The sequence below is a fragment of the Achroia grisella genome, unplaced genomic scaffold, assembly GCF_030625045.1.
Source record: "Achroia grisella isolate CSIRO2021 unplaced genomic scaffold, CSIRO_AGI_Agris_v1 utg640, whole genome shotgun sequence".
NCBI classification, from domain to species: Eukaryota; Metazoa; Arthropoda; class Insecta; order Lepidoptera; family Pyralidae; genus Achroia; species Achroia grisella.
In genome coordinates this window covers 137,494-425,851 of record NW_026712977.1, presented here as the reverse complement: position 1 = coordinate 425,851, position 288,358 = coordinate 137,494, and the positions used below count along the sequence as shown (strand labels likewise).

At 33.1% G+C, this 288,358-nt stretch overlaps 15 protein-coding genes across 20 annotated transcripts; 10 read left to right on the top strand and 5 right to left on the bottom strand.

Moving 5' to 3' along the window:
• Positions 1 to 40,898: 40,898 nt before the first annotated feature.
• Positions 40,899 to 52,991, bottom strand: LOC131849213 (transmembrane protein 208). 2 transcript variants are annotated; one of them, XM_059199229.1, is made up of 5 exons: positions 52,631 to 52,991; positions 47,690 to 47,848; positions 46,173 to 46,309; positions 43,277 to 43,478; positions 40,899 to 42,895 (listed from the first exon to the last, which is right to left on the bottom strand). In XM_059199229.1, exons 1-5 carry the CDS (start codon positions 52,637 to 52,639, stop codon positions 42,890 to 42,892), a joined length of 513 nt encoding a protein of 170 aa, XP_059055212.1. In that variant the 5' UTR covers positions 52,640 to 52,991; the 3' UTR covers positions 40,899 to 42,889. The 2 variants fall into 2 exon arrangements, with proteins under 2 accessions (XP_059055212.1, XP_059055213.1); XM_059199230.1 differs by lacking the exon at positions 52,631 to 52,991 and adding an exon at positions 48,568 to 48,729.
• Positions 52,992 to 55,697: 2,706 nt separating this feature from the next.
• On the top strand, positions 55,698 to 77,158 carry LOC131849304 (palmitoyltransferase ZDHHC3). Its single transcript, XM_059199343.1, has 6 exons — positions 55,698 to 55,776; positions 62,265 to 62,420; positions 72,259 to 72,450; positions 73,548 to 73,769; positions 76,003 to 76,215; positions 77,000 to 77,158. Exons 2-6 carry the CDS (start codon positions 62,280 to 62,282, stop codon positions 77,156 to 77,158), a joined length of 927 nt encoding a protein of 308 aa, XP_059055326.1. The 5' UTR covers positions 55,698 to 55,776; positions 62,265 to 62,279.
• A 9,561-nt stretch (positions 77,159 to 86,719) lies between these two features.
• On the top strand, positions 86,720 to 87,395 carry LOC131849282 (uncharacterized). 2 transcript variants are annotated; one of them, XM_059199318.1, is made up of 2 exons: positions 86,720 to 86,986; positions 87,061 to 87,395. In XM_059199318.1, exon 2 carries the CDS (start codon positions 87,077 to 87,079, stop codon positions 87,365 to 87,367), a length of 291 nt encoding a protein of 96 aa, XP_059055301.1. In that variant the 5' UTR covers positions 86,720 to 86,986; positions 87,061 to 87,076; the 3' UTR covers positions 87,368 to 87,395. The 2 variants fall into 2 exon arrangements, with proteins under 2 accessions (XP_059055301.1, XP_059055302.1); XM_059199319.1 differs by having other exon boundaries at positions 86,721 to 86,986; positions 87,077 to 87,395.
• A 2,141-nt stretch (positions 87,396 to 89,536) lies between these two features.
• LOC131849281 (uncharacterized) lies at positions 89,537 to 96,883 on the top strand. Of its 2 annotated transcripts, none has more exons than XM_059199317.1 (3): positions 89,537 to 89,716; positions 95,580 to 95,653; positions 96,356 to 96,883. In XM_059199317.1, exons 1-3 carry the CDS (start codon positions 89,693 to 89,695, stop codon positions 96,735 to 96,737), a joined length of 480 nt encoding a protein of 159 aa, XP_059055300.1. In that variant the 5' UTR covers positions 89,537 to 89,692; the 3' UTR covers positions 96,738 to 96,883. The 2 variants fall into 2 exon arrangements, with proteins under 2 accessions (XP_059055300.1, XP_059055299.1); XM_059199316.1 differs by having other exon boundaries at positions 96,353 to 96,883.
• Positions 96,884 to 100,081: 3,198 nt separating this feature from the next.
• LOC131849284 (uncharacterized) lies at positions 100,082 to 110,639 on the top strand. Of its 2 annotated transcripts, XM_059199322.1 has the most exons (4): positions 100,082 to 101,164; positions 101,526 to 102,029; positions 102,944 to 103,043; positions 110,587 to 110,639. In XM_059199322.1, the coding sequence occupies exons 1-3, from the start codon at positions 100,133 to 100,135 to the stop codon at positions 103,013 to 103,015; spliced, it is 1,608 nt and encodes a 535-aa protein (XP_059055305.1). In that variant the 5' UTR covers positions 100,082 to 100,132; the 3' UTR covers positions 103,016 to 103,043; positions 110,587 to 110,639. The 2 variants fall into 2 exon arrangements, with proteins under 2 accessions (XP_059055305.1, XP_059055304.1); XM_059199321.1 differs by lacking the exon at positions 110,587 to 110,639 and having other exon boundaries at positions 102,944 to 103,139.
• LOC131849117 (forkhead box protein B2-like) lies at positions 107,668 to 110,926 on the top strand. The gene is made up of 3 exons (XM_059199109.1): positions 107,668 to 107,685; positions 108,097 to 108,149; positions 110,587 to 110,926. Exons 1-3 carry the CDS (start codon positions 107,668 to 107,670, stop codon positions 110,924 to 110,926), a joined length of 411 nt encoding a protein of 136 aa, XP_059055092.1.
• Positions 110,927 to 115,039: 4,113 nt separating this feature from the next.
• Positions 115,040 to 116,558, top strand: LOC131849332 (protein dissatisfaction-like). Its single transcript, XM_059199372.1, has 2 exons — positions 115,040 to 115,194; positions 115,478 to 116,558. Exons 1-2 carry the CDS (start codon positions 115,112 to 115,114, stop codon positions 116,556 to 116,558), a joined length of 1,164 nt encoding a protein of 387 aa, XP_059055355.1. The 5' UTR covers positions 115,040 to 115,111.
• Positions 116,559 to 123,514: 6,956 nt separating this feature from the next.
• LOC131849311 (uncharacterized) lies at positions 123,515 to 128,822 on the bottom strand. Its single transcript, XM_059199350.1, has 3 exons — positions 128,758 to 128,822; positions 126,976 to 127,207; positions 123,515 to 124,682 (listed from the first exon to the last, which is right to left on the bottom strand). The coding sequence occupies exons 1-3, from the start codon at positions 128,773 to 128,775 to the stop codon at positions 124,543 to 124,545; spliced, it is 390 nt and encodes a 129-aa protein (XP_059055333.1). The 5' UTR covers positions 128,776 to 128,822; the 3' UTR covers positions 123,515 to 124,542.
• Positions 128,823 to 155,234: 26,412 nt separating this feature from the next.
• LOC131849116 (uncharacterized) lies at positions 155,235 to 161,652 on the top strand. Its single transcript, XM_059199107.1, has 3 exons — positions 155,235 to 155,252; positions 157,848 to 157,894; positions 159,303 to 161,652. The coding sequence occupies exons 1-3, from the start codon at positions 155,235 to 155,237 to the stop codon at positions 161,431 to 161,433; spliced, it is 2,196 nt and encodes a 731-aa protein (XP_059055090.1). The 3' UTR covers positions 161,434 to 161,652.
• A 4,838-nt stretch (positions 161,653 to 166,490) lies between these two features.
• Positions 166,491 to 177,732, bottom strand: LOC131849115 (uncharacterized). Its single transcript, XM_059199106.1, has 4 exons — positions 177,697 to 177,732; positions 168,311 to 168,414; positions 167,558 to 167,910; positions 166,491 to 167,461 (listed from the first exon to the last, which is right to left on the bottom strand). Exons 1-4 carry the CDS (start codon positions 177,730 to 177,732, stop codon positions 166,491 to 166,493), a joined length of 1,464 nt encoding a protein of 487 aa, XP_059055089.1.
• A 20,306-nt stretch (positions 177,733 to 198,038) lies between these two features.
• Positions 198,039 to 222,065, bottom strand: LOC131849219 (protein disulfide-isomerase A5). Its single transcript, XM_059199240.1, has 12 exons — positions 221,708 to 222,065; positions 219,460 to 219,704; positions 218,029 to 218,236; positions 215,959 to 216,087; positions 214,742 to 214,842; positions 208,122 to 208,273; positions 206,192 to 206,322; positions 204,338 to 204,499; positions 203,030 to 203,171; positions 199,983 to 200,185; positions 199,358 to 199,535; positions 198,039 to 198,310 (listed from the first exon to the last, which is right to left on the bottom strand). Exons 1-12 carry the CDS (start codon positions 221,732 to 221,734, stop codon positions 198,051 to 198,053), a joined length of 1,938 nt encoding a protein of 645 aa, XP_059055223.1. The 5' UTR covers positions 221,735 to 222,065; the 3' UTR covers positions 198,039 to 198,050.
• Positions 222,066 to 222,998: 933 nt separating this feature from the next.
• LOC131849369 (triosephosphate isomerase-like) lies at positions 222,999 to 232,637 on the top strand. Its single transcript, XM_059199439.1, has 6 exons — positions 222,999 to 223,326; positions 227,616 to 227,744; positions 228,437 to 228,548; positions 229,651 to 229,760; positions 230,299 to 230,505; positions 230,948 to 232,637. The coding sequence occupies exons 2-6, from the start codon at positions 227,634 to 227,636 to the stop codon at positions 231,152 to 231,154; spliced, it is 747 nt and encodes a 248-aa protein (XP_059055422.1). The 5' UTR covers positions 222,999 to 223,326; positions 227,616 to 227,633; the 3' UTR covers positions 231,155 to 232,637.
• A 1,368-nt stretch (positions 232,638 to 234,005) lies between these two features.
• Positions 234,006 to 242,462, top strand: LOC131849164 (triosephosphate isomerase-like). 2 transcript variants are annotated; one of them, XM_059199165.1, is made up of 6 exons: positions 234,006 to 234,143; positions 239,545 to 239,673; positions 240,376 to 240,487; positions 241,039 to 241,148; positions 241,461 to 241,667; positions 242,114 to 242,462. In XM_059199165.1, exons 2-6 carry the CDS (start codon positions 239,563 to 239,565, stop codon positions 242,324 to 242,326), a joined length of 753 nt encoding a protein of 250 aa, XP_059055148.1. In that variant the 5' UTR covers positions 234,006 to 234,143; positions 239,545 to 239,562; the 3' UTR covers positions 242,327 to 242,462. The 2 variants fall into 2 exon arrangements, with proteins under 2 accessions (XP_059055148.1, XP_059055149.1); XM_059199166.1 differs by lacking the exon at positions 234,006 to 234,143 and adding an exon at positions 237,585 to 237,652.
• A 2,514-nt stretch (positions 242,463 to 244,976) lies between these two features.
• On the top strand, positions 244,977 to 256,330 carry LOC131849220 (triosephosphate isomerase-like). Its single transcript, XM_059199241.1, has 6 exons — positions 244,977 to 245,128; positions 248,603 to 248,731; positions 249,025 to 249,136; positions 250,465 to 250,574; positions 255,147 to 255,353; positions 255,813 to 256,330. The coding sequence occupies exons 2-6, from the start codon at positions 248,621 to 248,623 to the stop codon at positions 256,017 to 256,019; spliced, it is 747 nt and encodes a 248-aa protein (XP_059055224.1). The 5' UTR covers positions 244,977 to 245,128; positions 248,603 to 248,620; the 3' UTR covers positions 256,020 to 256,330.
• A 3,277-nt stretch (positions 256,331 to 259,607) lies between these two features.
• On the bottom strand, positions 259,608 to 264,495 carry LOC131849255 (putative fatty acyl-CoA reductase CG5065). The gene is made up of 7 exons (XM_059199288.1): positions 264,298 to 264,495; positions 263,531 to 263,839; positions 262,891 to 263,086; positions 262,190 to 262,388; positions 261,207 to 261,446; positions 260,224 to 260,481; positions 259,608 to 259,773 (listed from the first exon to the last, which is right to left on the bottom strand). The coding sequence occupies exons 1-7, from the start codon at positions 264,493 to 264,495 to the stop codon at positions 259,608 to 259,610; spliced, it is 1,566 nt and encodes a 521-aa protein (XP_059055271.1).
• Positions 264,496 to 288,358: the final 23,863 nt, after the last annotated feature.

Here is a 288,358-nt window from a genome sequence, read left to right as displayed (position 1 = left end):
TGCCGAAGGCCTTTTGAGAAGGAATAACCTCTTTTCTTGGTTTCAAAATCGTATCAGTTAGGAAATACCATTGCGGGAAGATGATTCCACAATGTGGTTGTGCGCGGCAAAAAGTTTTTAGAAAACCGCACTGTGGAGGACCGCCATTCATTCAGATGATCAGGATGGTATTTTAAAATATTTATAATTTTATACATATTATAGAAATACATATCAAATTTTATAAAAATCGGTTCAGTAGTTTAGTCAGTAGTCCATCGCAGACAAACAATGTGACACCAAATGTGTATGTATTAAGATTATTCCACTGTTCAGCTAGAAAACTATTATCTGTCAATGGCCGTTACTGGTGTATATCTTACCTACTTACCTGCTCCATATCGCATACATTTTCTATCATTATCTTATACAAACCCTTTAAACATACTGAATTCTATACATACCTAACGTGACCTGACGTCCCGTTTAAAATGGGATTGTCCTTTTTTATAATTACGAGTCCTGGTGTTTCCAAAATGAATTCTGGGACGCAAAATTGTCCCGGTTTTCGAAACTTCTCGAAATTTTGTGTTGTCGAGCGGGTTGGTTGTGATGTTAATTATTGTTGATAAATAAAGTGAAATAAAATAACGTACCAAGAGTTACTGTCTTACTTAAAATCATCACTAGCTACATGAAAGCAAATTTGCTCATCGATAATACTTAACTTTTTCTGAATATTATAATTGACATAAATAAACCAATGTTTCGGGGGGAAACGGGATTTTTAGTATTGTGTACTCTTCCTAGCAATGTACCATGTCAGGTTGACATTCACGCGGTTCCCCCTGGAAACTATGGTGATGTATGAATTTTTCACAATAGGCTAACTGACCTGACCTCATGCTCATCTTATCATCCTCCACTGGTGCACCGCCAGCGTAAACCGTTAGCGCAGGCGGGTCCATTTCATTATCATATACAAATCCAACCAATGTCCCGTTTTGATTCAAAGTCACATACATATCTTGTTCATTGAAAGGTTTATACTTACACTTTTAACTTCAGCCAACTCTTATATTGGAGTAATACTTAATCACCTTTATTGAGCACACCAGTTTGTATACGCCCTGATACACAATATCCAGAACCAATGCCTTTATAAACATCCTTTCTTGAGAATCACAATGGTATAGAGACAGGTCTCTCAAGAAGGCCGTCCATTAATCACCCCCCCCCCCTCCTCCCTTGGTGATCCTCTAACATCACGTGTATTGTAATCTTAATTTTTTTAGAATATTATCTTTAAAACAGGTAACTATGTAGGACCCTGATAAAAATGTCTTAACTCGGTTGCAGGTTGTTTATAATTGCCATAAAAATAAATGCACGTGATATCCTACTACACTCACCCTTGTGATTTTTTCAGACCCTTTCCCCCCATTTCAAGTCTCACGTGATTAAGAGATTAAGGAACAATAACATCTAAAAGGCGAGGGCCACTGTACCATCACTTCTCTCATAACAGCTCTGGCTCAGTTGGTGTTTTTACAAGATTCTCACAATTTTATTATTCGTTCAGTAGTTTTTGTGTGAAAGAGTAACAAACATCCATACTTACAAACTTTCGCGATTATTATTACGATTATTCATTTCAATATCTACCGACTCTATAGGCAAGTGAGAAAACTCGAAATGTAACCCTGTACTAAACTTTCTACTGCAATGTAGTCCACATAGCAGTAGTCTCATCTCCTCATCTTGGAGAAAAAATCTGAACCCTGCCTTACTTTAGCTGAAATGAACGACTGATATAGTTTTTAGAACTCTTACTCTTCTGGAATCCTGAAATAATATCGAGCGCAATTATGCCTGGCTTATTTGCCATACTCGTGAATGGGTGCTGCTTGTACGAACTGTTCCTCTTTGATCACTATGACTGATTTAATTTATGACACAACCAACCATATATTTAATATTTATACTCATATGAATTCACATCATTTGGTACTTAGTAACAAATAAATAGGTATACATAAAAATCTACAGTTGTACATTCGTTTAAAACAGCTACAAGTACAAGCTCATCGCTCATTCTTCTTTGCTGATACTGAATTTTGACTGAGTGGGAGATACAAAGCGAATATTCATACAAAGTCAATTAAATTTAAGTTTACTTAATTAAAATTATTATTATGGTTTCTATTTTTGATTTAAGTATCCTTCAAATACACACAAACATATTAAATAAGTATCAGTTAGGTTCATTAATTTGGAAGTTGAATAAAACTAAAGTATAGAATTTTATTACGACATCTATTTATTATATCAAAAGTTCATAGGGAAGTACATAAAAAAATATCTCACTTATTTAATTAAATCCGACAAGTCTAAACCTGGTCTCACATTATTAGGTTCAATCGGACGATTGTATTATGCGATTTATTGTATATATTTATTGTTCGATTAGCACATTTGATCCAAGGTACACCATAGGACAGTAGTCCGACTGAACCTAATAATGAGAAGCCAGGTCAATAATACGAAAGAAAACAAAGCTAAATGATATGATAGTCTTACATATAATAGGTATTTTTGTTTAACAAAACAATCCTTTTTGAGGTAAGAGTAAAAAATTATATTAGAAATCTTCATAGGAAACTAGAGTTGCCAAGCTTACTTTATTTCCAATGTTTTGTTTTTTATTGTCATACCCAGATCAAGACATTAATGTAATACAATTTGTATAACATTAATAGCCCCTTACAAAATATATCATTATTACAAGCAAACCATGATGTTTTCTTTCTTTTTCAAAAAAGTGGCAACCCTTGAAAGAAGTACATTAATTATTAGATAAGTTACATTAATTACCCACGATAATTATATCATTAAATGACATTCAGTACATATTCTTAATACTAATACACTTATACATATAGGTGTTAAGAGAGTACATTAATTTTTAGAACACTAATTAAGCCATGAATGACCCTGTTAAGATATAAGAAAGTTCAGCCAGTTGCCGATATACAGACAGATAAACCCTACAAGGCTTTCGTGGTAGGCCACACAAATGTATATACGACTGATAAAATTGTAAACATGCTTATACTATACATGTTCTCAAAATACTTATGAAATACCGATTAACACTAGTGTTTAATATAAGTAGACACACATATTAGAAATTGTAAGTGATCTCATTAGAATTACACTGAAAAATTGTTTGATCAAACATGAATCGAAAAATGTACTAAACGCAACACTTGAAGACTGAAAACTTAGCACTTTTATTTAATATTTCCTGCATTTCGTTTCTTATGAAGAGAAAAAATTCGAGTCTTCCAATTTTTCTCTTTATAAGAAGCTCCATCTTGTTTACATACAAACTTTTCTAAGCTTTCAGTTTATATATTTAATTAAAGAAAATAAATAAAATGGAACGGAGAGAATGAACAGAAATGTAAAAATAATGTAGAATGGACTAGAAGACATGGACGAAAATTCAATTTCAACGATTATTTCTATTTCACTGTGAAATTAATACGCTCCGTTTTAATGTGCATTAAAATACCAAGGTGAAGACGAGCTGAATTAAGTAGAAGCCAAATTTTATAATAAACCTTATTGTAGGTGATACGATGTTTACTAAAACAATATACAAAATAGAATATAATAACTAAAGGACGATGGTAGGGAAAGTTTAAAAGTACCGTGGAAAAATTATCAAATTTGGCAGAATGTGAAATTAACTACAGTAACACCCCGCACTTACGCCACGCCGAAAGCATAAATGTACAATCATCAGATGCATTCGCACCGATCATCACTGTCAATCGATCTTTGGCGGCTTTAAAATCTGAAAAGATTTTCTCTTCACGCGTAATAAAAGTTATTTTAGACATTTTCTTTGAAAAAACCGACGAAGCTTTTACTTCAACACTTGCCGCCTCTCCAACTTCTGTAATTCTTTACCCATTACAATTATTTTTAAAGCGTCTGAACCAGCCGTTACTAAAAATTAAATTGGCTTAACTTAAAAACACACTGAGTTCTAGTCAACAAGACAATTTTTAAACATTATTTGATTATTATACCGTAATTTTAACATTGTTTCCATCTTACAACGTATACGAATAATGCTTTAAATCAAAGACTGATAATTTTTCACAGGTTCCGTCATTTTTTCTTTATTTTTTATGATCATTCGTACTGATGATTCAACCTACTGTGGTGAAAAAAAATTCGACACATCTTTTTCCAGACGATATCCAAAGTTGTTTGAGAAATCTCATTCCAAGATTGTCCACTAATTCTTACAACATCTAAAACATTGAATTGTTTCCAAAAATCTTTGATAGAAAGCTTCATTTAGATATGCAAATGATCGCCTTATCTCATTCCAAGATTGATCAATAATTCTTACCGCATCTAAACCATTGAACTGTTCCATTAATTGAGATTCCCACCAATCGAAATTATTTTAAACAAAGGTTTTCTCTTCACGCGTAATAAAAGATGTTTTAGACATTTTCTTTGGATAAACCGACGAAGCTTTTACATCAACACTTGTCTCTCCACTCCACGTTATACTATGCCAAAAATAATGATCATAAAACCGTTTGAACCAGCAGTTACTAACTTTAAACCTGTCTTAACAAACATTTGAATTATAGCGTAAAACGGCGTAGCGTAAGTCGGGGTGTTACTATTATAGTGTTCAGTAAAATACAGAAATCAGCTGATGTAGGTCAACTAAATATTATAATAAAGTATATTGTAGATGATACGACGTTCATAGCATTATATAAGGATTTATAAAGTAAAAGAGTATCCATACATAGTAGATTAAAATAAAAGATACCAACGCTGGGGTTTAAAATTAACAAGGTAAAATAAGCAGACTTGGAAGACTGTGACTGTGAAATGTCACACTGCATTTTAATATGCACTAAAATGCCGAGGAGAGGACTTGCTGCATACGTAGGTAGTCTTTGTCAACCAAATTTTATAATATACCTTTTATTGTAGGAAATTTACAAAATAAAAAAGTGAAAACCACACAGTAAAATGAAATGGAATAAATGTACGAAAGAGGAAAAAGATGGGAGGGAAGAGTTTACAATTCATGTGGTGGTAACATTAGCATATTTGGGAGACTGTGAAAGTTATTACACGTCATTTTAGTGTTCATTAAAATACAGAGGAAAAGAGCAGGTGATTAGGTCGTCGAAGTCAACTAATTTTTATAATAAACTATATTGTAGGTTATACGAAAAAAAAACATACAGTAGAATCATATGAAATAAAATGTACAGTAATAGAAAGAGGAGAAGAAGGAAAGCTTAACATTTTGTCAAGATAAAATTAGTAGACTTGCGCGACTGTGAAAGTAAGTACACTCCGATTTAATGTTCAATAAAATGACGAGAAGACGAGCTGACATATGTAGGTTGTCGAAGTCAACCAAATTTTATAATAAACCTTATTGCAGGTGATACCACATCCACAGAATTATATAGATTTATAAAATAAAAAACATCCAAATAGTACAATGAAATAGAGGAATTTAGATAAAAAAAACGAGAAGAGGATGGTAGGGAAGGGTTTTAAAATTCCTGTGGTAACATTGGCATATTTGGGAGACTATGAAAGTAATTACACGCCGTTTTAGTGTTCATTAAAATACAGAGGAGAAGAGCAGATGATTAGGTCATCGAAGTCAACTAATTTTTATAATAAACTATATTGTAGGTTATACGAAAAAAAAACATACAGGAGAATCATATGAAATAAAATGTACAGTAATAGAAAGAGGAGAAGAAGGAAAGCGAAGGGTTTAACATTTTGTCAAGATAAAATTAGCAGACTTGCGCGACTGTGAAAGTAAGTACACTCCGATTTAATGTTCAATAAAATGACGAGAAGACGAGCTGACATATGTAGGTTGTCGAAGTCAACCAAATTTTATAATAAACCTTATTGCAGGTGATACCACATCCACAGAATTATATAGATTTATAAAATAAAAAACATCCAAACAGTAGAATGAAATAGACGAAATTGGCTGAAAAGAAACGAGATGAGAATGGTAGGGAAGGGTGTAAAAAAACGAGAAGAGGATGGTAGGGAAGGGTTTTAAAATTCCTGTGGTAACATTGGCATATTTGGGAGACTATGAAAGTAAATACACGCCGTTTTAGTGTTCATTAAAATACAGAGGAGAAGAGCAGATGATTAGGTCATCGAAGTCAACTAATTTTTATAATAAAGGCGAAGGGTTTAAAATTTTGTCAAGATAAAATTAGCAGACTTGCGCGACTGTGAAAGTAAGTACACTCCGATTTAATGTTCAATAAAATGACGAGAAGACGAGCTGACATATGTAGGTTGTCGAAGTCAACCAAATTTGAAAAAACCTTAAACAGGTGATAGCACATCCACAGAATTATATAGATTTATAAAATAAAAAATATCCAAACAGTAGAATGAAATAGACGAAATTGGATGAAAAGAAACGAGATGAGAATGGTAGGGAAGGGTGTAAAAAAACGAGAAGAGGATGGTAGGAAAGGGTTTTAAAATTCCTGTGGTATCATTAGCATATTTGGGATACTATGAAAGTAATTGAACGCCGTTTTAGTGTTCATTAAAATTCAGAGGAGAAGAACCGGTGATCAGGTCGTCGAAGTCAACTTATTTTTATAATAAACTATATTGTAGGTTATACGATGCACACAACACCATAAATTAAATATAATATTTATAAAATAATAAAATCGCACAGTAGAATGATATGAAATAAAATGTACAGTAATAGGAAAGAGAAGAGGAGGGGTGGCGAAGGGTTTAAAATTTTGTCAAGATAAACTTAGCAGAATTGAGAGACTGTGAAAGTAATTACACTCCGATTTAATATTCGTTAAAATGCCGAGAAAACGAGCTGGCATAAGTAGGACGTTGAAGTCAACAAAATTTTATAATAAACTATATTCTAAGTATGACACAAAAATTTGAAAATTAACAACGATGCAGTACGAATGAAAAGTAATAAAATTGACGAGGTGAAAGAATAGGATGGAAAAATGTGAAAAAAATTAACAGACTTCGGAAACCGAAAGTATTACAATCCGTTATAAAGTACATTCAAAAGCCGAGAAGACGAGCCGACATATATAAGTAGTCGCAATCAAACAAATTTTATAATAAACCTCATTGTAGGCAAATGCGATGCGTATAACATTACAAAGATTTATATAAAGTAAAACAAACATCTATATGGTACAATGAAAGACTAGAAGAGACAAGAGGACGACAGAAGACTTTAAAATTCTCGTGTTAACATTAGCAGATTTGCGAGATTGTGAAAGTAATTACATGCAGTTTTATTGTTCATTAAAAGGTAGAGATGAGCTCACGTAGGTCAACGTAATAACCATAAAGTAGAATAAAATAGTTAATATAGTATGGATAGGTAATATTCATTAAACCCGAGGAGAAGACGAGCTGACGTGGTAGTCGAATGAACTCAAATTTTTAAATAAACAATATTGCAGATACGATTTTCACAATATCATATAGCAACTTCTAAAATTAAATAAAAATATCCTCATTACTACAATCAACCCGATAAGACAGTTCGAGGCATGTTTATATGTCACAACTCTTTATATGCCTGCACTTTGCTGGAAACTGCTAATCCTGTCCATATAATAGTTCTTCTAATTCTTTGGAGCCTCTTTAAAGAAAAAAAAAAACCATTTTACAGACTTCACTACTTTATAGATTTAATTCAGGACACACCCTTAACTTCTCTGAGCTTAAATTTTAGTATGCTCCGATTAAAGAGACACTGTTATGAGTCAACAAAATACTTTCCGAGTCTCAAAAGACTGTCGTCATGATCTACCCAGCAGACACCTTACACACTTATCTTGCAGAAACAAGCTGTCTCGCAACCTTAATATGGAGGAGCGCTTTGTCAAGATGAGACAGCACTCCGCGCGCTAACTAGCCACGTCTCTTCCGTATGACAGCCTCAACTGCCTTGCCCCACTAGATTAAGGTAAGTTTTAATTTTTTGTAGTAGCCAAATATCAATGAATAAAATACCATCGCTATGTTTGAAAATGGTAGCGAATGGTTTTCGATGGCAACTTTCTTTTTCGCTATAAATTTCTTTCTAAACTTTTCTTTCTTTGAATACATTGCATTAGCCCATGCTTAGACTCTGCATCATACTGATAAAACGTCTTTCGTCAAAGGTAACAATTTCGTCCAAATAAGTCTGAGACGATTAATAAATAAATATTTATATATCCAACCGTGGCTGCTTGTCGAGTGGTGTGAACTTTTACAGTACCAAACGGGCACTATTTTTTTCTTGTCCTAATGTAAAATCTCTGCAATTAATTCCTTGCTTATCGTAATTCCGCTATGTGCCATAGTTGAATTGTTATATCGGGCAATTCGAATTTCAAAAATTCGAACAATATTATTGTTCCAATCTTTGAGTCTCGTCTTCGATCACTACCACCACTGGACAACCTAGTTGGGAAATATCTTCACGCGTCTGTCTTCTTTGTTGAAATAGAAGTGCTCATTTTTATCCATTATAAATACATGTGCAAATTCCGAATGATCGATAGCCTCTTTTAAATATATCATTTTGGATTTTAACAAGGAATTTAATTACAGTGCGGTGTTCCAAATTACGAGATTTTACAGTTTCTTCTGACAAGGTCCACGGATATTAATGAAAGAACCAAATTAAAAAATTGGGAATTTATCCTAATTTGAAAAAGTCATACAATTTGTGTTATCAGTATCGATGAGATAATGAAGCATCACACACTATAGGTAGTAAACTCATTAGTCGCTCCTTATCAAACGAATTTAGTACTCTATACCCACTAGGAGGGCGCAGGTTGAGGCTTCGAGACGAGTGCCTTTGCTCCGACTTCATCATCGGGGAATAACCCCCCCTGGGGTTGATGCCCCATAGATAAAGCTTCCTTGTCTACAATACTGTAAAATTTTTATCATTTTGAAGACCAACCGTCTTCAGAATGATAAAAAATTAATCGCAATTGATACAAACTGTAAATAAAAACAATCTACCTTAAATCCTGTGCCATATTTGGACGATTATTTAGTTTTTAGTTTTTTTTTTTCAATTTTCTTTTTTATATTTTTTTTGTGTTTTCGTTTTTTGTTTTTTTTTTATTTATTTACTTTATGTATTTTTTTTTTATTTTATTTTTATATTTTTTTTGTGTTTTTATAGTTTTTTTAAAGTTGACGATTGTGTTCGGTCCGTTTAAATTAAAAAAGCAGCAAGCCTTAAGATTAATTATAATATTATGATGACTTATAATTAACTTACTTTAACATTTAGAGATAGACAGAGAAATGACAGTTAAATTCCTATTACTAGACTATTTACAGCTAACTGAATGTTTTATAGGACCAATCCGACCAGTACCATTTACAGATTGCTTCTACAAAATGTTAGTTTTTTTTCCATCCAAATATAGCACTTACAGATTGTCCTAAGCTACAGTTCCTTGCGAACATAGACCCCGCACATTCATGACCTGAAAACGACCCGCGACCATATGTCCCTCTATTATCATGAAATGTCCATACCTATAAACAGCCTCGATACCGAATTATCTTATCACTTAGACATCTTATTCTTCATTGCACTTCTAAATCATCATAATTTCCTATTTCTTATCACAAATTATTAGAATGTCAAATTAATTGCACAAAAATAACGGTTTGTAATATATAATGTCAGCCATACTCTGTTATCAAGAAATAAAGAATAATGAATGTAAACATTTTCGATGGTAAACCTCAAATCATACCGATATCTTACACTTTTGACACCTTATACTTCACTTCCTATTCCATATCCCAAATCATTAGAATGTCAAATTAATTGTACAAAAATAATGGTATTGGCTATATTTTATACTCCAGCGACTACCTGACGTCAACTCTCCGCGAATTTTTGGTGTAGAAATGGAAGACAAGAATCAAGACCGATTTTGGGAATAAAAAGATGTGAGGAAATTAATGGGGAAAAGAGAATAGGGCGAAGAAGGGATATTACAGTTGTGAAATTGAAACATGTAACTGCAACAGCTGGGGAGGTCAGGGTCGCATACCCGAATGTTCTCACTCAAGCGAAATCCGCTAGAGCTCAAGTTACTCCTGACTACAATCCTTCATGTACTCTGAATAAAATACTTTGACAAATAGTCTTAAATAAAATTATTTTTGATATAGTTATAAAGTATATTCTGTGAGCTTTCTCGGCGTCCAACTTAGTTATGACAGAAATTTAAATACGAAAACTTTCGAGTCAGAAATGTGAATTCTCAAAATATATAATGTCCGCCATACTCTGTTATCACGAAATAAAGAATAACAAACGTTCATACACATAAACATACTCGATGGTAAACCGCAAAAGATATCTTATCACTTTTGACACTTTATGCTTCACTGAACTACTGACGCATCTTAATTTCTTATTCCTTATCCCAAATCATTCCAATGGTAAATTAATAGTACAAAAATTTTGCCTTTCCTTATACTTTGCCGACTACCTGACGTCAACTGTCTTTGAATTTTGGGTGTAGAAATGGAAGACAAAAATCAAGAAAGAATTTGGAAAGGAAAAAGGTGGGGAAGTGAATGGGAAGAAGGGCGGGAAGTTAAAGGAGAAAAGGGCAAGAAGTCTGTGAGACGGGTGGAATAGTCACGGGAGAAGAGCGGGAAGTTTATGAGGTGAAAGGCGACGGAAGAGACGAAAGAGGGATACTGCAGTTACATGTTTCAATTCAATGGAATTGAAACATATCACTGCAGTATCCCTCGTTATGAGGAAAAGGACGAAGGAAGGGAAAAAGGAAGGGGCGAAGGAGGGACACTGCAGTTATATGTTTCAATTCCATAGAATTTAAACATATAACTGCAGCAGCTGGGGAGGTCGGGGCCGCGTACCCGATGTTCTTACTCTAGCGAAAACCGCTAGAGCAGAAGTTACCCCTGACCTAAATACTTCATGTACTTAGAATATTATAATTTAAAGAATCGAGTCTAAAGTAAAATTATTTTTCATATGGTCATAACGTATTATCCGTGAGCATTCTCAGCGGTCATGGTAGTTATGGAAGAAATTTTAATACGAAAACTTCCGAATCAGAAATGTAATTCCATGTAACATATAATGTCAGCCATACTCTGTTATAACGAAATAAAGAATAATAAATATCCATACACGTAAACATTCTCGATGGTAAACCGCAAATCATACCGATATCTTAACACTTTTGCCACCTTATGCTTCACTTCCTATTCCATATCCCAAATCATTAGAATGTCAAATTAATTGTACAAAAATAATGGTTTTTGCTATATTTTATACTCCAGCGACTACCTGACGTCAACTATCCCTGAATTTTGGGTGCAGAAATGGAAGACAAGAATCAAGACCGATTTTGGGAATAAAAAGAAGTGAGGAAATTTATGGGTAAAAGAGAATAGGGCGAAGAAGGGATATTACAGTTGTGAAATTGAAACATGTAACTGCAACAGCTGGGGAGGTCAGGGTCGCATACACAAATGTTCTGACTCAAGCGAAATCCGCTAGAGCTCAAGTTACTCCTGACCACTATACTTCATATACATACTCGATGGTAAACCGCAAAAGATACCGAAATATCTTATCACTTTTGACACATTATGCTTCACTGAACTACTGACGCATCTTAATTTCCTATTCCTTATCCCAAATCATTTCAATGGTAAATTAATAGTACAAAAATTTTGCCTTTCCTTATACTTTGCCGACTACCTGACGTCAACTGTCTTTGAATTTTGGGTGTAGAAATGGAAGACAAAAATCAAGAAAGAATTTGAAAAGGAAAAAGGTGGGGAAGTGAATGCGAAGAAGGGCGGGAAGTTAAAGGAGAGAAGGGCGGGAAGTTTGTGAGACGGGTGGGATGGTCACGGGAGAAGAGCCGGAAGTTTATGGGATGAAAGGCAAAGGAAGGGACGAAGGAGGGATACTACAGTTACATGTTTCAATTCAATGGAATTGAAACATATCACTGCAGTATCCCTCGTTATGGGGAAAAGGACGAAGGAAGAGGAAAAGGAAGGGGCGAAGGAGGGACACTGCAGTTATATGTTTCAATTCCAAAGAATTTAAACATATAACTGCAGCAGCTGGGGAGGTCGGGGCCGCGTACCCGATGTTCTTACTCTAGCGAAAACCGCTAGAGCAGAAGTTACCCCTGACCTAAATACTTCATGTGCTTAGAATATTATAATTTAACGAATCGAGTCTAAAGTAAAATTATTTTTCATATGGTCATAACGTATTATCCGTGAGCATTCTCAGCGGTCATGTTAGTTATGGAATAAAGTTTAATACGAAAACTTCCGAGTCAGAAATGTAATTCCATGTAACATATAATGTCAGCCATACTCTGTTATAACGAAATAAAGAATTTTGGGTGTAGAAATGGAAGACAAAAATCAAGAAAGAATTTGAAAAGGAAAAAGGTGGGGAAGTGAATGCGAAGAAGGGCGGGAAGTTAAAGGAGAGAAGGGCGGGAAGTTTGTGAGACGGGTGGGATGGTCACGGGAGAAGAGCCGGAAGTTTATGGGATGAAAGGCAAAGGAAGGGACGAAGGAGGGATACTACAGTTACATGTTTCAATTCAATGGAATTGAAACATATCACTGCAGTATCCCTCGTTATGGGGAAAAGGACGAAGGAAGAGGAAAAGGAAGGGGCGAAGGAGGGACACTGCAGTTATATGTTTCAATTCCAAAGAATTTAAACATATAACTGCAGCAGCTGGGGAGGTCGGGGCCGCGTACCCGATGTTCTTACTCTAGCGAAAACCGCTAGAGCAGAAGTTACCCCTGACCTAAATACTTCATGTGCTTAGAATATTATAATTTAACGAATCGAGTCTAAAGTAAAATTATTTTTCATATGGTCATAACGTATTATCCGTGAGCATTCTCAGCGGTCATGTTAGTTATGGAATAAAGTTTAATACGAAAACTTCCGAGTCAGAAATGTAATTTCATGTAATACATAATGTCAGCCAAACTCTGTTTGTTATCACGAAATAAAGAATAATAAATGTCCATTCACGTAAACATTCTCGGTGGTAAACCGCAAATCATACCGATATCTTATCACTTTTGCCACCTTATGCTTTACTTCCTAATCCATATCCCAAATCATTAAAATGACAAATTAATTGTACAAAAATAATGATTTTGGCTTTATTTTATACTCCAGCGACTACCTGACGTCAACTATCCTTGAATTTTGGGTGTAGAAATGGAAGACAAGAATCAAGACCGATTTTGGGAATAAAAAGATGTGAGGAAATTTATGGGGAAAAAAGAATAGGGCGAAGACGGGATATTACAGTTGTGAAATTGAAACATGTAACTGCAACAGCTGGGGAGGTCAGGGTCGCATACCCGAATGTTCTCACTCAAGCGAAATCCGCTAGAGCTCAAGTTACTCCTGACCACTATACTTCATAAACATACTCGATGGTAAACCGCAAAAGATACCGAAATATCTTATCACTTTTGACACATTATGCTTCACTGAACTACTGACGCATCTTAATTCCCTATTCCTTATCCCAAATCATTTCAATGGTAAATTAATAGTACAAAAATTTTGCCTTTCCTTATACTTTGCCGACTACCTGACGTCAACTGTCTTTGAATTTTGGGTGTAGAAATGGAAGACAAAAATCAAGAAAGAATTTGAAAAGGAAAAAGGTGGGGAAGTGAATGGGAAGAAGGGCGGGAAGTTAAAGGAGAGAAGGGCGGGAAGTTTGTGAGATGGGTGGGATGGTCACGGGAGAAGAGCGGGAAGTTTATGGGATGAAAGGCAAAGGAAGAGACGAAGGAGGGACACTACAGTTACATGTTTCAATTCAATGGAATTGAAACATATCACTGCAGTATCCCTCATTATGGGGAAAAGGACGAAGGAAGAGGAAAAGGAAGGGGCGAAGGAGGGACACTGCAGTTATATGTTTCAATTCCAAAGAATTTAAACATATAACTGCAGCAGCTGGGGAGGTCGGGGCCGCGTACCCGATGTTCTTACTCTAGCGAAAACCGCTAGAGCAGAAGTTACCCCTGACCTAAATACTTCATGTGCTTAGAATATTATAATTTAACGAATCGAGTCTAAAGTTAAATTATTTTTCATATGGCCATAACGTATTATCCGTGAGCATTCTCAGCGGTCATGTTAGTTATGGAATAAAGTTTAATACGAAAACTTCCGGGTCAGAAATGTAATTTCATGTAATACATAATGTCAGCCAAACTCTGTTATCACGAAATAAAGAATAATAAATGTCCATACACGTAAACATTCTCGGTGGTACACCGCAAATCATACCGATATCCTATCACTTTTGCCACCTTATGCTTTACTTCCTATTCCATATCCCAAATCATTAAAATGACAAATTAATTGTACAAAAATAATGGTTTTGGCTTTATTTTATACTCCAGCGACTACCTGACGTACACTATCCTTAAATTTTGGGTGTAGAAATGGAAGACAAGAATCAACACCGCTTTTGGGAATAAAAAGATGTGAGGAAATTTATGGGGAAAAGAGAATAGGGCGAAGAAGGGATATTACAGTTGTGAAATTGAAACATGTAACTGCAACAGCTGGGGAGGTCAGGGTCACATACCCGAATGTTCTCACTCAAGCGAAATCCGCTAGAGCTCAAGTTACTCCTGACCACTATACTTCATAAATATACTCGATGGTAAACCGCAAAAGATACCGAAATATCTTATCACATTTGACACATTATGCTTCACTGAACTACTGACGCATCTTAATTTCCCATTCCTTATCCCAAATCATTCCAATGTCAAATGAATAGTACAAAAATAACTGTTTTGGCTTTTCCTTATACTTTGGCGACTACCTGACGTCAACTGTCTTTGAATTTTGGGTGTAAAAATGGAAGACAAAAATCAAGAAAGAATTTGGAAAGGAAAAATGTGGGGAAGTGAATGGGAAGAAGGGCGGGAAGTTAAAGGAGAGAAGGGCGGGAAGTCTGTGAGACGGGTGGAATGGTCACGGGAGAAGAGATGGAAGTTTATGGGGTGAAAGGCGAAGGAAGAGACAAAGGAGGGATACTGCAGTTACATGTTTCAATACAATGGAATTGAAACATATCACTGCAGAATCCCTCGTTATGGGGAAAAAAACGAAGGAAGGGGAAAGGGGAGGGGCGAAGGAGGGACACTGCAGTTACATGTTTTAATTCCATAGAATTTAAACATATAACTGCAGCAGCTGGGGAGGTCGGGGCCGCGTACCCGATGTTCTTACTCTAGCGAAAACCGCTAGAGCAGAAGTTACCCCTGACCTAAATGCTTCACGTACTTAGAATATTATAATTTAACGAATCGAGTCTAAAGTAAAATTATTTTTCATATGGTCATAACGTATTATCCGTGAGCATTCTCAGCGGTCATGGTAGTTATGGAAGAAATTTTAATACGAAAACTTCCGAATCAGAAATGTAATTCCATGTAACATATAATGTCAGCCATACTCTGTTATAACGAAATAAAGAATAATAGATATCCATACACGTAAACATTCTCGATGGTAAACCGCAAATCATACCGATATCTTAACACTTTTGCCACCTTATGCTTCACTTCCTATTCCATATCCCAAATCATTAGAATATCAAATTAATTGTACAAAAATAATGGTTTTTGCTATATTTTATACTCCAGCGACTACCTGACGTCAACTATCCCTGAATTTTGGGTGCAGAAATGGAAGACAAGAATCAAGACCGATTTTGGGAATAAAAAGATGTGAGGAAATTTATGGGGAAAAGAGAATAGGGCGAAGAAGGGATATTACAGTTGTGAAATTGAAACATGTAACTGCAACAGCTGGGGAGGTCAGGGTCGCATACCCGAATGTTCTCACTCAAGCAAAATCCGCTAGAGCTCAAGTTACTCCTGACCACTATACTTCATACACATACTCGATGGTAAACCGCAAAAGATACCGAAATATCTTATCACATTTGACACATTATGCTTCACTGAACTACTGACGCATCTTAATTTCCCATTCCTTATTCCACATCATTCCAATGTCAAATGAATAGTACAAAAATAACTGTTTTGGCTTTTCCTTATACTTTGGCGACTACCTGACGTCAACTGTCTTTGAATTTTGGGTGTACAAATGGAAGACAAAAATCAAGAAAGAATTTGGAAAGGAAAAATGTGGGGAAGTGAATGGGAACAAGGGCGGAAAGTTAAAGGAGAGAAGGGCGGGAAGTCTGTGAGACGGGTGGAATGGTCACGGGAGAAGAGATGGAAGTTTATGGGGTGAAAGGCGAAGGAAGAGACAAAGGAGGGATACTGCAGTTACATGTTTCAATACAATGGAATTGAAACATATCACTGCAGTATCCCTCGTTATGGGGAAAAGGACGAAGGAAGGGGAAAAGGAAGGGGCGAAGGAGGGACACTGCAGTTACATGTTTCAATTCCATAGAATTTAAACATATAACTGCAGCAGCTGGGGAGGTCGGGGCCGCGTACCCGATGTTCTTACTCTAGCGAAAACCGCTAGAGCAGAAGTTACCCCTGACCTAAATGCTTCATGTACTTAGAATATTATAATTTAACGAATCGAGTCTAAAGTAAAATTATTTTTCATATGGCCATAACGTATTATCCGTGAGCATTCTCAGTGGTCATGTTAGTTATGGAATAAAGTTTAATACGAAAACTTCCGAGTCAGAAATGTAATTTCATGTAATACATAATGTCAGCCAAACTCTGTTATCACGGAATAAAGAATAATAAATGTCCATACACGTAAACATTCTCGGTGGTAAACCGCAAATCATACCGATATCTTATCACTTTTGCCACCTTATGCTTTACTTCCTATTCCATATCCCAAATCATTAAAATGACAAATTAATTGTACAAAAATAATAATTTTGGCTTTATTTTATACTCCAGCGACTTCCTGACGTCAACTATCCTTGAATTTTGGGTGTAGAAATGGAAGACAAGAATCAAGACCGATTTTGGGAATAAAAAGATGTGAGGAAATTTATGGGTAAAAGAGAATAGGGCAAAGAAGGAATATTACAGTTGTGAAATTGAAACATGTAACTGCAACAGCTGGGGAGGTCAGGGTCGCATACCCGAATGTTCTCACTCAAGCGAAATCTGCTAGAGCTCAAGTTACTCCTGACCACTATACTTCATAAACATACTCGATGGTAAACCGCAAAAGATACCGAAATATCTTATCACTTTTGACACATTATGCTTCACTGAACTACTGACGCATCTTAATTTCCCATTCCTTATCCCAAATCATTCCAATGTCAAATGAATAGTACAAAAATAACTGTTTTGGCTTTTCCTTATACTTTGGCGACTACCTGACGTCAACTGTCTTTGAATATTGGGTGTAAAAATGGAAGATAAAATTCAAGAAAGAATTTGGAAAGGAAAAATGTGGGGAAGTGAATGGGAAGAAGGGCGGGAAGTTAAAGGAGAGAAGGGCGGGAAGTCTGTGAGACGGGTGGAATGGTCACGGGAGAAGAGCAGGAAGTTTATGGGGTGAAAGGCGAAGGAAGAGACGAAGGAGGGATACTGCAGTTACATGTTTCAATACAATGGAATTGAAACATATCACTGCAGTATCCCTCGTTATGGGGAAAAGGACGAAGGAAGGGGAAAAGGAAGGGGCGAAGGAGGGACACTGCAGTTAAATGTTTCAATTCCATAGAATTTAAACATATAACTGCAGCAGCTGGGGAGGTCGGGGCCGCGTACCCGATGTTCTTACTCTAGCGAAAACCGCTAGAGCAGAAGTTACCCCTGACCTAAATACTTCATGTGCTTAGAATATTAGAATTTAACGAATCGAGTCTAAAGTAAAATTATTTTTCATATGGTCATAACGTATTATCCGTGAGCATTCTCAGCGGTCATGGTAGTTATGGAAGAAATTTTAATACGAAAACTTCCGAATCAGAAATGTAATTCCATGTAACATATAATGTCAGCCATACTCTGTTATAACGAAGTAAAGAATAATAAATATCCATACACGTAAACATTCTCGAAGGTAAACCGCAAATCATACCGATATCTTAACACTTTTGCCACCTTATGCTTCACTTCCTATTCCATATCCCAAATCATTAGAATGTCAAATTAATTGTACAAAAATAATGGTTTTTGCTATATTTTATACTCCAGCGACTACCTGACGTCAACTATCCTTGAAGTTTGGGTGCAGAAATGGAAGACAAGAATCAAGACCGCTTTTGGGAATAAAAAGATGTGAGGAAATTTATGGGGAAAAGAGAATAGGGCAAAGAAGGGATATTACAGTTGTGAAATTGAAACATATAACTGCAACAGCTGGGGAGGTCAGGGTCGCATACCCGAATGTTCTCACTCAAGCGAAATCCGCTAGAGCTCAAGTTACTTCTGACCACTATACTTCATAAACATTAAGCTTCACTAATCTACTGACGCATCTTAATTTCCTATTCCTCGTCCCAAATCATTCCAATGTCAAATGAATAGTACAAAAATAACTGTTTTGGCTTTTCCTTATACTTTGGCGACTACCTGACGTCAACTGTCTTTGAATATTGGGTGTAAAAATGGAAGACAAAAATCAAGAAAGAATTTGGAAAGGAAAAATGTGGGGAAGTGAATGGGAAGAAGGGCGGGAAGTTAAAGGAGAGAAGGGCGGGAAGTCTGTGAGACGGGTGGAATAGTCACGGGAGAAGAGCGGGAAGTTTTTGAGGTGAAAGGCGACGGAAAAGACGAAAGAGGGATACTGCAGTTACATGTTTCAATTCAATGGAATTGAAACATATCACTGCAGTATCCCTCGTTATGAGGAAAAGGACGAAGGAAGGGGAAAAGGAAGGGGCGAAGGAGGGACACTGCAGTTATATGTTTCAATTCCATAGAATTTAAACATATAACTGCAGCAGCTGGGGAGGTCGGGGCCGCGTACCCGATGTTCTTACTCTAGCGAAAACCGCTAGAGCAGAAGTTACCCCTGACCTAAATACTTCATGTACTTAGAATATTATAATTTAAAGAATCGAGTCTAAAGTAAAATTATTTTTCATATGGTCATAACGTATTATCCGTGAGCATTCTCAGCGGTCATGGTAGTTATGGAAGAAATTTTAATACGAAAACTTCCGAATCAGAAATGTAATTCCACGTAACATATGTCAGCCATACTCTGTTATAACGAAATAAAGAATAATAAATATCCATACACGTAAACATTCTCGATGGTAAACCGCAAATCATACCGATATCTTAACACTTTTGCCACCTTATGCTTCACTTCCTATTCCATATCCCAAATCATTAGAATGTCAAATTAATTGTACAAAAATAATGGTTTTTGCTATATTTTATACTCCAGCGACTACCTGACGTCAACTATCCCTGAATTTTGGGTGCAAAAATGGAAGACAAGAATCAAGACCGATTTTGGGAATAAAAAGATGTGAGGAAATTTATGGGGTAAAAAGAATAGGGCGAAGAAGGGATATTACAGTTGTGAAATTGAAACATGTAACTGCAACAGCTGGGGAGGTCAGGGTCGCATACCCGAATGTTCTCACTCAAGCGAAATCCGCTAGAGCTCAAGTTACTCCTGACCACTATACTTCATAAACATACTCGATGGTAAACCGCAAAAGATACCGAAATATCTTATCACATTTGACACATTATGCTTCACTGAACTACTGACGCATCTTAATTTCCCATTCCTTATTCCACATCATTCCAATGTCAAATGAATAGTACAAAAATAACTGTTTTGGCTTTTCCTTATACTTTGGCGACTACCTGACGTCAACTGTCTTTGAATTTTGGGTGTACAAATGGAAGACAAAAATCAAGAAAGAATTTGGAAAGGAAAAATGTGGGGAAGTGAATGGGAAGAAGGGCGGAAAGTTAAAGGAGAGAAGGGCGGGAAGTCTGTGAGACGGGTGGAATGGTCACGGGAGAAGAGATGGAAGTTTATGGGGTGAAAGGCGAAGGAAGAGACAAAGGAGGGATACTGCAGTTACATGTTTCAATACAATGGAATTGAAACATATCACTGCAGTATCCCTCGTTATGGGGAAAAGGACGAAGGAAGGGGAAAAGGAAGGGGCGAAGGAGGGACACTGCAGTTACATGTTTCAATTCCATAGAATTTAAACATATAACTGCAGCAGCTGGGGAGGTCGGGGCCGCGTACCCGATGTTCTTACTCTAGCGAAAACCGCTAGAGCAGAAGTTACCCCTGACCTAAATGCTTCATGTACTTAGAATATTATAATTTAACGAATCGAGTCTAAAGTAAAATTATTTTTCATATGGCCATAACGTATTATCCGTGAGTATTCTCAGTGGTCATGTTAGTTATGGAATAAAGTTTAATACGAAAACTTCCGAGTCAGAAATGTAATTTCATGTAATACATAATGTCAGCCAAACTCTGTTATCACGGAATAAAGAATAATAAATGTCCATACACGTAAACATTCTCGGTGGTAAACCGCAAATCATACCGATATCTTATCACTTTTGCCACCTTATGCTTTACTTCCTATTCCATATCCCAAATCATTAAAATGACAAATTAATTGTACAAAAATAATAATTTTGGCTTTATTTTATACTCCAGCGACTTCCTGACGTCAACTATCCTTGAATTTTGGGTGTAGAAATGGAAGACAAGAATCAAGACCGATTTTGGGAATAAAAAGATGTGAGGAAATTTATGGGTAAAAGAGAATAGGGCAAAGAAGGAATATTACAGTTGTGAAATTGAAACATGTAACTGCAACAGCTGGGGAGGTCAGGGTCGCATACCCGAATGTTCTCACTCAAGCGAAATCTGCTAGAGCTCAAGTTACTCCTGACCACTATACTTCATAAACATACTCGATGGTAAACCGCAAAAGATACCGAAATATCTTATCACTTTTGACACATTATGCTTCACTGAACTACTGACGCATCTTAATTTCCCATTCCTTATCCCAAATCATTCCAATGTCAAATGAATAGTACAAAAATAACTGTTTTGGCTTTTCCTTATACTTTGGCGACTACCTGACGTCAACTGTCTTTGAATATTGGGTGTAAAAATGGAAGATAAAATTCAAGAAAGAATTTGGAAAGGAAAAATGTGGGGAAGTGAATGGGAAGAAGGGCGGGAAGTTAAAGGAGAGAAGGGCGGGAAGTCTGTGAGACGGGTGGAATGGTCACGGGAGAAGAGCAGGAAGTTTATGGGGTGAAAGGCGAAGGAAGAGACGAAGGAGGGATACTGCAGTTACATGATTCAATACAATGGAATTGAAACATATCACTGCAGTATCCCTCGTTATGGGGAAAAGGACGAAGGAAGGGGAAAAGGAAGGGGCGAAGGAGGGACACTGCAGTTAAATGTTTCAATTCCATAGAATTTAAACATATAACTGCAGCAGCTGGGGAGGTCGGGGCCGCGTACCCGATGTTCTTACTCTAGCGAAAACCGCTAGAGCAGAAGTTACCCCTGACCTAAATACTTCATGTGCTTAGAATATTAGAATTTAACGAATCGAGTCTAAAGTAAAATTATTTTTCATATGGTCATAACGTATTATCCGTGAGCATTCTCAGCGGTCATGGTAGTTATGGAAGAAATTTTAATACGAAAACTTCCGAATCAGAAATGTAATTCCATGTAACATATAATGTCAGCCATACTCTGTTATAACGAAGTAAAGAATAATAAATATCCATACACGTAAACATTCTCGAAGGTAAACCGCAAATCATACCGATATCTTAACACTTTTGCCACCTTATGCTTCACTTCCTATTCCATATCCCAAATCATTAGAATGTCAAATTAATTGTACAAAAATAATGGTTTTTGCTATATTTTATACTCCAGCGACTACCTGACGTCAACTATCCTTGAAGTTTGGGTGCAGAAATGGAAGACAAGAATCAAGACCGCTTTTGGGAATAAAAAGATGTGAGGAAATTTATGGGGAAAAGAGAATAGGGCAAAGAAGGGATATTACAGTTGTGAAATTGAAACATATAACTGCAACAGCTGGGGAGGTCAGGGTCGCATACCCGAATGTTCTCACTCAAGCGAAATCCGCTAGAGCTCAAGTTACTTCTGACCACTATACTTCATAAACATTAAGCTTCACTAATCTACTGACGCATCTTAATTTCCTATTCCTCGTCCCAAATCATTCCAATGTCAAATGAATAGTACAAAAATAACTGTTTTGGCTTTTCCTTATACTTTGGCGACTACCTGACGTCAACTGTCTTTGAATATTGGGTGTAAAAATGGAAGACAAAAATCAAGAAAGAATTTGGAAAGGAAAAATGTGGGGAAGTGAATGGGAAGAAGGGCGGGAAGTTAAAGGAGAGAAGGGCGGGAAGTCTGTGAGACGGGTGGAATAGTCACGGGAGAAGAGCGGGAAGTTTTTGAGGTGAAAGGCGACGGAAAAGACGAAAGAGGGATACTGCAGTTACATGTTTCAATTCAATGGAATTGAAACATATCACTGCAGTATCCCTCGTTATGAGGAAAAGGACGAAGGAAGGGGAAAAGGAAGGGGCGAAGGAGGGACACTGCAGTTATATGTTTCAATTCCATAGAATTTAAACATATAACTGCAGCAGCTGGGGAGGTCGGGGCCGCGTACCCGATGTTCTTACTCTAGCGAAAACCGCTAGAGCAGAAGTTACCCCTGACCTAAATACTTCATGTACTTAGAATATTATAATTTAAAGAATCGAGTCTAAAGTAAAATTATTTTTCATATGGTCATAACGTATTATCCGTGAGCATTCTCAGCGGTCATGGTAGTTATGGAAGAAATTTTAATACGAAAACTTCCGAATCAGAAATGTAATTCCATGTAACATATGTCAGCCATACTCTGTTATAACGAAATAAAGAATAATAAATATCCATACACGTAAACATTCTCGATGGTAAACCGCAAATCATACCGATATCTTAACACTTTTGCCACCTTATGCTTCACTTCCTATTCCATATCCCAAATCATTAGAATGTCAAATTAATTGTACAAAAATAATGGTTTTTGCTATATTTTATACTCCAGCGACTACCTGACGTCAACTATCCCTGAATTTTGGGTGCAAAAATGGAAGACAAGAATCAAGACCGATTTTGGGAATAAAAAGATGTGAGGAAATTTATGGGGTAAAAAGAATAGGGCGAAGAAGGGATATTACAGTTGTGAAATTGAAACATGTAACTGCAACAGCTGGGGAGGTCAGGGTCGCATACCCGAATGTTCTCACTCAAGCAAAATCCGCTAGAGCTCAAGTTACTCCTGACCACTATACTTCATACACATACTCGATGGTAAACCGCAAAAGATACCGAAATATCTTATCACATTTGACACACTATGCTTCACTGAACTACTGACGCATCTTAATTTCCCATTCCTTATTCCACATCATTCCAATGTCAAATGAATAGTACAAAAATAACTGTTTTGGCTTTTCCTTATACTTTGGCGACTACCTGACGTCAACTGTCTTTGAATTTTGGGTGTACAAATGGAAGACAAAAATCAAGAAAGAATTTGGAAAGGAAAAATGTGGGGAAGTGAATGGGAAGAAGGGCGGAAAGTTAAAGGAGAGAAGGGCGGGAAGTCTGTGAGACGGGTGGAATGGTCACGGGAGAAGAGATGGAAGTTTATGGGGTGAAAGGCGAAGGAAGAGACAAAGGAGGGATACTGCAGTTACATGTTTCAATACAATGGAATTGAAACATATCACTGCAGTATCCCTCGTTATGGGGAAAAGGACGAAGGAAGGGGAAAAGGAAGGGGCGAAGGAGGGACACTGCAGTTACATGTTTCAATTCCATAGAATTTAAACATATAACTGCAGCAGCTGGGGAGGTCGGGGCCGCGTACCCGATGTTCTTACTCTAGCGAAAACCGCTAGAGCAGAAGTTACCCCTGACCTAAATGCTTCATGTACTTAGAATATTATAATTTAACGAATCGAGTCTAAAGTAAAATTATTTTTCATATGGCCATAACGTATTATCCGTGAGCATTCTCAGTGGTCATGTTAGTTATGGAATAAAGTTTAATACGAAAACTTCCGAGTCAGAAATGTAATTTCATGATTACATGAAACTATTAATATATATAAAATATATAACAATTACATAATGTCAGCCAAACTCTGTTATCACGGAATAAAGAATAATAAATGTCCATACACGTAAACATTCTCGGTGGTAAACCGCAAATCATACCGATATCTTATCACTTTTGCCACCTTATGCTTTACTTCCTATTCCATATCCCAAATCATTAAAATGACAAATTAATTGTACAAAAATAATAATTTTGGCTTTATTTTATACTCCAGCGACTTCCTGACGTCAACTATCCTTGAATTTTGGGTGTAGAAATGGAAGACAAGAATCAAGACCGATTTTGGGAATAAAAAGATGTGAGGAAATTTATGGGTAAAAGAGAATAGGGCAAAGAAGGAATATTACAGTTGTGAAATTGAAACATGTAACTGCAACAGCTGGGGAGGTCAGGGTCGCATACCCGAATGTTCTCACTCAAGCGAAATCTGCTAGAGCTCAAGTTACTCCTGACCACTATACTTCATAAACATACTCGATGGTAAACCGCAAAAGATACCGAAATATCTTATCACTTTTGACACATTATGCTTCACTGAACTACTGACGCATCTTAATTTCCCATTCCTTATCCCAAATCATTCCAATGTCAAATGAATAGTACAAAAATAACTGTTTTGGCTTTTCCTTATACTTTGGCGACTACCTGACGTCAACTGTCTTTGAATATTGGGTGTAAAAATGGAAGATAAAATTCAAGAAAGAATTTAGAAAGGAAAAATGTGGGGAAGTGAATGGGAAGAAGGGCGGGAAGTTAAAGGAGAGAAGGGCGGGAAGTCTGTGAGACGGGTGGAATGGTCACGGGAGAAGAGCAGGAAGTTTATGGGGTGAAAGGCGAAGGAAGAGACGAAGGAGGGATACTGCAGTTACATGTTTCAATACAATGGAATTGAAACATATCACTGCAGTATCCCTCGTTATGGGGAAAAGGACGAAGGAAGGGGAAAAGGAAGGGGCGAAGGAGGGACACTGCAGTTAAATGTTTCAATTCCATAGAATTTAAACATATAACTGCAGCAGCTGGGGAGGTCGGGGCCGCGTACCCGATGTTCTTACTCTAGCGAAAACCGCTAGAGCAGAAGTTACCCCTGACCTAAATACTTCATGTGCTTAGAATATTAGAATTTAACGAATCGAGTCTAAAGTAAAATTATTTTTCATATGGTCATAACGTATTATCCGTGAGCATTCTCAGCGGTCATGGTAGTTATGGAAGAAATTTTAATACGAAAACTTCCGAATCAGAAATGTAATTCCATGTAACATATAATGTCAGCCATACTCTGTTATAACGAAGTAAAGAATAATAAATATCCATACACGTAAACATTCTCGAAGGTAAACCGCAAATCATACCGATATCTTAACACTTTTGCCACCTTATGCTTCACTTCCTATTCCATATCCCAAATCATTAGAATGTCAAATTAATTGTACAAAAATAATGGTTTTTGCTATATTTTATACTCCAGCGACTACCTGACGTCAACTATCCTTGAAGTTTGGGTGCAGAAATGGAAGACAAGAATCAAGACCGCTTTTGGGAATAAAAAGATGTGAGGAAATTTATGGGGAAAAGAGAATAGGGCAAAGAAGGGATATTACAGTTGTGAAATTGAAACATATAACTGCAACAGCTGGGGAGGTCAGGGTCGCATACCCGAATGTTCTCACTCAAGCGAAATCCGCTAGAGCTCAAGTTACTTCTGACCACTATACTTCATAAACATTAAGCTTCACTAATCTACTGACGCATCTTAATTTCCTATTCCTCGTCCCAAATCATTCCAATGTCAAATGAATAGTACAAAAATAACTGTTTTGGCTTTTCCTTATACTTTGGCGACTACCTGACGTCAACTGTCTTTGAATATTGGGTGTAAAAATGGAAGACAAAAATCAAGAAAGAATTTGGAAAGGAAAAATGTGGGGAAGTGAATGGGAAGAAGGGCGGGAAGTTAAAGGAGAGAAGGGCGGGAAGTCTGTGAGACGGGTGGAATAGTCACGGGAGAAGAGCGGGAAGTTTATGAGGTGAAAGGCGAAGAAAGAGACGAAGGAGGGATACTGCAGTTACATGTTTCAATACAATGGAATTGAAACATATCACTGCAGTATCCCTCGTTATGGGGAAAAGGACGAAGGAAGGGGAAAAGGAAGGGGCGAAGGAGGGACACTGCAGTTACATGTTTCAATTCCATAGAATTTAAACATATAACTGCAGCAGCTGGGGAGGTCGGGGCCGCGTACCCGATGTTCTTACTCTAGCGAAAACCGCTAGAGCAGAAGTTACCCCTGACCTAAATACTTCATGTGCTTAGAATATTATAATTTAACGAACCGAGTCTAAAGTAAAATTATTTTTCATATGGTCATAACGTATTATCCGTGAGCATTCTCAGCGGTCATGGTAGTTATGGAAGAAATTTTAATACGAAAACTTCCGAATCAGAAATGTAATTCCATGTAACATATAATGTCAGCCATACTCTGTTATAATGAAATAAAGAATAATAAATATCCATACACGTAAACATTCTCGATGGTAAACCGCAAATCATACCGATATCTTAACACTTTTGCCACCTTATGCTTCACTTCCTATTCCATATCCCAAATCATTAGAATGTCAAATTAATTGTACAAAAATAATGGTTTTTGCTATATTTTATACTCCAGCGACTACCTGACGTCAACTATCCTTGAATTTTGGGTGCAGAAATGGAAGACAAGAATCAAGACCGCTTTTGGGAATAAAAAGATGTGAGGAAATTTATGGGGAAAAGAGAATAGGGCAAAGAAGGGATATTACAGTTGTGAAATTGAAACATGTAACTGCAACAGCTGGGGAGGTCAGGGTCGCATATCCGAATGTTCTCACTCAAGCGAAATCCGCTAGAGCTCAAGTTACTTCTAACCACTATACTTCATAAACATACTAGATGGTAAACCGCAAAAGATACCGAAATATCTTAACACTTTTGACACATTAAGCTTCACTAATCTACTGACGCATCTTAATTTCCTATTCCTCATCCCAAATCATTCCAATGTCAAATGAATAGTAGAAAAATAACTGTTTTGGCTTTTCCTTATACTTTGGCGACTACCTGACGTCAACTGTCTTTGAATTTTGGGTGTAAAAATGGAAGACAAAAATCAAGAAAGAATTTGGAAATGAAAAATGTGGGGAAGTGAATGGGAAGAAGGGCGGGAAGTTAAAGGAGAGAAGGGCGGGAAGTCTGTGAGACGGGTGGAATAGTCACGGGAGAAGAGCGGGAAATTTTTGAGGTGAAAGGCGACGGAAGAGACGAAAGAGGGATACTGCAGTTACATGTTTCAATTCAATGGAATTGAAACATATCACTGCAGTATCCCTCGTTATGAGGAAAAGGACGAAGGAAGGGGAAAAGGAAGGGGCGAAGGAGGGACACTGCAGTTATATGTTTCAATTCCATAGAATTTAAACATATAACTGCAGCAGCTGGGGAGGTCGGGGCCGCGTACCCGATGTTCTTACTCTAGCGAAAACCGCTAGTGCAGAAGTTACCCCTGACCTAAATACTTCATGTACTTAGAATATTATAATTTAAAGAATCGAGTCTAAAGTAAAATTATTTTTCATATGGTCATAACGTATTATCCGTTAGCATTCTCAGCGGTCATGGTAGTTATGGAAGAAATTTTAATACGAAAACTTCCGAATCAGAAATGTAATTCCATGTAACATATAATGTCAGCCATACTCTGTTATAACGAAATAAAGAATAATAAATATCCATACACGTAAACATTCTCGGTGGTAAACCGCAAATCATACCGATATCTTAACACTTTTGCCACCTTATGCTTCACTTCCTATTCCATATCCCAAATCATTAGAATGTCAAATTAATTGTACAAAAATAATGGTTTTTGCTATATTTTATACTCCAGCGACTACCTGACGTCAACTATCCTTGAATTTTGGGTGCAGAAATGGAAGACAAGAATCAACACCGCTTTTGGGAATAAAAAGATGTGAGGAAATTTATGGGGAAAAGAGAATAGGGCAAAGAAGGGATATTACAGTTGTGAAATTGAAACATGTAACTGCAACAGCTGGGGAGGTCAGGGTCGCATACCCGAATGTTCTGACTCAAGCGAAATCCGCTAGAGCTCAAGTTACTCCTGACCACTATACTTCATAAACATACTCGATGGTAAACCGCAAAAGATACCGAAATATCTTATCAGTTTTGACACATTATGCTTCACTGAACTACTGACGGATCTTAATTTCCCATTCCTTATCCCAAATCATTCCAATGTCAAATGAATAGTACAAAAATAACTGTTTTGGCTTTTCCTTATACTTTGGCGACTACCTGACGTCAACTGTCTTTGAATATTGGGTGTAAAAATGGAAGACAAAAATCAAGAAAGAATTTGGAAAGGAAAAATGTGGGGAAGTGAATGGGAAGAAGGGCGGGAAGTTAAAGGATAGAAGGGCGGGAAGTCTGTGAGACGGGTGGAATAGTCACGGGAGAAGAGCGGGAAGTTTATGAGGTGAAAGGCGACGGAAGAGACGAAAGAGGGATACTGCAGTTAGATGTTTCAATTCAATGGAATTGAAACATATCACTGCAGTATCCCTCGTTATGAGGAAAAGGACGAAGGAAGGGGAAAAGGAAGGGGCGAAGGAGGGACACTGCAGTTACATGTTTCAATTCCATAGAATTTAAACATATAACTGCAGCAGCTGGGGAGGTCGGGGCCGCGTACCCGATGTTCTTACTCTAGCGAAAACCGCTAGAGCAGAAGTTACCCCTGACCTAAATACTTCATGTACTTAGAATATTATAATTCAAAGAATCGAGTCTAAAGTAAAATTATTTTTCATATGGTCATAAGGTATTATCCGTGAGCATTCTCAGCGGTCATGTTAGTTATGGAAGAAATTTTAATATGAAAACTTCCGAATCAGAAATGTAATTCCATGTAACATATAATGTCAGCCGTACTCTGTTATAATGAAATAAAGAATAATAAATATCCATACACGTAAACATTCTCGATGGTAAACCGCAAATCATACCGATATCTTATCACTTTTGCCACCATATGCTTCACTTCCTATTCCATATCCCAAATCATTAGAATGTCAAATTAATTGTACAAAAATAATGGTTTTTGATATATTTTATACTCCAGCGACTACCTGACGTCAACTATCGTTGAATTTTGGGTGTAGAAATGGAATACAAGAACCAAGACCGATTTTTTGGGAATAACAAGATGTGAGGAAATTTATGGGGAAAAGAGAATAGGGCGAAGAAGGGATATTACAGTTGTGAAATTGAAACATGTAACTGCAACAGCTGGAGAGGTCAGGGTCGCATACCCGAATGTTCTCACTCGAGCGAAATCCGCTAGAGCTCAAGTTACTCCTGACCACTATACTTCATAAACATACTCGATGGTAAACCGCAAAAGATACCGAAATATCTTATCACTTTTGACACATTATGCTTCACTGAACTACTGACGCATCTTAATTTCCAATATCTTATCCCAAATCATTCCAATGTCAAATGAATAGTAGAAAAATAACTGTTTTGGCTTTTCCTTATACTTTGGCGACTACCTGATGTCAAACTGTCTTTGAATTTTTTTTTGACGACCTCGGTGGTCTAGCGGTCTGGCACACCGCTTTACGTCCGATTGTCGCGGGTTCGATTCCTCGCACGGCATAAACATTTGTATTCATGAGTATGATTGTTTGTATGGGTCTGGTATTTTCTATGTATAATATGTATGTATTTACGAAAAAAGAAATTATCTATGTATTTGTATCAGTTGTCTAGTACCCATAACACAAGCTTTAGCTAGCTTAACTTGGGTCTAGATGGCGCTGTGTGAATTGTCCTGAGATTATTATTATTATTATTTTGGGTATAGAAATGGAAGACAAAAATCAAGAAAGAATTTGGAAAGGAAAAATGCGGAGAAGTGAATAGGAAGAAGGGCGGGAAGTCTGTGAGACGGGTGGAATGGTCACGGGAGAAGAGCGGGAAGTTTATGGGGTCAAAGGCGAAGGAAGTGACGAAGGAGGGACACTTCAGTTATATGTTTCAATTCCATAGAATTTAAACATATAACTGCAGTAGCTGGGGAGGTCGGGGCCGCGTACCCGATGTTCTTACTCTAGCGAAAACCGCTAGAGCAGAAGTTACCCCTGACCTAAATACTTCATGTACTTAGAATATTATAATTTAAAGAATCGAGTTTAAAGTAAAATTATTTTTCATATGGTCATAAGGTATTATCCGTGAGCATTCTCAGCGGTCATGTTAGTTATGGAAGAAATTTTAAAACGAAAACTTCCGAATCAGAACTGTAATTCCATGTAACATATAATGTCAGCCATACTCTATTATAACAAAATAAAGAATAATAAATATCCATACACGTAAACATTCTCGATGGTAAACCGCAAATCATACCGATATCTTATCACTTTTTCCACCTTATGCTTCACTTCCTATTCCATATCCCAAATCATTAGAATGTCAAATTAATTGTACAAAAATAATGGTTTTTGCTATATTTTATACTCCAGCGACAACCTGACGGCAACTATCCTTGAATTTTGGGTGTAGAAATGGAAGATAAGAATCAAGACCGATTTTGGGAACAAAAAGATGTAAGGAAATTTATGGAGAAACGAGAATAGGGCGAAGAAGGGATATTACAGTTGTGAAATTGAAACATGTAACTGCAACAGCTGGGGAGATCAGGGTCGCATACCCGAATATTCTCACTCAAGCGAAATCCGCTAGAGCTCAAGTTACTCCTGACCACTATACTTCATGTACTCTGAATAAAATACTTTGACAAATAGAGTCTAAAATAGAATTAGTTTTGGTATGGTTATAAAGTATATTCCGTGAGCTTTCTCTGCCTCTAACTTAGATTAAATTAAATTTAAATACGAGAACTTCCGATTTAGAAATGTAATTTCATGTAATATATAATGTCAGCCATACTCCGTTATTCTCGATGGTACACCGCAAATCAAACCGATATCTTATCACTTTTGACATCTTTTGCTTCACTTCCAATAGGAAAACCTTATCCCAAATCATTACAATGTCAAATTAATACTACAAAAACACAACGGTTTTAGCTTTGTTTACTATATATATGTATTTGGCGTACTTTTGCCAATTTGGGGAGAAAGGCGAAGGAACGGGCGAAGGAAGACACTAAGGAAGGATACTGCAGTTATATGTATCAATTCTATGGAATTGAAATATATAACTACAGTATCCCTCCTTCGCAACTTCCTATGCCTCCTCCTTCGTCCTTTACCCCATAACGAGGGATACTGCAGTTATATGTTTCAATTCCATAAAATTAAAACATATAACTGCAGCAGCTGGGGAGGTCGGGGTCGCGTACCCGATGTTCTTACTCTAGCGAAAAGCGCTAGAGCAGAAGTTACCCCTGACCGAAATACTTCACTTACTTAGAAAACTATAATTAAAGAATATTATTATAAACATTCTCGATGGTAAACCGCAAATCATACCGATATCTCATCACTTTTGACACTTTATGCTCCATTGAACTACTGACTCATCTTAATTTCCTATTCCTTATCCCAAATCAATCCAATGTCAAATTAATAGTACAAAAATAACTTTTTGGCTTTTCCTTATACTTTGGCGAATACCTGACGTCAACTGCTTTTGAATTTTGAGTATAGAAATGGAAGAAAAATCAAGAAAGAATTTGGAAAGGAAAAATGTGGGAAAGTGAATGGGAAGAAGGGCGGGAAGTTAAAGGAGAGAAGGGCGGGAAGTTTGTGAGACAGGTGGAATGGTCAAGGGAGAAGAGCGGAAAGTTTATGAGGTGAAAGGCGAAGGAAGAGACGAAGGAGGGATACTGCAGTTACAGGTTTCAATTCAATGGAATTGAAACATGTCACTGCAGTATCCCTCGTTATGGGGAAAAGGACGAAGGAAGGGGAAAAGAAAAGGGCGAAGGAGGGACACTACAGTTATATGTTTCAATTCCATAGAATTTAAACATATAACTGCAGCAGCTGGGGAGGTCGGGGCCGCGTACCCGATGTTCTTACTCTAGCGAAAACCGCTAGAGCAGAAGTTACCCCTGACCTAAATACTTCATGTACTTAGAATATTATAATTTAACGAATCGAGTATACAGTAAAATTATTTTTGATATAGTCATAACGTATTATCCTTGAGTCATTATAGTTATGCAAGAAATTTTAATACGAAAACTTCCTAATCAGAAATGTAATTCCATGTAACATATAATGTCAGCCATACTTTGTTATAACGAAATAAAGAATAATAAATATCCATACACGTAAACATTCTCGATGGTAAACCGCAAATCACACCGATATCTTATCACTTTTGCCACCTTATGCTTCACTTCCTATTCCATATCCCAAATCATTAGAATGTCAAATTAATTGTACAAAAATAATGGTTTTTGCTATATTTTATACTCCAGCGACTACCTGACGTCAACTATTCTTGAATTTTGGGTGTAGAAATGGAAGACAAGAATCAAGACCGATTTTGGGAACAAAAATATATAAGGAAATTTATGGGGAAAAGAGAATATGCCGTAGACATGCAACAGCTGGGGAGGTCAGGGTTGCATACCCGAATGTTCTCACTCAAGCGAAATCCGCTAGAGCTCAAGTTACTCCTGACCACTATACTTCATGTACTCTGAATAAAATACTTTGATAAATAGAGTCTTAAATAAAATTATTTTTTATATGGTTATACAGTATATTAAGTATATTCCGTGAGCTTTCTCGGCGTCCAACTTAGTTATAGCAGAAATTTAAATACGAAAACTTTCGAGTTAGAAATGTAATTTCATGTAATATATAATATCAGCCGTACTCCGTTATTCTCGATGGTACATCGCAAATTAAACCGGTATCTTATCACTTTTGACATCTTTTGCTTCACTTCCAATAGGAAAACCTTATCCCAAATCATTAGGATGTCAAATTAATAGGTCAAAAAACAACGGTTTTAGCTTTGTTTACTATATATATGTCTTTGGCTTACTTTGGCCAATTTGAGGTGAAAGGCGAAGGAACGGGCGAAGGAAGACAAGAAGGAAGGATACTGCAGTTATATGTATCAATTCTATGGAATTGAAATATATAACTACAGTATCCCTCCTTCGCAACTTCCTATGGCCCTTCTTTCGTCCTTCACCCCATAACAAGGGATATTGCAGTTATATGTTTCAATTCCATAAAATTAAAACATATAACTGCAGCAGCTGGGGAGGTCGGGGTCGCGTACCCGATGTTCTTACTCTAGCGAAAAGCGCTAGAGCAGAAGTTACCCCTGACCGAAATACTTCATGCACTTAGAAAATTATAATTAAAGAATATTATTATAAACATTCTCAATGGTAAACCGCAAATCATACCGATATCTCATCACTTTTGACACTCTGTGCTTCACTGAACTACTGACGCATCTTAATTTCCTATTCCTTATCCGAAATCAATCCAATGTCAAATTAATAGTACAAAAATAACTGTTTGGCTTTTCCTTATACTTTGGCGACTACCTGACGTCAACTGTCTTTGAATTTTGGGTGTACAAATGGAAGACAAAAATCAAGAAAGAATTTGGAAAAAAAACATGGGGGGAAGTGAATGGGAAGAAGGGCGAGAAGTTAGAGGAGAGAAGGGCGGGAAGTCTGTGAGGCGGGTGGAATGGTCACGGGAGAAGAGCGGGAAGTTTATGGGGTGAAAGCCGAAGGAAGAGACGAAGGGGGGATACTGCAGTTACATGTTTCAATTCAATGGAATTGAAACATATCACTGCAGTATCCCTCGTTATGGGGAAAAGGACGAAGAAAGGGGAAAAGAAAAGGGCGAAGGAGGGACACTACAGTTATATGTTTCAATTCCATAGAATTTAAACATATAACTGCAGCAGCTGGGGAGGTCGGGGCCGCGTACCCGATGTTCTTACTCTAGCGAAAACCGCTAGAGCAGAAGTTACCCCTGACCTAAATACTTCATGAACTTAGAATATTATAATTTAACGAATCGAGTATACAGTAAAATTATTTTTGATATAGTCATAACGTTTTATCCGAGAGCATTCTCAGCAGTCATGTTAGTTATGGAAGAAATTTTAATACGAAAACTTCCGAATCAGAAATGTAATTCCATATAACATATAATATCAGCCATACTCTGTTATAACGAAATAAAGAATAATAAATATCCATCCACGTAAACATACTCGATGGTAAACCGCAAATCATACCGATATCTTATCACTTTTGCCACCTTATGCTTCACTTCCTATTCCATATCCCAAATCATTAGAATGTCAAATTAATTGTACAAAAATAATGGTTTTTGCTATATTTTATACTCTAGCGACTACCTGACGTCAACTATCCTTGTATTTTGGGTGTAGAAATGGAAGACAAGAATCAAGACCGATTTTGGGAATAAAAAGATGTGATGAAATTTATGGGGAAAAAAGAATAGGGCGAAGAAGGGATATTACAGTTGTGAAATTGAAACATGTAACTGCAACAGCTGGGGAGGTCAGGGTCGCATACCCGTATATTCTCACTCAAGCGAAATCCGCTAGAGCTAAAGTTACTCCTGACCACTATACTTCATGTACTCTGAATAAAGTACTTTGACAAATACAGTCTAAAATAGAATTAGTTTTCGTATGGTTATAAAGTATATTCCGTGAGCTTTCTCTGCGTCCAACTTAGTTATGGAAGAAATTTTAATACGAAAACTTCAGAGTCAGAAATATAATTTCATGTAATATATAATGTCAGCCAAACTTTGTTATCGCGAAATAAAGAATAATTAATGTCCATACACGTAAACATACTCGATGGTAAACCGCAAATCATACCGATATCTTATCACTTTTGCCACCTTATGCTTCACTTCCTATTTCATATCCCAAATCATTAGAATGTCAAATTAATTGTAAAAAAATAATGGTTTTGGCCTTATTTTATAATCCAGCTACTACCTGACGGCAACTATCCTTGAATTTTGGGTGTAGAAATGTAAGACAAGAATCAAAACCGATTTTGGGAATAATAAGATGTGAGGAAATTTATGGGGAAAAGAGAATAGGACAAAGAAAGGATATTACAGTTGTGAAATTGAAACTTTAACTTAACAAATGGTTATACAGTATATTAAGTATATTCCGTGAGCTTTCTCGGCGTCCAACTTAGTTATAGCAGAAATTTAAATATGAAAACTTCCGAGTTAGAAATGTAATTTCATGTAATATATAATGTCAGCCATACTGCGTTATTCTCGATGGTACACCGCAAATCAAACCGATATCTTATCACTTTTGACATCTTTTGCTTCACTTCCAATAGGAAAACCTTATCCCAAATCATTACAATGTCAAATTAATAGTACAAAAAACAACAGTTTTAGCTTTGTTTACTATATATATGTCTTTGGCGTACTTTGGCCAATTTGGGGTGAAAGGCGAAGGAACGGACTAAGGAAGACACTAAGGAAGGATACTGCAGTTATATGTATCAATTCTATGGAATTGAAATATATAACTACAGTATCCCTACTTCGCAACTTCCTATGGTCCTTCCTTCGTCCTTCACCCCATAACAAGGGATATTGCAGTTATATGTTTCAATTCCATAAAATTAAAACATATAACTGCAGCAGCTGGGGAGGTCGGGGTCGCGTACCCGATGTTCTTACTCTAGCGAAAAGCGCTAGAGCAGAAGTTACCCCTGACCGAAATACTTCATGCACTTAGAAAATTATAATTAAAGAATATTATTATAAACATTCTCGATGGTAAACCGCAAATCATACCGATATCTTATCACTTTTGCCACCTTATGCTTCACTTCCTATTTCATATCCCAAATCATTAGAATGTCAAATTAATTGTACAAAAATAATGGTTTTGGCCTTATTTTATAATCCAGCGACTACCTGACGGCAACTATCCTTGAATTTTGGGTGTAGAAATGTAAGACAAGAATCAAAACCGATTTTGGGAATAATAAGATGTGGGGAAAAGAGAATAGGTCAAAGAAAGGATATTACAGTTGTGAAATTGAAACTTTAACTTAAAAACTGGTTATACAGTATATTAAGTATATTCCGTGAGCTTTCTCGGCGTCCAACTTAGTTATAGCAGAAATTTAAATATGAAAACTTCCGAGTTAGAAATGTAATTTCATGTAATATATAATGTCAGCCATACTGCGTTATTCTCGATGATACACCGCAAATCAAACCGATATCTTATCACTTTTGACATCTTCTGCTTCACTTCCAATAGGAAAACCTTATCCCAAATCATTACAATGTCAAATTAATAGTACAAAAAACAACAGTTTTAGCTTTGTTTACTATATATATGTCTTTGGCGTACTTTGGCCAATTTGGGGTGAAAGGCGAAGGAACGGGCGAAGGAAGACACGAAGGAAGGATACTGCAGTTATATGTATCAATTCTATGGAATTGAAATATATAACTACAGTATCCCTCCTTCGCAACTTCCTATGGCCCTTCCTTCGTCCTTCACCCCATAACAAGAGATATTGCAGTTATATGTTTCAATTCCATAAAATTAAAACATATAACTGCAGCAGCTGGGGAGGTCGGGGTCGCGTACCCGATGTTCTTACTCTAGCGAAAAGCGCTAGAGCAGAAGTTACCCCTGACCGAAATACTTCATGCACTTAGAAAATTATAATTAAAGAATATTATTATAAACATTCTCAATGGTAAACCGCAAATCATACCGATATCTCATCACTTTTGACACTCTGTGCTTCACTGAACTACTGACGCATCTTAATTTCCTATTCCTTATCCGAAATCAATCCAATGTCAAATTAATAGAACAAAAATAACTGTTTGGCTTTTCCTTATACTTTGGCGACTACCTGACGTCAACTGTCTTTGAATTTTGGGTGTACAAATGGAAGACAAAAATCAAGAAAGAATTTGGAAAAAAAACATGGGGGGAAGTGAATGAGAAGAAGGGCGAGAAGTTAGAGGAGAGAAGGGCGGGAAGTCTGTGAGGCGGGTGGAATGGTCACGGGAGAAAAGCGGGAAGTTTATGGGGTGAAAGCCGAAGGAAGAGACGAAGGGGGATACTGCAGTTACATGTTTCAATTCAATGGGATTGAAACATATCACTGCAGTATCCCTTGTTATGGGGAAAAGGACGAAGGAAGGGGAAAAGAAAAGGGCGAAGGAGGGACACTACAGTTATATGTTTCAATTCCATAGAATTTAAACATATAACTGCAGCAGCTGGGGAGGTCGGGGCCGCGTACCCGATGTTCTTACTCTAGCGAAAACCGCTAGAGCAGAAGTTACCCCTGACCTAAATACTTCATGTACTTAGAATATTATAATTTAACGAATCGAGTCTAAATTAAAATTATTTTTGATATAGTCATAACGTTTTATCCGAGAGCATTCTCAGCGGTCATGTTAGTTATGGAAGAAATTTTAATACGAAAACTTCCGAATCAGAAATGTAATTCCATGTAACATATAAATATCAGCCATACTCTGTTATAACGAAATAAAGAATAATAAATATCCACCCACGTAAACATACTCGATGGTAAATCGCAAATCATACCGATATCTTATCACTTTTGCCACCTTATGCTTCACTTCCTATTCCATATCCCAAATCATTAGAATGTCAAATTAATTGTACAAAAATAATGGTTTTTGCTATATTTTATACTCTAGCGACTACCTGACGTCAACTATCCTTGAATTTTGGGTGTAGAAATGAAAGACAAGAATCAAGATCGATTTTGGGAATAATAAGATGTGAGGAAATTTATGGGGAATAGAGATTAGGGCAAAGAAAGGATATTACAGTTGTGAAATTGAAACTTGTAACTGCAACATCTGGGGAGGTCAGGGTCACATACCCGAATGTTCTCACTCAAGCGAAATCCGCTAGAGCTCAAGTTACTCCTGACCACTATACTTCATGTACTCTGAATAAAATACTTTGACAAATAGAGTCTAATGTAAAATTATTTTTGATACAGTCATAACGTATTATCCGTGAGCATTCTCAGCGGTCATGTTATGGAAGAAATTTTAATATGAAAACTTTCAAGTCAGAAATGTAATTCCATGTAACATATAATGTCAGCCATACTCTGTTATAACGAAATAAAGAATAATAAATGTCCATACACATAAACTTTCTCGATGGTAAACCGCAAAATATGCCGAATTATTTTATCACTTTTGAAACCTTATGCTTCACTTCCTATTCCTTAACCCAAATCATTAGATTGTCAAATTAATAGTACAAAAACAATGGTTTTGGCTTTTCCTTATACTTTGGCGACTACCTGACGTCAACTATCCTTGAATTTTGGGTGTAGAAAAGGAAGACAAGAATCAAGAACGAATTTGGGAAGGAAAAGATGTGGAGAGTTTAGTTAATTTTTTGAGAAGAAAGGTGGACAGTTTATACAGGGTATATGAGCGGGATGGTTAAGGGGAGAAGGCCGGCAAGTTTATGGGGGAATAATATTATAATTTAGCGAATAGTCTCAAGTAAAAATATTTTTCGTGAGCAATCTCGACGCCCGTCTTAGTTATGGCAGAAATTTAAATACGAGAACTTCCGAGCCAAAATTATAAATTCCCGAAATATATAATGTGCGCCCTGTTATCACAAAATAGAGAATTATAAATGTCCATACATATAAACACCCTCGATAGTATACCGCAAAAGATACCGAATTATCTTATAACTTTTGAAACATAATGCTTCACTTCCTATTCCTTATCCCAAATCATCAGAATGTTAAATAAATAGTACAAAAACAATAGTTTGGACTTAAATTTTATACTCTGGCGACTACCTGACGTCAACGATGACGTCTTGAATATTTGGTATAAAATTGGAAGACAATAAGAATCAAGAACTAATTTGGGACGGAATAAATATGGGGAAGTTTTTGGGAAGGACGGAAAGTTTATGAGGAACAGGGCTATGGAAGGAATGAAGAAAGGAGCGAAGGAAGGGACGAAGAATGGAGCGAAGGAAGGGGCGAATTAAGAGGCGAAAGAAGGGTTAAAGAAGGGGCGAAGGAGGGATACTGCAGTTATATGTTTCAATTCCATAGAATTTAAACATAAAACTGCAGCAGCTGGGGAGGTCGGGGTCGCGTACCCGATATTCTTACTCAAGCAAAAGCCGCTAGAGCAGAAGTTACCCCTGACCGCAATACTTCATGTGCTTTGAATATAATAATTTGGCGAAATAGTCTTAAGTAAAATTATTTTGGATATGGCTATAACGTATTTTCTGTGAGCATTCTCAGCGCCCATTTTAGTTATGGAAATTTAATATGGCTATAACGTATTCTCTGTGAGCATTCTCAGCGCCCATTTTAGTTATGGAAATTTAATATTTTTGGTGTAGAAATGGAAAATAAGAATCAAAAGCGAATTTGGGAAGGTAAAGATGCGGGAAGTTAATCAGAACAAGGGTGGAAAGTTTATCAGAAGAAGACCGGAAAGTTTATGGGGAGAAGGGTGCAAAGTTTAAAGTTATTCTCGGCGCCCATCTTAGTTATGGCAGAAAATTAAATACTAAATCTTTGGAGTAGAAATTTAAATTTACACAATATATAATGGCAGCTATACTCGCCTTCACGAATTAAATTTGCTTTGTTATGAGAATTTGCAATAATGGGTAGTGTTTATAAATGTGAACCAGACTGGAACTCAGGATCATTGGGATTTATAAGACGGACTAGGACACACTTCTAAATAATTTTTAAATGTAATATAAAACAATATAAGTAGTTGCAAATATATCCAGAGAGACGAAAAATATTAGGACCATAGAACTCTTTCTAGTAATATTACTATACAAATGAGATCACTTAGCATTCTATACAGGGCTAGTCGTAAAGAGTACGCCCGAGCTGAAAGGGATTGCCAGTAATTTGGACTAAACACCTTGCTAGCAATATTAGGTAGACCTCCACGCGGTTCCCCCCGGACCATAGTGATAAATTCCAGATGTTATGATGAGCTAACTCACTTGACCTTACGCTCATTTTATCATCCTCCACTGGTGCCCCGTTAGCGTAAACCGTTATCACAGACTGGAGCAACATTCCATTAAATATATCTATTTTATTAAAAAATTGTGACATTCACCAAGATTTTAATAAAAATTTTAACTTTACCTACTACGTACAAAGTAAGTAGGTTTCGAAACTACTTTAAATTTTGCACTTTGTGGTATGTTGACAGTGAAACACTTTCATTTGAATTCCATCTGGCCTTATAATTATGCGCATTCGACTAACCCTGTATCATCATTCGTCATGATTAACCGGTACAATAATACCTAATCAAGCCAATGAAGTCATAATATTCATGCACATATAAGTCAACATTTAAAATAAAGCAAAAGTTATGATTAATGAATAAAATATAATAAATAAAATAATACCAATGTAAAAAAAAAGTATAATATATTTTTAAAACCAATTACCAAATTTTCAAAAACAAATAAACAATTTTAAACAGTATTTTCGAATAATTGAAAAGTTAAAAATGTTATACATATACTTATAACTAAAGGTCGCAGTCAGAGACGTTAAATGGTTACTTAAGCAACTCCTTAGTGTAGTTGTCAAAACTATCCTACTCAGAGACAGCTAATGGTTAATTAGTGACAGATAATGACAAATTTAATGATAAACCAACGGTTATTTACGCACATTTTCAGGTTATTTTGCATTGAACCTCGTCATTTACTTTTTTATAAGTTAATTGTAAAATTCTAAAACTATATTTTAATATATAGCTACAGACTTGCGACTCTGATAAGTGAAAAATATATTGAATCTATCATTCGTTTTAAAGAAACCTATAAGGTGTAATTCATGTGGTTGACAAATTTGACAACAAAAATTCATGCACAGTATTCACGACTAGAAATATAAATGCTCATTATATTTTATTATAATAAAGATGGCTATTTTTCTTTCTTTTTATATTCAAAAACATATTTAGTAGTGCATTTGATAATTTTTCAAAATAATTATTAAACTTCCAGAACATTTAAACTTGAATGTCGTATCTGTTTTCGAATAATTTATACTACTTTATCGAACTGCAGCTCATAGGGAAGTCCTGTTCTGCATTAAAGTTGTCATTTGCCAATTAATGATTAAATTTGTCTGTGTCAGATTTAATGATACTACATATTCAATAGCGATAATTTAAGTAACGTCTCTGAGTGCGACCGTGAGACACTTAGATCTAATTAGCAATTTTTTTTTTAATTACTTAGGGATAAACAGGCTGACGACCGCAGCTGAGGGCCTCAAACAAACTGACCACCGGCCGGTGAGTCAGGGACGTCGCCTGTTACATTAACAGTACCACGGGCAGATCGTACGTAGCGCATGGTACGGCTCATGTGTTCTCATCCCCAATGACTTAATCAGTGTCTCCGTATCCCACCAATGCCATTAATCACCCTTCATCCGAAACACAGCTCACAAAGTAAACCATTTGGCGGATGAAAACGATAAAAATGGCATTGGAAATTGATCATAGTCGTCTATTACGATTCATTGATCTTATATCGAAACAATATATTAAAATGACAATTTCATGATTAACATTGCTCTCCTATCTGAATTAATATTCATTGGATAGAAATAAATCTATTACATACCTGAACATCATCGCTTACTGTGAAATAATGGTTTAACGACAAAAATGGTTATGCTTTAAATGTACGAAAATTTCTATGTTATGGTTTCGAATAAAATATACTAAAGATTTATAGAGAACCACAGTCGATTTGTTGCCAGTGTCTTACATCTGAGCAGTCAGTCCGATAGTAGTTTTACAATTAATATAAAAAATATTTCAGTTTTACATACACATATACTATATATTACATTAACAAAAGTTTCAGAAATTAAGTTATATTGTTACTGAAGTCTTGTAAAACTTTGGTAATGAACATTGTTAATAGAAATAAACAGTTTTTGTAGAACATTATTACACAATTTTTGTTATCGAAACAGAACCATTTGTAAAAATACTACATAATAAATATTTTAAAATGTTTTCATATAGTGACGGTTAAAAAAATACCAGTTGTTTTAAAATCCAATGCTAAAACTTACGAGTCAATTATATAAGTTTAAAAATGTTATTACCAATATTTTAAATAAGTTTAATATAAATTATTTAATCACAATAACTGTATACGGAAATTTCATTTGCCTTGAATAATAATTTCGATGTAAATCTAAAATGTATACTAAATTTAATTTATCTGACTAAAATGTAAATAGTATCATAAATTATAATAACTAGGTAATTTATATAAAAAAAAGTCACTAAAATAAAAAAAAATTTCTGTTCCGTATTCTATGCGCTTACCCTCAGCATACACGTAACTTTGTACGTATATGGGCCCTTCCCTACATCTGTGAAAGAAAGAAAAAAAATATAAGAATAACAATTTATTTATAACCATATACAATATTTATTTACAAACTTTTATTTCTAATCTTCCAAGTTCATTTAATCCATTGAAAATCTCAATAATATAATAATAGCAATATCATCACATGTGATATCCCAGTTGGGATATTGCAGTAGTCTAGTACCCATAATACAAGTTCTGCTAAGCGTAGGATTAAAAGACGCTGTGTGAATTGTCCTGACATATTATTATTAACAGTTGATGTTTTGGTCACATGTTGACTCATCCTATATACATCAGCGTAATTCAGAGTAAACAAAATATTATTAATTATTAGTAAATATAATATTATTATAAATAATGATTTCTAAATAATAATTACCCGCTTCATTTTCTTTTTCTTCTTTTTTTCGTCTTGTTCGGTCTCCTCTGGGGCTGGCTGGAAGAACCAGGGCCCCAGGATGTTAGTCCACAACAGCCAACCCGCCCGCAGCGGGAGAGCCAGGAGTAGGCACCAGAAATAATTTGTTACTATTGCCAAAATGTGTGTCAGAGACAACAAGATGACAATATCCTTGATATGTCTGAAAAAAAAATACATTTATAAATATTTGATTGGTATTTTTTTTATTTGCAAACTGATTGGAATAAGGGAAACAAGGAATTTTTGCTATTTCTGATTAGCTGATGACAAACGCACAGACAAATTTTAACAAGCATTATTTTAGTTTTCATATATATACAGTGAATAATTTCCTTTTTATTATACATACATATGTATGAAAGAAGATGACGGTCTAACGGTGTAGCAGACCGCCTTACTTCCGATAGTCTCGGGTTCGATTCCTCGCTTGGCACCGACCAAGTAAATTAAAACCGAGGCTGTCAATATATATTTGTATTCATGAGAAGGATTGTTTGTATGTTTTCATGTGTAATATGTATGTATTTACGAAAACAAATATTTCTATGTATTTGTATCAGTTATCTAGTACCCATACCACAAGCTTTAGCTAGCTTAACTTGGGACTAGATGGCGCTGTATGAATTGTCCTAAGATTATAATTATTATATTATTTATTATTATTACAAACAAGAACAATTTGTAGAAGATTTTTGCCAAAGTTTCTACAACTGCAACTGTTTTCAAAATTCGGACGAAAAAGAAGAGTGTTATAAGTTTAACGTGACTGTGCATCATAGCTTCTAACAGAATGGACCAATTATGATGCGTATTTTTATTTGATTGAAGCGGTTGTTAGCTACAGCTTATTGGACTTTTTGATTCATGTATATTTTTTCAAAATTTCATTATAATTTACAACTATTAACTTAGGAAGCCTATAATTACATTATTATACATTACAAAATTAACTATTATATAGTAATAATTAAACTAATAATTAGTATAATATAAAGTAGCAGTTTTCGTCTGTCTCTTTCTCCCTTTCTAAACCACACATTACATTTTGACATGGTTTTGATTTTTTTTTAAATATAACTATATGTATAATAATGAATTTAGTGCACTGCTTTAATCAGATAGTCGCGTGTTCGATACCTATGTAGCTCAAAGTTCGTAATGATGATAATTGTTTGTATAAGTTTTTTATGTATATTATAAATGTATTTACTAAAGAATGTAAAAGTAAAGTGTTTCTATCTATGGTCTAGTACCAATAACCGATATTGGCAGTAATGGTTAAGTAAAGGTTAAGTTAAGTATTTAAAAAAAACGATTGATCTTCATCATGATTAAAAAAAAGTCGTAATAATCACTAATCATAAACATTAATTGATTAACTTATTAAGGCTTGATTAACATTTAATTCAAGATATTTTACGATTGACTATAACCATCACCTACAATTTTTTTTTAAATACCTATCACAACCACAGATCGGAGCTAACCAACCGCATCTAGTAATAATTTGAATTTGCTAAAGGTACGTGTGAGTGTATGTGATGGTGATGGTGATGATGATATCGATGATAATTCAGATGATGATGATGATAATAATTTTGATGAAGCTATGATAATTATGTATTCACAGTAAAGAGTATTATTATTATTTTTCTTGCATTATCCTGATCCTTATTAATATTATAAATGCGAAAGTAACTCTGTCCGTCTGTCCGTCAGTCTCGCTTTTACGTTAAAACTAGTGAACCGATTTAAATAAAATTTGATACATAGAGAGTCTAGACCCTAAGGAAGGACATAGACTTAAACATATTTAAAAAATTCGTCATTTTTTTCAGTTCAAACGATTTTTTTTATTTGTTTTCATTATTTACGCGGACGAAGTCGTGGGTACAACTAGTAAATATATATTTTATATATATCCCATTGATGGGGTGAAAGACTTGTTGCAAGTAAAAAAATCACCAAACAATGATAACAATAGAAGAAATGATGATGACGAAAAGTTTAAAACGGTAGATAAAAAATAATCTAAATAAATTATTCTAAATTACAGTCAATGATGATGATGATGTCAGTGATGAATCTGTGGATGATGATGATGTCGATGATTTAGATTGTAATGGAATAACATCACCATTACAAGCATTCATCACGTCATCGACAATAATATCATAATTTTCGTCGACTTCAACATCATTATCGATTGCATCATCGTTATTAACATCATCATCACCATCGTCGTTATCACCATCATTATCCTCATCCACATCTACACTGCTAATATTAATTATAATGGTAAAAAAACTGACGGTCTGATGATAAATAGACACCAATGTTTATATATGTTGTTATCGTATCATTACGAACTTAAGATCAACACATGAAGCTCTCCATACCCGCTGAGTTGTCATTCTGGAGAGCTCAAATATCATGTTTCAATACCCTATAATTTCGCTGCCATATCTCACTCATCAATCAAATTACAACTTGATTGAAGAGCTTGAAGACAAAAATACACACAACCCTGGTATCAAAACAGACGACTTTCGTATAAATCTCGATGAACTTCACCTAAATTTGGACATAATTAAATATAATACTTAATCAAATTAACGATTAATGATTATGATTTTTATTTTATATATATAAATTTCAATATTAATTATGAATAAGCAATCCTTAATCAAATTTATGATTTGTTTTTAAATCATTACTATTAATCGTTAATCAAATTAATTTTCAGCCAATACTGCCACGCTCCGCGTCACATGTCGCTGTGTAAATCACTCCTACAAGTGGGTAAATCGTAAAAAATAAGAGAAGAATTAATAAATAGAGAAATAATACTCACTCTCCAATTCCTCCTTCCATGTTCAAATCCAGACCTGGATCGATTAGTTGATTGTCAGCAGTATAGTGTGGGCGACTAATATACTTCATCATTCGATAACATGCAATGTAGCCGCACATCACTAGTACGTTTATGAACTGAAAAAAAAGTGACTGTCAGACGGATAGCACAATTTAAGCGGGAATAAAGACAAAAAAAATTACAGTAGGGGAAACGCCATAATCTATTCATATAAATAAAATTGGAGTGTCTGTTTGTAATATTGAAATAACCATTTTTTACTTCTTACATATGAATAAAATTACGGAACATACACCAAAATAAAATTTTGTACAATTTTTGTCTATCTGTTTGTTCCGGCTAATCTCTGAAATGGGTGGACCGATTTTGACGGAACTTTTATTGGTAGGTAGGTGTTGTAATAAGGAGTAACTAAGGCTACTGTTACTTTAGAAAAATTTTCTAATTAACTTTTTTGTTAAATTACACGCGGACGAAGTCGCGAGTACAGCTAGCTAAGAATATATACCCTCATAGACCCATAACTAATAATGCCAACGTTTCTATATTAAATAGTACTGTTATAACTAGCCGTTACGAGCAGAAGTGTTAACTTAGTTTTTTATAAAAAAAATAAGTATCTATACATATAAATAAAATTGGAGTGTCTGTTTGTAATGTTGAAATAACCGTTTTTTACCACGTGCATATGAATATAAATACGGTACATACACCATGAACATTTTTTATCATTTTGTCTCTGTCTGTATATTCCGGCTAATCTCAGAGATGGCAGAACCAAATTTGACGGAATGTTTTTAGCAGGTAGTAATAGGAGTAAATTAGGCAACTTTTATTTTAGAAAAATTCTTTTATTTTAGAAACATAAAGTTAAATTGCACGCGGACGAAGACGCCTAAAATAAAAATAGCCTCACAGGTACAGCTAGCCTAAAATAAAAGTAGCCTAAGTCACTTCACTAAGCCACCAAAATAACATTTTTTACCAATTTTGTCTGTCTATCTGCTTGTTCCGGCTAATCTCTGAAAAGTCTGGACCGATTTTGACGGCACTTTTTTTAACAAATAGCTGATGTAATAAGGAGTAACTTAGGCTACTTTTATTTTAGAAAATAAAGTTAAATTCCACGCGGACGAAGTCGCGGGTACAGCTAATAGCAAATAAGCTGACGGTCAACCTGCTGTTAAGCGGCAACCGTCGCCTATATACATGAACAGTGTATAGGGGACGCTGTCATAAGGTCCCTCATGCGTTGGCATTCCCACTGAAATGTCATGACTCTTATCCTGTAATTTTATTCCTAATCCGCACCCTACAAACTAAAACAGCTTTAAATCATGCTTGTCTTCTGAAATAAATGAGACTGATGTACCCACGCAGACGAGTTTTAGTCGTACTACTAAAATAATCACCCTTTGACTCAAAATGATTCCAAATCTTGATTCACTGAAAAAAATATTCAAATCTGATAATAAACTAGAAGATTTTATACTTACAATTATTGATGAACTTAAGTTGTCCGAATAGAAGGTTGGCGTGAGAATGCAGTACACCCCTGTAGCAGCCATTGCCATATTGCGGTAGAAATTAATCGTCGATACATTTTCCACGAGTATTCGTTTTGCGCCTTTTGTCGGTGGCTTCCCTTTGACGGGCTAAAAATAAATAATAAAAATTATACAAGAGGAATATTGAAATTACTACAGGGTAGTTGCTTTGTTACACGACTTGTTCTTTCGCGATCAGGACCGCAAATGATTTAAAGTAACAAAGAGCGCACGCGCAAACCACACTTATCTAAGTTTTGTGGTCTCTCCTTCGCTCGCGATTGTTTGATTTTCTTATAAAATTTTATTTTGACATATTTAAGATTCATAAATACCAATAAATCTGTAATAATCTGTAGTAAATCTTTACTCAGTAATTGGATGTCCAATTTTTGACAGTTACCATTATTATTATAAAAACGCGTTTATTACAAAATCGTACTTGATTGCAGAAACTAAAAGGGCCAGTAGGCCAAAAGCATTAGATGAGTTCGAAAAAACACTTTCCCCGCTTGATAACAGATTGATGCGAAAAAACGAGAGTACGTGTAAAGGCAGCATATGTGTTCAAAGATATGCAGAATGGAAATTGATGTGACAAATGAAATATTGGGTATATTACTAGATGATGACGATCGTTTTTTCTGACTTATATGGAAAACTTGAATATTAATATTAACCTTAATTTCAATCGTAATATATATTTCAGTTTCTATCTTAATTTCAATTTTAATAATAAAATTATGTTCACATTAAGTTTGAAATTAGGATTGAAATAAAGTATTAATTCATTTCATAGCATAGGGATAAACGAGCTTGCGGCTCACCTGACGGTAAGTGATTACCGCCGCCCATGAACACCACCAGCAACACCAGTCGAATTGCAAGTGCGATGCCGGACTTTTAAGAAAGAATATGCTCTTTTCTTGTAGGTATCAACAACGTATCGGTTCCGATACCCCATTTTTGGAAGGTAATTCCGCAATGTTGTATGTTGTAGCAAAAGTTTCTAAAAATTAAGATTGACATTAAAATTTTATTTACGGCTGACATTAAGTTGGAAATTAAAATTTGAATTACGATTCAAATTAAAGTCTAAATATAGTATAAAATTTTACTAAAATTATAACTTAAATTTTTTAAATTAAGATTACAAGTATGAATTTAATTAAGAATGAAAAAACGAATAAAATAAAAATTGAAATTAAAATATAAATTACGATTAAAATAAGGATTGCAATGATGAAATTAAAATTAATAAAATATATTATAATAAATGTAATATTAATGCTCCACTACTGAAGAAAAAGCGTAATGACATTAAGATGTAGCTCTGGACACTAAGTAGGTAATACTTATTAAATAATATATGAGACAAAACTCAAAGAAAATCCAAGCGAATAAATTAAAAGAACGGCGAAATATTAATATATGATATATTATACAGAATGTCCAAAAAGTGACGTCATGGTAGAATCTCGTATAGACCAAAAATATCGAGAAAATCTAAAAATATATTTACTTTTATAATATATTGTAATACACAATCACTGATTAAACTGTAGTTCAGGGCAAAACAAGTAACAAGAAATCAAGTCCACTAAATGAAGTAAACTGTGTTTTGTACAAAAGCAACGCGAACGAATAAGTACAGAGAGACGCGTGCGACGAAGTCGAGTTCACTTTGTAAAATGATGTCTCCTCTCCACAGTCTCCATCACGTTAGCGTCACTAACTATCTCGCTCGCACATCCTGAAACGAGTCCCCCCCTCTCTATCCCGTTAGCGTCACTATCTGTCTCGCTCGCACTTCCAAAACGACTCTCCCCGTCTCTATCACGTTAGCGTCACTATCTATCTTGCTCTCACTTCCTAAAGCAACTCTCTTCGTCTCTATCACGTCAGCGTCCCTATCTGTTTCGCTCACAGTTCCCAATATGCCATATTAGGGCATGTAATTTAAAATTAAGTACTGAGAGAAACAACGGGATTAAAATAATTTTTAAGTATTAAAAATATGTTCAATACGTATTAAAAATTAAGTTTATATTGAAAAAAAAAAATGTCCACAATTTAAGAAATATTATTAATAACAAATTTTAGCCTATTATGGAACCCTAGTTGGAAAAAAAGCGACATTTTTTTTTCCAAGTTGGAACAATTGACTTTAAATTATAGGCCAGTCTTAAAGAAGGAAATATTCGGAATTAATTAATCAAAAATATTATAGAAATACCTAACAGTAATAAATAAGACAAAACACAGGCTATAGATTTTCTCATGATGTTTATCATTTCAAAATATTTAACATTGATTTTCAGTTACCATGTTCCAGCTTGCCGACAGCTTTTGGGACACTCTGTATATAGTAGAGAGACATAATAATAGTATATGTACATGTATGTTATCTCAAGTATGGTGGCGAGTGGCAGTAACAACTAACTATAACATTCTGTCAAATACAACACTTGATTTGTTCACATTTCCTCCAAATCCAATGTCATACACAGATTTTAGATTTTATTTAAGGTATGTCTTTTGAATCAAGTCGGAATAGTTAACTAGGGGACCATAATACTCTGAAGTATTCAGTATTAGAATTTATATAGAAATGTCTATATTTACAGAAATTGAAATACATGCCTAATAAATTTCAATTTTTATGATATATACTGTATCTAATTGGTAAAAATTGCATTGAGGTATGGTCACACCCAGATTATGATGCATAGAGAGCGCGGGGATTGAGGGGTGGGGAGAGGAGGACGTTTGCAAGTAGCTTCCCCCAACCCCGCTCTAATAAATTGGAAGGAGGGAGTGCAGCTACTGCAACCTGCATCAATTTCAGGGCGAGGGCCACGCCCAGGCGTTGACCTGCGCGTGCCTGGGCGTGTTGTCACAAAGGATTTTCAGTAAAGTGACACACCCAGTTTAAGCCCCGAGGGTCTGGCCTTATGTAAGGGCAAGTAAGGAATAAATGCCTTAATGCAGTTTTTTTAAAAGTTAATGCTTAATATATTGAAACACAAATTTTTGGGGTGGAGTGAAAGAGTGTAGCTGCAGCCATTTTAAGTGTAGGGAGGAGGGGGGACTATTTGCCCTGCTCTGACCCCTCTAGCCACACCCATATTCCGAGCTGTGCTATATGGGGATTGTAACAAAGGATATATTACTATGCTGAAAACCAATGTTAATACTAAATGTCAGATTCTTAGTATGCATACTCAATTTAGGCCCCGCAGGAAGCCCAAAAATTAGGGGGCAAAATTGCTTCTGATCATGTGGGACAAGTCATATTAAGCTAATCTTCTGCTAAGCCAGAAAAGAAAGGCAATTAAGAATTGTATGTCAAGATGCAATCTTTTTAAAAGTTAATGTTTAATATATTAAAACAAATTTTTAGGATGGGGTGAGAGTTGCAGTAGCAGCCACTATTTTCAGTAGCAGGGGGGAGGGGGGGAATAAATGCGCATCTCTGTCCCCTATGACCGCGCCCATGTTGCACTATATAGGGATTGTAACAAAGGATATATCGCTATATTGAAAATCAGTATATCTAAATGACTGGTTTTCAGTACAATAACACCCAATTTAAGAGGAGGATTGTGAGGAGCCCAGGTATTAGCGGGACAAGTTTGCTTCTGGTCTGGTGGTGAAGTTACATTATCTTTTGACTTAGATAAGGCGAGTAAGGATTTAAGCCAAAATACAGTAATGATAATGAGTAATGATTTTTAGGGCAGGGTAAGGTAGTGTTGCTGTTCGCTGCCAGTATGTTCAGGAGGAGGGAAGGGGGAGTATCTGGCCTGCTTTTACCATTCATGCCATGCCCATGCTTTGAGCTGCGCTATATAAGAATTGAGGACAAAGGATATATCACTATGCTGAAAACCAATGCTTATACTAGATCACAGTGTTTTAATATAGTGACATACAATTTAAGACCCACAGAGAGCCCAATTTATTTCTGGACCAGTGGGGTGCATGAAATTATATTCTAGCTTGTTCCTAAGATAGAAGATAATTCGATATACCCCACTGGTGGCAACTAAGAATTTTATGCTAAAATGGAGTCTTTCAAAAAGTTAATGCTTAATATATTGAAACATACATATTCAGGTGCAGGGGGAATACTGCCCTCTCCGACCACTCTCTGCCACACCTATGCTTTGAGCTACACTATATTGGGATTGTAACAAAGGATATATCATGCCAATACTCGATCATAAGTTTTCACAATAAACCCGCCCCATGAACATCGAACACAACTTTCACAAAGAATCAAAATGTAATATTTATTTAAACAACTTTTGCAGTCAATGTTAAATTAACTATGAAATATTAAAAAGAAAATTCAGATTTCACATTTCTAAGTAAATGTCTTTCAGATTTACAAATATTCCAACTGAAATTTGACTTGATATACCTTTTACAATTAATCTTATATAACACAAAGAAAGTATAAAGTGAAGACGAAGGATCCCTTTCTAAAAGGCCGCAGTTACACCAGTGTACCACTGTGCTCCTTTTGTAACAAGCTACTTTTATTATTTAATAAGTTTTAAAAAACTTAAGTTTTTTTTTAAATATAGTGTTAAAAATATTCCAAACGAAGTTCAATCATCAGAAAGAATTAGTATGTTTTAGTTTTTATAACATAATTTCAAAACACTAAACATATGTATAAATTCTCATTCAATGTTGAACATTCTGTAAGCAACAATGGACTTCGTTATATGGAAGAACAAATAATCAAAGTAACTTGGATACAAAAACCTGAAAATTGTTAGTTAGTATATTACATATTATAATATATGAGATTAAAAGAATTATTTGAATAACTGTTGAAAGGTTGTTCCAATAGTTCCTTTAACCAAATAAAGGACTTACCGGTGGCATTGCTGGCAAGGAACTGCGCCGATGTTAGCTCTGGCCGGGCGTCCAGACAGGATTAATCGATAGAGCTAAAGTCTGGGCTAGATGATACCTAGAATACCTTTAGTTATGATATAAACGACATGCTCAGATAGGTACACGAGTGACAGCGCAGCATTACACAGGACCTAACACGCGTGCGTCACTTGCAAATATTTTTTGTATGAATCTGTGACACAATTTTTTTTTTTTACGTTTGCAATTTATTATACGTATTAATTCATTTTCAAGCATATATCCATATTTAAAAGCGAATTCAATACGAATAAAACAATTATTCCCTAAAACTGTGCAAAATCTTTACTTTTATAACCATCACAGGTTGTTACATAGAATCAAATTTAGTTGAATTTAAATAGGGACTGGCAACCCCAAAGTGTACACACAACAGAGAGGGACAACGGGCTGACAGAGCGAGATACACTATAAGGTTAATACTGTATGAGAAAAAGAGATAGTATAATGTATGTAATAGACAATATTTATATTTTTTTCTTAGTATTAACTAAACGCGTACGAAATCACTCAGTAACTAAAGCCAAAAGTAACGATAAATACAGTACCCGAACGTACAGTTTCTAAACAAAATATTACACGTTGCTATAGTATTATCACGTTACTATTTACTAAATAATAAAATCAATTCTAGTGTGCATGACTTCAATTTGCCAAAAAAGCCCATGTCTCTGGTTTTTAAAAATGTAGGTGTGCATTTTTATTAGCATAGGTCAATTAGGTCAATAAGTTTTCTAGTGTAAAATTTCAAAATGAAAAAAGGATTGGAGATAGTTTAAATAGTAAAGAAATTTGCGTAATGTCATTTATGAAAGATCCCTAATTAACTTTAGACAGTAGTAACTGTTACTGACTACACAGTATTTGTAAGTAATAACGCGGTACTTCGTTATTACTAGTTATTTTGTATTCGGTTCGTACCGTTTATTAAGCTCTACCACTGATTCTTTCACGGTATGTATTTTAAAAAAGGTACTGGTTGCAATATATCAATATTTCTGTATCTAGATTACAAGAAACAATTTTTTATACAAATAAATAAACCAAGAATCTCTTTTTCGGTTTTTGCATCGGTTTTTGAAAACCTTTTGCAACTGGACGTGAAATAATCTTCTATTACGTTTTATTTCAGAGAGTAATGATAAATGATGCCTCTAAATAAATTTCCCCTTAAATAGGTAACTTTCTTAAAACAATACTTTTTATTTATAAATTAATGTTGTCTAAATTATTAATATAGTGTAAAATAGTGTTAGTCAGTTATTGTAAATGACTTTGTTCAACTAAACTTATGTAACAATTTTTAATAGAAATGGAGGAATACATGAGTATAAGATTAGTCTATAAGATTTAATTCAAAACCCATAAATATGCTTCATACCATTATGATTATGTCTTTCTCTCACACAGTATTGCGGTTATCGTGCATCGCCTTATGCTCTACTTCTATACATTTACTCTATGGTTTATTTATTTCGAGTTTTTACGTTTGGTGCTGCTCTAGCTGGGGTGAAAGCATAGAGTAGAGTGCATAAGTGCATCGGAGAAATCGTGAAAGAGAAAGAATCTGTGTGTTGGACTGAGACTGACGAATGTGAAGGACATTCAGTTGAGTGAGACAAAATCTGAAAATTTCGTTTATTGATTTGCAAGAACTGCAAGTGTTCTATCTAATATCTCTAAATAAAATGAAGTGAATTCGCATAGAGCTATGCGTTAAGTATTTCGACAATCACCATCAGAATTGTGACTTACCACTTTGGGTCTATTTCGGGTCTACTTCAAAATATGAGATTTACAAACAACGTATTTTTTGATAAACCTTGACCCTCACATATAGTACTGTATTTATAAAAGAAATATTTTATTTGATTATTCAGCAAGGTGAGTACCATTGGAAATGTTGTTGGATATTGTGCGGTTATTAATTCATTATAGAATATTCAATAAAAGTTGTAATATGTTGAAAAATGCCTTCTATATAATAATATCATTGTTTTGGTGATATGGTGTTTATGTTTATTAGAATACAATATCTGTCCTATTGGATGATAATGGAATGGAGTATCCATGGTGGCAGCGCACTAGTGGAGGAGCTATCATCCTCCTCTAGTATTCTGCCAGCATATTCACATGAAGTAAGATCACTTTTTACTAGTTTCCAAGTGGACTACTGACCTATTTGGACCATATCAGTTTAACCTCTATCCAGCCTGGAAACCTGGTGAATTCATGGTAGATTTAGAAAATTGGTCTAATTTATGTAACTTTATCTTGCATGGGTGCATTATAAACTTCAGTGTATATTGCATATATCGTTAATACACCAATCTATTTTTATTCAAGGACAATTTATTTATTTACCTAAATACTAAACTTGTTATTATTATAATAAACATGTTCAGACTTGTCTTTTATATAATAGACTACATGTTACTTATGTATTCATAATTCTCATCCCATCCAAAAGTATATTATTGTGAAAAAAGAACCATGGTCCATCCTTGTAATACAATAAATCTACATCAAATTTCAATAAGATCTGTACAGCTACTTGGTTGTGAAAAAGTAACCAAGTCAGACATGTACACTTGTATATATGAAATTATTAGTACTTATCGATGAAAAAGTTGCTCCTTGTAGAAGATTTATAGAAAAATAAAATAGTGCATTCTCAGGAACTAATGATTAATGTTCATGAGAATGCATTTGTTTAATGTAGACCACACAATTGTGGAACAAATTAAAATAAGTTCTAGTAATATGTTACTGTTTTTTTTAATAGAATAATTGTATTTTGTTAAATGAACTTTATACTACAACTCAAATAATAATAATTTTATTTATATAGGTCTATTACTGAGACAATAAATAATGTTTACTTTCAGTTTGGAATGTTACGAGTCAAGAAGAACTGTCAATAAATGAACTCAATTATACTACATTGAGATATATTTTAATAGAACTTTTTATTCAGTGACTGTCTGATTAATTTTGTGAAATCAATAAATATCTTAAAAAGTTGATCTAAGAATTTTATGTATTGACAGAAACTCTACCAGGAAGCTTACTGAAAGTAATCTAAGGTAGCACTTCACATTTAAAATTACCGATATTTACTTTTGCATTTTCCAGAGGAACATGTAGAGTATTATGATTTTTTGCCTAATTACTCCTGTCCACTTCACTCCTGAAAACAAAACAAAAAAAAATCAAATTGGTTAAACTGCTTTTAGCACTAAATTAATTTTATAAATATTAACCATGTACTATTGCTATTAATTGCGTGATTTGTGAAAATATAAATGATCTGATCCATAAATTCTCATCACACATTTAGGAGACAATGTCTCTAATTTTTTTAACCTACATTTTAATAACAATTAAAATATGAAACTAGAACAATTAAGTAAAAATGTAAATATAAACTTCGGCTGTATAAGGGGCCATCCACATTGTCATTTTCTAATTACTCTTCCCAACCTTGTCACACTTATTACCCTCTCTCCCTAGTGACATTACATATTCTGAAATTTCAACTATTTTATCATAGTTCAAATTTCCGCCTTCCCCCCACTCCCACCACCCCTTCATACCACGTAACGTCTTCTCTTCTTTAGAAAGATGTAAGTAATTGTTGGCCCTTAAACATAACAATTGCATTGTGTTGCTTACGCTAGATTTATCTGTGTAAAATTGTGACGTCACCCTTGAAAGAAGAGTGTGACAAACAATTCGTATAACTAACTAGGTAGTTTCAGTAATAATGATGATCACAAATTTAATAAGTAAATATTGTATTATTTGATTTGCTTTTATCAATTTCCATGAAATGACTTTGTCATACGACGAATGTTGTTTATGAGTTAAAATTTCCGGCATACTTCTAGTAGCCTAGACTAAAACCACAAACATGTTAATAATAGCCAGTGATTGTAAAGATATATTTGTAAATTGATTTTACTGTTATTGTATAGTAGGTTCAAAAAATTATTGCCTTTTTCTTTAATCTGCAACCTCCCGAGGTCTCCGAATGGAGACTTTTAGGGGGTCGTAATGCACAGTCTCAAAAATACTGGGGAGGGGAGGGAAGAACACAACTTGTATTGCTATAAACTTATGGTATAATTTTATTAAGTTAGATACTTTTAAATTTGTTATACTATTTATACATATATGTGATACAGGTCTATCTACAAAGTGTGTTCAACAAATTTTATGATTATTGGCCCGTCCTTGTCACAGCTAGACACATATTTGAGAATCCTTGGTGTGAGGTCGTCATATTATTAATTATTTTTACGTTTTAGATTATAATTACAACTTTCAATATACATTACATTTTGCAACATTGTCACACAATGTCACACTTTGTTTACTCTCATAAATTACCTTCCCTTATCATGACGAAATTTGTGGATGGCCCCTAATATGATTGATAAATATAAAAGTGGTCATTAATAATATGGGTAGGTGAAGCCTGCAATTTCATAAGTGTAAGTACATTTGTAGCTGCTATCTGTTCCATTATAATTGAAGTACAATATAAATTATGCATTTTTATGACGTCATTTTATTAGTAAACTAGCCATCAGACCCAGCTTTACACGGGTGAATAAGTAATCTTTAAATTTCCCAGCTTGTTCTTATAACAAGCATTTATTATACATATGGTTTATATGTATAATAAATGTCTTATAAGTAAGCTATAAGTTCTAAGTTTAGTAAGTTATAACTTCCCGGTTTGTTCTGTACTTGTAACACGCATTTATTATACATATAAAGGTTCGTCTTCAATAGCTGAAAACTGCATTAAAATCCGTTGCGTGATTTAAAAGATATAAGTAATCAGACAACGGCGGCGACTTTGTTTTATACACGTACATATACTATGTAAAGATGAATTAATAAAATAGCAGGTGGGGTATGGAAAATTTTTACAAAGTAATATTATATCGCCTTTTTAGGTTGATTGGATATTATATTATATGTTTTTTTAATTGAGTCATCAAACAATGTGTTACAATGTTAATTAATAATGTTTATATATAAGAAAAAATTTTTTGTCTATTAATATTAATTAATAATCAAAAATTAAAATTTTTATTCAAAATAATTTTAATCATCAAAAATTTAAAAAAATATATTTTTTTACTTAATTGATTAATTAATTCACGTTGTACAACACAGTTATCCATAATTTTTATTTATCAACATCACTAATGCTCTAATATTAAATTGTAAAAATGGCAGGTAAGAGTCTTAAGAAATTTAATAAGAATCAATCTAACAATTGCAATATTTTTTTTTATATTACCAATAGTATTTACAAATGTGTTGACCCATATTTATCAATATATCCTATGAAAATTTCATGTTAATTTCTTCAACCATATTTACGTTAATCCTTAACATACGTATGACATAATCTTTAAGACCCGATTTATTTCGAATACAACGTTTAGTTGTAATAATTAGTGGTAACCGCGACTTCAAGTAAACGCGTCTATTGGTACGATTATACCACAAAAATAAATAAAGCATTTACATTAAATAACGAAATAAAATTGTACGTGGAAATAGGTAATAAAATTATTCATAAATTATTTATTTCATCCCTTCACAGAGTGTTTAAAAATTCAGATTTTTCATTCCAATCAGTTTACAAATCGTGAATGAACTAATTCGTTTATCTTTTTTTAAATAAATAGCATAGAATATTTTTATACCGCCATCTAGTACCAAATCTAGTCCCGTACCAAGCAGAGCTTGTACTATGTGTACTAACTTAAAAGTACTGTTATATATTATATCTTTTCTAAATCGATACATAAAAAGTACCAACAACAGTACAACAAATCGATCATTAATGTGTTTGTATCATGCAAGAATTGAACCTGTAACTTTTGGAATATTTGCGGCATATTAGAACGTTATTTGACGCAAACATGTCATGATTTATCTTGTGTGAACTTATTTAGTCCGTACCTTTTCTCTATATGCAAATACTCTGCCACGTTGTCTTCAAGAGATTGCTAGTAGCGATAACATCGCCTTTTGTAATACGCTTTTTTAACATACTGTTTTGTGTTTTGTTTCTTTATTTGTTGTCTGTGCGCAATACTTATTATATTGCTGTGCGTCACTTTAAGCGCTTGATTTTACTCCTGTCTTATTTGTATAGTATTCTATGTTTTGTTATATATTCAAATGTTCAAGTCTATTTTTTTAATAATTTAATAATTTCATTTTACATCAATATCTATAATATTGACTGTCTCGGTGGTTTAGCCGTTTAGCACACCGCTTTACTGCCGATGTTCGAGGGTTCGATTCCTCGCACGGTGCAAACATTTGTATTTGGGTATGATTGTTTCTATTGGTCTGGCTGTTTTCTATTTATATTATGTATGAATTTACAAAAAAAATATCTAAGTATTTATATCAGTTGTCTAGTACCCATAACACAAGCTTACCGTGGGACTAGATAGCGCTGTGTTAACTGTCCAGGAATATTTATTTGTCTATTTATTACTTATTTATTTATATTAATGTAAAATTAAACACTGAACATTAAACGCTGTGCGTTATGAAACATGGCATGTTTGTATGTATTATTTGACTTTTAATTAACTACATAGTTAGTTACATGTATTTGGTTTTTATAATAACAATTATTGTGCATTTAGATCACATGTATAGATAATTAAATGCCTGCTGAACCTTGACTGGGGTACTGGCCTTGCTATTTAACCTATTTGTTGCTAGTATCCCGAAGTTAATCATTATCAACAACATTGTATATATCTTTTTATGGTAATGCTATATCCAAAGCCGTAAAATAAAGTAAAAATGCGCTAAAATGGACATAGAAGCGAAATTTAGATGCGGCAAATTTTACATATTTATAGTCAAAGACAAATATAAAACTGCAAAAGTTTATGCACAAAAAGGCATTCTCTTGCGATGTTATTCACATGAAAGTCTATGCGTAGTATACATATTTTATTAAAGCAAATCTTAATTACATCAAAAATCTTTTTTTCATATTAATGTAATATAAATATTACTATGCGTTTTCTAAATCTCTAATCTAAATAAGAATAATAATATATGTCTTTAGTAATTGCAAATTCATTGTTATCATCGTAACTATTGATAATAAAACATGATAAAGTAAAAAATATGCAAAGACGACCTATGGCGATTTCTATGGAATTTTGGGCGCGATTACTAACGATGTTAGGTATTATTGTGTTAAGAAATATGATACCTTGCGTACTCGTATTATTCTTATCGCAACGGAATGGAAATATCTTATTTCATGACCTAAGCAGTCTGCAAGAGTAATTTAAAGCAAAGCTAGAACTTCTGATCTGAACCCTTTCAAATGCACAATAAATATTTAAATACGATTTTCATATTTCAGATGTTTAGAAGAAAATTGGCTTAACTAAAGCGATCTATTACACTTTTGCAAAATATTATGTTTATAATTTGTTGTTTTATATATTTTTTTGTTTCCTATTTTTATTGGAAACCATAATAATTATTGTATATATATAATATCATATATTTTTTTATTATAATTAAGATCAGAGCTATAGTTATGTTACGAAATCATATAGCGATATATTTAACTATGTATCTGTGATTTAAGTAAAAACTTTTAGAAGTACTCTATTTAAAAAATGATTACTATGATTATTATTTAAATGAGCAACACGCAAGTTTCTTGCTCGTTCTTCTTGTAATGAGACTGCTTTCCGAATGAGCGGTAGATTAAAAGAATGATATACTATTCAAATTTTATATGAATTAATGATTTTCTATTCTATTCTTTTTGCGATATGTATTAATTTTAATCTTACAAAATTAAAACGCGCTTGGCGTAACCCTAACAAATTATTGCAGCTACACACTCTGAAAATTATAATTTCAATAAAAGGCTATTAATACAACGCTGTCGACGATTTTATTATACCACTAGATATATTTACTCGTTCTAATTGCAATATGGTGAATGTTCAACTCCTAATTATTACTACAAAATATATGTAGTTTCTAGGTATTGAGAATGTAATTATTGAGCTGAGGTAATTACATTGTAATTGCTTTGCGTCTATAACTGAAATATAGTGCCATTTTGCATCGCTACCGGGAGGAAGCTACACGAGTAAATAAAAATTTTATTGTTGCGGAATAATAATTTAATTCATAATTTTTTGCTTTCTTTAGTTTAATTGTAAAAATATAGTTTTAAAATTAGAATATTCACAGATTGGTGTTTTTAAACACAAATCATAATTTTAATCAGTTTTCTTCCGTCGCTTACCACATTCTGTGCGAGATGTGAACCTCGCAGTTCTCGAAATTTATCTGCTGCCTTATCAATATATGTGCATAACAACAAATCAGCCGTAACGAAAATAAAATTGCAAAAGAAGACTTTAAAGTAAACGCTTTAAAGTTGAAAGCCCAATTGTATTTTAATTCACTTTAATATTCGTGGTTTCGAGCGAGGGTGGTGGATGTAATTATAGATTAAATGTATTCGTAAATACTAGAGCATTTAAATATAAACCCATATAAATTTTATCATTTTATTTAATTTATTAAATATTTGTTACGTTTTATTTTATAGACTTATTTTAAGTTAAAACGAGTACTACTAAAATATGTAAATATATCATATGTATATTTATGATTAAAGTATTAGCTTATATCTCTTATATTAGTAACATTTTTAAACCGACTTAAGAACAGGCCTCTACGTTCGCAATTCGACTGAATTTTTAATGTATTAAATCAACTTTTCTTCGTGAGCTAATTACGATTTTTTTTGTTTGAAAGCTTATTCTTCCCGTTTGGTTGCATACAATTTCACAAGATCCGACCGGTTTCTTTATTTGTTACGTATTATTTTTTAAATTATTGTAACGCTATAATATTATAAAATATATTAAATCCAATTTCATAAATTTTACAGTTTTATTTTAATTCTATAAATTTTAGTTACATTTCAATTTTAGTATTAAATCACGGAATGTTACTATTAAACGGCGACCGATTTTGTTACAGTTTTTTCGTAGCCTATACACGTATATTTTTCGAACTATTGTAATGCTATTAGTTGGTTTTAAAGCATTACCGCTCATTGATAACAAGGGGTTGAAGGAGTCACAAAGTTCGTGTAAAATTCATGACATATTCATAGGATTTCATTCAATTTCAATTTTAGAAGTAAAACACGAATTTATAAGACCATTCCTATTCTATCCTTGGAGTGGTCTTAAATTTTCAGTTACATTTTAACTTTAGTTTTAAATCACGATATTTTAGTTATTAAAATGTAACCAGTTGTGAGACTATCTTCTTACAACTGGGCACATTTTGATAATTAAAATATCGTGATCGTATCGAATCGTAAAATATCCGTGTCGAATCGTAATTGTTGCAAGAAATAAGTGCCGATGACACTTAGATCATAAAGATCTATATATAGAAAATTTGTGATGCAGGCATTGTTTTTTGTAAATTATAATTTCTAATATAGTTTTACTGCTTATTTCAGTTGTAAAAAGAATCAATGCTACGGGATTTCAATGAAAGTTCTGAAGATGACGATATGGAAAGCCAGTATGAAATAGATTCAGAGTGCTATACTCTCACACACACTGATCGCGATATGCATAACAGATGCTGTGGGGGTAAAGCATGGTGTATAAAGGTGAGTTTTTTTTTTATACATATATACAATATCCTTAATAAACTTTTGTAACAAATTTACTTTAACAGTGTTGTCTCTGGAATTGTAGCATTTTCCAAATTCTTTTTATTTTTACTAGTGGTCCGCCCCGTGAACGTCCGTGTGTTTAAATTTGTGACTTTTAATCTTATTAACAGTTGTAGGCTACGTCAAATTATATTAACGTACCATTAAACAGTGAAATAAATCTGTAATACGTTTTGAAGTTTACTGTTATCTTAATCAAATCCGTAATAATAATAATAATAAATAATGTAACTATAATAGCATTAATAATAGCACTAGCTGTTCCCAGCTTCGCATCGGATGCATATTACCACAGCGTATACAATGAAAGACATACTTTTATACACCTTGAGTTACATTATTTAAGTTTTTGTAGGGATCCCTAATTGTTTCTGGTAATATATATATACATAGCTTATATCACTCATGGATAACGTAGGATTCTAATGGTGAAAGAATTTTTGTAATCGGTCCAGCAGTTTTTATGTTTGTTCGTTACAAATATACATAAATAGAAATGTTTTGTAATATCTGTGTAGATAGCTCAATTGAGAAAAAACGAATAGGCAGTATGATTGCTAATGGCGCGTGTGAGTGTTATAGGGCGCGGTGGGTCGGATAAACACGCCAGCAGACATTCATTTAAATTAGACTACATGCGAAACCGTAAACTAGACTAGTTAGTAGGACTAAAATAAAAGCCAAGAATTTGTTTAAACGCAAAAATGTCTGGATTAATGAAATCCTTTTTCATTTGATATCCTAACTCTCGATGGAAGTAATATTATTTCGTATTAGTCCGTTCACAATAGACATTTCAAATAGAAACTCGGACACAAGATTAAATTTTGATCCAGATCTTGGTTATCATTACTGTTCCCATCCCCATCCCCATGTTCCAAAAGTCCCCATCGAACCATTTTGACCAAAAAAATTGAGACATTGGGGTTATAACGAAAGCGGGAGGTTTTAATAAAAAAGAGCACAGACAAAAACTATAGAAGATATATAGTTTTTGTCTGTTAAGTTATCTAAAAACATGGTATTTATGTATATTTAAGAGTAACTATGTAAATAATAAATTAAAAATAATCAATGTTTGTTATGTATAAATTATTTGTTGCCAATGAATACGCAATGGTGTGGTGTCAACCATTGCGCTAATATAAGTATTTTCTTTATTCAATTTTGTAACCATAAGGAATCGAGAATTCCTTAACAAAAAGGACAAAGAAGTCAGATGGAACTTTAAAATGAATAGTAAGACCGGGCGGATGATGTCCTGTTAAGTAACGAGTAGGGAGCTGAAGCAATCACTTAACAAGAAACTCTTCTCTTGTTGTGGCGACCTATCTATCCACAAAGTAGGCACAGATTTCGTTAAAAATGTCTGTACATTACAGTTCGCCTGTGGAATACTGGTTTTCCAGCTAGTCTAAGTCTAATAATAGTAGCTTTATTGTCCTCATTTAACAGTGGAAGTTATTTCAAGCCCACTAGATTTTTAAAAAACCTTATTAACCAGATTATATAAGATGATAATACATTATTTAATAGCTACTTCTATTGTTCAAAAACCAACACTCGTTTTTTTGGCCTAGCTATCAGATAGGACCTTCCGCATGCCGACACAATACTTCCGATTTCGATCTTCCTTCCTTCCTTTTGTTGTAATACAATTTCCAAGATCGGAATCGCTATAACATTCTAGAATACTATTATATAGTGTTTCTTATTAAAATTCCAGTTTCAGGAGTATACTTTAGATTATGTATGCTGTGTTCTACTTACATACAGTCGTGGTAGTTGGTTTTTCTAGCCTTGGAGACATAACACTTACTGCATAGGTAATATCTTCTCGTATAATCTGCCTATAATTATCCAGGTTTGGATTCAATGCAATTCAATGGATCTTGCGATTTTGATCCACTTAATGGTTAACTCTGAGCGTCATGGCAGGTCGACATACTTCCATACCAAAAAGTTTTCTTTGTAACCAGCTTCAAATTGGTATATATTATATTATAGTGCACAACTGTTAACTAGGATGTTATAATGACAAGACACTTTACGAGACTGATTCTTTATTATATTGACGGTGAACATAAAATATTAATAACTATGTACCCACATATATGCCATTCTTCCCCCCCTAGCTACAAAGTAATATATACATAATAATTATTTACTTGTAGATATATAACACTGTAACGAAAAGAAATAACCTAAAACAATTATATTTACTACACCTGTACATACCATAATACTTAATCTTATATATAAAATTTTACGTTCAATTAGTATATTAAAAAAAAACTAAATCTAAAACTAAAAACACTGAAACAAAAAAAACGTTTAACTTTAAAGTTCAATTAGTATAAAAAATAACTAAAATTAAAAAAAAAAATACAATTACATATTAAACCAGTTGTCTTATGTAAGTATAACAGTAATATACTACGCTTACTGGTGTACGCATACACAAATGGAAAAATGTACAGCTTGTGTGAAACCTAAAATATTTGTAAAAATTATTCATCCATTCCATATCTTGACACCGGTTTGCGTATTCGAATTGAACGCGATCTAGGGGCATCGCCATCGGGTGACTCATGAGTCCCTGGCGAAAGCACCTGTGGGTATAGTGACCGCGGGCCTACCGGCTGTGTCTCCGTCACGGGTTCAATATCGGGTTCAGGTAGATTTTGGTCGTTGTTGGACACGATTTGACCGCTACTGATTGATGCAGCATCCCCACTCGATCGACGTTCATAATCATATAATAAATTTGAATCAATACTATTAAATATGCGTAACTGATCGACATGTTTTTTTAAATATTTATTATTATACTTGACATAGTACGTCAATGGACCCACACGGTCAGTGACAACACCCCTTTCCCATGTAAATGTATTACGCCGAAACAACTTAAAATACACGTGATCCCCGACGCTGAATTGTCTATAGGTATTATTATTTTTATATTCAATCTGTTTTCTTTGTTTATTTTTCACTAACTCGCTCGTGCTGGGTTGTAACAAACTAAAAGGTGTACGCACCTCTCTGCCTAGCAACAGGCTTGTTGGAGTTTTCCCAGTTATACTATGTGGTGTAGAGCGGTATATTAATAAAAAATTGTCCAACGCCAATTCCGAATCTATTTTGTCATGAACCGCTTTTTTTAATGCTTTTTTAATTATTTTTACCGCATTTTCTCCCGCCCCGTTACTACTAGGTTTATAAGGAGTCGTTGTTATTGGATGTACACCTAGACTGTTCAAAAAAATTGTAAACTCATGACTAGAAAATGGTGGTCCATTATCGGACACCAATTCATGTGGAAGACCAAATCGTGCAAATACTTTGCGCAATTTGTCTATGGTCGAAGTAGCTGAAGTGTTGTGAACTCTAAATGACTCAATCCATTTAGAGTGTGCATCTATGATAACAAAATAATACTTAGAATCGCCGGGTAACGAGAAAAAATCAACGTGTATTCGGTACCAGGGTTCCTGTGGCCACATCCACGGGTGCAGCGGCGCGGCCGGCGGCGCGGGCCGCTCGCGGGCGCACGTCCCGCACGCGCCACACACACGTTCTATGTCGCCATTGATACCTGGCCAGTATACATAGTTTCGAGCCAAATTTTTACATTTCACCACACCCTGATGCGTCTGGTGTATTAAATTTAAAATAGCCTCTCTCAATGCGCCGGGAATAACAACCCGATGACCATATAAAATACAGCCTTGCTCGATACTGAGATATTCCTTTATTTCAAAATATGGCTTTAAATCTTTACATTTACAGTATATCCAATTAGATTTAATACTTTTATGTAACTCTTGCAATACTTTATCGGATGCTGTATATTTTGCAATATCCTTGTAACTAATGGGAGACGTATTTTGTATAAAATTAATGTATGAATCGATCCGCGTACTCTCTTCTGTCACAACGGTCGGAATCCTCGATAGGCAATCGGCTACACAATTATGTTTTGAACTGATACACTTAACTTTATAGTTGTACGCGCCTAGTATTACGGCCCAGCGCTGAAGACGGCTCGCGGCCATCAATGGGACTCCCTTATTTTCATTGAAAATAGACGCGAGCGGTTTACAGTCTGTGACTAAAGTGAATTCTCGACCATATATGTACTCATGAAACTTAGTAACTGCAAAAATAACAGCCAACCCCTCCCTACATATCTGTGCATAGTTCTTTTCTGGCGCGGTGAGCGTGCGTGAAGCGTGCGCGACGGGCCGCTCGCACGCCGCGCCACCGCCGCGCCGCACCGGCGACTGCGCCGGCTGCGACAGCACCGCCGCCACCGCGAACGGAGATGCGTCACACGTGACCGAAATCGGCCGCGAAGGGTTAAAGTGCGCCAGCAATGACGAGTTTTTTAATGCATTCTTCACGCGCTCGAATGCAACATTACAAGAATTACTCCATTCGAATCTTTTACCTTTTTTTAATAATTGATATAAAGGGGAAAGTATATCACTCAGATTTCTCACGAATTTCCCATAATAATTTATCAATCCGAGAAACGCTTTTAACTCTTTTATATTGGTGGGGGTTGCTGTGTTGTTGATCGCATCAACTTTTGACGTTTCCGTGTGTAACCCGTCCGCATCGATTACGTGTCCTAAATACGATATGGACTTCTGAAAAAAACTACATTTCTCTGGAGCTACTCTTAATCCACACTCTGATAATATTTTAAAAACTTTCAATAACCGCATCCATAAATCCTGTCTATTTATACCACAGACAGTTAGGTCATCAATATAACAAGTTACGTAGGGCATCCTAAACAATTTTTCTATCAATCTTTGAAATTTATTTGGAGCGCACTTAATACCGAACGGTAGTCTATTAAAACAAAATATTCCCTGTTGTGTCACTATCGTGCACAACCTTTTTGAGGATTCATCTAACAAGATTTGTAGATACGCATTAGAAAGGTCAATTTTTGCGAATATTTCTCCCCCCTGTAATGTAGAAAATATATCCTCGATCCTTGGGATAGGATATTTCTCGTCCATGAGAACCGGGTTCAAGGTAGTTTTAAAATCTCCGCATAATCGCACTTGTCCATTTTTTTTAGTACGGGAACGACGGGCGTACCCCATTCGCTCCATTCTACTGGTGATATAATGCCTTCATGCTGAAGCCGCTGTAGCTCAGCATCAACAGCCGGGCGTAGCGCGTGCGGCACGGGCCGCGCTCGGCGCCACACCGCCTGCGCCCCTTCTACTAGTTCTAGCCTTATCTTGCACTTATTAAACGTACCTACACCCGATTTAAACACGTCCGGATACATTTTTTTTAAATTATATACAGCACTCTTTGTGTCTATGGGTACAGTAAATTGTGTATTATGCATAGTACTTACTGACAATATTTTAGGAAAAATAATACCAAAAGATCGCATCCAATCTCGACCGAATAAAGATGGACTGAATTCATTATCTATAACGACTAAGTTTAAATTTGATATTATATTATTTTTTATACGAACTGTACATTGAATCTTACCTTTCGGTTTCACGTTTTGCCCACTGTACATTCTTAAATTTGTCGTATATGTTTGTAACTTACAATCACTGAATAACGTCTTATACGTGCCATAAGAAATTATACTGACTGCAGAACCAGTATCGCCCTCCATTTTTAATGGCACATCATTTATGTGAACAGAAACGTTCCACTTCTCGTCTGAGTCGTCATCACTTAACTGATACACTGTCACGGGGGCCCCGTCCTCGGAGTCAGAACAATCTGACGAGGTGGCTGTCACTACCGCTCCACTAACCCCGTGAATAGATTTTTGTTTACGTTGGTTACACATTTTTGCTATATGCCCTTTTTTTCCGCACACATAACACTCACTATATAAAAACGAACACTTGTCTGACGCATGATTTCCATCGCAACGATAACACCTGTGCTGGGTGCGCTGCGGTACTCGATTACTACCGCGCGCTTGTCGCCGTGCTCCCCTTTGCCAGTCACGGCCGCTACCGGCGCCGGTACTGCGGCCGCTGACTGCATACACAGGTTCCTGGTCGGTGACACCGCTGCCGCCGCGACCACGCCCAGCTTCCGTAGCCGGTCCCGAGTCTCGTTCCATCGTCTCCAACGATAGTGCCAATTCAGAGGCACGAGTAAATGTGAGGTCCTCGTCCTTCTCTGTTAACAGGCGTTGCCGTGTACGATCGCTGAGAAGTCCATAAACGAATTGATCACGCAGATTCTCTTTTAATTTGTCGGTAGAAGAAAATTTACACGCCTTACTTAATTTCTTCAATTTTACAAGATAATCGCTTATTGACTGTCCCTCTGTTTGTTTGCATGATCTAAATATAATTCGTTCAGCGATAATTGATCTCTTTGGAGATAAATGTTCGTCAACGAGCGATTCGATTTTTTTCAATTGACACGTTTTCAGGTTTTTCCGGATAACATAAGTCGATTATAAGGTCCAAGGCTTCGGTGCCAACCACGGCCATCAAGTATTTAGATTGGTCTGCAATTTTCACATCATTAATTACGAACCACGCCCTAAGTCGACTCATGTAGGTGGGCCACCGATCCACATGTATTTGGAATTCTTTCAAGTAGCCAATATCCTTCGATTTTTTTTCACTCATTATGTCACAACTAATAATATCAATGAACAATTTATATAATAATTTGGGTTCCCTCGTCGCCAAATGGTATATATTATATTATAGTGCACAACTGTTAACTAGGATGTTATAATGACAAGACACTTTACGAGACTGATTCTTTATTATATTGACGGTGAACATAAAATATTAATAACTATGTACCCACATATATGCCACAAATGTATCAATATCACCCATTTTTTATCTACATTCCTAATTGCTTACGAATAGAGTATGCAGGTTTTTTAATTATTTTCAAATGTTGAAAAATCGATCCACCTGCATCTGTGAAGACTCGGCCAATAACCGTCGTCTATATACAAAGCTACAATTATACACCTAAAGCAATAGCATTGTACATTCTACCTTGAATAACTAGGCGTTCTTCAAGTATTTGTTGTTGGTGTATAAGATGATTCTAGTAGATATCTTTTGATAGTATACAGTTTACACGAAAATGGCCATATAGGTACACGTAACTATTATACAATAAACCTCACAGTTTAAGTAACACATTATTTATAACGTCTAGGATTTTTCCTTAACAACCATTGCTAGGCAAGACTCAAGCTAGAATTCAGACCGCATCACAATCTTGTTAACTTACTACCAAGCATGTATCTAAGTCTAATCCACGTTACGCAGTTTTCTATTACTTTGTATTATACATTAATTCCCTATTTCTTGTCCAATGAAGGACATACATTATTTTGCACATATATTATGTTTTTTTTTGTATATGATAATGTAATGATGCACCCGCCTGCGCTAACGGATTACGCTGGCGGGGCACCAGTGGAAGATGATAAGATGAGAATGAGGTCAGGTCAGTTAGCCCATCGTGATAAACATATATTATGTTAAACAGGGTTATTCTAGATTACGTTTCAAAATTACAAAACAACATTGAATTGGAATGTACATGCCTAAATTAGATGCAGGATAAAACTGCGTACCACTTTTAGTCATGCATTGACCCAATTACATTCCTCATGAACTGAACTCCTTGTACTACATAAGTGTGATTGTGAAAGAAGGGACTGCATAATTCTGGCTTATTTTGGAAAGTCGGTTTGTAGGATGAAATAGGAATTCTATTAGTAAAGGAAATTAGCCGAACATAAGGCGAACCCTTGATTTTCTACATACAAGACACATATAGTATATATATAGTATTTTTATAAATCAAAAGGAAGGACTAAAAAATAAACTATGTATCAAGAATTGTTGCTTTTGCATCGTAATAAATTCTGCCTGTTCCATTGTGTTTAGAGATTTTTTCCTTAAGGTTTATATTATACATGCAGTTATATAAATGTTTGTTACGTAGTTATAATATACATCCGGGCGAAGCAAGGGCAGGTCGCTAGCACTCACTAGTTTTTTTTTTATAAACACCTCTGGAGTCTGAAGCTATGTACATTAGGTCACATCAAGTGCGTACTACATTTCATTGTAGATTCTTCTTTCTCCTTTCATGAAGATTTTTAGACCTTCTGTTCCTTTAGCACCTTTTTTAAATAATTAATGTCATTGCAAAATGGGGGACATCTGTCTATACATCTTAAACATGTCACTGGAAAATAAAAATAAATTAAAATTAAAGTGAAATGACGCGCGATGGTTTTCCCGCGGTAAATCGCTCGCGCTCCTGATCGCGCGTGAAGGAATGTGTCGTGTAATGGCAGGTAATTTACAAGCAGATTAAAACATAATTATAGATTTATTGATAGTTTATATATGTATCTTAAAGATGACAATGTGTGAAAAAAATTAAAGTGAAATGTCACTCTTTCCACGCGTGAAAGAGTGACATTTCACTTTAATTTTTTTTATCCCGAATGTTTCATCTTTCACGACAATACGCGCGAAAGAGTGAACAAAAATAGTTAACAGCAAGGCCTCCCCTTCCGCGTGCCTTCCTTCCCTTTTCGTTCGTGAAGTGTGGCGTGTAAAGACATATAATATCTACATTTACATGCACATTCTTACTTTGATAGCCTATTCGCGCGTAAACGAGCGTACGTGTAAAGATCCCTTATCTGTCGTAGGTAACTTTAGTACTTACTAGCCTTTACCCGCGGCTTCCCTCGCATAACTTCATTTCTGGCTGCGCGTACGTGTAAAGATCCCTTATCTGTCGTAGGCAACTTTAGTACTTACTCGCCTTTACCCGCGGCTTCCCTCGCATAACTTCATTTCTGGCTGCGCGTACGTGTAAAGATCCCTTATCTGTCGTAGGCAACTTTAGTACTTACTCGCCTTTACCCGCGGCTTCCCTCGCATAACTTCATTTCTGGCTGCGCGTACGTGTAAAGATCCCTTATCTGTCGTAGACAACTTTAGTACTTACTAGCCTTTACCCGCGGCTTCCCTCGCATAACTTCATTTCTGGCTGCGCGTACGTGTAAAGATCCCTTATCTGTCGTAGGCAACTTTAGTACTTACTCGCCTTTACCCGCGGCTTCCCTCGCATAACTTCATTTCTGGCTGCGCGTACGTGTAAAGATCCCTTATCTGTCGTAGGCAACTTTAGTACTTACTAGCCTTTACCCGCGGCTTCCCTCGCATAACTTCATTTCTGGCTGCGCGTACGTGTAAAGATCCCTTATCTGTCGTAGGCAACTTTAGTACTTACTCGCCTTTACCCGTGGCTTCCCTCGCATAACTTCATTTCTGGCTGCGCGTACGTGTAAAGATCCCTTATCTGTCGTAGGCAACTTTAGTACTTACTAGCCTTTATCCGCGGCTTCCCTCGCATAACTTCATTTCTGGCTGCGCGTACGTGTAAAGATCCCTTATCTGTCGTAGGCAACTTTAGTACTTACTCGCCTTTACCCGCGGCTTCCCTCGCATAACTTCATTTCTGGCTGCTAGATGGCTCTAGCAACCAGTAATGAAGTTATAAATTAAAGTGATAGCGCTGAAATAGCTTTTTCTTTTTTAAATAATAAGTATTCTATGTTCATTCTAGTACCTTTAAGAACATGTGTACAAAATTTCATGATGATCGGTTCAGTAGTTACGATCGGTTACGTGAAAGCGTAAAGAACATCCCTACTTTCACATTTATAATATTAGTAAGGATGTATTGTTTTTGTTTGCAGGATATATGCGGCATAATATGCGCTGTACTAACATGGCTGTTGATACTGTACGCGGAGTTTGTGGTGATGATGGTGATGCTCGTGCCCGGCCTATCGACATATCCGATTTACGGATATGTCAATATGTTCATATTCCAGACTTTGGCTTTCCTTGCTTTTGCGTCACATCTTAGGACCATGTTCACAGATCCTGTAAGTACTAGTATTCTTGTTATTTGTAATAGCAGCTGAATTATATTTTGTTATGTCAATATTTTTGATAGAACAGAATGAAAAATGTTTAATCTGTGATTATAATATATATACACATATATAAAACAGCATTATGGTATTTCTTTTACGGATACTGATTTTCAGTAGTAGTAGGTACTACTTAAACAATATATATATGCAAGTCCCAAGCTCAGCAGAGCCTGTGTTGTAGATACTGAAAACTAAATAGTTGAATATTTTTTTTTTGTAAATACACATAATATACATCAAAACATTCAGAACATTACCAACAATTATATAAATGTATGCACCGTGTGAGGAACCCGCGATCATTGAAAGTAAAGCTGTGTACTAAACCGCTAGACCACCAAGGACGTCAATATATCGACAATATGGTTGATTAATGGTTATTTTTAGTTCATGGGTGATCATTTTTTATACATATAGCAATCTAGGAGGCCTAGTTTCCTCCCCCTCACTCCTCGCCCCTGTTTCATTCAAAGGGTGATTACAATTATTGGGGCTTGAGGCGATCTGCGAACTCCTAGGAGTTCACAACTCGCCTCCCAGTAGTGTATTGATTTTTTTTTATTTGAATGTTTTTAATGTGCTAGAATCCAGCAGTATACTATTAGGGTCTTATAGAGTATATAGTTAATTGACCTCTTATGAATAAGGTGATAAGATAAACTTTTGGACTACTGAGAACGTACAAGAATAAATATTGTCAAAACAGAAGAAATACTATTTACAACTTTGTACAGTACAGTAAACCTATTATAACGTACCTCAAAATAACGACTTCCTCGATTTAACAAATTCTTCGTAATCCCCTTGAATTGTCCATAACAAAGCTCAGTTCAAGGAATTAACTTGTTTATAGATTACTTTATATATCGACTGTTTACTTGTTCCCTTCCGATTTGGTATATCGTGGTTGCACTGTATTATGAGCGTTTCTAGTAAAGAAATATAATAATTAATAGCGATAAAGTCGCTTTCTGTAAAACATTTTTTTCATTGATTTATACTTACTGTCCTTTATGTATGTGCAATTATTATTGTTAATTTTACAGGGTGCAGTCCCAAAAGGTAATGCCACTAAAGAAATGATCAGGCAAATGAGCTTCCGCGAGGGTCAAGTCATATTCAAGTGCACCAAGTGCTGCAGCATCAAGCCGGAACGAGCCCATCACTGCTCGGTGTGCCAACGGTGCATCAGAAAAATGGACCATCACTGCCCTTGGGTGAACAATTGCGTCGGTGAAAACAATCAAAAATATTTTGTCTTGTTCACGGTAAGTAACAGCTACTTTTTATCATGTAGGTCTCTATTATTTCCTTGTTCTCTATCTATTCACCTGGACCGCCGTATGGCCTGGAGAAAGCACATTCAAGTAAAAAGAGTCCAAATAAACATAAAATACAAAGGGTTGTATTGGTTGCTAGGCAGAAATTCAAAATTATCCCTTGACAACAAGCTTCTCTACAACTCTGTATTGAAACCCATTTGGACCTATGGCATCCAATTGTGGGGTTCTGCTGCAAATTCAAACATAAGCATAATACAAAGGGCACAAAATAACATCCTGAAACAGCTTATAAATGCGCCATGGTTTGCAAAAATATCTGAGGTTCATGAGTATGTCCACACAAACACAGTAGCCGAAGAGAGAAAACACCACTACTCCAAGTACAAGACACGGCTAGTAAACCATCCTAATGCGCTGGCCAACCAACTGATAGTCCCTGACAACATGCGTCGGCTTAAAAGGCGTAGGCTACTGGAACCCGATGATTAACCAGGACCACCAAAAGAGACGATGATTCTGCTGGGAATCACTCTCTACCCGCGACGTAGCACCTACACCACATCTGTTCATAGTCTCCGACTGATTGCAGGATAGGCACAGAAAAAAGCAAAAAAAGAAAAAAAAATGTAGGTCTCCATCGACAGGGAATTGAACCCCATACCCTGGAACCTAAGTGGTTTCAGACAGTGCGGAGTTTCTTCCCGCATACACTAGATAGATTTTGTAGACTCAACAACCTGCTTAGGTTTTCTCTACGTACATGCATTAAGCAGGGTATATTAAGGTTTCGGATGCGTCCATACACTACGATAACCCTTTACCATCAGACAGGCCGTTTGTTTATTTGTCACAATTGTATGAAATGAAAAGAAAAAATGTAATCACAATAAGATCTACATTGGAACGAGTCAACAGTCTAATTACAAATCTACCGTAGATTTTCTTATCAAAAATGTCTGTAATAGACCTACATGATAATGATATTTGGCGCAGATTATGATATACATTGAACTGCCCGTTGGATTGCTCCTCATATATATCTGTCACTGATCTGCAATATCGCCTGGCAAGTCTGAGCACAGATACCATGTCTCAGTACTTTGTAATTGGTTTGTTATCGGTGCCTAATTGGGCAATAGCGTAACTAGGTACTGATAATTATTTACTATCTGATATTCAAAATCGGCGATCTAATTATCAATATACCTAGATAGATAATTTTATTGTTAATTTAGTATATTAAGTAGAATACATATGTAACGGTCTAATCGGTCTTCAGACAATACTAGTTGATTCGCCCAATTATGTTTACGTAGCACACAGATAGAGAGAGAGTATCCAGTGTGGGGTACAGAAACTCTGTTTCTGCAACATTTGCAACCTTAATTGATACTCTGCTCCTATTGATTGTAGCGTTATGTTGTACGACTGCAGACTAGGTAGCATAGCGACACTAGCAGATTTGTCTAGGCAAGGGAGAGAAACACCAGCGTCTTATATCTACATCCGTATCACAAAGAACTGCTCGGAGTTTTACTCACTGCCACACGATAGACACTGTTAAAGCACGGTGATACCATGAAATCCAAAGGAGTTCGTGTCGTGATGTAATATCATAAAATAATATGAATGACGGAAGGCTAAGGCAGTGAAATTACAGGAGTAGAGGCATTATATCTTTCTCCTCGGGAATAGGAACGCAAGAGCGGTACCACGGGCATCATATGATAAAATGAAGTCATGCTTGGGCTACCACGGTGTCACGTATGTATCACAGCGACATCTGACATCCTTTATTGATATACATATACATACACACACACACATATATATGTAATTACAACAAACATCTATAATATTTATTTACATGGTTGGCAACATGGCCGATACTCAGCATTTGCCGTGACAGCTAAATGTCGCGGCGGTGCTATTCTGTGCCTGCCACGTCACACCTAGGTCCCAAACTAAACAGAGCTTGTATCATGGGTACTGTAGAATTGATATAAAAACATAGATACATATTTTTTTGTAAATTCATACATAATATACATAGAAAACACCCAGACCGATTACAAATATACTTATGAATGCAAATGTTAGTACCTTGCCAAATATCAAACCAACGACCATTTGACAGTAAAGCAGTATGTTAAACTGCTAGACCGTCATTGTAGATCTAACATATTTTTTTTACGTATGAGTTTGGTTTTTTTTTCAGTTCTACATAGCGGCTATATCGATCCACTCGCTCACACTCTCCGTGTACCAGTTTGTGACGTGCATCCGTCATGAGTGGCGAGACTGCAGCACCTATTCTCCACCAGCTACGGTCGTTCTGATACTCTTCCTGGTCGCAGAGGGTTTACTCTTCGCTGTTTTCACCGCCGTCATGCTCGGCACACAGCTGCAAGCTATATGGAATGATGAAACGGTTTGTATATGTATAGTAGTGTAAATACAGGAGCCAACAGTATATCAGCGCTGCAGATTTATCTGTAGCTTCATGCTGAGTTGATAGACTATTCACCTTTGCGGCACATACGGCCACCTCAATTCCATTTATTTTTTCTGTACCTTATGTATATCTCTCTGAAATTGGTGAATTAAAAATTTATCTATGTATCCCATATTATCTATATTTTCGTCTATGTAAATGGTAAATGAACACGTATACGGTAGTCATCGACAGTTGACAATACTTCTGATTATTTCTTATATTTTTTGGCATTCGACAGTACGTCTTATAAAAACTTCCGCTATATCAAGTCACAGCAGATTCTTTGTAGAGAAGAATTTGTAAATTCCAATATACGCATTAATTAATTGAAAATAAAACTGTGAAACAAATAAAATTAAATAGAATATAGATTACTATCACTTTTTTATTTATATATTTAATAATAAAAATAGGTATATTTACTGTTTTTATTCAATTACTCGCCCAACTGCAGATTGTTGGCAAGATATGGCTCATATTTCTTAATACTAATACTGACCTACCTACATACATATACATACACATTTACAAAGACATTTAACAATTTCATATAGACATTCAATAATTTACTTAATATTTATTTTTTAACATTACTTACTACTTAAGTACTAGCTCAAATTTGATATTTGTTGTATCGCATTTAAGTTGTTATATATATTTGGATCCAAATACTCCATTGGTCTTTCCCCGTAATAATTAACTATTGCTCTCATTGCAGGGCATTGAGCAATTGAAGAAGGAACAGGCGCGTTGGGTCCGCAAGTCTCGATGGAAGAGCATACAATCAGTGTTCGGACGTTTCTCCATTCTTTGGCTGTCTCCTTTCACTCAGCCATCGCCGAAGACGAAGGTTGAAAGCTACTTATACAGTGTTTAACGCCAGGCCATATTATGTGAAATCGTTGCTAGACATTATAGAAGAGCAGGAGGATTTGTGATAATTGAACAATAAACCATTTCAATGTTACAGTTACTGAGTATAGTGGAGATTCGTTTAGCAAATTATTTGCGTAATTCTTATAATATTTTAGAAATGAACACAGTCTTTGTTATTCTGCTTCTAAACCATAGTGTAGACCTTAGTACAGTTTTCAGTATTCATATCTATATAATACGATCACTCGCACACACTGTACGCCCGTGCTGAACAACGCCGGTAGTTGTTAGTTGGTTAAATAAAGAAAAGCTATTTTTGTACACATTTTTAACTATAAAATTATAACTTACTTCGTCCGTGTAAAAGAAAATTATGCTATCGATTAAAAGAAATGTTATTTACGTACTTACGAAGTTCTATATACATTTAATTGCGGTTTACGGTTCATATAACCGTGAATTTGCGGAACTTAAGCTATTTCTATATCTTCGAAGCGAATCTCCACAATATAGAGCACATATAGCGGCTCAACTGCAAAATGGTTTCTTCACAATTGCGAAACTGTACGTTTAAATCTTTTAAATGAAAATTACTAGCAACGATTTTACATAACTAAGACCAAGGGTCTTGGTGGATAAACATTGCGTGTTATGTGTGATTGGGCCTGGTTTCACGGATTAAGCAATATTATTTATTAATTTCGGTTATGCGTTCTATTTAGTTTCTACCTGTTAAGATATAATTTGATATTTGATGACTCAAAGTCGGCTATGTTTGACTGATGACGGTAAAGCGATGATATACGAAACGAAACATTTGCATTTAGTACTTTAATTGTTACAAATTATGATCACAAATATTGTTATTTTTATTCAATGTTTCAAAGCAAGAAAGATGTTAAGAGGGGACGCCGCGTACTGTTATAATTCTACTCAGTCACGCATTAAGTGCTGCTGTTTTGATAGTCAATATAAAATTACGTTTTTTATTAACAACTCTTTTGACATATTGTTGTTTTATACGTAGATTTGCTTACATTTATTTTTCAGACTTAATAAGTACAGATATTAATAAAAATAATGATTATAATTATAATCCTAACCTGTACGTCGTGTTATCTCTTCACGTCTTACCTTGCTTTGCATTGAATATGTTATTCTCAAATATTATCTCTAAGTTAAGTAATATGAAACATTTGTAATATTTTCAGTAACGGAAGAGATAATATTACCTGACATGTCTACATCATTCATCCGTATTATATTCATATATAATCAATCATGAAATAAAAAAACGCTCAGTTTTATCCTTGTCTACGGCGATATACATAATGTATATATATTTATTGCTCAATAATATATTTTTTAGAATAATGGCAACATCAAATGCAAAACGTAACTTTACATATCAACAACATTTGACGCAACATTAAAAAATAACAATACATTGCTTGTATTACAATATTTCTGTTGAAATAAATCAAAACTATCGTAAATTCTATGGAAAGCTGCTTATGTAAAAAACTGAATTTATATTTAATTCAAAATTTTTTTGTTGTTTTGTTGTTACAAAATAAATCAAAACTATCGTAAATTCTATGGTAAGCTTTTTAAGTAAGCAACTGAACTTAGGTACGGTTAAACACTAAAACGACTGACATGCATATATGGCTAAAATATCCTATACAAATAAATGCCTTTTACTTTTTATGTAAATGATAAATATATATGAAATTATATTTACTAAATATTTTGTTATACAACTATCAAATTTTAAGAAAATAATTTTGTTTATGAATCCATTACTTGGGCTTGATGTCGTATTTTGAACAAAACTAATAATAGATTGTCAGTTTCGATTTGTTACTCGCGATGTGATACATTCTAAGCTATGTAGCCTTCTCTTCTGTTAATGTAAAGGTTCTTAGGAAAATCAGAAATTGTTATGAGTAGCGCCTGGATATAGTATTCGTTATTTTTTCTTCTTTCCTTCTTCCGACCTCTCTTCAATATGAAATAATTTTAGGAAAGGATATTTAATTTTTTTCGATCATAACTTTACTGAACTGAAATTATTATATAAACCACAGAATAGAAATAAAAAGTTGACTAGACGATTACATTACAACTCAAAGGTGCAAAGCTCCTAGACTATTGGTAACAATTAAGCATAAATGACTATTTTTATACCGTCCTAATGTTTTTCCAAGTAATGGACATTTTTATATAATTTGCACATTATTCATTTAAATATGACATAACATTTAGTGCAAATTTTACTCTTAATACCATCTACAAAAAGTTTAAAATTGTTCACTTTTTATTAGTTGCACATTTTATATATTATTCTCTGAAATGATGGAGTTATACGTATATTGTTCCTAGCAGCATTTATAAAAATAATTTCAAAAGTGTCCGTATTTTGGGACACTCCTGATTTGTTATAGTTATATACATAAATGGTTAAAATTATGTTTTCTAATTATATACATAGTCAAAATATATTATCTCTTTATTTGTAACTCACGCGGGAACGGCAACAATGACACCGTTACCTTTTACTATCACGTGGCCGTCAGCTTGTTTGCTTGTCATTACAATCTAATAAAAAAACGCTCCAATGGCAACAGAACATGGGAAGGAAAAGATGATGTGATTCGAATGGCATTACTACTTAATTTATTCTATTATGTTACCCAAATTAGAGTGAGTGATATCTGATATAAAATAATGCAGAAAATATATGGTGTACATCATACATACAGATATGTGTCGTATATGCTTCACATGTAGTTTTCCTTCGTATATGTCGTGACTATGAATAATACGTGTCTATAATTGATCTTGTATTGAAATCAATAGGGTTATTCAACAGCTTGTTATAATCTATTTCATGTTGATACAAGTGATAAACGTAGTGAAAATTCAATATATAAATCAATATTTACCTTAGTAACTAGAGTTTTGAATAGATGTTACTTATTATGTATATCTTACATTCTTAGTCGCGGTAACGTGAAATGTATTTAACAAATCAAGAAATGTTAAACTGTGTGGTTCATTCAATTCTAGTATTTGTCACGACATGCTAAGGTCGATTACTGTATTACTGTTTTCAGCGTTACATAATATATATTTAAATGTTATGTTATCTATATTAGGATAATACCGTAGATCTACTTAAAGATAATTCTGGAACATTTCGTGCAACTATATGTACTAGACACTTGTATACCATGTGTATTATTTATAGTAAATTACAAAGAAATTGTAAAATCAAACATGTCACCCCATTCACAAACTATTGAAATGTTTTGTCACTTTCTTTTAAATGAATTGGATGCCTTGAGAGAATGGGACAGAACAGGTCAATGGTTAAAATAGGTTTATTAATCGTTTGATGTTTTTAGAAATAAGGGGTTTATTCATTGTTGATATCGCAATGTATTTTCTTAGTATATTCTACAAGGAATGGGTTCAAACTGAAATGTTGTTGCAACTTGTTTTTGGAATTGTAATGTGTATGGTATAGATATATCGGGAATATTACTGGTAACGTTTAATGAACAATTACGAGTAGGTATATTATTGATTGATATAACGATTTAAGGATTTCTTGTACGATGGCGGTTGAAATCATTACTATAGTAATTTTTTAGTATTAAGACTTTGAAGCTAACACCTGTTTGTACTAAACTTAATCAAGGCGACTAAATAAAGAGATACCTAAGCTTAAGCAACGGTAACTAAAGAAAGGTTGAATTTTCATGTTTAGGAATGATATGGAATTTTTCGTATGCGTATTGACTTTTTTAAAAGACTTAAATATTGTAAAAAAACCTACTAACGAACATTTCTTTTTAATTTGTCATTTTTTTGTTTCTTTCTTACAGATATAAGAAATGGATTAACAGAAAGGGATAAAACACTGCAAATGTTTAAAATATGTTTATTAGACATTGTTTATGAATAAGATAGAATAATGCTAGTTTAGAAGGCATATAAGTTTAGTACAAACGGGTATTAATATTCTATGAATTAGCTTATTAAATTATGTATATTACTGTGAAATTATGACTAGGTGCGTTATCTAAGGTCAAAATTTAGGACCAATGACATGGTGTAAGGATCTCACGTTATGTGATTTAAAAAGATCGTCTTAGTAAGTCTATCCACCATTTTGACAAAGAAATGCTACGCATTATTGTGTTGTGATTATTTTATTGTCATATTTGATCTTCCAAATATTTTTTTTATAAAACAAATAACATTGGGGTCGATTTTGAAATGTTTATATACTTAATTTGAAATGGATGCGGCCGTTTATTAAACCTTGGCGTTTGTAACTTTTCGTTAGGATATAATAGCAACCATATGAAGATAGTGATGGTACAAATTCTTAAAATGCGTGTAAATTTTCGACCCTGAATTTGGTATGGCACTGTAGCACCTAATTAACTCTCACTAAATTTCGATTCGCAGTTCCTAGATAAATTTATGTCGAAATATGGTTAGAGGGTTGACAAAAACAGCACTACAGATGGTATAAATGAATTTCTTTTTGTAACATCCAGTAAATTGGGATAGTGACACGCATAGTTTACATTCAAATTGATATACTTCTATATACATATATGTATTAAAAATCATGTGATTATAGATTGCTATCTGACTTAGATTTTTGAACGCCGAATTTCTTTCAATTTTGGAAACACCAAACATGTATGTCTTCATATTTCTCTCCTGTTAAGTAGCAACATACCAAATTAATCAATCTCTACCGCGCATCGCTGCCATTGACTATCCTGTTTGTGATACAAGTCGTGGAATACGTACGTAATGCGCATTTAGTCACAAGATGGCGTTACTAACTTATAAAGTTATACTACAACTAGGTCTCCAACCATATCAATATGGAGATACCAGTTCTGATACTTCCTATTTCTACTTCTAGTACAGTCATCACAACACTAATTATATAGCATACGGATGGTCTATGGATAGCGCAGAATCGACCCCAGTGACAATATAAAAACCGGAAAGATCATTTGGTGGTTACTGTTATTAAACGAGTTATATAATTTTGCGTTATTACTTTTTAATTTATTTAGTTTTAATTGCTTTTGACATAGGTATAAGTGAATGTACTATTTGAAATGTACAAGTAATGCATATGTAAAGTGTGTCGGCTCTACGAATACGCCCGAAATGTGAGGCCGAGTGACAAAGAGTCCATTTTACATGTACATTTATATAATAGGTGTAAAGAAGAAATTGATGCGTTGGTGGCTTCATTATATCCACTACTATAGTTAGCAGTTTGGTTTTTTGTTAACACACCAAAGTTTTCTGCCTAGCTTAATTACGAATATGTATTGCGAATGGTATTATGACAGGGGTTTTGTTATGTAAGCCTGTTGCAATTGATTTCATTAGACAACTGTATTCATATTGGTAACTGTCAAATAATTGTCCATTTATTCTTACATAATATCAAAATTTTAAATTTAAATTTCTATTAAATAATAAATACACGGCTTTATTACATCATTAAGGAATTGTAACTGGTTATTGATATGATCTAATGTCGATTTATCAATGGTTTCTTATTCGAATGAAAGTCAAAGTTTTACAAAATCGTTATTAGTCTAATGTTTAGTGAATAAAAATATTATTCTTAATAGTAAATAAATATATAATGTATACAAAAATATGTAGCCAATACGTAACAAACAATCTATATATAGTGATATTTGCAACTGATATTGTCAAATCCACGGAATTCAATTTAAGGAACGATTGCAACAGTGTTACTAAATCGGTCCTCTGTCTCGATAAATAGTGTGAACATCTTTCATGTGTTTGAATTTAAAGCTTGGGGTTTGTGATATTGTAGCGGCATCTGTTGATTTTATATAATAATTCACATGCTTAATACAAACCGTATTATCTGAAAGTATATTTAGTAAAATCGATTTTTAATCTTAAATTTTAAATTCGATATTCCAATGTATATTTCTTTGGTTATGCTGTTTGTAGTTAAGCATGCGATATATGCATTCCAATGTTCGTTCTGACACAGTGTGACTGTGAATATTGATGAAGCACTCACGGTTTCTCTACACAATTTTCAATATATCTAAAGAATGGACAACTATCATAATGAACGTGGATGTACATATGTAGTGCACTTTATTAATCTTATGTACAATAATGACAATGTTTCATAGTCAGCCTGTTAAATAGAGGAAATATATATATTTTTAATCACATTGAAAATTATATATATACAAAATTAGTGTAATCTACGTGTTTTCATGACAATTTACCCTATACCACGTTTATTTAGATCTTTGTCTTTGTGAGTAGTTGAAAAACTGTAACCCGTAGTCATTAATATATTAATATGTTAATATATGTTGAATAAGTATTGAAATTGTTATAGCATCTATTTATTTAAATATAAGTTGCTCGCCATACCACGTTTAATCAAAATGTATAAAATATAAACAGTACAATTGCTAGTATAAAAAGAGTAATAATATTAAACAAATTTATGGAAGTTGTTATGGAAAATAGTAACATCAAATTTATACGTCGTATAGTGCCTCTCATACTAGAAACATTTTACGCTTCGCTGTATTTTTAGACATGGGTAATAGTAAATAAACACTCATGGATACATCTTACAGTGCCATCTAGTTCGAAATTAAGCAGAACTTGTGCTATGAGTAATATAAAATTTCATACTTACATTCATTTAGGTAACACCCAGAGTAATGCATTAAACTGATTGTAACATTGGGATTAAACTCGCGACTGTCGATCTGTTTAACAAACTTTCTGTATATTTTTACTATTAAGTTGCTGACTATAACTTTTTGTATCAGTCTGTTAACTCTTAAATCTAAATTATTTATTTATAAAATTAATTTAAGTATGACTCTCAGGTGTCTAGTATTTATAATATAAGCCATGCTTATTTGGGACTAGAAAGTGCTTGGTGTGTATCCAGTTTTATTTAATTATGTTATCCTTGTCACTTAATATATTTATGTAGCCGACTGTACTTGTAAGTTAAGTGCCTATTTATTTCTACTTACATCTCTATTATCGATCATTAGTAAATTGATATTGTAATATTATATCTATTAAAACAATTAGACATACTTAATAGTGTTCAAACTATATAGTTCAAATAATAGCTATCTTCACGCCGAGTGTTTCGAGGTAGGAAGTGTATAAATGTACAATATTAGTATACAATATATAGTAATTACGCTACATGTTGGTTAATATTTAATAGACTATTTTCTAATGTTATTAATATATTTTAATATTATAAGTCTTGCTATTTTTAACCAGCAAAGGTTGAAAGTGTGAGATTTATTATGCTCTTAGTAATGCTTATAAAGTTTAAATTCTGTTAAATGCAGCTTGCTTAATCTATTGATTAAAACAAGCTCATGTTTAGTGAAAATATTAATCAAATTATTATCGTTTGTTCATGGACGCTTTTTTCATAGATGATCGTGATAGTGTTCAGGTCTTTGCTAATGGTATGTGTTGGCTCCACCTGTGAGGGATGAAAAGATTTGGACAAAATTTACTTATGTTACTCATCCTTCTTCATAATTTAATAGCAGCTACCTTGTCGGTGCAGCTCTTGTCATTTCCCATTAAATGTTGATACGATACGACTCGTAACTTTTTCTTTAACTGCTTGATAGGTCTTCTCCTTCCCCTCTTTTTTTCTATTAGCCTAATTTCACCAATATATGAGAATCACAATATCTGGGGGGCGGGACCAAGTACCATATCAAGCTGTCCACTACGCAGTTCCTCGTGATATTTTGGTGAATTTGGAATAATAAGCTTATTAATCCGACTGACTTCATCGTAATATTATTTTTTACTGGTGATCCACTATATACCATTAGCAGACCCTCCCATTCTATCATCATCCATTAAAAAACAACGACGGTTCCCATTTAGGGGTACCAGCTTGGGCTAATAAGGCCAATATTGCCCATTAGAAATTGCCTTCACTCGTTAGAATACTTGTAGATATATTAAAATGACTACGGGTTTGTGTATATAACAAAATGATATTATATATTAGGTTTTGTTTTTTGATTGTCTCTTTTTGTGTAACGATGTATTGTATGTCGATATATAATATTTTTGGATTCATATTAGGCCTAATAGATATATGTATATTCAATATATTTTCGCTCATGCCGCTTGTAATAATCTGGGTATTTGTAAAACCAGTGATTGTAAATTAAAATGCAAAAAACAGTATCTTACCACGCAAGCGACAATTATTTATTTTCTTGGATATATAATATGATCTATTGTCAAATATTTTTGTATAACTGCACTTTAATTATAATAAATAAAGTGAAAGAGATATCGCAATTCTTATTTACAACTTGCTGTTTCCGCGACTTCGTCCGCGAACTTTATTTTTATAAAATAAAAGTAGCCTAAGTTACTCCTTATTACATCAACTACCTGGCAAAAAAAGTCCCGTCAAAATCGCTCCAGCCATTTTAGAGATTAGCCGGAACAAACACACCGATCGACAGGCAGACAAAAATGATAAAAAATGTCATTTTGGTGTATGTACCGTATTTATATTGATATGCATGTAGTACAAAATGGTTATTTCAGTATTACAAATAGACACTCTAATTTTATTTATATGTATAGATGTATAGATTCGAACCAGTGCATCCTAAAGTTCGCACAAACTTGTTTTCCTAAACTGCACGTAGCCCGCCTATACTTCAAAAATTATAACTCTGAAGTTCTTTTAAAAACACCGACGAATAACTCTATGTATTAGTGATGAGTATAGTTGTTGAGTAGTTGTTGTTCAATATTCAGTTTATTCTCTTTGGGAATTACTGATTTAGTCTTTATATATATGTAAATATTGCTGTAATATTGAATACTTGGTTAGGGTCTGTGGTATTGTAGTAAATAGTCAGGGACGTTTATAAGTGTCTAATACGATTAAAGCTGCTTCTTGAACTTATTAAGAGTAGTGAAGCTGAGGTATCAAATGTGTCTGATGAGTGAGAGGTGCTGAGGGTTTTAATGAGGAAAATACGGAGATTAAAATAAAATGCGACTAGTATGACAGCGATATATAATAGAAAGTAACAATAAAGAATATTATTATAAAATTTAAAAATAGTATAACAACCCTCCTTCATAGGTTTCGCTACAAGTAGGTATTTGTGGGAATTGCCCTGAGAATTCATAATATGCAAAATGTATAATTAAATTTGTACATAACTGTAATAAATTTAAAAATAGCATTATACATAAACGTTAATAAATTGCTAGAAACCTAAATAGCAACGAAATTTTTTTGTCCTAGTTTTTAATCTATTTTGCAGTTTTCTAGAATCGTCGCCCTACTCAAATTGTGTTCCTCATTCCTGAGGATCGTCACTTAATTATTATTGCCATATAAATTTGAAATCACTACCTATTAATTTTGTTTCATTTTCTTTTGTAAGGATTGGTACTTGTAGTTTAGTGAAGGAACGAGTAATATAAGGCAGGGGTATAACAATAATGTTTGCGTAAGTAACTAATGCAACGAAGTATTTGCTAACGCGTGCAGGGAAAGTTTTGTGGCGTGGCACACGCGCGACACAGTGCCCGTGAGATTTGTCGGCTTCTAGCACCGTCAAGGTGATTGTCGGAGGCCACCAGTATTACCACCATCCATACCAGTTTCATATTTATTGTGGCCCAACCTCCATCGTTGCGTAACCACTGTGATATTTCGACTTCTCGAAAAGTGCATAAGGTGAATTTTATTTCTAATCTAGATTATATATTTGCGTTTATTGTTTCAAATATGTGTTAATAGTGCGTTGAAAGTGTGTTGTATTTACAGATGGGGATGTTGTTCCGCGTGTTATGCTTGTGTGCGGTAGTGGCGCCATCTGTGACGTTTCCCTATGACCCGCAAGACGAATTACTAAAGATGGTGCTGCCATCTAGTGGGAAGTTTGAAGCTTTTTATCCCAATGTAGCGCACGGCGTACCGAACGGTTCGTCCCGGCCTGCGCATGGGCATGGTAGTTTCTATAAACACCGCAATCCGGCGCTAGTTGACGTAAAGAATTCTGCGGCGTATGGCTTCCGGTTTGATGGTAAGAGGAGATTCAATTTCGACGATGAATAAGTTAATCTCATATCAGATTTGTCAGAGAAACAGTAAAAATTGTGTTAGTATAAACTTGTTTTTTTTTACATTTATCTACTTCTGTTATAATGATGGTCTGTTACATAGAACAGAGTTGGTGTATGATTTAAGATGCAATAAATAAATACTATATTTTTTTATGCGGCAGTAACGAGCACATTATTAGCACCCATAACAAACAATCACTCTCATAAATATAAATGTTTGTGCCAAAAGGTCATGTGCAAGGAATCAAACCCGCCCACCGGAAGTAAGGTGATTTGCTAAACAACTAGACTACAGAGACCGTCAAAGTCGTTACATGTACCAGACTTAGATTGAACTCGTAATCATTGGAAGGTGAGACAGTATGTTAAATTGCTACACCACAGACTATTACAGCAAGGTAGTTATGATTGTCCCCCCTACTTTCCCACTTCCAATTGTCTGCCGAAGCGTAGCGCACAATGTCATTGTTTTGTTGTCAGTATTTTCCATTTTGCGACACTTAATTAAATTTTTCGCTTAAGTTATTACTTAGTTCTAATAGAATAGAAGTAATTTATTCAAATTATTAAATAGACAACATAAGAATTTTTTTTAATCTACCACTTATTCGGATCGCATACTCATCACAAGAAGAGCGAGCAAGAATCATCCGTTTTGCTCTTTTAAAGAAATGTCGTTCACAATTTCATTTTTGAATATTATTTTGAATAGTTATAATCTTTATTTTGTCATCGAAATGCCCATTAAGCTGACGGTCCACCGGATGGAAAGTTGCAAATTGCCATTTAATAACGCTACGGGTTCGTGCGCCTTTATCCTATAATTGAATTAAAATTAAACTTTCTTTGTGTACTTTTGAATAGTTTTAAAGCTACTTCCCATAGGCTGATTTAAAGAAAACGCCCCTTTTTGTATAGAACTCATAAAAAAGAGTTATAAGGAGTTTCTTTATTAACTTATGTTGGAATAATAATAAATTATTATTATTTACTTAATTGTGAATGTCGTAAAAGTCCATAAACTTTATGTTTTAGTTCTCTAGTCAGGAAGATAACGGAAACATTGTTAAAAAACTTAGATCAGTCGGTCTATATTGGCCAATTAACTAATGCGATTCAATAACATTGGATTACGCTGTTTCGCGTCTTTTTATACTTATGAATTATACACAATCAACGTAATAAAGTTACTTTTTGTGGTCAATGAAAGAACTTACATTATTATGATATATTCAGTTTAATCTGGATTACGTTTCATAATAACAGATACAAAATTCTAGGAGTTCATTCTCAATTTGAATCGATATTCAGAACAGACTCCCAGAGCAGTACTGTGGAATGCTTGTTTGAATCCAATAATCTTGGTGAAATGTCAACTATTATGTTCACTCGCAATAGGAACACAAATATCTTCACAATAGTCCCATAGAGGCTTTACATAAAAACTTTTTTATAAACTATACCAAAACATTTACATTATAAACTATACAAAACGATGTGGCCAGCTTGATACTATATCCTAGATACCCTCTGGTGAGTGAAAGTGCAGTGAACCGTAATTATTTGCATCTCTGTGGCAATTGATAACAATGTCTGACTACTATTTTAAAGATGTTAATCGTAAGGATACTTCCTTACATAATCATTATTGGTTGTTCAATCTTTAAAAAATAAGTTCATTGGCTTTAATATTAGACACTGATCATCCGCCTCTTTAAATTTTCACGCATCGTGAAACATGACAAGTCATGGACGATGGTAGAGCGTCCGCGCCTGGCAGGTAATGGACACGTCCTGGTAATCCGATACGAGTGTCAGCCGCATCCTTGCCCTCCTATTACCGGTGCATCAGACCGTGAGCGCCAGCCAATCGTTCAAACCGATACACCTTCAAAAAAAGCCCATGTCAAAACACTTAAGCCGCCCCAAGAAAAAGTGTGAAATTAACTTAAGTGGTCTGTCTCTACGTAACTCCCTTTTAAAATTGGGCTAATATAACGGTATGTTCTAAGTAAAGATAGAAGTGTAGATAAGTTAATAAGATTATTATTATACCCTGTGTTAGTGTTGGGGTCGGAGACCGGCTTTTAAGGACGGAATGTTACTGAAATCGTGTATAAAAAACAAGTGTTCTCCAGGGATCGGTCATTCCGCGGCCGGAGTGGGTGCACGCATCTTCGTTCCCAAATACCGAGTCTTTTTTGTGTAAAGGTCCAATCCTTAATTCTCCAACGGTCAGTAGGTAGTACTGAGCCAGTTCTCGGCAGGGGTGAACGTTGACTGTTTATACTTAGTTCAGTTTACTCCACTTAGTGCGATGTTTCCGGATAACACTGGCGCGGTAAGTGTTGCGAAATCATATGTATCTAATTTACAGCGTAATAAAACAACAATGTTTTCTTAATTTAATTGTCAAATAATATAATTTTCTGAATATAATATAATCATTTACACTTATTAAAATTTAAATATACGCATACCTACATTTGAAAAAATAAGAATATAAATAATTATTTGTAAGTTTTCTTGCATAACGAATCCAATAACGAAAATCGGCCAATAAACGTTGTAAGCAATAACCTAATCAATTAAAACGATTATATTGCTCGTGCCTAATGATTTATCTTTTGTTGGATAATTTTTCAATACAAATAGCGGCATCACGGAGCATCAATGGAGAGCTGATGAGAAATACGGTGCAAGTCACGCTGTCTCTCACTTTATTATCATATTTGATAGTGTTATTATGTTAACACCTCGTGTCAAAACATTGATTGAAAGAGACTCTAATTAGATATTTGTACAATACTATTTATTGGGAAAGACGTGATTTAATTTATTGAATTTAAAACAGGTCCATGCACGTTATGTAGAGTATAATTAGAAATTAATAGTGGACGAGTTATTACTTATTCAAGAAGTAAAATAGATTTGGTAATCAAAATTATTGCAATAATATAAAATAAGTACCGACCTGTTCCTGATTTAACTTCTATTGTGTTATTGTTCAGTTCATAGTAGTGCTATCCCGTCCAACTATGGATCCTAGGTCTCTGATGCATAGTATAAATGCGCAGAGGCAATATCGCAACCACTCAGTTATTGATGTGTAATATATTTAAAGATATTGACATCTACACTTATGGCTGTGTAATTAGATTATAAACAATAATAGTTGTGTTACTTTAAATAATTAATAAATATTTAATAAATAATTAAATATTCGTTTATATTCTCAAACTTATTGCATATTTTTTTAATTATGTTAATTTATTGAAAAATCATTAAGTATTAATTTTTTTTGACGATGACAAATATAAATATGGAATTTGTTTGTATTATGAATTCTTTGCATATTATTGTGACACTTAAGTAAAAAATATTAGTTTATTTTAGTGTTTCTTCATTTACTAGTAGAATAAACTAGAATATATTTGTCTAAATAAATTTAAAGAAATGCATCAGGGGTCACTGCCCTGGGACTCGGAATGAGTACATGATGGAATAAATGGGACATTTTATGGGTTCGAGACCAGCATGCTCCATTAACGATTATCTACGCACTGACACAAATCACTTTATAATGTGTTCTGGCGAATTAAAATAGGATTTCATGGATCCCAAAGTGCATTCCCTAAAAATGCATATCCAAAGACTATAGACATGCGGGCTGTCATCAAAGCCATTTTTTTAAACTTGTCAGTGATATTTTTCGAACCCTAAATAATTTTAAAAGACAGATGTAGGTAGTAAAATAATTAGGATTTTTATGGTTATGTGTGATCACAATATATTGCAACAATAATATAACACTAAATATCTAATTTGTAGATATTGTGAACTATTTTTATGCTCCCATATCACTTAAGAAAAAATTCTTACCTACTTTATTTTAGCTATTACTGCTATATTTCTATTCTACTATATTTTCATTGCGTATTATGATGAAGTTTAAAGACAATGGATACTAAAATTATGTTAATAGATCCCTTACAAAACAGGCAAATTAGAAAAACTCATAATTATAAATAAAAATATTTTTCATATAAATATAACAATAATAATATATCAGAACAATTAAAACTCCTCTCGTCCCAAGATAAGCAGGGCTTATGTTAATAAACAAGACAACTGATATAAATACATAGTTACATTTTTATGTACATACATATATAATATACATAGAAAATTTAGACCGATACAAACAATTATACTCATGAATACGATAGCTTGTATCGTTCAAGAAATTGAACCTGCAGCCTTCAGAAGTATGGCAGTGTCCTAAGCGTTACCATCGAGGCCACTTTTATATTTATATTGTATTTTTTACTTCATAATCAAATCAATCAAATACATTTTTTAAATCTAATTACATGATACTACTGCACTACTAAACAACTACTAGGTACCTATTTTAGGCAAAATACTGCTTATTGTGTATATATATATATATTATTTATATATTTTAGCAAGATTAAGCGTGTAATTTAATTGTTACTGATTATATTTAATTATCCTATGCCAATTTATTAATTGGCATCTTCACAAATACTAAATAATTTTTTTTAGAGTTTGTTTATATAGGATTTAGAGTTTATATATATCACATTTACAACATATATCTATCTATCTAATAGACGAGATTAGGTACCTATTCATAACATTCCTTCATACTTCAAATAACATACTTAAATTTAACGTAGCTATTAACCACTTGTTATTATGGAGAAATTTTAACGAGGGCATGATTGACATCTGTGTTTATCCAGGATTCTACTGTAATTACGAGGCACAATTAAGAGTTTAACATGTAACTTAATAACATGAACATTCATCAATCTTGTTGGAACGGATTGTGTACTTCATTACTTGTACAGTTATTATTAACTGATTAGTAAGTTTGACGTTTGTTTTTAAGTAGAACTAAAATATACATGTTGTAATATAAGAAGTGAAAAATATTTTATTTAACTGCGATGGTATACTTCCCTTTCCGATCGATCCCATATCGATCGAATTTACGGCCTGAGCAGAGGTTCGAACTTCTAACTGCGCCCTCAGAGTAAAGTCGTATACGTCAGGAGTTGCTGAAGGCCAACTTAATAAGTCCTTTGCGGGTTTGGTGTGCCATCTGCACTCGTATCGTATTGTTCGGTGAAACTGTAGTGGTCAGCTGCGGCCAACAGCATTAGAATAACACAAACAAAAGCCGACGACCTACCTGAATGTAACTTGTATTACATACTATTAGTTCTTACTAGTCCTGAGTTCTCTAGAATGACAATACATGAGGTTAGCATCGACGACCTATGATGCCGTGATGTCGTGATACGTATCACGTATATAGCCGTATGCTTAGCAGCCAAAATAGATAAGGTAAGATGTGTCCATGTAGACTTCGCACAATATCTACCTGGGTAAATATAACAAAATATAATAACATCCCTGGACAATTCACATAACGCCATCTAGTCCTAAGCTAAGCAGAGCTTGTGTTATGGGTACTAGATAACGGATATAAATACTTAGATATATATATTTTTATATACATAGAAAATCTTTGTATCTCTTGTGTATAAATGTTTGTACAGTGCGAGGAATCGTACCCGCAACCATCGTGCTAAACTGCTGAACCACTGATGTTTTCAAAATTAGTATAACTATAAAAAATATTTTATTTGTTTACAATAAGAAGAAGAGTTAATATTTAATATACTTTTGTAAATTATAATTTTATATACGCATTTTTTTCTGTATTATACATACATTTAAATTCTATAAGTAGAACGGCATCGAAGTACAAATTATCTGTTTTCAGAATATACTAATAATATGCAGAATGTATACAATATCTTGAGCACAAACTATTCGTCTTATATTATTTGATAATTTATTGTTATTATTTATTTTCCTATAATTACAAAGATAAGTCTATTAATGGGATAAGTATATATAATCAATATTTATCCCATTAAGAATATTCCCTTGGTAATAACTACAAATGTATTAGTAATTTTTATAACTTTCGTTGCGAAATATTGTGTTTTTTCTGTTTTGCTGTTGCGAATGTTTGTTTTCATAATTTACTTAGCGTATATATGTATGACTCTGTAAATTAAATTGGCAAGTTAACAATTTAATTTTTTTAAATTAGCAATATCTGGAAACAAATTTGTTGCGATATTGTTATAATTATGACCGTTACAATCCCACCACTAGGCAATAATGTTTTCTCATTGGAGATGAAGTTACTGGAAATTATGTTTGCAACAATATTAAGTCTATACATAAGTATATAACATAAGCATATATATATACTATTACGGATATGCAAAGACATTCAGAATAGTATACATATATAAATGCTAAAATGGAGCTCATGGCTCTAAAGGAGAGACACTTTTGTATCTTAATCGAGATCAGAGGCTATTTTATATCACAAAAAGCAGAAGAAGTCGCCCGCAATAGCTAGTTAGCCATAATTGAATAATTTAGTTTCAAATCATTATTTGTAATTATGTAGCGCATATTACGACACTTCCTTCTTCGTATCCGCTTTATATTTCTTTTTTTTACCTCTCTACCACGTCCATTACCTCTTTTTGTTTTATTTATACCAGCGTTACGTGGACCTGCACTATGTAACTGTTACTGTAAACCAAATAATGGTTATGTACGTAATTCGCTACAACGTATACACGTACGGAATACTTTTATTTGATGTGTTTGTATTTTAGTAACGATACATCCATCGACTTGATAGACTAGTATACCTACTATAATAAATAAGAAACTTATAGTGTTAGTAATGTGACGTGTAGTAAAAATCTGTCAATTATCAAAATAAGTATTTTTAAATGTCTATAACACGCATAAGTCAATTATCTATATTTCAAATATGTAATATATATATATATATATATATATACTTATTTGACGTAGACAGCCTTGGTGGTATAGTAGTATTGCATACCACTTCACTATCTGATGGTCGCGGGTTGGATTCCTCGCCCGGTACAAACATTTGTATGATTGTATCGATGTGGGTGTAATGTATATATAATATGTATATATTTAGAAAAAAAATTCCATATTATTATTATTAACTACTTATACACAGGTCGTGTATAAGTAGTTAATACTTATACACGACCTGTGTATAACTGGAAATTTATACTGATTCTTTTGTATGTATTAAAAGTGATTTAAAAAATGACATAAAAATGTACCAATTAGTAAGAACTAATTCTAGACAACGCTAGTGATAAAAACTATGACTTACTAAATGATACGATAAAAGGAGTATACAATTTATCATAAATTTTCTTCACTTTCTGTTCCTTTCTTCATATGTCTATTATTCCATAATTGTATTGCAGAACTATTTATATTAGACTGACCAATTAGGTATTCGCTATGCTTATAGTTATTATTATTTACAAAAAATTAAGTAGACGTCAGGATTATATAAACTGCTGTATAAAACTAGAAAGTTTTAATATTAGTTTATTAAAATAATATATTTATTGAATAATCACAGAAAACCAAAAGTTTTAGTAGAATTAAAGTACTTGGTAAATTAAAAACGCTTCCAACCGTAACTTCATCCCAGGTGAAGTTAGGATAATCTTAATGGACAATCTCCATCTCATATGTTACGTATATGTATATCCAGTCTAATGACAATATATTCGTTGAAATAAAAATTAATAATAATTAACCATAACTTCTAAGTCTTTAATTCCTATTAAATTCGCTACCGGTATTCTCACTGACATGATTGCCTCCCCCTCCGATCGATCCCCCGTCCAATTCAAACAGGGATCGAAATTACGCCGGCCTGAGCCGAGGTTCGAACCCCTAGTGGTGCCCTCAGACTAAAGTCGTATCCGTCAGGCAGGAGTTGGCCTTCAGCCGCTCCATAAGTCCTTCCGCGGGTTTGGAGTGCCATCTGCACTCGCCCCCTAATGTCCGGTGAAGCTGTAAAGGCCAGCTGCGGCAAAAAGCATTACAGTAGTCCGAAAAAAAAAATTACTGCCTGTTCATCCTATTATCCTTCGCTTGCAATCTTCCCGCGCATACGGTTTACAGCCGGTTACACCATTCCGTCATTAGCCATAATAAATATTCTCTAACCATTCTAATTACATAAATAAATAATTCAATAAAATTGTGTTATGATGGACAATTTTGTTTTGTTATAGATGTGCGTTATCATGAGCTTGCTGCTAGTAGCATCATCTGAAGCTTTCTTCTTAAAATGGGGATCAGATTCAACGTAAGTATTCAATTAATTTAGTTTATTATTATTTCTTTATATATTAAACATCATGCGAATTAATAGCTACAGCGAACTGATTAATTTTGCTTTGTAATAATACTCTGCTGTCGAATTATTTTGTTACCTAACGTTATTGTACTGCCGATACTATTATATGTGTGATGAATTGATGAAGTTGCTTAAATTATATCAAGAAAATGCTAAATAATATCTTATTAGTAAGTACCTACAGCATGGATAGATATAGGCATCATCACTAGGAGATTGGTGATATAAGGCAGTTGAAACTGTCACTTATTTTAACAAATTGGACGTATAAAAATTTCACTATAATATGTTTATTCGTGTAGGTCTATTACAAACTCTTATAATGAGTCAAATCTACTATTCTGTTGATACTTTTATTATGTATTGATGGTTTAGATACAATTTGGACTGTATCTGGTATATTATTTACCTAACCTTACGAACCCTAATAAATGTATAAGAAGAATATCAGGTAGAACCAAAATGCATGAAACTTAAGCACTTTCACCAAGAATCAAAGTATAATCTAAAAACAAATTTAGTTATAGGAATAACTACTATATTCAGTTTTTCTATTCCCGTATACTACTGAGTTAATCAACCAGCGTATAGCAAAACTTGACATTATTTATAATTGTAGGTAATACAATAGGTATATATTTGTTACAGCAGACAACAGCAAGCTCAGAAGTCATGGCTGCAGCCCATATCACCTAACATACCACCATACCGGTACCAATACATGTACTCACCTTATGAGTCAAGGAAATCGTACCAACTGCAGCCCCCGCAGTATACTCAACCAGAAATGCCTATCCATCAGAACATGGCACCTATTCCTATAAGCGTGCCCGCCGGAGCTAGCCTCACACCCGTCTCGTTGCAACACGTCCAGCTTGTCCCTTGCATGTGTCCTGTAGCACCCGAAGAGGCAGAGAAGTTGCAAGAACAAGTTGGACCTGGGCCATATCTGGCCCAAACTTACACACAGTCTTCGTATGCAGTTCCACAGCAGGTAACGGTTGCTGCTGACAAAGCAACCACAAAACAATAGAATTCTAGTTTATCTATTATTTAATTTAATATCATTTTATGTATTCCCGAAGAGAACCCACCAATGACTGTTTTTTTATGTATAATTTATTACATTTCATTATTTATGGTACCTTAAGGTTGACTGATAGAATAGGGTGAAATGGATGTGTTCAATTTGAATAAAGTAATTAAGATTATGCAGACTTTCATTGATTTTTTATAGGATGTTAAATAAGATGACCACTCATAGGATGACCTATACTTCTCATATCTAAGCGGCACTTTGATATATCTAAATCCGCTTAGACATACATAGTGCTTTCTATAAGAGGCATATATTGTGACGTCATGTCTTTTTGTGAGTTACCATTTTCTGGAACTAAACAAATCTGTGCGTGCTTCCTCAGTGAAGCCTGTAAGGACACTAGGAGACATCTGCGTTTTAGGAGGAGCTTGGCTTACTTCAGTAGTCAGGCTCTACACGAATAACGGCCCAGAGTCCAATTTACATTACATTCCTGGGACTAAGATGTCATGCCTCTATACACTGTAATTTCACTCTTAACCTGTAACCTCAACACAACTTACAAAGCAAAGGTGTTTGCAAAGGGTAAACAAATACATGACTTACAAAGTCTACCTGGAAAAAAATAAAACAATATATGAAAATTTACAATCAACCCAATATCAAGATCATTTAGAACTGAAATTATCACACATTATATTTGCATTAAGGTATAAAGTCCAGTAACTATAATCATCGTTTTTTCACATAATTACTATGACGCTATGACAAACAATCGGACAAGTGGTACCCGCTGTGTATATTACATGAACACCGGCTGTCATTACGTTATCATGTAATACTTGTGATATCACTCATGCGTTGCAATTCCGGAGGATATGCATAAGGTGTCTTACTGTAATTTCAATGCACTTCTTCGTCCTCTAACCGAAAGATTACAAAGCAGATACATTTTACTTTTCGAGCCTTTTTCCATTCATGCGCTACCTCTATTTTTCTTGTAAATACTCTCTTTCCAATGGTTGTCTGGAAGAGATATCACTAGCGATGAGGCTGCTTTTTGAACTTAGTTTTATTTTTAACTAGCTGCACCCGCGACAGTAAAATAAAAGTAATCTAAAATTAAAAGTAGCCTAAGTTACTCCTTATTACAGCGTGTGACAGCCTCGGTGGTATAGTAGTATTGCATACCACTTCACTATCTGATGGTCGCGGGTTCGAATCCTCGCACGGTTCAAACATTTGTATGATTGTTTGTATCGACGTGGGTGTAATGTATGTATAACATGTATACATTTAGAAAAAAATATCCATGTATTAATATCAGTTGTCTAGTACCCACACACAAGCTCTGCCTAGCTTGGGACTAGATGGCGTTGTGTAAATTGGCCTGAGAAAAAAAAATAGATCAGCTACCTAATAAAAGTCCCGTCAAAATCGGTTCAGTCGTCCGCATCTAGGCCCTGTCATCCTAAAGATGTCGATGATATATTAAAATTAGATCAATATAAATAGTTAAGTAGTAAGTAAGTTAAGTTAAGTAGTTAATATAAATAGTTTGCATACTATAGTATATAGTACAATCAATTCATCAACCGTTTTATTTCATTACATAGTTCCTATTCACAGTGTAGTTGAAATTACCTAAAGGAAATCGCATACTACGCGAATTATTCATTAATGAGCTCTTATGAAATGGTAACAATGTGTAACTGGAGTTGTATAGTATATTGGTGCTGTAATTGTAAAGTTGATCATGATTTTTTGCTGTAATTTTAGGGTTGCCAGAAAACATGTATTTTATGGGTTACCCTCTCAAACTACTACTCTCAACTACGTCACGTCGTCCATGGATATGGTCATGTCGTTCGCAGTTTATACTATTGAGTGACCTTATAATTTCACTGCCTATAATGCCTAATCTCTAACTCTAAAAGAAATGTAAAGAAAGTAATAGAGGGAACTTGTAGAAAGTCTACGTCGATACATATTTATATTTATAAATCCTGAAACCCATATTAACTGGTAACCCTTATTTAAAATAGCAGTTGATAACCCTAATGAGTCGGCGTGCGGTGCGCGGTCGACGGCCCGCCCAACTCGGAAACTATTGGGAAGTAACATTACGTAAACACTTTCATTGTGTTTTCGATATCACTCGAGCACTAACGATCAAAACATAGTAAGTAAATGTGTACTCTATTTTCACGCTCTGATAACAGTGGAGCTATAAAAGTAACGACAAATACAGTAACTATATGTACTAGTTACTAAAGTAATTAGTACTCGTTACTACGGCATGTTACGTTACTAGTTATATTTGATACAATTGAAAGAACGTAATTTGATATATTATATTAGATTCCTAGTATTCTTAGTATCGCAATTGTCTATAGTCTCTATTTATAGTACTTACTACTTACTTACTAAATGTTATCTCTTAACTATATGAGTACTAAAGTAACGGGAAGATATTTCGTCACAGGTTTCATACTAGTTACTTTGTACATGGTAATTATAGTTTTAGCAACTCTAGGTAACGGACACCGATTTGTCAAACACTGTTACAGACGTGTTATTGTTATCATGCAAGATTTTCTCACTCCTAGAATCAACGAAATATCATTAATGAAAATGAAAACGTATGATTAAAACATAACAATATTATTAACTGGTGATTTGTGACTTTGTTTCCACATTGTAGATTCCTATGAGAATAAGAAACTAATAATGATTTTCTATTCTATTCTATTCTTATTCTATTTTATCATGTATGAAGTTACTACACACACAGTCACTTTGAATACAATTGCTAGCAATGTACCCTGGCGAATTAATCCTGTCATACTTTACTTCTGTCCCGTGACAAAAAAATCTATACACGATATATGATTTTGTGTAATAACAACCTTGAGATACAGGGAGGAATGGAATTGTTAGTTATGTGGACTCTCGACCCATTGTCAGGTTGACCTCCACGGGGTTCCCCCTGGAAACCATCGTGATAAATTCGAGGTGAATTTATCACGATGAGCTAACTGACCTGACCGAACTGAAAAAAAACCTTGAGGTACAAACTAAGGACTGATATTGTATTAGGATACAAACTACTAAATAGCACAGATTATAAAAATGTGTAACAGAAGAAAGTAGAAGTAATGACATATTTGATCATTACACCGTACTCAAATTGTTAAGAGATTTCTTATACATTATTTGTTACGTCAAGTTTTAAAAAATAACACACCGATTAGGCAGCATGATATCGGAACTTAGCCTCTTTCTAAAGGAAAAAAATAAAAAGTAAATACTGCCAAACAACATACGAATAAATATATCTGAGATTTCAATAAAGGCAATAAATTATTTATAAATTCGTTCTTCTAAATATGTTCACGACTAATAGAAGTAAAACATTGCAAGGTACGGATTTGCAAGAAAAAATAAATCAACTACACCATGTATACATGCCAATGGATTTAAATACTGCATTCCATCAGAGTAAAGTACTCGCTATAGATAAGTTAATGTACATTCTGAGACATTGCACTCGACAGGACTTACAGGAGGCAGAATTTAAGGAGTTACTTCTATGCGCCCTGACTTTGGTTTATTATTTTGGTATGCGTTTGAAACTAAGCAGACTGACGTCTAGATATCGGTATTGGTGTGGTAAAAGGATGTTTCACAAAGTCGAAGAAGCCTTCCAAAAAACTATGGACTTCCTACAACCGGAACGTAGTGATCCAACTATAAAAATCACTTTAAACTTTTTTACTGAAGTCGCTCTGTGGCCATTTGAGAATTTTGTTGGACAAGTTTTAGAGGTGGTTCTTTATTTCAATAGAGGGAAGACTACTTTATTCAATCTAATGCTGACGGACATACATTATGCGATGTTCTGTGATATTAAATCAGCGAGACATCGTATAAGAGTATTATATGAGTTACTTAAAAGTAGTAACTGGATTATTGAAAAACAGAAATTGTTACCATTTATAACGCGACTTTTAGACTTTTTCGCTTACAGTATAGCAAAAGGCGACAACAGGATAATAGTGTATACATACCTGCGGAAAGGTTTTGAGGTTTGTCTTCGGAGGATTTTTGAAAGGGCTGAAAATAATCAGCGCTTGATTATTATAACTACTATGCTTAACTGGTTCTCAATGGTGAACATGAACGATGATGATGTCCTAGAGTTCTCCTGTTTGTTGGACCATGCCGCAGAATTATACACAGTGGGTGCTTATAGCGAGAGCTTCCGTGAAGGACTCGTTGATCATGTTTTGAGTAATTTAGTCAGCTCTCCAAATTCTATTTACAGCTTAGTTGGCTGTCGTCTTTTAGAAAGATTTTTAGATCGCCAAAATAATAGTTGTTATTTAATTGTACCGACGATATACTATGAATTCTCACAGGTAAGTTGAACTTTATTAAAAGATTGTCGTAAACATTATTGTAACTATAGTAATATCCTATTCATCGCTAATAATATATGCATTTTCTCGATGATTATGTATGATTATGCTACTGAAGTCTCATATTGTAAAAATCAAATTCGCTTTCGCATTTATAATATTATGTTGATATCCTGAAAAATGCGATACTATCCTTGAGAAATAAAATGTCACTGCCACGTATCGCCCTATTAATTATAATTATAAATTAATTTGAAATCAAGATAATACATTAAATTACTTTGAAACATATTTATTATATATTTAGTAAGAAATAGATATTACATACTTTTAGTTATAATAAGTTCTTCTACTTGCTAAGGTTCGGTTAAAAATTGGAGAATACGACAACGGTGATAAAGCATTCATTCGCCAGTACAGGGAAAAGTTCCACGAGCACTTTCTTAAAGCTATTAAACTGCATTGCATCAGTATTGTCAATTTGAAGGCGATTTTTGCTGTTATCTGCTGTTTGGTATTAGAAGTGCCTTGTGGGTTAACAGCTGCTACAGCATCATGTATGGTTATGGCTATTCAAGATTATGCTTTAAATGGCGAGAATTTATCAGCCACATGTCGTTATTGGATGCATGCCATCGTCGTTTCTATAATGTCTATGGTGTGTTGGGTTCACAAAGCTCCTGTATTGTACCGTTATGTAAATCAAATAATATCGAGGCGAGCGAAAGAGGCGCCTCAATTGAATCCACCATTGATGCTGTTCTATAAAATTGATCATCATCACATAACTTGGAATAAACCGACGCTGTTCTTTGAGGATTGGGAGTTGCGCTATGCGTTATGGAAACATTTTAAAAATTTCCGGGTAAGATTTTTAGAAATTGTAACTAGAATGGTAAACAAATGTAATGTGATGGTAAACAGATGGTAAGTATACCGTCGTCTATATATATGAACAGCACCACGGACCTCATGTAGCATGTGATTAAATTGGTTTAAAGATTGAAATCGACTAAAAAAATAGTGTAATGAAAATGGCCCAGTTGAGTATTTTACCAGTTCTTCACAACTGAAGTAGCCAGCCAGCAACTATGTAGACGTTAAGGTTAGTGATAAAAAATATGACGTCCTTAAAAGCCGAAAGTTAATAATTTCGAGATTTTGTAAAAACATTGATTTTTTTGTAAAAACATTATCTACCTATAAAAACGTTATTAAAAACCATACTTCTCAATAGAAATTAGTTCCATGCTAGGAATCGAACTAGTGACCATTGGAAGTAAGGCCGTGTGTTAAATCTTTAGACCAGATTGTCAATTATACAAGCTGATGGTCCATCAAGATTATTATACAAGCTACCATTTTCTGGTAACCGTCACATATTTACAACTTCTCGAACTCATCGCACCATATTCTCATGAGTTCCACTTCTCAAACACATCTCACCATATTCTCATGAATTCCCACTTGTCGAACTCATCGCACTATATTCTCATGAATTCCCACTTGTCGAACTCATCGCACTATATTCTCATGAATTCCCACTTGTCGAACTCATCGCACTATATTCTTATGAATTCCCACTTGTCGAACTCATCGCACTATATTCTCATGAATTCCCACTTGTCGAACTCATCGCACCATATTCTCATGAATTCCCATTCCTGAGGCTAAGGTGTCATGTACATTATATTTTCACTGCCATATCTCATTAGAACGAAGCAAGCTGCTTGGCAACACCTCAGTAGAAAGAATGAACATAATATTAATCTTTTTCAGTCATCTTCGTCTGCAGTATTGGATCAGTCAACGTTGAATAGAAAAGTGCCCACGATGGATTTACAAAAATAAATATATTGGAATAACTATAATTGTAATTGTTAGTACTTATATACTCCAGTATATAAATAAATAAATAACCCTGGACAATTACTACAACGCCATCTAGTGCCATGATAAACAGAGCTTGCGTATCGGTACTAGACAAGTACTATGTATATTATGTATATATTTACAAAAAAATATATTTAAGCAATAAATACAGTAGAAAGTAAACATCGCCAGTTTTTATATACGTATATCTATAGGTATATTTAAATAAATATTTATTTACATTTATAATAATTTATGAATAATTAATAAAAAGATAATGTATAAATAAAGGATAAAGATTGTTTTTATTAATTTTTCTTTTTATATAGATCGTCCCAGTGACTTCTTATGACTAAATTACAATTTGGCTTTGTTCTTCTCCATACCAAACGCTACCTATATGACAAATCTCATCATTATTGGTTTCTCCATTGAGTAATGTAAACAAACACTCACTTTCGTGATTATAATATTAGAATGTGCATATATACAAATATAATGCAATAACAATTTTATTGATTATTGGTTCCGCTAATGATTTGATTATGAGATGATTTGCAGGAAGTACTTCATAATCATGAAAGCGCATATTATTGGAGTGCCAGACAATAAGGTTTACGTGCAAACGTATACATAATTATTATATGAGTTTATGATATTTAATTGCAGACAGTAATATTTTAGCTGTAAAAACGGGAAGTTGATTATGTAATGGTAACATTTGTATACCTTACCCTATATCCAGGGCCGCAAAATATACGTTAATTAATAAAAAAAAATACGAGTGTCGAGTATCTCGCACGAAATACATGGCATTGACAATTACTGAATTTTTTAAATTGTAATAAAATAATGTAGTGTGTAACAATTTATTGCTTTTTTAAGATTGGGCTCAAAAGTAGTCAGTCATTATTTATTATGTTTTCGGCTGGTACCTAGAGCCGTAAAACATACAACATACATAAAAAATCTATGTATCTATATAACCTATACTACTTTATAATTTTGAATTGAATCTATATTCTGAATTGGACGGGTAAAATTAATTTAATACAAAAAACTTAACGTTCGTAAGCAGCCAAAATGTCTTATATGAATGCCTATTGATTTTGACTTTTTATTTTAGTAGAATAAATAACCCGAAATGATAAAATCATTTAAACCTGCATGCGATTATGCTAAGGCAAATTTTGAGCAGTTGGTGATTGAAGTTTATAACAAACACTCAATTCTCTCTGCTTAGCCAGTAAGCAGTTTAGTGTTTATAGATATATTAGTAGATTGTATTGGTTATATTAGAATGTACCTTCTAATACTTGAGAACAATATAATTGTCGGAAAAACAATGAGAACTCAAAGTTTCATACGAATCATTTGCTATCTTCGATCCCTGTACTAATGTGTGTTCAACATAAATAAAAAACATAATTAGTGTGACAATAAGTCTTTCACTCCCATCAGTTTCGCTCTCATCGCCTTTGGTAACAACTGAAGATATAATTAATGGCTATGAAATATTACAATAATAATAGCATATGCTGCTGGTCATTTTATTCACTTTAGAATTTTTATGTTCGACATTGTACGAGTACAATGTTATTTGCGAGTACCTCTGTCCCACATATTTATAATAATTAGTGTTCGAAATTCGACTATAATACCTATAATAAAAACTATCTTTGAACCAGCAATAACAATTAAACAAAATAATATTTTGTTGGTAACAAAATAGTATACTAGCTGTCCCAGCAAACGTTGTTTTGCCTTAAAATAAAAAAAAAATAGCGGTGGACTACCCGTAACATTTAGGGGGATGAAAAATAGATGTTGGCCGATTCTCAGACCTACTCAATACGCTCACAAAATTTCTTGAGAATCGGTTAAGCTGTTTCGGAGGAGTATGGGAACGAAAACTGTGACACGAGAATTTTGTATATAAGATATGCATGTGATATATATATATATATATATATATATATATATATATATATATATATATATATATATATATTGCTTATATTAAGTTTATTTGAATAAAGATTATTTCTATTTCTATATCTGTGGGTGTGAGTGTGAGTCAAATACATGGTAGTGTCTGTAATGTCTTTTTTTAATAATTAAATTATTAATCATAATTTAAAAAAATATTAGCATTCTGTATATTTGGTAACTAATGTCTTAAATAAATCTTAAAAAAAAACATGTACGGTAATGTACATTATTGTACATGGAAGAGCGGGATGTACCTAACACAGATATTGTTAAGCTTACTAGGTCTGTTTTATTGTAATCTAAATGTTTTTTAAAGAAATAAGCATGTTTAATTTTCATTCTACATTCCTTTTCTATATAAACTATAAGTGTGTTAAATTTTATACTCCTCCATATTTGTAAAAAAATATTGTAAAATGTTTGATTTTACAGGGTGTGAACTTATGTAAAACTGTAAGCCTTGTCTAAACTTATGAATAATATTACGGGCATTAGATAACAATGTGGATGGTGTTCATTTAATCGTATATAGGTATTACTGCCTACAATCAGGTCAGGTGTTAGATTGCTATTCACCATTTTGACGGCCTCGGTGATCTAGCGGTTTAGTACACCAGTTTACTTCCGATGATATCATAGATTTGAGTCCACGCACGGCACAAACATTTGTATTTATGATTATTGTTGTTTGTGTTGCTCTGAGTCTATTCTTTGTATATATTATGAATGTATTTACAGAAAAAAATATTTACATTAGTCTAAGTATTGTCTTAGTCAGTTGTCTACAACACAAACTCTGATTAGGTTAGACTAATTGGCACTGTGTGAATTGTTCAGAGACAAGAGGTTATAATTATTATTATTATTCTAGTCTAGTGACTAAAAATAAAATAATAAAACTCCCATACATGAATTCCTGTAAATAGACCGGATTTTTTTAATACTATTATTTCTTGTTGAATAAAAGAAATCACATTAGCGGTAAGACGGCCTTTTATTTTAAAACTTTTGAATTTATTTACATCCCAATATAGTGTTATGAATAGAAGAAAATAAATAAATAAATATACTTATACGACTCTATCCATATATTACGTATATGGTAAGTCCAATGATGATTTCTTTAGTCAATAATGAGTAAAAGCATAATAAACTAACATATAAAATTTGCTTTCACGTAACATTAGTAATGAATTCTTGAATGTAACTTAGTAACTCGTATTATATTTTGTAGTGGTTTCATTACTTAGACTTAAACAGAGAATTTGCAGGATTGTATTGTAATATTTGATTTAGCAAAGTTTATAGGTACTTGTATACTAATTTTACAATGACAGATTGGCTTAATGGTTTTCGACACCTTAATTTGATAATATATTTAGACACGCTACTCAGCCACGCCGCGTGAAACTGTACATAATTGCTTGCGTATTTTTGCAATAAATTGCTAAAGATAAAATCGATTTAGTCCCCGACTCTGTCAACAATCTGAATGTAACGTAAACAAACTTAATGCGATATTATTAAAGAGACCAGCTACGTTATTGATTGTAAAATTCGATCGCGTACAAAATCGTTCCAAAACGTTTCGTCATTAATTGGGAACGTCATTTTGTAATATTTTTTTATGAATTCTAGTAGACATTCATTGATGAATGCATCATTTTTATAAATGAAGAATGCACAAGTATTTTGATACTTATCAATATATGTATATTTTTGGTAGATTGTACCAAATTCAGAAACATATAAAGTTATATAAATTCAACTTAAAAGAAGCACCGGCCATTTCTTGCCCACTCTTTTCTGTTGTCACCAGCATGTTATCATATAGAATATAACTTTTAATTTCATGACATTATTTATTATACATCAATTATATTATATTGTATTACATAAATATAATTGTTAGCATGTGCCATTCAAGTACCTTAACTCCCTGTGTTAAGGTTACTACGTCTAGTAATTTGTGTAGAATTTGTCAATCATTGCTGTTTGATAGTTCGTCCATACTTTGGATCTACGAACGATCTTATTTCAGTTTAACATCGGATAATTCTTTGTCATTGCACAATGAGCTTTTGATATGGTCGCCAGTAAAATATATAATAAATCGTGTTTTAAGATTGAACAATTGTTTCACATTTTTCTCATGAAACATCAAGGTATTCTAAATGCGATTCATTAATAAAATATTTTCTAAATGTATTAGTTTATACAACAATTATTTGGTAAAATCTAGATCAATTCATCAATTCATCAATTCTGCCATTTACACTATTTATTATATGCGCTGAAAGGTGAAAGAGTAATGTTAATTTTGGAGTCCAGGAGTGAGAAACATACAACGCGTGTATATCTCGATATGTTGTTGGGATGTTCGCACATACGTTCCAGTATAGCATATATAAGTATTGACTGGTATTCAGCCTTTCATTGTCAGTTTATCGTTAGGCACGAACGCATCTTTTTCGAGTCATCGCTTGCATAAAAGTGCATCCATTTTCCGTTGCGGGAAAAACGTCGCGCGAATTTGATCAGTTTATATTCACACGCTCTCCTACTTTTTGTCTGCAACGTGTTTATGTTACTTTGTGATTTTCACCACATTGTTGGTATATAACAAAAGATACATGATAATGGATTGTCGGGCTGCGGTAAGCTAGTTTTTGTTACCGTGTAAATAACGCTCGATCGGTCTTTTAACAAATTAATCACTCATGTCAATGAGATGCTGTTATTTCTTATTTATTACTTTACTTACATTGTGAACACCAACATAACTACAATGAACAGCATTGCTTTTGTACTTGTAATGTTTTATATTTGTTTTAATTTATTTCCGAATTACGTAAATATATAAAATTATTATTTATATAAACAATATAAAATTATTATAATTATTATATAAAACTAAATTAGCTATTTAGAAATTATTTAGTATTCATATTGTCCTTTCGACGTCTTTATGCTATTATTATTATTTATATTAGTTTTGATGTCAATAAATATATAAATAAATTATATATAAGTATAATTATTCTATATAGTACAATTTTCATTTACAGCTGCTATTCCTGCTAGCCGTGTTCTTTATGTCGATATTTGCGTATGCAGATGGGTAAGTTTCAAGCAAAATAAACATTATTCATGTAGGTATCTAAAAAAATACTACAAATTACTACAGCCAGTGCTTAATTTATTCTGCAGTGTTCTTATTTCTTTCTCTCTTATTGTTGTACAGTGTCTTATATACATAGTATATAACAAAACCTGAAATGTTTAAGCATCAATATACGTACAAAACCATTATAAATATAATTGAAACAATATATCTAAACAAAAAGTGTCAGTTCGTACACAGAAAATAATAAAGGAGATAAATATGATCAATAAAATTAATATTAAAAGTAAAGTAAAACTGAATACAATGTCATAATACATTTATCACCAATAGTGCATAATGCAATAGTGTCTCTGCATATACAATACTACCGCACAGGAAACCCTGAGTTGTCACTCACGCGCATCCAACTAGGAAGTCTCTGAAATGAGTAGTGTACAACGGAAACAATTCGTACACACATATCGTCACGATCGTTATAACAGATAGGGTAGTCCTGCGTTTGATCGCCCGTCCAATTTAAACGAGTATCGAAATTACGAAGGCCTGAGCAGAGGTTCGAACCCCTAGCGATGCCCTCAGGCTAAAGTCGTATCCATCAGGCGGGAGTTGGCCTGCAGCCGCTCCGTAAGTCCTTCCGCGGATTTGGAGTGCCATCTGCACTCGCCCCCTATCGTCCGGTGAAGCTGTAAAGGCCAACAGCATTAGTGCAGTCCAAAAAAAAACCAAATAGGGTAGTTTGGGGCTTTGTCAAATATTCGCGTTATGATCAACCTAACACTTGACGTGCCCACATTTCGCTCGGTACATTAGAAACTCTACTCTTCTGCTTGCTGTGCCAACAAGGTAATTTTAACTAATTACCAGAAATTTATGGAATGCAATATATAAATAATTAAAGCAATGTGCAAGGGAGTGATCCTAAGGTTGTCTCTCGGAATATTTTTTAATTGGTATCAGAGTATCCTTCATCACAGATTCAGTCAGAAATGTAATTTTACTTTTTTTTGTGTTGGCTAAGATTTGTACTCTCGGCACTTTGGGTGTAATTCAGGGTCGTAAACCAATGGCACATTCAAACTCTTATATAATTAGAGTTCTACAATAAAGATAAACCTTTATCACGATTTACGCAAGTAACTTACATTGTAAAATATTATTTCTCAATCAAATCTGGTCGTGATTTTTGTACGTGCAGATATATTGTTAAACGTAGTACCCCCAGAAGAGTTCAGTCATTATTTGTTAAATAGCGTCAAGTTCACAATAGATACCATTGATATCCAATTCAACTCACCTGAAAGGTAATTTCTAAATTTTTGTATGCTATATGTTGTAATAATTAATGTAAGGCTAGTAACGCTAACTCAATATAATAATAATAATAATCTCAGGACAATTCACACAGCGCCATCTAGACCCAAGTAAAGCTAACTAAAGCTTGTGTTATGGGTACTAGATAACTGATACAAATATATATATAGATATTTTTTTTCGTAAATACTTACGTATTATACATAGAAAACACCCAGACCGATATAACAATCATTTTCATGAATACAAATGTTTGTACCGTGCGAGGAATCGACCCGCGACCATCGTGCGCACACATCGTATAGCACAGGCCGCTTGCATGCTTTTATTTCAGGGATTCTTCTCTTATATGGACGTATTTATCTTATGTTCTGATCACACTTGTTATATACTCTATCATTCATAAGACGACTTCGTGGTCAGGCAGTTTAGCACACGGCTTTACATCTGATGATTGCTGGTTCGGTTCCTTGCATGATACAAACATTTGTATTTGATAATTGTTTGTAAATTATCTATGTATTTACAAAAAATGTATCTAAGTATTTCTTTACATTGTCTAGTACCGATAACACAAGCTCTGAACTTGAGTCTAGTTGGTGCGGTGTTAACTGTCCTGTGATATTATTATTATCTATTAGATATACATACAGAGGCGGATTTTGTAAAAAATCTTCTACATGAGTACCTCCGTCTTGCCTATTTCAGCCACCAAGCAGCTTTGGCTGAAGGATAAGATAAAGCTTATTATTACAAGGTCCTGAGGCATAATACCTTGGTTCACTCACAACGCGTTGTACCACTGGCGTCATTTGATGACATGATGTCTATAGTTTTATTCATTCTTTAATTTGTAGATGATAATCACTATCACTTACTTACTTACTTACTTAATAATACTTGTTTTCCTTATCACTTGTAAAAAAATCATGACACAGATGTTTTATAATATGATGTCTGTGGTGTTCTGCTGTGATTCGTTCTTTAATTCCTCGATGACGGTTACTATCAGATGAGCTGTTAACTTGTTTTCCTAATTACTTGTAAAAAACCAGACATAGAGGATACTTTGTAAGTAAGTATACTTTCATATGTATTAACGCGTACTTTTATTTTGTAGACGGACAAAAAAGGTTGTCATACACGTGCCTTACAAAGTGAAGAAGATAAAGCATACACACACGGTGTATAAGACGATTCATCATCATCACGCTCACCACGACCCGCATTTTGACCACGCGATATCACCATCCGAGGAGCACGAGCATTTCCACCACATGCACTTACATGACGAACTACCGCCGCCACCACCCCTGGGGCAGCATACTCAGCCTATCCCGGGTATTGGCATCCCTGAGTTTCTACCCGATGTTCCATTGGATCCGTTAGATTTGCCTAAAATTCCACGTGAACTGCCATTGCATTCGAAACGACACGGCATCCCACTTTTTAGACATTAGGTAAGTAAATGTACTAGCTCATTTGAAATAAATAAGAGCTGAGTTTCTTCTTAGCTCGAAAGCATTCCGAACTGACGGTAGATTTTACTTATGAGTAAAGATATTTTAATTTAATGTAATTTAAAATACAGTGTTTTGATTTAATTACAATAAAGTGTGCCTTAGATATGATATGATATATTCATTATGATCAATTTATTCCGTTATTTACGAGTAGCTCTAAATATTGTGTTAATTTCGAAATTTCTATGATTTACATCGATATTGTTGAGTTTTGCTGCCAAGAAAGGATATTCTTATTTCGTAGATATACGAGTATACTTGCAAAATAAAAAAAAAATATAGAAGATAGCTTTCTTTTAAATCAACTTTATTGATTTAACATTAAGTTATGTTAAATTATATTATTATTATTAACATAATAATATTCATAGGCTGTCTTCTATATTATTTCTCAAGTCAGACAATTTTTAAAATGCATAAAACTAATTGAACTTCTCTTTCTTACAGTTGATCCAGACTGTTGAGAAATTAGACTGAAATAAGAAAATGCCATATGTACATTTGGTAATGCCTAAATTTAACAAGGATAACTAAACAAACGCCGAATCTGGAAACAAAGGAATATATCACGAACCAATTGTAAGATTATATAACTTTTCAACGTTTCCATTATATTTTAATTAATCGACATTATTAATTAATAATATTGTACAAAATATGATTATTGTATGGAGTAATTATTAAGTGACATATTTCTGGCCCTATATTTTTCCTTTGCCCACAAACCAAAGAATTAAGACTTATATGTTGTTAATTTATATTATATCGACATTTAAAATACTTAATATAAATAATTTATGGATGTTTTTTAAGATACTAATAATCAGAATACTTTATTGGGGAATCACTTATATAATTTAGCTATTTATAATGATTATTTATTTATGACTTTAATTATTCTATACTAATTACATTTTTTGATGGACATGTAATTGTTAATGATAGTATAAGATCAAGCTTTTATAAATAACAAAAGCTTATGTTATATAAAAACTAAATTAAAATATATTTCTATTCTATATTCTTTTTTTTTTTGGGCTGACTACAGTACCTGAATCGTGATCCAGCTTTGTGATAAATTAATAAGTAACTAAACGCTTTAATTGTAAATGTATAATAACATTTTCATTTCAAAAGGTCTCAAGACATTAATTATTAACTGGATTTATAAATTTTATTAATAATATTAACATATCTAATATAAAAATATAGATGTTAAATGTTATTTATTAATTCAATTAATACTAATTAATTTTTGAACAAACGCGAGTGTAAAAGCGAATTATTATGAAATATTTATCGCATAATGGATCCCAATATAACACATTTAGTTTTAGAAGTATTAACCAATAATATATTACTAATTAATTTAATTATTAACAACTCTTGTAAAATGATGATACATATTTACTAAATACCTGATTGTGTAATTAAATGTATTCTCTAATAAAATGTTACAACTGTTCTTGAGGTAGTTAAGTAATTTATTTTTAACAATAAATATATGATAAGCTATTATAAAAAAAAATATTGTCGTTGCAGAAAAATCATATGTTTATAATACACACCTTATACAGGTGTAAACATATGATTTTTCTAAACAAGAGCTATGCGATTTTACTTCCTTTATTATTGCAAATAATTCTATTATAAAAATTATAATAAAATATAATTCTCATTTGTAGTATTTTATTTACATGTCAATTCTTTTATTTTAAATCTCTATATTTTAAGATTAAAGAATGAAGTCACTTACATTGTCTGTTTGTTCGCTTTGATTTTTTAAAGTACTCAACGGATTTTAATGCAAACTGCATTAAAATTATAACAATAGATAGAGCGAGTCAAGAGGAGGTTTATCTGAGTAAACGGCGGATAACTAGTATATAATAAAAAGGTGCAGTGGTCGCTGAGTGTACATTGATATATCAGAAAAGCTAACAATCTAAAACAAATTATTGGAGCACATCATAAACATAATAGAACCAAAAATAATTATTGTTACAATCTTTATTTATGGCTATCTTTATATATGTCCACCAACTACACACTGCCAAAATAAATTTTATTTATAATGTCGAAAATAAAAAGATGTAGAGATAGGGACAAACACAAATATCAGTTGTGTAGTGCTTATAAGTTATAGGTACTTAGTTATTTGGTTTAGAATGCCTCAATGCGAGTTGTCCAAAATTGTTAAAAATGTATGTCCATGTATGAATATTTATTGAAATTTCTAACGGTGACGTAAATCACGAATGCAGCTAGTAAAGTATTTTAAATGTATATTATATTCCAATCATTATTACATCACGCATCGCACTGATAACCTCCATATAAATAATTGGTGGCCACAGTAAATTTCTCAAAGGAATGTTTCCCGAGGGAAATCAATAAATCGGAATGGAACGGATAATTAAATTTTAATGGGTCCCGTTTACACTTAGAAATATTTACGGGCTCAGTCTGACGCCTACAAACCTCTGAGGCTTATTTATTTGACGCCACCGCATCGCGAGGGACCACGGTTTTGTTTACCCTTTTTATTGGCCCCGATTATAGATCGATACATCGTTACAAGTATTAAATCATTTATAGAGTATCATAAAATAATTTAAAAACTCACTCGTCATCATAAATCACCTTATAGATACTATATATATACTACTAACCCATTTATGACCTTTAAGTGCATTATATTCTTTTAGGGCCAAATAAGTTTCTGTAATTGTTTGACGCAAAAGGTACAGATTAGTTAGATACCACAGAATACTAGTTAGTCTTTCGATTAGAGTTTTTGTAGATAGGCGACTCGTACTGCCAAGCTAGCGTACTTTGCAAGTTGTATATCTAATTGCAAAGTTAGTCATGACAGGGGATTACAGAGTAGTGGTATGGAGAAGCCACAGGTATCACTGTGCATTTTGTAATGTCGGTGACGTTCATACGCGTACCTAATAAAGTAGTATAGTGACCCACCTGTTATGTAGCTCTGTAACCGTAACCGAAACTATCGGATATCCGGTATATAAAAATATTCGTAACCGTAACCGAATACGAAATAAAAATTTCGGATAATATCGGATAGGGACGAAGCCTAATAGAGACACGTTATGTAACCATTTTATTAGCTACTTATATTTTACTTTTTAAATTCCTTAAAACATTAATATCCGTAACCGAAATTATCCGAAACTAACGGATAATCCGAAATAATTTCATATCCATATCCGTATCCGTATCCGGCATAATAATCATTCCTATATCCGAAACCTATCCGTATCCGAAATTTCATATCCATAACATCCCTGATACTGAATGTGGATTCAATACTTTTGTATACTAACTGACTAAATAGCTGTTGACTATGTGGTGTGGACAGTTAGATTTCGTTTAGTGTGCCCTCTTAAATTTTTCTTTTTGATGGAACTTGCGCTGCGTGATATTTAATTTCAAGAATTGGGATATTGACACAAAAAAACATTTGTCAAATTATACTAATTTCGAGATGTGTGCGATTAATGAAACAAACCCTTCAGCGTAGATGTTTTATATTAATAAAACATTGTCTCGCTCAACGTACGGAAGTAAGTGTATTGACAAGGAACACTTATATCGCAATACCGCCACGATTACGGCATCAGACTGCAGTACTTGGAACCGAATGCGTAATTTTGTAACAGCGAAATAGTTATTTCGCACAGTGACCACAAAAAACGAGTACACAAAAATCGGCCCGCCAACGAATCGAACTCTGCATCGATCGGAATTAGAGCGACATTCCAGCACCTACTGCATTGGTACGTCTTTCGGCATGCTCCGCTGACAATACCAATTGTTGTCTTTTTGTTGATATTACGGGTTTATTTAAGTGAAATTGGATAAATGGTCATCTCACGATGTTTCGCTATTCAATCCGGCGTAGTGGCGTTGCGGCGGGCGGCCGCGTGATAGCCGGTCCAATGGTTTAAAATAAAACCAAAAACAGGGAAGAAAAGAAAGTACAGTTTGTGATGTAAAACAAAATGTGAGAAGGTTTAACTTGGTGTTATTAGTTCTGTTGACTTATAGACACAGCGTGCTACGGACAATATTTGTAGTGCCATCAGTTACACTCGAACCATGGATTTTATAAAGTATTTGACAGTGTTGGTGGTGTTCTGTTTCGGTGATGGAGAGTCAGGTGGACACGGAGGGAAACACCAGTAAGAGTTGTTTTTATAATAAATTTAATTTGAACATGCCGATGGCGAATGCTTGCAAAGTAATTTAGAACAAAAAAATGTGCTTCTGCATATTAATCACATATGCGAACTTTAATAATTTATATTCTACATATATCCATTCATTTTCTAATAAATTTTTGATAATAAAATTATTATATTTATATTTTCAATGCGAAGTTTTTATAAGCGAATGCTAGATTTATATAGGTAGATGAAGTTCAACAGGGAGTAATGCATTATTAACATTGATATCATTTTGCAGTGACCACGTCAGAATCCATATGCCGGAGTTTGTCCATCACGATCACCACACAAAAGTGATTACCATTCACCACCATCATCATAAACCGAAGAAGGAGCACCACCATCATCATCACCACCATCACCACAAGCCTCATGTTACTCATCATGTTCCGAATTACCACCATCACCATAAGAAACTTCATGTCACTACGAAGACAGTGTCTAAAGGTCATGGGCACAGTCATCACGGACATGGTCATCACCATGGTTCCCACGGGCATCATAGTCATACCAGTCATCATGGGCATCACGGCCATCACGGGCATTACGGACATCACGGACATCATCATCACGATCCGGTCTCTTACGACCCTCCTGTCTCCTACGACTCTCCGAGCACAACCTTCGAAGAAGACTTTGGCTCGTCGTTTACACCCTCAGCACCAGTGTATGGGGGTATTGCTCAAGCGCCTCAATACCATGGAATTACACCTCAGGTACATGGAGTAACACATACAGTGAAACAAGTGAAAGTGTTTGATTCATTACCAGGTGCTATACCCGGCAACATCAATGTTGATCCTTCTCACGGATACGAAGTAACAGAGGCTGATGATGATGACGACGATTCATTCAGTGCCGTGAATAGTCTACAACAGACGTACCCTGCGACCTTCTCGTTCGTACGAGGCGCTGATGCCCCAACACTTGATTCTTTTAGTCAATTAAGTCCTCAAACCTCTGTTCAGACCCACGATCCATTTGCAACTGCTCCAGAACCGACATCCGCTTTGGGTGATGTGGAATCCTTTACGGGAGGAGGGCAGCAGACAGCTTTTGCATCTTTGGCTCCCACTCACAGTGTAGGCATACCAGTATCAGTTAGTGCTGAACCATCAGCCGAATACCCAGTAACATATCCTGAGGATCAAACAGGATTTGACAGTCCGCAGAACTCATTCATAGGTTCCACTGGTGAAACAGCACTTCTATCGAATGACGACAATAGCATCAGCGAAGAGACTCCCGTCTCCTTCTCCAGGGCTGGAGGTATACAACAAATAATTAAGACTGGTGGAATTGAAACTGTTGTTTATTAAAAAAGAACACAACTCGCAGTTTATTGTAATAGAGGGCGCCATTGTATTATAACGTAAATTTCAGTTATTAGTTAAATAAATATTAAACTCAACCAATTTTATAAAAATATATATATATAGTACGAATCGGTTGTACAAATCGATTTTTAAAATTAAAAGTTATTATTAATTTTGGATAATGCCAGACGGAAACTGGTCTAAGAGAAATGGCGCGAAAGATTCGTTTTAGAAATTATGGACATCGTAAAGATTTTAATGTTTGGGGAATAAACATTTAAGAAAGGTTAAGATATTAATTAACTTATGCAAGGAATTAACATACAACAGCTATTAAAAGAATGATTTCCCCTGTTAAGATATTTCTTCATTACTCTAGTGAACTTTTATACCAAAAGTGTTTCTAAATATAATTGTTCTTTTCAATTTATATCAGTATAAGACTAGACTACTTGTTAGTGTTATAATATGGCGGTACCACTTCAGTTAATTGTGTATTCTTCCCCATTTAGGTGTAATGACGCCAGTATATTTATTCAATAATTATATAAACAAACCTTATCACTAATAAAAAGCTGTGTATGGAATGTATGTATGTATGAGCGTGTGTATGTGTGAGCATATGACAGAACAATATAGTTACCAAGAAGCAACATCTCGTAGTTATTATATAATATTACTAAATACAAAATTGCAAAATATTGCCTACAATTTTCGATAATCTCTAATTTAATTCATATTTTTACATATTGTTTTGTTTAATTTTATATTTATTTTGTTAAATATAGTAAACTTATGTAGTTGTTAATAGACTATTGTGAGACTATTTACTTACATTATACGTACAAAATATTATAAGGTTAAGTATTGCATTTGATATTTGTCGTAGAATAAACCCAATCTTTATTATAACCATCAATGATCCTTTGTTATTTAATTTAAAAATAAATATTTAAATAACTGATAATTGCTGTACTGCTTTTTGGCAAAACTCCCAGTTATTAACAATTTTCTCGAGTATAAATTGTTAATAACGTGAACTTGAACTCAATTACTAGAAATAATTCTTTGATATCAACGCGATCCCTATGAAAAAGATCGTACTTAATTTCTCCAGCAAGATGGTGTCATGAATCCTATTAATGTATAATCCTGAATCCATTCTTACAAATATCCATAACAATGTCATTAGTTATTTGCAGAAAAACATGGTAATTAGTTATTTACTTTTTTACTTAGCACAATAGTGATGCGTCAGTTGCTGGCATGCAAACTTTGTAAATAATATTTATATTAAATAAAAACAATAAGTATAAGTATGTAGAATACCATGTATTATTATAATAACACATGGTAGAGTAGATGTCAACACTGTTGGTACTCAAATATATAAATAAATTGCCATACGTAATGTTATGTTCTTGTTGCAATTTCACGCACTTTTCATCATCTAGTGTAATTTTGTGGTACTTTCTCTCGGTTTTCATTAATATCCGTAATCGGCGTAACTGGTAATCATCTTTGAAAGCACTTATATCATTAGTTATATAGTCATAATTTATTGCACCTAAAAGTATATGACAATACGACTGGACACGCCCCAGATCCGGCATTGTTCAATCTGTGAAAAATAAACCGTGTCTAATACCAACAACGTAACGGATAGAATACTTTGATAACAAGAAAAAAGCATTGGTGACAATATTGCGTAATACAATAGTAGATTGTGTTGTTGATATGCTGGCTGGAAATAGATTTACGATTACATTTTTGTTAAAAATATAACAAACTTTAATATTCTAAATGCCGGTTCTTTTCTAGTCTATTACAATGATGAATATTTTTTATGTAGTGTATATATTGTGAATATTCCACAATGTGGTTCACTTTGAACCACATTGTGGAATCATCTTCCAGCAATGCTATTTCCGAACCGATATTATATTTAGACCTTCAAGAGAAGAGTTTATTACTTTATAAGGTTGACAACGCACTTGGGCGCCGGTAATCATTTGTATATATATATACTACACGATGCCAGATGGGGCAGTTGAACACTTTACATTTCCAAATTAACTGGGAGTATGGAACGCTATATGTAAGGAACATTAATCTGCCCTAACACTGTTAAACAATGTGTTATAACACTGTATCCAAGCACATAATAATAATAACAACAAAAATAATCCAGGACAATTCACACAGCGCTAATTATTACCGACATAAGCAGAGCTTGTGCTATACTACTATACAGTACCTACTAGAGAATTAACAGAATACTGAAATACAAAATCTGGTAAATACGATAGATATTATTATTATACTAATATTATAAAGCTGAAGAGTTTGGTTGTTTGTTTGAACACGCTAAGATCAGGAACGTAAGTTCCTTATCTTAGCGTTGGTTCGGTTGGTTCGAATTGAAAAATTCTTTTTGTGTTGGGTATAGTCCTTTTGGGTGAAGGCTTTAAGCAATATAATATACTTCTAGTACTTCTTCTAGTACTTCGTCGATCAGTTAATTTTACTAATATTACAGCGATCTGTTCATTATATAATGCTTTAGTTAGAAGTCACCTAGAAAATAATGCAGTCATTTGGGCTCCACATGAAGCTAAATATAGTCTCATGTTGGAACGCATTCAAAATAAATTTATTAGGTTTATATATTTAAAGAAATATGGACCCTTTCTACCCGCTAATGTATCCTAATCTGTTTGTATTAGGTATGGTAGGGTACAATGAATTGCGGGTGCGGAGAGAGTTATGCCTAGTGTTATATTTATTTAAATTGATTAGGGGTAAAATTAACAATAGCCAGGTGTTGAGTTGTGTGGAGTTCTGTGTTCCAGATAAATATGTATGGTGTCGCCGTCGACCGCAACTGCTGGCTGTGCCGCGCGGGGCCACACACTTACTAGGCAAAGCACCAGTCACAAGAGCACTGCGTACATTGAATCATATAACGGAGCAAATAGATCTATTTTCTTGTTCTCTGAATGAGTTCACGAAGATCGCTTTATTTATTATAAGTTATAAATAATTTAAAAAATAATGTTTGCTGCACTATTGTATTAGGCTAAGACCTGTAAAAATAGATGTAAGTGTGGAAAAATAAATAAATAAATAAATATTATGCTACGACCAATAAAAGTGAAGCATCAATGGAAAATGTAACACATACGGGAAAAATTATTCGTATAATAAATGTCAACTAAGTGTGATGCAGACAAAGTTGCGTGGGTCACCTACACTAATATACATCGAAAACACCCAACAAATAATCATACTCATGCAAACAAATGTTATTACTTTTATCATGAAAATTTATACCATGCGAGGAATCGAACCCGCAATCATAGGAAGTAAATGGTATGCTAAAGCACCTGCGATGGTCTAGTCGTCAGATGACATCTCTGTAGCGGAAAAACGAATACAGTAACCGGCGTAAAAATACAGTAACCGAACGCCATGTGCCAGTTGAGAAAAAGTTTTTATAACAATACAATAATTTCCTAAACTGTTGAACAACACGTGTTGATGGAAATAATAATTTATAGCAGAAACATATACAACAATATGAGTATTATTTTTTGATATATTATCATTTGTTGGTACCTAACTGTTACCTAAATTCAACTGTTACCTAAATTCAAACTTAGGTACCAGGGAACAATGGAAAAGGTAAATATTAGATGCAAAATAAAGATATTATTATTATTATATAAAAAAGCGTTTATTTTGTTTATGGTTCAGAAGAAAATTATTCTCTTTATTAGCGACTAGCGGATTTTTGCAATGAATGTCAAATTCAAATTCAAAATATCTTCATTCATGTAGGTCTATTACAGACTCTTATGATATGTCAAATCTACCGTCAGTTCGGAATGATTTCGAGATGAGAAGAAACTAAGCTACTGAATTCCGTACACATCACACAATTGCAGGACTTCTGCTCATGTATACTTACTCAACTAATGAGCAATAAAATATACCTGAAGCCATCGCCAAGGAAACTTTGTCTTCGTCTCCAACGAAGAAGAGAGACTAATATCTATGCGATCTAATAGATAGGATTAGATAGAATATAATAACCTGATATTTTTATTAAAAAAAATCATTCTTCTTTTTTTACGGCCTCGATAATCTTCGGTTTAGCATACTGCTTTACTTTCCCATGGTCGCAGGTTCCATTCCTTTCTCGGTACTATATAATATTTTTATTCATGAGTATGCTTGCTTGTATCGGTCTAGGCTTTTTCTATGTATAAATTGTAGGTATCTATAAAAAAATATTTTTTTGTTTGTATTACATTATTGTACTAAAATTGCATTCAGGTATTTTTTATATCAGTTTTCAAGTACTCCTTTCAGCTCTTTTTAGTTAGAAATTGGATGGCACTGTGTGTATTGATTATTATTCTACTTAAAGTCAAATAAACTAAGTTAAGACTAATAAAACATCACTATCATGTTTTTAAACAACGAAAATGAAAAATTACCAACAACTAAGACCACCTGTTATTTTAGATGTTGTTCCCTCTTGTAATTTTTTTTTCTACTTAATACAAGAAGGAAACGTAAATAGTTTCTCACGTAATAATGGGACGGAAAAGGTAAGTTTGAAAACAATAAACAGATAAAAAGAATGATTTCGCTAAATGTACCAATCACCTACTTCATTGTTACAGCAGTAAATGATAGATATAGTACATAAATGATGTGTATCTTCTATAAAACAAATATAACAGCATAAAACAAAGTTGCTAGTTTCATATGTCCGTACATCCGCTCACTTCTTCTAAACCACTCAACGGATTTTAATGCAACTTTCATTATTGTTTCGAATTTCTTCGTATTTATATGTATAATATGATATAGCTATTCAACTGCTATTACATACATTACAGCTAAGTAACACTAAAACCGAAAGGGGTAGAAATAAACGTTGGATTACCATAAAGAACAGATGTTTGTTTTTATTATATTTTTTAAATAATAATAATTGTAAAGTTACTCATAAATTATTTCAAAGCTACACGCAAGTTTATTGTGTTTCTTTCGTTTTCTTGTGATGACACAGATTTCTGAATGAGCGGTAGAATAAAAAATAGGTAATGACTATTCAAAAGTTTAAATGTAACTTTATTTGAATAAATAATTTTCTTTCCTTTCCATTCCATTCTATGCTGTAATTATGATTTATTACTAGATAAAACACAATCATACATTTCCATACGTAGATTGTTTAGTTAAAAAAAAAGAAATATAGGTATATGAATGGGATCGTTTATGTATGTATGTCATGAATGGTTAACAAGCTAACGTCCATCTAATGGTAAATGTTAACCACCGTCTATATACATGAATATCACCATAAACATCACGTTACCATGTGCCGTTCGTGATATAGTACTCTTGCATTTACCATTTCGGTATATGCATTTTGTACTAGCTGTGCCCGCGGTTTCACTCGCGATAACTTTTAATAAAAAATATAGCCTATGTGTTATTCTGACATATAAGCTATATTACTGTAAAGTTTCATCAAAATCCTTTCAGTAGGTTTTTTGAAATAGTAACAAACAATTGTTACTATTTCACACAAAACCTACTGAGTATGAACTAACAAACTTTCGCGTTTATATGTATAATATTAATAACATTAATGAGTATATGTCTGGATATATTTTTAATAAACCTATTACTTTTTTTTACTCTGTTACGCGTTTTATTTATGTATTTAGTACCGATACAAATAAAAGTGTAGGCAAATAACTTTCTGTACTATAGTCACGTTCGTTTGGTCTTGGAAAATGGCAAAAAACAAATATAAAATATGGAGAAAGTAAAGTGTTAGTTCAATTATTACCTACGCTGGGACTCAACGCTTATTGTATCTTGCCTATAGTATTTATCACGTTAAAGACCACATGGCCACATCGTCACTTTGCAACGAAAGTAAATATACACGTTGGGACCGAGTAATCACCCGTGGGCACAAATTATTGTACACTAGAACATACCAAAAAATAATATACATAATTAACAATAAATAAAATGCCGATCCGTATGTGAGAAATAAAATTTTACAACTCGGTCTTCAACGTGTTACTTAAAAAAAAAACTTATAAATTAGTAATTTAAACTCCATCGAGGTTCGAAGCCCTAGTGGTGTCCTCAGACTGGAGTATCTGGCTATCAGCCGGTATATCTCCCACCTCGGTTTTGGAGTGCTCTTTTGCTAAATAGAGTTGTAATGGACACAGTATGGCCAATAGTATTGAAGAAACAAAAACCAGCACTAGGCGAGGGGTCTGCAGTACCAGTAATTGAAATGGCAAACAAGCTGGCAAGTGGCAATCATTGTCTATATATATACACAATACGATGCATATCATTCGATACCCATGGCGATTCATACTTGTTTTTCCGAAGGGCGTAATTTGCGTGAAAGAGTAACAAACATCCATACTCACAAACTTTCTCGTTTATAATCTTAATAATTAATAAGATTAATGAATATATGTCTAGATATATAATATTTTTATTACTTTTTTTTACATTTTTACGCGTTTTGTTTGTTTTTAGTACAGATACAAATAAAAGTGTAAGCAAACAACTTTCAGAGTTGATTGTTGTTGTTGTCATTATTGGTTTGTTGATTGGTGATGTTTTTTTAAATGTTGATTCAATAATTTCTCTGTCTTATACCTGAGTTCAACTGAAATATATCTTTCAAAGCAAGCTATTTCTAAGCTGAAATATATAAGGCAGAGGTAAACGCAGACAACTTAGTGGTAAAGGTTGCTTCATCAAATATTATTAAAATTTCTTAACAGTTATATATAAATTAGTACGTTTAGAAGTAAAGGGTTAGAAATAAAAATCAAATATAGAAAACATATTATTTAACTTAATAACAGCGTGCATAACATTATTAACAAAATCCCTAACAAACAGGGACAACACTCATAACAACAGTCTTAAACTATAACATTGTAAAAGCAGGTAGGTTTTAGGCGACCACATTTTCTATAGTTATGAACTATTATTTACATTGCTCGCACAAACTTTATACAACTGGTCTAAAGACCTTTGAGTACAAATGCATTTTATATCTCGAGAAAGCTAACCTACCATTAAATATAATGAATGAGAATCGTGTTTCTATTGAAAAAAAATCGAATTACACGGCAAACTATCGATCAAACGTGATTTAATGTACGTAATGTAACCTAATACAGGAAACGGATAAAATTGATGATCACTCCAATATTCATTGGGCTCGCTCGTACCCGTAATACCTGCGTCTGTAATTCATTACGACTCGTGTGGATCTTGAGAGGTTATCATTCAAGTATACAGCTCCCATCCAACAAGTTTATACACAGAAAAAACACATAAACTATGTCGCCGGTTGAGTTATAAATAGCTATAAACTACTTGTCATTTTAACACTCATGTAACAAGAAATACAGTAATTTATAAATGCAGTTGGATTATGTAAGAAAAGATTGACGGGTTCTGCGTGTGACATTTGATACATTACAATTTGTATAGATGAGTTTATAACAGAATCGTCAATACTTCTTCACGACAATTATACAAGATGGGGTGCTCAGAGCATTCTTAACATACCCATATTTTATTCGGTACATTAAAATCCAGGAAGAGAGATTAACGAATTCTTTCGTATTAATTTGATTTCTTTAAAATAATCATATGTTTGGTTAGAAATTGATAGGTAAAGATTTTTAGGTCTATCAAAATAGAACTCACGACTTTTAGATCTAAGTTCAGTTAGTGAACAACAGGCTACATGCTAATGGTACAAATATATGAGAAATATTAAGTAATTACGTAATCCAACTCGAGAATTACTTTTCGAAGGGTATACTAAAATCTGAAAAGGGTATATGTAGAACGAAATTGTAGTGATTTGTACTGCATATGATATTTGACTCTACTGTCTATAATGTTTGGTTCAATATCCACCATGGCCTAATTCCGAGCCTTCATCACCGGCGCCAGAGAGTCCGTAACCTCCATGGTCTCCGTCGAAGCTCACTGGAGACTCACCATAACTGCCATCATGACCTTCGTCTGCTGCACCCCAGCCGTGACCTGTTATCGAGAATGAATTCTTAGGTTATGTATTATGGCTGTCTTGGGTTATTATACTGCACATTTGTGCATAATCATTATTACATACTATAAAATAAAGTCGCTGTCACTAGGGACACACCTATGTATGCTTAAATCTTTAAAACTATGCAAAGGGTTATGAAGCGGTTTTTTTTAATAGATAGGGTAATTCTAGAGGAATGCGAAACTGCGGAGAGAAGCTAGTGTTATAATTTTAAAAAAATCAGATATTGTTATTAAATATTGAATTGTCTATATACATCGTTACACGATAATAATAGCATATTAATATTATATTTCATAAATGGGATATGGATAGTTTAGTTTAGTTTAGCCGCCGATGTCTATTCTATATACATGTTTTAAATTACGCTACAGATTTTAATAGATTTTTCTGCAATAGATAGAGTGATTCAAGAGTAAGGCTTATATGTATAATATATGCTAACACGCATATATTATACATATAAGTATAGAACAAACCGCAAAATTCTAAGAATTGTAATGCATCCGTGCGAAGCCGTGACGAATCGCTAGTATGTATGATTATACTTTAATTTTTGTTATTCTCCAATGTCATCAATATTAAGAATTTCCCGTTAAATATGTAGAAATTTTTCGATTAGTACTAAATAATAATTAATTCCGTTTCTTAATTAAACAAATTAAATAATTGCATAAAATCTCAATTAGTTTATACTATTGATCTAATTAAAAAAAACTAAATATTGCCCCATATACTATGCTAAAACGATAGAAAAAAAGTACTACATTTTCGCACGTATAGTGAGTACGTAGCAAATCACATGATAATTAAAGTTGAACAAAAGGTTCTAAAAGACATATATATTGTGAACACGTTTACACTAGGTGCAAATCTTGTCTATGATTTTTTTACAATTAATTTTTTTTGGCTTTTTTTTTCAATTCACACAGCGCCACCTAAACCGAAGTTAAGCTAACTAAAGCTTGTGGTATGGGTACTAGATAACTGATACATATACATAGATATATTTTTTTGTAAATACATACATATTATACATAGAAAACACCCAGCCCGATACAAACAATCATACTCATGAATACAAATGTTTGTGCCGTGCGAGGAATCGAACCCGCGACAATAATAATATAAATATGTTGTTTATATATTAAGAACCAAGTGTTTGCTATCAATAAAAAAAGAACATTGATTGAAGGAGTTAATTTGATATTATTATAATAATCCAGGACTATAGCGCCTAGCGCCATCTATACCCAAAATAAATAAATTGTGTACTATGGATTACACACAGAAATCCTTATATTTTTTATAAACACGTACCGAGAATACTATACATAGACACCTAATATATATAGCAAACACTGCGATTAATTTAAGCAATTATACTCATTGTTTGAATAATGCAAGATCGAACCTGCGACATCGAGCGGTAGACGGTGTTAAGCCGCTAGACCAAGACCGTTGAACAATAGTGACCAATCTTGGCAAAGCCAGCTCAAAACTTTTTAAGAACGACAAGTGCTATTGTACTTTAAAACCGTAAGCTATTTTGAATGGTTTTGAGTCATCAATCATCATTAAAAATACATAGGGTACTTTCTCGAAAATGTCCTTTCGTGTGCTTTATAATAAAGTGTATTTACTTAAAAATAGAAATTTTGTGAAAATACGTCATTACTGTCTCCACATTAAAGTCAATTTCGAAATATTTCTACTCTTTTCAAATAATTACAATATATTATCACACGGTTGTTTTTTTTTTATGTAACGAATATGATAAACAGACTGACGGCTCCCACGTGATGGTAAGTGGCAACTGATATTACGTCATCCAGTGTAAAGCTCATGCGATGCCATTCTTGAGGACTAAGATATTAACAGTCAAAATCCTATAATTTCACTGCCAAATCGCATCCATAGAAACATAGCTTATGAAGATTTATTTGAAAGTGCCATCTGAAATGAAACAATCATTTCAGATGGTACTCCAAACCAGTTGAAGGACTTATGGAGTGTCTGAAGGCCAACTCCCACCTGACGTATTTAGCCTGAGGCACCACTAAGAGTTCGAACCTAGGTTTAGGCCGTAATTGCCGTTTGATTTTTAAATCCCCGTTTGAATTAGACGGAGAGGCACCGGTGTGGAGCGCCCGGGGGCGCAAAGACGCCCCGTTGATTACGCGATATGGTGTGTTTGAGGTCGTCGTCTTCGCCGGCGAGGACGGTGTCGTGTGTGGGCGATGATTAGGAAATGATCACTCTTCTTACCTCCCCCAAAGTGGGGCGCCGGTTTTGGTTCTCCATACGTGTAACCAAGTACTTCGTAGTGGTCATCACCACCACCGCCTCCGCTCTTGTGGTGAACATGCTTCACAATCGTGTGCTTGTGGTGATGATGTTTCACGAACAGTGGTACGTGGATGATCACCTTCTTGTGACCGCCGCCGTGACCGCCCGCCGAGATCAGTGTTGCCAACTCCACCACACAAACAATTACCAACTGGAAAATCAAAAAAGTATTTTCGTTATTTTAAATTCCTATAATATTGTTTATAGTTATGCTAGACATGTACTCGCAAAATATGTTATGGTTAAAATTCTTCTTAAAGTATATATGTATGTTGTACAAGTTATGGATTTACGGAAGAATAATAACAGATTTCTTTAAATCCTACGCCACAACTATTACTTTATATTTATGCTAGGATTAGGGGTAGGATACCCTTATAATGATGCATAATATCATGCATTAACGCCATAAATATAAAGTAGTTAATGCAAGAATTGAATCCGCGATAAACGACCGTCAATCGTGACGCTGCGTGCTGAAACGCGAGGGAGTCATTACGAAAGAAAATTTTGATGTGTGAGAATTAGTGTGATAGGAATTGTGATAAATGAATAAATAATTGGGTCTACTTTTGGGGGAAATAACAGTTAATCACCTGCTCTAATAAAAGTAAGTAGAATTGAAATTGTCTTTAATGAAGTAGGTTAAAATGAAGGCTTGAATGAAAATAATATTGAACTGTTTTCTATAAGTAACATTTTATGTAAGTATATATAATAATACAATATATAATAATGTAACAAACACATAATTCGCAAATGCATTCTAAATATATTACATAACAATTCGCAATTTGATTTTGTAATTTGCTATGCATAAAATCCATTATTACAATTACACCATTCAAATTAAAAACTTTACTTGCTCAATTATTCAAAATATTGGAAATGGGGTTGTAAAAGAAAAAAATATATATAAGAGTTCGAATTAATAAATGTATCGAATTAATATCGAATTAATGTATTTCATCCTGTGAAGATCTACTCAGATTTATGTTATCCGATTGTGGTATAATAATGGAATGTTCCACTTTCAAATTTCAACTGAGAAATGACAGCATTAAAGACGCCATTCACTCTGGACGTTTTTTTTCTTTTTTTAGAGTCTCCGAGTTGTATTTGATGATTACTTAACTATCGGATAGTTATATTATGCTGCGGTGCTGACTACTTCCGCATATTAAGTTGCAAATTTTATGCCCTAACATTGTTTCAAAGAACAATACATAATTTTTTTTATTTAGGTCTCGAGAGTGCCTGAATTAGTCTCCGGCGAGGCTTGCGTCACTAACAACAAAATAATGGTTTTATGAATTTTGTACCCAATTGTGAATTTATTTTTAATACGGAATATTTGCAAGCATACCTCTGAATAGATATTATTTTTACCAATAATATATTTATATATAATAATATATATAGTTATATTTTCTATATACTCTATAATTGAACTTTCATTTTATACCTATATATCTTATTCTATTTATAGCATGTTACTATATTTAATCTGTAATATTCAAAACATATGAAATTAAGATATTTACTGTCATTTATATAAAAGGACTAAGGAAATAAAAGAATTACATATTTTTCAAAATTGAAGCGCGATTAAAACTATGTTTTGTTTATGGTAGCATCCCTTAATTAATATTATGAAGACGAATTGTTTTTACATAATATTGCAATTATTTTGTAACTCACCAGAAGACGTGCAGACATCGTGCAAATGTGATGAGAGCAGTAAGTGACCGAGCGCGGGTACAGGCAGCTGGTGTGTGATAAAGAAATTTAAACAAAACTTCCTTTTATATCGCAACGTGGTCGCGTTTCGCGACACTGGCTCTCAATAGCTTCTATCTATTCTACATCACGTGCAGAACCATCTAATTTAAGCCCTAAAGCCAGACGTAAGGGATCATATTCGAAAATCAAACGCAATTTTCTTACGTTCAAACAGTTGCATTGGAATTTCAGCTGGACCACATCGACCTAGAGCTTATAATTGAAGTTGCAGCTTTCAGCGTGGATAAATTAAAAAATCTATCATTATAGTGAAAATGTGGTCTACATTATGGTCGTAGAGTGGAAATTCGATCGTAGTTTAAAGATGACAATATTGCCATAAACCACAACCGAGCGAGACGAAACAATACCTGCCCAAGTATAGGCAACTCATCAATCTATTAATGAGAATCATAACCAGAAAATATTAATATGTACTTACCTATAATTGAATTAGAGTGAACGTGATGGTTTAACTTTTTAAGTCTTTTAGCTATTTCGAATCTCTTTGGATATAAAATACTGTCTATTTTGTACGCTGATAATAATGGCTTGAGAGCTTTCTATGGGTAAATATTCTGTCACTAAACTTAGGGTTTTGACAAATTGTAGTATCTTAATCGAAGTCTCTAAAATTAGTCAAAGCCTAAGAATAGAATAGAATAGATTAGAAAATACTTTGTTCAAATAAACTTAATTTAAGTACCTACTTTCGAATAGTCAAAATATTTTTTTAATCTACCGCTCATTCGGAAAGCTGTCTCATCAAGAAGAAAAGAAGTCAGAAAGAAGAGAAGACATCGCAAGAAACTTGCTCTTTTAAATAATCATTGTAAGCATTTTTCAAGTCGAAACGTGTAAATACAAAATAATTTATTAGGGTCAAATATAAATACACAATTAGATTAAATGAGGTTACTTTTATTACTAATTATAATACTGCATTATGGTGACTATATGATTCTACAATTCCAAGTAACTCGATCGAACAAATAATTAAAAAAACCCAAAAATTGGAAAAATATTACATATTTTTTTACAAAAAATATCTTTATTTTTTCCTGATGAGATGACTCTTAGCTGTTACCCTTTTCAAAAAGCAATATTTTTTATATATTATTTATTATATCGTTGGATGGAGGAATCTTATAAAGTTGGACGAGGGCCTCGCTGACTGACACGTATCTCTGCCATTTTAATTGTTATTTATATTTTCAATACTAGAAATAATTTGTGTTTTTAATTTTTTTCAATACTAGAATAAATTTTATATGTGAATTCATGTCTAATGGCCGAGTCCTAAAGTTATTTATATTAATTTATTTCGGGGTGGTGTCTCCTCATAAAAGTTTGTAATCAAATTCATATAGATTAATAAAATAACCATACATAAATTACGTCAAACCAACTACAGTAAATTTAAACCCCATATTACAATTAGGCAATTATAATATTTAAAATATCATTAATAAATTCAAATTAGATGTCATAATCTAAGACAAGTAGTCCTAGAAGTGTGGGACGGGTCCTAGGCTTCATGTTTTTACACAAACTTTGTAAGTATTATTAAACAATGTCATACATTGTGTAACACTGTACCACTTAACGTGTAACATAATTTATTTAGTGATTACTATTTCGCATGTTATAACCGTAGCCTTCCATTGAATTTATTACAATGTCTACTAATATTGGAAATTGGATGCATTACAATTTAAGCATACATTAGTTTTATTTACAACTCGTTAAAACGCGTTATCACACATTCATGCAGGGTGACCGGAATTGCATTAACTTTACCGGACAAACAGGAATTATTCCGATTATATATGTGTAGGATAACTTTTGTCTCTGTAATTGAGGACAACTGATAAACCTTTGGGGGATTTTTTCAATATAATAGATTTCATAGCAAAAATTGTTTGAATTTCTCATTGTATGTTGGTATGATTTGCGTGATATTTTTATTCTGTTTTTGTAGGTTTCGATTTATTTCAATTGCTTTGCCAATGAAAAAGTTATATAGTTATAGACAAATTATTATGATTAATAGTGGTCAAAAATGTAAGCGGAGCAAGTTACCTCAGGGTCTGAACAAGCGGCCCAAATAACGGGGATTATTTCTAGAAAAAAGACTATTGTACTTAGGCACAATAACTGAATACATCCTGATACGCTGATAAATATTCTATTGATATGTTAAGAAGCTATCTAACAAGACTTATTTTTCATGAAGATATTAGCAATTTTCGAAAAATCGGAACTACCAACCCCACCTCCCTCCACAATTGTTATTCAGAACACAATGGATACAAACTTGCTAGCTCAGCTAGTCGATAAATATACTTTTAATGTTGTCCACTATTATCTCCCCACACATAAACAAAAGAACTACATAATTGCTCATTTTTGGAAAGACGTAAGTGAAAAGACAAATGGTTGCAGTTTTCGTCTTTTTGCAATGCGCAGTGCGTGCAAATGTGACGGGAGCTGTATCAGTAGGTGACGGTGTTGGGGCTCAACCGCTCACTTTTACCATAATCTCAATGAGAGGGAAACAGATGCCATTACAACTACCGATACAGCATCTAAATTACCGTTTTCCTAATGCATCATGATATTACACCATTTACAAATTACTAGTTGCAATTGTTGCGCTCATGAACTGACACTGTTATTTAAATTTTAATCCTCTAAATACATTCTGCGATTAGTGAAAAATTTGATTAATAATTAGGAATAGCTTCTGTCCTTTCCTATGATATATGTTGCATATAATCAAAATTTAATAATATTTAGTTAATTCAATGAATAGAGATAGTTTTTGTACCTCTGAGCTATGTAATCTGATCTATCCCGTCGAAATCGGTCCAGCCACATCAGAGATTAGCCGGAACAAACAGACCGACAGACAGATAGACAAAAATTATAATATGTACCGTATATATATTCATATACATATAGTAAAAATCACTTATTTCAATATTACAAACAGACACTCCAATCTTATTTATATGTATAGATATAAGCAGTTGCCACTTACCATCGTTTCGTCAGCTTGTTTCCCTCCAAACTAATTACAAAAAAAAACCGTTCAAGCTTAAAGTCATACTCACTTCTTTATTTACAATATACTTACTATAGATTTTTTTTATAAAATCGAGTGCGTTGATACCTGTCTCAAATATTTCTGCCGCTACTAATAATAATAAGAATAATAGTAAAATTACAGGATACAGTATCATGCGTATGACATCATAGTCTCCCGAAATGCCAAAGCTAGAGAGATATCATTACAAATTAATTTTGATGTCCGTAGTATCATTTCTATAGTCAACCATTGCTATTTTCCACCAGGTGGGCCGCCGACAGCTTGTTTGCGATTCATATTACATAAAGAAATAGTTAAAATTATTTCTTTCACTCGAACAATTATAGTGTATGGTATGGATGCAGTTTCCGCATAATATGAACGCGGTCATCAGAACTGCAAATCAACGTGCAGATCAAAACGAGTTCCTTCCTATGTGCTGTAATATAAATAATCATCTAAATTGTGCGTTGACGAACTAGTTTTACGTTCCGGTACCGATTACAAAACTAATAGTATTTTAAATTTGAAATTAAAGTATTTATATGTATTTAGTTTTTTGAAAACTATTTATTCATCCTCTACAGATAATCCATTATATAATATTACAAAACATATTGGACTACATAATGATATTATGAGAATCAAATTACTTGAATTAATATCTTAAATGTATAATAATAATGTCTACAAGAATTAAAAAGAAAGTCAAATATCTATAGTAATTACAGTATTATTGTGGTATATAACAAAAGGCAAAAAAATATACAATTAAAAAAACATAATAAGTGAATGTAATTATAAATATGCGAACTATTTTATAACTGCTTGTTAAATTGCCACTGTTGAGAACTATTTTCTATATATTTTTATAATCATTAATTTGTTTATATATGCTAATGGATTCAGTAAAACATTTATGAGAATATTGGTGCTCTTATGGATATTTAATATCCCTCATTAGGCATCGTCTCGTACTACAACCAAAGTGTATATATATATTTATAATAAAAGAGTTTAATAAAAAAATTAACAACGTATTATTCCAGGTTGAATCATAATCAACATGCTATACCTACTATTATAGATTAATTATATGGGGTGTCTACCCCTCCTAGAATATTCCAAATACACGTAGCCTAATAAATACAGTCGTATATACTAAAAATATTTCTATAAAAGTGTGATTTGTGAACAAAAAAATATGTAAAATGAACTTGACAAAATACTTAACGTTTTTATTATTGTACTAGATGGAGATATCGAACCCGAGACCAACATCCGAGCAGCGACGCGTAACGTCTGAGCCATTCAAGTTGAAACAGAGAGTTTCCTGTGTATACAAGGTCACTTGTGGTAATATTAATGTGGGGCAATTGATACAAAAAAAGAAACAAGTTTCACTAATAACATTTCTGAGTGATAGTTGATACATATGTTACGATTTTAGCATAATTTAGACTAAGTCGGAAACAAATTTTATCGAAAAACATTGCCTCGGTGGTGCAGCGGTTTAGCAAACCGCTTTATTTGATGGTCGCGGGTTCGATTCCTTGCATGGTGCAAACATTTGTATTCCTGAATATCATTGTTTGTATCGGACTGGGTGTATTCTATGTATACATATAATATATAAATTTACAAAATAAAATATCTAAGTATTTGTATCAGTTATCTAGTCCCCACAACACACAAGCTCTGCTTGCTGTGAGACTAGATGGCGCTGCTTTAATTGTTCAGGATTATTTATTAATTAGCTATGCTCGTGATTTAGTTCGTGTAGTATATGAAATAACAATATGATTACAACATTTAAGGGTGGTAACCCTTACTTGTACTTGTAATAATATAATCAATAACGGCAATTGACAGCCTCGGTGGCCTAGTGGTTTAGCATGCCCGCTTTACTATCCGATGGTCGTGGCTTCGATTCCTCGCACGGTACAAACATTTGTATTCATGAGTATGATTGTTTATATCCGTCTGGGTGTTTTCTATGTATAATATGTATTTATTTACAAAAAAAATGTATCCATGTATTAATAACAGTTGAGTAGTACCCATAACACAGGCTCTGCTTACCATTGGACTAGATAATAATAATATATATTCATGAACACAAATGTTTACACCATGCGAGGAATCTAACATGTGACCATCGGAAGTAAGGCGATGTGCTATACTGCTGGACTACCAAGGACGTCATCAATTCAAAAAGCAATTATTTGTACTTTATTACAATACTTAAATAATATATTATATTAACAATAAAAAACATAAGTAAGTTACATAACATAGTAAGTCATAAGTTTGACACACTTAATGACAAAATAAATTTTAATAACGTTCAAAATTTTAACCATTTGGGGATCATTTATAACTCATATCCAATTTATATCTATGTATAAAACTTAAATATGAATGACTGCTATCCCAGATATAGGCATTTGCAACATGTTGATGTGCTTGGGTTACGTTAAGGGATTTTCTCCACGTAAAAAAAAACAGAAAAATTAAAGGTTGGTGTTAGATTTCAACTCACGACCTTTTTGGTGCAAGTCAGAGTAGTCACTCTCATACAATACCTACAAATACATAAGATTATTATTAGATATTTGATCATTCTATAACCGGAACGGTTATAGAGTGATTAAAAAACAACAAATAAATAGAAATGTTACGCACCATGTTATAATTAATTACATAAGCCTATAATTCTTTCATGTACCCAATATATTAAGTTCATGACATACATAGTGAGTAATAGGTGGTAATAGTAAATATCAACTAACATTGTATGTTCCTTATTTAGAGTGACATAATCTCTTGTACTTTGTTACATTTATAAAGAAAGAAGAAATGTAGTGTCATAGCTAATTATAACTAACTTTAGTTGTTACCACATGAGTCTGGGATTTAGAACTCCTACATCTTATAGTTCCTTTATTCTTGCAATCCTCCTTCTTAATTGATCCGAAAAATGACCAACTGTGCTGAAAAATATGTATTTGATAACATTACAACAAAGAAACTAATGTGCAGCATTAGAAAGATATATTAATATATTATACCGTGCCATGTTGTGATAATATTACTGGATACTATTATATATACGCAACGTATAGCCTGTAGTATATAGCCCAAAAGATAGTGACTTCGAATCTGAGCCACACAAAGAGACTTTATGCGTCAAAATATATTACCGACTTCTGATTTATTTTTCTGACTGTAATACCGCTATGTTTTTACATTTATGTTTACAATATCTTTTGTCTATATTCTTTCTATATAAAATAATATACATATCAAAAGGTGCATCGTTTTTAGGTTTTAAATACTCTCAAAGAATCACTATTGTTAATTTACATTATAAATAATGCATTTAATTTATGACTGCACAATGTTGTATTTATAGTCGTATGTATAAATTTTATTAAATACTTGAATACTGTATAAATAAATACGATTACTCAATCGTTGCCGTGAACTACCGTAGATTTGTCATACCGTCTTTCAACTAAAAAGCAACAGAGCGAGCCGCGCCGCAGGGGTCCCACATAACATATTATTAAGCAACTGAACTGTCAAAAAGACCTATTCCCTTTTATATATATAATTATGTGAACGTCAATTCCGTATGTTTGTTGTAATATTAGAATTACATATGAACAAATCAAACTTTTATAGTGGGAAACCGAATTCTATTGGGGTTATTGATGTTCAAAAATTTTAAGTATCAATTACGGAAATGTTACGTAACTTTGGCATATTTTGACTAGCGGATGTTTATTATCTACTTAACTTATGCCCATGTCTGCGTTCACGTGACGGTTAACTAGGATAAAACGTAGTTTATGTTTTTCTCTATCTTAAATGCTATGTCTTCACCTTAGAAACCTTAAGAACCTATCTTCAAAAATATGAAACTTTAAAGAATAAAAATTTAACAACATACGAACTCTTACTTATAAATTATATTAGGCTAAACCTGAGGCAGACTGTAAAAAGTCGTCCTCGTGGGTACCTCATTCTTATGGATGATGAATGCCCTTGACTGCCTAACGGTTTACGCTGGCGGGGCACCAGTGGGGGATGATGACATGAGCATGAGGGCAGGTCAGTTAGCCCATTGTGATAAATTCACCAGGAATTGGTATGATGATTTCCAAGGAAAACCACGTAGAGGTCAACCTGATATTGTACATTGCTAGCAATATTAGTCTACATTACTATACCCTACGCCGCTGGGTACCTCAGTTCCATTTATCTAAGCTGCCAAGCAGCTTACTTTATAAGCCGTGTTTAGTTGTAAGGTGAAGTTTAGTCAGAGAAATTATGGGAGCCATATAGCCATGTTATCTTTCTCTGGATTAGCAACTCAGGAATGGTATCACGGGGTCATAAGACAACCTCGATGGTAGTAATTTAGCACACCGCTCTAAGTTCGATGGTCGCGGGTTCAATTCCTCGCAAGGTACAAACATTTGTAATCATAATTGTTTGTCGGTCTAGGTTTATTTTATGTATATTATTATGTATGTATGTACAAAAAAAAGTATTTATGTATTTCTATCATTACTCTTGTAACTCCAAGCTCAAGCTCCGCTTTACTTGGGACTATACGGCGGTGCGTGAAATTTTTTATTTATTTTTTTCATTTTATAGTAATATCTGCCGACGATTGTGGCGACATCCTTTTGGCCTTTTTTATACTGTAGATATGTTCCATTGTTTTTTTTAATTTTGGGCCGCGTGAATTGCCCAAGGATGTGATAACGTGATATCGCTAGTACTTTTTATGTATTTCGGCGATAGTTACTGCTTACGATGAGGTGGACCATAAACTTGTTTGTTATTCCAATTATATAAAAAATAGACATTTATTTAGTTCTCTGATTTATTTACAGCTACTCATCAAATACCGATATCCATCCTAGAGTTCAATTTTCTTATTAAATGTGATTTAGATTTGTTTTTATTTTGTCATAGTTCAGTAGTAGTTATCGAAAGCCAGCATTGTAAAAAACTTAATTTAATACTAGCTGTGCTTGCGGTTTCACTCGCGTTAAATTTACAGCCTGTATACAATTTTGGTGTATAGGTTATATTACTGTAAAGCTACATTAAAAGTTCAGTAGTTTTTGCGTGAAAAAGTAACAAAGATCCTTCCATCCATACTCACATTCTTTCGCATTTATAATATTAGTAACACTAATTGTGATTACTGTTATTAATTACATTAATTTTCTACTATATATTGTTAACAATAGCGAGTAACAATTTAACCATACAACTTATGGTTCAGTGGGGTCAGTGAACTCGTCCTCCCTGCTATTCTGTCTACATATCGGTATTTTAAATAAAAAAACAATGTTATGCCATGCTTGATACGGTATCGTAAAAAACAAAATGGAATCATTAAAAAATACACGCATCCTCTTAGTATTATATAACGGCGTAAAGGCTACAATATAAAAACTGGACTTCCCATAGAAGTATCAATTATCTCAGACGGGAAGCGTATTATTTTGAATAAGCTATTTAAAACATCAGTCCAGGGTTGACAACATTTAATTTTTTTCTTTCGTATGAAGAAGAAGTGAATCTGGTACCAATTTCGTCCTAAAATCTCGTATAATAATGTAAAATAATAATAAAATTCCTGGACAATTCACACAGCGCCGTCTAGTCTCAACCTAAGTACAGCATGTGTTATGGGTACTAGACAACTGATAGATATACTTCGATATATTGTTTTATATATACGTACTTAATATATAAATAAAACACCCAGTAGTACAAACATAATCACGAATACAAATATTTGTACTGTGCGAGGAATCGAACCTGCGACCATCGAAAGGAAAGTAGCGTATGCTAAACAGTTGGACTACCGAGTTGTCAATTGCCATTAAGATCATTTATCGTTATATTTACGCCAACGATATGTGACTGTATTTACAAGACTGTTCCTAATTTATAATTATTATGTACAGTACCTAAAATCAATGCACATAAATAAAAACTTGTATATAAAATAAATACAGAATTTTGGATGCAAAAAAAAAATTAGTCATACATTTCCGTAAATCAAAATTGTACTGTATTCGTACTGATTAACTACAATTTCGTACACATATGAAAATGTTTGTATGTTGGTAGCCCTGCATCAGCTCGGACCGCCCTGCATTCCGATATAATCAATAATGGGGTTACCGAAACTAAAAAGGTTACCGAATTCCAACTTATATATTTAATCGTCGTAGTCCAGTTTACCTCAACTTAGACCGAAATGTCAAGGATTCGAACCTGGTCGACAAAAGAAAAGTCTTTATATTGTCAATTAATGCATTAACAAAGCAGAAATATGCCATGTCAGTCTGACATCCACACGGTTGGCCAAGGAAATCATCATGATAAATTCTTGGTGAATTTGCCAAGATGGGCTAACTGACCTGACCTTATCTATCTTATATTAATCTTATCGTCCTTCACTGGCATAAATTGTTAGCGTAATCCGGTGCACCATTCCAATATCATCCATAAACTTTTGAAATTAATAAAATAGTAATGCTTCGTTAATGAAAAACCATTACATGACCAAATTTTTGCTGGATATAGCAGCGAAATTTATGCTTGTCAAGTTTTTTCGTACATACTTGATAATGCCTCTTGGTGTTTCAGATCATAACACGGGCTAAGTTATAACTAAACCACTATGTTAGGTTTCATGCGTTCCTGAAAACTATAGCGATTATTTTTTGATAAATTCGCAACAATGGGCTAAGTTAAGTTGAAGTTAAGTCAACTTCATACTCATACGATCATCCTTATAGTATATACCGTTAGTTCAAGAGAATTCCATTGCCAGACAAAAAATCTACCAGCCAATTACACTCTCCAATTACATAATAAATATAGAAAAACGACCACGTCCAAAATGATGTTATAAAACAAATATAACAATGTACTTTCTGTTTGTAACACAACGAAAAAGTGCAAACATATATACTTAACAGCGCATTCGTGATCGGAAATATTTATGCATGTTCCTTATAACATGTGTAAACATATATATAACATGCACTATGTTTGTATTACACAATCTAGCTAAGGGATTTATGAGGTGTAACGTCTACTTTTCCGGATATCTTTTAAAAACGTTTTTGTTTTTTTATTTCTAAATTTTAATATTTTGTTGTGTGGCGTTTTTGTTCTATTCTAAATTTAAATATTAGTCATAAACAATTAAAATTAAAAAAATATATTTTTAATGAAGAGACAGACTGTTATAAATCATCTACGTGACTATACTGGTTTTATCTATGTCAGCCGCCAAGCAGTTATCTTTTAAGTAGTATTTCTATTATAGAGTGCGATTAGGTATGTGTTAGGTTATAAAGTGTTAAATTATAGGATAGAAGACATGAGATTTTATTCCTCTGTAATGGCACCACATGATTGCCATATGCCATATGTTCGTAGTGCTATTCACGTATATAGGCGACGGTCACCCCTTACCGTCAGATGGGCCGTCAACTTTGAACCACGTGTATTAATTACCCAAGATTCGTAGATACTAATTGTATTACAGGTAAAATTACGATAGTTTTAACCGAGATTCGAACTTATTTTTTTGTTTGCACCCCTAGTACTCAAACCAAATTCATACCCGTCAGGCAAGAGTCAGCCTTCAGCCGTTCCACAAGTCGTTCCGCGGGTTCGGTCATAGTTCATGTAGTTGTTTTTTTTAATACGTAATGTACTGCAGCCGCCTGTGCTAACGGTATACGTTAGCGAGACATCAGTGGAGGATAACAGAATAAGTATGAGGACAGGTCAGTTAATTCATCCTTGCGAATTTACCACAAAATAACAAAATGTCATTCCAACCACCGTTGCGAATTTACTAGAAATTAATAAGGTGGTATCCGGAAGGGACCGTGTGGAGTTCGACCCGACATTACTATCAATTGCAACTACTTATTCCAATTACTAGCAATACCTATCCCCTCCGCCTTTTACTTCTGTTACATTTATTTTCGACCGGAGAAGCTGAAACACTATGGTGAACAGAGAAAAAACATCTTAAAAGATCATGGAGATCACAAATGTACCTTTATATTTCCACTTGGGTGGTCATCAGTGCATCCATCGCTTTCCGTACCCCCCATGAGCCTACAAATGACAGTTTATTTAAAATTATGACATCCCATTTCTTATAACTATTCCAATTAATTAAGCACTCGGTGGTTAATAGCGTTTGACGGTAGTCATTTGTCGATTCGAAATATTCAACTATTTTTAGTTAACAAATCTATTACATTCTTATTATTTTTTGTTGCGTCTCTTGCTTTACTTTTTAATATCTAAATTTTTGGGACAGATAATATATTACTTAATTTTAATTAGTATCTTACTTATTTACTTTAGTTTTGTATTTATTTTATAATTTACTCTTTAATCATTCAATTAGTGTAATTTTTTCTTGGATATGCATACAATTCGAATTAGGATATCCTTATTCATGTATGTCTAAGACAAGTCATATATTTCGTCAGGACATCGCGTTGACTGAGAAGAACGAATAGGAATTACCTATTGTTTGTCTTTTCATATATATTACTGATGTTATGTAATTATCATCTATTTGTAGGAATTTTCGGACAGTTCTGTATTTTTATTGATATTTCTCGTTAATATTAGTGCACCGCCAACAATCTTTCTCTGCACCACTCATGATTTTTAGAAATAGAAATAGAAATAGAAATAATCTTTATTCAAATAAACTCATTACAAGCACTTTTGAATAGTCATATTTTGATTCTACCACTCATTCGGAATGCAGATTCATCACAAGAAGAATGAGCAAGAAACTTGTGTGTTGCTCTTTTTAATAGATGTTTTTTTTTATATAAATAATTACAGTGTAACAAGTAAGAGGCATGCGACAATCAACATAGAAATCGCTACGCACTCATTATTAGTGTAATCAGATAATATTGTCAGTGCTATGTATTTAAAATTTTTCTACAAAAACATTATTATCGTTAACGAATTCTTCAATTTTATAGTAAGCTTTTTTGCAAAGGAAGTGTTTTATTTGACATTTAAATCTTTTTTCTGGCAGATTTATAACAGACATTTGACTTATAGGTACCGCTGCAAGGTAATCAGTACGCCATACGTAGACATTGTTTTTGTGCATTAAAGTTAAATAAATTATTATCTCTGCCTATAGCTTATTAGTTTGCATCAACACCATCTGTAGGTTTGCAAGTAAATTGCAACGTGAATTGCAATTTACTCACTTTGGTAGTACCCTACTCGTTAGCTCTACAGCATGACTCCCAATACGATCGTGTACATTCACTTTCTTTAATAAAATCGCACTTCGTCAAATAGATGGCGTTCATTGCACTATACAAGGTAATTTAGTATTTAATAAGATTAAAACAGTTATCATATTTGACATTACTAATTTTGTCTCAGGAAGTTGTATCATGCAATTCTAATTTGTTTTTTTATATTTTTAATTTCTGTTGTACCTGTTCTCTTCTATTGTTATATAAACTCTTTATTATCCTCTCCTTCTATCTTTAATACGCCAACTAACGCAATTCCATTCTTTTTGCAATAGAGGGTCTCGATGGTCTAGCGGTTAAGCACACCGCTTTACTTCAGATGGCCGCGGGTTCGATTCCTTGCAAGGTGCAAACATTTGTATTCATGTGTATGATTGTTTGTATCGGTCTGGGTATTTTCTATGTGTATTATGTACGTATTTAAAAAGAAAGTCTGAGTTTTTATATTAGTTGTCTAATTCCCATAACACAAGCTCTGGTTACCGTGGGACTAGATGGCGCTGTGGTAATTTATGTGATCCAGGGTTATTTATTACTTTATTAAAATCTCCTCAGATGGCCAAAGAAATAAATGGTAAAATATATTTTTGCTTTACTACTAAAAATGTGTAGATAGCCGCCGGTTGATATAATTTTCGTGTACTTATGTAGGTATTATTATCAAAACCATATTAAATATGTAAATTTTACGGGGATGTCTGGAGCAGCACAGATTAGTATCCAGTCAACCGAATGGTCGATTCACCCCGAGGAAACGTCCCACAGCCCGATTTACCGTAACACAAAAAATGTTCAGATAAGCCGACTTTCTAATAAACTCTACCGGACGACCGTTCTTCCTTGTACATAATAAATCTTAGGGGCTCCACCACTAGAGGACAGCGGTACTAAAACTTCAAATAAAACGGTGAATTTTATATATCACTTACATTTTAAGATTTATAGGAACTGATGAATGATTTGTTATTGTATCTTTAGTGGGGGTTGTAAATGAACGTTATTATTATTATTAATGTTAATAACGATTATGAACACGTTATAATAGATTTACATATACTCTATTTCTTATTTGCTACACCATCAAATATTTTTTTGTCTTTATATAATAAAGATTAGAATAGATTTGACAAATTTTAACCATTACAATAATCTATCTAACATTAATATTCGTTATGCCATTATGTCAGAAGTTATTAGACATATCACGATTAAATATACGTTGAAATTTTACGAATACTACTAATAGATCAAAATGCCATATTAATGTCAAACAATTTGAATTTCGAATCCCGAACATTCACAATTCAAAAATTCTTAAATTATTAAACAGTTACAAAAGTTACGTCCTCTTTATATCAATTAGAGGAATGAAATAATCTCGAAGGTTTGACAGCCACCGGTAGACATTTTAATGTAGCCTAATAATCAGAAATAGTAAAAAACTCGTAGAGTACCGGTGGGCTTTAGCATGGCTGTAGATTGATGCGTCTCGAAGGCAGTGTTGCAGGCTCTCTTATCAGGCTATTTTTTTACCTTTTTATCTTTACTTTGAATATTGCCTCTCGTATTATGGGTTTTGAACCGTTAAAAGCTGGAGTAGGTCCGAGACAGTGAGTGAACTTGAACACGTTGTTTTATATATAAGTTCCGCTTGTTTATACTTATAGCTTTATTGATGCTAAACATGTTTATATATATAAATCGCTAACAATGAATATTGGTTTATATACATACATACAAATATTGTATTATACTGTATAAAGGATTATGAAGATGTGAATATAATGTAAATATAGAACATAATTTATACTCCGAAGTTTAATGCATGTAATATTTTAAAAAATGTTAAAAAATATATATTAATTTCTACTATGCATTATTTTGCATGATAAGAAATAAATATAACAAGTTTACATTATTAAAAATTAGATTGACTCGCGCACTTCATCTGCATCTTATTTTTTCGTTTTTACAACAGTTTTCATTCCAGATCCGCTTCTTCAAAAAGCCTCCCTTGTTAAATGGGTTAACTCAAAAGACTACCTTATTACAGTATTGTTATGGCTAAATAGGAAATATATCCTACTAATAATTAAATTATTGTTATTATCTACAAATATGCCAATATGATTGTTACCATCGTAGTATAAAAAATATATAAAGCCATTCCTTTTTCCAAGTAGTCTTCCTTTTTATATAAATATACCATAGATAAGATACATTATACTGATACTTTAGGAATGCAGTTAGTATAATAAATTATTATTTGTCTGTTTGCATAGGCGAAAAATTTTCCTGTTATATTTTATTTATAATCCGCAGCCCTACGTATGGCGTCGCTCCACCTAGCTACGGGGCGTCCTACACTACGTTTGCCTAGGTAATATAAAATAATACGCAGAAATTAAGTAATGATATCATTATATGTAAGTACATAACAAATCATAACAATTACCTATCATCAATGATTTGTTAAAGTAACAAAGAAGTAAATTATTTTGATTGGTTTGCGTTACTTCTGTTAATTACGTTCACGTAATACAAAGTTATATGTTAACGCGTGTATGTTTTAGTAGTTTACAATTTAGCACTTTTATAATAAACTTGCTGTGCCCGCAGTTTAACTCGAATGAAATTCATAGCCTTTGTTGTTATTTTGATTTATAAGCTATATTACTGTAAAGTTTCAACAAAATCCGTTCAGTTGTTTTGCGTGAAAGAAGAACAAACATCCATGCATCCGTCTATCCATTCATAGTCACAAACTTTCGTATTTATTAGTATGATTTTACAATGTAATTTGACATATACCACTGGATAAGTATCAGAAATATATATATTTATATTTAAAGAGACATTTTTGCTGTGTGTATGTAACAAAAACTATTTTAAATTAATATGATTAATTGAGAAATGGCTTAACAGATTTAAATGGTTTCTCGCATGTATTATGTAATGAGAAAAAAATAATCATGATCAAGCTTACTTCATTTTTCCATAAAACAATTTAAAATAGTTCTTTTTGTTTGGCACTCGTTACTTCTACTAAATATAATACTTATTTAAAATATAGTCTCCGTGGTGGTCCACCCTTATTAGGCAGTCCTAATAAAATAATTAATACAGGTGTTGTGGTTGCATTATTTTAGGTTAAGAAATAATATGTACGTCTACAGAATATACCTAATTGTATTATCTTCTCTAATATTATTTTATAATTACGTCAATTTGTATTTGACATCAAACAATATAAACATATAATAATCGTGGGAAGGCTTCAAGCAAAGTGAATCGATGTGCTGGTCAAGATAGCTGGAAGTAGTTGGATGCGAGAGTTGCAGGACCGATCGTCGTGGAGATTTTCGGGGCAGGCCTTCGTTCAGCAGTGGACATCTTCGGGAAGGATGAATTTATTAAAACCGTAATCGATAAAGAGGTCGTATATACTAATAACAATAGGCTGTACAAAATGTACTTTTAATTAAAATATGGTGTAAACAACGTGAGTAGGCGCATAGTTGAGACTGCGCGGTGTTGCGTGAGCGCGTTGTTCCTGTACTTACGCCAGCGGTGAAACTAATGAAAATACGCGAACCATTAGGGAAATGCTAACGCGAAAGTGATTTATTAATTCAACCAAAAATTGCTGTACATAAACAAACTCTTGTAATCGTTCTGTACTTACAGTGCTATTAACTACGTAGTTATAATAATATTTTTATAAAAGAAATCTCAAAAAAGTTGCACAAGATTATTTTTAAACACGCAAGTTACTTGTCCATACTTCTCGTAATGAGACAGGTTTGCGAATGAGCTGTAGATTTAAAAATATTAAATATGATTCAAGAATGCTTAATAATTTTCTATTTACTATATTTATACTATTCAAAAATTGCTTTCTATTCTATTGAACATTTAATATACATAGTTGCTAATAGTCTTCTAAAAACAAAGAAGAAGATAAAATATTTTATTATGTTTGTTACCTAAGAAAAAAATTTCATGTTATTTGAATGATCTTTTGTAATCTCATAGAAATCGGAAACAAAGACCAAACCTACTAATGGTTTATATTTTTTAATAGAGATATTTATTTTTATGGCAAAACAACGTTTTAAAATAGTAAACATTCTTAATACCAAGTTGCGTGAAATATAAATGTATTTTCATAAATATCTGTTATTTTCAATCCCACTGCCCTTTGAAAGTAAAGCAGTGAATTAAACCTCTACTCCATCGATATAAAAATATGTATCTGATAAAAGAAGTTATTTACATATATCTGTAACAACGCAATAATTTACATATATAACGGTTCCTCCATTTGGAAGTGGCATCACTGAAGCGAGACACCGATCCTAAATGTTTGAGATAACAATTTGATAGTTGCATGAGTAATAAAAAGCTTCAGAAATTGGTCACAATTACCCTGGTTACTGCCTCGTAACATTTTAATGAGGGCTCTCCACTTAGTGTGGGAAACGAAACCAGGATAGATACTACCCGCCCAATATCCATACAACTGTGTATGTATGTGTTATTTAAATATTGTATCCAATTCTGAATCACGTAGATCTATTCAACTAAGAGAATGTAAAGATGTGTATATTTTAATATATCCATTTAATGGATTAAATATATAATTAGTATTAAAATTACATCATTCAATATGATACGCGTATTGAAAGAGGTAATTTTATACTATTTCCTTATTTAGATTCCAGATTTATGAATACTTTCTTCTTAATAGTAATTACGTAACAACTATCTACATAATTGTAGTTTTAGAAGGGGTAGTAAGAGATTAGGTACCAGCGGTGCACAATTCCATATAGCAAGTTTTATACAGGACTTCAATTTCGAATAGAGTGAATATGTGTGTACATTTGTGGGTGTGTGTTGTGTGAATTCATTTAAAATTTTTGTTACATTACTTATATTTTAGAGTTTTGGCATGGCTAAGATTCTATAAATAATAACTACGATTGTATATTTTACATACAATCGTAGTTCAATAATGTATTTAATTGAAAATCTTATTGGCATCATATGTTTAGCTTAATACTGATCTATTCAACGTATCACTTGAGCATAGATGGACTGTCAGACTAAACACTAGAAAGTGGGAAGTAGAAATTTGCGCAACAGTTCAATAAAAAACATCCATATCCTATTTTCCGACAATTATTATACGTAATACAGTGCCTAACAATTTATAAAGCAACCATTGGAAATGTTATATATATTATAGTTATAAATTGTGTATTTTCCGATGAATAATTCCGATGGATATTTATAAAAAGACTATTGATGTGCGGGAGTCTTACTATGTAATAATAATATATCTGTCCTAAAACTTAAGGTCAGAAACTCAGAAATGGTTCAACAGGTTTAAATGATTTTGCTTATACATATATATTATGTATGTAAAAATATTTGTGTCCCTTGCTTTCTTTCCTTATTTTATTCGGTTATAATACAGATACATAAAATTGATCAAGCTTTCTTCATTATTCTATATATACTAAGTATTCATATAAACCTTGCACCAATAAAAGTTAGAACAATAACAAACTGATTTTACCTAAATGTCGTTTGACTAAAGTTAGTAATTCGTTTTATGGCAATTGCGTAAGGTTTTACAATAAAATACCAGAGTCTGTTATAAATCTGCTAGAAAAAAGATTTAATTGTCAAATAAAACAGTTCCTTTGCAAAAAAGCTTACTATAAAATCGGAGAATTCGTTAACGATTATAATGTTTTTATAGAAAAACTTTAAATCCATAACACTGACTATATTATCTGCTTACACTAATAATGAGTGCGTAGCGATTTCTATGTTGATTATCGCATGCCTCTTACTTGTTATACTGTAATTATTTATATAAAAAAACATCTATTAAAAAGAGCAACACACAAGTTTCTTGCTCATTCTTCTTGTGATAACTCTGCGTTCCGAATGAGTAGTAGAATCAAAATATGGCTATTCAAAAGTGCTTGGAATGAGTTTATTTGAATAAAGATTATTTCTATTTCTATACATAATCCATATTTAAAAGATAGTCTTCGTGGTGGACCACCCTTATTAGGCAGTCCTAATATTCTCCTCCTATAATTTGTGTATTTTTCAATTTGTCGATGGATAATCAAGAAAGTACTGCCATGGCTAGAATGTCGGAATCTCTTCCCGCCTGGTGTCAGCATGAGATGAGACATATTATATAAGATACAACATATACAATATATTTTAATAAAGAGTACCGTTTATCTTAGTACAAAATTTTATTCGATTCTCTCCAGCTGTTTAATCGATCCAAAGTTTCTAATCAAATGCTAACTTTTTTCGGACATGTGGCCCGTCGGAAACCAGATACCAAAGGGAGACTGATAAACTGATAAGACCTGTGCGAAATCTGGCCCTACACCACGAGGACATAACTGTGTTAAGTCCTGCACGGATGGAACAATATAGGAAGAAGTTATAATCAATTTTTTAACAAAAAAATAATTTAATAACGTTTATTCACAAATATATGAGTACATATTATATTATACATGTTACATTTAACCCTGGCTTTCGGAATAGTATTCTTAAACCTGTGAAACTACGAAAGCCTGCTCCCTCCAACTATTTAATATTTTAACTATGTTTGTTGATAGTTATGTATAAAGAAATCACATTATTTACAAATACCTTATTTTGTATGTTTTTATAATATTGTAACGGCCTTAATGATCTAGTTATTTAGTACACTTCCTTACTTCCGATGATCGCGGATTTGACTAATCGCTCGGTGCAAACATTTGTATTGAGTATGATTGTTTGTATCAGTCTGGGTGTTTTCTTTGTACGAGTATATTATGTATGTATTTAGAAAAAAATGTATCTGAATATTTGTCTGTTGTCTAGTACCCACAATACAAGCTCTGCTTAGCTTGGGACTAGATGGCGCTGTGTCAATTGTCCTCAGTTATTATTATTATTATAGTTTTGTTTACATGTACATTAGTCAGTAATAAATTCGTTTCTTTTTTGGCTCCCATCTAGTCCTTCTTTTACGTTTATTGGACCTTCGAAAAATCTAAATGTATATATAAAAAAGTTTCCAACACAACCATTTCCGCCTGACGGGGACTGTCACCACTCACTGTCTATCCAATTAACCATCTTTTTTGTTTATAGCCAACTGTCGGTTGTGTTGCGCGTTCGCTGAAATCGAAACCTAATTAATTACATATACTGCCTCGCATGCAAGTTACAGTGTGCTCATATACTTAGTCATTAACTCATTACGTAAAATATTAACTAAGCGGCAAGTAGTATATAATTTGTCCCTCGCAGTATCGTCATACTATACTATCAATATCCCTATGTCCAGCAATGGACGTCTTCCGGCTGCGATGGTGATGATGATGAATATCGTCAAACTCGAGACCACAACTATAATATGATGTGAAAAATAAAAAAATAATTCACTAAAATCTGGTAGTACAAGGCATTATCAACTGATATCTTGGTGAAGACAATACCTGATATGACCAAATGTTGTTTTTACAGCGCCATTTATTGCCAAGGTTTGCAGAGCTTGTGTTATGGGTACTAATCGACTAATATATACATAATATATGTAGTATGTAAAATCCAGACCTGTACAAAATAATAAATGTTTATCGTGCGAGGATTCGAAACCATGACCTACGAGAGTGTGCTAAACCGCTAGACCACCAAGGATTTTACTGGATTAAGTTGTCTGGTGCCCCTGTATCACCTATTTCTGCCCCAAAAGGATTGTGTTGCAACTGTATTCTAATTTAACGTATAAGCACCTTGACCGATATAAACAATCATACTCGTGAATACAAAACTTTGCAGAGTGCGAGGAATCGAATCAGCGATTCGCGACCAATTATTTATACAAGTAAAGTTATAACTAATTTTCATTAAGTAGACAGTAAGTGGAGATTTTTGGGGGTGGTCTTTGTCCAGCAGTAGACGTCTCTCGGGCTGAAATGATGATGATGATGATGATGAGACAGTAAGTTTGGTTGCCATTGAAAATATATAATAAATAGTGCAGTATTTTTTAGAGATGGGAAAGAGTGTTGATTATGTAAATTGCAATCGGATACGCGTAAGGTGTGCGTTGCGGCGTGGTTCGTGCTCATTGTAGCGTACAACAAGTGCAAGGCTCTCCATGGTCATGGATAGTTAATTTAGTAACATTTAGGGTCGTAGCGCATCTACACATCGTCGTACAGCTAACAATTTGAAGCTATTTTTACACAACTACTCAAAGGTGCGTTAAGTATTTGATATGTGTATGCCAATAATGATATAAAATGGTATGCATATGAATGCATAAAGACACAAATGTGAGTCAACCATTTTACATGTGTATACCAAAATTAAGTAAAATTATAAATCTTATTGATATTCTAAAGAAGTTCGTGAGTATAGATGAATAGGTGGATGTTTATTACTCTCTCACACAAAAACTATAATACATACATACATACATACATATATATATATATACGATGCACCCAGAATAATAAAAACCAGCATGCTCATATAATATAGATTTTTATCTATAACTCAGCCGATTGTTTCACTTTTTTATTAATGAAACCATACAAATATAGCTTGCTTTTACTTTGTCAGCATCACTTGATATCTTATAAATTTATGAATAAGGTGTCTTTTATTAAGCAAAAGGTAATAAAATGACTTCGAATGATTATGCTATATTTTCTCTAATTTCTGATCACATTTGTTCACATAAATCATTATATATAATAATGGGTGGTCAATTGTTTTGTTGTTAGATAGTTTTAAATTATCTTATCTTGTGGTTTTTATAAGCTTAAATTTAAAATATATTATAGCTTTGAATATTACAGTATCCTTAAAATGACTGGCTGGTACCACTATGAAAATTGGATGCATAATAATATATTGTTGTTATGACGAGAAAAAGATTTTTACCATTTGAGTTTATATGAAAGTGCATTATTTATTTAGTATTATACTGATGTAAAGAAGTAGTTTAGAGACATTATAGATTTTTTTCTAGAAAATTCTTCTTAAATAAAATCTATAAGTCGCGTTAATTAGATAGGTACGTTTAGAAATAAAAATATATTACGAATGTACTTTATTTTATACTTTGTGAATAGGTGCCGCTATACTTGTATATATATACGAGTATGACATTTTATATAAATTTTTATTTCTTTATAATAAAATATAAAGAATCTATCATCTGTTCAAAAAACCCAAATATGACCTAATTGAAGTCTTTGAATCTTTTCTGAAATAATAATTTCATAATTAACAATGCACAATCGCAAAGATATACAGACAAGAATTCCAACAATCTTATTAAAGATTCTGTTATGTTTTCCATTATATTACATACACATGTGTATAACATCGAATATTTTATTACATGTATATATATGGAATGTTAATCATCATTACATAGTATAACAAACACACTTGAGCGAAGCCGGGGCGAGTAGTCAATACCAGTATATAACACAAACTGAATGGTATTATGTAAATATGTTTGTTGACGATTGTTGCGATCTACTGTATGAAGAGTCGTGACTCATTAAAAGAGAAATTCAAAGAGAGGCAAATAAAAAAAAAAGACTCATTAAGAGAGGCAAATATTCTCACCGTTGCTTCTCAATTTATATATTCAAATATCCTATATGTTCATAAAAATCTTGACTTATTTCCAAAAAACAGCGATATTCATAATATTAATACTAGATTTAAAGACAAACTTGCTGTCCCCAAGTATCGTTTAGAAAAAGTTAATAGGTCTTTAATGGGAATAGGTATAAAAATTTACAATAAGATACCAAAGGATATGTTGGAATTACCCTTAAATAAATTCAAAATATCTGTTAAATCATATTTACTGAGCAAGGCCTATTACTCACTAAAGGATTACTTGAATGACGAGTGTGCATCGCAATAGTTGTTCATGCACTCAATTTTCATTTAATGTTAGACATAGACCTATATAAAAATACATTGTAAATGAACTGGCTTTAAAAAAAAAGTAATTCAATTGAGTTTCTTGCCAGTTCTTCTCAATTGGATCTATATACCGAACTGGACGGTAGGGAAAAAATAAAATTATAATGTAAAAATTTGACGTTCATAAGCGGCTAAACGGTCCTACATGAATAAATGATTTTAGAAATTTTGATTTTTGACAAAAATGTGCTACTGAAATTAGGTGGCGTCTAATTTCAGTAATACTGAATGTATATACAGTGTTTCCTTGAATATTGAGCGATAGTAATTGTTACGCGACGGGCATTATAATGCGGATGCGTACTATCCGTGTACGCACGCAATGTGTACCAAACTATGTACGCAAACTATCTTTCAGGCAAATTAAATTGTAAACTCATTCACTTGTAATTTCAATAACATTATCCCTGCTTAATGCGAGTGTCTAGGTGTAGTCTAGGTGGCACTAAAAAACTACACAGATTTTTAGTACCATCTAGTCCCGCACTAGTCAGTTATAGATACTGAACAACAGATAGAAATAATTAAGTATAAGGCATTATGATATATAACAATTAATAAAATATTTTTTACCTACAGAATTATAATATTGGGCCTGTACCTAAAATCCTATGTCCTATTAGAGCGTCGCAAAATAATAGTAACAACTTAACCATACTCTGTATGAGATTTTATTGTAATAAAAAAAAACATTTAGTGTTATCGCTGACGTGACGTGATAACGTATTTTTTTTTCATCAGGTAGTAAAAAAATACGCTATAAATATGCTATTAACCGCAACTTTACAGTTCTATGCTCGTTAGGGGGCGAGATGGCAATCCAAACTCTCAGAAGGACTTATAGAGCGGCAGAAGACCAACTCCCGCCTGACGGTTACGACTTTAGTCTGGTTCGAACCTCGGCTCAGGCCGTCGTAATTTCGATTCTCGTTTGAATTGGACGGGATATCGATCAGAAGGGATGATGACGTTATGTGTGTTGTTCTTTTCGTGTATAGATGCTATAGTTAATACCATTATCGAATGCAGAATCACCTTCTTACGACACGTCATTAGTGCTATTATATAAACTAAAGCATTCCTTTATAAATGAGGTAAATAACAATAGAAGAATTTTTAAAATTGGATTAGTGATTCTGAGTATTTCAACATCCAAACTCATAAACTACCTACCCACATTTCTATCTACATATACTCTCACATTACTTAAGTGACTAATAAAATATTATATCTTAGCGATAATGCTAATGGAAAAGTGATAAATATGTTAATAAAGTTAGTGAAGTAGGGCTATCATGAATTAACGGTGTACTATCTTGGTTATAGATAACGTTACCAGACGTATCCCTTTAAACGGGACTGTCCCCTTTTATAATTCCGAGTCCCGGTGTTCCTCAAATGAAATCTGGAACGTAAAATTGTCCCGTTTTGGAAAATCCTCGAAAATTTGTGTGGTCGAGCAGGCCCGTTTGTGATGTTGATTATCGTTGAAAATTAAAGTAAATATAAAAAAAGAATGCTGTTAGCCACAGCTGGCCTTTACAGCTTCACCGGATGATTGGGGGCGAGTTCAGATGGCACTCCAAACCCGAGGAAAGACGCGGAATATGGAGCGGCTGAAGGCCAACTCCCGCCTGACGGATACAATTTAGTCTGAGGGCACCGCTAGGGGTTCGAACCTCGACTCAGGTACTATCGATAGGACTCATCGTAATATCGATGGGTATCGTAATAAGATGGATGGGGGATCGATCGGAGGGGGTAATATTATGTGCCAGGACTTTTAGTCTTACTTAAAAGCTTCACTACCTGTATTAAAGCAAATTTGTTTATCCGATAAAAGGTAGAAGGTAGTAGGTAGGTAGGTAGGTAATAATCAACTTTTAAGCTAACTTTTTCTGAATAAAGCTTTAAGAAATAGTTTTTTAAATGACTGTCTATTAATTGACATAAATAACCAATGTCCCGTTTTGAGTCAAAGAATAAATGGTCACGTTAGTTATAGATGTGAATTCGAATCTGGCGAGATTGACATGAAACATTTATGTGTCAATTTATATTTTAGTCAGAACAAATCAGATACTGCAACCACTTTGGATTTCGATATTTCGAGTGAAATGTAGAAGTATTGCGTTCATGTACCAGAACTTTGGGTACATGGGCAGAACACTTTACTGCCTTACTTGATATAAACTTGTATTCATGAATATATTTCTGTTTATACGGCCTCGGTGGTTCGACTACTTGCTCAATATATATTCATGAATAAGATTATCTGTTTCCTATATATATTATGTATGGATTTACAAAAAGATTGTATTGCTAACAGTTGTACCTATAAAACAAGCCCTGCTTATGTTGGGATCAGTTGGCGTTGTAAGAATTGCCCAGGGTAATTAATACTATATGTACTACTTATGATTTAACAAAAAAGCACGCAGTTTGTGTGTGTTTTTGTAAATATAATATATAGTATTTCTGTAAAACTTAGATAAACACTAACATTTGTACTTACAAATATAATTTATATCTTCTTTTCATGTTTCTTTTCATTTATATGTCCTTCTAACCATGAGTGTGTGATCCATGTGTGAGGTAACATGTAAACAGCTAAGACATAAATATCGTCGGTAAGAGAATATATATGACTAAACAAACAAACTATACGTCTGTCTGGCATTACATATCTAGTACAATATATAATAACTTTCCTGTCCTTAATAATGATTGATTGTTGATATGTCATATACTCGTAGATTAACTTCATTGTTATGGTACACGGAAAATGTGTATTGGCATTGGTTATTTATTGCTAAGAAACGACTTTTATTAAAGTAGTAACTCATTTTAGTTTCTCTATTCATTATAATCATTGCAGGCCTGTTTTCCATTATTTTAACTTATTTAATGTTTATATATTTAGTTCAATTGTTGACCTAATCATTTTTGAGTCTTAAGTTCGTGTCTAAAAATAATAATAATTGTCTATATGGTATGTTTGTGGTATTTTCTGGAAGGTTTTCATATCGCATAGGTTTGGAAATATGTATAGAAATACACCGAATCGACTCTCAATTTCTATTGAAAGTCGTCGTGGTACCTGACAATAAGTTTCGATTGGGTCGATAGTCGCGATATATAAATGAATATTCCGATCTAAACTAAAACATATATAAGTACAATTTATGCTATTGCAGGTCTAGCAATTTAGCACGCCGCTTTACTTCTAATGTTCGCGGGTTCCATTTCTCGGTTTGAAGATTTGGAGTTCTGAGTATTTTCTACATATGTATATTATTTTTGTGGATGATAATGGAATGATTCACTCGCTAACGGTTTACGCTGGCGAGACCCCAGTAGAGGATAATAAGATGACCATGGGGTCAGGTCAGTTAGCCCATCGTGAAAAATTCACCAAGAATTTACAACGATGGTTTCCTGGGTCAACCGCGTGGAGGTCAACCTGACATGGTACGTTCATAGCAACAACTTAAATATGTCACTTTTCTTGTCTCATATAAAATTAAATTAATTAAACGTTTGCTTTGTTATTTTATTTAAATATATATAAATATAATCCAGATCAAGCCCATATGCATATTCAGTAGGTCTGAGAATCGGCTACTATCTATTTTTCATACCCTTAAGTAGTAAGGGATATCCACCCCTAAATATATTTTATTTTCATTTTATTATTATTTAGGATTGAAAAATTCATACAATCCTAAATTTTTACCCTTCTAGCATCAAACCATATTTTTAATATTTTATAAAATTTTAATAGCGATTTTAATTTATATGTCAAAACTACGTTTGCCGGGATAGCTAGTATAAGTATACATTTCGATTGTTGTACATTTATAATCTTGTTAGTTTCCAGCATTACCATGTATCTTGGTAGATCAGTGAGAACATAAATGTTGATATCTATTCTACAAACGTAATTTGCGATATTAAAAATCAACAAATAAATAAAAGGAGATTGAAAGAATCGCTTTTAATAAATGATACTAGTATTTGCCTATATATAACCGTCGATTGAATATACATATATAGAACACAGTTGTGGGTTTTACAGAATTTGTTTATTAATTGTTTTATTTTCTTTACATAAGAAAACAGATATAGTTTACTAATGTAAGTAAAGAATTATACAGATATTAATTATATTGTAGTAATTTGATTTGAGTGTTTGTGTATGTATGTATGTGTTCGTGGATGTGGTAGGTGGTAGGTTCGATGCGATTAATTTTATAATGCGTAGAATAAATTTATATAGTATTTTTGTTAATACACAAATATTTTGTGTATGATCCAAATAATATGACTTGGCGAAAAATTGATTTTTTTTTTACGTATTGTGATGTAAACTACCGATGTATCCGCTTTTTAAGGAACCCTAAAATTCCCACTTTTAAAAAGTACATTATGAAGCGTGTTCTGCTTGTCTTAAAACAGAACTTATGGACTTATATTAAGGTGCAAAATGAATGTATTATTCGCATGTGCTAAATGCACACTTGCGCCCGTGCAGAGCTCTTTCAGGCGTGAAAATGAATGTTATAAATAATCAAGCGCACTAGGAATAATTATCATACGACGCTAAAGGCCAGTGCAGTTTTGACTAGTGCAGTATTGAAAAAAAATCCTTTTGTCTCTCAGTCGGCAGCAGCTGTTGTCAATGGATTGGTTGAGATTGGTCGGTATATTTTCTGGTGTATGTGGACAGTGATATTGTGATATAAACAACTGTGATCAATATGTCGTGGAATACATGAGTGTTACAAAATAAATATATATTTACAATACATGTTCATGGATTATACAGATAGGTGTGAGTTATAATGCGATGAAATTTTACATTATTAGTTAAACTGCTTACCGAAAAAGAGCAATAGAATATATCAATATTTTATTATCTTTTTATACTTAGAATAGAATACAATTTATTGACTCGTACACAACAATAATAATATAAAAAAACGAACAACAATTTCCACACTACAATATAGAGTTAATTTGGACCACAACTCAGCATAATGCTGGAAACATTGATACCAGCGCTGATTTTTATTTACAGTACGGAATTAAACAATATTATTTCTATCATTCTTTAATTTATCCTGTAGTAGTAATTTATAATAATATGATATAAAATATATTTAAAAAGTATTAAGTCATCATCTGCTTCATCCTTATCCCATTTATTTGGGGTCGGCGTAATATGTTTTTCGTTTCCATTCATCCCTGTTCGCAGTCATCGCGTTATTTTATTAAGTAGTGATGAATAAATAATTTCATAATTTATATCGATTTTTTTTGTTATTACGAATCCTGGTAAAAAGGAGTAAATAAATTCTATCCGATTAATGAATGAAGAATAATTTCCTAAATACATAAATGTATTAGGTCATATTTTATCTCTTTAAAAATTACTGTTAACAGCGTAACGTAATAATTTATTTATTACTACGTCACTGCAAAGGAAATTGCAAACGTATTTCGAAATTTAGTTCCTAAGGCGGTTAGAAACAGATAAAGAAATATGGTTTCAGTTTCGACTTTGATTTCAGTCGAGTATTCATTTACGTTATCAATCATTATTTTAGATCATAAAACCAGCTTAATCTAATTCGCCGCTCCGATAATTAATACTTAAGACACTTTTTGACACAAATAAGATATTTTTGAGAAAATGTTAGTGACACAAGGTTTATACCAATACTAGAATCACGTCAACATCTATATCTTATCTCTAACTGCAGTTTTTCATAGTATTTAAGCAAAGCTCATTACATCCCACTCTAGGATTTTTAAACTCACATAGCTCAACGCGAAACTGACGTCATAGATACTAGCAGATAGACGTACATTTTTCGTAAAAACATAATATAAATAAATAATATCAGAATAAAAAACATACAAACGGACGGATTCAGAAATACAAATGTTTTAATTGTTCAGGTATCAAACCAGCAATCATTAGTGAATATGGTAATGTATAAAACTGCTAGACCTCCGGGATATATAATTAATACTTTTGTTTAAATGTCTTATCTATTTAATGATGATATTATTTTGCTTATGTTATAACTTTGCTGCCGGATAGAGAGTTTATGTACTAAAAGTACAGGTTCCATACACTGTAATTTAACTGCCTTGCTTCCTTAAGCATGACGCCGTAGTCCTTAGAAATGACAACATGAGGATACAAAATAAAAATTCCATGATAATTTATATGTAACGATAAACTGAAAGCAAAAGAGTAGTATTCCATTTACGTAAAAAATAACACTTTATTAAAAAAACATATGTATTGTTACGTATTATAACGATATACTGAATGCAAAAGAGTAGTATTCCATTTACGTAAAAAATAACACTTTATTAAAAAAAATATGTATTGTTACGTATTATAACGATATACTGAATGCAAAAGAGTAGTATTCCATTTACGTAAAAAATAACACTTTATTAAAAAAACATCTGTATTGTTACAGTTCGCTCTTCTGATAGCTGTTGCTTCAGTTACGGCAGACGGATCCAAGTAAGTTATTCAATGGCATTTTCTTACTATTCTCGTGCTCGTAATTTAATATTAACAGAAATCATAGAAAAGGAATCACTTACTGAGTGTTCTTTGTGCACCTCTTTAGTAGTGTTTTATAAATGTACTCAACAAAAGACAAAAGCAATATCTATCATTTATGTATGAAAATATATTGTGGATTAATGAGACCTGATTACGTGATACAATTGTTAGGAACTTCATTCTTGTAAAACGTTTAAATTGTGTCTACGAATACTATTTGACAGTTATAGTCACAATACAAATGAACAGAATAGTCACTGTCAAATGTAACCCGAAAACTGTCGCTTCAATTAAGATTTAGTAATTGCATTACGTAATTAGTCTCTGTTTTTTCCAAAAAAGTTACAGACGTAAATAATGTTAATTCTTTTGATATATATTTTTGGTTAGGTACAATAATAAATTATTATATATATATATGCGGAATATTTTCTTGCGAAAATATAATTCACAATCATCACCAAAAGAGAGTCTGTCTATTACTGTCAAATAATTTTTGGCGGTAAAAACCGTCATAAGTTTAGTTATTAGTCTATTAAAATCTGTTGAAAATAAACCCTTATTTGAGTAAGGAAAGTATTAAATTATCATAAATTGTATTTTTATTTGAATTTTGAAGTAAAAATATAGAATAGAAATGAAATATGATTTATCTATGTTATTCCTAAATTGTACTAAATATAGTAAAACTTTACAATAATATCAACGATGCATTAGCTTCGTAAACTGATAAAAACTTGTAGCTTTGAACCGTATTATAGTAACAAGTATATTGTATATACTCTAAACAAAACATAAATAAATAATTTCATTTTAAAAGAAATTGAAATTAATTGAAAAATATATACCATATCAATAACACAGATTAATACAATTTTATTTGTATCAACCATTTTAATTGTATTGTCAATTTGCCTTGAATTATGCGAAAGTATATTATAAAATGAGCTATGCGATGGAACTTGTTAATGTCAGTGTGCCGACAAATGCGATTTAATTTGTATGTTTCTCCTTAAGTAGTAATTTTATGAACATTGATCCTATAGCCAACCAGGCGCACAACGAACGCCTACAGCCTAGAAAGTGCCAATTAAGTCTCAATGCGATACATTATAAAAAAAAATAATGACATTATACTAGACCTGTTCATATATCAAGTGTAACGGACGCTGTATATATGTACATAAATACGGGTACGGCAACGTCGAAACGTCGTCAAGAGGGAAAGCCACTACCGCATCACGCGCCAAGCCAATGACATTAGACGGAACCGCGTCGTAGCATAAAAACGTGGCCATCGATCAAGCATGCGATCCATTACTGCACGACAACATACCAGCACTCTAATTTTCTTTTGTTGCAGGAAAAAGATCCGCATCCACCTTCCACAAAAAGTGAAGCACATACATCATCATAAAAAGATCTATATCACTAATCACCCTGCAGCCTCACAGTATGCCCCGGCCTACTTGCCTAGTGCTGAAGGTGCAGTGGCAGTACCAACGAACGTCGCGCTTCCGGCTGTTGCAAATATTGTGCCTCTCAATTCTGTAGAATTATACGATGATCAGTCACGTTTGCCGGGATTAAAACCAGCGGCGTCTAAAGTATTGCCGCTATACCGTGCAAGAGGTTATTACGGACCGACGCCAAATGAGTGGGAGGAACAGGAATATGACTCGGGCTTGACACCAGAAAATACAGATAATTCGTACGCACCTGCAGTTCATTCGCCACCCCCAGTCATACAACCTGCCCCTAATCATATTCCAAAAAGAGTAAAGGTCATAAAATTGAACGAACAACCAAGAAAGAAAGTTCTTAAAAAACCTAAACAAAAACGTCCCCCAATAAGAAATCAGCCCCCACCAGACGACGAACTTCCAGTATCGAATTTTCATGAACAATTTTATTCAGACTTAGATGGATCGGGGACTATAAGAAAAATAAAAAAGCCACAGCGAGTTGAAAAAATAATCGATGGAGATACCGAACACATTCATACATACAGCGAAGAACATATCCATAAATTAGTCTTTGATGATGCAGCTAAGACATCTGATGTAGCTGGTGTTGATCAGTTAGGCAGTATGTCCGCAGTTAGTTCGAATCATCCGCTTTTCCAATCTATTAAAAATGGGCAATTAATAGCAATCCCTTCAGAACCACTGACAGGTTTTACAGCAATTGGATCTTTAGGGACACCGTCACATCTGGAATATGCCGCGTATAATCCAAGAGATGTAACTCATGATCATATTTTCCATGACCATGGAGAAATTCCACCTGAAGTAGATCTTACAAAGGATAATATCGGATTTCCTCCTAGGGCTTCCTATACTAGCCAGGGTGTGAAAATTAATGGTCACAAAAGATATAAAAATAAACATTTCAATAAATATCCGAAAGCTACAAAATCGACACCAGGCAATGACTTATCTTATTATGAAAGTATATATACACCGTACCATAGATACAAAGCACCACAAAAGCCACATATTCCACAATATGACTCGCCAAGAGAACCGATAGAAGATTATAGACCAATACCATCGTTTAAATTCTTCAATAAAAATTCCAACAAGTTACGTAGTACCTACGGTAATAACGCACAACAAACCAATATTCCAGCGCCATATGCGGTATCTTCCACTATTGTGCATGATTATCAACCAAAATCTTATCCAGGAGCTCTACCTCCTAATGGCTTTTCAAAGTATAAAGATCCATTTGTAAATTTTAAGGACAGCTATTCAAATAACTATGAATACGATACTTATGCTTCGTCATCAAACGTGTTCACATCAGAAGATAAGAACGATAATTCGTTAGTGGCTGTCCAGAATTTAAAAGGCAAAAAGTCAATATCAACTCAAAATATCAGCTTTGGAGGACAAGAACCGAAAACTATGGTTGTCGATCATTTAGAAGAAGGTAATATTGTATCGGAATTTCACGACGATGCACCGTCTGCATTTGACAATTTAGGCAGTGATGATCACACGGATAATACGCAAGGATCGGATGCCATCAGTCCTACAGCTTATACTATTAGAGAATCTTCTCCCGCACATCCATACTACACAGCAATGGCAATAAAAGCGCTACATGCTGGTCAAGCACCGGAGCCTGAGGCATCGAACGATAACTACCAATACGCAGAAGCACCTAGCCAATCAACTACACCATACACAACGTCTGTAGCGACTACCACCAGCGCTCCATCGGCTTACTTTGAAAATCAAAGTACGAGTACAGTCACAACCGAACTACCGACGCTTATATCAGAAAACGAACATCCTCACAGGCATAAAAAGAATATGTCAAATAAAAAATCTCGCCAAAAATACATAGTGATTAATGAATTAGATAAAATGAATCAATTCAACAATGGAGACAGTCAACCACAGACTCGTAAATTACTTCATCATACTCACCAATTACCAGAAGATTCCGGTCTGAGAGGGAAGTTTAAATATGGTGACAAACTATGAAGTTAGTTATAAAAATAATTTGTATATAGTTGTGAGTTTAGGTAGTTCCGCGTTTGTTACTCTTTGCCGCAAGTGTGATGATATAAATCTATGTTTTGAGAACATTATTTAAAGCGTGTTGTGGTTATAATAAATCTAACTCGATCATAGCTATAGATAGAACAAGACGACAATGGTATTCATGCATTTTATACGAATCCCTAGACAAAGTGTTGAAAAATAAACAAAACAAAATAAATAGAGCTGGGAGTACTTTATTTCAAACTTAAACATATCAAATCGAGGGCTATACAAATACAATCTAATATTTATACCTTTCTGAGAAATTAAATTTAGTATTGAGAAAAATTATTCTAGAAATTAGTTTAACGCCTTGTCAATTTCTTACAGCAACAAATTATCTCGATATAGTGACTTGTAAGAAACAATTTAGGCGTTGCTTACATTGAAATAAGTTTTAATGCTATTAATAAGAGTATTATAAACAGAACGATCTACTGTAAAAAGTTATCTTCGCGGTTTCAGTCTCACGTATTTCAGCTAATAAGCTTACTTTGTAAGTTGTGTTTTGGTTGTTGGGTTAGATTAGGCAGTGAAATTAAAGGATAAGAACATTCTAGTCCTCCAGAATAGTAACCGATGAGACGTATCACAGGTGTCACATGATAACGGGGTGTCCGTATTGCTGTTTATGTATATAGGCGACGGTTATCGTACACCATCAGGTGAAGAAGAGGTCAATTTTTTTGTAAGTATTATACTAAAATTGATGAAGAAGATAGCGTTACATTTCACGGTAAGTTATAGTTACTGGCTACTACTATTGTTCTCATAAATATTACTATATACATTATGGACTATCTATATAGTACGCAATTTTTCCTCGTATGAATATATACGATAAACTTATCATTATATTTCTCAGAATGTCAATATACTACCATCAGAAAGCTAAGTTATATCCAATATTATGTTCTATAACAATGATAAAATTGATCTCATAAATTCCCTGTGGTCAATTGATGAAATGTCTTTATAAAAATACATTAACAATATGTATAATGAATAAAAACTACAAGGTAATTTTTATAGATGTGAATCTAGCATAGTAGCATAGCATATAGCTATAGCGTAAACCAAGTATTTAATAGGTACTATTACTTTATTTTTATCAGTTGACCTAGTGTGGCTAGTTTTGTGTTGTTTGGAGCTAGATGGCGTTGTGTGAATTGTCTGGGTTATTATACTGCACGGTCACCGTAAAGTTTACTATTTTTAATGGTGCGGAATAGTTAAATTACGTACATCTATAACAATAATTTCATAATAGTTCTAATTCCAATGCAAATTAGACTATTCTTTATTATAATTATACAATTAAAGACGCTTTTTACTAATTTTTATATTTCACAGTTTATAAATAGTTATGCCAACAATATCTTGGGGAGCCTGACAGAACATCTAAAACCATACCATTATAATTTTGCATTAAAGGAATATTTTTTTCGCAACGTTATATACTCGTTAAAAACTATGTCCATAATTCAGTCATACCTTTGCCTACTTGAAAACGAATACAAATAAAGAAATAATTTTAAAATTTATTTTTTATTGAAATATTAAGTGTATTTTCATACTGAAATTGTTATTTTGTTATTGTTGGCGCTGTTTGGCATTATATTATTCGTATCCCTTTTCAAAAATTGTCAAGTATCATTAGAAATATATAGTTATGATTTTTTATGCAACGCAGACAATGTAAAATGAAAAGAAAATGCAATTACTTACTCAATATTTGCCCACTAAAAATCCACCAGAAACGACATTGAAACCAATAAAGGGATCAAATCCACTAGATTTGGTGGTGAAAATTCTACGTTGGCAACACAATTTAGAACGTAATTTCACTACAAAACATGCGTGCTTTACCTGGAGAAGGGCACATTGCCGCGCTTTACGTAACTTAGGTACGTGTAAAATCCTTTGGTCCGGCCATTGTCGTGAACTGTCGTAATTGTACTTTATGTAACTTTATCACTCCAATCAGATGATTCTGTAATCGCAATAGAATGTAAATAGGTACTCGTATCTTTTTCTGTAGGTAATATTAAAACCCTATGACACTCGTTTTCTGTATATGTATATGACAACTAGCATACCCGCAGAGTCACCTTTCCCAAGTTTTTGGTAGATTTTTCATTACGGCTCCTCTTCTGTTGGTCGTAGCATAATGTCATATTATTATATTATATCTATAAGTCTTCCTCGATAAATGGCTAGCTAATACTAATAAAAATTTTAATATCGGTTCAATACATCCAGAGTAACGACATATGACCTCACAAACTTACAAAATTTACCTCTTTATAATATTAATGTAGATGTGTAATTCAGTTATTCTATAGTAAAAGATGTTTAGGTATTTCATTTATAACTAGACCTACTATACTCGACTGTACAATTTAAAAATTACTCCAAAAGGAATTATTTTAGATCATCTATTCTCGAGCTCAACTATTTTATTATAGAAAACTACTTTCATCTGATAAAACTGTTATATGTAGGCACTAGAAATATTAGCAAACAATCAGAGAAAATAATTAATCAAATAAAATCTTATCGTATAGATTGGAACATTTGCTTCTAAGCTTCAATTAATATAACCAACAGTTCCAGAGAGATCTCAGAATGTGATTTCAGAATGAAATACATATATTGTCAACCTAGTTGTATATACGATAGACCAGGTAGTTACGTCATGTCGCTTGTCGTGAACAATCTATCCACGTATTAATTAAGTAGAAAAAGTGCTTGTAAAGGTAGGGGACTATTAACCCCTTGGTAACTATGTATTCTATCAACTTGCCGGTTGTCCCCTTAAAAACTATAATATTAAGTCACCAATTTGGATTAACAATCTAACCTTGTCCTATATCTACCTTCAACCATACCTTGTATACAAATAGTGCAGACAAAAATATAATTCTATAATCCTCCAGAAACACTGGTCATTTAAAAAAAATAGGCCAAAAGGATGTCGCGAACAAGGAAACGGCAGATAATACTATAAAAAAAACTCTGGTCCTTTATTCCATGAACATTACATAATGCTAGTGAAAATACTAAGCACTATATCAGATACTATAGTCTAGAAATATGCATAACTAGTTCCTGGTGGCTGTGTTTATAATCAACAGATAAAATGGCCATTTACTCATACACTTTCACAGACCCGCTGTGCAACTGTTATATAATACTGCTATTATCTTATGTTTCTAGTTTGTGAACAGTAAACGAGCTTAATGTTCTCTAATCATTGTTACAACTCAACCTGCTCTTTGTATCGCACCTCAGATAATTTGATCATAAATTACTGCTTTCGAATAATTTTAGAACTCGTGGTATACCCAGTTATGCCTTGATTCCTAACTAGAAATACAACTCATTAGAGTCATACGAGTATATGAATGGAAGGAGTATGATTGATTTTATTAAATTATAAACATTGGAGTTTATATTTTTTTCATGTATGAGCAAGAAACTAATAGCTGTCGCCTATGAACTTCCACAGCATCATCACATAACGAATTTATGATGCCAGTAACACGAAAAAAGCTTGAGGCGTCACTTGCGAATGGTCGCGGATTCGATTCCTCGCTATCTTGCGAAGATTCTGTAAAAAATCAAGTATAAAATTGAGAATATCTGCCATCCTTCTAGAAGAAGTCTCAGATTTAATAAGGCCAACAATTTCTCAATTTCAGTGTTACAACACAAAATTACTGTTTACATGGTTAGCGTAATTTAGGTATAAGTTATTTAGAATGAATACGACATACGATCCTAATTGTAAATAAGAATTATGTATGATTTTTATGTACAATAACGAACAGTGTAGGTACTTCTGTCTCCCATATTTCTGCCTTCAAACAGTTGCTTACATCGCTAAAAGAAGCTCTAATTCAAGACTTATAGAATTTAAATTTCATAATTTAGAAGTACCAAAGCCATTCAATTTCAATAGCCCTCAAGACAGGTAAAGTATGAGTAAGTATATAGGTATCACATGATGATGTTATGTCTTAGGTCACAACTGGGTTTAAGCTTTTTGACATTCCAATTATATAAGAATTTAATAAAGCAATGTATTTTCATACCAAACCTACTATATTATACTGTTCGTAACGAAGTTGAAGGTAATTTCTGTTCAGATGCGTTTATTTTTCTAATTAAAACAGTCATACGGGATTATAGTCGTGATTTATTACTCGGAGCCAATCTTATTCTTAAGGAATATCTATTTAAGCCTCCATAACTATCAGATTAATGACTATAATTCATTTAATACATAATTATCTCTGATTTATGTTTGAAGAGTAATCGAGTCTATTCCCACTAGTCCGAAATATGTTGTTCGGTTTAGTTCGCCGTAATTGTAGAATTTTTACAGCTTATTCCTTTAAAAATAGATGACAATTTCTTATTTAGTAATTTATGCCATAAATATATATTTACGCTCCTAACCTGAACTTTAACAGGTTATTAATATACAAGTAATATAAACGTTAGAACATCGATATGTCCATATATATCTCATTTCATTATTAACGGGGAATTTATTGAGAGTCTTCTTTCAAATATTTAAATCATACATATTTGTATATCTTACTAATATTATAAAAATGAAAGTTTATAAGTACCTATGTATGCATAGATAGATGTTTGTTACTCTTTCTCGCAAAAAGTACTGAACGGATTTTGATGTAACTTTACAGTAATATAGTTTATACATCAGAATAACACTTAAGCTATAAACGGGCGAATCCCCGGGCACAGGTAGTATTCTATAATGTTATATATAACACAATAATATCTATGAATAAAACACGTTTTCAATTAAATAATATTTACTACAACAATAACAAGAATAACTTAGGCTATATTTTATTTACAATAACATTTAAACTTTGTACCTAATACTGGATAATTCTATATTATCCAAGTTAACAACAGAAGACTATGACTTAGTTGGCCCCATTATCACTATAGGTCAGGCTTTATTTTCTCTTGTGGTAGGGTCCACCACCATGTCCAGCGCCGAGCGCATTCGTATAACTGTCACCACCGAAGCCTCCGGACCCGTGGCCGTGACCTCCGGAGCTACCAAAGCTGTAACTGTCACCTCCGTGACCGCCTCCGAATCCGTGACCTCCAAGGCCGCCGTGTCCACCCCCGATCGAGAGCCCGCTGGAGCCAGAAAAACTGCTATGACCACCACTGTAGCTGTCATGACCCCCACCAAAACCTCCAGATCCATGGCTGTCATGACCTCCAAAACCACCTCCGAAACCGCCAGAACTGTGGCCACCGTGTCCACCTAATCCACCTCCAAATCCTCCGGAGCCATGACTGTCATGACCGCCCAGACTGTAACTGTCATGGCCGCCACTCGATAATCCGCCACTGTAACTGTCATGGCCTCCTGATGAAAATCCGTGGCCGCCTCCGATTCCACCGGAAAAGTCACCGCCACCGCCGCCGTGGTGGTCGTCGTGTCCTCCGAATCCACCTCCTAAGCCGCCGCCGTGACCGCCGATGCTTCCACCGCCACCGTGATGATCATCGTGACCACCTCCGAATCCACCTCCTAGGCTCCCACCGAAGTCATGTCCACCATGATCACCACCTCCTAGTCCACCGCCGAAACTGCCATGGTCGTCTCCCCCACCGTGACCTCCTCCAAAACCACCGCCGAAACCTCCGCCGTGACCCCCAAAGTCAGAACCGCCCCCATGACCTCCGTGACCACCTAAATCATAACCCCCATGTCCACCGCCTAACTCTATTCCCCCATGTCCGCCACCTAACTCCAATCCCCCGTGACCACCTCCGAAATCGTGTCCGCCTGAACCTCCGTGACCTCCAAAGTCATGTCCTCCATGTCCACCACCTCCTCCACTTATTGAAATACTGTGGCCATGGTCACCTCCGAAACCTCCACCGTGACCACCTCCGAAATCGTAGCCGCCTGAACCTCCGTGACCTCCAAAGTCGTGACCTCCGTGTCCACCACCTCCTCCACTTATTGAAATACTGTGGCCATGGTCACCTCCGAAACCTCCGCCATGACCACCTCCGAAATCGTGACCGCCATGACCACCACCGAAGTCGTGACCGCCATGACCGCCACCAAATCCTCCTCCATGACCGCCACCAAATCCTCCTCCGTGACCGCCACCGAATCCTCCGCCATGACCCTTCAGATGATCCACGAATCCACCGTGCAAGTGGTCAGCGAAACTTCCTCCTCCATGACCGTGGCCGCCACCGTGACCTCCGCCATGACCGCCGCCGTGACCGCCGCCGTAGCCTCCTCCACCACCCCCGTGACCGTGATCATCATGATGATGTTCTTCATGCACCACTACTTCTTTTGATGAATGATGTTCTTCGGGTATATGAACTCGAATATGAACACTGTAACAAGTAAAAACATACACTTAACATGTCATCATACGTAATAACATTACATTACACAAACAATAGGAATCTAGAAAAGGAACAATAGCTCGCAATGCCAACAGGTCAAACGTGATGCCAGTGAAAACAAAAGGTAAGGGGTAGATCTATCATTAAAACACAATAGCTTGATTTTCACCTTTTATCACAATAAAGAGACGCGTGGGAAACTCTTATAGAAATCTCAACCGAATTACTGCATCTAATCTTTTTTGCGGTTACGTCTGTTAAGACGCAGCGCAGCGTAAACAAATCAGATATCTCTACGTACATAAATACTTTTTCTCGAGAAATTCATGTGATTATATTAGAATAGGTGGAAGTGTATATTAATTAGTAGGAACATGAATATACTAACTGTTCATGTCCAAAAGTCGCGAAGCAGATGCCAATGCTGGCCAGTAGAAAACAGCACAGCTGAAAGACAATAAAACAAATTGTAATTCCATTTTTAAACCAAACCTACAAAATACAACGTATTATAATTATTTAGATATTTGCACCCTTGCACACGTATACCTTCCGGATTCAAATTACTCATAATAAAAAACTTTTGTATTCATGAATATATTTATTTGCATACGTCTAATATTATATTTGAATTTACGAAATCTATCAGTTGTTTAATTAGGTGTCACTATGATACCCTGAGTCATTTACTATACCAAAATGTACTGAATGTTCTATTCAAAATATGTTTATAGGTGCGTGCGTGGAATCGAAAGTGGTCAGTATAAGGTGTACTAGATAGTCTCGGATATTCTAAATGACGTAAGATGTAATACGGGCACTTGCCTGCCGCCTGTATAACATGGTACAGTTACTTAGTCACTGTTCACATGCATCATACTCATTAGAAATTTGCTTAATTGTTATAGAAACTTTTTTTTGTTCACTACGTCACACGTATTATAAATACCTACTTAAACGTATCTGTTTATTACCCACTAAACGGATCTTCATGAGACATAGGCTGTCTTTTATATGAAAACCTAATCTGAGAGGTATGAAATAGGCCATGAATGGTTGCTCAGATAAAAAAATAATGACGTATATCTACATAATAAATCCAATACTCTTGAAAATCTGTACTTCACAGTGAAATTTTTCGGGAATCGAACCCGCGACTATCTAAAGTTAAGGCAGTATGTTAAACCTACATAGGTGATCAAACACCATATTAAGTATAGCTTCAAACCACAATCTAATATAACGCAGTATATTATGATTTATATAATCAAATACAACTAATATAAATTCAAATTTTTAAATACTGAAAAGTAACTTAAAGTATATGCTTATATAATTATATAAATTAGGCTTGCCATAGTTGTGACAATCCATCTTCACTATAAGGTAATATAAACAATGAATCAATTCGCTATGTTGCTTACAGTGTCTGTTCACTTACGGTAATACAGGAAGGCATGTTGCGTAGGTAGAGAACGTACGAGGGACCTTCCCACACCAACTCTTCTCGTTGATGATATGAATGTAACTTTGTGACTTCAGCATCGCTGCAGCCTTATATATGACAGTGACTGTTGCCATCCCTACTCTGCATGATAAAATTGTATTGATAACGTAAATTTTGGTAATTAAAAATGTGAATATGTAAATAGTGTCAATAAATTTACACTCTGTGCCAGATTTAGGCTGAACTCAAAAATTGTTCTGCCATTATATGTTGGTTTACGTTCAAAACTTTTTGCTTCTATTATTGTCGTTTCTATTTGGTTTTGTTACCGTGATGTAATTTCATTTTAGATGTAAGATAATTCACTACTATAAAGGTTTTTTTGTTTTATTCTGGAGATGAGTTAGAAAACTAAATAAAGCAAAGATAAAAGCGAATGATGATAGATCTTTCTGCTTACCCCATAAGGAACTAATATGAGATAGATAGATTTAAAAAGGATAAGTAGATAGTTAGTAATAATCAATAATTAAGTGTAGATGACATGACGAATATAATACTTATCGTGTCCATTTCGTACGTTTCAAAGAGTATTTTTTGCTCACATATAGGTCATCATATCTACATCTCTTGATTTAACTTGGTCTGATCTCGGTTTTTCCTCCTCTGACTCAGACATAAATATAATATAAACACAAAGTACATTATGGTCATATTCGTACTTACGACCTTTGGGGTCAATAAGTTATGGTAGTAAATTACTAGGGCAAGACTCTCTCTGAGTAAAAACAAATATCTATATGTAGATAATGTAATACGTTGATTTGTTTGTAATGAGAAGCTCGACACGCGACTAAAAATCATTTTTCTATAATTTAAAAGATATTCAACGTAGTATTATTTGAGTAGTCTACTGTAAAGCAATAATAGAACTTATTAACTCTGGTAATATCGTAAGAGAGTTAAGACTACTCGAACAACAATAATAATTATTAATAATCATTCAATTAAACTAGTTTTGATATCAATAACTTTGTACTACAGTGTACCACATCAGTTGAACTACAGTGAATACTATCTACGATATTGTTATAAAGATCTATCACACGTGACGGGAAAATTATAAAAGAAATCAATTAATTTGAACCGGTTTTGTCACTTAGTCTTGTGTTATATTTTTACACGGATTCAAATTTCATTGAATGCGATAACTATTGCCTGAACGTAAACAGTACTATGGACTATTAGAATAATGTAACTTGTTAATTATTATAATAATGTCCTAAATTGTAATAATGATGTGTGATGACTTGTGATGGATAAAGTTAACAGGTCTTTTATGGTGATGGACATGAAATTTTCAATTTTATAACAAAAGATATTTTTATCTACCGTTAAATGATTCTAATATATTAATATGTAAAGCCTATTAGTCTGCACACGATTATGTTATAGATGACTTTGTATGGGGTTCGTTCTTCAAACAAGGCATTTAAATTTTAAATATATAATATAACATATATATACATTACTTAAATGCTACGTAATTATTAAATATTGGAACTGACTAAAAACAGTAATAATAATATAACATTTTTACCAGTCGAGTTTCTTGCCTGTTTTTCACAACTGAAGTAAGTAGCCGAACTGGACGGTAAGGATAGTAATATAAAATATGTAATAAATGTGCAATTGGCCGAAAGGTAAATCAATACTTTTAAGTTGAGTTTATATTTCCAAGTGGTATTATTTATTATATTATATTATACTGTATTGATTTTGTTATTGTTTCTAAAGTTAAATAGGGCAGTATAATAAATATACAAACTTAGTTCTCACCGTGGTTATGCAGAGACAGCCACGGATATAAAATTTATAATACCACTGTTTATTTGTATCTGGAATGTCGTACTATCAAATATTTAAAAAAATCAAAAGTATTCAGTAATTGTTTATATTAACCATCTTTATATCAAACTTATAATATTTCCACTCTCTAATATCCTAATCTGCTTCCTTATTATCCCATTTATTTGAGGTCGGCGTAATATGTTTTTCTCTTCCATTCATCCCTGTTCGCAGTAATCTCGTTATTTACTTCTTTTCTTACCACATCATCTTTCACACAGTCCATCCATCTCTTTTTCGGCCTTCCTCTGCCCTTAAAACCATTCATATATAACGCCTTCCGCCCGCCTATTAGTGTGGATATAAATAGAGAAATGTACAATGAAACGGGCGTTCCTTAAAGTGTGTGAAAAGTCATGTATGCCATCTGAGTACGGACCGCATGGAAAATTTGACGGTTGGTATCATCTGTTCTACCTCTGCACGCGTTAATTGGTAAAATAAAACAGTGCTTCTTCGACTTCTTATTTCATTTATTTGTTGATAATGACATGGTGCACATGCATGCACTAATAATATAAAACTGGTTGGTGGTTGATAACATATGTCTAGTAATGTGTGATAAAGAAATGGTGCTCCCACCTACGCTAATGGTTTACGCTATGGAGCACCAGTGGAGGATGATAAGATGAGCATGAGGTCAGGTCAGTCAGCCTATCGTGGCAAATTCATCAGTAATTTATCACGATGGTTTCCAGGGGTAACCTTGTGGAGGTTAACCTGACATGGTACATTGCGAGCAATGGGATCATTTGTCCACATTATTAACAATGCCTTCTCTCTATATGTGTAGTCCGTTTATAGTACTTATAGAAAATACTTAAATCAATACTAATAATCATAATCATGAATAAAATTCAAATGTTTGCACCAAGCGAGGAATCAAACCTACGAAAATCGGAAGTAAGGCGATATGCTAAACAGCTAGACCACCGAATTAAGTTTGCATTGTCTACTTAGAGATATACATTAGAGAGCGCATCATGGTTTTGCGGTTTATCACCGCAATTTAGACATCTTAAAGGTCGTGAGATACAATTTCGCATATTTGTTTTATCGGTGTATGTTTACCACGGAGTAAGTACCATGGTGCACCAAGGTATCATTTGGTAAAATAGGGTCACTTCAAGGGAGGCTTACGACTGCAGAGCACCATCCCAGCCTATGGTCAACCTCTGTATACTCTCCTGTCCTTTGTACCCACATTCTGTACAAAAGAAGGCCTAAATATGCGACAGACTGCGCGAAAGTTGTTGCAGATTTCTGGGGAATTTCTTGCAAATTTCTTGCCATTGAATCGAAAAAAGGAGAATGGAGTAAGTTAAAATTATCCATTGATACACTGATCTCAGTTCGTATTTATAACTAAGTAAGTCATAAATACGAACTGAGGTTGTGAAAGTTGTCGCAGATTTCTGGTGAAAATACAATACATTTATTTGTTATGTATTGTTCAATGTATTATTCAATCGAAAGAAGAATTATGGAATAAGTCAAATCCATTGATACAATGATGTCAGTTGATATTTACGGCTTACTACGTTATAAAAACACGTATAAAGAGTAAGTTGATCAACTGTATGGGGCTCCCCCTACCACTATACTATACAAATATACTTAGCAAATGTGGTCAAATCAATTGTTTTTTATGTGTAATAATGGAATGGCGCACCTTCCTGCGCAAGCGGTTTACGCTGGATGAGAATGAATGTGATGAGGCAAGAGGTCCGTTGAGTTAAAAGTGACAAATTTATGATAATAATAATATTAATATAACATTTTATTGTGTACATGAATATTTACAAAAAAAGAACTTTATATAAATATATGCTAAACAAAAGAGGATTATCGCTTAATTCTCTTCCAGACAACCGAAAATCGAAATCAAAATAAATCGAAATTTTGCGTAATAAAAGGCGGGCTATAAAATAGAAATAGAGAATATAATACGATAAGAAAAATATGATTAATATGTAAATAACTGAATAAATAAAGTACGAGTACGATACCTTTATTATCCATAAAAAAACTTACAATTCTTCATGTAAAATATGTTGTCACGTGATATGTTTATTTGAATTTTCAAAATTGCTTAGCCGATTTCGAGTGTATTTGTTGGAGAAAGTTGTTCATATTCGAGAACACTATCAATGCGTTTCAGCTCGGTATGTTTATCACGAGTAACCTGTATACAATGCAGGAAGTACAACCATGCAGAAAGTGTGCTATGCGTTTATTCGTACGTCTGTCGGCATACGTAATAATTATTATGAGATGAAACGAAAAAATCATGTTCACTTATTACGCAAACAACACTAACCATTGACATTATCCTATTATACCAACAACTTCCAAATTGAATAACTATTCATTTACCTACAGCGCATTACTGTTACATTCGCTTTTTTATTTTATACTGATATATCATAATGCAAAATTTTAGACATTACATTTGTCCACGTTGCTTGTCGGCGATAGAATTCTAAACTATTAAACCGATTTTAATGAAATTTTATAAGTATGCTTGCTAGGTTTGAGAATATATTGTTATCTATTTTTTATGCCCCTAAGGATTAAGGGTTTTGACATAGTTTGTTTCAGTCTAGTCATAGTCATTAAAAAATACATATAACCGTAATTTTTCACCCTTCTGCCATCAATCCCTATTTTTTATTTGATGTAAAGGGAGGGACGCCCTAAGAAAAGATGAATGGATTGTGTGAAAGATGATGTGAATAAAAGAAGAGTATGTTCAGATATGACGACCGATAGAGAGCAGTGGAAGAGAATGACATACTGCGCCGACCCCAAATAATGGGATAAAGGCAAGGCAATGATGATGATTTATTTATGTGGCAAAATAACCCTTGCATTGAAAGTACAATGTTGCCCACCAATGTAACATGTCAGATTGACCTTCGTCAGAGACCATCGTGTGTTTTTGTTTCTATTTGTTAAATGTCACGATGTTACTCATTTTATCATCCTCCACTCCCCGTCAGCATAAGCCGTAAGCGCAGGCGAGTGCACTCACACATTATCCAATAGAAAACCCAAGGAATAAATCTTTTATACATTTTTATAGAATATTAACAGTTCTATCCACGTCGACCCAACCTTGGTACACTTATATTGCATTCCGCAGCATAATATTAGGGTAATATGTATGTGTATAAACTATTGTTATTTTAATACATTTTAATATTTTATCTATTGCCTAAACCTCTGCAAATACATATTTGCAAAGAAATGTATACATGTTGTACATGAATTACAGAAAAATTATATCTACATACATAGTCAAATTATTTTACATTTAAAATAATTTTATATCTTGACATATTTTAATATACGTAAATCAATTCCTTGATAAAATATTGTATCAAGTAATTGTTTAATATTTTTTAACTTAATAGCATTTTAAAAATTGTAATTTGCGTAATTACAATTTTGGCGGGACTTGGACCTACAAATATTATATAACCTTTGTTATGTACCGTGTACACATTCAAATAAATAAATCATTTCATTTCATTATAGAGTTAAATATTTACAGTCTTGTTCATATTATTTAGTATTATTCATCTTATTCATATTATTATTAAAGCTTATAAAAGCTTTACAGATCTCTTTAGTTAAAACGTTCATCAGCGCTACTGAGCTTTTAGACAGCTTTAAAGTAGCGCGTTATTCATTATCTCATTTTCTCTCTCTCTAACCAATATTGGTTTCAAATACGATTTTTGCAATTATGTTGCAATCATGACTTGGGCTATTTTACTATGGACGCAGCTCACGCAAGTGTGGCCACCTTACGTAGTTGCTTCACCACTAAATCTGGTGGATTTGACTCCTCTTATGTGGACAAAATTTATGTAGATAAACGTATTTTTATAGCTTTCCCCTGTTCGATATAATTAGACTACTAATTCGCCTTTCTATCGTACTGAATAAGATATCTTCTGATTATAAAACGGTAGCTCTATTTTAAATTAAAGCGCGAAATATATAGGTGAAATCTCACCATCATCGCTGTGATGATGGTGAGCTCATCTGTATACTATTACGTTTAATATTATTTTAGAGGGATCCACATATTTTGCTAAAACTCATATATCACATATAGATAGAATAGGAAAGCAACGGATAAAATACTTGTAATGTAATACATACAAAAAGATATACATACAAACAATAACAGTGAATACAAGAACAATAAAATATGTCACAATTCGCAAATTGAAAATAAAAGAAATGAAAATAATAAAAGTGATATATATATATAAGTATACCTTACAACTATATGCACAGTAAGTAAAGAAAATTAGTTATTTTTTTTAAATAATCATCATTTAATCAATCCGAATAATCATGAATTTATTTTAAAATATCTAAAGTCTAAATTTTATTTCTTGATTTAATGCGGACAAACATAACCATCTACATTAAAAAAAGCAATTATACATATAGGTCATATAGTTAGTGAGTTTTAGCGAGACTACCGAAGAATATGTTATATTATATACATGTATTATGTGATACGATACTACTAACAAATATAACACAATATTATAGCGAAGGGAGTCCCCATGTTGCTGGCAAAAATGTTGTTCGTTGCGTAACTTCGCTGAGGAATGAGTCAGAACACTCCGGTGCTGCGGCCAATTACACTGAGATTCTTTGTAAAATCTCAAATTCACATAGCATGTGAGCCTGCAAAGTTAAACTCATTGCTGTTACATTGAATTTAGCTGTTACATTTCTCTTCCGCATATCAACAAAAATCTTGGAAGTAAAAAAGATGAATCCTATATATTTTTGTGAGTGTGGATGGATGGATGGATGTTTGTTAGGTACTGTATCATGCAAAAACTTCTGAATGGATTTTAATGAAACTTTATAATAATATAGCTTATACATCAGAATGAAGCATGGGTTATAAATTTCACGCAGGTGAATCCGCGAACAAATAGTAAACAATACATTTCCAATGCTGTGTACAGTATTAAAATGTAAGTCTAAACCAAGTATTGTATGATACTAGAACGGCTAACAATGTGACGGTCCACTTAGAAATGAAATGGCAACTGCTACTGTATAATATACATGAACACAGAGGATGTTAGGGATGGGATTCTTAGAATGTAGACTAATTAACCGATTGCTATCAATGTACCACATCCGGTTGGCCTACACGCGGTTCCCTTGAAAACCATCATAACAAATTCCTGTTCAATTTGTCATAATGCGCTAACTGATCTGACCTCACGTTCATCTTATCATCCTCCACTAGTGCCCCGTCAGCGTAATCCGATATCACAGCCGGAGAATTCCATAATGATGCGAAGAAAAATATATCGAACCTGATGTTATAAAACCGCCCACACAAAGTCAGCAAATGCTGAGCTTTCGTATATTGTTGCACAACCTATACACAATACATAATTGTGTCGTCAGGTATTATCAATAAAAATTGATAATTATGTAAATATTATTCAATAGTTCAACATAATATTCAAAGTTATTACTAGTTTAAGTAACTGTTATTTTTTAAATAAATATTGACACAATTATCTTCTTATATTGAACTAGCGACCTGTCCCGACTTGTACGGATATATTACAAAACTTTGAATTTCTCAGATTGTGTTATTACACACATGTATTATGGATATAAACCTTCCTCGTGAATCACTTTACTATTGCCAACGAGTTAATTTAATATCTCATATACATAATCTCAATATATTACTAAGTATTTTACTAAATATATATGTATGTAGTTATTTAATAACTTAATTGTACAACCACAGATAATATAATATTACATATAGTACAACTAAGAAACTAAAATTAAAAATCTTAAAAAATATAATATAAATTATTTAAAGGATTACCTTTAGGCAAAGATCCGAAGAAACGGGCAGCGTTCCCTCTTTGAATGGCTAGACTAATTATTTGTCCAAGGTAGCTGCTAGCTCTTCGGTCTTCTGTGATGTCGACTAACCTTTTTGTTATTTCCTTGAAAAGTCTTATAGAGCTAGGACCCCACAGACCAAAGATCTCGACAACGAATGGGACAAAATCATATTCGGAGCCTAGACCCCTGTATTTACATGCTTTGAATTTTTCAGCCGCTTCACAAGCCGCACCAGCTCTGTTGTTGGTTACATGTGATGATGTAATCCAGGCCGATTTCGGCCACGGTGACTGTCTTCAATTCCGATTTTGCCGTTGATGTGCTCGCATGTGACTTATGTAGCCTATATTGTGTGTAAAAATCCTCGCACATTGCGGGCATGAGATCATATAATTATAGCTGATAGCCGCAGGTGGTTGGGCTTTCAGCTCGTCACGTCTGGCAATCAGCTATTCGGAAGCAGTCAGTTGCGCAGGAGATATTTAGGTGCACAAGCGTACGCGCAAACACATGTGCATACCCTCGTCTTCACCCATCTTGATCCAGTGGAGCGGAGAGATCGATACGACTGGTTCAATGTAGATGGGATGGGGCCATGTTTGTAATTTATTTGTAGTATGGGTTTTGTTACAATTTCTGACTATATTTGATAGTTAGAAGTTGTGTAGACCTAGAACAGGTCGTGTTGTTTTGGGTTAAAGGTATACTCTGTACAAACTATTTTATATCTGCATAGCTAATCGTATTGTAGCCACACCTTTGTGGTTGTGATGAACAATTATATATTGTATTAAATTCAATTCAAAAATTTTATTGCATTTCACATGGCAATTCAGATGCGGTAATCAGGCCATTGTTAACTGTCAAAGTTGTGGTTAACGGTTATATTTGGCTGTTTACTCGTAGGTACTACAAAAAAAAAATATAAACAATATTACATTTTATATATCTAAGATATCGTACGGGTAATTCAATATATTTACAAATAACTTCATCATCATCATCAGCCCACTGCAGTCCACTGGTGTATATAAGCCTTATAAACCTAAACCTTCCACAGAGGCTCAGTTAATGGTGAAAACCGCATTAAAAGAAGTTTTTGAGACAGCCGTGTAAGACACGGAATGTAAATACTACACCAATACTACTACTGCTAATTTCTGATCAACGTGAATTAAAATTGGCAATACCTCTGACTACCCCATGCGCAATAACAGTCACTTTGGAATGTTTGTTTTATGTCTATTTTATTTTACATTTTATAGTATAAATATCAAAGTAAGTTTTTAAAAATAATTTATACTTTATTATTTTTATTTATTAGGTATTTGACATATACCTATCGTCTCTCTATTCATTCAATTACATATATGTAAGCAAACTTTGTTTTGCCATATAAATTTAAATCGATATTTAAAAACAGGGGTTGATGGTAGAAGAGTGAGATTAGGGTTGCATGTATTTTTTAATGCCATGTTATAAATTTATATGTTGTTCAAAAATAAAAAATAAAAGTTAGGAATACGTGGTGTGAAAAATAGATAGTAGCTAATTCTAAGACATACTGAATATGCATATAAAATTTCATAAAAATCACTCTAATATGGTAACTAACATTGTGACACGAGAATTTTGTGAACAAGATCTTAATTAGCTAGTAATTGAATGTACCGTAATCTTCAATATTCTCGAAGACCACACGTGATCAATTGATATGGTTATCATACCTGGACGATCAAGGGCAATGTGTGGTCCATTGGATCATATATATATGTATTTGTTCTAGGTAAGCACGGATAGAACTAAATGTGATAGAGTGTCGTGGTTTAATTTGAAACTTCGTAAATTAGATATCAATATATAGAGGTCAATATCAAGTTTCTGTCGATTTGGAAGGTATGTGCAGTAATCAGCTTGTTTCTCATTCCATTCGTTAATTTCATCAGTATTTTGTTCAATGAACAATCTCACTGAGCTTACTACCATTTTGTACTACTGCGCATCACACATACTGACACAAACTATAATGTATGTATTGTCTACATTTATACAAGTGTACGATTTGAAAGAATTAAAAAAAAATCTTATCTGTCTATCTAAATAGCGCATGGTCGATATCATAACAAAAATTTCTCCGGAAGTACATAGAATTAAAACCAATTCACTTATCTTTCTTTTTATTGACTCAAACATAATTATAATTCCATCTAGTTAAAGCAGGGTCAGGTGATTACATCATAATGTAATATGAACTGTTATTCAATCTAATGTTTACATTATCTATGGTCAAATTGGTCTTCTATACATATAAATAAAATTGGAGTGTCTGTTTGTAATATTAAAATAACCGTTTTTTACTATATGCATATGAATATAAATACGATACATACACCAATTTTTTGTTACATTTTTGTTTGTTTGTTCCGGTTAATCTCTGAAATGGCTGGACCGATATTGATGAGATTTTTATTAGAAGGTAGCTGATATAATAAGGAGAAACTTAGGCTACTTTTATATTAGAAAGATTATTTTATTTTAGAAGAATAAAGTTAAATTCCACGCGGACGAAGTCGCGAGCACAGTTAGTATTATAATATAAACATCTGTGGCCAAGTATTATGGAATGTCCACTCCACTTCTGTAGTCATCTTTTTGTAATTCTTCACTTACATATTTGAGGTAACCGCTACGAATATATTATGATTGTCCACCATTAATCATAATTAGGTATCTACCTGCGGTAATACATTTATATTAGACGTTTAATACGCTTATGTTTAACTAACTGTAACTCGCGTCGCTGTCTGCGTGAAATACATCATAGTTTTTTGACAATACTTTATTTAGATGAATATAATAAAGCATTTCGAAGTATATCTATTACAAATAAGTATAGTTGTAAATACAATAGTATTTGTATTTACCTACAACTATATGGTAACTATTATCTGATTTTAAAATAAAAAGGAAATGTTCCGATTGTCTATTGTTTTTTTTTTTGACTTGAACTGAAGTAACTATACGAACTGGATGATAGAGTTAGTACTAAATAGTGCGCAATATAGGTATGTAATATTATATTATCGGTGGCAATATTCAGCCCCGCTTGCGTTCTACAGTACTAACTGTATTACTGTACTGTGTTGGACTGTCGTGATGCATTTGCAAGTAGGTCCATATTAAGGTGTTTCGGCCCCTAAGGGTTTTTGAGTTGAGGTCCAAGTCACTACTCGTGTCTGATGGTGGTCTTGTTACTAAGATGCGTTTTACTAGAAAAAGTTGATGTTTATAAGTGATAGACGTCCAAAATTATTTTGTTATATGATATATGAGGTTCAGTTTATATATGAGGGAAAAACCAAGGGAATGTGGCCATACATCAATCATTTTCTTATTGTTATTTTTCTTATAAGTTTAATTTATATGTTCTAAAGGGGTAAAACATATAGTTGTACAGGATAAAAAATGTTCTTGAATAGGTTTCTTGAATCTTAATAATGCCTAAAGACTCACTAATTAAAATATTGTTAAATTTGACTTTGATACGCTTATATTTTGATAATTTAATCAATAATTTGCCCATGAACTTTAGAGAGAGTCTTTTACAATTCACAGGATATTTGATGTAATATGTACAAGAAAATAGAAACAGTGAGGTATAGGTCAAGTAATGAGACCTCTAAACCAAAAAGTCTATGGTGATCTTATGGTGAATTTCCAAAGAAATCGGGAGTTATCATAACAGCACCACGAGATCTTCGGCACGGCTCGTCCTACTCTTACCGAAGGTGTGTGGCCATCCATTCCCTTACTAGCGGATGTCAACAGACACTTTCGATAGGTCATAAACTCATAACAGCACAGCAATAACTTTACATTCAACCATTTTGAAGAGCATTACATAAACGGTGCTATTCGATCACTTGCTTCCTGCTGACAACGTGTTAAAGAATTCTAAAATAGTTGTAAAGTCATTACGGCGAGATTTACAAAAGGCGGTAAAGCGGTCAAACTATAAATCTTCTCACACGCTACAGGTCATATTTTTTTACTTTTTTTAATGCTGTATTAAATTAGCATTAGCTTTGAGTTCAAAGTAAATTAAATCCTTGTAAATAACCAGTTACGTCACTGTGTATCTGCAACGAGGAACAAGAAATTATATTTCGATAATTTCTTCCTTATTACACTGAGAATTCTACAGTCAATTAAGAAGTACATCTCTTTGTTTTTAACACAAACAATTGTTTTATTTTGTAGGTAGTGTATTAAAATAAATTATGCTTAGTATGAATTATACATGATGCACCTTAAGGATTCACTAGCTCTATCTCACGGCGCTATTAGATATTCGATGATAATTTGTTTTTTATATAAAGTTGAATCATCATTTCAGCCTGGAAGACGTCCACTGCTGAACAAAGGTCTTCCCCAAAAATCTCCACGACCGGTCGGTCCTCCACTGCTCGCGTATTGTATGTTGTTGATGTTGAATACATTTACTTCATTATTAACATTATTTCATTTTAAATAATAATAATAACCCTGGACAATTCAATGTCATTTAGTCCCGAGATATGAACATATTCATGAATTTGGCATTCATGAAAATGAATTGAACCTATGACCATTGGAAGTAAAGCGGTGTACTAATCCGCTTGACCACCGCCGCTATATAATAGTTTTGTTTATCTACGTTTATTAATACGCAATAATTAATTATTCAATCACTTAATTTCATTCATTTATTCATATAATCGACGACCGGTTCTTGTGATCTCCATTGTTGTTTACAGTTCTTTCTGAACTAATGGCACACAAAAAGAACAGCTGTGCGCATCCATTAGAGCGGTAGAGAAAATCTAATAGAAATGTCAATGATTAATAATCTTAATGATATCATTACAATTGAGTAGCAATAACTCGTCGTATATACTCGTATGTGCTATAAACTAGCTGACCCTACAAACAATGTTTGCCATATGAGGTTATTATCATTATATTATGAACTGTGATTTAAAGTATCGCTATGGCTATTTAGAAACTTAGAGTAGAGTAACTATGTTACTTACTTACTAAACTTAGCTCGCCTATACTTATACAAAAATTTTAATACAGATACAATAAGAGCAGAATTATGCAATTCATCACACCTGTTAGTTAAAAAACAACATGTTATTTAGTTTCTTATTATATATATTATGTTATTACATTCTAGCTGTGAGTAGTATCTCGACAAAATAAACATAATATTAGACTATAACCCAAAACAAATTCATCGTACTACTAAAAAAATGATTTTTTAATACGACCTTCCATATCCGTTTTTAATCTCTTTCTGTCTGAGAAAGAACATTTGGATTTCCAAATATCCTTTCTCAGGGTCTAAACTATCTGTGTACCAAGTTTTAGATAAATAGTAACAGATGGGTAACATCGCGGTAGTAGAGTTGGTCGTGATGGTACCAACTTATATTACAGTTGTCACACATCCTATACCAGTTTTGTATGGTATAACTGATAAGTTTTTAAGTACTTTATTTTACGATACATCTTATACATAAAATTCTCGTGTCCCAGTTTTCGTTCCCATACTCCTCCGAAACGGCTTGACCGATTCTCATGAAATTTTGTGAGCGTATTGAGTAGGTCTGAGAATCGGCCAACATCTATTTTTCATCCCCCTAAATGGTAGTCCACCCCTAATTTTTTTTTTATTTTAAGGCAAAACATTTTGCCGGGACAGCTAGTTTTGTATAAAAGGATAAAATTCACTTCTAAAATAAATGGCGGACTTTGCGTATACCTAAGCAAGATTTCTTCGAGTCATCCTTTGAATGAATGAGACGTATTGTAGGCCCTGTGACTGGAGCGTGAACACAACGACTATTTTAATAAAAATCAGAACAATAGTAACAAATGTATAAAAGAACTCACATAGAAATAACAAGTCAAAAGTGACATATAAAAATAGATATCAAAAATACGAAGTTAATAAAAGGAGATGCTGCCAGTAACAAGCCTTTAGGCTATATTTTTCTAATAGGGGATAATGAACAGCTACTGAATCTCACAGTATTCGCTGACGAGGCATCAATGGAGGACACGTTGAGTATGAGATCAAATCCCTTTGCCGATTATGACAAATTCACAAGGTATACACGAGCACATGGAGGTCGTCCAGATGGTACATTAACGTCATAAGGGTCACTAATCTCCCTTACAATCTACTAATGTACAAAACTATCGATTGAATAACTTATGCAACAGATAATAACTGGTCTGCATAACATATGCGAGGTCGGCGATGTATTTCTAACTTCACTTATATTATCGATTTCAATCCAATCCAATTTTATACCGTATGGGTACTCTAATATTAATAGCACGTATAGTTACTAGGCAAACATAAGCGATAGTCATCCTACTCCACTGTCATATCTGAGCATATTCTTCTTTTATACATATCATCTTTCACACAATCCATCCATCTTTTTTAGAGCGTCCTCTCCTTAATAGTAACGAAATGAATTGGATGAATTATAAGTATGTGTAATCAATTAAAGAAGTATGAATGTAATGCGATAAAATTTTGTATATGTGTAACACTTAATAAATATAACTTGAATACAATACAAGTATCATATTTATAACTACTACATTCAGGAGTTTTTTACTCGAAGCAAAATATTTTATGTATCGCGTCAGGTTCACCGTGACATTGTCAGACCTGGAAACTGTAGTGATTAATGGGGAATTCATCACAATGGGAAAACTGACATAACTATTATGCTCATACTGTCATTTTCACTGGTACTCCGCCAGCGTAAATCTTTAGAAAAGAGGGGTGCATTCTTTCGTTACATCTATAAATGAAAATCTCCCCCTACAATAAGAAAATGTATATTTAGTACTATATAGTATACAATCTGGCCATAAATACTGTTACAATTAAAAATAAAATCTCCGGAGCCAAAATAAAAGAAAAAAATAAATAAAAATATACAGAACATTACATTTGAATTTGGAATCTGTCATTCTTTTAATGTTCTCATTTCATCTATATCACCCATTAATAGCAATTAAACGACATTTATAAGCAATCTTCAATCCTCATATTAAGTATACAAAATATATGTTTTTTGTTTCTAAATATTTGTAGTGCAAAGTTGACGACATAAACCAAATTAATCCCAGCCCATTCTTTTATTTACCGTAGCTGCTCATCATTGTACACGAGACTTCACATGTCAAATGTGGTCAGAAACAAGCGATTCTCGCCCGTATCGCACACAGCTTTAACGCCTACAAGAGACAGGTCGCTGAGAATCATCAAAGGTGATTTCTCGTTATGTTTATAACAGATATAATTATAAGGCTGCGATTACGTGAGTACATTCACTTTTATTTTTAGAGAGGAAATTTCCGGAACTGTTATATAATGATGCCCTATGCCTACTTCGATGTATGACCTCTATAGCCAATCGATATCGGTGCAGTGTAATTGTTCCACTTTATGATATGATACTGTTACATTGTTTTTTATGATAGCTCGAACGGTAAACATGTTGATCACCCAACCGATCGAGTGATAACCGTTTATTACAGCAAGTAAATGTGTGTGTCATCTTTATTAGTATGAAATTAATCAAATTCTATCAACCCGATGTCTGTACATTGTGAATATTACAAAACCTGCGGGGTTTGTCATAGCAACAGAGTCCAAACAAACAATTTAACCTAATTACTGCATGAAATTGAATGCAGTTTTCATCGATACTGTCAATACGACGGGAAATTGATCTATTAAATATTTAGTATACAGTCCCAACAACAAAGTCACTTGTAGACTTATTATGTACCTACTAGTCAGATGCTATGCAATTATTTTTTTAAACAAATTGAATATATCGTTTGTTATTAAACAAGTACAAATATGATACAATTTTTTACTATTTTTCAATTTATATTTTACTAGCTACTCGCCCTGGCTTCGTACGTGTGTACATGCATTATATATATAAAACTTACTCTTGAATAAGTCTATCTATTAAAAAAACAGCTTCAAAATCTGTTGCGTAGTTTTAAAGATATAAGCATACGTAGGGACAGACAGCGACAGCGACTTTGTTTTATAATATGTAATAATAATAATGCTGATGTTAATGATTTTTCTGTGTAGTCACTAGCTATATGATTTAATGGCCAGTGACTGCAATTTTATAACAAACTAGCTGTTCCCGCGACTTCGTCCGCGTGGAATTTTATTTTATTTTTCTAAAATAAAAGAATTTTTCAAAATAAATTAGCCTAAGTTACTCCTTATACATTACATCAGCTACCTGCCAAAAAAAGTCCCGTTAAAATTGGTCGAGCCATTTTAGAGATTAGTCGGAGCAAACAGACCGGCAGACAGACAGACAAAAATTGTAAAAAATGTTATTTTGGTATATGTACCGTATATATATTCATATGCATGTAGTAAAAAACGGTTATTCCAATATTACAAACAGACACTCCAATTTTATTGATATGTATAGATGTATAAATTACTGTGATCTAGTTTTATATTTTTAAGTTAACATTATTCTTAAATATCGAATAAAAGTCAATGTAAGGAACAACAAATTAGTTATTTAGTAAATACATTAATAAATAAACATTAGTCATGACATGTATTTCTTTTAGAGTCATGCATTTTTTTTTATTATTTTCTTTATCGAGTGCTCGCTTAACTGTCCTATAACTATACTGTTTGCCCTACGTATTGCGTATTACATTGGCTGTCGGTTGCAATTCAAGCTATTTACATCTCACACTTTGTACTAGTACCTATCCATAATTGGACTACTGGCTATTAACCATGTCAAGCTATTAACGTTCCGCTACTGGAATGTCTCAGATCAAGACGAAGTCAAGTCAATTAGGCATCATCAATTTCATTACGATGTTATATTGGAAGTCACATTTACAAATTAAGTCATAATGATTTTGTCTACTTCCAAGCAGGGATGTCAGGGAGCTCCGTAACCGTAACCGAAACAAAAAAATATATATCCGATATATCCGGATATCCGATATAAAAAAATATTCGTAACCATAACCGAATTCGAAATAAGTTACAGATAATATCGGATAGGGGCGGAGCCTAATTGGGACACGTTATATAACCATTTTATTAGCTATTTGTAATTTACTTATGAAATTCCTTAAAAAATTTATATCCGTCACCGAAATTATCCGAAACTAACGGATAATCCGAAATAATTTCATATCGCATCCGTAACCGTAACCGGTATAATAATCATTCCTATATCCTAAACCTATCCGTATCCGAAATTTCATATTATGGATATGAAATTCCCTGCTTCCAAGAAGTGGCTTCCAGTAGACCAAACTGTATATATACGTCAATCATTATGATTTAATATTATGCAAAAGGAGACTCCCTTGCAAAATAAGTAATAATGATTTGGTCTACCTCCACGCAGTCGCTTCCAGTAGACCAAACTGTGTATATGCGTCCTAATATTCTGCACACGAATATGCCTTTACTCCTTTTACAGATTCCAGACGTACATTCTCATCTTATCTCCTAATTTTCTATGTATTGCTATTTGAGTGATAATATTAACAGATTCTTACAATATCAGTATCTGGTCACACTTACCCAATAGCAAGGACTATAAGGCTAGGTAACTGTACCTATAACTTTAAAAAAATTACTTACATAGTTGTTACAATTGCTAACGATGTACATAAAATTTTATAATAGCAATTGGCTCCATTAGTCCCTATTTCTATGTAATATTATATTATCTATGCTATTACTGAGGTAGAATTTGTACAAAGTAGTTCGTGAGGGTTACAATTGCTACAGATAAGGTAATATTACACATACATTATCCATGTCAAACACCAATCATTTTGCTTTGTAAAATGTGCTACGTGCTGTGTTTCAGGGGATGGGTTATTTCCCCGGAATGTGGGTCTACATGATGACGTAATATCATATATACATACCCCCTCTCCCTCACCTCTTCTATTCTCTACATACACATAACTCTTGAGACTAAAAATATTATACACATAACTATTAGACCATGCACAATTGTAATCAACTGTACGCCAGTAGAACAATACAAAATATGTGTTAATAGTCGAATAGGATTCAAACGAATCTCGTGAAATTCTTGCATAACAGTTATTAAAATACAGATTTACGGATCTTCGTGTTATTTACGCTAGCCACTTCATTCGCGTGACCATTTTGCACTCGAAATGTGTTTAAATTATATTGTTATTTCTCCGTCTATTATCAAATAGGGTACTGCTCTACCCGAAGAGATGAAATTAAGAAAATAATATTGAACCTTTTTTACTCCACTTTGGGTTTTCATTTGATCAAAAACTTTGATAGAAATCTCTTCGCTAGACAGAGTTCTTTACATTTGCTTGTGTACTGTGTTGATCATTTACTTTTTTATTTACCTATAATGCTTATAATATGATCGATTTAAATAGTAATTATCATTGCCTTATAGTTATTATAATATTTTGGGTCAACACCGTATATCATCTTCTGTCGGTCTCTATCAGCCGTTTTATTTGATCTTACCATCTTTTTATTTATTTAAAAATAAATAGAAATAATATTATACACTTATATATGTAGTATTTTAATTTGATTCGGTGGAACTTAAAACTATCTCAGGAACTTTATGTACGTCTTCTTTCACACAGTCTATCCATATTTTCATCTGTTATCTCCTCCATTTACATGTATATACTAATAATCTACTTATATATTAAATTATTTCTGACGACTTAACATTATATTTTTTTCCCCATAAAAAGCAAAGTTATATACCGCGGTGTTTTCATCATTCAATGTTATATATACCTATAAGTTATAAAAAACAGTGCAGATTTTTTATAATATAATTTATGTAATACAAACACAGGTACAAGAAATCATATACTTTTCTTATGCATACTACGATAGTGATAAGCTAGCATACAAACCATCTCAAAGTGTTTACTTTTTACCGGTTACAGAAGCCTATAAACGCCTGAAACATCAGGGGTGTCACATGCGTGTTACTGACCCTTCAGAAAACCTACCCTTTTTAAAATCGCATGCTGTGTCGCTAGAAAAAGTTTCCTTTTTATAGTTTTATTATAGATATGAGAAATATTATAGGTATGTATAGTATAATGTATAATCTATCATATTATATACATATTATAGGTATGTATATAATCTGATAGATTAAAAACTTTGACGCCGTGGCCACGACTCCGACATCGGCAGTCTGTCTCATTGACCAGTCAGCAGGTAGTCTTAGATATACATAAATCTGTCCACTAAGCGTCTAGTCGCAAGGCATCCGCTCTTCTTCATTATGATGATCAAGTTAAACTTAATAACAGTGAACTATGGCGATAATGGAAGATCTTGTTACATTCCTCCGAAAGCAAACCTCGCGAGATTTATTTTCATGGTATGCTTATTCTGTGCAATTGCATGTTTTATACATACCACACACGTGGTCCTGTTCGAACATGCAGCGATACCTTCCACGTCTAATTGTGTTTTAACACGTATTTTATCGAAATCAGTAAAGCTGTCTAAAAAGATATATGATAGACTTATATACATCGGTTATTCGATATTGAGGGTTATAAAATTCAATTTTAAATGTTTGTGTTTGAACTGGTAACCACTTGGGATTTCCAAAGTCTAGTGTTAAAGCTGTCATACGTTTACGTAAGCGAATTTAGCACTCCAACTCTGTTTTATGTAATATTGTTGATATTCAAGTAACTATTTATTTAATATATTACTTGTATGAATTGATAGTGTTTGGTAGTTTGTATTCACAAAAAATATTTAGAATGTAAAGTTGAACAACATTTGTTTATAAGAACAGACTTTATTTTAATACTATTTTTTTTTTGTTGGATCGTTTGGGCTATTGTCAGATGTGTAGCACCTGTAGCACTGCGACCTACATAGATCTATTGTGCTCGCCCTTTTCAGAGTTCGCTACTTAGACCCGTCAGGGACAAGAATTGAAGGATATTCTTAGGAGCGATCGTTTTTATCTCCTCGGGAAAGAGTGTAAACTTTCCAAAGGAGATATTTCGTTTATGCATGAGTGGGCTACAACCACATAGGATGTGAAGCGGCGTTTCCTCTTCAGTTTGGCAGATTCTGCAGATACTTGTAGTGCATAGGCCTAGTTTAGCCATATGCTTGTTTAATTTGCAGTGTCCTGTGAGGGCCCTAGTCATCATGCATATGTTGTTGTATTGTAATCTATTGGAGTATTTGGTCGAAAAGCTCGGTAGGTCTAATTTATCTATCTATTTTAATACTATATAATTACTTCTTTATTTCTATTCTACAATTGGAAACGCTGATATCTCCCGAAAAGACCTTTTATTGAGGAGAGAGGGGACTATTAGTTATGGGGGAACTATACAATTACAAACAAGTAAAATATACCGTCAGTTTTATTTTCGAAATTAGAAGAACTGAAAAGAAACTCTTAAGGCTCTTATTATTTTGAAACTTGCAGCTATTCTTGCACTCGACCATATTAGAGTGAGATATTTACCCGCTCCACCACGTATCACAACTTTGAACTTTATAGTGAGCATGACTGTTTCTAGTTATATATAATCTAGATACTCGTAGATGATACAAGCCCTCTGGAATGAGTGGTAACACGTTTGTCACGTTATAACGTGATGTCATGTACATAGGAGACGGTTATGGCTTACCATTAAATGGACCGTCAATTGGTTTGCTATTCCATTTTATAAAATAAATAAAATTACTAGAAACACTTTGAGTGTTGGACGAACACTTGAGTTATTGAATACGAATATATATTGTCGGCTTTATATAAACTCGTATTATAATCCAACTACAGCGCAATTTGTGGCTAAACAAAATAGAAAGCTGCAAGTTAAGTCTGGACGGTGAACTCGTTTCCAGCAAAGCAATCAGGAAATGCATGTCCACGCATTTCCTACGTCAATCTTTGTCACCTGTTCTCTCCCATACCTACTAACTATAGTGTTTGTATAATGTCGTGTACATTATAATAAGGAAGTCTTAGTAATTCCTACCTTTTACTCAACTAGATAATATTGACTCAACCTTTTTACGGTGCTATTAGATCGGTAAATATTATTTTAAGAGAACTAATTGATTTTGTACGAAACATGCTTTTTTTATTTAAACGGATCATAGTGGTATGGTATGTCACGCCTGATCTACAAGTATAAGCTGTTGGTTACAAATAGAGTAAAGATACCCCTATACCCAATGTGGTGAAAACACCAGGAATTATAGTGTTCCAAATTGTAACCGTAACTGCAAAATTGTTCCATATCCTCCTACTTTATGTTTATAACATGACCTAGCAAGTTGTGGACGGCTCGTTTTAGGAAGAGAAAAACTAATAGAAAAGCTGAATAGGTATCAGGACATCCATACACGTCTATAAATCATGAACTCGTCGACGCATCACAGTTTAAATGTAGCAGTAATAACTTAACGATTTTTATGTTACTTTGAGCAATAAAATAACAATAGGAAGTAATAAAGAGAGTATATAATAATTATTTTTTATTTGCTTCCGTAACATATCAAATATTCCGTGAAAATCACGGGATGTCTCGCAATACTTTCGAGATGTGTTTTTAATAATAATAACCTAACAACAAATTTACTTAGAATACATACAGAAAAATAATATTGAGGCGTCTGTTTGTAATTTAAAATTATCAGGTTTTCACAAGTTGCATAGGAATATATATAGTTACATAAAAAAATAATTCTCTGTCTGTCCGTTTGTTCTTGCTAATTAATGAAATGGCCAGGCCGATTTGAATGGGACTTCTCCATATGGCTAGTATTATAAGGCTATTTTTATTTATATTGAACAAAGTATAAGTGCACGCGAACGAAGTCGTGTAACAGGGAGTCCAGTCATAAAGTAAGCAGAGGTCACTTCTATGTCACACGTTACATATTCTACTATGTTATGCAATATAGTATGGGTAGTATGTATTGTAGCGAGTGTTTTTGTTTATATATAATAACAATGGAACTTTTGGTAATGGATGCAATACACAGGACGTTGCGTACATTATAAAGCCTTGACTCCAACCGCCATCAAAACTTTTGTTCAGCACGTGGAAAACTGCACCGTTGAATATAAACCATTCTTATAGAACAAATAATACTCAATTTCATACTTAAAAGACAGAAATAATCCTCTATACAGAATCTTAGCCTTTTTTAATAAATAATAATAGAACTGAACAATTCACACAGCGCCATCTAGTCCCAAGCTGAGCAGAGATTGTTTTTTGTGAAAATATCCAGAACAATACGAATCATACACATGAATACAAATGTTTGTACCGTGCGAAGCATCGAACGTGAGGCCCTTGGAAATAAATCGCAGTGCTAAACCGTTTATCCACTATCGCTCTCTCCCCCGAAATTAACACATAGAAATATGCCTGCAGTGGATTGATAATGGGTTAAAACAACAATATGAATGAAAGTAATACATGTTAATTATCTATTTATTTAAAAAATATCTCAATTTGATAGACGTATAAACATCACGTTTTATTTATGCTAATTTTCTTAATGTTAATACAAGAATGTTATACAAAATAAGGATACATGACGTCACACTTTGAGAATAGCCACCAAAATCTTAACAATTAACGAACATTTATAAAATAATTTCAACTCTACTAGTGTGATTATAAGGATTGTTTTGTTTTTCAATCTCACATGTATGTGACAAGAACGGGAAGAGCAAAAATATCAAATTTTGTGACATAAGACTTGAATGGAAGTTATGTTATGACTTTGTAACTTCAACTATCCAATGCTACAATACAAATAAAAAAAATAAAGACAATTTTAATAATAATTAATAATTAACTCAAGACTTACGTATACAGTTACAAGTGCATTACATAGATAGCTATCACAAATAATATAAAGCGTTTACATGTGACAATGGACATTTTAGATATTATATTTTTGATTAAAGCAGTATAGTTAGCCTTTCAGAAGTATACACCAATGTTTTGAATATAAAATTAACAAAAGAGACAAACATTGGAAAGTCAACTCTAAAAAGCTTAAATTTAAAAGTTAAATTAAAAGAAAAACATTATGAATTAGGTGTGCGTATGATAACTCATAATTAAATACTAAATTTAATGAACCGTCTGTTAGAAATGTCATTGGGGCCAAAGATTGACAAAGCAAATTCTGCTTCTAAATGCGACTGTATACGCTAACATATAAAGCACATATTAGTTTACAGTACAGATTAGTGTCATTAAACAGTATAATTCAAACAGTCATAGCCTACGTCCAAAGGATATTGTAACAGGTAATTAGGGGAGAATACTTTCCCTTTTACATCAGTGCTAAGGAAAACACGAAACACAAATCACCTGGTCGATGTGGGTAATAGAGGCAGGAAGACATCGTTTGTAGAGGCTTTTGAGGGGAGAAAGGAGATTATTGTAGTACGGACTGATTGCTATTGCTATCATATCATCATTGCGAGCAATGATGACATATATCAGATTGACCTCCACGCGGCCCCCTGGAAACTATCATCATAAACTTCTGGTCAATGTGTCACAATGTGCTAACTAACCTGACCTCATGCTTTTCTTATAATCCTCCACTGGTGCCCCGCCACCATAACCGTCAGCACAAGTGCAACATTCCATTATCCTTTTAAAAAAAATAGGGGCTAGCTATATACCCTAGGTCGACATCCACGTGACCCATGGTGACCCATGAAAACCATTGTGTTTAACTCCTAGAGAATTCACTATAATGGGAAGATCTGATTTCATGCTCATCTAATCATATTCTATTGGTATCCCCCCAAAAATACGTTTATACTTTCCCACTTGAAGTGTTTTTAGAACTGTTCTAATGAAGATTGCAGTAGCTCGCTTTACTGCCACTCCAAACCCCCAAATATCTGATGAGCTGATCTTATAGAGCTGTTGATGGCCTACTCTTGCCTGAAGGATACTGCAGTCGAAAGGGGTACGAACCTCAGCTTAGCCGTCGTAATCCATGCCCATTTCAATATTCAATCGATAATGGAATACCAATATATTTTATGTTTTTCTTAATAATGCTCCAAGAAAGGTATTTTCTATTTTGTACTTTAAATTTTACCTTATGTACTTAATATACGTACGTCGTGGCCCAATAATTTAGAATTACACTTAACTGATTTACAGTCACTAGTTCAATTCTGACTAACATCAGAACATGTACATTTTTTTTATAAAGTTCTACTAATTTCCCAAGTATAGGAACCATCAAACTACAAATATATACAATATATACATCATTTAGAGAGACGGCATGAACTGTATTTTCATTTTTCTTTTTAAGACATATTTTTGTGACTGTCAATGATTTTAGAGTTTATAGATTCCGTTTTCTGCCTACCTAAGTGTAGACAGATTTTAATATCGTTAGTAATAATATAACAGTAAGCAATTACTATATCTTTCATTAACATTATTGTTAACACTATATTATTATTATAGGGAAAAAACCATACAAGCCCACCATTTCCGAATACAAACTAACAAACAAACAAACTAAATACATAGCAATCATAATACAATTCATCATATTTGTCTATATAATATATAAATATTATTTTACAAAATTGATAATAAAAACATTGCGTATAATAATATACATTTTTATATCACCAGTATAGTGATTCATCCAGATTTAACAAATAAATGTATATAGAAAGTATATACTCAATGTTTGTATCATCAATTTTGTGAAATGGTATACCAATTGATTCACAAAACCAGTTCATCATATTTGCCTACAATATATGTAATATTGTAGACAAATATGATGAACTGGTTTGGAGTTATGGTTGCTATGTATTTAGTACTTTAATACTTGTATTCTAAGATAGAGGGCATGTATTTACTTGTATAGTTTTTTTTCTGTAAGTAAATATTTATGCTTATAATTTGTGGCTACGGCAGTTGCAACATTGGCGTAATATTTTAAATACGATTAAAAAGTGGCAATACTCCATTAAACTCTAATATTAGATATATGTAAAATTTAGTATAAAAAGATATATAACTAAAGGAGATCAACACTATATAATTATTTTATCATTTACATATTATATATATACTTTACATTAATTAAAAATATAGCATGATATAGTAAATATTTAAGTATCTATATTAGTTAACTACGTATTTATTGTCAATTAGAAATAAACAAAACATCAGAATAATATTTGCTACTCAAGTTTGCAGTTCTCATACAAGTTATGTATGTTGAAAGCAGATCAACAAAACATTCAAGAGGGAACACCATGCGCTTGTAAAGTGAATGTGTGACATTACATTATTTTTTGTCTCGGTGGTTTAGCATCCACCACCATCCACCATCGGAAGGAAAGCGCTGTGCAACACCGCACAGCGCTTTTCTTCCGATAGTGGCGGATTCAATTCCTCGCACGGTACAAACATGATGATTTATTATGTATGATTATTTTGTATGTACGTAATGACGATGTGTGAATTGTCCAAAGATAATTATTATTAATTAAATATCGGTATTATACAAAACTTACTAAATTTATGAAGTAAAAAAAATATTTAATAATACTAAATATTTTCAAATTATATATTTCCTAATATTATGAGGACTAGCAACACATTTGTTTTAAAAATATTATGATATGTTAATAAATGAGCACATTTTTAAGGTACAAAACAATGCGTATATAAGTATATTTAATTTTAGGTTATCACTAACTTCACTTTACGATACACAGTATTCTCTCTTTACATTACTGTACCTCAAGGCACAATTACGAATTGTACTATTAAATGCGATTGTCCCATAAACTCTGCGGACTTAAAGAAGCTGATAGAGTAAACATTACTTTAAAATTACATCTTTTTTAACAAGAAAACATCAAAAATATATGTATAATAAAATTTCACTAGAAATATATAGCGAAGTGCTAATTATAATATATTTAAGTACAACATTTCATCTATTTGAATTAAGAAAGGACTCCATTTTCTTGTACCATAGAGACTGCGGCAAGCTTTTACAAATTTATAAAATATTAACCTTAAAAATACGCAGTAGTCAAGTTTGACACTTTCTCTGGTACAACTGTACAACGTCAGTTTACATTTCTGCTATATTAAAAATAGAACTTTAATGACCTGAAAATATATAGAAGTTTGTAAAAAATAGCAACTATATATTTATTTAATTTTATAACATGATTTTAAAGTTATCACCCAGTATAATGGGTTCCATAGATTAGCAACTACTATAACGTTATCTCAGAGCAATATAAATTCCACAAACGTACGGCATACATGTACACAATATAATAAAAATATATGTATTGTTATTAAATAAACGGTATATATTTATCGTGATTATATTAGTTACGAACTTCCGATATCCCGATATTTCGTTTACATAATAAGTTCAATTATAAAAGTTTTAAAAATGTAACAGCGTTAATAAAAATATTTTAATATTCATATTTGTAATAAGAATAAAGAAATATGCATTATTAAATTCTATTATATTTGTTTTGAATCATAAGAGCTTACACGTTACACGAGCCAGTACGTTAGTATAATCCTACTTCTTAGTACTACATCTGAATAGGACAAAGTCGCCTATATCCATTTCCATCGCAAATACAAAGTCAAATCTACAAATTCAATAAAACCTACAAACTTAACTATTTGTATGTTTTGTCCCTTTCTTTAAAATTACAAAAATCGTACGAAAGAGTAGGACAGAACAGGTCAACAGCAAGAATATCGTGTTCAGGCTACAAAAAAACCGACTATTGAAGTCGGTTTTTCACATTATATTATTAATGACGTCTCAATAAAAAGTGGTCAGATCTTGATTAAGTAATATAAAACCACAAACGAAGCACTAGTCTTCAAACAAAAAAGAATCATCCAAATCGATTAACGTCGACAAAAGCTCTCGAGTATTATACATAAAATTAAAAAACAAATCCTTCTTAGAAGTCGATTGAAACTGTTTAATATATTTATGAATAAAGATGTGTCTATAATACTTTGTGACGATTAGTTTAAATTTAAGTAGTAAAGGGATTATTTGAGAGAAAAACGCCTGAACACAATTCCACATTTACAACACTAGTACAGACAAGCAACTAGTAATGATCATAAAAATATAAATTTTACTAATATAACAAGTCAGTTCAGATTACGCCGTATCATCCTCTCTTTTACGCATTCTTGGTTACCATCGTCGTATAAAATTATTCATAATGATGATTAATTGTTATTGCAACTGTGAATTCAAATATAAAAAATATATAATAATACGTATTGTGAATTTGTATTACAGTGCGGTTATCTGCGCACACAATAGGCTAACATAGAAATTGTCCGAAGCCATACGCACTATGGATAAAAAAGGGTGGGAATAAGTTTACGCGCTTAAAATCGCATAGGTAATAGGTTTCAACATTTAGAGGTTATTTCCTATTTCCTGGTCTTTAGAGTCTAAAGCCCAGACCGCATTTCGAAATCTTTCCAGGTTGTCCGGCTCGAAGGACCACTGTCAAGGCCCTAAGGGATCTTCAATAAAGGTGGACTGTAAGTTTAAATATAATGTATTGGTAATATGAATTTATAAATTAATTGATTAAAGACAGAGTGATGACGCGCGTCCTTGAAGCCGCTCGTGATGGCATTGAAGTGTGATCGCCGATCGGCCACTGCAATGACCTAGATCCATCTTCTGCCTATCAGGATACGATTATAGTTCTAGGGTTAGAATCCTTGTCGGTAATGGAACAGGAAATTAATTTGTCCATGCTAAAAGTTTCTTCGAGGGACAGTAGACTCTTCAATAATATAGCTTTGATTACGGTATTGTTTCCACGTGTTTTCGAAAGTACATATAGCTTCATTCAATTTCAATATATATAATATAATAATCAGAGAACAAGAAGTCACGGATAAACCCTAACATATTAGCTATGTATAAAATTAAAAAAATACATTTCAACATGGCGATAACGTAGAAAAAGTCTACAAACAATATTGTTGTATAAATAGACAATTGCAACGGCCTATACAAACATGTAAAAGTACTTTAACAAACTATATAAAGGGTGTTCACTAACGAGATCTTGCAGAATATACGTCTACTGTTAGAAGACCGGTCAATTCAATTGGTTGAAAAGGTAATATAAGATTGGTCACTATTTGACAGAGGTAACAGGTGCATGGGGCAAATTGGAATAGAGAAAATTGTATTTTGGGTGATTTTTTCCAACCCCCAGTAGTAGCAAATTAGCAAACGTTTCATCTGATCGTAAATGATTACCGTAGTCAATGGATGCCTGAAACACCAGATTTGTCACGTATGCGTTGCCATCTATTATTTTAATTCTTATAAATTTAATATTTGATTGTTTATTAAAAAAAAATATCTATGATTAATTTTTTAGTCAGTTACTAGAATACTTCTTTAATAATTTATAAATAATGCAAATTATGTACTAATTAATTTTGTTAATAAACAGAAATCGCAAGAAATCGATAGAGACCACCCTTCAAGTATAAAAAAATACATCATCTACAAAATAATGTGTTACGTATAAAAAACTTGAATTAAGAGTACATATAGGTATATATATTAATGAGTGAACTAAACTATGTGATGAAAATAAATGCAAAATAGGATACGATTCCGCTAAGATCACAACTCGTCTTTCATCTTCTCGTATTGTTTGCAGAAGTTGACCATGTCCTCGACGGATCTGTCGCCGTCATAATCGGCCACGTGTTTCCCGGCGGCGAACATTTTGAAGGTGGGCAGCGTTTGTATGCCAGCTAGATCGGCCGCTTTGGAGTTTTCAGCTGCTTCTACGGCTACCGCTTTGACTGGTGATTTATCAGTCTTCAATGCTGTTGCCAGTCGACTGAACGCCGGCTTCGCAGTCACGCAGTGTCCACACCCTAATAAAATAAAATAATATTGTATTTATATTCATGTAATTAGTTTGGTTTAGCACACCGCATTACGTCCAATTATTGCGGGTTCGATTCTTCGCACGGCACAAAACATCATCACCAAAATGTTTTCTATGTATTATATGTATGTATTTACGAAAAAATATTTGTATTAGTTATCTAGTACCCATAACAGTCTAGGGGCTGTGTGAATTGTCCTGAGATTATTATTATTATTATTTAGCCCAATTTCGATAAATAAAAATAATATTAAAGCACTTGTACATTTCACGCTCTATCTAGTCCCAAGGTAAACAGAGCTTGCTAGACATATTATATAAATACTTACAGACCGATATAATCATACTCATAAATATTAATGTTTGTACCGTGCGCGATGAATCGTATGCGCGACCTTCGGAAGCGATGCGACGTACTAAACCGCTACACCAGCAGGGCCTTAGTATTTTAGAATGGTGTAATTCTTTGTATGTCTATGAGATGATGGTAAGCATATAAAGTAATGTTACTAGCTGTTGTAATGATTATTTCCACAACACATTTTCAAAATTTACGTATTTACACTTATGAGTTTTGTACACTGTCTTTGTTTTAATAGAAAGACAGTGTACAAAACTCATAATTGGACAAAAAATCATTCTTTTTGTTTTCGTATTCCATATAGTGATTTTTGCGGGTTAAGTTACAAACTTATGATTTTTTTTCTATCAAACAATGCTCCACAGCATTTTTTGTAAAAAAATCATAAGTATTAGTCAATGAAATAGGAGACTACGATGTTTTTTTTTAAAAGGCAGTTAGTCTTTGCATCTTAACTTTATTAATTCAGTGTTAATGTGTTATACATAAACATCCACCATTATTTCTAAGTAACATACAAAAATCGGTAAATAAAGAATATTTCCGATAGTGCCACACCACTATTTAAGAATCCCAAAAAGCTGGCAACATAGATAACGTCAAATTTGTATCGGAAATAAGAAACAGACTATGGTCATAAAGGAACCATAATAGACAATAAATTATACTTACACGTGGCATAAAACATGACGAACGTGTGTGTGGGAGCAGCAATGATTTTCTCGAAATCATCATCAGTGGATAGCAGGACGTTAACACCAAACCCGGCGTCCTGGTTGCTCTTAGCTGCCTTTTGTGACGTCTGTTGACTGCCCATATGTGTGTGTATGAAAGAGACAAAATCCGCTTCCTAAAAACCATGTGAAAATCATTTTATTAATATGTAAAGCAAAAACTTTGTACCCCTTTTTAAGATAATTCAATGGCAGGAGGATTATCTAATTTCCCACACTTAGCAATTGTCTGGTACTCATAAAACAAGCTCGGCATAGCTTGGGACTAGATGGCGCTGTGTGAATTGTCCTGGAATATTATTATTAATATAAATTATGCTTACTCAAATAAAATAATATAAACACTTGTAAAAATGCATATAAAAAATGAAAATTGGACTCTATTCTCCATATTTACATTTATACCTCTCATCTGGGATTCGTTGTGTGTCTAGAGCGTATAGTATTTATTTCTTAATCTACCACTTATATTGAAAACAGATTCAGCACAAGAAGGAACAAGAAACATTCCCTATTACTTATTCAAACAAATATTGTGCAACTTTATAATCACTCGACCCTACCTTTCTTCCACCTGAGTAATCCTTCACTTGTTTATCGAAATAGCTGAAGTACTTGATCGTGGGATATCCCTTGACATCGTAATTCCCGCACACGTCCTGGTGGACTGTGCAGTCAACAGCCCCGAATGCAACCATCAGCTCATCAGCAAACTGTTCTGCGGCTTTCACGAATTCCGGTTTTGTACTCTTACAGTGTCCACACCCTGCCAATCGTAAATACATACATATATGTACTTGCAATAATAATGTAATGCAATAATATGTTTGTATTTGCAAAAATAAAACGTGTTAAGTATTTATATCAGTTAATTAATGGCCATAACAAGAGCACTGCTTGGGTCTAAGATTGCTAAGTGTGAATTGTCCAGGATTATTATTATTGTTTTCAAGTGTCGTATTATGAATGCAAAGGTGAGTTTTTTTTTATATCTTTTATGACTTGAATCGGAATCTTAATGACATTTGATGCGAACATAGATATCATGAGATCGAATAGAGCTTTTAATCTCAAAAATGCAAAGAATGTCGTGGGTGTGAGCTACATTATAGTAGGAACTTTTATTATGGGCACATGATAGCGAGATGTTATGATACATACCTTCTGGTATTATAAATGTGACAGAAAGATGTTACATCTTATACTGCTTAACACAACTGAACATAAAGTGATTTACCTACACAAAATTTATTATGGAGATGGACGTGCCACTTTTACTATGGACGGCCTCGGTGGTTTAGTGGTTGTGCAGACTTTACTTCTGATGGTTGCGGGTTCGTTATGTCAACATGAGTAATGTAATGTAAGTTGGACTCCATTTTCCGCAATTGGCCTCTCATCTGGGCCATTGTGCGTGTAGGTTAACATGAGTATGATTGTTTGTATCGATGCGTATTTTGTATGTATATTATGTATGAATTTACAACAAAATAATAATGATAATGATAATCTCAGGACAATTCACACAGCGCCATCTAGACCTAAGTTAAGCTAGCTAAAGCTTGTGTTATGGGTATTAGATAACTGATACAAATACATAGTAAATTTTTTTTTTCGTAAATATATACATAACACCAGCTCTGTTTTGCTTGGAACTAGATGTCGCTGTGATATATAGGCGAAACTGTGGTAGCCCAAGCATGACTTCACTATATCATATGACGCCCATGATACCGCTCATGCGTTGCCATTCCGTAGGAGAAAAATATTATGCTATATCTCTAATCACGTATTTTCACTGCCTTAGCTATTCCCTCATACATATTTTTGTATGAGGGAATAGCTAAAGATGATAACTTTAACTGGTTATGCAGAGCACGCATCGGAAACTCAAACTGATTATTTTTTGCATTTTTCATTGCTGCTCCGCTCCTATCGGTAGTAGCGTGATGTAATATAGCCTATAGCCTAGTAATGTGGACTGACGATCTTATTGCTAGCAATATACCATATCAGGCAGACCTCCACGCGGTTCCCCCTGGAAACCATCGTGATAAATTCTTGGTAAATTTGTTACGATAGACTAACTGACCTGACCTCATGCTAATCTTATCATCCTCCATTGGTATCAGCCAGCTCCGCCAGCGTAAACCGTTAGCGCAGGCGGGTGCACCATTACATTATTATAACCATAAAAAAATAGATAGATAGAATATATTTTATTTGCAACATACAGTAAAGAAGAGGCACAAATAATATATCAAAGGACACATGTATCTGATAGTTCCTTTACTGTGACTGGTATCAAGTTAGTGCCGTAACTTGATACCAGTAAAGACTTGTAACAGTAAAGGAATTGTGATAGAATTTAGTGGAATGGGAAGGAGTGGAAAGCTTTTGGAAGAACTTAATGATAAAGGGTGAATAGAAGAGGAGAACTTGAAACTTTCTTTGAGATAGGAAGGAGTTCTAGAATTAAAAGATGTTGTAAATGTGTGTGTAAGATGTTGTAAAAGTGGAATGTAAGAGTATGCATGTCTGAGCTCACTTAAGTTGGGTACCATATTGGGATAATCTATACGTCTATACATATAAATAAAATTGGGGTGTCTGTTTGTAATATTGAAATAACCGTTTTTTACTACATGTATATGAATATATATACGGTGTGTGGTAGTCTGCTTGTCCAGATAGTCTTGATGAAGTCTTCTGGAATGTTGGGTCCTGCGAGACTTTGTAAATGTCTCAAAAATTTAGATGGGCGGCGGTCTCCTAATTCCTCATGCATGAGAAGTTGTTTTACTTGTTTTTCACGTGAGGCGCTTAGACGTTTGATAAGCTCTGTTTTTAATTTATCATATTTTTCAGTGGAAGGTGGAGAGATAATAATATCTTTGACTTCTTTCGAAAATTGATGATCCAGTTGTCCAATAACGTAATTAAATTTTGTTATATCTGATGTAATATTTGAAACTGCGAATTGTCCCTCGACTTGTGCGAACCATATTTCTGTCTCTTCCGGCCAGAAAGGAGGAACGCGTATTCCGACTCTAAACAGTTCAGATGGTTCGGTAGCTATTGTATTTTCCAAAGACATGATGTTCATATATATCAGTAAAATTGTGTTTTATATGTAATTTTGTTCTTTAAAAATATGTATTTTATATCCTTACGGTTCTGTCCAAGAGCGGGGTCACCAGTTATAGGCTTGATCTGGATTATATTTATATATATTTAAATAAAATAACAAAGCAAACGTTTATCTAATTTAATTTTATAAGAGACAAGAAAGGTGACATATTTAAGTTGCGCGCGCAGCTTCGCATGCGCGCTGCCTATACAATATATTTATGTACGTATACAGCTATAGGTTCATATACCAAAATAACATTTTTTATAATTTTTGGTGTCTGTCTGTCGGTCTGTTTGTTCCGGCTAATCTCTGAAATGGCTGTACCGATTTTGACGGGACTTTTTTCGGCAGGTAGCTTATGCAATAAGGAGTAACTTAGGCTACTTTTATTTTAGTAAAATAAAGTTAAATTCCACGCGGACGAAGTCGCGGGAACAGCTAGTTGATACTATAATAACACAAGTATAAATAACTTACACGGTGCGTAAAACATGACAATGGCATGTTTGATCTTTCGCAGTGTGCTTCTGAAGGTCGCGGAGTCGAGGTGGCGCACGGGACTCTCTTCTTCAGACCAGGGCTTCTCGGGTGGTGGAGGCGGCGGTGGCTCTTGAGGATTCTGAAAAAAAATTACCACTGTTATAATCGGGCTCGGTGACTATGAAAATCTAAACCTAAAACTAACAGTATCGACCATTAGCGGTGGTCTAGCGGTTTAGGACACCGTTTCACTGCAAATGGTCGCGGCTTCGACATTCCATATACATTTATAACTATGAACGTTTTGTTTTTTATACATATTATGTATGTTTGTCGTTTAGCACAAAGTGACTGAAATAGCAAAACCAAGGTACCTATACAGTCAGACAATATGTAAGAATCTACCTACTTACTAAATTAACGAATTCACCCATTCAGGACATTATCCTCAATCACCTAAGTAGTATATTTAAAAACGTATTATATCAAAATTACATCTCAATTTCAACTGCCGTTTTTAATTAAAACCTAAACACAGAAACAGTGATCACTTTGTTACAAATCATCATTATTACTTATTATTATTACATAGTATAAAACAAAGTCGCTGTCGTTGTCTGTCCCTATGTACGCTTAAATCTTTAAAACTACAATAGCGGTTTTTAATAAGTTTTTAATAAGTAGAGTGATTCAAGAGTAAGCTTTATACGTATAATACATGTACGGGTGTGCGAAGCCGGGTGGGTAGCTTGATTATTTAAATGTTCTTTATTGCACGTAAATACATTTTTTTAAATATATTAATTAGAACTAATGTTAACAAAGGAGGACTTATCTCTAAAAGAGATCACTTCCAGTCAACCCAATAGAGCGTGGCATAGGAAGTGTTGAGTGGGTCAAAATGTGCAAATAATAATTTAATATAAATGTCATAAATAATTAAAACTAAACTTAAAAATGTAATCGTATATAAATAAAGACCTATATATATATATATATATATATATATATATATATATATATATATATATATATATATATATATATATATAAAATTCTCGTGTCACAGTTTTCGTTCCCATACTCCTCCGAAACGGCTTGACCGATTCTTATGAAATTTTGTGAGCGTATTGAGTAGGTCTGAGAATCGGCCAACATCTATTTTTCATCCCCCTAAATGTTAGGGGTAGTCCACCCCTAATTTTTTATTTTTATTTTAAGGCAAAACAACGTATGCTGGGACAGCTAGTATATATATATATATACACCACACATACATACACATAAAATATTATGAGCCTTTACCTTGAGGAAGTTGACGATTTGCTCTTCCTGTCTCGCCTGGCCAGCATCGTATTTGTACTCGCCCTTATTGAAGTATTTCAACGTTGGGTATCCTTTGACGCCAAACCGTGACGCCAAGTCTGGCTGCTTCGTGGCGTCGACCGCTGCCAATATACCTGTAATCTATACACGATAAAACATGACTTAATATGTAGTATGTTTTATGTATTTTATATCATTTGACGGCCTCGGTGATCAGACGGTTTAGCACACCGCTTTCGCATTGTATGCATGAGTATGATTGTTTGTATAGGTTTGGGTATATTACATGTAAATATTTTTTTACTTTTTATTTATTTAACTTTAATGCACACAATATACAAAATATAGTAAAGTACATTTGGCGGACTTAACACCATGCGGCATTTTCTACCAGTCAACCATAGGTGGTGCAGAGAATAGATGTTGGCGGTGCAAATATAATAAATGATAAATAAAATGTAACAGAATATAAACAGAACGATGAATACAATATATATCTAAGGAATACAATCATAAATTACATAAATTATGTACGTATTTAAAAAAATAAAACCTATGTATTGATATCAGTTGCCTATAGTACCCATACATAAGCTTATATTTTATAAAATAAAACTGAGTTGCCAACTAAATAAGATACTTGATCATCAGTACGAAGATATCCTATATCTCGTGAAAATTTTGACAGAGCCAAAATTATATATATATTCTTTATTGCACTTTTAAATACAGTTCTAAACTTAAACATATACAAAGTGAGCAAAGGTGGACTTATCTCTAAGAGAGATCTCTACCAGTCAATCCAACAATGTGGCATAGCTAGTAGTGAGTAGGTAACACCTGTGCAATTAACACTATTATGTTGAAATGTCCAAAAGTTGAGAAAAATAAAACATTTAAATTGTGTTAGTTTTTAACATCCCCTTCTGCCTCCCTCCAATACATTGCCATCAAAATGTTCCGATATAAGAAGCGAAACCGAACCAATATATTTTTTTATTTAGATTTTCTACATCTTCATAACGCAAACGTTTTAAGAAATGGCAACAAAAAAATCATTTTTAAAACAACGTAAAATTATATTGGAAGAAAGATGTAAACGTATGAAATTACGTAATTTATATTAGTATTAATTAAAAAGAATCAAATACAAGAGGGAATAATTAGTTAACAAAATTTTCAATGGCATGTATGATATGGAAGTATGACGGACTCGGTGATGGCCAAGCAGTTAACACACCGCCTTACTTCCAATGGTCGCGGGTTCGATTCCTCGCACGGCGTAAACATGTATACATGAGTATGATTGTTTCTGTCAGTCTGGGTGTTATGTATATATAATATGTATGTATTTATAAAAAAATATATATCTATTTATTTGTATCAGTTATGTAGTACTCATAACACAAGCTTTACCAAGCTTAACTTGGTTCTAGATGGCGCTGTGAGAATTGAATTTCATTAATTTCATTGTCTAATCTCTATCCTATTGAAACGCAGTATACAAAGCAAACTGTTTGAGTAGCTAAAAAAGGTGAATGAGGTACCACATAGACGACTTTTGACAGGCAACCTCTGGTAAATAGTTTCTTTATCAAAGATGAACAAGGTCGATATTCATTATAAGATTTTACCTTTGCCAACTTTATTCGTGTATCGTGTCATTTCATTGTCTAATCTGAACCCTACTGAAACGCAGTTTAAAAAACAAACTGCTTGGCAGCTGAAATAGGTGAGTGTGTACCCATGTAAACTACTTTTTGACTGATTACCTCTGGTAAACAGGTTGTTTATCAAAGATGAACAAGGCTGATATTGATCCTGAGATTTTACCTTTTCCAACTTTATTCTTGTAGCTGCCTTTTCGAACTCTGGCTTGATACGTTTGCAATGGCCGCACCACGGGGCATAGAACACAACCAACGCGTGCTCAGCTTTTGATAAAACACTGTTAAAATTTTCCACTGAAACCAAAAAAAATATTTTTTAATATTAATAAAACAATATCCGAAATAGTAAACTGCATATTTCAAATTAATTATTATGGATATATTTACATAGAGTTTTGTGCGATTGTCCTGATACTAATTATAAAAGTAAATCGACGTTTTAATATACAGTACCTTTTATAATATTCCTCACAAATAACTTGGTCCTATAATACATAATGATATCAAATTATGATCCAGAAATGACTAATTTTGACATGGCACATTTCAAATTGACATTAGAAGTGGTTGATGTAGATTTTAATCATAGAACAACTAGGACAGTACGAAGTTTCTATTTGTAATTTATATTGTTTTTTTTTTCAAATACATTTCGTACATTCGACGCTTTTATTATTAAAAGTAAACAAATAAGTGAGTGATGAATGACTTGGAACCTTAAAACATTATATTTTTACTCTTTATTGCCCAGACTTTCCGTAAATAATATAATTTAGAGACAATGTGAGCAAAGATGGACCTGTCCCTAGAAGAGATCTCTTCCAGTCAACCAAAAACAGTGGCATAGTTGAGTGAGTAACAATTGGTGCAAAATATTATGAAACGAACAAACATTGACACATACATTTTTTATGTATGTGTCAATACGTTACATGTTATGTATGTACATATACATGTAAATGGAATGGCATGGAAACTGATGATTGAGATGATTTCATTTATTCATCATCGTTTACAATGTGTTGGACTGATTGTAAACTGTAATTATTTAATTAAATCTCAATCAATTGTTTGACTTCGATCATATATACAATACATAGTTTTCTAATAACCTCATCATGAATCGCAAGCTTGAAATCTTCAATATAATAATAATAATAATATTCTAAGGACAATTCACACCACGCCATCTAGAGCGTCGTTAAGCTAGCTAAAACTTGTGTTAAGGGTACAAATACATAGATATTTTTTTTCGTAGATACATACATAATATATAGAAAACACCCAAACCGATAGAAACAATCATTTTTTTATTGGGTTTTTTGGGCTATTGTCATCTGACAATAGCCCAAAAAACCTAACCCAAGATACCTGCACCTGCAGCACTGCGACCTACATAGATCTATTGTGCTCGCCCTTTTTCAAAGTCAAACAATCATACTCATGAATATAAATGTTTGTGCCGTGCGAGGAATCGAACCCGCGACTATCGGAAGTAAGGAGGTGTTCTAAACCGCTAGACTGCCGAGGCCTTCATATCTAGGAAAAGTTCACGTCTTTATCCATTCGTTCATATTTTACGATATATGGCGCACAAAAGTGAAATCGATATTTCCCGTGCAGTAACTTTTGGTTTCACGTTGCAATATTTTGTTATAGATTTGTAATCTCGTTATTTTGAGTCTGCTCGTTTATTATTATTATTATCTATGAATGGTTTAGCACGCCGCTTTCCTTCCGATGGTCGCGGGTCGGATTCCTCGCACGGTGCAAACATTTGTATTCTTGAGTATAATTGTTTGTATCGGCCTTAGTATTTTCTATATATTATGTATGTATTTGCAAAAAAATATCTGAGTTTAATTTAGTTAAGTTTATATGAGTTGTCTAGTATCCATAAAACAAGGTCTGCGTGCCGTGCCACTAGATGGCGCTGTGCGAATTGCCCAGAGTCATTTATTATTATAATTTAATATCACTAGCGCACACTTTAATAGGTACTAACTGTTAAACATTACATCTCTTAAAAAGCATAAATGAAAGTAAGATTTTACGACATATTTGAAAATATAATATGAATTAAGGATACCAACCATCTAGATGCACAACATCAGAATCCTGCGACCAACTTTCATCTGCTACTTCGGTTTTTTTCTGCTGTAACTGTGTCGTGGGGTCCTTTATGAAGTCTACTATAGCCTGTTTCTTATTTTCGCCGTTGTACGGGAATCTGAACTGCCCTTTCCTGCAATAATTTTATAAAACAAACATTTTTATTGTATAATAGACTATTCCATTCTGAGATACTGGGTGGGACACACATGAGTTGTCCTAGTTTAAGTAATTATTACTAACAAAATTTTACTACAATTATCCGATAATAAATTACTATTACTATTATTTATTATTATAATATAAGTATATGATGTATGGATTCGATGTGTGTATTCATTATGCTAGAGTAATCATTACTAATATTATAAATGCGAAAGTAACTCTGTCTGTCTGTCTGTCTGTTTTTGAAGCTAAATACTTGAAACTTATTTTTGAGGCTGTTGATTAAATATAAATAAATGTGACATTCAAAGTTTGTAAAAATTTTAACCTTAAGGGGGTAGTATATCATATATGCTATTATCTAAAAATATATTATATAAATTGGCCGATATACAATGATAAGTGTCATGCAGACGAAGTCGCGCGGGACAGCTAGTACACATATAAACGCGTTTCTAGCATTGTAAACTGTTACAAGAACAAGACAATGTATTCAAAAAACCGTTACAATGTGTCAGTAAAACTATATAACTATAAACGCTGCCAGAATCTATATAAAATCTAAAAATTCCTAAATTTAAGTCTGTTTTATTCCATTTTCTTTAAAAAACCGTAGTAAGACATAAACTAATTCAATTAAATAGAAATAATATAATTTTAAGATTTTTGTGGTTATTATAGATTGTGATTGTGATTTTTTACCACGACATGTTTGTAGTTTTAATTTCATTTATTATAAGTTTTATTTAATTATATAGAATTTATTTGGAAATTTCTTGCTAACCACATTCTGGCTTACAAATATTATGCTACGTAACAATGTAAATAACTATTTACCGTATTTGTCTGTATAAATAAATCATTCATTCATTTTGAAGAAAAGGTTGACTTTCGAGTTTGACTAATGACTTCAAAAACATTCTTGATTATCCAAACCCCAAGACAGTAGGAAAGTTACAAAAGTTAAAGTAGGTCGATTTACATGTATAGTGATTTTATATCGTTCACATTCACCTAATGCAGAGTCATATCAACCATTATTGAATAAATATCTTGCAAGTTAAAACAAGAAGGACAAATGTACCCTTAAGTGGTCAGAAGAGGGAAGTGAGGCGTTTAAATAATATAAGTCTCCCACACGGATTGATATGACCCTCGCATTGATAACAGATACCTCCAAGTTCTGTGTAGGCGGTTTGTAACAGCAGATAAACGGCAGAGGGGAATGCTTAGATAACTTCTATATAAAACTAACATTGTGTCAACATAAATATACACATATGTACACTTACACAAATATTTGGCTTACGATCTTGAATTATTAAATTCTAATTGAAACATCATTTATTCATGTAGAACATTGTAGTCGCTTATGAACATGAAGTTTTTTGTAATTAATATTTTTTAATGTGTAATATACATATGTACACATACACAAATATTTGGCTTACGATCTTGAATTATTAAATTCTAATTGAAACATCATTTATTCACGTAGAACATTGTAGTCGCTTATGAACATGAAGTTTTTTGTAATTAATATTTTTTAATGTGTAATACACATATGTACACATACACAAATATTTGGCTTACGATCTTGAATTATTAAATTCTAATTAAACATCATTTATTCACATAGAACATTGTAGTCATCAACATGAACATGAAGTTTTTTGAAATTAATATTTGTTAATTTAAACAAAACTCAACATTCATAATCGTATAAGATATATATTAAATACTGGCTGTATCCACGGGGTTACCCGCATGCAATTTATAGCCTATATATTATTGTGATGTAAGTACTACTGTAAAATTTCATCAAAATGCGTCCAGTAGTTTGTGGGTGAAAAATTATAAAACATACATCCATCCATACTTATAAACTTTTGCGTTTATAATATTAAAGATTATTTTACAGCTATAAAACATTTCCAAAATTATTTGAGGGATGTCTAATCATTATCTATACCGATCACAAACCCCTTATATCTTATAGATAAAATTCTCGTGTCACAATATTAGTTACCATACTCCTCCGAAACGTCTTGACCGATTTTTATTCAATTTTGTATGCATTTGAATCGAGTAGGCCTGGGTATCGGCTAATATCCATTTTCGTACCCCTAAATGATAAGGGTGACCCAGCCCTAAATATTTTTTTTTGTTTCTGATCCTTTTTTTTTATAATATGGCATACCAAAATATTCCTTTTCTATTATCAACCCCTTCTATCTAATTAACCCTTTCTACCAACAACCTCTATTTTTGAATAATAAATTTTATTTTTATTTATTAAAAACTTAATTACAATAGTAGCATTTTCTACCAGCCAACCTTAGGGAGTGCAGAGATAGTCGAATGTAGTTTGGTTTATAATTTTTATGGCAAAACAATGTTTGCGGGGTCATCCAGTACCTACGTATATAATCTATACATATAAATAAAATTGGAGTGTCCGTTTGTAATATTGAAATAACCGTTTTTTACTACATGTATATGAACATGAATATAAATACAGTACATACACCAAAACAACATTTCTTACAAATTTGTCTGTCAGTCTATTTCTTCCGGCTAATCTCTGAAATGGCTGGACCGATTTTGACGGGACTTTTTTGGCAGGAAACTGATGTAATAAGGAGTAACTTAGGCTACTTTTTTTTTAGTCCGCGTGGAATTTAAAATAAAGTTATATTCCACGCGGACGAAGTCGCGGGTACAGCTAGTAAATAAATAAAGATTGCTAACGAAACACTTCGTACAATCATATAATTATAATAGTTAACCGCAGATATATGTCACATAAGTGGACATAGAAACATTGTTGCACGTTATCAATTATTGAGAATTCACCGTCCCACGGTTCTCGACTACAACAGAATCGCTGAATCACAAGAATGCAACGACTACTAACAACAAGCCACACCTAATGCGCAGAATATGCTTGTTCTAATATTACAGTTTTATATAACTACATGTAAAAACCTATTGCGATATATCCAAACAAATTGCGAGACTGTACCTACCAAAAGAGTATAGGTATGCTGCATTCGTGAATAATCGCAATTGAAGTCATCCCGGTATAAGGTGGTACTCGTAAATTAATTAGAAAAGTCTTTTTTGGGCAATGGAATCTTGAAAAAAATTATTCAGAAATAAAGAATCAATTGATCACAATTTAAGTGCTATAAGCCGATAAAAGTGCTACTTGTTACCTCGTTACTCAAATTACTTATTAAAAATACGTTTTTTTGCCAAATGTGAATATTGAAAAAAAATGTTCAGAAATAAAAAATCACTTGTCGTACAATTTCAGTTGTAGGTCAGTTCACTAACGCAGATCATTTCGAATATCCTTAGTAATATTATAAATGCGAAAGTAACTCTGTCTGTCTGTCGTGCTTTCACGACAAAACTACTGAACCGATATAAACGAAAATTTTTACACAAATAGTGTAGACCCTTAGAAAGGACATAAACGTTTTTGATGCAAAAAAAAGGGTTGTAAGGGGTTGAAAAGTGACATAAAAGGTTGTATGGAGGTATCGTAATTTTTAAAGCTAGGAGTTTGAAACTTATTTTCTAGAATGTTTATTAAATCATCATCATTGCTTTGCCTTTATCCCATAATTTGGGATCAGCGCAGTATGTCATTCCCTTCCACTGTTTATTACATATAAATAAATATTACATTCAAAGTTTGTAAACAATTTAAGGGAGTAAAATAAACTAAACTAAAAGTATGTATAGAACTTCGTCATTTAAACCATAATCTTGAGGGCCTCGGTGTTCTAGTGGTTTACCACACCACCTTACTTTCAATGGTCGCGGGTTCGACTCCTCACCGGGCACAAATATATGTGTTCATGAGTATGATTGTTTGTATCGGTCTGAGTGTTGTATATAATATAATATGTATGTATTTACGAAAAAAGTTCTATGTATTTGTAACAGTTATCTAGTACCCATAACACAATGTTAACATAGCGCCATCTAGACCAAAGTTACGCTATGGTCTAGATGGCGCTGTGTTAACATGTTATTCGTCGTCTATTCCAGGCGGACAAAGTCGCGGGCACAGCCAGTATAGTTATATAATGAAAGCAAGATAACATTAAATACATTACTATTACTACTAGTAACTAGTCACACAACATACTTTCACACCTTACCTATCATACTGACACATATCAAAATCTACAATATTCTGTTTTAAAAACATTTTAGTAGTCATTTTTACTTTACTGTATTACATAATTAGACAGATATATAAATTCAAATAATCATTACATAACATAGTATAAAACAAAGTCGCTGTCGCTATCTGTCGTTATGTATGCTGAAATTTTTAAAACAACGCAACGGATTTTGAAGTGTTTTTTTAATTGATAGAGTGATTCAAGAGAAATGTGTATATATATAATACATGTACACCCGTGCGAAGCCGGGGCGAATAGTAGTAGAGTATAAACTATGTTAGTAAATTACAATATATATCATTACTAGCTAGTAAGGATATATATTGTGATTTACTAACATAGTTTATAAGATAGTTACTAAAATAATATGGATGGATATAATAAAACTTAATAATATTATAAACTATGTTAGTAAATTACAATATATATCATTACTAGCTAGTAAGGATATATATTGTAATTTACTAACATAGTTTATAAGATAGTTACTAAAATAATATGGATGGATATAATAAAACTTAATAATATTATAAACTATGTTAGTAAATTACAATATATATCATTACTAGCTAGTAAGGATATATATTGTAATTTACTAACATAGTTTATAAGATAGTTACTAAAATAATATGGATGGATATAATAAAACTTAATAATATTATAAACGCGAATGTTTGTGAGTATGGATGGATGTTCGTTGCTCTTTCACGCAAAAACTACTGAACGGATTTCGATGAAACTTTACAGCTTAAACATCACAACAACATATAAGCTGTAAATTTCAGATGAAACCGCGGGCACAACTAGTAAATAATATTTATTACACTTTACGCTATACAACATGAGAATTATAAAAGCTGATGCCACAATTCTCGACTTACATGGCGCATTCACAATAACAAAACTAGATCGTCTTTCATGCTTGAAACAAAACAATCACGGGTTGTAATTACATATGCATTATAAGTAAAAATGGTTAGTTATGGGAACTACAATTGAAGGCACATAAAATATTTTATGTATATATATTTAAGTATATTGAATAACTATTCTGCTGTTGACTAGTGAACTTGACTTGATGAAATAACCGAAAGTACTACTTTTCGAGCCCAATTTTAGCATAAAATAAATAATTCATAATATAGTCTCGGTGGTCTAGCGATTTAGTACACCATTTACTTCTGATGGTCGCGGGTTCGATTCCTCGCACGGTGCAAATATTTGTATCCATGAGTATGATTGTTTCCATCGCTCTGGGTATATTCTATGTATATTATGTATGTATTTACAAAAGAAAATATATCTAATTTGAGTTGTCTAGAATCCCTAAAACAAGCTCTGCATACCGTGGACTAGATGGCGCTATGTTAATTGTCCAGGGTTATTTATTATTACTTATATAACAATGTTATTAAGATAATACAACGGTTACATTTCTATTTTCTGTCCGTATGCACTATGATTTGAACTACTGACTCTATTTTGTGCAATAATAACTATTTACTGTACGATTTTCCATAATAAATTGTAAATAAAAAAATAAATAGAAATGTGTATATTAGGTTTAAATACGAAGATACTTCCATACAACCTTTAATCTTCCCTTTCAACCCTTTTTACGCATTAAAAGTTGTCTATGTCTGTATATGAAAATTTTATTTAAAACGGTATAGTAGTTTTGGCGTGTAAGGATAAACAAAGGTAATAAAATATATTATTAGTTTGGAATATAGTATAAGTCGTCAAGTAGGTAGTTACAGAAATACATTGCAATTAAACGACCCTCCTTCTGGTGGTCACATTTTCGGTTCCAGGATGATACAAACACCAGATGCAGACTACGAAAAGTCGTCTGCGTAAGTAGTACAATCTCGCCTATTTCAACCCACAAGCAGCTTGCTTCAGTTTAGTATCAGATTGGGCATTGCAATTCCTTGTCATAAACCAAAGCATAGTTTATCTTATCAATAACAACTTATAGCTCTGGAATGGCAAAGCATGAGTGGTATCACGTAACATGGTGATGTTCATGTATACATATAGGCCATTACCAGTTACCATCAGTAGGTCGTCAGCTTGGTTACCATTATAGTTACTTACGTAAATACTGTTAATAAATATTACAGAAAAATAATTATTATTACTATAAGAAACTGTCAACTAAATAATAATAAACAATGTTTCCATTGCATTTTAAAATTCCGTTAACACTTAATTCAAACAGTAATACTTACTCGTAATATAAGAGTGTTGGAAAACCGGTTATGTTATAAACTTGTCTTATTTTCGAATTACCCGGTTTGGCAACGTCAATAGCAGCCAACAATGCTTCACCCTGAAAAAACAGGAGTTCTTTATATTATATCTATTATATGGACCCTTGGCACGTCGAATCTTTGAGATACATTTTAGTTGATGTATAATATTGTGATGTACAATTATACTTATTTATAAGTAACAATTATTATGTTAGAAAGAAAAGGTTCGCGTTAAATAATCTAATATAGTAATTCATCACATTACTTACAGTTTATTGATACTTTATATATTTTGATAAAGAGTTCCAAGTTTAATACATATGTATTTTTTTAGTAATAAGTGACTTTAGTAGTAAGTATAAGTAAGGAGCCAACAGAATATCAGCGCTGCAGATTTATCTGTAGCATTATGCTGAGTTGGCTTCCTTTTCACTTTTACGGCACATAAAGTCATCTACATTTCTTTTATTAATTCATATTTTTTCTATATCTCATGTGTGTTATGTGTCTGTAATTGTTGAATAAAGAATTTATCTATATAATATTATATATATCCAGACACACTTTCATGGCTACGTTTTATATACTCACAACTAAATAGCAGTATGTATCTTAATTAAATTTGGAATGAAGATATTGTAGACTGTAAAACGAGGGCAAATATAGGCTACTTTTTAGCTAAAAATGCAGATAAAATTGAAATGGACACAAATAATATATACATATACGTATATACTATCTGTACTATACCAGGAGCACAAATCTTTGAAATTCTTTTCCTTTTTATATTATAATATATACCTGTTATGTATATATAAAATTTCCTCTTGAATCACTCTATATTGTTGAATCTTCATTAAAATCCGTTGCGTAATTTAAAATCTAAAATTATGTTGTATAGTATTTAAACGTATATTTATATTGATTTATATACACATATAGTTTAATTGCACTCTCCAAAGTGAAAATAAACTTAGCATTGACTAACACGTCAAGGAAACTTGACGTTTAAACCACTCCACTGTTTCTCTATCCCTTGGTAAAATCGGTGATCTCATTCTGTAGAATATTCGTTAGATTTGACATATCATAAGTTTTTAATAGACCTACATGATAAAGATATTTTGAACTTGGAATTGTTTTTTGAAAGTTATTTAAATTCATAGAATAAGAATCATCATGAAGCATCATACCTTCAAATCAGCTGCAGCCGCTACATACTCTGGTTTCAATGTCTTACAATATCCACACCAAGGAGCATAGAACATGATCATTGATTTCTTGTACGCGGCCGCACCCTTCTTGAGAAATTTAATTAATGCCTATAAAAGACAAGATTGATTGCAGTTAACAATACATTCAAGAAGTTAAAACAAATTAAAAAATAGTAATAAAAAAAACAAATTATCATATTTACAATAAATTGACTATACATAAGAATAAAATATTTAAATAATGAAATTGTTAGCTGTTGTTTTATTTTTGGTATTTGCGCCGGCAACAATTATTCTCTCCAGCACCTATAGTTAACTAGTAGAAACCGCAGTGTTATTCTGTCAAATGTACTGTACTATTTTTTGTATTGTGTCCATTGAAGTTAAATAAATAAATAAAAACTAAATACTATATCCTTACCTATAAATCACACTAATGTATAAACAATTATTTAATCTCCGTTTCATAATGACGACATTGAAGGCAACATACATATATCAGAAATCTGTTTGTTACCTTTTAAGGACTGAACATCTGAATGAAAATAATGAAATTTGGTATAAAAATAGATTGCATCACGAGTACGGACACGGAGTATGGTTATCTTTTCCTCAAAAATGGATACAAAGTGGCAGATAAGTGCTAATTTCAAATAAAATATACAATAGACAACAGTAAACATTGAAATAGGTCCAATGAGAGACTAAATTCAGAACACCGAGTCTAACATATAATACAATACAATATTCAAATTAACTTAGTAACATGTGAGACCATTGTTAGCAAAGGGCACTGGTGGCCCCAATACCAGCATGTACCTACCATATCAGGCCCGCCAACAAGCGGTCGCCTCTGAAAACTATCGTGAATATTTCCTAGAATATTCGCCAAAATAGCCGCCAGTGTGATATACATTGTAGGACGGCCACGGTGGTTGTGTAGCACACCGCCTTAGTTCCGATGGTCGCGGGTTCGATTCACGGCACAAAGATTTGTATTCATGAGTATGATTGTTTGTATCGGTCTGCGTATTTTCTATCTATAATATGTATGTATTTACGAAAAAAAATCTTATAGTATTTGTATCAGTTATCTAGCGCCCATAACACAAACTTTAGTTCACTTAACTTAGGTCTAGATGGCGTTTTGTGAATTGTCCTGATATTATTATTAATATTTATACATTTTATATTCTCGATTTCTTCGGTGTTATACGTTAGAATTATTATTTTTATCGTTGTTGCCTCATTAACTCATAGGACTTGGAGGAGGCCTACGTCACATAGTGACATTAAGATGGGAAAAAAAAAAAAAATATAAACTAACAGGATCACAGTTACTGCCTAAACACATGTATAAATTTGTGAAGTTAATAGTAAATAAAGGTTTTTATTTATTTATACTATTATTGTGTGTCATTACATAATCACCTACGAGTTGACTTACGCAACTTCGTTAGCATCAGATTTTCATTTATCAACGTTTGTTTCATGAGCATGATTGTTTGTCTATTCACTAGATTTTCCCTTTTTTGGAACACTATTAGTTGCACCTCCACCCCTATTTGTCGGAGCGTGATGTTATATACCTTATACCTTTTTCGATAAAAGGCCTATTCAACAATAAAACAATTTTTTTAATCGTTCCAGTAGATCTAGAGATTACCCCTAACAATGTTACACATTTCATCACTTTATACTGTAAGTATAGAGGGGTAAATAGATAGTAAACTGCACTAATAACCCCATAGCTAACAATTCACCATGTCAGCTTGACCTCCACGCTTTTCACTCTGGAAACCATTACATAGTTTGCCAAGTTGGGTTAACTGATCTGACATCGTGCTCATACATATATAGTTTTTAAAATAAACAATTGAAGGAGTTTACAGAACGACGTAAGACAAAGTAAAGCAGAATGATAAGTCATTCTGCTTTACTTGGTCTTACGTCGTACAACAATTTAATAATATGAGACTAATTCAAGTCTCACCCGCCATATATAACACATATATAAGTATAGACATAAAATATAATAATAATACATACCTCTCCATCAGGTAGATGAAAAATATCTGTGGCCGTGGTGTCCTCTTCCCACGGCAAGTCCCCGGTAGGGTCTCGGAGAAAATTCGCCATAGAACTGACGGTCTCACTTCTATCGTAGTCCTTATGGAAGTCACCATCTTTGTAGTGCCTCAAGTAGTAAGGGTTTGATGATGGTACTTTCACCTTTTTACATAGTTTCTTACCTTCACTGGAAATTGTAAACGTAAAGTTTATTTTTTCTGTAACTGGAATATAAAGCTAAATTCTGCTGTGTTTCACCTATTTCTGCTCAGCAGCCTTATGGAATGTGTTACGATTGAAGTGTAAGACAAGGCAGTAAGTACAATTATAGGATACGAAGGTCATCTTAGACCTCTAAAATAGCATGGGTATTATGTTCGTCTCAATATATCATGTACGTGGTATTGTAATTGTTGCTTGTTCATATGTAACGGTCATTTTCTAACATGTGGCCGACAGCTTGTCTGCCATTAACGACGAACTACATTAATTTTTGTTTTATTTAATCGGAATCGGAATTTATTTAATAAGAAGAATTAGAATCAAACACGCTATTGTATGAACCGGATGGTCAGCAGACATCACCAAAATAGCACACCTATTACCCTGTAACTGCCTAAAGTTTACATAACAAAACATAACGTAGTTGCGAACTCGTGCAACAAAGTATTATTCATAACACATTCATACACAGGCATTGTTAACTGTATCCGTAGTGGTGAAAGGACATGTCCACATTGAGAATACTTGAATCCAACCGGACAGGGGCAATTTTACAGTCGCCTCTTGGATTAATTCTGTTTATTATCGACGATTTCCGCCCCTTGAGATTTAGTCGGCGATTTAAATTGGCACACAATGTTCTTGGTGTCAGTTTAAATTTCCAATGCAAGAATCAATCTCACACTCTTTGATGTCTTTATTCGTATACATTGTAGGGGCCAGTAATTCAATGCCAATTCTCCTCGACTAAAATAGCCAGCGAAACAGGTTTAAACATTTGGACACATACAAAGTAACAAAAACTGTCTCACAATATTGATTTTACTTCGAAGCCTGGACAGTAGCAATTTGCTATCTATAAATTAGTGCAATAAACTGACCCACGATATTGATTTTACTTCAAAAGCTTGGACAGTAGCAATTTGCTATCTATAAATTAGTACTATAGATGGCTTAAGGGAGAGACTACCCTATTGAGCCAGCCCAGACGCTTTATTATTAATTTTAGGGTGTTGCTAGGTAACCGCCTAGCAACACCCTACAGTGCCTAAGGGTGTACATTTTCGAGTCCAATTAAATGAAGAGTTGTGCACTCATTAGACTTGCACTGTACACTACCTACCGGGCCAATTAGTAACTTTATTGATTATAGATTAGGGTGGAATATAAAATATGATATAGCCTTACCTATTATTACAGTCTATGAGTACTAGAGTTGCCTGTCCTTTTACAATATCAGCTGTATCCTTGAATACATCTATAATGGTCTGTGAAGACTTTGGTACATTCACATATAGTATTAAAACATTTGTTTTAGTCCTTAATAGCTTCTTAAATTCCTTTATATCATCCACATCGGTCACAACTGATGACTTTTGTTTCTTCGCTTGAACTGATATTTGTGCTAATATAAATAACAAGGGTAGAAATATCTAAAACAAAATATGACAAGTTTAAGGCACTTGTATGTGCACATTATACATAAAAAAAATTCTTATTTAAATATAAAAACGTTAACATCACTTAAATGAATTAAGTAAGTAGTCCTATATTGTATTGTACATATAAACCTTTCTCTTGAATCATTCTATTCCAGTAAACTAAATTAAAATACGATACGTAATTTAATAGATATAAGGGAACAGACGGCGGTGGGGACTTTATACTATGTTAAGATTTTTAAGAGTTTCATGTTTACATTAATGCTATTTTACTTTAATTATACAATATTTAACTAAATTATAACATCTACATGTATATAGTTAAATACGAAATACTTAATACGAACTTTACTTTTTTTGATGCAGACATTTACCTATATTTTTGAAATTAGAATTACTTAAATTCTGTGCCCATAGTGAAAGAGTTAAAAACATTTTTATATAAAAAAAACTAGCAGCCTCGTTTTCATCCGCGTGATATTTATAGCCCATGTGTTATTTTGATGTATAAGCTATATTACTGTATGAATGATGTATAGGCGATAAATTTCACGCGGGAAAGGTAGTAGACTGTAATTTTAATTATCTATCACACCAGACACTCAGACATGTGGGACTTAAAGATTTGTGGAGATATGAGCTAAAAAGGTATTGAGCATATTACTGACAACCTCAATGACTTATAATGACAGTCTCAGTGCTATTGGTTTAGCACACCACCTTACTTCGGATGATCGCAGGTATGCTTCCTCAAACAGTTTCAATAGATGATAACGGAATGGTGCACCCGCACCTGCACTAACGATTTGCGCTGACGGGGCACAAGTGGTGGATGATAAGACGGGCATGAGATCAGGTCACTTTGTCCATCATGACAAATTCGCCAAGAATTTATAAGAATGGTTTCCAGAGGGAACCGCTTGGAGGTCAACCTGACATGACATCAATCCACATTATTAACAATCCCCTTTCTCCCCTTCCTTGCACAGTACAAAGATTTGCATCCTAGGGGGTAGATATTAATAATACAGATAATAGTACTTCACTGATAGCAGTATTCCACATCAAGGTGACCTCCACACTATCCATGATAACCATTGAGATCAATAACTAGTAATTTTGCTGCAATGGGCAAACTGACTGCATGAAGTCAGGTCATCATCATCATCCTTCACCGGTGCCCCGCCAGAGTAGATGAGTACAACATTCCATTACCATCTCTAAGAAATCATTTGTATATATGAATATGATTGCTTGGTGTTTTCTATGTATACTATGTATGTGCATTTATAAAGATGTATTTATGTATATCAGTTATCCAGCACCCATAATACTAGCCCTGCTTACCTAGGGACTAGACGGCACTGTGTGAATTGTCCTGACATTCATCTACTTACTCAATAAAGGATACTAACATAGTGCATATAACATACTAGTTATATACCTATTCACCACTGTGTTGTATCCCGTATGTGATATTACCTTCAATTGCTACGGCACACAAATGTATAAGATAAAAAAAATTGGGACCCCTAGTCCCTATTATCTTCCCTCAATGCACTACAATCTATAATACCATACATAATGCAAGTTCAATTGAACAAAATTGATTTTGACTTATATAATAGTATTATTAGTAATAAGGCCTATCCTATCTCCACATGGTCACCAGGGAACCATCATGTTAAATTCCTAGCAAATTTACCATAATATGCTAACTGACCTAACTTCATCCTCCACTTGTGCCACACTAGCATACCATTAGCATATGTGGGGGTTGTACCATTCCACCACGTTTACAGAAAATGCGCATAGACAATGAAGTAATTTTTTTAATCAAAGTTAAAAATAAGAAGATTGCCATATTTTTGTAGTTATAGTATAAATACCTAGTCACATAAAGTACATGACGCATCATTCTGGGTGTAATGTTAACGGTACTATATATAATAGTAGTAATGTATCTGTTACATGCACCGATTAGGTTACCTTACCTTCCAAAACAGGTTTCCAGACATCATTCTTAAACTTTGTATTTTATTAACTAAACAATATTATTAATTGGGTATATTTATACTACGCTATAAATTCATCTTCGCCTATCTACTATGTTAGATACTGTCAGTGTATAGGATGTACCTTGCAAAGAATTGACTTAAATTATTTAGTTAGAAATAGTTTTATAAACAGCACAGAATATATGAAGTTATGTTAGTAGTTATAGCTATTGTGGTATATATGGATAACACTCTACAATTAAAAGCTAAATAAGATCCCTTTCTGTAAACAATTATAGATAAGATAAGATAACATAACAATTAATTCATTATCAATTTTAAAACTTTTCTACTATATAAGCAAAACGTGGAGAAATCATAAGTAGACGTCAATTAACGTCAAACTACAAATTGACAATTAGTTTCTGTTGAAATAGAGCACAGAGTACGTACACCTTAATCCTTTAATGCTATTCGAGTGCGCATTTTTATCAAAATCTTGTAATACTTACCCCTGCAAGAAAGAATTAATTAGCGTTTGTATATTTGTTACGTTTATCTGCCAAAATCGCAAAATGTACACTTCAAAGAGTATGTTTATTCTGACCATATAACTTTTAAACTATTTATTAAAATTACTTAGTGTGCAACATAGAATTTATTTTCTTTATATAAGATAATCACACGATGCGTCACCTAAGTGTAAATTTAAGGTTTAGGTATTTTTTGATGATCTAGACTTTACCAGTGACTCTATTAAACAGCATTTTTTAAATTATAACCTATTTATTGTAAAATTGTTTATTGTAGGTATATAAAATATATTAAAAAAATATAAAATATTACTGTAATGAAAAAAAATGTCATCAAAATCCATTCGGTAGTTTAGACAAAAAGCAATAAAGAGCAATAAATATATCGAAACAAATTTTCGTGTTTGTGATATTAATTGGGTGTAAAAAATAAGATAGAATTAATAGGAGGTACGTATAATAGAGTGAATATTCCATTTACATTTTATAAATTCATATTATATACGTATTCATAGTATATTAAAATTAATTGTGTGTTAAGATCAGACAGAAAACTAATTACAAACATTGTTTTCTTAAATAGAACATTTTATAAAATCTGAATTAGGTATGTTTTATGTTTTGTTAATAATTTGCCAACTGTGTCTTCCAGTTACTCGGTTCATAAATCCTTTCGTTCTGATTGGCTGAGCACTTAAGCCGGTGACAGGATGTCACTGTCAGGGGAAATGACGATACTAATTGATAAAAAAAATTCAAAGTCGTAGGGGTGACTGGATAAGGTCACGTAGGTCATTTATTTGAAGTAGACAAGTACAGTGTCAGTTCATTTTCAGTAAAAAATTTCAATATTTGCAAACCCTAACTAACGTCTGGTTGGTGCAGGGGTATAAATACCAAATTTGACGAATATTGATCACTAGATCCTGAGACTTCACTACGAGTGTTCGTATTCCAAATATTTTTAATTTTGATTTAGGCATTTGCAAGTACTTTTTCACAACGGTTAGATATTTTTAAACATATATTTGAATAAAGAAGAGGAAGACTACAGAAAACTTTTTCACTACTTTTGGAAAATATGTAAGTGAATACTTTACTTCAATATCTATTAATTGTGATATATATTTATGTATATATATATTGGTAATATTTAGTTACTTTATCTTAATTATTTATTACTTTTTATTTTATATATATTTTACGATCCTAGATGATAATGTAAGAATATCATTATTTAACCTTCCTTCAGTTAGTAGCTTTAATTATTATTATTTAAACAAATTTATATTTAGAATGAAATATGGTGCCTGTGAAATTAATCGATACACACCATTTTTTTTTCAACTCGAGCTATTCCATAAATAAGTGTTTTATCTACATATGTTCTTATGGTTTATTCTTTTTTATATTATAAAATAATGGAATACTATATATATATTATATTCTATAGCTAGCCAAGTTAAGATTAGATTAAAATTAAATATAAGTTCATTGTTTTAGTGCTTGTTTTTTAACTTAATATTAAGTTAAAAAACAAGCACTAAAACAAAGAACATACATATATATATAATAATAATAAAAAACCTTTGTTTCGTTATAAGTATTTACTTATATTTATTATATAACTATGTTTAACTTGCAAATTGTACTGTGTGGCAGATACATTGATTATCCAGAACAAAAATGTCCTTTCACACCCAAACTTCATGATGATTCAAGCACTAATATGTAGCGTAACACTCACACACACATTAACCGTACCATTATTATACATATGTCTATTATAAGGAATTGGGCAAATTTATTTATTCAAGTGAATAAATGTGACCAATTCTTAATCTTGCTGAGTATTAGAATATGTTTCTCCAGATTTATGTAGCTGGTCAAATATAAAGATAAACGGAGCGCAACTTTCAACTCTACTACACATATTCAATATGTCTGCCTTCATAGATTTATTTATTTTATTATAATTTCCAGTTAATACACAGGATTAACAGAACTGAAAATAAAAATTTAGTAATGTAATATTGATCTATACAAATAATCCAAAATATATTATTATGTCTGTTTGTAATTTCAAATTAACATGTTTTACAAAATAAATAATAAGAAAGAATATATGTTATTTACATAAGAAGATTAATGTTATATTTTTTGTCTATCTGTCGGTTTGTTCTTGCTAATTACTAAAAGGACGGGACAGGTTTTGACGGAGCTTTCACTCGCAGATACCAAATGTCCTATGGAGTAACATAGGCTACTTATATTTTAGAAATATTATTTCTTTAAAAAAAGTATAGATAAGATCTATATGGACAAAGTCATGGATAACAGCTAGTGAATTAATATGAATGATTATATCAGCTAACAAAACACTTTGTTTTGATTCAAAGAATGATCACTCATTTATATTATCTACAACATTTAAAATAATTTAAAAAAAAGTAGGCTCTGTTATGACATATATTATTATCTAGCACTGATTGTTTTACAACAATTAACAGTAATCACTAATTCTTTAAAAATACAAAAGTGATTGAGTAACATAAACAACCATTCTAGAGTGCTGAAAATGAAGTTTATATGCCTAAACATTAGTACAAAAATTAATTAATTTCCAATATTTCGTTGTGACAACTTAACTTATTATCTAAGTATAATTTGTAGTAAACAGTTATTACATGATACAGTTATCCTTAATATAATTACCCACTTGTTTATCTACATAGCACAATTATCAATAATACTTATTGATATAACTATGCCGTTATTATTAATCGCCATTCTATTTTTTAGTTCGAAAATACGAACTAGTATATTTAGAAATGAATGAAATCTACTATTCCTACTTACTAATACTATGAATTCCGAAATTATACTGTTACATTTCACTACTCTAGTAAACGGCTGAACGGATATTAATGAAATTTGACGTGAAGATAGATCATATCACGAGAAAGTCGTTGGCTATTTTTTTTCTAAATATAGCATACAAAGTCGTACTAGAGTTATAAAATGCAAGAGCTACAAACTGCTGCATTCTTCTCTGTTCTGATGTTTGTTACTCAATTAAGCTTAAGAGGTTGATTGTCGGATGTAATTTGGCATACAGATAGAGTACAATGCAAATTGATACACAGTATAATTTTATTTAAACTATCGGAAATGACAAAAATATTCTAGTAAAATATACTAGTATAAATATTCATAAATTACCACTAATCTATTTCAGTAATTTTTACGCACCCCTAACCCTGTCAACTACACTTAAAAGGATCCGATGTTCGCTACATGTCTGGGTTCCATAGATAATCCGGGAAAAAATTCCATAGACCACGTGACATGAGAGTTAGAAACTCTCATCTCACGTTGTTCATACATACTTATACATTTCTATCTGTTAATACCAATATTGCCTGTCAAATTTCGATAAATCTGATTAACAGTTGAGTTCTGAAGAAGTAGCAAACAGACAGACGGACCAAGGGTCATTCTCGTTTTAATGTATTATTTGACTCTAGTCCATTGTCGTGATCTATCTTCACGTCAAATTTCAATAAGATATGATCAACCATTTACTCTTGAAAGGGTAACAAATAATTTTGGGATAAAAGATTTTTATTGTCTCCGCGATCTACATTCCCGTCAAATTATAAAGTATATTTTTTAGGCGTTTAGTAGTGAAAAGTTAACAAACAGACTTCTGCACCTTATACTTATCATTTATAATGTTTGTATGGATAGATAAAATCGGTAGATTCCGAAATATAGCGGCATTCTATATATTATAATAGACATACAACGTCGCAATACATATGTAGCTTCTGTCTGGAGTTATTGATTTTAAAGCTTAAATATGGCGCTCACTGATGCTAATAGTACAATTCATTTTGATGTTTCATACGTTCACCAAAATTTTGTTGTTTTATTTTTCGAGAGTAGTGTAATATGGTCTCCAAATTGTATCGCTCTTGTTATGGTCTATTCAATTTTTCTATTTAGATTACAGAGTTTTAAGTAATACACAATCTAAGACAGAACTTCTTTTCTAGATGACATTTTTATTTTTTTTATATTTATTTATGTTTGTAATTAAATTTTAATCGTTTAATAATATTAATAGTATTGCATTTAAAAAGAAAAATAATCTTCCAGTAATTACGTACCTACGTACAGTATTACAATTAGCATTCACATTTTATTATGACTTAGACAATAATTCTGTGTTTACTGGAATAATGTAACATGAAACCCATTCTTCTATGCTGTACCACGGGAAACAATATCTTTGTTATTAATTACTAAGCATAATAAGGCTCGTTCTGTGATAACAAAGTGTATGTTATTATTTCACTGGAAATCTGCACCTAATAACCCGTCATCATTCCAGGATTTTGCCGATACTGCGAAACTTAAGATTAAAACAACGAAAACGCAAAACAAACTTTCGCTTATTAAGCGTCTGGGGCACGTCCTGTTATAATATACGTTCCCATAACTGCTTGTTCGCTATGTTAGCAAATTTACTTTGTGTTATCGATAAAAATGTTTCAGATTTATTATACCTAGTAAGAAAAGAAATTCGAGACCAAAAGGGACCAATCAATCTTTATTATTTAGTAAATATCTTTCATTATCAATCATTTAACTTTTAACAATACACACACGTAACACAATTACATACGCGTAATATTTTTTTCTAATTTAATGTTAGTAATCTATCTAGCAGTACAGTTACAGTGGTTGTAAATTGTTAGACCTCTCAAGTTGTCGTAACAAAATGTTATAACATTGACAATTTTTTTTTTCAAATCTTTCAGAATCGTATTATAACTTAAACTATTAAATACATGACATGTTCCTCTATACATGACCAATTTCGGACTAGATACTTTGGTCTGAATTAGCGTAGAGTACCGTTCAAAATGTAAACTTTTGTTTAAACATTGTAGATAACTCGTTATAGTTTATCAACAATGTTGTTTTCAAGTACGGTTTAATTAAAAATTTCGTAATATGTTTTAGACCTACAGCTGACTTGACTCGACTGAAATTATTAAATTATGTAACAAGTACTCAGGCTGGCTGTTAACCGCGTGTTTGTCTTTATATACTCCCCCAATTTCTCTCAATGTCATCCCTTACCCGACAGGGTAAAAATGACAATTTTTACACAAAAGGTAGCCTAAATTCGTCCTCTTGTACAATTATTATTATTGTTTATATTCGTCATGGTAAATTTATTTAATATACGTTTAGCCGCTTAGGTACTGAAAAGGTAGCAGACAAGCGTCCATGTTTATAATAATTGTTAGCCGCGACTTTGTTTAGAACCGGTTAACAACATAAATAATGGTCTCTTACAGTTCTCATAAAACATCAAAATGAGCCGCAAATTCATCGTTGGTGGTAACTGGAAGATGAACGGCGATACTGATCAGATTGTTGAAATCGTCAAGAATTTGACTCAGCTGCCCCTGGATCCTAATGTAGAGGTATACATACTGCTTTATCTATGTTATCTGGTTCAATCGCTGCATCATATGAACATTTGTGTTTTATGAGCATGACTGTTTGTCTATTTTTAAATTATTAATAATTAATGAAGCTTTTCCCCTGTTTTGTAACATATTTCATTCATTCCCACACAAAGTAAGGTTGCCAGAGGTTGACTTAAAGTCATCTACATGATCCCACTCTCACATATTTCAACTTCTAAGCAGAAAAGGCAGTGAAATTATAGAATATGACACATCGTAGTCCTCAGGAAGGTCCTCAATGTATGAGTGGTATCACGGTGTATATACGAAAGTGAAGTCTGTAGTGCTGTTCATGTATATTGTCGACGGTTACCGGTTATTAAGCGCGCCGTAAGTTTGTTGCCGTTAAAAAAAAATAGTATAATAGCCTTTATGTCTATGTACGTCCGTTATGTTCAGTATTCCATTAACAACGGCCAATTTTACTTAAATATTTCCCTCTATCGCGTGCCATAAGCATAACGAACAATATCAGAGAAGATGTTGATAAAGTTTGATTGTAGAAATAAGTACAAAATATCTTTAATTTTTATGATGGTCAAATTATGTGTTATAACATATCTGTGTGTACTGTATGTGCTAAGTTACAAAAAATAATTTAATAAACGAATGTCTTAAGAAAATGTTTACAAGTAATTAAATTTCAGATCGTGATAGGCATACCTTCAATTTATGTAGCTTATGTGAAGAGCATTGTTCCTAACAACGTTGCAGTCGCAGCACAGAACTGTTGGAAGGCTGCTAAAGGCGCCTTTACAGGTAAGTAGCAAACATCTTAATAGGTTTACTATCATATTTACAGACAAATAAGTCCAAGATCGATTACTGCCATGTTGGATTCATAATGTACTCAACATATTGTGAACATGTCAAGTGTGGCGTCGACACTTGATAATCTCTCTTACGATATCCTTTATCTGTATAATATTCATATGTCAAGACGTACCAGTAATCGCGGTTTAAAGCCAGGAATATATGAAAAGTCGAACACAATGCCTATACCAAGTTATTTAGCTGTGCTAGTAAATTAATACTCTTTTCATACGAAGAGGAGTCTGTCTGTGTACTGGGTCGTTGTAAATAAAATTAATACGTAAAGATAAGTATTTTGTACAATAAGTATGTATTATCATAAGTTCATTGTTAGGTACTTGATGATAAAGAATGTAGTTGGAAGCAGCATTCTATATACTGATAAGGGGCTATCCATAAATAAAGTCACATGTTGAGGGGGAGTGGTCGACAAACTGTGACGTTAATTGACAGGGGTCCTAAATTTCGTTGTCTCATTTTAAAATTACTCATCTATCAATACTAAAACGAGAAATTGTAACTATTAACAGAAAGTTAAAAAAAACTTCCTTGTCTGTATAAACATATTAATACATAGTTACAGAAGTTGAAGACATGAAATATTGGTAAGATTTGCCAAATAAAATGGCGGTTGTGATAGAGGTTCAAATATACAAATCCGTTTTTATTTTTTAATTATCTTATTGATTTTAGGTATTTTTATAAAATACGTAGAATAATATATTATACGAGGCTAATAATATAGAGCAGTGGTTCCCAATTGTTTTTTCCTGCGTAGCACTTCAAAAAAGAACTCGAACCTTGCGTACCCCTTATTGTAGCAATCACACTAATATTATGAATGTGATAGTTTGTGATTGAGTGTATATGTTTGTTTCACTGATAGCCGCACGTACCCCTTGATGCAACTTCACGTAACCCTGGGGGTACGCGTACCATTAATTGGGTAACACCGATATAGAGTAATATAATCAGCTCCATACATATATTAGGTACACGAGTATGTGTGTTCTTTCCGTAATAATCTGACAAAATACAATACTTTTAGGTGAAATCTCTGCGCCTATGATCAAGGACGTAGGCGCTGAATGGGTGATACTTGGTCACTCCGAAAGAAGAATTATATTCAATGAAGAAGACGATCTAATTGCTGCTAAGGTGAACAAAATTTAATTACTAATAAAGAGCGTCTACTACCGCATTGTTGTAATGTTGGCATAGTATGTATTTATTAAACGTTTTTCTAATAATTCATTATTACAAAGCAATTTCAATCGCCGCAATATCGCTCGGATAGTAGACTACAATTGTAATCATGCTTTAAAATTGCTATTGAACCAGTGTAACATTTACAGTGATAGTTATAATGGGAATAGAATAGAATAGATTGTAATGTCAATGTGCATATGGTGAGATGTGATAGTCATCACCGGATATGAAGTACGGCGGCATGACATCGTATCCAGGTATCCGCTAATGCTGTTGGGACAACCAGTGGAGAATGATAGTAACAAATTCATCAGAAATTAACTATAATGGTCGATCTAATATGGTATATTGCTGGCATCGGGCCATTAGTCCCTAATTCCTAATAATTTCTTGAATCGTCTCTCTCCTATTTGTTCTATATCTTTCTAGAAAAATATCAAATTAAATCTCTTTGTGCTATGTTCAGTAATATATGTTTTTATCATAGGTGGCTCATGCTTTGGAGTCGGGCCTAAAAGTAATAGCCTGCGTCGGAGAAACTCTCGAGCAAAAAGATTCTGGCATTACAGAAGAGGTTGTGACCAAGCAGATTAAGGCTCTAGTGCCAGCTATTGGTAATAACTGGCAGAATGTTGTGCTGGCTTATGAACCAGTTTGGGCTATTGGCACGGGCAAGACTGCTACTCCTCAACAGGTAATTGCATCTTTTAAAAATAAACCAACTTCGCTCCTCAGTATCTCTCAAATGGCGGCTGACTTCTTTAACGAATCGGATCATAAAATTCGGAGCTTACAACCAGGTTATAACTGGGATAACTTATAAACAACAGTAATAATATCCTAGGTCAATTCACACAGCGCTATCTAGTTCCTAGCCAGGCAGTACTTTTGTTATCGGTATAGTGGTATAGTGGTGGTAGTTATACTTAAACTTAGATACAATTTATTTTGTATATACATACATTGTAATAATTTGTAACAATTTTTATTTGTATATTATTACAAATAAAAATTGTTAACAAGTAACATTTTTTACAGTAACAGTAACATTTTTTTTCACCTTCGCGAAGAATCGGTGGTGTACTTAATCGCTAAATCATGCCATCAAAATATATAACAATTGCATGTATTCTCAGGCTCAGGAAGTGCATGCGGCAATCCGCAGCTGGCTGTCCACCAATGTCTCCAGTGATGTGGCCGAAAACATTCGTATTCAGTACGGAGGGTCTGTGACTGCAGCCAATGCCACGGAGCTAGCCGCTTGCGCAGACATCGACGGGTTCCTCGTAGGAGGCGCGAGCCTAAAGCCCGAGTTTGTCGACATTATTAACTCGTGTAACTAATGGCTCAGGTTGTGGTAAAACATGGACACGTACCACAGACAATCCACGTTTTTTTATGTTCTTACTAGCTGTTAATTCTCATTTTAGACTCAACTCCACAGTTGCGGTATTATGTAGAAAGTTTCACAGTAGCAAGCAAAATGGTTCGCAGCAGCAACTGTGTTACGGACGTTAGATTATATAATAGCAATTCTGTCATTCGATGACAGATTGTTAGCAACTGTGTTGTTCAATCCAGCGGCAAATGTAATTACGCCATACGAATTTGTGTATTAATTAGGATTAGTCGTAATAAGTTGAAACCTAAAAGCCTAATTATAGAAATCTAAAAGCAAGTCATATGAAAAATTTCAAACTGGAACAAAATATATTGAAAAGTTGTAATTTCAACCAGGTAACTGATTACTAAATTAAACTTAAACATTCTCTTTACTCGTTTTCCATTTATTTTACAGTTTCTTTTGAGGGGTACTGCTTATAAGACACTGTAATCTGAAAAATATAATGTAATTTATGTACTTATTAATTTTTTTTTCAAATTTCGTATTTGTCGTATCCAACTTCATTTAAATAAGTATATTTGATTGATATTTGTTTATAATAATAATCCCTTGTATAAGCTTCGATATTTCGTCGGCCATAAACCCTATTATTGTGGTAACCTTCCCGTCCTGTATAATAGGTACAAAAAGTTAAAAAATTTTTAAACATATCCACTGTCACATAATCAAATTTTAGGTACTTTTATATTGTCATTAAAGTATATTGTTTCCCCATATTTTTTTAATATTCAAATCAGTGTTGCAGTAGGAGGTAGAATAAGTATGTAGTGATAAGTCTCAATGATAAATGTAATACATATAATGTCATTACTTTTAATCTTAGTGATACGCCATACGCTATAAATTATGGCATTAGTTGTAATCGATGTTTGTGAAAGACGAGCGGACAATTTCATATTTCCTATTTCAAATGATGTTTAATTTTAAGTGCTTTTAAAATATTTTTGCTTTTTTCATCATTGTTTACTTCGTTATAGTTACTTTTAAGTAAATTACTATAGAATCGTGTTTAATTAATGTTCCAAATATGTTTGTTGCTTTTATTTCGATATCAGGTTTCCTTATAATTGAAACTGTTTAAAACATGCTGTTTATTGATAAATTTAAATAAAGATATTAAATGTGAAATGGATTTCATTTATTAAAATACATCACTCTAGTTAAAATGGTAATAAATAAATGCTATGAAATGGAATAACCACCAAGCATGAGCGTTACAAAAATTTAGGGGCGACACAATATAATCAGTGATATTAATAATATTGAAAAAACATCAAAGTCATAGGGGTAATACTGGATAAGGTCATGTAGGTCATTCATTAGAAGTATATGGAGATTTCATAGATAATTATATGAAATCGTAAAAGTGATGTCTGTTCTACCGTTAGATGATATAAATAAAGAGCCATTTTTCTAATATATCAGTTTTGTTTGATTTAAATATATATAATATTATAACCATACTATATTTTCATTATTTCCCAAAAAAACTTTTCCTTCCTAAATATTCTGTATTAAATTCTAGATGTAATAACTTCTTTACACGTTCTACTTCCTTCCCTATTAATAAAATATCATTAATATATATTTTCACAATAAAATATATGGAAATAAAATAAGTTCAATAAAAAAATGCAGTGTATAGACGTAATAAAAATATGATTTACTAACCTCATATATTGTTTTATTATTAATACAACAATAATACCTATGTGAGGTTTTTTTTAACAAATCAATCTAGACAACACCATTTTTATATTCCCGCCAAAACTTTGAAATTCGAATTATCTTCGGATGTTGTAATTTCTCGATAATTCCAATGAATTAATATTATCACAATAAAAAACCTTGATTTCTGTGCATCTGGCTCGTATCCAAGACCATATGAAGGAATTATTGAAATAAAATGTTCTGAATTGATATGCCATAAATCAATGTTGACAGGAAGTGCATATAAATAAGAACGAAAAATAATATTGACATGTATTAAAAACTGCGAAACGCCTTAAATATCTTCGTAACAATTATGTATTAGTATTGCACATTGAGTCCAGTAAAAGATTTCGGACGTAAACATTAACAATATGTAGCATATATTATATTGTTCTTGTACAGTATTTCCTATTCCGTTTAGTTCCGCTATTAATCTATCGAGGGTCATAAAAGTATCTTTAAATCTTAGTTACATTTTAAATCACATTAAATTCTTTTAAATGTAATTAATAAAACACCTTTTCATTTTAAATTTGTTGTATTTAAAGCGGTACTTCAGTTCAAAATTTCTAAACGTACAATGCATCTCCTTATATACAATTAAAAAAATTGCGATATTACTTCTTTATCTTGTAATAACATCGTTAATCTGAACTTTCAATCTACAAACGAATCGCCCTTCCGTAGGATCCTCAACAATTTTCCATATTACTTCTCTTGTATTGTTATTACAATTATTTTTAGTTCTATTTCACTTATAATATTATCATACTTGGCGCAGCGGAAGCGTGCATCGGGATATTATTTATGAACAAGCCAAATAAGTTACATAATTTTTCTGAGAGACTTGCAATCGTCTTTTATCGAGTTATATATGTTTTCTCTTTTTATATCAATTGATAAATAGAAATGAAACATTGAGTTTCATATCCAACAAAGTAGATAAATTCATTTAGTCTATCATTTGATTCACTGAAAAATTTGAATAGTCGCAAACCCTAGCTAACGTCTGGTTGGTGCATGGGTTTATATATAAAATTTGACGAATATTGATCACTAGACTGCGAGCCCTCGTTACGAGTGTCTGTATTGCAATTATATTGCACTGTAAGCGTTTCCTAGTGCTTTCTCACAACGGTCAGACATTTTTAAATTAATATTTTATTTAAATAAAGAATACTGCTGAAAATATTTTCGCTGCTTCTGGAAAATATGTAAGTTCATATTTTATTTAAATATATATCAATTAATCGTGATCCTTTTATAATATTGGTAATATTTTGTGAATTTATGTTAATTTATTATTTTAAATCTTTTTTACGATACTATATAATAATGAAATAATAACATAGTTTTACCTTTAGTTAATACACTTAATATTTATTATTACAGATTTATATTTGGAATAAAAAATGGCGCCTATGAAATTAATTAATACATATATTTTTTTGTAACTCGAGCTATTTCATAAATAAGTATTTTAGTTATTTATGCTCTTATTGTTTGTATTTTTTTTTATTATAATAGAGTACCAGTATATGACTTAACAAGCAAATATAATATTAAGTTAAAAAATAAGTAATAAAAAGAAATTATAATATTTGTCTTTATTTCATGTCTAGGCACGTAGCATCTTGAAATATTAAATAAAATATAATAAATAGCTTTATTTAATTAGAAAGTATTTTATAATATCATATTTATTATATAATTGGCTTTACTTGCCAATATCAACTGTTTGGCAGACGTATTGATTATTCGGAACAAAAAAAAGTCCTTTCAACTCAAATTTCATGAAGATTGGTTGAGTGACAAAGCATTAATTGATAATTGACATGTAACACTCAATGAAAGTATATGTTTATTATAACGAATTGGGCATATTTATTCCCTCAATAAATTTGATAGATAAATAACGAAATATGGTAACCTAAAATATGAAAATATTATGAAATTGTTAAAAAATAAATAATTTGCAACTAAATTATACTTGCTCAATATTCCTGCATTCATGGAATTATTTATTTTAAGTTTAATTTCTGTGTTGTATTGAGAACTCAAAATAAAAATTTACCAATATAATAATAAAAAATGAAAATTGTCTCTTTGTAATTACAAATTAACATTAATGCACATGAGAAATTATGTTTTTCTTAGGTATGTAAATATTCTAATTATAAATTTTTGTCTCGCTATCTTGTCTGTTTGTTTTTGCTAATTACTGAAACGGCGGAACCTATTTTGACGGGACTTTCGCTCGCATATAGCTATTGTTCTATTGAGTAACTTAGGCTACTTTTATGTTTTAATTCTAAATTAAATTGAAAGAAGATAGAAAAGTTCTAGGTGTCCAATGTCGCAGTCGTGGATAATAGTTAGTGAAATAATACATTTTGATTTCATTCAAAGAAATTCATTTATTATTTACAACAATTATAAAATAATTGAAAACAAAGTAGACTCTGTCATAACATATATTATTATCTAGCACTGATTTTTTTAATTTACACAGTAGGTATTTGCTAGTAATTTGCCGTTTAACGTTATATATGTGCACCGATATCTTAAATTGTTCATATAATTTACAAAGCGGCTACTTACTGTTGGAAAAAGTCCTTCAGTAAATTCCGTTAATCCAATATTCATTAAAAATTCTAACATCCGTAAATATAATAAGTTGTAAAGTTTAGATTGCTATAATGATATACCATTTACTTTAGAGATGTGTGAGAGTAAATTTTTGTTAAAGTATTTTTCTATTTTTTTACGCTGGTGAAAACAATGGTATCCTTCCTAGGACTCTTGATTCACGATGTTGTACATATAACTCAAAAACTTGTTGATAATGCAATAAATATATAAACATTAGGTTGTAAATTTACCATTTATATACAGTGTTTTACTAACTAGATTTTGTATTCTCCTCATTAATTATAAATTTAAGGACCGCGTTCTTGTAGTTTGAAGTTTGTCCATTAATCTCTTTAGTTGTTTGATACAAAACGACTCTAAATGCTTATTGGCCACCTTGGTATGAAATATATACCCACGGCCTACAATAAAAAAAGAACACAATATATGTATGTATATATACAAATGTCGCATTGATACAGATAATGGGATTTAGATCAAAATATGAAAAAGTAAAATGATATATTAACTTTCATCATAATGCATTTTTATTACTTTCTTATTAGTACAAAGGATTTAAGAAATAAAATAAAGGAAAAGAAATAACTACAGCATATTTAAAGGCTTCATCATTTTATTGTGATAAAAAAATGTCAAATTTCGTCGCCGTTTCTAATTTATAATCCATCCCATTAGGGGAGTGTAATTGTATAAAAAGGAACCGATGTTCATTACATGATGGGAGGATTCCATAGATAATCTGGGACTCCTCTCACCTCATGCCATAAAAACATACTTATACATTACATTACATCTGTTAATATCGACTTTGTCCGACAAATTTCGTTTAACAATTCATGAAAATGTAACAAACGGACAGACGGACCAATGGTATTATATATATTATCTCATTAATTAAAATTTTTTTTTCATTGTCGTGATCTATCTTCACCTCAAATTTCATTGAAATATGCTTAGGCGTTTAGTCTTTAAACGGACAAATATATATATAATAGTTAGTTACTATAGAGAGAATCCGTAGATTCTGAAATATAATCGGTATTTTATATAATTTTAATAAAGTTTGTAAGAATGCATGTTTCTTGCTCTTTCACGCAAAAACTACTGAACGGATTTTGATGAAACTTTACAGTAATATAGCTTATGCATCAACATGAAATGTAATGCGGGTAGATACCGCGGGCATAGCTAGTTTATTATAATTATAATAGACATACAAAGTCGCAATATATAACATCCGTTTTAAGTTATTTATTAGTTATTGTATTTTAAAATACGGTGATCGCTTCATTTATAACCTTAGTATGGATAAATAGAATCTGTAGATTCTGAAATATATCAACATTCTAATGAAAAGTTAACGAACAAACAGGCTTTTGCACTTTAAACTTTTGCATTCATAATGTCAGTATGGACAGGTAGAATCGGTAAATTCTGAAATACAGCGGCATTCTGTCTATTAATAGACACAACGTTGCAATACATATGTAGCTTCTGTCTGAAGTTATTGATTTTAAAGCTTAAATATGGCGCTCACTGATGTTAATAATAAGAGTTCCTGTTGGTGTTTTACACGTACAAAACAATTTATTGCATTATTTTATGCCTGTTTGTCTTTGTATTCGAAGAAGTATGATATGGTCTCTAAATCGTATCGCTTTTTTTCACATTTTTATGGTCTACTGAATTCAGTTTTAAGCTGAACTCGAATAGTTTTTCCTGGAAAACTGTTTAGTTTCTTTTATACCATCGTGGTATGTCCCAGCAGCAGCAGGATCATCCGCAGGCTCTTATGCACCGCTGGGTCGGGCCCGGAGCTTGCGCTCCTTGCCCGGGCATTCTGGGGTGAACAACCCCAGCTCCGTTCGTTTACCGCTCGGAAGCCGGAAATCGTCGACATTTAAATAGTAAACAAGCATACGGCCTTTAAACATTTTAGTAGCAAACAACCATACGGCCCATCTAATGGTAAACGGTTATCGTAACGTAAACCGATTGCAATAAAATAAAATAAATATTTAGTGTTACCAACATTTGAATAGCTCTTTCAAACGGACTACAAGACAAATAGGTAAAAAATTTTACAATTGTATTGATTTTTTTTGTAGTAATAGAGGCCGCTAATAACGGATTTTCTCATATATATCCTTTAAATACGGACAATGGTGACATTTTTAGGATACATATCGACAACTTTTATTTTTTATCCTTTGCCAGACAAAGGGTAGGTTTTGATGTAGCTTAAGTCAAAATTATTCATAGTTTTCTAACTAAATTTTAATAGTTTAATAATGTACTGTATTTAAAAAAAATCTTTCAGTAATTACGTACCTACATACAGTATTACAATTTTCTGTGTTTATTGGAATAATGTAACATGAAACCAATGCTGTACAACGGAAAACAATATCTTTGTTATTAATTACTAAGTAAGCATAATAACGCTTGTTCTATGATAACAAAGTATACGTTATTATTTCACTGGAAATCTGCACCTAATCACCCGTCATCATTCCAGGATTTTGCCGATACTGCGAAACCTAAGATTAAAACAACGAAAACGCAAAACTAAACTTTCGCTTCTTAAGCGTCTCGGGCACGTCCTGTTGTTTCCATACGGCCGTTCTCATAACTGTTTGTTTGCTATGTTAGCAGTTTACTTTGTATCATGTTATCGATAAAAACGTTTGCGATTTTATTATAGTTAGAAATAAATTAATTAAATAACTAAAAATCTGAATAAAAAAGCGTCATTGTCAAGTTGGCATCTCATGATTAGTAAACATTTTTAATTTTTCAATGACATATAACTATTAACAATGACCACGATATCAAACGGGTTCTAAAATTTATCAAATACTAGCTGGCCCACCCCGGCTTCTCACGGGTGTACATATATTACACATATAAACCTTCCTCTTGAATTACTCTATCTATTAAAAAAAACATGTTCAAAATCCGTTGCGTAGTTTTAAAAATTTAAGCATGCATAGGGACAGTGACAGCGACTTTGTTTTATACTATGTAATGATTAAAAACATTTCAGTAAATTCATATGAATATTTTTTATGATTGATAATGAAATGATTAGCTAACGGTTTACGTTGGCGAGGCACCAGCGGAGGATCATAAACTGAACATGAAGTCAAGGCAGTTGGCCTAATCTTGACAAACCATGTTGACCTCCACATGGTTTGTCAACCTGACATGGTACATTACTGACAAGTGGGTGCTAACAACCCCTTCTCCCGTATGAATATTTATTCATATGCATTTAGTGTTTGGTATATTTTATTTATTCATCAGGTACAATATAAATTATCTAGGATAAAAATAAATATAATGACTAAAACGTAATAACTTTAAAAGTAAATTTAAATAAAGTCAGCAAGCATAGTTGCGATAGAACTGATGTGTTTATGGTCTTCATTTTAATAATAATCTACAGAATAGTTACTAAATACATACATACTTATTAAATAAAATGTTTTTAATATTGTTTAAACAATAACAAAACAAAAGGTAGAACTGTAGTATTTATTGAATAATTTTACTGATAACTTTATTATAGTTAGTGTAATGACTCTAAATTTGATACTATTTAGGACTGATCTATTCTCCTAGTACCATAACCTGTAACAGATGCATTTTTCTTCGTCAGTATTTATATAAGTGTTATATTTTTCATCAACAGTCGCTAAAATATATGGCTTTAGGGATAATGCAATTCAACAATCTATTATAGATAAATTAATTGAATTTCTAATGTAGAGACTCCTCTAAAATACTAAATATGTTATGGACTTTCGTGATTGAGTAATAAACATATAAACAATTAAAAATATGTCAAAATTTGATACTTTATATCCGGGTAAGCTCGACGATGACTACAAAGCCGCAATCCTAACTAGTGAATAAGAAATCTTTGATAGTTCGTAAATGTTTACTTATTGTCTCTTACAGTTGCCATAAATCATCAAAATGAGCCGTACCTTCATTGTTTGTGGTAACTGGAAGATGAACGGCGACACTGAGCAAACCCTCGACATCATCAAGAACTTGACTCAGCTTCCCCTGGATCCTAACGTAGAGGTATATATATTTTCTTATTTCTAACACAATTCTAGTTTAAGACACTGTTTTATCGTCTATGGTATCTGTTTCGATTGCTGCATAATATGGACATTTGTGTGAGTGTTTGTCTATTATTAAGTTTTTCCCCGTTTTTACATTTTTCATTGTAGCATCGCACATAGTGTTGTTTAGCGAGGTTGCCAGATGTTGACTGTAAAAAAATCGTCTGCTGCGATCGAGGTTGGGATTACCCAACCTCGATCTCGCCTATTTTAGCTGCCAAGCAGAAATGGAAGTGAAATTATAGAACACGAGTAGTCCCCTGGAATAGCAATGCATAAGTGGTAACACGGTTTGTTATCATTAGGTGTAGCGTCACCTCATTTTCTATTCAAATTACTTAAATAATATGAATAATTATATTATCTATCTATCTATCTACGTCCGTTGTATTCAATATTCCGTTGGCCAGAACAAATTTTACTTAATTATTCTCCTTTATCCCGTGCCTTAGGGATAATACAAAATGTCCGAAGTTACATTGATATGTTTTGATTGTAGTCGAAAATCACAGAAACAATTAAAATTATTTGAATTTTTTTATAATGTTCATATTATGTATTATAAATTACATCTGTATGTACCGAGTTACAATAGATTTGGTTTGTTGATGAAATAAACACATGTCGTAAGAATGTTGTACATGTGATAACATTTCAGATCGTGTTAGCCATACCTTCAATTTACATAGCCTACGTGAAGACTATGGTTCCTTATAACGTTGCTTTGGCTGCGCAGAATTGCTGGCGCACTGCTAAAGGCGCCTTTACAGGTAAGTAACAAGTGTCGTACGATATCACTAACTCTCCGGCAATAAACCAAATAAGTCCGTTATACAATCCTCACATGTTAGATTTATGATGTACTCAACAAATTGTGTTGCGCCGAAACTTGATAATCTCTTTGACTACTGTCTGATTCATCCCCTTTATCTGCCTGTCTGCATTCATATGTCTTGTAACAACCAGAATTTGCGGTTTTAAAGCTAGGTATGCGTGAAAAGTTAATGCCTTTACAAAGCGACTCTTTTCATGCGAAGAATAGTCCGTCCGTACTGGATTGTAAATATGTAAAATAAAATTCAAAAACATAGTAGTTGAGATAAGAACATTCAAATATACAAGTATATTTTTATTTTTTAATTATCTTATTTCTTTTAGGGAACTTTACGAGAATGTTAAGATGAATAAAATAGGTAGAATAATTATTAAATCATATATTAATACGAGGCTGATAATATAGAGTAATATTACCAGCTTCATACATATATTAAGTAAATGTGTCTTTTTCGTGCAATAATCTGACATAATACAAAACTTTAAGGAGAAATCTCTGGGCCTATGATCAAGGATGTTGGCGCTGAATGGGTGATCCTTGGCCCCTCTGAAAGAAGAATTATTTTTAAGGAAGATGATGATCTAATTGCTGCTAAGGTGAACAAAATTTAATTATTAAGAGCGTCCACTACCGAAGTTTTGCAATGTTGCCATAGTTTGTACTTATTAAATGATTTTCAAATAATGAATTAGTACAGAACAATATAAATCACTGCAATATTTGTGATCGAATGCTTAAAAACTGCTCTAATAACAGATTACAATTAAAATTGTTATTGAATGAATGTTTACAAATAATACGTAGTTATTATTCAATGTCGCCTGCATAGGTATTGTATGATTTGTAATAAAAGTGTAAACGATGGGATATACGGTGCTATGTTCAGTACTAATATGTTTCTGTCATAGGTGGAGCATGCTCTGGAGTCTGGCCTGAAGGTAATCGCCTGCGTCGGTGAGAATCAGGAGCAAAAAGATGCTGGTCTAACCGAAGAGGTTGTGACCAAGCAGATTAAGGCTCTAGTGCCAGCTATTGGCAACAACTGGCAGAAAGTTGTGCTGGCTTACGAGCCAGTTTGGGCAATCGGTACTGGTGTGAGTGCTTCTCCTCAACAGGTAATTGCAAATATTTTATAAATAAACTAACTGAGCTATTCTGTTCCTACCTCTTTAAATATGTTCTTTTCTTTGTTTTTTTCTCTAATTTAGATGAACTGGCGATTCGGTAAATAAGTCGGGAGACTTCTTTTCTGAATAGCACTGCGTCACATCGTTCACCAGCGCTACGCTTGTCCGTAACAATTCTTTTAACATGTTTATGGTTGCTAATGATTGTAGCCTGGTGTTAAATGGCCTAGAATCTTATTCAAAGATTGCACCATGAAGTTTAAAAAAAATAACTACTCAAAGATTATAACCGGTTGTTAACTGGGATAACTTATAAACAATAATAAAATCCCTCGTCACCTCGCACAGCGCTGTATCCTCAATGAGACTGTGTAGTAAATCGCTAGATCAAATATATTAAAATATTAATATATAACAATTGCATATTTTCTCAGGTTCAGGAAGTGCACGCGGCAATCCGCAGCTGGCTGTCCACCAATGTCAACAGTGATGTGGCTGACAGCGTTCGTATTCAGTACGGAGGGTCTGTGACTGAAGCCAATGCCACGGAGCTAGCCGCTTGCGCAGATGTCGACGGGTTCCTTGTAGGAAGCGCCAGCCTGAAGCCCGAGTTTGTCGACATTATTAACTCCTCTTATTTCATTTAAATTCCTAGCTGTTTATTCTCGTTTTAGATGTAACTCCGCAGTTGCGGTATAATGTAGTAGTTTCACGACGTAAGTGTCGCCATACGAATTTGTGTATTGATTAGAATTAGACGTAACTTGAAACTTATGCCTCATGTGTTCTACTAGAAATCTAAAAATATACTTCAAATTGTATAAATTTTCATTTTTATCAAAATTTCAAATTTGCATAAATTACATTAATATTTAAAAAAATATCATTTCAACCAGGTAACTGTAATAACTACTGTAAAAAAATATTCAACTTTATTCTTTTCGAATAAATATATAATCGATCCCATTGTTATTTTTATATTGTCATTAAAAAATTTTGTTATAAATATTTCGATAAATTTCATTCCGTCATGATCAATGTGTTGCAGTTGGAGGAGAATAAGTTTCAATGATAAATATAATACATATAATGGTTTTACTTTTAATCTTAGTGATACGCCATACGCTATAAATTATGGCATTACTTGTAATCGATGTTTGTGACGTCTTATGACGGACGGACGTTATTTCTTATTACCTATTTCAAATCATGTTTAATTTTAAGTGCTTTTAAAGACATTTGCCTTTTTATTAATTGATTACTTCGTTAGTTATTTTTAAGTAAATTACTATATCTATTAATGTTCCAAATACTTTGTTATTTCGAGGTTTACTTATAATTGAGACTGTTTAAAATAATCTGTTTATTGACCAATTTAAATAAAGATATTACTGTGAAATGGATTTTATTTATTAAAAGCCTTAAGGTCGTAAGGGATGAATGAATGTAGTCAGGTTTTATTTTATTTAGATTAGGGTTTTATTTATATGACATAATAAAGAGCCATTTGTCTAAGATTTCTGTTTGATTAAGTTAATATCTCTATTTTCTTAATTTCCATAAACAAAAATATTCCAAAATGTATTAAATGCTTGATATAATTTATTTATACTTTCTTTTCTTCTTCCGTACCCATTAATAAAATATTATCAATCGTATTTTCTGCAGAATAATATTAGATTGTTCCAACATTTACAACTTTCATTCAAATCAAACAAACCACATTTTAGTTTCTATGCCTTATTTTCTTTAATATTAATTTCTTGTGGTACTTTAATATAGGTATACTTATATCTGCCTCTAAAAATCTATTAAAAAAACACTAGGTGCATTCAGTAGGTAAAGTGGTGCTTGTGCCCTACTGATGCCCTTAAAGATGAAATTCTCGCAACTGCTGCAGAATTAGTCCTCAAATATTTATCGGCTACTTGAAAAGCTTTCACCCACTAGCCTTGTTTCTAGTCACAAGACAAACGCACTTTTTCATAATAAAATCTATGAAAATAGAACTTAATAAATGTTCACAAAAAATACAAGTCAAGTCAATATTATAATGCAGCTATCCGCTAACTATATCATACCATAGTTATGTAGAAAAAAAATTATCCACAAAGCAATATATAAGCGTACTGTAATTACAATATACATACTTTACTAACATTATAAATTTCTTTGTCATTAATACAAAGATAATACCTCTAAGTGCTAGGTTTGTTTTAATAAATTAATCTGTACTTAACACCATTTTCATATTCCCGCCAAAACTCCGATTGATCTTCACTTCAGTATCGTAATTACTCAGTAATTACAATGTCTGAATATTACTACAATGAAAATGCTTGATTCCTGTACTTACGGCTCGTATCCAGGACCAAATGTAGAAATTATTAAATTATTGTAGTGTTTTAAAATAATAATCCCATAAATACATGTTGATGGGACGTGTATTAAAATAAGAACGAAAAATAATATTGACATGTATTATAAATTTCGAAGCGCTTTAAATATTATTAGTATTGTACATTGTTTCTAATAAAATATACCGGCCGTAAACACGAACAATATGTAACAAACTTAACTTCTTGCACAGTACTTTTCAGTAACTTTTCCCATTCCGTTCAGTTTCGCTACGATCGTCAAAAAAAATTTTGCAAACTATATCTGAGGTAAGTACATTTCAATGTGATAAGTCTTCTTTATAAATACTTTTTAAATTGTTCCAAAGAGATTATAATTTCTAAAGAAATACTTCAGTTTCTTATTATTTCTAAATATTTCTGGGAGATGCATAGTGCAATAAACAAATTGCGGATTTTTTTTTCTAAGTGTTTGTCATCCTTACCATCATAATTTTTATCGACTGTAAATGTAATTAATTCAAATTCTTACTCTTGTTATAGCATTCTTAATCTGAGCTACTCTCCTATTATACCGAATCTACGAACGAACCGAAAAATATTTACTTTTACTTCACTTTTATTACATGGTGTAGTGCATAATGTAACTTGGCGCACCGGAAGCGTAATTAGGATGTTATTTATGAACAATCTAAATAAGGAACATAATTTTTTTGACTTGCAGTTGTCTTTTATTTAGTTATATATTTTTTCTTTTATATCCATATATATATGGCAATAAAATAATAAGTTTTATAGATAAAAAAGTAGACAAGTTCATTTAGTTCATCCGTTGATTTTCAGTGAAAACTGAATACTCGCAATCCATAGCTAACGTCTGGTCGGTGCATGGATTTATATATATATATATATTTGACGAATATTGATCACTAGACAGAGAGCCCTCGTTACGAGTGTGTGTATTGCAATTACACTTTGATTTAGGCGTTTCCCGTTAGTACTTTCTCACAACGGTTAGACATTTTAAACGAATATTTAGTTTGAATAAAGAAGAAGACTGCAGAAAGTATCTTCGCTACTTCTGGAAAATATGTAAGTGCATATTTTATTTAAATATCAATTCATTGTGATAATTCTGGATATATTGGTAATATGTTGTGAATATCTTGATTATTTGTGACTTATCAATTTTTATTTTAGACTAATAGGTAATGATGTAAGAATAGCATAATATTTTTTTTGCTTTCTTCAGTTAACATTTAATAATTAGATATATATAGATTGAAAAATGCTACCCGTTGCTTGTGAAATTAATCGATATTCGTATTTTTAATTTTTAGTTCTATTGTTCTCGAGCTGTTACATAAATAGGTGTTTTAGCTTTAACATAAGTATGCTTCATATGGTTTATATTTTATTATATTATATGTAATACCACTATATGACAACAACTATAGATTATATAATCACATATAATATTAAGTTGAACAGGAAGTACTTAAAAAGATTTTTTTGACTTTATTTGATGTCTAGGCACGTACCATATTAATGAATTCCATAAAATAAATAAAATAACCATTGTTTCATTATAAAGTATTTCAGAATACAACATTTATTATATAACTTGCAATTTCAACTGTGTGACAGACATATTGATTATTCGGAACAAAGAACTCCCTTCACACCCAATTTTCATGCAAATTGTTTGAAGTGACCAAGCCTTAACACGTAACATAGTTGTGTACGTTACGTTACATGTTATGTGTTAAAAAAATAGTAATGTAATATTTATATTACATTACTATTACTTTATTTTCAGTTTTTAGAATTTTTATATTCAGTTGACAATATTTTCTTTTAGATTTATTAAAAAAATAATTTTCGTTTGTAAGTTCGAATTAACAGCTTTTACTAAATAAATAAACTAAATTTTACTTTATTCTACTACTAAACGGTCCGGAGCTGATCTTAATGCAATTTGACGTGCAGATTCATGCCACGAGGAAAAGGTTATTTTTGTTATAAATTAGCCGTACCTGCGACTTCGTCCGTGTGGAATTAACAGAAAATTTAATTAATTTTTTTTCTAAAATAACAGTATAAAGTAACTTAGGCTAAGTTACTCATTATTACATCAGCTACCTACCTAAAAAAGTCTCGTCAAATTCGGTCCAGCCATTTTAGAGATTAGCCGGAACAGACAGACAGACAGACAGACAGACAAAATTGTGAAAAAAAATATGTTGTGTATGTATCGTATTTATATTCATATGCATGTAACAAAAAACGGTTATTTCAATATTACAAATAGACACACCATTTTCTTTATATGTATTTATAAAGCACTCGTAGTAGGTAATACCTAGTATTATAAAATGCAAGTTTGTATGTTCTGATGCATGTTATTCAATTGCGCTTAAAAGGTTGATTGTCGGATGTAATTTGGTATACAGATAGAGTACAATGTAAATTGATACACAGTGTACTTTGTTGCAATGTGCTTTGATAGTAAAATTGATATGTAATATCACAAAATTTACATATAAGAAAGGTTCTGAGAAGCCATTTTTACGTTAGGAAAATCGTCAGACCGGTTTATTACATTGCCGGATGCCGGATTCTTACCAGTTTTGATAGTAAACTTGATTTGTAATAGCACAAAATCTAAAAGTAAGGGTGGGAGAAGCCATTCTTACGTTAGGAAAACCGTTTTTGCCGGATTGTCGGATTCTTACCAGTTTTGATAGTAAAATGGATATGTAATATCACAAAATCTAAAAGTAAGGGTGGGAGAAGCGAATTTTAATTCAGGAAAATCATCATAGAGTTTATTACATTGCCGGATACCGGGCTCTTACTAGTTTTGATAGTAAACTTGATTTGTAATTTCAGGAAATCTGTTTTGATTGTAAAATTTTTAATATATCTACAGATTTTTCGACCCTTGTTTGGTTTATCTATTTTTATTGATGTTGCTTATACTAGCTACTCGCCCCGAAAAATAGGTTCAAAACCCGTTGCGTAGTTTTAAATATTTAAAGATACATAGGGACAGACAGCAACAGCGACTTTGTTTTATATACTACTAGCTACCCACCCCGGCTTCGCACGGGTGTACATGTATTATGCATATAATTTTTTTTCTTGACTCACTCTATTTATTAAAGGAATCCGTTGCGTAGATATAAAGATACATAGGGACGGACAGACAGCGACTGCGACTTTATTTTATACCATGTAATAATAATGGTAATGAAGTGACTTGTAGTGAAATAATAACTTACATTTATTATATTTGTAACTAGCTGTACCCGCGACATCATCCGCGTGGAATTTAACTTTATTTTTCTAAAATAAAAGTAGCCTAAGTTACTCCTTATCATATTAGCTTCCTGCCAAAAAAAGTCCCGTCAAAGTCGGTCCAGCCCTTTCTGAGATTAGCCGGAACAAACAGACCGCCAGACAGACAGACAAAAATTGTAAAAAATGTTATTTTGCTATATGTACCGTATATATACCGTATATATATGCATGTAGTAAAAAACGGTTATTTCAATATTACAAACAGACACCAATTTTATATATATGTATAGATAAGTGTACGTTGTTATTGCACTGCAAGTAACCTAATAGCCTGTCATCACACCTGAATTTGTCGGTATCGCGAAATTCGAGACTATAACACTGAAGACGCCTAACAAACTTTTGCTTATTAAGCGTCTCGGGCACGTCCTGTTGTTCCCACAACTGTGTGTTGTCTATGTTAGCAATTTACCTTGTATTGACAATAAAATGTTTCCGATTTCATTATAGTTAGAAATTTGAGACCAAATATCTAAACAAAGAAGCGTCGTTTGTAAAGTGACATATTATTATCATGATTAGTAAATATTTTATTCATTCAATTGAATTTTCATATATGTTCATTATTAATCTATATAAATACAAATGAATAAAATTGAAGTCTCCGATTTTAATTTCAATTAACAATAATATTTTATATAAGAAATTATAGTGGACTAATCGATCCTGCAAAATATGTTTTGCCATATAAAATAAAATCGCTATTTAAAATAGGGGTTACAGGGACTGATGGTAGTTGGGTCAACATTTAAGACTGTATATATTTTTAATGCCACATAATAAAATAAAAATTAGGCTGAGCCACCCTTAGTGGTATAAAATTAGTTATAAACCTATTTTCAGATCTTCTGAGAATAGAATTTATTAAAATATAAAAGTTCATCAAAATCGGTCAAGCCGTTTCGGAGAAGAAATTTACACACTTTTAGTCAATAGTACACTACATAGTTAAATATACGTTGCACTGAACAAAAAAAATCTTATTAAATTATTAGTAATTATTAACCCTTGGAGGGGTCATAGATTTCGCGACATATCATTTAGATTTTAGTATTAAAATACGAAATTGAAATATGTGTACTGTGTACTATATTTAATGGATAGCACAAAAAGAAGCTAGGCTTCTTTATATCCGGATCATCCAGGTAATCACATAAGTGATCTTTGTATTGTTCTTAAATATCTAATAATGGTCTCTTACAGTTCTCTTAAATCATCAAAATGAGCCGCACATTCATCGTTGCTTGTAACTGGAAGATGAACGGAGATACCGAGCAGATTGTTCACATCATCAAGTATTTGGCCCAGCTTCCCCTGGGTCCTAACGTAGAGGTATACATATATTATTTTATTTCGAACTCCATTCTAGTTAAGAAATATATGACACTACTTTACCGTGCCATCCTGGTTCGATCGCTGCATAATACGAACATTTTTATGTCATGAGCACACGTAGCCAGCCACGTGTGTTAATTAAAAATTTAGTTTAGTAAGACAACATTTTTTTGGACACTGCTAAAGATTTTAATGTAGCATACGTTACATGAAATATGAAAATATACGAAGGTTAGTTATTTTATAAAAGAGACGAAAGTGCTTATTATTCTGACGTAATAACATTTCAGATCGTGCTTGGCCTACCTTCAGTTTATCTGGCCTACGTAAAGAACATTGTTCCTTATAACGTGGCTTTGGCAGGCCAAAATTGTTGGCACACTGCTAGAGGCCCCTTCACAGGTAAGTAGCGAGTTTCTTAGTAGGATAGAACTAACCTCCGGCAATAATAAACCAAATAAGTCCGTTATACAACCCTGACATGTTGGATTCATAATGTACTCGACAAATTGTGTGCAAAACAATTACATATTGTTGCGTCGACACTTAATAAAATCTCTCTGACTATCTCCTTTATCTGTATATGTATATTCGTATGTCTTATAACAACCAGCATTCGCAATTTAAAGCTAGGAATGCATGGAAATCAGTGCCTGTACTACTTTAGTTTTTTTTTCGGCCTACTCTAATACTGTTGGCCGCAGCTGGCCTTTACAGCTTAACCGGATGATGGAGGGCGAGTGGAGATGGCACTCCAAACCCTTAAGGACGATTGATGGACGGACTTATGGAGCGGCTGAAGGCCAACTCCCGCCTGACGAATACGACTTTAGTTTGAGGGCACCGCTAGAGATTTGAACCTCAGCTCAAATAGCCGTAATACCGATCCCCGTTTTAATTGGACGGGGGATCGATCTGAGAGGGGTTGGACAGAGGACGGCGGAGTGTTGACAACAGACGGAGAGTTGGGGTTGGTTGTTTAGCCGTGTAATTAATACTCTTCTCATATGAAGATGAATCCGACCGTGCACTGAGTCGTTTTATATGAAATTAAATATGCAAGATAGATAAGTATATTTGTACAATAAGAATATATTATCATAAGTTCATTGTTAGGTACTTGATGATAAAGAATTTAATAAACTTATAAAATTCTTGTAACATGACTTTTGGGTGGCCAATAAGTATTTGTGGAATTAAATATTTGCTTGCATAAAATATTATTTAATACTTTATTTTTCAAGGTAATAGGGACACACAGCACCCCTTTTCAAATTGCCATAATAAAACGAAATTAGCCATGTAAAAGACGTTTCTTTGTTCTTCCGAGTCTGTCTCGCCTATTTAAAACACTTTATCTTCATTTCTCTGCTGTTTCGTTTTGTAACATAGGTGTGCAACTAAACCAAGATGAACAGAGTTCAAAGGCATGATATCATGGTTATTCGAACTGCGTGAGTTGTACCATAAGAGAATTGGCCAAATAAAACATATAAAATTTTTCTTTTTAGTAATCTTATACTCATGAATATAAATGTTTGTGCCGTGCGAGGAATCGAACCCGCGACCATCGGTCGTAAAGTGGTGTGCTAACCGCTATTCCACCGAGGTGGAATGATATTTTATACGAGGTTGACAATATAGAGAAATATATCAGCTTCGTACATATATTAGTATACGAAGAAATGTGTTTTTCCGTGCAATAATCTGACAAAATGCAATACTTTTAGGCGAAATCTCTGGGCCCATGATCAAGAATGTTGGCGGTGAATGGGTGATACTTGGTCACTCTGATAGGAGAAGGTATTTCAGTGAAGATGATGATCTAGTTGCTGCTAAGGTGAAAAAAATATAATTATATTATTAACTACTGTTCCCGCGACTTCGCCCGCCTGGTGTTTAAATTTATTTGACAGACGGTCAAAAATTATAAAAAATGTTATTTTGGTGTATGTATTGTATTCATATGCATGTACTAAAAAACGGTTATTTGAATATTACAAACAGACACTCCAATTATTTATAACTATAGATTAATTATTACAAAACAATTTAAATCACTGCAATATCTGTGATCGATCGCTTAAAATCTGCCCTGATAATAAATTCGAATTTTAATGCACTAAAATGATTATTAAAACGTTACTATGATAGGTATAGCAGATATTATTCAAAGTCACGTGTATAGGTACTATTGTCTATTTCAGCTTGATTTGTAATGTCAGTTTATATGGCCAGATTTGGCAATGACATTTCAGGATATAAAGTAACCTCCTTACATGAGATCGTATATCACCGGAATGGTGATGATGGAAGATTATAGGATAAGCACGAAGTCAGATCAGTTCGCACTTTGTGACGAATTCATGAGATATTACTTCTAATGGTATCTAAAGGCGACGTGTGGACGTTGGTCTTACATGGTACATTACTAGCATCAGGCTAGTACTATTAACTAATAGTTATTAGTAATAGGGACTAGCCCGATGCTAGCCCGAGCCCGGACTAGCCCGATGAATCAAAAAGAAAAGAATGGGGTAATGATGTTTCTTTACCTCTCTCTGTTCTATGTTCTAAAGTGGGCGGCGATCTCAATGGATGGCATCCTGTGTGGGGCAGTATTAAGAGTAACTCACGTGGTAACCAGATTCTTGATTTGATGAATGCTAACAATATCTATCTCTGTAACACAGGCTCTACTCCAACTTTTGAAACTGTTTCCCATGGACGGGATTGCTCATCTATCATTGATCTCACGCTAGCTACTGATGATACCCACAATTTAGTTGAGAATTGGGGAGTAGATGTGGCTGTGTGTCCCACTTCTCAACATAATGCCATTATATTTAGTCTCCGCTGTCAAAGTCATATTCGATCACCTAATCAAGGGGATAGTACCTCTACTTATAGATACAATAGCAAGCGTGCTAAATGGGCTATGTTTAGAGATAGTTTGCTTACAAATATGGCGACCAGAAACATCCTCACTAGTGACATTGGCAGTATAAGCATAGAACACTTGGAAGAGATTATCAGTGAGGTTACAGAAGTTATTCAACATGCTTGTAATGAATCTATGCCCATAAAAGGCTCTGGGAGGAAATATAAGCCTCCATGGTGGACAGATAGACTTGATATCTTGAAGGCTGAAGTAGTTCACTTACATCGACAAATACACGCTGCTAAAAGGCGAGGTGAGACATTAGAGCTTCTCTTAGCACAGCAACAACTCAAAAAGACCGAATATGCAGCTGAATTAAAAAAAGAATCTACTAAAAACTTCCGTGAGTTCTGCGAGCTGCAGAACAAAGAAAATGTTTGGTCACTTACCAATCGGCTCCTTAAAGATACGGCACCAAAAAAACCCTTCACCACAATCAAGTTTGGAAATCAGTATACAGTTGATAGGCAAGATACTGCGGACGCGTTACTTAAGCACTTTTATCCTGACGATGTGCCAGATACACTCTACATACATACACATACGCGCCGTAATGCTACTGTTCCGCATACTGATGACGACGTACCCTTCTCTACTGAGGAGATTATTGAGCAATTGCGCGATATGAATCCGAGAAAAGCACCTGGAATGGATGGACTTACAGCGGATATATGTCTACAATTCACGCTATTGTTTCCTCATCTCGTGTCTGACATATTGAATAGATGTTTATCATTACAAAAGTTTCCGACGCAATGGAAAAAAGCTTACGTAAAAATTATACCGAAACCAGGCAAACAGGACTATACCGACTTGGGATCTTTTCGTCCAATTGGCCTGTTGCCAGTATTCGGTAAGCTTTTCGAAAAACTCCTCATCAAAAGAATAATATATCAAGCTGAGAAAAATAATAAACTCAGTGATAGGCAGTACGGGTTTCGCACACAAACTAGTACAACGACTGCGATCTCGACAGCACTTGACAGAGTAAAACATGCTAAGTCTGAAGGGCAGCTGGTTATAGCTGTCTCACTCGACATTAAGGCTGCGTTTGATAATGCGTGGTGGCCGGCGCTTTTTGCACGCTTGAAATACATTGGCAGTCCAAAAAATATGTACGGAGTCATACTAGATTATACACAAAATCGAACAGTTACTCTCGATTATGCTGGGGCACGGGCCACAAAGGGCATGACTCGGGGTTGCGTCCAAGGCTCCGCTTGTGGTCCCACTATGTGGAATATCATCCTGGATGAACTTTTGCAAGCGCAACTTCCTGAAGGATGTCACATACAGGCGTTTGCGGATGATGTTCTCATGGTGCTCACTGCGCCAAACATTACTCTGCTAGAAAATAGGACTAATGCTGCCCTGGAAGTTGCCAGTCGCTGGGGTGCGGGAGTAAAGTTAAAATTTGGGGCTAATAAGACACAGATCATCGCGTTCACACCTAAGGCAAAGCGGGCTCAAATTCAAATGGATGGGATAACCCTCACATTTACCAAAGAGATAAAATTTCTCGGAATTGTGATTGACGAAAAGCTCTTATTCAGATCGCACGTCCGCTACATCACTAATAAGGCTATGCGCATCTTTCAAAAGCTGTGCTTGTATGTGAAACCTACTTGGGGAGCCCATCCGGTTAATGTCAGTGTCATCTATCATGGAGTTATAGAACCTATCGTTACCTATGCAGCAGGCATTTGGGGGCATGCTGCTAGGAAAAAATGTAATCTCAGAACTCTTGAGAGTACGCAAAGAGGGTTTGCTCTTAAAGCCATTCGAGGTTTCCGAACTGTATCAACCACAGCTGCACTTGCGTTGGCACAGTTTACTCCACTTGACCTTAAGGTAATTGAAGTGGCTAATGTGGAACGCACTCGACTGTTGGGCACCACGCATCATCTACCTGATGACATTACTTTAGAAAGGCCTATTCCGGTGCATCAGCTTCTACATCCATCAAGCAGAATTTCCATTCCTCTCTATTTGGCAGGCAGTCAGGAAGAGGCTGATGACTATGTAAAACCAAATACAGTAGCTATATTCACTGATGGCAGTAAGCAGGAGACTGGTGAAGTTGGAGCTGCATTTGTCTCTTGCAATCCAGATGCTGCAAAAGCTGTTGTAAGAAAAAAATTCAAGCTGCACTCCAGTTGCAGCGTTTATCAGGCTGAGTTGCTAGCAATATCCCGTGCTTGCGAATGGGCTTCGGATCATAAGTACGCGCACACTGTCATCTATTCAGACTCACTCTCTTCTATTAAAGCCATTCAAAATCGTAGTAACACTCATCCAATTGTCTCTCGCATACATCAATCACTTCAACATATGAGTAATCCCATAGACATTGTGTGGGTCAAGAGCCATGTTGGTATTGCTGGTAATGAGGCGGCTGATGTTGCGGCTGGAGAAGCCAGTCGTTTACATAAAGCTCCGGATTATGCAAAATTCCCCATGGCGTATGCCAAAACTCTATATAAAAAGGAAAGTCGCATGGCATGGGAAAGGAGATATACCTCAGCGGAACAAGGAGCATTTACCAGAAACCTTCTGCCGCGTCTAGATGTAATTCGTGATCTGTTTTCTGGTATTGAACGTTCCTTTCATCTCACCCAGGTACTCACAGGGCATGGATATAATAAAAGCTATCTCAAGCGATTTGGTATTATTGACAACGCAAGTTGTCCGTGTGATGGAGATAGCGAGCAAACAGTAGAACATTTGTTCAGTAGCTGCGCCATATTTGGAAGAGCCCGGCATGAGCACGAGCAAACGTGTCGCCTGTATGAGATTGACTCCCCTTATAATTTGACGAGCCTCATTAAGAAGCCGGAAACTCTTGCTTCGTATGATGCCCTGGCTAAAATTATTATTTATAAGTTAAAACAGATTAACAATACATAAGTGTACACTATATACAAGCGAAAACTTTTTATGATTAAATTAAATTTTATATTTAAGTATTAAATCTATTATATATTTTAATATATATATATATTTTAATATTGTATGTATAATATATGTGTAATTATGAAAGTATGTATAATATAATATATATCCCTACAGTGAAAACTTCTATTAAAGACTTCCCCTGTATCAAATCGCAGCGGGAGCCTAAGATTTAAAATGAATCAAAATATACATGAAAAAAAAAAAAAACGGTGAAACAAATAAAAGGGAATAAAAAAAAAAAAAAAATCTCTCTGTTGGAGGGAAGGGGATAACCCTATTGCTGGCAATGTACCATGTCAGGTCGACCTACACGTGGTTCCCCCTGGATACCATCGAGTTAAATTGCTGATGAATTTGCACGATGGGCTAACTGACCTGACCTCATGTTCATTTTATCAACCTCCATTAGTGTCCCGTTAGCGTAAACCGTTAGCGCAGGCGGGTGCACCATTCCATTATCATCCACAAAAAAAAATCTTTCTGTTCTATGTTCAGTATTATATGTTTCTGTCGTAGGTGGGTCATGCTTTGGAGTCGGGCCTTAAAGTCATTGCCTGCGTCTTTGAGCCGTTGTCCATAAGAGATGCTCATCGTACCGAAGAGTTTGTAATCAAGCAGATTAAGGCTCTAGTGCCAGCTATTGGCAATAACTGGCAGAACGTTGTGCTGGCTTATGACCCAGTCTGGTCTATAGGTACTGGCAAGACTGTTTCGCCACAACTGGTAATTGGATATCTTTTATAAATAACCTAATTGCTCTTCTCAGTTTTTCTCTCTCTCTGAATACTTTCATTTCTTTCTTTTTCTCTCTAGTTTAGAAGAAATGGTAACTTCTTTTGCGAAACGCTTTGCGTCACATTATCCACCGCGCTGGTGTATTACTATGTTATTGCGTAATAAATATTTTGACATGTTTTTGCTTCCTAATGATTGTAGCGTGATACACAGTCTAGAATCATTCTTAGAATTTGGACCATAATGTGTAAACAGAATTTTTATATAACTTACAAACAATAATATTTATATCCCTGGTCAAATCAGATAGCGCCATCTAGTCCTTAGCCAAGCAGAGCCTGTGCGAAGAATGTAACGCGTAAACATCGTAAATAAGTCGGGGTACTAAATCAGACCACCGAGACCTTCAAAATATATAACAAATATAACAATTCTATGTTTTCTCAGGCTCAGGAAGTGCACGCAATGATCCGCAACTGGCTGTCCATCAATGTCTCCAAAGATGTGGCTGAAAACGTTCGTATTCAGTACGCAGGGTTTGTGAATGAGTACATCGCCACTGGGATGATCGCTTGCCCAGACATCGACGGGTTCCTTGTAGGATGCAGCAGCCTAACGCCCGAGTTCGTAGACATTATTAATTCCTCCAACTAGAGGGCAAAGCTCGTGGATATGTTCTCAATATAATCCACATTATTTTAAACTTCTTAGCTGTTTATTCTGTAGTCAGTTTCTCAGTAGCAAGCAAAACATTTATCGCAACAGTAGTGTAGGACGTTAGTTTAAATAATAAGAATCCCGTCATTTGATTACGGATTGTTAGCAACTGCGTTGTTCAATCCAGTGGCAAATGAAATTACGTCATTTGAATTTGTGTATTAATTAGGATTAGTCGTAGCATGTTGAAACGTGAAAGCCTAATGTGTTCTATTAGAAATCTAAAAAAAATATTTCAAATTCGTTAAATCTGTTATATCAGCCTTAAAAAAGTTTAAAATATTGTAGTTTAAACATATCCACAGTTAAAAACGGGCGGACGTAATTTCATATTTTCTTATATTTCGAAATAAATCTTTAATATTAAGTGCTTTTAAAGATTTTTGCCTTGCCAATATTGCTTCTATTTCGATATCGGGTTTCCTTATAACTGAAACTGTTTAAAACATGCTGCTTATTGATAAATTTAAATAAAGATCTTAAATGTGATATGGATTTCATTTATTAAAATACATCAACCTGGATAAAAGTGGTAATACATGCTATTAAATTATATAACCGCAAGTATGAGCTTTACAACAATATAAGGGGCTACACATGACAAAATCAGAAATATTATAATAGAGGATTCTACATTGCTTCGATTTCTGTATCCCCGCTGAGCTTTGTTTACTAATAACAGCTTTAGTGTTGGAACACTAAAGCTGTTATTTCCCCTGATTTTAGTTTCGTGTGTAAGCCTTTTGAGTTGGTCTCTAAGTCCAATTGAAACCAATAAGTCTAAGTCTCTAAGACCAATTAGTATTGTTGTTAAGTCCATGACAAGCGCACTAAGCTATCTTTATACAAAATTATAACAATTTACTTCTATATAATAAAAAAAACATTTACACGATAATAAACAATTAAGTACAATCAATACTATATAATGATAACTATAAAAATATATCTAACAAATATGATTACATCTTTCTACATCTATAAAATAGAAATTTTATTTCACTGTAAGCCCTAAATATACTCGGGTTTTATCCACTCAGAAAATATGCAAGAAACCTATTATAAAAAAAATATCGCGTGTTGTAATATTTGATGAAGATATGTATAAAACTATATATATATCTATAATATTTATTTATATAGTAGGTACGTACATTAAATAGCATCTTGATATAAGGTATGAAATGGATATAATATCTATTAATTAAAGTGTTCTTTATTGCACTTAATCTAATTAACAATATTCTAATTAGCACCTTATTGAACAAACTTAATTGACATGAGGTTTCGGTCATATACCTCGTATATAGTATTATCTTGATTTCTATACCTCCATTTTGACTAGTGTCATTATCTCGAGCCTCCAACCTCTATATTAAATTTAACTAATTAATTAGAGCAAGATAAAGATCATGAAGGAACATTAATTACTATTATATCGAGTGCTTATAAGTACGGGAGATTGTTTAATTAAATTGCGTCACATAGTCATATATTGGAAAAATTAATCTTATTGTGGTACTTAATAATAGAAAAATTAAAAATATATTGTGATACATTTTTTTTGTCAATAATTGATGAAAAGAAGATTAAATAAATGATCCTTCTTTTTCTCTAGAGATAATTATATTTCTTTATCTCTTTTTAGTCACACATTGGTTACACCTTTGAAAGTTAAATTAAATTTGATTTAGAAATTGTTTCATAATTGTGCGCGTATATTTATTGCAGGAAAACAATTTTGCGGTTAATTTTTTTTAGGCGTAGTGTTCCCTCTTGACTTTTCTTGTTCTAGCTTAATACTACATAACTAGCTCATAACTCTCATATATTGAAATATATCATATTATATTATTGTAGATATGTTATTTCGGAAATTTCGACCTTTAGATATTTTATACTTTAATCAAAATTTTACTCTCAAACATTGATTTGCGTAGTATTGCTCAAATTTCATTTCATTTCAGACATTATTTGAATATAAATCAAATAGAAATACCGAATTTGTAGATTGCATATAGAAACTTGTAATATTTAATTATATTAATTAGGATTAATAACATATTAACGATGTTCATATGAAATATACCCGTCACCTACTTGTGCATATCGTATGAATTATAAATGTAATTGTGTAAACTTGTAAAATAACCTTTAAATCAACCCCATAGATCGTGAATACCATTTTGGTAGTGCAACATCAAGGGTAACTTTCCTACAAATCCTACAATACAGCAATCTATCTCGGTAGTATATATATATATACCGAGTGTAATGTATATACACGGCAGCATGTGTCTATACAAACATATTCTGTTCAAAATTTTGTCTCGCGAAGTGTGTGAGTATGGATGGATGTTTGTTACTCTTTCACGCAAAAACTACTCAACGGATTTTGATGAAACTTTACAGTAATATACATAACTTATACATTAGAATAACATATAGGCTATAAATTTCATACGGGTAAAACCGCAGGCACAGCTAATAACTGTATATTATGGTACTATTATGTACATCATTAATATAACCTGTAGGTGTTATTAAGTCGAAATAACGTTTAATACTTCATTAACCATTAAAATGTGTTCTGTGTAATCGAAATATAATAAAAAGTACCGATCGAAATGTATTTAAAATTACCGACTGAACCTAAATCGTTTGAAATAACGATGTGCAATATGTCTTAGTCATGATTTTTTTGTAAGGGTGGTGGCAAACAAGCATATGTTTCAATTTCAGTCTTGTGGTTACAGATTAAAAATCATAGTAGGTAATATTTCTGCCGAACCAACCAACATTTTGTCCATCTGTCTGTCTATGCCCATTATGAGGCCATTCCATATTAACTTTTATATCAAATATTAACTAAATATCACATGACTAATTTACTAGATCTGTGATGTTACATATTTTAAGAGTTTTGTGTAATACGCACGTTTGTATAATAATTAGCCACATTTAAACCACTCGCATTATACATGTACAATGTATAATTTATAGTTGGTGTAAAATTTTATATAAATCGTTATTAGATAATTTTTTTACTTAGTTATTACTATTGTGTTTATTTTGCTACTTTTTACTATTGTGTTTATTATATATGTATTTTTTGATTTAACTGTGTTAAATCAAAAAATACAAATTTGAAATTTTATTATACTGTTGGAATGGCAAACAAACTCCTTGATTCCACTTATACATTGACATTCTGGAGGACTAAGGTCTCATTCCCCTTATGCCTTAAATGCACTACCTTATCTCACTCGTACAAAGTAGCCTATCAGCTTAAATCAGTACGCAGACGAAAAATAGTCTTATGTTTCCAAAGTACTCTGTGAATTTCTACATTAATTGCAAAATATTAAGGTTGAATATTCAAAATTTGTATATTTGAGTTAATACTGTTTGTTATTAAATGTGCGATATATAATTCGTACTAAAACCTGAAGCACTATTAAAAACGTTCAGTAACATACGTATTACAAGCTATATATATATGTTGCGACGGTTATGTAATTATGTCTAATTCTGGTTATCCCCGAACACAGTTTTGCCTACGAAAGGCAAGTACTTGACCACAGGAGCGCCATACGACAGCGTGACCTTGATGGGCTCGAACCACGACGCCAGGTACGAAATAACCAGCATCCAAAAGAAAAACTTGACGACGCAGTCCAATAGGAAGAGGCTGAAAACATTCACATATTAAATCAATAATCAAATGAACACAATCGATTCCTCTTTTTTCTTATATAGAAAGTAAGTTGGAGCTCAATTAAACTGTCGCCTATAACAACAAGCACGGTTGTGCCTACATACTAGTTGTTTGTCAATTTATATTCCTGACTGACAGTCTGGTGATGATAACACCGTTAACAAACCATATACATCTGAGAAATGGGGCAAGCTCACGCCCTTACGGTACAAGCTATGTCGAACACCACAGGGTCCCTTCTGGAAACCGTTATGGTTAATTTCTAGTGATTTTGCCACTACGTGCTAACTGATGCGACTATATGCATCCTACTATCATTCACTAACACCCCGCCATCATATACCGTTAGCGCAAAGGATGAAATATTTTAATATCATGCTTTAAAAAAAATCCATATATGTTTTACGTAGGTAGAATACTTACATGTTGTGATGGGCCCTGTTTCTTGACATTTTAGTAATGTCTTCCTTCAAACAGTACACGCGGCCGCCCTCGATGCATTTCCTCATATATTCCTCGCGGTCACTCGTCCTGTGATCCATATTGAAAATGACCTTCTCTTCGTCATTCAATTTTGTTTGGAGCGCGTCATAATTTGGACAAGGGAATGTCCACGGGCGCATAGTGAAATATTGCAACACTTCTAACCCTTGACTGATTCTGTCTTGAATCCTCACCATACTGAAATATATGTAAAAAAAATTGTAAAGACGATTTTTAAATAATGGTCTAATGGTCTACCTGGGCCGTCTCTGCTTTGCACTGGTGTACGTATATTATACATATAAAGTTCCTATAAATAATGTGTGTTTGAAATTATAGAATATCTAGAATAAACCCGCAATTATACAGGACTAATATATAGGTATTTTTTTTTAATTCACATACAAGATTTTAGAGCTACCTTCTAAGCTTACTTAATTTTTATAAATTAATATAATGACATAAATTCAAATTCAAATTCAAAAATCATTTATTCATGTAGGACATTTTAGCCGCTTATGAACGTCAAGTTTTGTAATTAATTTAATTCTTTATTAATACAAATTATTCCTATATAGTGTCATTGTAGTTAGTGTTTAGTTCTAGTAGGATGTATTGCTTAAATAGTTTATTTTATCTGTGTAAAGTTATATTCTCTGTAAGACATACAGTTTCGTAGACCTAATAAATAAAATAAAAAAAAATGTAATAGATGTAACAGAGCTACATGTTAGATAAATTTATTTTTATTTATAAATTGTTAGCGAAATCAAATTATGTTTATTTCACTTTTAAACAATAATTCTATATCATAAAATGTAATATATGCGTTCAATTTAAGATACAGAAGAACATAGGCTATTTGATTATGATCTTGTGAATAAATTCATTGGTGCAAGCTATATTAAGAAAAGTGTACTTACAATCGTTTTTGTCCTAAAAGAAGCATAAGTAAATCAATGAAATAAGCTGGTAGAAGATGGAACAAGACCCGGTAGAATTCGTGCATCACCCTGTTGGTAGTGATGTCTCCGTTGGGATACCACAATGGCCATTCCAGAGGATATTTACGTCCATAATATTTAGCTATATCTAACACTTCACCCCATGTCGTAGGATTTTGATGGCCATTATTCAGATTGTATACCGGAATGGTTGGAGATCTGGAAAATAATAATACCATTTAACAAGACTGACGACGATTCCAATGTACCGTCTCAGGATGACGTCCAAGTAGTTTAACACAATCCCATCGCTAGCAATGTAATGTACATTACATTGCTAGTTACGTCGGGTTTGACGTCAAGGTGGTTCCGCCAGGAAACATCATAATAAATACCTGGGGAAAATGTCACGATGGGGTAACTGACCTAACCTCGTGCTCATCATCCTCCACTGGTGTCCCGTCAGCGTAAACCGTCAGTTCAGACTGGTGCATCTTTTTATTATAATCCATTAAGAAAAATACTAGTGGGTATAGGTAAATGCAACCTCCGTGTACCATGGAAATCAACGTGGTTGGTTCCTGATAATAATAGCACAGCGGGCTAAATGACTCGATCTAAACGAATTTTCTCATGCTAGCATAACTTTTACTAGAGTTACTAAAATGCTATTTGGCGTACTTTCACACATACCAGTTCTTAATACATATACAAAGCGGAATTTGGTAATTTTGAAGAGAATTACTTGATACTGTGGCGTTATACCTTGCTCTTTAGAAGTATATAGCACCTAACTGTATGTGTCATGTGATTAAGTTCCATCAGTTTCCATACAGTCTGCCATCTGCTACTTTGGTATTTCAGTTACAGTTTAAGAATAAACGTCAAGAATGCTAAAGGTACGGTATCTTCCCTATTGCGATATTCGAGTACTTTATTTATTCTATAAAACATATACTAACTTCTCTTTCTTTGTGGCCTCGTACATTCCTATAGCGATCACAGCGTTGATGGCTGTATCTACAGGTATGACCTGTGCGAACAAACTGCCATCACATAGCATAGTGCGGATGACACCTTTGCCTGCTGCCAACATTAAACCCACTGGTCCATTCAGGTTATCCACCCAACCAGTCACTGGTTCGGTTACAGTCGGGCACACTGAAATACAAATAAGTAAACCATGTAATTTTTGGCGGAAACCAAATTAGTAATTCGTAATTGTTATGTTGTCTTACATAGTAGTGTTCATGGTTGTTAGTATTTATGGATTTAGATACTATAGATAGACGAAAATAGATACGTACAAATAGGATAATTTTGATGACTCTCTTGTTGATTCTTTGTTGACTGTCTTTGTTCAAACTCGCGTTATTAAGAACAAAATAAATTATTGTATGAAAATGTGCTATAGTCAGTCTCTGGATTGTCCAAACTCTGGGTCTCACAGTCTTTGGGTGTGGGAAAGTTTGACCTTATCAGTCTCTGCGTCTGTGAGAGTCTTGCCCCGTTAGTCACCGGATTAGCTAGTTCCCAGGTCTGCTAGAGTCTGGCCTCCTAAGTCTCTGGATTCGACAGCCACAGAGTATGCTAGTTTTTGAGTTTGCTTCTCTCAGAGTTCGACAGTTTCATGGTTTGCTAGTTCCATTAAACAATTACTCACCAATACTAGGACGTGCAATAACAACAGGCAGGTCTTCGTAAGCTTTCTCCACAACGTTTTCAGCTAACCTCTTCGAGTATGTGTAGCAGTTGGGGTGGCCTCCTAACAGCGATGGTGTTAATGCAGCCAGTTGTTTATCGTCCAACCATTCTATTATGCGCATTACGTCTTCGGGTCTGGCTGGTGGAGCATGCATCTGGAATTAGGAACGAAACATTTAATCTTTTGGATTTATTTTCCTTTATATTTCTATAACATTACTATTTTTTGATAACGACTTACCTTTGTTTTACATTGGACGACAGTCTATGTGATTTTAATATATATATTTATATGTATAATTAGATACATTTTTTTGTAAATACATGCATAGAAAACATCAACACTGTCCGAGCAATAGTACCCACACCATCAAAAGTAAAGTAGTGCTAAACCGCTAGAATATAGGGACCGACTATAAATAGGGCGGTATTTTTTTTTGCATGGAGTTATGAATTTCTTCCACTCTTTGTAAGATACTTTACACCAATGTATTAAAAATATGTAATGAAATAATGCTATTTTGATATTTTTTTTAAATCTGAGCATCAGGGAGAAAATTATCAATAGTAAAAATAGTAGTACAAAAAATTGTGCTTACCCTTTCCCCCAAAGATTCATAGTCCGGGTAACAGAATGCCGTGGAGAGATGAACGAAAATAGCCAAATTCTTCAATCTTCTCGCTACGTTCAACGCTCTGACTGTCCCAGAAGTGTTCATGTTCACGTTATCTTTCAGAGGAGCCTCCAGTCTCAAGGTGGCTGCAAAGTGGAAGAACACGGACACCTCCTTAGATAACTCCTCGATGTCAACATTTGATAAACTGAAGTTCTCAAATAAAACGTCGCCTTGTATAGCTTTAATTTTCTTCAATGCGGACGGACGTTCTTGTCTTAGACGATCGAACAGCTGCAACATAGAAAATGGAATTAGAATTAGGAAAAATACTGACAGTATCGTGTATATACATACAATGAATTCAAACACATTTGACTTTGAATCACTTCGTGAAGTACAGGTTACAAAGGTCTTAAGAATAGTAAGTTTCACTGACTTCTGCAATTACCCGTATAAATATGATTGAAAACAAAATATGTGTATTATTGTAGGTGTTGGATAATATATGGAAACAACTAATCTTCGTCATTCAGAAATCCATTTATGCTATAATAATTATCAATGATGTAGTCTGTTCAATTATTAGAAAACAAGTGATAAAATTTACTATATATTATAAATTTTAAAAATATATAAGATTGCTAAAAAATAAGACATACACATAAAGTTTAGACTTGAGGAAAGACTGTAAGTGCAATATTGGCCAAAAACAACTTTGAGGAATATAAAAAATATATGTAGCGACTTACCGCCAATCGTTGCATATCTTCTATGCGTTGGGTAACAGACTTCCCCCGTTTTGGTCTCATCAGGATGTAAATGTTCCCAAGATCAGGTACTGAATAGAGAAGTTTCTCAACCAGCACTTTGCCCATAAAACCAGTCCCACCGGTGAGGAGAATGCTTCGGCCCTTGTAGAAATCACGCACGGACATGTTGGCCTCCATAGCTGTTGAAGAAGTTACAATAAATTTAGTTGAGACTGGCATTATTATATTTTGATAAAAGTCCCTAAATAAATGAAAGAATAAAAAAAAATTGTTAGAATTGAATATACAATATTCGAGCCTATAGGCACGCCACTGCCTTGGGAGAGCCTGGGAGAGCTTGATACAACACTGAAACCTTCAAGAAATTAACTTATTCCTACTTAAAATGGCGACAACGTACTTACAATTCCCCTAGTTTTGAGGGTGGTGGTTATCAGAGTTTCGGGTCATATCTTTTTGTCTCGTAAGTAAATTCCGAACTGGATGTTAGATTTTGACTTATCGCAAGTGACTTTAATAGACGCATATGAATAAAGACACTCTGATGAGAACAATTTATTTATATTGCTCCTAGTAATTTAGGTTATGTATAATTTTCTTCTTACATATGTTAACCTACATTAATGAAGCTCTAAACAATAATGTAAATATAGTAATATAAAACAGTCTACACATACTTTAGAAGGAACCTTTTCTGAGATTTTTTAGCAACAAATCTATCGTGTCAATCAAACAAATTATGGCGAGTAAATGAATACGTAGTTCTGTAGTTTGAATGGTTAAACCATTCGAAAATGCCAATTGACCCCAAATAGTTTGCATAACTTTAGTAGAACAAGTATTGATCCATATCCACTCATCATTGCCCATATATGAGGTAGACTACGTGTTCGACCTCACTAGAACCTTGAATGACACGTGCAATCATTGCAAAGCTCTTGAATTAATTTTAGCCAAGATGATTTGTTGATAACGTGAACTGATGTTCACCTAAGACTAATCATATCATCATAGTATATTATAATTCATTGACCTCATATTTATAACTATGCAATGTTTGTATTAAGAAATTTATTCTATTTTTAGATTTAATGAGAAAGGATTTCGACAACGCCTAACGTTCATTTTTTATTAATGGATGTTATGACACAAATTCAGCCTTTAAGTAGGTGTATAATGTACATTAAATATAATACCTAATAATAACGGTGTACAATTCACACAGCGTCATCTAGTCTAATCAATTGTAGTTTGTATTGTATTGCTTGGGTAATAGACAACTTATAGAACTACTTAATATTAATTTTTGTACAAACACACAAAGAAAACACCCAGACCCATACAAACAATCATAATCATGAATACAATTATACCGTGCGAGAAATCGAACCAGCGACCATCGAAAGTAAGGCGATGGGCTATACTGTCGAGTCCGTAAAAAAGCTATTCAATGTATTCAAACAGTGGCATAATGTTACTGAGGTTAGGAGGGGACCATGTTTGTTTATTACGGGGTTAGTTGTTAACAGGTAATTTGGACTACCCATTAGCAATGTCGACCCTTCCTGGAAAACATAGAAACCTGCTTTTTTGTAAATTTTGAATATTAGCACGCGTTGCGGGAGCAGCTAGTATGTCTATACTAATATTGTAGATACGAATTTTTTTGTACAATAAAACGCTACTAAAGACGAGCTTAATGCTGTATGGCATTCTCTACCAACTAACCTTTAGATAGAAATAGAAAGCGTTATAGACGAAAAACTTACCGTATAATTAAATTATATAGATATAATATATTTAAGAGATGCTAAAAAAAAATATAAGTACTATGTATAATTTAAATACATAAATTACACATAATAAATAAATAATATATAAATGATAAATACATAAAGATATGTTCAAAAGGATCCACTGAACAAATTTTAAACATTATTTTACTAATGATAGCCACGTTATTTGTGGGTCATAGGCTGTATAACATCACACTGCGACCAGTAGGACCAGCGGAGCTGCAATGAAAAACATTGCAAAAACGGGGAAAATGTGTCACAGAAGAAATAGTACTGGTAAGGTAAGCTTACTAAGTTTATAAATGCGAAAGTTTGTGGATAAGTGAAAAGTATATATGGATGAATAGATATAATACTCTTTTACGCAAAAACTACTGAACGGATTTTGATGAGACTTATATAGATCAAATATCAGATTAACACACAGGCCATAAAAATTTGCATGCGCATGCGCAGTGACGCGCATCAGATAGTATACAATAAAGCGTAATTGAATAATTTAAAAACATTTTTATTAAGATAAGTTTTTTTAAAACATTTTTATTAAGATAAGTTATGATTAATAACTTATCTTAATAAAAAAACATTTTTATTGTTTTTTTTGTTTTAGTTTTTAAATTATCGGAATTTATATGGTAAAAATGATCTTATTGTAATTCGATAATAAAATATATAATATCAATACGACAAGTGTAGATGTCCTTGTTACTATGACGGTCAAAGTATAAACTAAATTGCATTTCTCAATATCATACTTATATCATAGATTTGGTAATGTAAAACGAAAGAAAAGAACGGGCGTGTTTCGTCGTGATTAACTTTCGCTTTTTCGGGTGCCCCAAATGGAAGCCAGCTTTAGGGTTGCCACTGTTTTTAAATAAATTTAAATTTTAAAAAGATTTTTTTTTTATTAAAGGAATATTGAATGTCCTATTTACTTACTTTATTTTTACTAATATTATAAAGTATAAGGTAGCTGGAACCACTCCACCGATATAGGAAATTCTTTGTTTGTCCCAAATATCCTTTATTCTTGAGTAATATCTTACTAATATTATAAGCACTAATGTTTGTAAGTACAGATGATTAGAAGGATGGATGGTTTTTTGATCCTCTGTCAAGCAAAGACTAAACGGATTTTGATGAAACTGTAGAGTAATATAGCTTATCTTACATCATAACAAAACATAGGCTACAAATTTCATGCGAGTGATACCGCGGGCACAGCTAGTTATGTCAAAATATACAAAACTTATAAGTCATTCATAATATAACTAGAGCATAAGTGTATTCATACTAGTCCATTTGCAAGAAAGTTGCATAATCATATTATTTATAAATTTTCTTTGGTATTATATATATAACTATAAATAGTTCAGTATAACAAATATTGACGTTGGGCACTCGTTAGTAAGTACAAGCATAATATTGTTCTCAAATTCCCATGCATACTGTTTAATTCTTGAAAATAGCTTTCAAAACCATGGATTGTATTTCTCAATTCTCGACAAACTCGCAAACATTTGAAGTGTTTTAAAATAGACGTTGTAATTAGCGTTAGTTCTGACTCAACATTGTATTGATGTAAAGTATACCGTTATTATTATTGTACAACAATGTATTGTTGCATTTTTTTTTATTTTCATGCAATGTACAAAATGATGCTTGTACTTTACATGTACATTATTTTTGACGGCCTTATGATGGCGTACGGGTATGGTGATCTAGCGGTTTAGCATTCGTTTAGCTGCTAAGCGAATGCTAACCTTCGGAAGTAAAGCTGCTAAACTTTAGCATTCCGCTATACTTCCGATTGTCGCGCTGTATGCATATTATGTATGCCTTTAAAAAATGTATCTAAGTAATTATATCAATTGTCTAGTACCCTTAACACAAGTTCTGCTTTGTTTGAATTATCTTGGTTTATTATATAATATTAATTAGTCATATAGTTAATCGGCAGATGTAACCTAGACTAAATACCCTCGTATCCTAGTATATATATTTTTAATTTTACTTAAAATAATTCGTATCCTGAATTGATTAATATATTAATAAAATACTATTAATAAAGTTCAAAAAGATGATATTGTTACATATGTTTATTTTATCACTATAAAGTATCCGCTAAAACAATGTTTTTTGAAAATTACAAGTTAAGTAAGTTAATTTATTATAATGCTACATCAGAGGTGGCAGCCCTATTGGCTTACGTACTATGAGTTGTGGGCGCGTTGTCTATCTACGCGTCATGGAACACGCGAATGACTGTACCACTCACTCAAATAGTAATGGCTAGAACCTCGTTGGAACGAATAATTAGACTAAAAAATGGCTTCCAAAGTTTATATTGAACAATGGAGTTCGTTGACCCGCTTTCGTTTACGATCATACTAAAATTACATAACGATTTGTTTATCTACCAGTTAGATACAATTGGAATGTTTTACCGCGTCATTTTAGATATTTTTTGTAGTATACTAGGTACCTCTGTTTCCTTGTTAAATATTAACATCCTCTACGAGAAGATAAATATGTAGATACCATACGGTCAGTCGGACCTATAGTATATCATTCATCATTGACACTATAGATAACCGATGTACCTATTGTGCATAAGGAAATCCTTTATTTAAATCCTTTTTCATACGAAGTCATTGTATGTTCACGATCAGTGTAACCTATTTGTTTGTAAACTCATTGGAGTAAAACAAATATTACATTTTAAATAAAGTGATCGCAATACACTAATGAATATCATATACTAATTCAGGCGTTCCTAAGATTATCTAGCACAAAATAGATAGACAAGAATTTTTATTTGTAACTTAGTACACACATATAGGCTTAATTACAAATACAATACAGATTATATAAACCAATGCAATACAATAGTCTTCGAGTATAGACAAGGAGACATTCTTTTGAGTTCTATTACAGTTAAATAATATAATAAATAAATAACTTTAACCCCCGGCAAGAAAAGCTTGTGTATGGGTACTAGACAACTACTATAAATACTTAGATACTCTTTTTTATTACGTACCTACATAATATACAGAGAAAACATCCAGACCGATACAAACATACTCACTCATGAATACAAATTTTAAACACTGTGCGGGCTATCAAAGCTGCTGCCATCCGAAGTAAAGCCATGTGCAAAATCGTTAGATGTACTACGAACAGACAGAGAAAAGTTATGTTTTCATTACATAAAAAAGGCACCTAATAAGCAATGATAACCGTTTTTTCTATAAGATCTGCTTGATTTTTACTCTACTCAACTTCAATTCAAGTTGTGGCAATAGTTGCGCTATTGACATGCTAATTTGTTGAGACGATCTCCAGAGTTGTGTACGCTGACTCAACACCAACAAGTCGAGCCTACCCGCTCCACGTTTTATAGAAAAGCATTCCATTGCCAAAATTTACTAGATATGGAAATAAAATTTAAAAAATTCCCAAAATTAATTAACGTCTAATATTTTTAGATTATGCAACAGGAGTCCGGAAAACATTCAGTAATAAGAGTAAGTAGTGTAAATATTAATGTGTAATTAGGATATCATAGGTAACGTACACCATCATCATCTGCTTCTTTCTTATCCCATTTATTTGGGGTCGGCGTAATATGTTTTTCTCTTCTATTCATTTCTGTCGGCAGTCATCTCGTTATGGGAGTAAATAACCATATCATCTTTCACACAGTCCAACCATCACTAATGAAATTTGGTACACAGATAGTGTGGACCCAGACAAAGGACATAGGCTACTGCTTATTGTGAAAAAAGGGTTGCAAGGGGTAAAAAGGGGAGATGAAAGGTAAAGTATATAGGTAACGTACAATATGTAGTATAATAAGTAATTAAAAAAAACTTAGGAATACACATAAAGGACCATAATAACAAGATATAGGCCAAAAGGAAAGGAAGTAACAGATATTAGTTTAAATAAAAAAAAAAGGCTACTGACCCAACGGGCCTCCTGACGTCAATTTGACTCGGGCGCAGACTTTAGTACACTAGTATTGGACTTTATATAGTGACACATAGTAAACTGTTTGATTACGTGTGAATGACGGAGTAGAGTACCGTGATTGCTAGGCTACTTCTTATTGTAAAAAAAAGGTTGCAAGGGTTAAAAAGGGGAGAAGAAAGGTAAAGTAAGGAAGTAGTAATTTATAATGCTAAAATAAACAAATATGATATTCAAACTTTGTAAAAATTGTTCCCTAAGGGGGTAAAATAACGGGGAAGGAAACTCTGTATGGAAATTTATCATGCATTGTTAATTCTATGCGGAAGAAGTCCCGGGCAAAGCTAGTATTACATTTATTATGGAACCTTTTCATTTCTGTATGTAATTTAAATGTAATTATTTTGATTTATGATTTGCCTTACTTATTTTAGACAAAAGAATTTGAAATGCCAGCCAGTATTATTAGTAAAGTAGAGCGACGACATACGCAAGATGTCATAATTGAGGGGTCATAATTGCAAGAAAAGGGCTCAAGATCGTGCCCAGTGGCATGCCTTAGGAGACCTATGTCCAGCACTGGACTGCAGTGGGCTAATGCGGATGATTACTTTTCTCTCTGTTATTTATTTCTTGGTCTAGTTTAGTTTAAGATAGTAAGATAGGAAGAGACTGCATACGTAAGATTTTGCGTTATAATTGCAAGAAAATGGCTGAACATCGTGCTCTGGCGTGGCTTGAGACATCCCTATATCCAGCAGTGGACTGCAGTGTGCTGATGATGGTGATGATATATTTTCTCTCTACTATTTATTTCTTAGTTTACTTTAGTTTAAGATAGTAGAGCGATCACATACGCAGGATTGCGGGTTACATTTGGAAGGGCAGGGCTGAACATCGTGCCCAGTTGCGTGCCTTGAGAGAGGTCTATGTCCAGCAGTGGACTGCAGTGGGCTGCCGATGATGATTTCTTTTCTTTCTATTATTTATTTCTTCGTTCAACTTGGTATACGATATTATAATGCTGTTGTCATAATTTCTAATACCTCTTTTATGAAATTAGCTAAGTATCTAATAAATGAGCTGTTATTATACCTATAATCGATACTAACTGATAGTGAATTAATTTCAAGGTACAAGCCGAGGGCACCGATATTTTTATTACAATTTCTTAGTTTCATGTTTAATTATAGAAGTCAGATTTGTATTTAAGGACGGAAGTAATGGCATTGGTTGATTCTGCCTATCCCATAAGGCACGTAGCATCAAGATAATAATAATAATAATCCTGTATGGCTTGTCAGCGTATTAGAAAACTGATACACATACTTATTATTTTTTTGGAAATATATACATAGAAAACACTTAATATAAACATACTCATATATATACAAGTGTTAGGAATCGAACCCGCGACCGTAAGGCTGTTTGCTGAACCGCTAAACCAAAGAGACCGAAGATAACTCCTAGCTCTACGCTGTTTAATATAAGTGCGGGATATTACGTAAGTATGTAAGTATCTATTTGGTGCGAAATATACCCACATACATAATTAATTTGATCTTCTTTTCAACTTAGCAGGGTTATAATGATGTCTTTTGATAATCTATACATAGGTTATATTTCTTATTTATTTATTATTATTCTATTGTTTTTAATTATAGACTAAATGTTGTCAGGTACTTATATTACCACTTTATCTCGACGACGACGTCGACATCTCTGATTATATATTTTCTAAAGATTCTTTTAATGTCACTACGTAGATAATCCCTAATGGTGATGCTTAATATATTTATATCTTGTATTGTTTTTTAATATTAAAATTAAAAAAAAAAAAACAATTGACAGGTCAGGATAATTCCGAATGTACCTTTACTTTTTGTACACGCACACAGTACAAAAAGTAAAGGTGAAGTTATATAAACAAATGAATATTTTTATCTTTCTCATTAATACTCGTACATTTAAATACTGTTTGTTATATTTATAATGTATAATACATACATTGTATGTATATACTATTATAAAACAAAATCTCAGCTGTCTGTAAGCTTAAATCTTTTAAATTATATAGCGGATCAATAGTAATTTTCAGCAATTGATAACAGAGCGATTAAAATGGAATGTATGTACACATACATACACATACATGTATGTGTTATAGATATACATTTATAGTAGAAATAAGGTGGGAAATCCAAAGGTTTGTAATGCACTAGTGCGAAGTAATGTAAAATGTAAATGCCCTTAACATCAAAAAGAACCTCGGTATGGAGTCATTCTACTGCGGTGATCTAATTACTTCGTGAGCGTAGCCTGGGCCTTAGATACCATGAATGGATCTTACCACGGATATAGAGATACACGAAGCGCCTCGTTTCTACTAAACACTAAGGATATTCTTATTATAAATGCGAAAGTTTGTAAGTATATTTCACGCAAAAGCTATTGAACGGATTTTGCTGAAACTTTACAGTAATATTAGTTTTTCCATGAGAATAACATATAGGCTATATTTTTTATTGAAATTTAACGCGGGTGAAACCGCGTCACAGCTAGTATTAAATAGGTTCGAAATATATATAATATAAATACTTAATAACCATAACATTTAACTTAAATATTGATTAAAAAAAAATATTTCGACGGCTGTGCTCGACCACCAAGGTCCAGCACAGCGGTTTAGCACAGATCTTTATTTCCATGGTAGGTTCGATTAGGTTCAATTCTTTGCACAGTGCAAATATTTGTCTTCATGACTATTAATAAAGTATTTATTCAAATACATGCATATTGCACCATTCTTAATATTAATAGTCATATGACTTCGTTATTTGAGACCAACTAACAGGAAACTCAACTGGTAGTTTACCGTTCTAATTTTAAAAACAATCTTTTAATACTATTTTTGTCTATTTGTTTATTTACTTTTTTTAAACGGCAACAGAACATCCTAATTCATTATCTGAGTAATTAAAGTATCAGACGTTAGTCTTTCTTTTATAGTACTATGATGGAAAATAAGCATACAGCCCATCTGATGGTAAATGCCTATAGATGCCTGAAACTAGGAGTGTCACGTGCGCGTTGCCGACCCTTAAGAAATCTTCTATTATAAAATAAATATCGATTAAATTGTTGTCTTGAAAGTTCAAACAGCTACCTAAATATAGGTGTAATTTATCTAAAAATTTAGTGCAAATGTAATTATGCTCTATACCAACTAATTTAGCGTCGGAAATGGACACGCAAAATACATGTAGTTAAAACTATATCTACGTAAATTATCACAAAACCGCGCTGTTTCATGGTATGTATTTAACCGTAAATACCTTAATAATTGTTTAAAATACTCTATAAACGTTTTCGCCTACTTCGCAATAGAATATTTTCAAATATTAAATACTATTTGCAAATTTAAATATTAGAGTATACAGTCCGCCAAAAATAACAGTCCGGAAGCCTGATTTGCGGGTTCAGTATTAATTAAATTGAAGTATAAACAGTTTTGGCTTTCCTTTAAACGATTTTTTTATTATAACCAAGTAATGGGTTGTAATAAAAATCGTTTATTGTATCATTAGATATTCCATATCCATCAAAACACACGTGTTTCAGTGTTGTTTAAACTTATACTTGTTGAAAGCTTCCATCGAAATAAATATTAATATTGATCGAAGTCGCCAAACACTCTCAAATAATCTTATTGTTGTTATTATTATAAATGCGAAAGTTTGTAAGTATGTATGTTTGTTACTCTTTCACGCAAACACTACTGAACGGATGTTGACGAAACTTTACAGTAATACAGCTTATGCATCGGAATAACACATAGGCTATATTTTATATTGAAGTTTACATATTGAAATTTAACGCGGGTGTAACTCGCACGCCTAGTATTTTATATGTTAGTTTTTTATTGCGTCGGTCTATGAAGTACTTACTATACCTACCATGCGCCGGGTCCCCGAGATCAAGAACTGACCTTGTAAGCGTGGGTCGTTACTAAAATTATAGCTGCAATAGCAACCTTACTATTCACAGGTGAGGTAACACGCCGCTTGTGTTTTGTACCATAAAATAGGAAATTATAACCGTGATGTAACCATAGAGAGTGTGGCAACAGTCCGAATGTTTTTTCGCGAGGACACACTTGCCTAAGACTAGATATTGATCTATTAAAACTGGTAGGTATTTCTATATAAACGGCTTAAACGGATTACTGTACGATGATGTGAAATATAATAAACATTTAAATTTGAAACAGAAAAAATGGTTAACAGACTTTCAATGGTAAAAGACAAAATTGGTTATAATTTAAAAATGCATTTATGAATGGCCCCTTTCATTGTGGCTCCACTACTATTGATCGTAGCGCGAGCGATTTCAATAAATAGACTATTAAACACTAATACAATTTTCAAAATTGATTTAGTATACCACAGATTAGATAATACTGGAGATTTCCCTGAACATTAAAACTCATAAACACCTCGTTATAATATTAGTATACTAGTAGACAGATGTATCTTCACGGTGGCTTATAACTTTGTGTGCACATTCATAACTTATCTTAACTTTGTAAACTTCTGCATACACATTGAAGTGTCATAAAACGATATTAAAACGTCAATTATTATCTAATCCTTAATTTATGAAAGCTGCATTGGCTACTGAACTGTGTTGTCCTTTCTTATCAACTATTTTCATTATTTGAAAGTGACAATATGCGGCAATTAAGTTTAATACAACAGAAGAGAAACAAATGAAATTATTTAAAAAAAAATACAGTAATAGGTTTGTAGGGAATTTCAGTTTTATGCATAAAGGGCTAAATCTATACTAATCTTATATATAAAATTCTCGTGTCACAGTTTTCATTCCCATACTCCTCCGAAACGGCTTGACCGATTCTCATGAAACTTTGTGAGCGTATTGAGTAGGTCTGAGATTCGACCAACATCTATTTTTCATTCCCCTAAATGTTAGGGGTAGCCCACCCCTAAATTTTTATTTTTATTTTAAGGCAAATCACCGTTTGCCGGGACAGCTAGTATTATAGAAAAGATATTAATTTTATGTTTCATCAAAATTAAAAACATGTGTAGCCTATTTAAAAACGAATTTGATTGAAAATATTTTTCTTTTATAATAGCTGTAATAGTAATTTTATGCAATATATTTCAAACACTTTTCATGCGAATATATTAAAGACTGTTTATTCTTTCTAGTATCTACAAAGTAAGCAAGAAATTAATATCTGTAAGAAAAGGACGCTCCATATTTTTGCTATTTTATAACGAGAATTATTATTAATTTATACTATTGTTATACTATATTATTGTCTAGAGGCATGGCCACTAAACTGTACTACATATCGGGACGATCTAAAGATGATGAGCAAAGGTGAGGAGTAAGTTTGGTGTTACTTTGCTTACTTCGGGGTGATCGAAATCGTATTTCTTTTCCATTGATTATTTTTATTTAAAAAAATATAGTTCACTATTTATTCTTGTATCGTCCTTGTACAGATTCGTATTTCATCATTTTCAAGTAAGTTTGGTGTTACTTTGCTTACTTCAGGGTGATCGAAATCGTATTTCTTTTCCATTAAATATTTTTATTTAAAAAAATATAGTTCACTATTTATTCTTATATCTTCTTTGTGCAGATTCGTATTTCATCATTTTCAAGCACATCAAAATCTAACAGTGTACGAAATTTAATTAAAATCCGTAAACCTAATTTGACTAATCGATTTCAATAGAATTTTTAGCGATTTTTAGCGATCATTTAAAATCAGACGTGGTTGAGTAATGACATATATGTAATCGTTTTCATATTTATAATATTATTTTAATTCTAAACAGTTACGTTATATTTTGATTCTATATTGGTAAACGTCGATAATGTTGTGTTGCTATTTATTAGCAAAGAATGATTTGAAAGTGATTAACATTGGGTTACATTCACGCGGTATCGTCCATTTGTTGAAATTATGCAATCAGTGTCTAAAAATAAATTGTAATTGTGCAATCACTTAATGGTTGGTTGCTTGCAATGTAGTAAACAACCCATAACTAACTTTTACATAGCTATCTATAATCAAAGCCTTTTTTCATTTATATTAGCATACGTTTCCTTTAATAGTTAAATTATTTCAATGTTTAATTCATTCAAACTAAAGGCGGATTAAACTTTACACATATTATTATTGAAATCGTGACTTAGTGGTTCGTACTTACCTGTGTGGACTTGAGAGGCAGTGAGTTCAAATCTGACCAATATTATTGTGCTAAATTATTTCTTCTGACAGACTTTCCGGTAATAACATAGTAATAACAAATCAAATTAATCCGAAAGATAGGGGTTAGATTCGCCCCTTTAAACGATGGTTTCAAATGACGAGTTATATGTCCACTGTGACATCAACAGTTGATGATGCCGCTGACTTACCTATCTCGTATATATATATACAAGATTGATAAAGTTACGCGCATCCTACGTATCTGGTCCAATCTATATATGCATCATAACTAGATACTCACTGGACACTGCAAATTAAATAAACACATGGCAAGATTTTGCCAACCTAAAGAGGTAACGCCTCTACACATATTATGTGGTTGTATGTAGTCCACTTATGTATATACGAAATATATCCTCAGAACAGAGTACACTCTGTCAGATAAAAACCGTCACTCCTAAGAATATTCTCCAATTCTTGTCCCTGATACGAAAAAGGTAATTAAATACTTAAATATTTGTCAGTGAAAGGTTTAGATAGCAAAATAAAAAAAGAGAGAGCCCAATAGATCGTTGTAGGGGGGAAAAGGGATTGTTAGTAATGTACTGATGATCTTATTGTTAGCAAAGTACCATGTCAGGTTGACTCCACACTGTTCCCCCTGGAAACCATCGTTATAAATTCTTGGTGAATTTGTCACGATGGACTAACTGACCTGACCTCATGCTCATCTTATCAACCTCCACTAGCGCCTCGCCAGCGTAAACCGTTACCGAAAGCAATTACACAATTCCATTATCATCCATAAAAAAAATTAGATCGTTGTCGCAATGCTACAGGTATAAATCAATAACCTAAACCCCTCAATTAAAATATGAATTACATCCTATCTCCATTCCTAATACTAAAAGTGTAATATAAATTAGTCTAGTCGGTCCATTAACTTATATGAAATCAAAACGTAGCCGGTTGTCCTTGAAAAGCGATCATGCTTATGCAAACAACGTGGTATTGCACAGGCCATGTATGACGATTTTTTATTCGGACTACTCTAATGCTGTTGGCCTCAGCTGGCCTTTACAGCATCACCCATACGATGTCACCACTCTATATATCTATTCTATACTAAGAATACTATAACATAACCTCATCAACAGGAGAATACTAAATAATAATAAGCTTGGATAATCTATACAGCGTTATCTAGTCTTAAGCTAAGAGGTGCTGGTGATGTTCAGTGTTAAGTGACACAAATGACGACCTCGGTGGTCTAGCGGTCTAGCACACCGCTTTACGACCGATGGTCGCGGGTTCGATTCCTTGCACGGCACAAACATTTGTATTCATGAATATGATTGTTTGTATCGGTCTGGGTGTTTCCTATGTATATTATGTTGTATTTACAAAAAAAAATATCTATGTATATGTATCAGTTGTCTAGTACCCATAACACAGGCTTTAGTTAGCTTAACTTGGGTCTAGATGACGCTGTGTGAATTGTCCTGAGATTATTATTATTATTATATTATTATTAAATATTTTTTTGTAAATATGTTTTGTTTTCTATGTATATTATTACCTAATATACATAGAAAACATCCAGGCCCATACCAACAATCATGTTGATAAATATAAATATTTGTATCGTGCCAGAAATCGAACTCGTGTACATTGTTTATAAGATGGTGTCCTAAACAGTTAGACCACCGAGGCTAAACCTTTGTATTCATAAGTATGTTTATTTCTTTCGGGTTGGGTGTTTTCTATGTATAATAGAAAAAAAAGTATTACAGTACTTGTGTCAGTTGTCTAGTACGCGATAGTCGTAGTAGTTATACGAGATAACAAAAACTCTGCTTAGCTTGAGTATGTAATATTATGTTATCTGTGGCTTGAGACAAGATAACGTTGCGTGAATTGTCCTCGGATACTTTTATTATTTACTAGCTACTAGCCCCAGGTGTACATGTATTATTTATATAAACCTTCCTCTAGAATCACTCTATCTATTAAAACGAACCTATTCAAAATCCGTCGCTTAGTTTTAAAGATTTAAGCATACATAGGGACGGAGAGACAGTGACAGCGACTTTGTTTTATACTATGTAATGATTGACCAAATATTATTATAATTTGATTCTAATTTCTGTAACATTAATTTCGTTTCTTGATTACGTATTGGCATACAGTTACTTCGCAAGCTTTGCTTTAATGACTACTATACTATTCGGTTAACTGTGTTAATAGTTATTCATTGCACTAAATATATTTTAAAGTGGATCAATTATTATAATTCGTCATATATTTCGTTACAAACATGTTTTTTATTATAACTTTTAATATATAATTTTTTAATTTAATATATAACGATCCCGTTGAGAATATTTTGTAAAATTGGTATTTATTTCAGTATGATAATAAAAAAATTGATTTTATTTTTAATTTAATGTAATGTTTATTTTCGTGTGTGTAATTCGTGTCTGTACTAACATTAACTGTAATAAAATTATAAAACTAACAAAATTGACAAGTAAGCCGGTTAATAAATATATTATTACATACGAACATAACGTCATTGCCTTTATTGTAGTAGTTTCTGTAGTACCTATATTATATGCCATTTTATTATATGTAATGTAATGTCGATGGTCCGTGTGATGTATAGTATAGCCTTATTTCCAATGGTCGTAGATTTGAACCCTCAAACACAATACAAATATTTATATTCATGAGTATTAGTGTTTACATGTTGATTGATTGGTGTGCGTGTTTACTATTCAAAATACATAGATCAATACACCAGACCAATAAATCAATATCAAATCAAAATTTATTCATTTATGTACCACATTTTAGGGGTTCATGAACTTCTATTTTTTTGTATTCATATTTTGTCTCTACCGTCCAGTTCAGAAGACAAATTCAATTGAGAAGAACTAGAAAGAAACTTGATTAATTTTTTTAAATAATTACAAATGTTAAATGAAATATGTCTAATATTAAATGAAAGTCCCGTACATGAACAACTATTACCATACACGTTTGTCATTTAAATAATTGATTAATGAGTAATTTTACTCAATATATATATATTAAAAGAGGTTTTGATTAATTTGAAGGTAGTTCCAGTAAACTCACTATAATATTATTGTAAAATTTTATACCCATTCTCATATAAGACATATTGAATTTTCGAAATGATAGGAGCTTAGGACTAAAGGTATGTGTGTATTAATAAAATAAGTTTTTTTTATCAGGTTTTTAGTATTGACAGTCTCTGCTCAGTTTGGAACATACACAGACACACACTAACACACAAACAAGTTATGTAGACTATATCAAGTAAGCACAAACATACTTAGTCAACTCTTTTACTCATCTAGGTATAACACTTTTAACGAGCGGTTAACTGTGCACTGAATGCCTAATACATTTTCTATCAGCATTGACATTTCAATAAATTAATTAATAATCATTATTTAATTTACATTAATGCTTTCAATAATTTTAACTTTATTAATAAAAATGCAATTTGTATTAATTTTTACACACTGTCATTTAATTACATTCATATATATTGCAGTAACGTTAATTAAAAATTCTTATTTAATTTGTATTAAGCAAAGCTGATAGAAATCCATAAAAAGTGTATTTATACATTTTTTCTTACAAGTACTGTGGATGTAGAGTGCTAAATAGGCTTCCGGTGTAAAGGCTAGCTGCGGCCATAAGCATGAAATCGTAGTCAACGTACGCAAAAAAAATAAATGTTATAGAGCGGATGGTCAGCTCGTTTACCTTTCCAATTACAGAAAGATTCAATTATTATAATAAACATTGTAGGTAAACTTGCAATGCTTGCATTATATTTTGTGGACACTTGGCCGTTGTGTCTTTTATTAGACAAATTACGAAAGTGAAATCTGCTATTGACGTATTCAAACATTTCTCGTTTAATAATGTTTATTTGCGTATTTCATTTGATATATTAGTACAACGGGCCCGATCCCCGTACACCAAATGGTACAACGATGTATGCTAAAATACTTTATATATCGAGTTTAGGTATAAACATGTTGAAAGTTATTGGCAACCTTGTACAGAGTCGTCTAATCATTGTCTGTCTCACTGTGTTTAGGTTTGAAGAAATACAATTCTGAATTTAAAATAAAATTAATTTTAATAAAAATATGAAAATTTAAACTGACAAATTTTTCTGTTTTTTTTTAATATAAATCGAATGTCAAACTACTGACGGCTTTAGAATAGAATAGAAAGTCATTTATTCAAATAAACTTAATTTAAGCACTTTTGAATAGTCAACCTTTTTTTAATCTACCGCTTATTCGGCTGTCTCATTACAAGAAGAATAAGCAAGAAACTTATTGTATGCTGCTTTCTATGTTGTAAATCATTAGTCATAAAATACTGTCCTGCTCTGAAAAAATGATTAAGGCGTCATGTTATGCCTCCCTGTACTATCGTTGTAATATCAAGTGAAACGGAAACAACTAAATTGAAAAAATAGAGGGGATCACTTTATATAGTCTAATTTGGTAAACGGATATTTTTTTTGTGAATATTTTACAAATATTTTTTTAGGGTACATTGAAAAAGTATTTATGAATATATAACCATTAAATCAAAACAAATAAAAAATAATTTATTAATTTAGGACAATTTAGCCGCTTATGAAAGACAATTTTTAATTTTTAATTTAATTTATAATTTTTTCCTTACCGTCCAGTTCAGTATACAGATTCATTGACAAGAATTTGCAAGAAACTCAACTGAATTTCTTTTTTTTTAAAGACAGTTTATTTACATTATGTAGGTGTCTATGTCTAACATAATGATTACATTGTGATTATAATATATGTTTAAAAAATTAAATAAAGACATAACCAAATACGATACAATAATACAATAAAAAATTCGCATTAGCATCACTGTACTATTTCGCTTGATATAATTGAAAGTTATTAGTATATTAATAATATTCGCAGAGCAATAAAATTATTACAAAATCACATATATACATACATAATCACGTCTTTATGTATTTGGAATGTGTTTATTTGTGAAAGGATATATTGATATATTCGTAATAAATTCTAAAAATCGAAGTTTAAGATTACAAAATAAATTAATAATAACGACTCAGCGACTATATACATATGTATGTTTCAAAGAAATGGTTATTGCATGGCTATTAGACTGTATAATATATTGTCTGATACTAAATAAAATAACGTACGATCAATTTAAAAATAAAATCTTCAACTATTTGATTAATAATTGTTTTTATTGCGTAGAAAATTTAATTATTAACTGCAACTTATGATAGTCTAATAAAAATCTAATAATAAACGGAAAGAAAACAAAGCCTGAAATATATTATTAAATTGCCTAAAGGGCATTCTAATAATATATTTCAGTTATTATGTTATATTTTTAAGGTTTTAATTTTAGGTTCTTAGTGGTACAATTAAGTTATACAAATAAAATCTTTTTCTATAATTATTGTTTTTCGCAGTCATCTGTCTCCCTTTCTGTCCAATACTGCATTCATTTCTATTCCATTCTTACGCATTTCAGACCCATACCTATATATTCATTCATATATTCTCTTATCTGTTCCCATTTGAAGACAAACGATTACCTTTAAATTTCTCTGACACTGTATTACTTTTATATAATACTAGCTGTATCCGCTACTTCGTCTTTGTGAAATTTAACTTTATTTTTCTAAGATAAAAGCGGCCTAAGTTACACATTATTACATCAGCTTTCTACCAAAAAGAGTCCCGTTAAATCGATCCAATCATTTCAAAAATTAGCCGGAACAAACAGACAGACAAAAATTGTAAAAATGTTATTTTGGTTTATGTACCGTATTTATATTCATATGCATGTAGTAAAAAACCGTTATTTCAATATTAAAATCAGACACTCCAATTTTATTTATATGTATAGATGTATAAATATGTGAATGTACATATCCCAAGTATTATTATATTTACTGATTGATCTGTCAAATTGAATTCACCTCAAACAATGAGGTTATGAAGTTTCAACATTTGTACTTTGTATATTGTAATACTTATATGTATGGTAATTTAGTATAATAATTTACATATCTCTTAAATTTTAGACGAACGTCAATTATCGTTGGAAGATGGTAGGAAATAATTGTCAGAGAGATAATTAATTTTCAGAAATTCATGACAATTTCTTTGTTTCAACAATTTAAATTATAAGTAAACTGAAATAGAATTATTTTGCCTAGATGTAATGAATGATATAAAAAAAAAACAACGGCTCTATGCTTCTTTCTTCGAAATATTCTAATGCTTCTAATACTTGGCAGTAGCTGTTCTTTACAGATTATGATGGCTGAAGAGCAACTCCAACCGGCCTAACTGTCCAGTCTGAGATATTTTTTATTCATATCCACAGACAATCCTCTGTAACCACGTTAGTTGGATAAACAAGTTGACTTTAAGAACTTTATAATTAACATTTTATGGTACATATTATATATTCATCCATTCAATTACAATTAAAATTAAACTAAAATTGAATAAATTGGACATTGAAAATAAATGTACCTAATGATAATTCAATAAATTGCAATTAAACTTAACATTAAAATAAAAATTAGAATTAACAATTAATTACTTACAGCCGTGTATAAAAACTATATTATTATATTGCCTACTCTAAACCATTTAATAATCATTGTCATAATTGCAAGAGAATGAGTTGCCTTTTTAAAACACCGACTGAAACATCGTTTGAGGTATAAGTTTTATATGCAATTTTCATAACCCATATTTATAATTTTAACCACACCATTACACGTAGAACTGTCTTCTAAATAAACCATACAAACAAAAAATGGTAGCCCATAATTATGATTACGTCATTTTATGCCTTTCTATCGATGGTTTGTCGCCTATTATACTGTTTATTACGATTCAGCTTTATAAAGAAATCAGAGAAAATTTGCACAAAAACAAACCTTAGATATTACTTTTTATAAATTAATTTCACTAATGTTAATGATCTGTAAATTCCTAATAAAACCATATATATAATCATCATCATTATATAGTGTAAAACAAAGTCGCTGTCGCTGTTTGTCCCTATGTATGCTTATATCTTTAAAACTACGCAACGGATTTTGAAGCGTTATTTTAATACATAGAGTGATTCAAGGGGAAGGTTTATATGTACATCCGCGCGAAGCCGTGGTTGGTAGCTAGTAATATTATAATTGTGAAAGTGTGTGTTTGTTTCACGACTAAATGGTTGAACTTATTAAAATATATAGTGTGGAGATAGATTGATTCACGAGGTCGGACAAATTCTATCTTTTGTCTATAAAAGCAGACAAAGTCACACGACTTTTTCTGTTTAGTTAGTGTTAACACTAAAGTAAGAAAACTGGTTTATAACGCTTTAGTATATAACAGCTTAATCAAATTAAACGAACTTTTTATATACATAGCAATTGGGATGGTGGATATGGCTACATTTTATCCTTGTCAATCATCAATCAAGCGGGTCAACGTGAACCATCGGTAATGTCAGTGATCTATATCAATCTGGAATGACGTACCCACCTTAAGGAAGGAGAAGAGGAGGAGCAGTGACTGGTAGAAATGGGGACTGTTGGGCTAATTGGAATGGGGACCTATTGCACCAGGACGAAGTCCTCGATGTTTTTATTGAAATCCATCCTTGTTAATTCGTGGAGAATCCGCCGCTATGGGATAACTGACCATACTTTACGCTCATCCTATCATCCTCCACTGGTGCTCCACAATAATCCTGTCAGCGCGGGAGGGTGTATAAAATTGTCATTCTCTTAAAAATATATCTAAGATATACAGTAGTTCTAACCATAAAGTTAAATTCAGAAGTTTGCGCTCTCTCTTTATAATATTAGTTAGTGTAAACAAAAAAATCCACTACGTCGCTTGCGTGAAGCATTATAATTATTTATTTTAGTTAAAACAAGCCTTACATAACGCGTTACATGTATATATGAATATGACATTATTTATTATAACTTCCTACGATTTTTTTATGAATAAAATTAAGGAATGATAGTTCCGCCTGCGTTAATAGTATATACATGCTTCTGGCTAAGTTCCAGTGGAAGATGATAGTATTATAATGAAATCAGGTCATTCTCCAGTCGATCCTCCAGGAGAACTATCTTAGTTAATTCCTGGTGAATTTGCCACGGTGGACTGATGGACACAAGTCTCTCCACCATCATTTTCCACTGGTACGTGGCTGGTGTATATTGTTAGCGAAGGCGGGTGCACTATATCAATATCATCAACTAAACATCATTGCGGAATGCATTGATTTTTAGTTGATGCTTGATCGATCGATTGTAATAAAATTAATACTATTATAATAAACACGAAAGTGTGCCTGTCTGCTTGTTACTTTATCATTATTGACATAGACTATCATTTATTAAAAAACAGATGAAATCTCGAATAACAGCTAGTATAACCATATTGGGTCTATATTTTAAAGAGGATATAGGACATGGACTCCGGATTCTGATATAAGGAAAATTTATAGTACTAAACAGGTAGTTGACTGCCTAAGTATATAGTTATATTTGGAGTTTTTTTATCTCAGTATGCATATACGCTTTGTATTCCTAATCTAGCGATATAATTATGTAGTCCACACACGCTTTTAAAATAGGTGGTTGTAATCGCTACCTATTTTAAAAGGTAAGCAGTGGTAGGGAGCGCCCTAACTCGTTTCCGATTATGATATATATACCGATGTTAGGGACGTGTGGAAATGCGATTACTAGGGATGATAATATAGTTACAATGACACCTGCGATCAACAGCATTGGTATTTCCTAAAAATGGGGATGAAAAGGAGTGGTCACACATTGCAATCTAACGCCGTCACCACACGGAACTATATTATATAATTTAGTTCTAAATACTTTCAAATTTCACTCACGAGATAACATGATATTATGCAGATAATTGACGACAAATTAAATAGTTTTTAACACCAGAGAGCATCACAATTATTCTGTTTGTTTATCTCACATTCTCACGTCATAGGAATGAAACAATGAAAATTACTAGACATCTAATTGACTTACTTTAATTGACAGACAGTTAGACATTTAAATATAGCCACTATTTCACTTCTGACCTTTATAATTTCATTATTTTTTTGTTGAGAGATACACTTCCATGCTAATTTTATAATTACAAAAATCTGTTTGGTAACAAACTTGGTAATTATAATAATGTAATTATAAATATCAAAATAAATATATAAACTCGCGGATAAACGTCTCGTCGTAGTCTTTTATATAACTACAAAACACCCCCATTCAATTAATTATTTGTTATTTTTCAGTACAATTAAAATCGAGTGATTACAGTTTACGTGAGCCAGCATAAGACATACGAGTATACTGTACATACAATAATATTGAAAAAAGACGTAAATATCAGTCTTTAAGGTATATAGAATAAAATAACATGTATGAAACTTATACGTAACAAAAGGCTAGCTAGATGCGTAACTAGGGTTAGCGCAATTTTATCTTAGAGTGAAATATAACAATATCAACCCTAATAGTGCCCACTGAAGTTAGATTATGATGAAAAAAGTAATCGGATTAAAAACACAATTTCGTGCAGATGATGCTAAAACTGTATTAAATATATATAATTACTTTAGTTTCTACTTTCATGGAATTAAAACAAAGATAATTTCAAACATTAAACAAACCCCTCGTTCTCTCTCCCACTAAAATAATATTTCTGAGTTAGAAATATAAAAATTTTGTGCTTAAGTTATTCAAAAATTATAATGGTAGAGTCCGCGCAAACCGCATCAGTCGATAATTTCGGCGAAACATTAGAAAGTTGTAATAATGAAACACAGACTTACCTATTGTTAATTTTTATCGCGTGAAGATACGAACAACCAGTAGTGAATCCGGAGAAACCACCTCTCATCGACGACAATCGCGGTTAACTGATTGCCGCGACAGCCTCCGCGCTAGATAATGCTGCCCGTGAGCTACGCATAGATCAGGGTTGTCACTAGCCAACGGTATGAACGGCTACGAAATTTACAATCATCGGTATCAGACTCAAGGACACCATCGTCCTCGTACAATTTTGTACGAGAATTTCATTTAATACTATGAATATATACGAAATGTAATATATTAGAAATTTAAAAACATAAAAATAAATGTTCTATTATTTTTTTATAATTTCAGTTTTGCTGATTTTGTTTTTATATTGTAGTAAAATAATGGTAAATTAATTTAAAGTAAATAGTCTAATAAACCTATTTTAGCGGTTCAGTATTTAATCTATGTCTATATAACTATAGTATATTCTTTTAGTTAAAATGCATTGCAACAAGAATAAAATAACTCGAACTGTATTGGTATGTGCTTTTAGCGTTTACGAATTTGGGGGTTAGTGTACACAGTGCAACAAGTGACAACCCTAACACTATTGGTAACTGTCGCAATCCCCACCCCTTCCCTCCATCGTAAAAAAAAGACGATTTACTGTTAGATTGAAGAGTAAACATACGTGATTCTTGGGTTCTTTATACCGGGCAAAAACTTGCGGCAACCCTGGCATAGAAACTCGTACTTCAAAAGTTTCGTAGCTCAAAGTGCGGGTCGGTCTCGCTTCACACACACTCTTTGCTATCCTCTAATCGAATTGACATTCCGACGTAGTTCTATTTCAAATTATTCAGACAGTACTTGTACACTATTGACACCGGCACTTCACAAATTATTTACTTAAGTTATTAAGTTGCGTCGCGATTTGATTTGATGTCTGTATAGGCCGACTGATTTGATGCTTGAGGCTCAGGATTACATCGTTCAGGACTTGTTCAGGATTGCTGTCCTGAAAGACGTCTAAAGTGACTATGGCGTAAATAAATAAATAATAAAACATATTATTTCTTGCCAATTGACTTAACTAAAATTACAATTGAGATTTAATTAAGCTATATTATAATTTGATAAAATGTAATAAACATGTTTTTGCTAGAATGAGGGTCTCATATGAAGACCTCTCTTGCTAGCTGTGCGTGATGTTTCCGAATTTGTTTATGGTCAACTTTTCTATAACCATCTGGACTTGGCCACCCCGTGGCGTCTATAATCCATCTGTTATTCGGCTACATTGCCTGCTTATTTCCATATTAATTCCTGAGCATAACTTAGGACGTCTATTACATCAGTCTACATACGGATTCCTTTAAGGATGTTTATATTCATTATACTCCTCTCCACACTTCATTGACTGGTTTTATTATATGATATATATCACTATATGACTATATGACATATAGATGACTGGTTCATTATAAAGTAAAAAAAAATCCCTTATAAGTAAACTTTTAAGTTTGGCAAGCTTCTTTTTAAGTCCCAAAGCGAAATTGAGTTACTTCTTCATATCTCCAAAATTTGCTTCAGGTCTTTTGAACTCTCGGTCTACTTCATATTGCTTATTTTGTGCCTTTATTCAGATTTGTTTGCCCAAATATTTGTAGTTTAGATTATATAGTTGGACGTTATTATCATCTACTAGAACAAATAGATTAATTTTCATGAAGCTAGTGCGAATTAGTAATATAGTAACTTTGTCAACTGGTCAACCCTGGCAACCTGTAGGTTAAATTTTGTTGCATTCGACACAATAGGCCATATGACCTAATTTCATCCCCATCCTCTCTACTTTTACTACTAGTACAGTAGTACAGCGTATGTTCACTGTTCCATTAATGTATAAACATAGAAAAACTGTCTTTTAGGGCAAAATTAACGGGTTTTACGGTATTGAGACAATGCTAATGAATACAAACTCAATGTGTCAACTTGTACTTAAGTGGAAATGTATTATTTGGATATTACGTCATCATGTGACGATTGTGGTATCACTTATGCGTTTTCAGACTAAGGAATCAT

Excerpts from the sequence above, each read along its gene's own strand:
- LOC131849213 (XM_059199229.1), bottom strand. Across the intron at positions 46,310-47,689 it reads ACTTAAGTTCATCAATAATT|TTCATAAACGTACTAGTGAT; the intron begins GTAAGTATAAAA and ends CTTTTTTTTCAG. Across the intron at positions 43,479-46,172 it reads ATGGAAGGAGGAATTGGAGA|ACATATCAAGGATATTGTCA; the intron begins GTGAGTATTATT and ends TTTTTTTTTCAG.
- LOC131849304 (XM_059199343.1), top strand. The coding sequence starts at position 62,280 with ATGCTACGGGATTTCAATGAAAGTTCTGAAGATGACGATATGGAAAGC. Across the intron at positions 72,451-73,547 it reads GGACCATGTTCACAGATCCT|GGTGCAGTCCCAAAAGGTAA; the intron begins GTAAGTACTAGT and ends TTAATTTTACAG. Across the intron at positions 73,770-76,002 it reads AATATTTTGTCTTGTTCACG|TTCTACATAGCGGCTATATC; the intron begins GTAAGTAACAGC and ends TTTTTTTTTCAG.
- LOC131849282 (XM_059199318.1), top strand. The coding sequence starts at position 87,077 with ATGGGGATGTTGTTCCGCGTGTTATGCTTGTGTGCGGTAGTGGCGCCA.
- LOC131849281 (XM_059199316.1), top strand. The coding sequence starts at position 89,693 with ATGTTTCCGGATAACACTGGCGCG. Across the intron at positions 89,717-95,579 it reads TTCCGGATAACACTGGCGCG|ATGTGCGTTATCATGAGCTT; the intron begins GTAAGTGTTGCG and ends GTTTTGTTATAG. Across the intron at positions 95,654-96,352 it reads AAATGGGGATCAGATTCAAC|CAGACAACAGCAAGCTCAGA; the intron begins GTAAGTATTCAA and ends TATTTGTTACAG.
- LOC131849284 (XM_059199322.1), top strand. The coding sequence starts at position 100,133 with ATGTTCACGACTAATAGAAGTAAAACATTGCAAGGTACGGATTTGCAA. Across the intron at positions 101,165-101,525 it reads TATACTATGAATTCTCACAG|GTTCGGTTAAAAATTGGAGA; the intron begins GTAAGTTGAACT and ends CTACTTGCTAAG. Across the intron at positions 102,030-102,943 it reads AACATTTTAAAAATTTCCGG|TCATCTTCGTCTGCAGTATT; the intron begins GTAAGATTTTTA and ends AATCTTTTTCAG.
- LOC131849117 (XM_059199109.1), top strand. Across the intron at positions 108,150-110,586 it reads ATATTTGCGTATGCAGATGG|ACGGACAAAAAAGGTTGTCA; the intron begins GTAAGTTTCAAG and ends TTTATTTTGTAG.
- LOC131849332 (XM_059199372.1), top strand. The coding sequence starts at position 115,112 with ATGGATTTTATAAAGTATTTGACAGTGTTGGTGGTGTTCTGTTTCGGT. Across the intron at positions 115,195-115,477 it reads GGACACGGAGGGAAACACCA|TGACCACGTCAGAATCCATA; the intron begins GTAAGAGTTGTT and ends ATCATTTTGCAG.
- LOC131849311 (XM_059199350.1), bottom strand. Across the intron at positions 124,683-126,975 it reads GGCGCCCCACTTTGGGGGAG|GTCACGGCTGGGGTGCAGCA; the intron begins GTAAGAAGAGTG and ends TCTCGATAACAG.
- LOC131849116 (XM_059199107.1), top strand. Across the intron at positions 157,895-159,302 it reads GTTACGGCAGACGGATCCAA|GAAAAAGATCCGCATCCACC; the intron begins GTAAGTTATTCA and ends CTTTTGTTGCAG.
- LOC131849115 (XM_059199106.1), bottom strand. The coding sequence starts at position 177,732 with ATGGGTGAAGACGAGGGTATGCACATGTGTTTGCGC. Across the intron at positions 168,415-177,696 it reads GTATGCACATGTGTTTGCGC|GTTTGGTTTAAAAATGGAAT; the intron begins GTACGCTTGTGC and ends TGTATTTTGTAG. Across the intron at positions 167,911-168,310 it reads GCGACTTTTGGACATGAACA|TGTTCATATTCGAGTTCATA; the intron begins GTTAGTATATTC and ends TACTTGTTACAG.
- LOC131849219 (XM_059199240.1), bottom strand. The coding sequence starts at position 221,734 with ATGATGTCTGGAAACCTGTTTTGGAAG. Across the intron at positions 218,237-219,459 it reads CTCATAGACTGTAATAATAG|TGAAGGTAAGAAACTATGTA; the intron begins GTAAGGCTATAT and ends TACAATTTCCAG. Across the intron at positions 198,311-199,357 it reads CGTCATGTTTTATGCCACGT|GGTGTGGACACTGCGTGACT; the intron begins GTAAGTATAATT and ends TTATTTTATTAG.
- LOC131849369 (XM_059199439.1), top strand. The coding sequence starts at position 227,634 with ATGAGCCGCAAATTCATCGTTGGTGGTAACTGGAAGATGAACGGCGAT. Across the intron at positions 227,745-228,436 it reads CCCTGGATCCTAATGTAGAG|ATCGTGATAGGCATACCTTC; the intron begins GTATACATACTG and ends ATTAAATTTCAG. Across the intron at positions 230,506-230,947 it reads AGACTGCTACTCCTCAACAG|GCTCAGGAAGTGCATGCGGC; the intron begins GTAATTGCATCT and ends ATGTATTCTCAG.
- LOC131849164 (XM_059199165.1), top strand. The coding sequence starts at position 239,563 with ATGAGCCGTACCTTCATTGTTTGTGGTAACTGGAAGATGAACGGCGAC. Across the intron at positions 239,674-240,375 it reads CCCTGGATCCTAACGTAGAG|ATCGTGTTAGCCATACCTTC; the intron begins GTATATATATTT and ends ATAACATTTCAG. Across the intron at positions 241,668-242,113 it reads TGAGTGCTTCTCCTCAACAG|GTTCAGGAAGTGCACGCGGC; the intron begins GTAATTGCAAAT and ends ATATTTTCTCAG.
- LOC131849220 (XM_059199241.1), top strand. The coding sequence starts at position 248,621 with ATGAGCCGCACATTCATCGTTGCTTGTAACTGGAAGATGAACGGAGAT. Across the intron at positions 250,575-255,146 it reads ATGATCTAGTTGCTGCTAAG|GTGGGTCATGCTTTGGAGTC; the intron begins GTGAAAAAAATA and ends TTTCTGTCGTAG. Across the intron at positions 255,354-255,812 it reads AGACTGTTTCGCCACAACTG|GCTCAGGAAGTGCACGCAAT; the intron begins GTAATTGGATAT and ends ATGTTTTCTCAG.
- LOC131849255 (XM_059199288.1), bottom strand. The coding sequence starts at position 264,495 with ATGGAGGCCAACATGTCCGTGCGTGATTTCTACAAGGGCCGAAGCATT. Across the intron at positions 263,840-264,297 it reads AAGATATGCAACGATTGGCG|CTGTTCGATCGTCTAAGACA; the intron begins GTAAGTCGCTAC and ends TCTATGTTGCAG. Across the intron at positions 263,087-263,530 it reads ATGAATCTTTGGGGGAAAGG|ATGCATGCTCCACCAGCCAG; the intron begins GTAAGCACAATT and ends TCCTAATTCCAG.